At 38.1% G+C, this 236,376-nt stretch overlaps 5 protein-coding genes and 1 long non-coding RNA gene across 6 annotated transcripts in view; 4 read left to right on the forward strand and 2 right to left on the reverse strand.

The window, feature by feature from the left end:
• The window catches only part of LOC145910420 (gem-associated protein 5-like), a 13,676-nt gene extending 13,162 nt beyond the window's left edge, over positions 1-514 (forward strand). Inside the window, 1 exon segment of the mRNA XM_082997541.1 lies at positions 1-514. This exon segment is cut by the window's left edge and continues 79 nt beyond it. Coding sequence (XP_082853667.1) covers positions 1-191 — 191 coding nt within the window. The 3' untranslated portion in view covers positions 192-514.
• A 6,972-nt stretch (positions 515-7,486) lies between these two features.
• LOC145912030 (uncharacterized) lies at positions 7,487-235,443 on the forward strand. The gene is made up of 4 exons (XM_082999457.1): positions 7,487-9,314; positions 234,559-235,080; positions 235,201-235,332; positions 235,403-235,443. Exons 1-4 carry the CDS (start codon positions 7,487-7,489, stop codon positions 235,441-235,443), a joined length of 2,523 nt encoding a protein of 840 aa, XP_082855583.1.
• On the reverse strand, positions 28,480-32,020 carry LOC145911276 (uncharacterized). The gene has a single exon (XM_082998564.1). It carries the CDS (start codon positions 31,841-31,843, stop codon positions 28,838-28,840), a length of 3,006 nt encoding a protein of 1,001 aa, XP_082854690.1. The 5' UTR covers positions 31,844-32,020; the 3' UTR covers positions 28,480-28,837.
• Positions 47,696-51,364, reverse strand: LOC145911239 (uncharacterized). The gene has a single exon (XM_082998516.1). The coding sequence runs from the start codon at positions 51,241-51,243 to the stop codon at positions 48,328-48,330; it is 2,916 nt and encodes a 971-aa protein (XP_082854642.1). The 5' UTR covers positions 51,244-51,364; the 3' UTR covers positions 47,696-48,327.
• Positions 165,055-167,697, forward strand: LOC145910421 (uncharacterized). The gene is made up of 6 exons (XM_082997542.1): positions 165,055-165,214; positions 165,490-165,625; positions 165,688-165,967; positions 166,128-166,249; positions 166,308-166,462; positions 167,040-167,697. Exons 1-6 carry the CDS (start codon positions 165,173-165,175, stop codon positions 167,307-167,309), a joined length of 1,005 nt encoding a protein of 334 aa, XP_082853668.1. The 5' UTR covers positions 165,055-165,172; the 3' UTR covers positions 167,310-167,697.
• Positions 219,981-221,656, forward strand: LOC145912287 (uncharacterized). The gene is made up of 5 exons (XR_014403283.1): positions 219,981-220,193; positions 220,278-220,417; positions 220,486-220,612; positions 220,859-220,932; positions 221,371-221,656. It is a non-coding gene; the product is annotated as an uncharacterized LOC145912287 (long non-coding RNA).
• Positions 235,444-236,376: the final 933 nt, after the last annotated feature.

Below are 236,376 nucleotides of genomic sequence, written 5' to 3' on the forward strand. Positions count from 1 at the left end.
ATTACGTCACCGATTGGGTTCAGCATGTGTTATTAGCTGAAAATCTTTGTGTTAACAGCAATATTCCCAAACACAGTAAACAGTTTTTATCGGACGTTGTATGGGAAATAATGCCCGAGGCTAAAACGTTCTTACCTGCCAAGCGGGATCACGTGACTGATGGCGTGTGTCAAGTACCTGATATTAGTTAGAATACAGGCGTTATTGTTTGTTGGTGTAAACTTTTCGAACGGAAAAGGCACATTAAGGATCCAAGCACAATTTTGTTCATTGACATACAAACGTTAAAATAGCACAAATACAATTGCCATATTGTTATGTTTTGCTGGGTGGAATTAACATCCTAGGAAGATTATTGTTCGGTGAAAATTCACTTTTACCTGCCTGATAAGATATTAGCGATGGATGTTCTTCGGGTGAATTGATGGATTTTCACAACATCCTGGTTAACAAAAACCTTCGGAAAGCAAGCATGAACCGAACAGAACACCCAGGAATGAGTTGCCGACTCGCTCAAACAATAAAACAAGTAACTTGTATGGCTTCGTTCGATTCCCATAATAAAAATGTTGTCAAAAATGTCGGAAAGGTCGTTTTCTGGAATCATGTGTCGGGGTTTATCATTTGTTAACGTTTGTGTACTTTCATGTCGCAATCTCCGAAAAATCTAACTGTATCAATATTGTTGGTTTTGTGCAACGGTTCCTCCATCGAAACACAAGACACCAGTTCGTTGACGTTAAAATATTCGCAAATAAATGGTCCGTTACATACGTATTGCACTCTGCGCTTTACGATATGTCAACAACTGGAAAGTCAAAAAACCCTATTGTTAAACTGTGAATAGATTGAGTTGCCGTCTGCTTTGGTTATGAGTTAGGCACTGCTGAGGCCCCATTTGTCAGAAATACGGTTGTCGATTCTAGGTAGCTGCGTGTGATTTTAAATAAACTTTTTAAACCTAATGAAGTTGCTTTTTGTGAAGAATACACGCGTGGATTTTGTTTGTTGCATGAAATATTGAAAGGGTAATATTATGTCGGAATACCCAACGGATGAGCAGCCACTGATGTACAGGATGATAAAGACATTCCGCCAAAGGAAAAACTATGACGCGTGTTTACTTGTTACTGAAACTTAAATTGTTGACCAATATTTTTGATCGTGTACACTTCTATTAAATACAATCACATCGATTATTGCCCCGTACTTTTGCCATAATACTACAAGCGAGTAAAGAAAACAGATTGTACTGTATAAGAAGGCCAAGCCTTTACAGCACCTATCATTAGATTATTAAAATTGCGTAGTTGTTAGATTTTCGCCGTAGTTGTTAAATTTTCCCGCTCTGCAAAAGTGCGACAAGGTTGAGAGTCGCTGCTCCAACTGTGATATGTAAAACTTTCAAAGGCATTTCACATCTTCAGAAACCGTTTAGAAAATGTCTCCCATATTTTCACCTGAAATAAGAAAAACAACGAAGGTGAGCACCATTTGTGACGCACCGAACAGAAGTAGAATCAGTGAGGCAATGCGTGCCCATAAAAAAGAACATTATTTTCTCTGTCCGGACAGGCCCCAAGTTTTTATCGACACAAAGTCTTTCAGGAATTTACCAATATTACGTGACAGCGCGATAATAGAGAATAACCTTACTTTATTTCTCACCGGTAGTATTTTAAGTTGTTGTTTGTTTTCTCCCCAGCATGATTAGTATGATGCTGTTAATGGACTTGCGCATCGACTGTGCTATAAAGGGCGCTATGACGCCAAATGCCTACACGGTTTAGCACAGGGGCGGCCAAAAAGAACTCAAACGAAACAGCAATCTTGGGACTCAGAGATGTTTTCTCTTTCTCAGACGACCACAAAAGGCACTAAATTACATTACCTTAATATATGCATGAATATATGCATTAAACCTGTTTTCAAATGTGTATAATATTGCTCTCTTCACTTTCAAGGTTACAGTCCTGCTGTGTGGTGCGTATCTTATCACTATAATCACTTGATCTGTTGTGATTGTGACTTCTGCTTGGCGATATATTATGCTGTATTTGTGATTACGTGGACTACAGACTTTTAATGACCTGTGTCATCATCGCGTGGACAGAAAAGTTCGGACCAACCAGATTCGCGCTTTGTTTGGATATGGCTCTTTTCAGTCAATTGGTGGGGGTTTATCACCGTTGAAAAAGGACATGCAAAGAAAGTTAAAGCTCGATGTGTAAATCAGCCTGCAGCTCACAAATTCATATATACTGGCCCCATTCGTATTAATTTAAAAAAAGGCGATTAAAACGACGGTAATAATAAGACTGTGGCAATTTTCAAAACGATTTTCTGGATTCACATTAAAGATCATGATCCCCAGGGGTAACAAAAATGTGCTGAACAAACCAAAGGCATTTTAGCGATATTTAGCGATTTTTAGCAGAATAAAAGTTTGCCAATTTTGTTGTAATTAGTTTCTTCGTACAAGAAAATGATGCTTTTATTGGCATATTAAACTTAATTTTTGAACTCAAATCAAATAAATTTTCATTGTACATGATAGAAGCCTAACTACGCACAAAAGCAACAAACATTAACACTCAAGTGGGACTGACAAAGCAAATGTCATCAAACCGAAAACGGGAACTCATTTTCAACACATTTCCTTACGCCCTAAGCGTCGTACAGAAGAGTCACACCAAGCTGCTCTGATGAGGCCTCATTTGTCGAAAATAGGGGCCCTCTGTATACAACCCACAGGACTTGGACGATATTATTAATTTCGTCAGGATAATTGACCAACTTTGGAGATGGCTTGCCAATAGGTCAATATTGACATATTTTGCGCATTTGCTCCATCGTATCGCAAAGAAATATTGATTTTACATCAGTACTGCAAATAGAGATGCGAGCACTGGTTATAATATTTTTGCGATGCAGGACAATTATTTAGTTACCGCCCGGCCGAAAATGCATCAGTATAGTATTGCGCAACTAAAAGCACAAACCCTGGCCGATAAAAGTCAGTTACGTATGATATCAATTGTCGTATAAAATACAATAATTATTAGTAAGGACGCAATAAAGCAAATTGCTGCCGTTTCTTGTAGGTACTCCTTTACGCTGCTCGTTTATTAACACAAATATCTGCCTTTTTATTTTATTTATATCATCATTTTGAAAACCTTTACGTTGTAAGTAGTCGTTACGGAAATTCCGGCATTTTTTAATATGCACTCCCTAACACAGATTTGAACAAAAATACTCGAAATGTCAGAAAGATACCAAGCGTTGAGTTTTTTAGCCTCTGTTTATTTACACCTTTTTTATGACAAATATTAATAAGCTCATTGCGCAATGATTGCACCATCGGAACGCAGGTAAACATTTGTTTTCAATTCGGTTTCGCAAACAAAGGTTGCGGACGAAGTTTAGCCAGCAATTAACGACAAGTAACTTGATATGCCATTCGCTACATTGTAAAGTTTGGAGCTTCAGAAAGTTGGTTCGAAGATATGCTGCTTTGCTTACATGCACACATCGGTAAAGCAAGGGAATTGTTTTGTTACTGAAGATGTGTTAGTGCGCCTAGAAAGTTTTTGAAATTGAAACGTCAATTGTTGCACATCGGTAACAACTGTTGATGAAATGGATTAATATAACTTAAAAATTACACGTTTAGCCCAGTTCATTTGAGTTGAATAAACAATGACAAGCGAACGAAAGGAGCAGCATTCATTCCAACATCTGTTACCGTCTTTGCATACAAAATTGCAGGCATTCATTTCGCTGCCGCATGATGTGGAGATCTCGCAATAAAAAAATTATAACAATAATCGGTTCTTATGATAGAAATCATTAATGACGTAGGTTATATTTTGTCAAAAATAGAGATTTAAGCAATGGACAAATATCATTGTGAAATCGACTTAACATTTCTGAAACTAAAACACATTTTCCTGTCAGAACACTACATTTATTTAATTCTGCACACCATGTAACTACGTTTAAGCAAACAACCTATAATGATATATTAACGAACAACTTTTTCTTTTAGCTTCAGTGTTTCGCTTCGGTTACAACATGAAATCGGAAAATGAATTAGCAAACGAGTTAAAAATTTGTGCAATTCCGGTGTGGAAGCTGACCCAAAACAATCAGCAAAGCTTCTGCACAAACTGGGAATGGTGTACAAAGAAAAAAGTCCCGATAACATCTGCCTTCTTCAGAGTGCAGCATTACTTACCTCCGCGATAGTACGAAAGCCAGGTAATGTGAAAGAAATTGAAAATGATCTCAACAAGTTGTGTTTTCACATTTTAACATTGGCTGGAGCTTCAAATCATTGAGCAGTACAGGGTTTACTTTGATTAGGCGGCCACACTTTTTCGCGCCTGAGATGTATCCAGCCGCACGAAATGTCACTTGAAAAGCTTTCAATGGGATGTGGCAACCGAACTGCAGTGTTCGCATGTGCATCGAAGTGTGCTTTTGCTTTTTCCGCCCTATATACTCGTGTTTTTGTGTTGCTCGCTCTTGTTTGACTCAGCGCGACTCTCGCAATAAAGCATCAACGACTTTACAGCTATAATTAAACTCGACATGGGGTAATTACAATCCGAAGGGGAAAGAAAACAATGGCCATTAACATTGTGAATGGCCCACGAATGCCTTCGAAGAAAATTAATGAAAAAGCAACGGAATACCGAACTGTTTACAGACACTAAAATCGATAGCAGTTCCGACAATTTTAAATTAAATTTGAAGAGAATTTTATACCTTTATTATTAAAGAAATTTTCTCAAAAATTAGAGAATACTGTTTACCTATTTATAAAATGATGTTATTCGATCTTGCTTACCTACGTTTAAACATTGTACGTTAATAATAAGTTCAGAATAGTGGTAACGTTGCAACACGACAATATCGCGATTGGATTGGCTCTCGCCTTCTTGGTAGACGAAGACCCGCTTTTTACAGAAACAAACTCGTAGCGAGTGTAAAAAAGTCTGCCTTATATCTCTTTTTTGCTTGTATCCTGACTACAAATCCGATATTTTTAAACGTTTTTATTATTTTTCTTACCACACAGGGATTCGTACCCAGGATATTCTGGCCTCGAATCCAGATAAGATTTTCTGCTGGGTATGTGGACCCCTTGACCGATACTGCCAATCGCCCACGACAGGCTACGAACAGAAGACGCCATCTAGTGTGCGTTGTTTAACAGGCATGTGGCACAAAGGTGACGCTGCTGCGCTAGTCTTAGCATATTTGTTTCGGTTTCCTGGTTTTTAATACTTATTACATAAATTTCGATCTTAGGTTATCGGGTCAAACATGTTTTTTAAATGGAGCATTACATCCTAAAACACATTAGCCTTGTTCCAGGTTACCAAGAGTTGTACCAAAATTGTGTATAAGGGGTGCCATCCACGAAGTGGTTTGTTACATGCTGGACGCACGTGTTGTTTGTACTCGGTAGTTTACGCAGCTGTGTGTTCGAGCTGCTTCAATCTAGTTTACGTACATTTTCATTTCTACAAACAATTAAGGTGAATTTTATCATTCATTATATATACGGTACTTGTGGGTTTCCTGGAATGTACATATTTAAACACTTTTAGGCAATTTGCTTTTTCATCTACCGGTACAAACAACATTAAAATTTCTTGATGCTGCATACTTGACAACCTGTTACAAGTAATGCTAAAAAGGCCGTGTCAAATTGAGCTGGCTTTGTTGCCCATCGATCCATAAAAATTACTATAAGGTGTGTGATCGAAACTTTGCAAAGCAACGAATGCTTTTTTATTGCTTTTAAATATCGCTGCTTCAACCAAACTAAGAAAACAAGTGACAGCACAACCCGAATGGATCATCTTTCTGTCACCCTTACAAGTGTTTTATTTTTAAACAGGGTCACGTAACCCATTATGTGGGCAAAGAATTGACCCCTGTTTATTAAACAGTTGTAATTGAAGAAGTCATTTGTTGTGTAAAACTTATCGCTGGAAGTTGCCTCTGTTGCGTTGGTCTGTACCTCAGGTGGTCGCCGGACTACATTGTGGCTGCGTTGGTCTGAACAACACGCTACAAGGCTACTCGTTTTACAGGGAACAACACGTAACCCATTATGTGGGCAAAGAATTGACCCCTGTTTATTAAACAGTTGTAATTGAAGAAGTCATTTGTTGTGTAAAACTTATCGCTGGAAGTTGCCTCTGTTGCGTTGGTCTGTACCTCAGGTGGTCGCCGGACTACATTGTGGCTGCGTTGGTCTGAACAACACGCTACAAGGCTACTCGTTTTACAGGGAACAACGGATTTGTTTCATTGTTCTTACACGCTGCGCACAGGTGGGATCCGCAATCGGCGCGCTTCATATATTTAGCGAGTTTGTTGTTGCGCATTGGTCGCAGATAATTTGGGCATCTGACAGGTTTGCTGCTGAGATCGCACCTTTGTAAAGCAATTAGTGGCTACAAATTGGGTTTTGGGCCGGTAGGTTATGGGTAAACTTGTTTATTTGTAATGTACGTTTTTGGGTGTTTAAGTGTTTTACGAAATTTTGTTACGTAATGATTTTAATATTTGGTGTCCTTTAATTGAAGACGACTTGAACTATAAGTCACAATCAGAACATGTTACTTAACAGACCAAAATTGTGTTTTAATCGGTTGGTCTTTGCTCTTGGCATAAACGCGGGGAAAATAAATTCAGAAAATCGTTTTGAGAATAAGCGCTTAAACTGCATATATAGCTGCCACGCAGTGTTTATAGTTACCATTTTGCCGGCTCGCCTGCATTTTACACTAAAAATGATTGTAGTACAACAATTGAAACGGTAAAATCGTAGGCAATAACCACGTGAAACTACGAGACGATAAAACATAAAAATCGAAAGGGCAATCATGGCATTATAATAAGATTCCTCCATACATTTGGGTCAATAGCGCGAGAGTGAATGCTAAATGACGCATAACGTCTGAAAACTACAATCCATGACGACACGTCCATACAAAAGTTTATCGATTTATGGGTTATTGGTGTAGAAACGCTTGATGTCAATCCAGAATGATATGTAATACGCATTGTTTCAAAAAACACAGGAAACTCCAACAGAAATCAAAAGTTTGCAAAACCCTTAATATTGTGACACAAATTCCCCCTAGTGGGGAATTCCCCCCCTGGTTGGGACCCGCCTTGGACAGCTTTAGTTACTTGCGCCACTGAACCCAATTTATCCAGATACCATATTGATGTTAACAAGCAGGTCCTTCATTGAAAGTCCAAGGCTCAGTAAGGCGCAAATGTTGAGTGTAGCGATTACACCAGTGGGAGAGACTAAATATACCAGAACAGAGATAAATGAAATACGAACAACAAAACAATTGTGTATATCTTTTTAACCACGACAATAAAAAAATTATAGTGAGAAATTGCAATGAAATTGTATTTTTATGTCAAGGTTAATGGTTTTTAATACAACATGGAATCGGAAGAAGATTTAGCTAAGAAACTGAAAAATGATTACTGCTATAATGGAGTAGAAGCAGACCCCAAAGAATCAGCAAAGATTCTGCACAAACTGGGATTATTATACAAAGAAAAAAGTCCCAACAAGGTATGTCTTCTCCAAAGCGCTGCATTATTAACTTCGACACTGGCAAGAATACCAGATAACTTGAAAGAAATTAAAAATGATCTTAACAACTTATGTTTGCACATTTTAACATTAGCAGAAGCAGCGAATCCAGACACAGCTTTAATTGATGTTGCAGTGAAGGAAGCAAAACAGCAAATAAAAATTCTCAGAGAAACAACAAGCAAAAACCTGAAAACATTGGGTCCAATACCTGATACATTGAAAGGTGAAAGACTAAAGATCTTCAGAAAAATTCGATCTAAATATATTAGAAGATTACAGAAGGATATCACCGACCAGTATAAATACATTATGAATTGTATAGCCAGCCATGTGGTCAGAATATTGGGTAAACCCCCTTGTAAGTTTTCAGTGGTTGGAATGGGTTCCTTGGCAAGAGAAGAAATAACTCCTTACTCTGACTTTGAACACATTATTGTTTTACAAGAAGGAATTCAAAATGTTCAAAATAATGGCAAAATTCTGGAGTATTTTAGATGGTTTGCAACAGTGCTTCTAATGATCATTATTCGATTGGGAGAAACAGTATTGTCATGTTTGAGCATTCCTTGTTTAAATCATCCACTTGAAGAAGAAAATAATTGGTTTTATGACAAATACACTCCATGCGGAATTAGACCTGATGGATTTGCACCGCATGCAAGTAAAAGTCCTTTGGGTAGACAAACAGAAACACCAGATAAACCCTGGATAAATGAGTTAATTAAGCCAGTGAGTGCGATGGTAAAGTACTTGGACAGTGAAGAAGGATTAAAAGAAGGATATCATTTGGCAGATATGTTGACAAAAACCTGTTTAGTGTATGGAGACGTTATCATCTTTGAACAGTTCAAAATGCGCGTTAGGCAAATTCACAAACAAAAGCTCTTTTGGGTGTCTAATGTTAAACAAACAATGAAGGATTTACAACATTTCAAAATAGTGGATGGGAATGACGATTCGAAATTAGATGTAAAGCGTTTTTTTTACCGAGGTTCTTCTTTGTTTGTCCATGCACTTGGCAAGTTACATGGATGTGAGCAAAACAATGGGTTTGAGTTGATTGATGAAATATTTCAGCGCCAGCTTATTAAAGTGGGTGATTATGAGAAGCTTCAATTCTGTTTAGCTGCTGCATGTGAGGCCCGACTGAGAACCTACAACACTTCATCATCTCAAAGCGATGTTCATTTTCAGCCTAGCTTGACACAATTTTGTTTGCCATCTTGCATCACAGATTTGGCAAACGATGTTGGGTCTAGAGCACTAGTTGACTGTTTAAGCATATCACAGTGCTTACAAGATCATGTTGAGAGATGCTTTACAACAGGAACAGTTTCGGCGTTCAGTGCTGTTGAATCGCATAAATACCAACTTCTAATTGCAGTAGAGATAGGCTTAGTGAAGCTTATGCACCAATTGGTAAAAGAAAGTAATGGTCCACCAAAAGACATATTTTGTCGATTTCTTTATAATGTAGTCCATTTGTTTGCTTCAATGGGTACTGAACCGTGTGGGGAGTGTTTACAACAAGTCAATAGTCTTTTACGAACTCTGAGAAAATTGAAACTTCCTGGAACATTGTTCAGCAAAATTACTTTGCTTGTTTATGTCTGTGGTGCCTCATGTTTGTCACTTGCTGACAAACATAAAAAGGCTCTGAAGTATTTGCGTAAAGCAAACGTAATCCTACATATCTCACCACGTATTGTTGACGAAGAATATAAAGGACAATTTTTCTCAGATTTGGGAAATTGTTTTTGGAAACTACGACGGAAGCAAAAGGCCTTAAAATACCATGAACGGAGTTACAAAATAAATAAGAAGTCGCCACTTGGCGTTCTTAACTATTGTTGGTGTCTGTTAAGTTTGTCTCAATTTGACAAAGCAAAACTTGTCGCAGAAGACCTGATAATTCAACGCAAATCTTTGCATGTTGATGAAGGTGTTGACATATATATGAACATGGCAAATACATTTTTAATGGCATGCTGTCGGGAAAGTGGATATTTTAACAGTCTGCCCATATTAAACAAATCCTATGACCATTCAAACGTAACAACCTTTGTACATTCATTAGAGGATTGCAAGTTCGATGGATTCATAACTACTCACTATAAATTGATGAAATGTATGAAGCAAGCTGATAAGCATGAAAAAGAAAACAATTGGGATATAGCTCTGTGTCATCTTAAGCAGGCTGAAGTGCTGTTTTCAGAGTTTGAGTCACGACATAAAGTATTTTCAAAGACGAAATTGCCCTTGATTAATGACTATTTCCGAGTGCATTTGTTTGTATATATCGTAGCCTCTCTTGTGAAACTAAAGAGACAAACTGAGATATTGTTTTATGCAAAAAGAATGTTTCGTTGTTCTTTGAATTTGAATATGTCGTTTGGTTTTGATGTGCGCATTAATCCCGCATTTCTACTAGTTGGGGCACTTTTCCAATGTGGACACTACAAAGATTGCCTTTGTGCTGCAAAACATACCTTGACGTTGTACCAATTAGCATGGGAAAATTTTTGCACTGATTTCAGATTTCGAACAGTTGTAAAACTTTTACAAACTTGCGAATTGAAGCTGGGCATTTCGTCTACTCTTCCATACGATTGCTCGCCGTCTGTTTACTTTCTGCCAGACAAACATGCAAATATTGAACCCGCCATGAATGATATTTTAACAAGCATTGTTAGCGTTGGTGGAAATGACCCCCGACCTTTGGAATATTCGCATCTGTTAAAATTTTCCGGACTGTAGCGTCATTGAAATCTGTTATTGTGTCTTGTTGGTAACGCTTATGGATCGGTGTGTATGAAATCTTAAAGCATTTCTTCGTTGTAAAATGAGGAAACAAACCTTTTTTGTTCGTTTAAACATGGCTTTAACGTCGCAAGGTTTTTTAAAGAAACGTTGTAATTGAAAGCGAAATATTGAAATTGCTTGTGAATCCTGTATGTCTTATCTGTATTGTCTTGTACTTTTCCAAAAGCAGCTAATGTGTTGTAATTACGCATCAACCCTGGTTTCGAGTTGCAAGCCAACTTAGTGGTTATAAAAGCACGCGCCATGGCCAAGGAAATTTTGCACCAAATACTACACACAAGCATTTAATTTAATTTGTGTTAACATTTCGTTTGCCATGCAGTTGATTATATAAAAAAAAACCTTCCACAAGAGTATATAATATTGCTCACTCACGTGATATAATGTGTTGCAATGCACAACGTTTTTGGTGATTATTTCGAGGGCGCAATTCTTTCGTTAAAGCGGGAATTTTTTGTGTTATTCTTGTTTTAATTGATGCATGTCGCGTACGTTAGATTGCCCGATCAAGGTCGGTGTGCTTGTAGTTAATGAAATGGTGAGTTGGTGCAAGTAGTGTTTTAATCATGGTTGATTTAAGCAGTTATTTACTAGAGTTAGCAAGAACATTAAAAAGACACAAAAAATGTTTCACCTAAAAGACAAAGAAACAACATCTATGTAACGACGCACACTCGGGCAGCGCTTGCTAAACTGCCAGTGCCACGTACAGTTTATTCCAGAGTCGAAATACGCGTATTACGAAAAATAACGCGGTTTTCTGTAACACAAATCCAGCATGACTTACCAACAAAACAGCGCCACACAGCTAAACAACAAAACTCACCGAACTGTGGCGTAAAGCAAGCCTTATTTACTTCTTCTTACAAGTTCAATCAACATTAACTATGTTTAACCGCCTTAATCAAAAAGACTCTACAAAAGCAGCAGATTAATCAGAGCACATGTAACACAACCAAACACAACAACTAACTAACGAAAAGAAAGCCCGCCATCAGACAATGGTACTGTACTGACCAACAAAGGCACGCATTATTACGTAACTAAGCTCATAGCACCGGTAAACACATTAATGGCGGCGAGAATCTACATCCTCCCCCGGCAAAATGGGAAAAGCATCATAAAATGCGAATCCAATTTTTTACATTCACAAAAGATTCGAGCGACGCGTGCGTTCTTTAGAGTCCTTCTCCGTCGTGTTCATCTCCGTTTGCTCGTTTGGTATCTCCGTCTGCGCGCACAATCACGCAAAGTTTGGCTATTGGTCGTCGCACAACCCCAGCCATCGTAGTCACCTCCACACTCCTGACAATCCCGTGCTTGCCATGAAACAAGCTTCAAACTCGACCCAGGGGCCATTGCCCCCGGGGAGTGTTGTGATTCATCACCAGAACAATGTCGTTTATTGAAAGGTTTTCCCTTTTATCATGCAACTTTTGCCTCAACATGATTGAACGTGGGTATTCTTGCACCCAGCGACGCCAAAACTCGTCGGCCAGAAATTGTACCGCCCTATAACGGCGGCGAATGTAACAGTCGGTTGGGGCCGTCACAGTAGGTGGCAGTCCAACACTCGGATTGATCTTCAGCAAATGATTCGGGGTGAGGGGCAAGTCCTCTTCAGCTTCCAGTGGAACGTCGGTCAGTGGCCTCGAATTCACGATGTTTTCGACCTCCAGTAGCAGCGTATGGAGAATATCGTCATCCAAAGGCTTCTTGGGGAGGTGTGTCGCCAAAATTCTTCAAGCGGAGCGTATCATCCGTTCCCAAGCGTTGATCAGCAGGTCTGTTAGATGGGATGAGTGTGGAATGATTGCAGGATGTCTCGCTTCATAGCTCATTGGGGCGTTTTCCAATCTTCCTCCCACTCGTAACACGCCATTCACCAGTACTGGATCCAGCTTGTAAATGGGCGACGCCTTGTCGCTTGGCGGAGACCTTCCATTCGCCTTCATCCATTGGGGAAACGTGCTGCGTTGTACGTATTTTACAAGCGCGTTTTCGGCATCTCGTAACTCCTCTGCAGTCACTGAGGCACTTGAAAATTTGCATATTTCCTTATGCGATTTTCTTTGAAGGTAATTACGAACACGCAAAATCCAAGCAGTTGCGACCTTTAGACGTCTCCACGACGAAAAGTATTCTATGAACTGGTCAGTTGGTGCTTTATCCGGCGTGGTAAGAAAGACTCCAACCTCTGTGGCAAGGTTAAAACTCTTATAAATTGCTTCGTGGGCAGGTTCCTTTGCAAACAAATTGGGCCATTTATCTGGGCTCATTTTCAAAAACGAAGGCCCGTCGTGCCACATTCCTGACTTGAGAAATGCTTCTGTCGCCATTCCACGCGAAGCCTGATCTGCCGGATTTAAGTGGGTAGGGACGTGTCGCCAGTCGTGCACACACGTGTACCGCTCAATTTGCGCCAAACGATTACGCGAAAACACTGGAAAACATTTGCTGTCGGCGTTCAATGACTGCAGGACGATTGAGGAATCCGTCCAAAACACGCAAGGGCAGTCCTCTAAACACAATTCTTTTTTAACTATGCGAGACAACTTCACCGCATCCAAAGCCGCTTCCAATTCCAGATGAGGAATGGTATGCTTTTCAGATCCCGATAGCAACGACTTTCCCATGACAAAGGAACACGTTATACTGCTGTTTTCAGCCATACTGAGGTAACAAACGCTGCCACGAGCGACGGACGAAGCGTCAGCAAAAAAATGAAGTTGAAACCCAGAAACGTTTTCTCCGGGTTGAAACCAACGGGGAATCTTCACGTTGTGGAGTCGAACCAAGCTGTCGCTCCACCTTTTCCAACGCGAACGAGTTGTTCCATGAACTTTCTCGTTCCAATCGAGCTTCTGAAGGCACAGGTCTCGGTAAACCAGTCGAGCTTCAAGTACAACCAGTGCAACAAACCCTAGAGGGTCGAACAGTGAATTTGTTACTGCAAGCATTCCGCGGCGGGACAGAGGTTTGTCAGGCAAATCGACATTAAACCTGAAATCATCATCAGCAACGTTCCAACCGATCCCAAGGACTCTTTCCTGCACTTGACCAAGAAGTGCAACGTCCTGCACTGCTTTAGCCCTTTCTTCGTGTGGCACCAATTCCACCACTGCTTTGCTTGATGATATCCATTTTGTCAATTTAAAACCACCCGTTGCCAACAGGTTTCGCAGGTCCTCGACCAATCTTATCCCGGCCGTGTCATCCGCGGCCGTCGTCAAACAATCATCAACGTAGAAGTTGTTTCGGGCGACACTCGCCACTCGCGGATCAAAGAACGTCCCGTGCTCTTTGGCGGTTTGACGCAAACAAAACGTTGCACAGCTGGTTGACGATCGCGCTCCGAATAAATGTACTTTCATCCAATGGACTGTCGGCGTCTTGGACATGTCCCCGCCCGGCCACCACAAAAACCTCAGTGCATCACGGTCTGGCGGAGTTACCAGCACCTGATGGAACATGGCCTCTACGTCGGCTACAATAGCAATGCGACCTTTGCGAAATCGCATCAGCACCCCGACGAGTGAATTCACCAGATCCGGTCCCTTCATTAATCTGTCATTTAACGACGGACCTTCAAACTTGGCGGCGCAATCGCACACGATGCGAACCTTCTCTGGTTTCTTCGGATTAGTCACCGGGTGATGTGGGAGGTATCTATTCGATTTTTTGTCGCCACTTGATCCTCAGGGATTTCTTCGGCGTACCCTTTGTCCAAGAGGATCTTCATGTTATTCACGTACTTCCCGCACATCGCCTGGTCGCCAAGAAGTCGTCGTTTCAGTCCCTTCAAGCGACCTTGAGCCATAGGCAAGTTGTTAGGCATAAAGTTGCAGCTCTGCTTCCAAGGAAGAGGAAGTTGATAGTGGTCGTCCACAAACTCAACTGATCTGGTCATCATGTCATAAGCGACGACATCTTCACGAGAGTACTTCATTCCGAACTCTGATGCTTCTTGGTTGCTTTTCAACCAAAGGAGGAGTGATTCCACGTCACACAAACCAGCATCCAAAGACGGAAACACTTCGCCTTCATCAGTAACGATTATGTCTTCCAGTGCAGCAGGGCTACCGTGCGCACCCAACAGAAAGCTAGACGTAACTACGTTCTCACTTGACGCTTCCAGAGAAGGTCCTTTTAGTAGCCATCCCAGCGGCGTCTTTTTAGCATCGGGACATTCGCGCGCGTTGGGAGCGAAGCGACTTTCCAGGCACCTATGTGCTATCACGTTGTCGTTTCCAATCAGCAGCATCACTGAACCTCCATCGACCATCTGCAGGTCGACTCCACGCAAGTGCTCGTAGCTTTGCAACCTTCTTTTGCTGGCCATCTTGCCTGGTGCTACTGGGATCCTGTCCACCAGCACGACCTCTGGCAGATAAAGACTTTTCCCTCCTTGTAAGGGCATAACAGCGAATGACACTGAACCTGTATCAACATCCACCGGTTCATTGGTCGTCATGGTGCTCATTTTAAAGCGTACACCTGCTTCCGTTGTTGCCTGTAGCTGCTCGGCCAGCTGCCGTTCACAAAACGTCCGATTAGATCCCGAATCAAGTAGAGCATACGTTTCCACTTCACATTTCCCGTAACTGACGCGTACGGGTACAATATCGAGATAAGCGGGAGCACGTTTAAACATTTCCGGCCCCGACGAGGAGTACATACAGTCGGCGCTCATACTCTGTGTAACGTTTGGTTTCTCTTCCATTGGAGACTTTTCGGTCCACTTCGAGTTGTGAAGTACCGCGTGGTGATTGATGCTACGACATCCGTCCTTGCCGCACTGCGTTGCACTTCCGCAATCGCGAACCATGTGCTGCGATCCCATGCATCGATAGCATAGGCGCCTAGTTTTCATTTTTCCATGGGGGGCGGCTATATTATGACGTCATAATTTGTTACTATGACGTCATGAAATATCGAAAAACTGTGTTTGAATTTCAATGCATGAGGCGTATTAGCCAAAAGGGCGGCGTCAACGATAAACACACAAGATCGGTATACGACACAACCAATACGTACCTGTTGGCATATCACATTGCGAGACTGACGTTGCAACAACCGATGTCAGCTACGCAAGCGAATCTAGGTCAACATGTTTTGTGTGCGTCGTGCAAGAAACACATTGTTTTTAGGCACACAAGCTTGAAGACTGCATCAACTTCAAAAGAAAGTCGTATGTACTCTCGTGAAGATGTCGGCGCCGCCCCCCCTGCCCCCCCGGACTAGGCGCCTATGATCGATAGCACAGCCCTTGGTTTCGCACGAACTTCCTTCTGTCATCATACGACTTTCTTTTGAAGTTGATGCAGTCTTCAAGCTTGTGTGCTTTTTGACAGAACAAGCACTGATTTGAACTTTTCGGAAAGCTTTCGGCCTTTTGGGCTTCAGTCGTGATATTGCAAACCGTCACTCGTTGCCGTTTCGTCGCAACATTAGATGGCCGGTCTGCGGTGTTCTGAAACAAACATCTTCCAAAGACCGAATTAGCTTCACGACTTCGCTCAATTACGTAGCTAGCGAAATCTCTAAACGTTGCGACACGACCTGTTTTGTCCCGAACGCCTAGTGAAACGGTGACCCACCTTTCCTGAAGCTTGCGTGGCAACTTCTTGGCAACCGAGGAGATGAACCCAACCGAATCCATCGCACACGTCCCTACCATTTTCTCTAGGGTCGAGCAACAGTTGCGCAAAAGAACGGCTAGTCTTTCCGAACCCTCTGGGTCGTTGTCATTTAGCTTGGGTGTGTCCGTCAGACGACTTTTACAGCGGCGCGCGATTATGTGAGGTTGTCCATACCTCTCATATAATTCTCGTTGAGCTATCTCATATCCCATCATCGGATTTTGATTGGCGGCATGATGTTGTATTTTGTCATGTACTGGTTTGGTGCAGTGTTGCAACAAATAAATGAGTTTTAGGTCGTACGAATCGACCCTGGCAGCTATATGAAGTTGGTAACGATTGACGAAACTCCAATAATCCATTGGATCCCCGTCGAATCTCGACAGTAGGTTTGGGAAGAAATCGCTCACCAACCTCCGGTTGACCACGTCGGTTACGTAGAACAGGTCGCTCATCGGTAAAGTTGGGTAGTCCGTTGTATGGTGATGGGCCAGCCCGAGCAGGTTCATGATATTGGCTCGGTTTCCATGGTTGCCCGGCTGCAGGCCATCGAAGATCATCGCAATCCACCTGAGGGTATTTGGTCGGCTGTGCTTTTACGGCTCCCTCTGGTTTGCTAGTACCAGAACTGTCTATAAGAGGTGTCGGAGATCCAGAAAAGCCAGGGTGTTGAATCCCAGGACAAGACCTCCCATTATTGGATGCTTCTTCCCAAGCCTCAAATTCGACCTTAGCAAGTTCAAGTTTTCGGTTGGATTCCCTCTCGGCCAGTTCGCGCTCGAGTGCGGATTTTCTTTCTTTCAGCTCTCTCTTCGCTCGTAATTCTCTTTCCTCGAGCTCTCGTTCTAGCTTTTTTCTCGCTTCTTCTTCATCTCTACGCTCTCGCTCTTGTCGAGCCTCGACTTGTGCGAGCTGCAACTTCACTTTGCTCTCTTTAACTCCAAGACTGCGGAGAGAGCTCGTCGTTGAAGCAATGCTGCTGGGTCCAGATGTTCGGTGATACGAACTTGGATCCATTACTATTGGTGCCGACGTACTACAGTGAGCAGCCTCGGATGTTTGCTCCACCCATTGATTCACTCTATCGTCAGGGTTCGGTTTGTCCTCGGCAGGATCCATGTTTCCATCCACCGAACGACTAAAGAGTTCGCAAATGTCGAGTTGCCAAAAGACTCACCGTCAAGGAAGGTTCGAATACGAAGTTCGAAAACGATGTAACGACGCACACTCGGGCAGCGCTTGCTAAACTGCCAGTGCCACGTACAGTTTATTCCAGAGTCGAAATACGCGCATTACGAAAACTCACCGAACTGTGGCGTAAAGCAAGCCTTATTAACTTCTTCTTACAAGTTCAATCAACATTAACTATGTTTAACCGCCTTAATCAAAAAGACTCTACAAAAGCAGCAGATTAATCAGAGCACATGTAACACAACCAAACAAAACAACTAACTAACGAAAAGAAAGCCCGCCATCACATCAAGACAATGGTACTGTACTACAAAGGAACGCATTATTACGTAACTAAGCTCATAGCACCGGTAAACACATTAATGGCAGCGAGAATCTACAATCTACGTACAATGAAATCATTACGGCACCTATATGCACCAAGCAATTGCATTTAAGTGAAAGGAGACAACGTTTCTTTTGAATCAATTGAAGCCAACTTGTGTAAATTTGTTCAAATTATTCAACATACTAAAACCATACAGTATTACCATTTCCTCAAATTCAAACGGTGCTACACTTCATGCACATTTACGCAGATACGAATACCAGTTGCACGTATATAAAGCAGGTTGTATCGTCATTGCCTCCAACTGGTAAATCGCTATAGGAATGTATAACACACGTGCACTTTACAATCATTGTTAATTTGCCGCACCATGAAACCTGGTTCGTGTTAATACTACCTGTGTTAAACTGTCCTGAATGCAAGAAAACATCAGCCATAAAAGTTTCTGACCAAGGGGGCGACTAAACTGATCTGTATTGTTTATCATGTAACTTGGGCCATGCACTTTTGAAATTAGTGGAGGGAGGTTAAGGGAAACGCGTATAATTTGCTACTGGAAAGCAATGATTGTGGCGGCGATTTGTTTGTTTCGTGTCAAAGAGGCAAAGAAATTGTTTAACTTTTGCAACTACGGTTATGTTTTAGTATACAGAAAAAATGGTCTCACAGTTTTTGTATGGTAAAGGTTATGGACCTCTGCATTAAAACAATGGTTTCCAATTTCTTTTGAGTGCGACAGTTCAGAAAGATTCACCAAGGCTATTAGGAATATATGTTCCTATATATACAGAAATATGTTAAACGATTCATGTAAAAACACCACCAAACGTTCGGGCGTCACAACGCACTATTGTACACATGCACGTGGGGTATACCCGCACATCTAATAGACAAATAATATTGAGGAAAAAAAACATTGTTACAACTGAAACTGGTACACATGACCAAAGTTAATGTGTTCTATGGTATAACTCAAAATCCTAAACCAGCTTTCATGATTTTTATTTTATTTTTGACCACACCTGGATTTGAACCCAGGTCATCCTGGACACGAAACCAGCTTTCGTCGCAATTTTTGAAAGGTCGGCACCGCAACGCCACCTTGCTGTCACATGCCAGCTGGCAATCAAACTGTAGAGAGCGGTCACTGTCCATAGACTTTCGCTTTCGCAGAATCGCTTAACCGATAACAATTGTAAAATATGCTGATGAAACAAAAGAAAATTATTTTTATCGTCCTCAGCACAAGAGTTCAATATAGTTGACGGTAAATAAATTTTCTGACTACAAAAACAATAAAGTGGTTACAGTTATTTTTCACTTTACAAAATACTAAATTACGCAGATATTTAATACGTAGGACAAAGCGTTTTTAGCATTTACATTCAATAATTAAATGTATCATTTTACTTGCAAGTTTCGACAATATTAACAACAAATCCTGCAGGACAACAACCTGTTGCGAATTCTGTTCGCGCTACCAAGCATGTAAGGTTTAAATGATTCACATCGCAACAGGAATGTAGCAGAGTGTGCTGACTGGTCAAGAGTGGCCGGGAACATTGGGACCGTGGCATTGGTGAGATTTTATTGAAATAGTAATACTTAATATGGTTAGGCATGTTCTGAACTATTGCAATGCGGTTCCTACAAATTTAAGAGTGGTCTTTGTTGAATTAGAAACAAACATTGCTATCTCACAGTGATAAGCCCATCACAGGGCAAATCGGAAGTTGATATTTATACGCTTTAATAGCGTTATGTGTTGAAAATATATTGGTATAATGGTAAAGCTCAACATAAATTTGGAGGAACAGCAATATGGTGAAACAAATCAAACTAGTGACCTCGTTCCAGTATTGGCTGCTGTATCCCTAACACAAGATAGGACTGACAACAAACATCTTAATGAGATGAAGCATCTTGTTGTTATACTTTCAAAACTCCAATATGGGCGTTCATGTTGACTAACAGAAATGAAATGGCGTATGTGGACGTGAATATTTACGTTACTTTGACTTTGACGCTGCTATCTCGCTTCTTATATACGTACAGTTAACAACTCGTTATTGGCATAGGACTTGTCGGGGTAAAAAGGGCACAATGTAGGGTTTTTCCTGCAATCAGTCATAAACCTCCAACAAAGGGTTCTGTTTGATCCTGTCCGCTGCGTATGTGTAAACCGCACGGTACTAAATTTTGTTTGGGCATTTGTCTGGTTGTTCTCGGGTTTGAAGTTCTCCAACTCGGCCCTGACGTTTATTTACGGACAAACAAATTGTGCACACGAGTATAACGGCTAATTATTAATCGACAAGGACGCCGTCATCCGCGTATCGAGACCGCGTAAAAGCAAAAGACTTTTTCGTCGTGTGCCAATGTTTAAAAATGCGGGTCCGCGCTAATTTTTCCAATGATCTTTCAAAAGTGTTCAAAACAAATCTCCTTATTCATTATTTTATCATAGTTGTTCATTGTAATTCATCAAAAGTAATTCAGGCCGCAGAGAAATTGTGAATAGTTAAACTATAAATTTGAAGCTTTCGAGTTTCGAAATTTGGTTGCATGACGGCGCCTAAGGAAGACGTAGTGAGAGTGAAATGTTGCATGCTGGCAAATTCATATTTCAGCCGCTTTTCTAATTAGCAAGGGACGAAAACGTGTTTTTTATTGTTATTTTATATCTGGGTATTTGGAGCACATGGCAACATAACCTTCATCTCATTACATCATTCAATCCAGTTGGTCCTTGTTTGATCTCGTAGAGTGATTAATAAAATATTGTTTTGCGCAAACGTTTCGCCATTAGCACACAAAGTCAATATAGCTTGACAAACAAAACCTTCGTGCAACACCTAGCAATGCTTGGATGTATGACGCTGCAGAATGACGACTTTAGTTACTTGTGGCAAATAAAATTGTATTTTTATTTTAAGGTAAATAGTTTTTGATACAACATGGAATCAGAAATAGATTTAGCCAATAAATCAAAAAATTATTACTGCTATAATGGAGTAGAAGCAGACCCCAAAAAATCAGCAAAGATTCTGCACAAACTGGGATTATTATACAAAGAAAAAAGTCCCAACAAGGTATGTCTTCTCCAAAGCGCTGCATTATTAACTTCAGCGATAGTACGAAAACCAGATAACGTAACGGATATTGAAAAAGATCTGGCCAGGTTGTGTTTGCACATTCTAACATTAGCCAAGGCTTCTAATCCCAACATACTCTTGATTGACGATGCCGTGAAGGAGGCAAAGCAACAAATCAAAATGCTCAGAGAAACAACAGATAAGAAACTTAAATACTTGGGTCCCACTCGCGATACTTTGAAGGCCGCATATCAGTATTAAATCCCAAAAATCTAGTTTTGAAGGCTATCACCATTAACACCCATACTGAGTGATTTGCTTTTTTGCCAACAACCATTCCTGTGGTCAGTGACCCATGAAGATCTACTGGTACTATTTATAGAGAAAAAAAATTGATTGCAGCTGCATCCGCCAAAACACAGCAAGGATCTGAGGAGCCTCCAGGAGGATCTTTTGTCCTACAGGATAGCAAAAACAGTCCCAGGGGGCAACCAAAGCAACTTTCCTGTGACAATTTTTTTTGCCATTGCGCAGAAAAGGGTTGGGGCCAACATTAAATTGCAAATTGGATGAGGTTTTTGTGATTCATTTTTTCGCAAAACCATCCTACATTTTTTGCAGCCCATTTAGCTAAAATAATGACTGATCGGGGACCGAAATGACTCCTAGGGGGTGCTTTAAGAAACTATTTTGCAACTAATTTTCACCTTATTGCGTAGCCAAGAGGCGGGCCTAACATAAAATCACAAATTAAGGTATACTTCTGTGATTCAATTTTGAGCTACATCCCCTTGAACATTTTGATGGTTTTTCAACTAAACTTTTCACAGCACCCTGCACCAAACGTCTGACTGACTGAGAAGAGCAAAAAAATGCCCTAAAACTGCACCAAACACGCTCGCCCTGGCTACACCACGTGACTTCTTGCTCATTCAACCAGAAAATTGACCCCAATGCATCACCGGTTGCCTTGTGACGAAACTGAGACTCTCTATGACGCAGGAGTACAAGACGGGCATTCCCCGCGGGCAAAACTGTTTTAATATAATTACTGATATGCGGTCTGAAGGGATGGAAACTCAAGCAATTGCGAAAAGTGCGATCGAAATATATCAGAAATTTACAGAAAGACATCACCAACCAGTACAAAGATATTATGAAAAGTATAGCCGGTCATGTAGTCAGCATATTGGGTAAACCGCCTTGCAAGTTTTCTGTAGTTGGAATGGGGTCGATAGCTTAAGAGGAAATAACTCCCTATTCTGACTTTGAACACATCATTATTTTAGAGGAGGGAATTCAAAATGCAAAAAAAGGCTACAACCAAATTATGGAGTATTTTTTCATTGCAATTTTCTCAATTTCATTGCAATTTCTCACTATAATTTTTTTATTGTCGCGGTTAAAAAGATTTACATAATTGTTTTGTTGTTCGTATTTCATTTATCTCTGTGCTGGTAAATCTAGTCTCTCCCACTGGTGCAATCGCTACACTCAACATTTGTGCCTTACTGAGCCTTGGACTTTCAATGAAGGACCTGCTTGTTAAAATCAATACGGCATCTGGATAAATTTGGTTCAGTTGCGCAAGTAACTAAAGTTGTCAATTCGATTGTTAGGACTCGAAAGGGAACAACTTACTTAAAGAAAGATGAAGAGAGCAATGTCATTGTCATTCGCAATGACAATGATTTGGTGTGTCACAAAATTCTATAATATTTACATATGTAGCTGTATGTTTGATATATATGTTGTGTTGTATCAATGATTTCATTATTAGTGATCGCTCCTCTTGATGGCCAAGCCCCCAGACCCATGTGTTTTGTCTAATGATGAACACACTCACTCACATTAACATTTGCAATTCCTGATATAATAATGATAACTGAAACTAGAATGAAGCATAGTGTTATTTACACCACAGATATTAAAGTGTATGAATTTTGCCACTTTGACACAATTTCTAATGTGGGCGGTGTAGGAATGTATATACATTAAACAACATTCAATATTTTCATTCCGAAATCAACCTTTTCTAACGCCACTTGTTGTGCGTGACATAGGTGGAAACTTCACATTTGCAGAATTACAATATAAAATAGTTCTGAAATGAAGATGCTTATTTTGAGCGAAACATGTATTCTTAACAATAAATGCGTTTGACACAAGGCTTTTTATATTGTAATTCTGTACATTAAACCGTCACTTTCGTATCATAAGGCATGACATTACACTCCTCTATGTAAAGATACTGAGAACTTATGGGTTGAAATATCACTTAAGAAACAACAAATTGTCCTTGGTGTAATATACAGACATCCCACATACTCTCATGACTCATTCCAGGATGCACTTTCCCAAACCCTACATGATCTTAATAAACATAATATTCCAGTTTATATTGGTGGTGATTTTAATATAGATTTGATAAAACATAATAGTTATGACTCAGTGCATAATTTCATAGATACCCTAGCATTGTACAGTTATACACCTCTCACATGCCAACCCACCAGGATAACTCCTCACAGTGCAACTCTAATTGATAATTTCTTTTCTAGTAATTCCAATGTAAAGTGCAAATCTGGTATAATTACATCAGACATATCTGATCATCTTGGAATATTTATGATACTCCACACAGTAGCCCTCAGTAAACCACTAGAGAAAATACTTGTTACAGAAATGCAACATTTTTCTGCCCCAAACCTAATGCAAGACATAAAAACTTTCTGATTGAAAGCTTAACTAATTCCAACCAAAACCCTATTGGTCAATTTACTCGTTTTGTCCCAAACTTTATTTTCATTTTACAACATCATGCAGCACTATCCCACCTGTCCAGAAAAAGGAAACTAGCACAGAAACCATGGATAAGCAAAGCTATACACTTCCATTAAGAAATAAAATAAACTTTTTCACATGTTATGCAAATCACATTTCTCCAATATTAGCAAATATAACCAATATAAGGCATACAGAAACCGTTTGAACCATGTGATGAAACAAGTAAAAATCAATTTTTACGAGAAAAAACTAAAAGGTAGTGAAAAAGATATTGCTGGAATATGGAAAATAATTAACAGTATATTGCAGCGTAAACAGTCCAAACCCCATAAACCAACTGTTGTAACAACAAACCATGGAAACATGTCACACGACCCTTTAATTATATCGAACACTTAACTCCTTCTTTGTAAGCATAGGAAATGGCATTGCACTCTCCATACCGCCTCCAGATAAGCCCCTCCCATGTGTCTTCATCCTTCTTCTTCAATGAAACAACACCAGACGAGATAGAAATGTATATATCCCTTTTAGATGCAACAAAATCGGTACCATCTCATGACATCCCCATCAAGTTAGTTAAATACATAATTTCACCCTTCCTGTCCCGGAGGTGTATACCTGGTGTATTCGTAATGGACAATATCCCGTAGTTTTTAAGTCGGCAGAAGTAATTCCCTTACTCAAAAATGGTTCTGTGAGTGAGTGTATAATTACAGGCCAATATCATTATTGTCCCCTTTTGCAAAAATTTTCGAAAAAATTATCCACAGCCGCCAAAATTAACACAGCATCAAGGGGGGGAATTCCACACACCATCACTATCGGACATGAAAAACTTTTGCGATCAGATAATATTAAGTACCTCGGTGTATACATTGATGACAAACTAACCTTGACAACTCACATTCATTATTTGGAAAAGAAATTGTCACAAGCATGCGGCAGTTTATTGGAGCTTTGGGTGGAGGATCGGCATTCTCTCTGAAAAACCTCAACACTATTCATAATAACATACTCCGTTCCATAACCTTAAGTTCCTTTCAAAGCGACGTCACGCCATTATATAAGAAATTAGATGCTATAAAAATTAGAGACATTCACAAACTCGAACAGGCCAAAGCAATGTACGATTTCCATACCGGCAATCTACCGGCCTCCTACAACTCCTTATTAGCGTTAGTAGACCCTTCCATTAGATCGCTCTACCGCTCATCATTTAAAAAAATTCCGCCTATCTTTCACATCCCAGTACTCACATCCGTTTTCATCCACCCTGTTAGCAGTCCGTTTTTCCCTTTTTCTTTTAAGTCCTTTTGTCGTTTATTGCGTTTTTCTTGTCCTTTTTTCCAGATGTTTTTTTGTGTTTTTTTCCACTTCACTTTTACTGCGGTAGGATCCGTTGTCGTTTCAGACCTAGGAGCGCTGTACACCAACTTCACAACGTGCGATTGACCATCAGCAAGACCTACGATGATTCAACAAGCGCAACCTCCATACGAACCTGACCATCTCCATCCAAAACCACCACGATTGGACTGTCCTCGGGACGTTTAAGGTCTGTCGATGTGGATCAAAGGAAACGTTCTGAGAACTGAGTTGGCGTTTGCGTTTCGATGGATTTTGCTTTGGCCAGCACAGCCGGGTGGCCACCTTTCGTCACATGCAACCTGTCGCAACCCATCACCTCCTGGTGCGACTGGCTGCGATCCTACGGCAGACGGTGATAACCTTTACATGGGTGCCTGACTCGACAACCTTTATGGTTTTATCGGTGCCCATGCCATTTTATTTCTTTGTAGGCCTATATTGTTCTTACGCGTAGTTGCTTTTTTTCCAAAATAAACATGATTTTGATTTGCTAGGTGTTGCACGAAGGTTTTGTTTGTCAAGTTGTATTGAGGTCTTGATGTATTTGTGTGCTGAGGGCAAAACGTTTGCGCAAAACCGTATTTTATTAATCACCCAACGAGATCAAACAAGGCCCAAATGAATTGAATGGTGTAATGATAAGAAGGTTATGTTCCATGCGCTCCAAATACCCAGATATGTAATAACAACAAAAAGAACACGTTTTCGTCCCTCGCTTTCGACGAGATTAGTTATTTAGAAAAGCGGCTGAAATATGAATTTGCCAGCATGCAACATTTCACTCTCACTACATCTTCCTCAGGCGCCGTCATGTAACCCAATTTTGACACTCGAAAGCTTCAACTTTATAGTTTAAGTATTCACACTTTCTCTGCGGCCCGAATTACTTGAATTATGATGACCAACTATGATATAACATCGAATAAGTAGATTTGTTTTGTACACATTTGTAAGATCATTGGAAAAAGAAATTCCGGCCAATAGCACGGACCCGCATTCCTATAAATCTCTTTTTTTGAAAAACTCTTTGCTTTCACGCCGATAACGGTGTCCTATACGGTATACTCGTGTGCACAATTTGTATGTCCGTAAATAAACGTCAGACCCGAGTTGGAGAACTTCAAACCCGAGAAGATCAAACAGACGATTGCGCAAACAAAATTTAGTACCGTGCTGTTTACACATACGCAGCGGACAGGATCAAACAGAACCCTTTGTTGAAGGTTTATGATTGATTTCCGGGAAATCTCTACATCGTGCCCTTTTTACCCCAACAAGTCCTATGCCAATAACGAGTTGTTAACTATACGTTTTCAAGAAGCGAGATAGCAGCGTTAAAGTCGATGTAACGTAAGTATTCACGTTAACGTATGTCATCTCTGTTAGTGAACACGTACGCCCAAATTGAAGTTTCGAAACTATAACAACAAGAAGCTTCATCTCATTAAGATGTGTATTGTCGGTCCCAATTTTGCCGTCTTGTATTAGAGATGTAACAGTCAATTCTGGAACGAGGGCAATAGTTTGATTTGTTTGACCATATTACTGTTCCTCCAAGTTTATGTTGAGCTTTACCACCAAACCAATATATTTTCAACACATAACGCTATCAACGTGTATAAATACCAACTTGCAATTTGCCATGTGTTGGGCTTATCACTGTGAGATAGCAATGTTTGTTACTAATTCAAAAAAGACCACTCTTTAATTTGTACAAATCGCAATAGTTTGATCTCATCGCAATAGTTCAGAACATGTCTAACCATATTAAGTATTACTATTTCAATAAAATCTCACCAATGCCACGATCCCAATGTTCCCGGCCACTCTTGACCAGTCAGCACACTCTGCTACATTCCTGTTGCGATGTGAATCATTTAAACATTTCATGCTTGGTAGCGCGAACAAAATTCGCAACACGATGTTGTCCTGCTGGATTTGTTGTTGATGTTGTCGAAACTTTTTTGGAGGGAACGAGAAGTCCGCATTAAATTGCGATGGCTTTGCCTCATCTTTCTCTTAGTTTGTCCGGCTAAAGAATTGCATATTCTTGAGGACTATTTTCTGAACTTTGGTATAAAGGTATAAAGCCAGGACAGGACATTCTTTTTCTTCCAATGTCTCATAATCCCTTCCGTGTGCGATTTCTTTCCCATACCGCAAGTAAAATGATACATTTTATAAGTGAACGTAAATGCAAAAAACGCTTTGTCTTACGTATTAAATATCCGTGTAAATTAGTATTTTGTAAAGTAAACATTTACTGCAACCACATTATTGTTTTTGTAGCCAGAAAATTTATTTACCGTCAACTATATTGAACTCTTGTGCTGAGGACGTGAAAAATAATTTTATTTTGTGTTATCAGCACCATTTTACAATTGTTTTCGTCTGAGCGACTCTGTGAAAGCGAAAAGGCTATGGACAGTGACCGCTCTTTACAGTTTGTTTGTCAGCAGGCATGTGACAGCAACGTGGCGTTGCGGTACCGACCTTTCAAAACGAAATTGCAATGAAAGCGTGCGTTTGTGCTGGTTTCCTGGGTTTGAATACAGGTAAATAGGATTTAGCGTTATACCATAACACACTTTAACCTTGGTCATGTGTACCAGTTTCAGTTTTAAAAATGGTTTTTTCCTCAATATTATTTGTCCATGAGAAGTGCGGGTATACCCCATGTGGATGTGTGCAATAGTGCGTTGTGACGACCCAATGTCCAGTGGTGTTTTTACTCGAATCGTTTAACATATTTCTATATATGATGGAACATATATTCCTAATAGCCTTGGTGAATCATTTCGAACTGTCGCACTCAAAAGAAATTGGGAACCATTATTTTAATGCAGAGGTCTATAACCTTTACCATACAAAAACAGTTGGACCCTTTATTCTGTTTTCTGAAACATAACTGTAGTAGCAAAAGTTAAATAATTTGTTTGTCGATTTAACACGAAACAAACAAATCGCCTCGACAACCATTGTTTTCCAGTTGCAAATTACACACTTTTCCTATAACTTCCCTTCACTAATTTCAAAACAGCAAGGATCAAGTTACACGAAAAACAAAACAAAACAAAACTTTAGTCGCCACCGTGGTCATAAACATTTATTGCTGATGTTTTTTTCGCATTTAGGACAGTTTAACACAGGTAGTATTGACACGAATCGGGCTTCACGGTGTGACAGGTAAACAATGATTGTAAAGTGCACGTTTGTTGTACATATCCATAGCGATTTACCAGTTGGAGCCAATGACGATACAACCTGCTGTGTATGTGTGCAACTGGTATTCGTATCTGCGTGAATGTGCATGAAGTGTAGCACCGTTTGAAATTTAATTAATTCAACAAATTTACACAAGTTGGCTTCAATTGATTCGAAACAAACGTAGTCTCCTTTCGCTTATTGGCAATTGCTTGGCGCCTACGTGCCGTAATGATTTCATTGCACGTAGATGTTGTTTCTTTGTCTTTTTGGTGAAACATTTTTTGTGTCTTTTTGATGTTCTTGCTAACTGCTTAAATCAGCCATGCTTAAAACACTGCTTCCACCAACTCACTATTTTATTAACCGCAAGCACACCGATCTTGATCGGGCAGTCTAACATACACGACATACATGAATAAACACAAGAAAAACGCAAAAAATGCCCGCTTTAAAAAGAGAATTGCGCCCCCAAACTAATCACCAAAAACGTTGTGCATTGCAACACATTATATCACGAAAATAACATCATTATATTTTTTTGTGCAATTTTTTTATTTCATCAGCTACATGGCAAACGAAGTGTTAACTTAAAGTCAAATTAAATTAAATGCTTATGTGTAATATTTGGTGCAAAATTTCCTTGGCCAGATGGCGCGTGTTTGTCATTTTTTAACGAAGAAATGCTTTAAGATTTCATACACGCCGATCCATAACATTACTAACCAGGCACAGTAACATTTCAATGACGCTACAGTCCAGAAAATTTTAACAGAGGCGCATATTTCAAAAGTCGGAAGACACTTTCACCAACACTGACATTTCTGCTTGCTAATAAATCATTCACGGCCGTTTTATTAAATAGAAAGTAAACAGATGGGGTGCAGTCGTATGGAAGAGAGGACGAAATGCCCAGCATCTCTTCGCAAGTTTGTAAATTTTTTACAACTATTCGGAATCTGAAATCAGTGAAGAAATTTTCCCATTGAAAGTATTGGCACAACGTTAAAGTATGTTTTGCAGCATAGAAGCAATCTCTATAGTGACCACAGTTGGAAAGTGCCACAACTAGTATGAATGCTGGAGTAATGTGCACATCAAAACCAAACGACAGATTCAGATTCAAAGAACAGCGAAACATTCTTTTTGCATAAAACGACATCTCAGTTGGTCTATTTAGTTCCACGAGACAGTCTACGATACGTTTGAACAAACGCATTCGTGAATAGTCCTTACTGTAAGGAAATTTCATTTTTGAATATACCGAGTTGCGTGGCTCACGCTCTGAAAGCAGCTTTTCACCCTGCTTGAGATAAGACAGGACTAGGTCCCAATTATTTTCTTTTTCATGTTTATCTGCCTGCTTCATGCACTGCTTAAATTTATTGTGAGCAGATATATCTAACTTGCACTCCTCTGCTGTACTTGCCAAGACTATTGCGTCTGAATGGTCATACAGTTTGTCCAATATGGGCAGATTTTTAAAATATCCACTTTTCTGACAGCACACACATAAAACACCAAGTGCCAAACCGATAAATACGTCATCTTCTTCATTGGCATGCAAAGATTTACGTTGAATTATCAGGTCTTCTGCGACAAGTTTCGCTTCATCATGTTTTGACAAACGTAATAGAGTCCAACAATAATTGATACTGGAAGTTGGCGACATCTTGTTTATTTTGTAACCGAGATCAAAGTATTTTAAGGCCTTTGGCACCCGTCCAAGCTCCGCAAAACATCTTCCCATTACGAAGAAATTGATACCTTTGAATTTTATTCCCAATATATGTGTTGAGAAATGTATGATTTTGTTTGCTTTTCGCAAATACTTCAGAGCTCTTTTGCGTTTGCCAGTAAGTAACAAACACGAAGCACCATAGTTATACTGAAGCCAAGTAAAATAGTTTAAGGATTTTTCATTCATTTTCGATTTTTTTAGATTTCCTAGATGAATATTGACTTGTTGCAAACACTCCTCGTACTGTTTAGTACCGTATAACACAAACACATTGACTATATCACAAATAGCTTCCTCATATATGTCTTTTGGTGGATGACAGCTTTCTTTTTTCAATTGATGAACAAACTCAAATAAGCCTAAATATATTGCCATTACAAGTTGATCTGTATGCAAATCTACAGAACTGAACACCGGAAGTGTTTTTGTGATAAAGCATTTCTCGACATAATCTTGTAAGCACTGCGATATGCTTAAACAGTCAACTAAAGCTCTGGACCCAACATCGTTTGCCAAATCTGTGACAAAATATGACGAATCCAATCTTGCCAAGCGAGTCAGATGATGAATATCGTTTTGAGATGATGCAGTGCTGTATGTTCTCAGTCGGGCCTCACATGCAACAGCTAAACAGAATTGAAGTTGATCATGAGCATCCTCTGTAATACGTTTATATTGAAAGATTTCATCAATCAACAAAAACCCATTGTGATACTTGCAGCCATGTAATTTGCCAAGTGCGTGGACAAACAAGGATGAACCTCGGTAGAATAAACGCTTTACATCTAACTTCGAATTTTCATTCCAATCCACTATTTTGAACTGTTGTAAATCCTTCTTTATTTGTTCAAAATTACACGCCCCAAAGAGCTTTTCTTTGTAACTTTGCTTAATGCGCATTTTGATTTGTTCGAAGATGGTAAAATCTTTGTTTATTTGTTCTTGAGACACACTAAAGTTCATTTGTTTCTGAATTTGCACCAGACCTGCTAACCTAGCGCTACATTTGAACAGGTAGAAGATGATAACGTCTCCATACACCAAGCAGGTTTTTGTCAACATATCTGCCAAATAATATCCTTCTTTCAACCCTTCTTCACTGTCCAAGTACTTCACCATCTCTTTCACTGGCTTGATTAATTCATTTTTCCAGGGTTTATCTTGAGTTATGGTTTGTCTTCCCAACGGATGTTTACTGGCATGCGGTGCAAATCCATCAGGCCTAATTCCACATGGAGTGTATTTGTCATAAAACCAATTTTTTTCCTCTTCAAGTGGATGGTTCAAACAAGGAATGCACAAAAATGACAACACGGTTTCCCCCAATCGAATGATGATCAATTCAAGCAGTGTGGCAAACCATCTAAAATACTCCATAATTTTGTGGTAATCTTTTACATTTTGTATTCCTTCCTCTAAAACAATGATGTGTTCAAAATCAGAATAGGGAGTTATTTCTTCTTTAGCTATCGACCCCATTCCAACTACTGAAAACAAGCAAGGTGGTTTACCCAATATGCTGACTACATGGCCTGCTATACCTTTCATAACGTCTTTGTACTGGTTGGTGATATCGTTCTGTAAATTTCTGATATATTTCGATCGCACTTTTCGTAGAAGCTTGAGTCTCCGTCCTTTCAAAGTATCGCGAGTGGGACCCAAGTATTTTAGTTTCTTATCTGTTGTTTCTCTGAGCACTTTAACTTGCTGCTTTGCCTCCTTTACGGCATCTTCCACCAAAAGTATGTTCGGATTTGAAGCTTCGGCCAATGTTAGAATGTGCAAACACAACTTGTTTAGATCTTTTTCAATATCCTTCACGTTATCTGGTTTTCGTACTATCGCTGAAGTTAATAATGCAGCGCTTTGGAGAAGACATACCTTGTTCGGACTTTTTTCTTTGTATAATAATCCCAGTTTGTGCAAAATCGTTGCTGATTCTTTGGGGTCTGCTTCTACGCCATTAAAGCAGTAATCGTTTTTTAATTTCTGAGCTAAATCATTTTCGGATTCCATGTTGTATCTAAAATCTTTCACCTCTAAAAAAATTCATTGCTTAAATGCAATTTTGCATCATGAAATATTTTTTTATTCTGTTGGTTTCTTTAGGTTTGTTTTAAACCCCTTTGCTATAAAGTCGTTAGTTGCTTCAAAGTTTGGATTAACTATCGACGCACTATTATTCACTGTCAAACTCTATTACGCCCTGAAAACAGCAACTTGTATGCCGTGTGATTCGTTTTCAATAGTAAATACATGTAACCAAGCAACAACCCTGTTGTGGTTTGAGCCTTTTTCTCATACTACCGACGTCTCTGTTGTGTGTTACATGTCTCTTTTGTTCATTGTCGTACGTCAGCGGTCCTCACTAGGATTACCACGAAACAATGCCTCGAGTTTTTCCTTACATTCATCAGGGCATTTTTGTCGAACAACGTGCTGATATTCCGATGTTATGTCGATACCGATGCCTGGGCCACTTGTCCTGGTTGACAATTAATATTCATTCTGTTGCAATCAATTAATCATTCCTCCAAAATAAAAATTGGAAGCAAAATTTTACACATTTTATTATGCTTTGCATGGGCGATGGCAAACTCCATTTAGTTGTTTAAAAACGCCAAAAAGCGTTAAATCCTCTGATCCACTTTCTGTTATAGACGTTTGTTTGTTGCGTCATCTCTCAGTCGTAGAGAACATGAAGTGAGCGATCCTGTGCGTCGAACAGAAAAGGGCAAACGTCTGTTAGACTGGGAGAAAATTTAAAACAACATATTGCTTCTTTATGCTCGTGTTTCTCTATGTGCAGCGGTTCCATATGGTAAATTTGAACAATATCGGATTTCACATATGTGCTGTACAATTTGATTTCCAATGCGGAATGTTGGGGCTACGAAAAACAGGCAACGTCCAGAAAATAAAACATGTCCACTATTTTCCACTTCATTAGCACTTTTAATGAAGAAATGTGGTTTATTTTGAACGACTGAAGCTGTAACCATTTATACGCAACTCAAAATCACGTTTAAATTTGGAATTTAAGTTTCCCTGAAACTTACCGGCACTAAGGATGGAAAAAGCGTGGCCAAAGGTGCGCGTTATAAGTTACCAGAACACCACAATTAAAAAAGAATGTTCAATTTACTCGCCACTATGGTCATAAACTTTTAGGATGTGTATAAAACCGGACAGGTACACCTTTCATTTAGTGCAGACGATTGTCCGTAATAGTGTCATGGCCTGTTTATTTCTGCGTAGAGACAGCAACCACCGGTAAATCATGAACAAAGAAAGAAATTAAACATTTACTCGTGCGTTTTTCACTGACAAACTCTATTACGCCATGAAAACATCAATCGATATAAGGTGTGATTGCTTCAACAAGTATATACATTGTAACCAAGCAACAACCCTGTTTTGGACCGAACAGGTCGAGCGACGACATTTTTTCCCTCGCCGTACCTTGTTCTCAAACCACCAACCACGTCTCTGTTGTGTGTTACATGTCTCTTTTGTCCATTGTCGTACGTCAGCGGTTCGCACTATAAGGTTACCACGAAACAATGCCTCGAGTTTTTCCTTACATTCATCTGAGCATTTTTGTCGAACAACGTGCTGATATTCCGATGTTATGTCGATACCAATGCCTTTGCGCTACCTGTGCTGGTTGACAATTAATATTCATTCTGTTGCAAACAATAAATCATTGCTCCAAAATAAAAGTTTAAAGCAAAATTTTACATATTTTATTACGCTTTGCTTGCGCAATGACATACAAGACATACAGTATTTGCATTTAAAACTTGGTGTTATCTTCCACCACAACAAATACGATTTTTTCTTTCTCAACGTGTTTTCCCACCCAAGGTGCACGTTATACTTAACCAGAACACTACAATGAAAGTGGGTAATCAACTAGCCACTCTGGTCATAAACTTTTAGAATGTGCATAAAACCCGACAGGCATACCTTTAATTTAGTGCAGACGATTGTCCGTAATAGTGTGATGGCGTGTTTACTTGCGTGGAGACAGTATAACCGCCGGAACCGATAAATCATGAACAGAGATATAAATTATACATTTAGTCGAGCCTTTTTTTACTGAAAAAGTCTATAACGACATGAAAACATCAATCGATGTGCCGTATGAATGTTTCAACGAGTAAATACATTGTAACCAAGCAACAACCCTGTTATGGTTTGAGCGACAACATTTTACCCCCGTCGAGCCTTGTCCCAAACTACCGACGTCTCTATTGTGTGTTACAAGTCTCTTTTGTTCATTGTCGTACGTCAGCGGTTCGCACAAGGATGACCACGAAACAATGTAATGAGTGTTTTTCTGCATTCAACAGAATATGTTTTGTGGAACATCAAAATCCGAAGCAAAATTTCACACATTTGTTCTTGCCTTGCTTGCGTGATAGCTTACTCTATTAACTTATTTAAAAACGCCCAACAAACGCTCAATTCATCTGTTCCACTTTCCGATATGGACGTTTGTTCGTTGCGTCATCTCTCTGCCGTAGAGAACATGAAGTGAGCGATCTTGTGCGTCAAACAGAAAAGGCCAAATGTCTGTTAGAATGGGAGAAAATTTAAAACAATATATCGTTTCCTTATGCTCGTGCTCTACAATGAATCCGTTAAATTTGAGGTTCGGTACTCTATGTGCAGCGGTTCCATGTGGTAAATTTACACAATTTCGAATTTTATATCCATGTGCAACTTGATTTTGAATACGGGATATTGGGTTTATGAAAACCAAACAATATCCAGAAAATAAAACATGCCCATAACTTTTCATTTCATTGGCGCTTTAAATGAAGAAATGTGGTTTACTTTGAACGACTGAATATGGAACCAGTTATACGCAACTCAAAATCACGTTAAATTTGGAATTGTCGTGCGTCAGCGGTTCGCACTAGGGTTACCACGGAACAATATCCCGAGTGTTTTTCTACATTCATCAGAACATATTTTGCGGAACACTAAAATGTTTATTTCTGCGTGGAGAGAGTTTGCACCGAAACCGGTAAATCACGAACAAAGAAATAAATTAAACATTTACTCCAGCGTTTTTCACTGACAAACTCCATTACGCCATGAAAACATCAATCAATGAACCGTGTGATTGTTTCAACAAGTAAATACATTGTAACCAAGCAACAACCCTGTTTTGGACCGAACAGTTCGAGCGACGACTTTTTACCCTCGTTGTGCCTTGTCCTTAACTACCGACGCCTCTGTTGTGTGTTACATGTCTCTTTTGTTTATTGTCGTACGTCAGCGGTTCGCACTATAAGGTTACCACGAAACAATGCCTCGAGTTTTTCCTTACATTCATCAGGGCATTTTTGTCGAACAACGTGCTGATATTCCGATGTTATGTCGATACCAATGCCTGGGCCACTTGTCCTGGTTGACAATTAATATTCATTCTGTTGCAAACAATAAATCATTGCTCCAAAATAAAAATTGGAAGCAAAATTTTACACATTTTATTACGCTTTGCTTGCGCAATGACATACAAGTATAGTTTAGTATTGGCATTTAAAACTTGGTGTTACCTTCAACCGCAACAAATACGATTTTTTCTTTCTCAACGTGTTTTCCCACCCAAGGTGCACGTTATACGTAACCAGAATACTACAATGAAAAAGTGAGTAATTAACTAGCCACTCTGGTCACAAACTTTTAGAATGTGCATAAAACCCGACAGGCATACCTTTAATTTAGTGCAGACGATTGTCCGTAATAGTGTGATGGCGCGTGTTTACTTCTGCGTGGAGACAGTATAACCGCCGGAACCGGTAAATCATGAACAGAGATATAAATTATACTTTACTCGAGCCTTTTTTTACTGACAAACTCTATAACGACATGAAAACATCAATCGATGTGCCGTATGAATGTTTCAACGAGTAAATACATTGTCACCAAGCAACAACCCTGTTATGGTTTGAGCGACAACATTTTACCCCCGTCGAGCCTTGTCCCAAACTACCGACGTCTTTATTGTGTGTTACAAGTCTCTTTTGTTCATTGTCGTACGTCAGCGGTTCGCACAAGGACGACCACGAAACAATGTGATGAGTGTTTTTCTACATTCAACAGAATATGTTTTGTGGAACATCAAAATCCGAAGCAAAATTTCACACATTTGATCTTGCCTTGCTTGCGTGATAGCTTTACTCTATTAACTTGTTTAAAAACGCCCAACAAACGCTCAATTCATCTGTTCCACTTTCCGATATGGACGTTTGTTCGTTGCGTCATCTCTCTGCCGTAGGGAACATGAAGTGAGCGATCTAGTGCGTCAAACAGATAAGGCCAAATGTCTGTTAGAATGGGAGAAAATTTAAAACAATATATCGCTTCCTTATGCTCGTGCTCTACAATGAATCTGTTAAATTTGAGGTTTGGTACTCTATGTGCAGCGGTTCCATGTGGTAAATTTACACAATTTCGAATTTCATATCCATGTGCAACTTGATTTTGAATACGGGATATTGGGTTTATGAAAACCAAACAATATCCAGAAAATAAAACATGCCCATAACTTTTCATTTCATTGGCGCTTTAAATGAAGAAATGTGGTTTACTTTGAACGACTGAATATAGAACCAGTTATACGCAACTCAAAATCACGTTAAATTTGGAATTTAAGTTTGCCTTAAACTTACCGGTACAAAGGATTGAAAAAGCATGGTCCAAGGTGCGCGTTATACGTAACCAAAACACTACAATGAAAAAGTGTTCAATTTACTAGCCACTGTGATCATAAACTTTTAGAGTGTGCACAAAACGCGACAGGTACACCTTTCATTTAGTGCAGAGGATTGTCTGTAATAGCGTAATGGTCTGTTTATTTCTGCGTGGAGACAGAATAACTACCGCAACCGGTAATTATCATTAACAAAGATATAAATTTACATTTACTCGTGCGTTTTTCACTGACAAACTCTATTACGCCATGAAAACATCAGTCGATATAAGGTGTGATTGTTTCAACAAGTATATACATTGTAACCAAGCAACAACCCTGTTTTGGACCGAACAGTTCGAGCGACGAACTTTCACCCTCGCCGTACCTTGCTGTTGTCAAACCACCAACCACGTCTCTGTTGTGTGTTACATGTCTCTTTTGTTTATTGTCGTACGTCAGCGGTTCGCACTATAAGGTTACCACAAAACAATGGCTGAGTTTTTCCTTACATTCATCTGAGCATTTTTGTCGAACAACGTGCTGATATTCCGATGTTATGTCGATACCAATGCCTTTGCGCCACTTGTGCTGGTTGACAATTAATATTCATTCTGTTGCAAACAATAAATCATTGTGCCAAAATAAAAATTGGAAGCAAAATTTTACACATTTTATTGCGCTTTGCTTGCGCAATGACATACATTGCTGTTATCTTCCACCACAACAAATACGATTTTTTCTTTCTCAACGTGTATTCCCACCCAAGGTGCACGTTTTACGTAACCAGAATACTACAATGAAAATGTGGGTAATTAACTAGCCACTCTGGTCATAAACTTTTAGAATGTGCATAAAACCCGACAGGCATACGTTTAATTTAGTGCAGACGATTGTCCGTAATATAGTGTGATGGCGTGTTTACTTCTGCGTGGAGACAGTGTAACCGCCGGAACCGATAAATCATGAACAGAGATATAAATTATACATTTACTCGAGCCTTTTTTTTAACAACCCTGTTATGGTTTGAGCGACAACATTTTACCCCCGTCGAGCCTTGTCCCAAACTACCGACGTCTCTATTGTGTATTACAAGTCTCTTTTGTTCATTGTCGTACGTCAGCGGTTCGCAAAAGCATGACCACGAAACCATGTGGTGAGTGTTTTTTCTACATTCAACAGAATATGTTTTGTGGAACATCAAAATCCGAAGCAAAATTTCATACATTTGATCTTGCCTTGCTTGCGTGATAGCTTACTCTATTAACTTATTTAAAAACGCCCAACAAACGCTCAATTCATCTGTTCCACTTTCCGATATGGACGTTTGTTCGTTGCGTCATCTCTCTGCCGTAGAGAACATGAAGTGAGCGATCTTGTGCGTCAAACAGAAAAGGCCAAATGTCTGTTAGAATGGGAGAAAATTTAAAACAATATATCGCTTCCTTATGCTCGTGCTCTACAATGAATCTGTTAAATTTGAGGTTTGGTACTCTATGTGCAGCGGTTCCATGTGGTAAATTTACACAATTTCGAATTTCATATCCATGTGCAACTTGATTTTGAACACGGGATATTGGGTTTATGAAATACAAACAATATCCAGAAAATAAAACATGCCCATAACTTTTCATTTCATTGGCGCTTTAAATGAAGAAATGTGGTTTACTTTGAACGACTGAATATGGAACCAGTTATACGCAACTCAAAATCACGTTAAATTTGGAATTTAAGTTTGCCTTAAACTTACCGGTACAAAGGATTGAAAAAGCATGGTCCAAGGTGCGCGTTATACGTAACCAAAACACTACAATGAAAAAGTGTTCAATTTACTAGCCACTGTGATCTTTTAGAGTGTGCACAAAACGCGACAGGTACACCTTTCATTTAGTGCAGAGGATTGTCTGTAATAGCGTAATGGTCTGTTTATTTCTGCGTGGAGACAAAATAACTACCGCAACCGGTAATTATCATTAACAAAGATATAAATTTACATTTACTCGTGCGTTTTTCACTGACAAACTCTATTACGCCATGAAAACATCAGTCGATATAAGGTGTGATTGTTTCAACAAGTAAATACATTGTAACCAAGCAACAACCCTGTTTTGGACCGAACAGTTCGAGCGACGAACTTTCACCCTCGCCGTACCTTGCTGTTCTCAAACCACCAACCACGTCTCTGTTGTGTGTTACATGTCTCTTTTGTTCATTGTCGTACGTCAGCGGTTCGCACTATAAGGTTACCACGAAACAATGCCTCGAGTTTTTCCTTACATTCATCTGAGCATTTTTGTCGAACAACGTGCAGATATTCCGATGTTATGTCGATACCAATGTCTGCGCCACTTGTCCTGCTTGACAATTAATATTCATTCTGTTGCAAACAATAAATCATTGCTCCAAAATAAAAGTTTAAAGCAAAATTTTACACATTTAATTCGGCTTTGTTTGCGCAATGACATACAAGACATACAGTATTGGCATTTAAAACTTGGTGTTATCTTCAACCACAACAAATACGACTTTTTTCTTTCTTAACGTGCATCCCCCCATAATTTGATTTAATCCCTCCACTTTCTCCGGTCAGCATTTCCACAACTGCTTTCGGTTCATAGCTGTTAGATTCTCGTTAATTTTGTGCAAACATTACGAGAAAAATAAATTGAATTGTTACGGATTGGAACAGTTGCAGAAGAAAAGTGGGCAAAATAATTTCCATAACCATATGGAGCATGTGTGCAAAGGGTGTCTTTAGAAGTATATTAGAAGATCTGTGTAAGCGCCAGGTATATGGACAGATTGTGCCATCTAGCGTGTGTTGACTAAGTAGAATGTGGCAGCAAAGTAACGGTGCGACGCTTTTAGCGGTTTTGAGTCAGTTTCCTGGTTTTAAATACTTCTTGGTCAAATTTGGAGGAGCCAGTTATTTTGGACGCCTACCAATAGGTTGGTTAAATATCAAAATCGTTCTCTTTCGGCAGAAGAGAATTGGTCATATGACAAATGAACTTCGTGTGGAAAAAAACATGATGTATTTGCACTAAATGACCACAAACATGCACTGGGAAGGTAAACAAAAACATCAGGGAAGCCTTGGATCAATGAAATAATTTGGCAGTAAGCGAGATGACCAATTACAGTGAAGAAGGGTTGAAAGAAAAAAAATCAATAGGTAAATATTTAGAGAAGATTTACACGTGTGTGGAGAAGCAATTAATTTCGAGTACTTTAAACGCACTTTCGCTAGCAAAGCCACTAACGGAAGCTATTTGACATTTCAAATGTGCAAGAAAATGGATCGGTTACGACTCTTTAAAACCTGACCATGTCAAGCTTTAATTCTGTTTGCTGTTACAAATGTATTTCGACCACAACAAAGTTTCAACTCAACAGGATATCAATGACAGGAATAAACTTACAGGATGCCTCACAGGGATTTAAAATGAATGCCCATCATGGCTTCATAATTCAGATTTGTGGCGGCCAGATGTCGCTGCGGAGTAATCATAAATGTATTGGCAACACAATTTAATTGCCCGACCCACATTCCAAGCCTGATCGAAATACTTGGCCAGGTCAACCAGGGTTCGAATCCCGGTGCAGAAAAAATTAGCGGAACAGAAGAAAACGTCATGAAAACTTCTAACATAACTTTAAACAATCAAAATACTTTAGACAGAGTGGAGGCTGTAAATTACCATTTCCACAAACATTTATGATGGTTTAATTAAGCATTCATAAAGTGCTTGTGAGTTTCCTAGAATGTACATGCAAGAATAGTTTAAGACAATTTGCTTTCGCCTCTACTGATACAATCAATATTAAAATCTCAAATCGATGCTAAAATATTTACAATCTGTTACAAGTAATACAATTAAGCTGGTGGCAAATTGCGACCGGTTTCGTAGGTCTATATTCTTCCTCATTTTGCAACAAGGCGTTTTCTTTGGGTTTTATACACGCCGATCCATAAAATTACCAGCAAAGCACAATAACAGATTTCAATGACGCTACAGCCCAAAAAATTTTAACAGAGGCGAAAATTCCAAAGGTCGTACATCATTTTCACCAACACAGATACTTCTACTTGCTATATCATTCATGGCCGTTAAAATTTCGGCATGTTTCTCTGGCAGAAAGTAAACTGATGGGGTTCAATCGTATGGAAGAGAGGACGAAATACCCAGCTTCTGTTCGCAAGTTTGTCAAAGTTTTACAGTTGCGCTAAATCTGAAATCAGTACAGATATTTTTCCATGGAAAAAAATGGCACAACGTTAAAGTATGTTTTGCAGCATAGAAGCAATTTCTGTAGTGACCACTTCGGAAAAGCGCCACAACCAGTAGAAATGCGATTTAGCGTTATACCATAAAACACATTAAACTTGGTGAAGTGTAGCCCACCAGTTTCAGTTTTAAAAATGTTTTTTTCATCAATATTATTTGTCTTTTGAAGTGCGGGTATACCCCATGTGGATGTGTGCAATAGTGCGTTGTGACGACCCAATGTTTAGTGGTGTTTTTACTCGAATCGTTTGACGTACTTCTATATATGTTGGAACATATATTCGCAATAGCCTTGGTGTGTATATAACTCTAAGGGTCTCAGAGATATTTAACAGTGTCTCGATGGCCTGAGCGGTTATTGAGTCTCTTTGATGGTTAAACCTGCTTCTGCCCCGTTCTATAAAGCACCCAGAACCAAGATCTCTTCCCGAATAATTGTATTCATTTCTGTTATCTTCTTCATTACGACGGTACATTACAACTTTCAATACAACGTTGATAGGATGCCAGCAAATAGAACTGGGCTCTTTAACGCTCTCCATTATGAGAGCTGATTGGTCAATAATGTCACGTGATATCATGAGGCGCTTGAAGTAATATAATACAAGAACATAGGTGTGATGTGACTTAAGCATAGGAGAACATTTTATGTGGTAAACAGGATGTTGAATGAATCACTTTACTCGAGAATATTCGATGGCTAAATCATTTGGGTCACATTATGGGATTATGCAGTACATGTGCAAAGCTGCGCGCAAAGCATTACGCAATTCAAGCACTGGTTTCTGTGACGTATGTTACACACGCAAAACATTACGCAATACAAGCACAAGTTTCTGTGACGTATGTTACAGGTGAATCTTTCCAAATTGTCGCAAACAAAAAAACATTTATGATGGTTTAATTAAGCATTCATAAGGCACTTGTGAGTTTCCTAGAATGTACGTACAAAAATAGTTTAAGACAATTTGCTTTTGCCTCTACTGATACAAGCAATATTAAAGTCTCAAATGGATGCTAAACAATTTACAATCTGTTACAAGTAATACAATAAAGCTGGTGGCAAATTGCGACCGGTTTCGTTGATCTATTTTCTTCCTCATTTTGCAACAATGCGTTTTCTTTAGGTTTTATACACACCGATCCATAAAATTACCAGCAAAGCACAATAACAGATTTCAATGACGCTACAGCCCAAAACATTTTAACAGAGGCGAAAATTCCAAAGGTCGCACGTCATTTCCACCAACACTGACACTTCTGCTTGCTATATCTTTCATGGCCGTTGAAATTTCGGTATTTTTTTCTGGCAGAAAGTAAACTGATGGGGTGCAATCGTATGGAAGAGAGGACGAATTGCCCAACTTCTCTTCGCAAGTGTGTAAATATTTTACAGTTGCGCTAAATCTGAGATCAGTGCAGAAACTTTCCCATGGAAAATATTGACACAACGTTAAAGTATGTTTTGCAGCACAAAAGCAATCTCTGTAGTGACCAAATTTGAAAAGTGCCACAACCAGTCGAAATGCGGGATTAATGCACACATCAAAACCAAGCGACAGATTCAGATTTAAAGAACAGCGAAACATTCTTTTTGCATAAAACAATACCTCAGTTGGTCTGTTTAGTTTCACAAGACAGTCTATGATAGCAACGAACAAACGCACTCGTAAATAGTCTTCATTGAAAGGGATTTTCATCTTTGAAAGCATCACATTTAGCAAATCAAACTCTGAAAGCAGCACTTCAGCATGCTTAAGATGACATAGAGCTATACCCCAATTATTTTCTTTTTGATGTTTACCAGCTTGCTTCATACACGTCATCAATTTATAGTAAACAGTCATACTTCCATTTATATCGAAGTTATAATCCTCTGATGAACTTGCAAAGGCTGTTGCGTCTGAATGGTCAAATAGTTTGTTTAATATGGGCAGACTATTAAAACATCCGCTTTCCTGACAGCACACACTTAATAAGGTATTTGCCATATTGATATATATGTCAACATTTTCATTGACATGCAAAGATTTGCGTTGAATTATCAGGTCTTCTGCGACAAGTTTCAGTTTGTCAAATTTTGACAATCTTAATAGACACCAACAATAATTAAGACTGCCATCTTGCGACACCTATTTAATTTGTAACCCAGATCAAAGTATTTCAAGGCCTTTTGCACCCGTCCTAGCTCAAAATAACATCTTCCCGTCAGTTCGAAGAAAATGCGAGCTTTTAATTCTTCGTCAACAATATGTGGTGAGCAATGCTGGATTTTGTTTGCTTTGCGCAAATATTTCAGAGCTCTTTTGTGTTTGCCAGTAAATAACAAACATGTGGCACCGCCAACATACAGAAGCGAAGTAAATTGTTCTGTTTCATTCATATTACATTTTCTTTGAATTCGAAGAAGAATATTGACTAGTTGCAAACACTCCACGTACTGTTTCGTACCTTTTAAAGCACACAACTTGCCTATAAGATAAATACCTCTGTCATGTATTGGTTTTGGTGGACTATTGCTTTCTTTTACCAATTGAAGAACAAACTCAAATAAGCCTAAAGACAATGCAATAGTAAGTTGATATTTACGAGATTCAGCAGCACTGAACGCCGCATCTGTTCTTGTTGTAAAGCATCTCTCAACATGATCTTGTAAGCACTGTGATATGCTTAAACAGTCAACTAGTGCTCTGGACCCAACATCGTTTGCCAAATCTGTGACACAAGATGGCAAACCAAATTCTGTTAAGCGAGACAGATAATGAACATCGTTTTGAGATGAAGTATTGCTGTAGGTTCTCAGTCGGGCCTCACATGCAGCAGCCAAACAGAATTGAAGCACCTCATAATCAGCCTGTTGGATAAACTGACGCTGAAATATTTCATCAATCAACAAAAACCCATTGTTTTGCTCACATCCATGTAACTTGCCAAGTGCATGAACAAACAAGGAAGAACCTCGATAAAAAAAACGCTTTACATCTAATTTCGAATAGTTTTTCATAACCCCTGTTTTGAACTGTTGTAAATCCTTCTTTATTTGTTCATCATTAGACACCCAAAAGAGCTTTTTTTTGTGACTTTGCTTAACGCGCATTTCGAATTGCTCGAAGATGGTAAAATCTCCATACACGAGGCAGGTTTTTGTCAACATATCTGCCAAGTGATATCCTTCTTTTAACCCTTCTTCTCTATCCAAATACTTCACCATCTCACTTACTGGCTTGATTAATTCATTTATCCAGGGTTTGTCTGGTGTTATGGTTTGTCTTCCCAAAGGATTTTTACTTGCATGCGGTGCAAATCCATCAGGTCTAATTCCACATGGAGTGTATTTGTCATAAAACCAATTATTTGCTTCTTCAAGTGGATGATTTAAACACGGAATACACAAAAATGACAATACGGTTTCCCCCATTAGGATGATGATCAATAGAAGCAGTGTGGCAAACCATCTAAAATACTCCATAATTTTGCCGTAACTTTGAACATTTTGTATTCCTTCCTCTAAAACAATGATATGTTCAAAATCAGAATAGGGAGTTATTTCTTCTTTAGCTATCGACCCCATTCCAACCACTGAAAACTTGCAAGGCGGTTTACCCAATATGTTGATTACATGACCTGCTATTCTTTGCATAATATCTTTGTATTGGTTGGAAATATCTTTCTGCAGATTTCTGATATATTTCGATCGCACTTTTCGCAATTGCTTGAGTTTCCATCCCTTCAAAGTATCGCTTATTGGACCCAAATGTTTTAGTTTCTTATCTGTAGTTACTCTGATCATTTTAATTTGTTGCTTTGCCTCCTTCACGGCATCGTCAATCAAGAGTATGTTCTGATTTGAAGCCTTGGCTAATGTTAAAATGTGCAAACACAACCTGGCCAGATCTTTTTCAATATCCTTCATGTTATCTGGTTTTCGTACTATCGCTGAAGTTAGTAATGCAGCGCTCTGTAGAAGACATACCTTGTTGGGACTTTTTTCTTGATATAATAATCCCAGTTTGTGCAGAATTGTTGCTGATTCTTTGGGGTCTGCTTCTACTCCATTATAGCAGTAATCATTTTTCAATTTATTGGCTAAATCTTTTTCCGATTCCATGTTGTATCAAAAACTATTTACCTTAAAATAAAAATACAATTTCATTTGCCACAAGTAACTAAAGTCGTCATTCTGCAGCGTCACACATCCAAGCAGTTGCTAGGAGTTGCACGAATTGTTGTTTGTCAAGCCTTATTGGCGTCATGAGGTCTTTGTGTGCTAATGGCGAAACGTTTGCGCAAAACCGTATTTTATTCATCACCCAACGAGATCAAACAAGGACCAACTGAATTGAATGATGTAATGAGATGAAGGCTATGTTGCCATGTGCTCCAAATACCCAGATATGATATAACAATAAAAAGAACACGTTTTCGTCCCTCGCTTTCGACGAGATTAGTTATTTAGAAAAGCGGCTGAAGTATGAATTTGCCAGCATGATCCAAATTTCGACACTCGACAGCTTCAAATTGATAGTTTAACCATTCACACTTTCTCTGTGGCCTTAATTATAGAATTATGATAACCAACTATGATATAACATCGAATAAGTAGATTTGGTTTTGTACACATTTGTAAGATCATTTGAAAAAGAAATTCCGGCCAATAGCACGGACCAGCATTCCTATAAATCTCTTTTTTTTGAAAAACTCTTTGCTTTCACGCCCTCTCGATATGCGGATGACGGTGTCCTATACGGTATACTCGTGTGCACAATTTGTATGTCCGTAAATAAACGTCAGACCCGAGTTGGAGAACTTCAAACCCGAGAACAAACAGACGAATGCCCAAACAAAATTGAGTACCGTGCTGTTTACACATACGCAGCGGACAGGATAAAACAGAACCCTTTGTTGGAGGTTTATGACTGATTTCGGGGAAATCTCTACATCGTGTCCTTTTTGCCCAGACAAGCCCGATGTGAATAACGAGTTGTTAACTGTACGTATTCGAGAAGCGAGATAGCAGCGTCAAAGACAAAGTAACGTAAGTATTCACGTCCACATATGCCATTTCATTTCTGTTAGTAAACATGAACGCCCATATTGAAGTTTCCAACGTATAGCAACAAGATGCTTCATCTCATTAAGATGTTTATTGTCGGTCCTACTTTTGCCGTCTTGCATTAGAGAAATAACAGCCAATACTGGAACGAGGTCACTAGTTTGATTTGTTTGACCATATTACTGTTCCTCCAAATTTATGTTGAGCTTTACCACTAAACCAATATATTTTTAACACATAACGTTATCAAAGCGTATAAATATCAACTTTCGATTTGCCCTGTGATGGGCTTATCACTGTGAGATAGCAATGTTTGTTTCTAATTCAACAAAGACCACTCTTAAATTTGTAGGAATCGCAATAGTTTGATCTCATCGCAATAGTTCAGAACATGCCTAACCATATTAAGTATTACTATTTCAATAAAATCTCACCAATGCTACGGTCCCAATGTTCCCGGCCACTCTTGACCAGTCAGCACACTCTGCTACATTCCTGTTGCGATGTGAATCATTTAAACATTTCATGCTTGGTAGCGCGAACAGAATTCGCAACAGGTTGTTGTCCGGCAGGATTTGTTGTTGATATTGTCGAAACTTTTTTGGAGGGAACGAGAAGTCCGCATTTAATTGCGATGGTATTGCCTCATCTTTCTCTTAGTTTGTCCGGCTGAAGAATTGCATATTCTCATATTCAGTGACCGCTCTCTACAGATTGATTGCCAGCAGGCATGTGACAGCAAGGTGGCGTTGCGGTACCGACCTTTCAAAACGAAATTTGGATGAAAGCGTGCGTTTGTGCTGGCTTTCTGGGTTTGAATACAGGTAGATTGGATTTAGAGTTATACCATAGAACACATTAACCTTGGTCATGTGTACCAGTTTCAGTTGTAAGAATGTTTTTTTTTCCGCAATATTGTTTGTCTGTGAGAAGTGCAGGTATACCCCATGTGGATTTGTGCAATAGTGCGTTGTGACGACCCAATGTTTAGTGGTGTTTTTAATCGAATCGTTTAACGTATTTCTACATATGTTGGAACATATATTCGCAATAGCCTTGGTGGATCTTTCTGAACTGTCGCACACAAAACAAATTTGGAAACCATTGTTTTAATTCAGAGGTCCATAACCTTTACCATACAATAACTGTCAGACCCTTTTCTGTATACTGAAACATAACGGTAGTCGCAAAAGGTACATAATTTGTTTGACGCTTTGACACGAAACGAACAAATTTTTTACGAATCAAAGCACAACGACAACCATTGTTTTCTAGTAGCAAATTACGCACGTTTTCCTTAATATCCCTCCACTAATTTCAAAACAGCATGGCACAAGTTACATGATAAACAATACTGATCAATTTACTCGCCATCGTGGTCATAAACTTTTACAGCTGAAGTTTCTGCACTTAGGACAGTTTAACACAGGAAGTATTCACACGAACCGGGCTTCATGGTGTGGCAGGCAGATAAACAATGATTGTGACGTGCACGTTCGTTGTACCTTTCCTCACTGATTTACCAGTTGGAACCAATGAAGATATGTGACCATCCAGCTGTATAAGTGCGCAACTGGTATTAGTATCTGCTTTAATGTGCATGAGAAGTGTAGCACCGTTTGAATTTTTTGTAATACTGTATTTTCTAAGTACGTTGAATCATTTGAACAAATATACACAAGTTGGCTTCAATTGATTCGAAACAAACGCATAAGTCTCCATTCGTTTATTGGCAATTGCTTGGCGCCTACGTGCCGTGATGATTTTATTGAACGCATGATGTTGTTTATTTGTCTTTTCGGTGAAACACTTTTTTCTTTTTTATCTTCTTGCCAGCTGTAGTATAAATGACTGCTTAAGTCAACCATGCTTAAAACGCTGCTTCCACCAACTCACTATTTTCACGACTGCAAACACATCGACCTATATCGGGCAGTCAAACGTACACGATGTACACAAGCAAGAATAACGCAAAGCTCTATACAGTGCCCGCTTTAAAAAAGAAATTGCGCCCCCGAAATAACCACATAAAAATGTTGTGCATTTCAACACATTATAAGACGTAAATGATCAACATTATATTTTCATGTGGAAGGTTTTTTAATACGATCAGCTGCACGGTTAAAGAAATTAAATTAAATGCTTATGTGTAATATTTGGTGCAAAATCTCCTTGGCCTTAGATGGCGCGTATTTTAATATCCATCGCGACTTTGTTGGCTTGCAACTCGAAACCAGTGTTGATGCGTAATTGCAACACATCAGCGGCTTTTGGAAAAGTACAAGAAAATACAGACAAGAGGTACAGGATTCACAAGTAATTTCAATATTTCGCTTTAAATTAAAACAAGGTAGGTTTGTTTCCTCGTTTTACAATGAAGAAATGGTTTAAGGTTTCATACAGTCTGATCCATAACGTCACAGTAACATGGCACAGTAACATTTCAATGACGCTACAGTCCATCAAATTTTAACAGAGGCGAATATTCCAAAGGTCGTACATCTTCTTCCTTAACACTGCCAGTACTGTTTGCAAATATATAACTCTCGGCCGTTGAAATTTCGGCATGTTTCTCTGGCAGAAAGTAAACTGAAGGGGTGCAGTCGTATGGAAGAGAGGACGAAATGCCCAGCTTCTCTTCGCAAGTTTGTAAGTATTTTGCAGTTGCGCTAAATCTGAGATCAGTGCAGAAATTTTCTATAGGAAAATATTGGCACAACGTTAAAGTATGTTTCGCAGCATTTAAGCAATCTCTGTAGTGACCACAGCGGAAAAGTGCCGTAACTAATAGAAATGCGGGATTAATGCGCACATCAAAACCAAGCGACAGATTCAGATTTAAAGAACAACGAAACGTTTTTTTTGCATAAAACAATTCCTCAGTTGGTCTGTTTAGTTTCACAAGAGTAGTTGCGATACGTTCGAACCAACGCATTCGTGCATAGAAAGCAAATTCCATGTTTGAAGATACCACATTCAGTGGATCAAGTTCTGAAATCATCACTTCAGCCTGCTTGAGTTTGTAAAGGGCTAGGTCCCAGTTATTTTCGTTTTCATGTTTATCAGCTTGCTTCAAACACTTCATATATTTTACGAAACCAGGTAAAATTTGATCGAGCTTGTAATCCTGTAGTGAACCCCCAACGACCGTTGCGATTGAATGCTTAAATATATCCTCCAATTTAGGCAAATTGTTAAAATATCCACTCTCCTGACAGCACACACTTAAATAAGTATTAGCGATGCCGATATATATGTCAACTTCTTCATTGGCATGCAAAGATTTGCGTTGAATTATCAGTTCTTCTGCGACAAGTTTCAATTTGTCAAATTTTGACAATCTTAATAGATCCCAACAATAATTAATACTGCCGATCGGCGAGTTCCTACTTATTTTGTAACCCCGATGAGAGTATTTTAGGGCCCTTTGCACCCTTCCTAGCTCAAAATAACATCCTCCTATCTGTTCAGAGAAAAAGCAAGATTTTAATTCTTCGTCAACAATATGTGGAGAGAAATGCAAGATTTTGTTTGCTTTACGCAAATACTTCAGAGCTTTTTTGTGTTTGCCAGTGAGTGCCAAACATGATGAACCACAGACATACAGAAAAAAAGTAAATTGGTTTAAAAATGTTTCATTCATTTTCCATTTTCTTAGATTTCGTAGATGAATATTAACTTGTTGCAAACACTCCCCATACTGTTTTGTACCATTCAAAGCAACCAAATTGGTCATATAATAATCAACCACGTCATCCACATGTTTCGGAACACCATTGTTTTCTTTTACGATTTGACAAACAAACTCATCTAAATCTAAGAGCATGGCAATAGGAAGTTGATATTTTTGAGATTCAACAGCACTAAACGCCGAAACTGTTTCTGTGGTAAAGCATCTCTTAACATGATCTTGTAAGCACTGTGATATACTTAAGCAGTCAACTAGTGCTCTAGACCCAACATCGTTTGTCAAATCTGTGACACAAGATGGCAAACCAAATTGTGTCAAGCTAGACAGATAATGAATATCGTTTTGAGCTGTAGCAGTGCTGTAGGTTCTTAATCGTATCTCACATGCAGTAGCTAAACAGAATTGAAGCTCATCATATTCAGCCTCTGTAATATGCTGACGATGAAACATTTCGTCAATCAACACAAACCCATTGTTTTGCTCGCATCCATGTAACTTGCCAAGTGCATGGACAAACAAGGAAGATCCTCGGTAGAAAAAACGCTTTACATCTAGTTTCGAATCGTTATTCCCATCCACAATTTTGAACTGTTGTAAATCCTTCTTTATTTGTTCAACTTCAGACACCCCAAAGAGCTTTCCGTTGTGACTTTGCTTAACGCGCATTTGGAACTCCTCGAAGATGGTAACGTCTCCATACACGAAGCAGGTTTTTGTTAACATATCTGCCAAGTGATATCCTTCTTTTAACCCTTCCTCAGTATCCAAATACTTCACCATCTCACTCACTGGCTTGATTAACTCATTTATCCAAGGTTTATCTTGAGTTATGGTTTGTCTACCTAAAGGATTTTTGCTTGCATGCGGTGCAAATCCATCAGGTCTAATTCCACATGGGGTGTATTTGTCATAAAACCAATTTTTTGCGTCTTTATGTGGATGATTTAAACAAGGAATGCACAAAAATGACAACACGGATTCCCCCAATAGAATGATGATTAATAGAAACAGTGTGGCAAACCATCTAAAGTACTCCATAATTTTATTGTAATTTTGAACATTTTGAATTCCTTCCTCTAAAACAATGATGTGTTCAAAATCAGAATAGGGAGTTATTTCTTCTTTAGCTATCGACCCCATTCCAACCATTGAAAACTTGCAAGGTGGTTTACCCAATATTCTAACCACATGGCTGGCTATACAATTCATAATATATTTGTACTGGTTGGTAATATCTTTCTGTAATCTTCTGATATATTTAGATCGAATTTTTCTGAAGATCATTAGTCTTTCTCCTTTCAATGTATCAGGTATTGGACCCAATGTTTTCAGGTTTTTGCTTGTTGTTTCTCTCAATATGTTTATTTGCTGTTTTGCTTCCTTCACTGCAACACCAACCAAAGTTGTGTCTGGATTCTCTGCTTCGGCTAATGTTAAAATGTGCAAACAGAACTTGTTTAGATCTTTTTCAATATCCTTTACATCATCTGGTTTTCTTATCAGTGCTGAAGTTAATAATGCAGCGCTTTGGAGAAGACATACCTTGTTCGGACTTTTTTCTTTGTATAATAATCCCAGTTTGTGCAGAATCGTTGCTGATTCTTTGGGGTCTGCTTCTACTCCGTTATAGCAGTAATCATTTTTCAATTTATTGGCTAAGTCTTTTTCCGATTCCATGTTGTATTAAAAACCATTCATCTCCAATAAAAATTTATTGCTTAAATGCAATTAAGCTTCATGAAATATATTTACTATTTTTACGGTCAAACACTATTAATTCTTGAAAACATCAATCGATATGTCGTGTGACTTGTTTCAACAAATTAATACATTGTGACAACAAATAAGCCTGTTGTGGTTCGAGTGGCCACCTTTTTCCTCGCCGAGCCTTGTTCCTACCGACGTCTCTGTTGTGTGTTACAAGCCTTTTTTGTTCATTTTCGTACGTCAGCGGTTCGCACTAGGGTTGCCACGAAACAATATCCCGAGTGTTTTTCTTTCATCAGAACATGTTTTGTGGAACACCAAAATGTTTGCTTCTGCGTGGAGAGAGTTTGCACCGAAACCGGTAAATCATGAACAAAGAAATAAATTAAACATTTACTCCAGCGTTTTTCACTGACAAACTCTATTACGCCATGAAAACATCAATCAATGTACCGTGTGATTGTTTCAACAAGTATATACATTGTAACCAAGCAACAACCCTGTTTTGGACCGAACAGTTCGAGCGACGACCTTTTACCCTCGCCGAGCCTTGTTCTAAAACTACCAACGCCTCTGTTGTGTGTTACATGTGTATTTTGTTCATTGTCGTACGTCAGCGGTTCGCACTATAAGGTTACCACGAAACAATGCCTCGAGTTTTTCCTTACATTCATCAGGGCATTTTTGTGGAACAACGTGCTGATATTCCGATGTTACGTCGATACCAATGCCTGGGCCACTTGTCCTGGTTGACAATTAATATTCATTCTGTTGCAAACAATAAATCATTCCTCCAAAATAAAAATTCTAAGCAATATTTTACACATTTTAATCGGCTTTGCTTGCGCAATGACATACAAGATATACAGTATTGGCATTTAAAACTTGGTGTTATTTTCCACCACAACAAATACGATTTTTTCTTTCTCAACGTGTTTTCCCACCCAAGGTGCACGTTATACTCAACCAGAACACTACAATGAAAAAGTGGGTAATTAACTAGCCACTCTGGTAATAAACTTTTAGAATGTGCATAAAACCCGACAGGCATACCTTTAATTTAATGCAGACGATTGTCCGTAATAGTGTGATGGCGTGTTTACTTCAGACAGTATAACCGCCGGAACCGATAAATCATGAACAGAGATGTAAATTATACATTTACTCGAGCCTTTTTTTTACTGACAAACTCTATAACGACATGAAAACATCAATCGATGTGCCGTATGAATGTTTCAACGAGTAAATACATTGTAACCAAGCAACAACCCTGTTATGGTTTGAGCGACAACATTTTACCCCCGTCGAGCCTTGTCCCAAACTACCGACGTCTCTATTGTGTGTTACAAGTCTCTTTTGTTCATTGTCGTACGTCAGCGGTTCGCACAAGGATGACCACGAAACAATGCCGTGAGTGTTTTTCTACATTCAACAGAATATGTTTTGTGGAACATCAAAATCCGAAGCAAAATTTCACACATTTGATCTTGCCTTACTTGCGTGATAGCTTACTCTATTAACTTGTTTAAAAACGCCCAACAAACGCTCAATTCATCTATTCCACTTTCCGATATGGACGTTTGTTCGTTGCGTCATCTCTCTGCCGTAGAGAACATGAAGTGAGCGATCTTGTGCGTCAAACAGAAAAGGCCAAATGTCTGTTAGAATGGGAGAAAATTTAAAACAATATATCGCTTCCTTATGCTCGTGCTCTACAATGAATCTGTTAAATTTGAGGTTTGGTACTCTATGTGCAGCGGTTCCATGTGGTAAATTTACACAACTTCGAATTTCATATCCATGTGCAACTTGATTTAGAATACGGGATATTGGGTTTATGAAAACCAAACAATATCCAGAAAATAAAACATGTCCATAACTTTTCATTTCATTGGCGCTTTAAATGAAGAAATGTGGTTTACTTTGAACGACTGAATATGGAACCAGTTATGCGCAACTCAAAATCACGTTAAATTTGGAATTTAAGTTTGCCTCAAACTAACCGGTACAAAGGATTGAAAAAGCATGGTCCAAGGTGCGCGTTATACGTAACCAAAACACTACAATGAAAAAGTGTTCAATTTACTAGCCACTGTGATCATAAACTTTTAGAGTGTGCACAAAACGCGACAGGTACACCTTTCATTTAGTGCAGAGGATTGTCTGTAATAGCGTAATGGTCTGTTTATTTCTGCGTGGAGACAGAATAACTACCGCAACCGGTAATTATCATTAACAAAGATATAAATTTACATTTACTCGTGCGTTTTTCACTGACAAACTCTATTACGCCATGAAAACATCAGTCGATATAAGGTGTGATTGTTTCAACAAGTAAATACATTGTAACCAAGCAACAACCCTGTTTTGGACCTAACAGGTCGAGCGACGAACTTTCACCCTCGCCGTACCTTGTTCTCAAACCACCAACCACGTCTCTGTTGTGTGTTACATGTCTCTTTTGTTTATTGTCGTACGTCAGCGGTTCGCACTATAAGGTTACCACGAAACAATGGCCGAGTTTTTCGTTACAAACATCTGAGCATTTTTGTCGAACAACGTGCTGATATTCCGATGTTATGTCGATACCAATGCCTTTGCGCCACTTGTCCTGGTTGACAATTAATATTCATTCTGTTGCAAACAATAAATCATTGCTCCAAAATAAAAGTTGGAAGCAAAATTTTACATATTTTATTACGCTTTGCTTGCGCAATGACATACAAGACATACAGTATTTGCATTTAAAACTTGGTGTTATCTTCCACCACAACAAATACGATTTTTTCTTTCTCAACGTGTTTTCCCACCCAAGGTGCACGTTATACTTAACCAGAACACTACAATGAAAAAGTGGGTAATCAACTAGCCACTCTGGTCATAAACTTTTAGAATGTGCATAAAACCCGACAGGCATACCTTTAATTTAGTGCAGACGATTGTCCGTAATAGTGTGATGGCGTGTTTACTTCTGCGTGGAGACAGTATAACCGCCGAAACCGATAAATCATGAACAGAGATATAAATTATACATTTACTCGAGCGTTTTTTTAATGACAAACTCTATAACGACATGAAAACATCAATCGATGTGCCGTATGAATGTTTCAACGAGTAAATACATTGTAACCAAGCAACAACCCTGTTATGGTTTGAGCGACAACATTTTACCCCCGTCGAGCCTTGTCCCAAACTACCGACGTCTCTATTGTGTGTTACAAGTCTCTTTTGTTCATTGTCGTACGTCAGCGGTTCGCACAAGGATGACCACGAAACAATGTGATGAGTGTTTTTCTACATTCAACAGAATATGTTTTGTGGAAATCAAAATCCGAAGCAAAATTTCACACATTTGATCTTGCCTTGCTTGCGTGATAGCTTTACTCTATTAATTTGTTTAAAAACGCCCAACAAACGCTCAATTCATCTGTTCCACTTTCCGATATGGACGTTTGTTCGTTGCGTCATCTCTCTGCCGTAGGGAACATGAAGTGAGCGATCTAGTGCGTCAAACAGAAAAGGCCAAATGTCTGTTAGAATGGGAGAACATTTAAAACAATATAACGCTTCCTTATGCTCGTGCTCTACAATGAATCTGTTAAATTTGAGGTTTGGCACTCTATGTGCAGCGGTTTCATGTGGTAAATTTACACAATTTCGAATTTCATATCCATGTGCAACTTGATTTTGAATACGGGATATTGGGTTTATGAAAACCAAACAATATCCAGAAAATAAAACATGCCCATAATTTTTCATTTCATTGGCGCTTTAAATGAAGAAATGTGGTTTACTTTGAACGACTGAATATGGAACCAGTTATACGCAACTCAAAATCGCGTTAAATTTGGAATTTAAGTTTGCCTCAAACTTACCGGTACAAAGGATTGAAAAAGCATGGTCCAAGGTGCGCGTTATACGTAACCAAAACACTACAATGAAAAAGTGTTCAATTTACTAGCCACTGTGATCATAAACTTTTAGAGTGTGCACAAAACGCGACAGGTACACCTTTCATTTAGTGCAGAGGATTGTCTGTAATAGCGTAATGGTCTGTTTATTTCTGCGTGGAGACAGAATAACTACCGCAACCGGTAATTATCATTAACAAAGATATAAATTTACATTTACTCGTGCGTTTTTCACTGACAAACTCTATTACGCCATGAAAACATCAGTCGATATAAGGTGTGATTGTTTCAACAAGTAAATACATTGTAACCAAGCAACAACCCTGTTTTGGACCTAACAGGTCGAGCGACGACCTTTTACCCTCGCCGAGCCTTGTTCTCAAACCACCAACCACGTCTCTGTTGTGTGTTACATGTCTCTTTTGTTTATTGTTGTACGTCAGCGGTTCGCACTATAAGGTTACCACGAAACAATGCCTCGAGTTTTTTCTTACATTCATCTGAGCATTTTTGTCGAACAACGTGCAGATATTCCGATGTTATGTCGATACCAATGCCTTTGCGCTACTTGTGCTGGTTGACAATTAATATTCATTCTGTTGCAAACAATTAATCATTGCTCCAAAATAAAACTTGAAAGCCAAATTTTACACATTTTATTACGCTTTGCTTGCGCAATGACATACATTGCTGTTATCTTCCACCACAACAAATACGATTTTTTCTTTCTCAACGTGTATTCCCACCCAAGGTGCACGTTTTACGTAACCAGAATACTACAATGAAAATGTGGGTAATTAACTAGCCACTCTGGTCATAAACTTTTAGAATGTGCATAAAACCCGACAGGCATACGTTTAATTTAGTGCAGACGATTGTCCGTAATATAGTGTGATGGCGTGTTTACTTCTGCGTGGAGACAGTATAACCGCCGGAACCGATAAATCATGAACAGAGATATAAATTATACATTTAATCGAGCCTTTTTTTTTAACAACCCTGTTATGGTTTGAGCGACAACATTTTACCCCCGTCGAGCCTTGTCCCAAACTACCGACGTCTCTATTGTGTGTTACAAATCTCTTTTGTTCATTGTCGTACGTCAGCGGTTCGCAAAAGCATGACCACGAAACAATGTGGTGAGTGTTTTTTCTACATTCAACGGAATATGTTTTGTGGAACATCAAAATCCGAAGCAAAATTTCATACATTTGATCTTGCCTTGCTTGCGTGATAGCTTACTCTATTAACTTATTTAAAAACGCCCAACAAACGCTCAATTCATCTGTTCCACTTTCCGATATGGACGTTTGTTCGTTGCGTCATCTCTCTGCCGTAGAGAACATGAAGTGAGCGATCTTGTGCGTCAAACAGAAAAGGCCAAATGTCTGTTAGAATGGGAGAAAATTTAAAACAATATATCGTTTCCTTATGCTCGTGCTCTACAATGAATCTGTTAAATTTGAGGTTTGGTACTCTATGTGCAGCGGTTCCATGTGGTAAATTTACACAATTTCGAATTTCATATCCATGTGCAACTTGATTTTGAATACGGGATATTGGGTTTATGAAAACCAAACAATATCCAGAAAATAAAACATGCCCATAACTTTTCATTTCATTGGCGCTTTAAATGAAGAAATGTGGTTTACTTTGAACGACTGAATATGGAACCAGTTATACGCAACTCAAAATCACGTTAAATTTGGAATTGTCGTACGTCAGCGGTTCGCACTAGGGTTACCACGAAACAATATCCCGAGTGTTTTTCTACATTCATCAGAACATATTTTGCGGAACACTAAAATGTTTACTTCTGCGTGGAGAGAGTTTGCACCAAAACCGGTAAATCACGAACAAAGAAATAAATTAAACATTTACTCCAGCGTTTTTCACTGACAAACTCCATTACGCCATGAAAACATCAATCAATGTACCGTGTGATTGTTTCAACAAGTATATACATTGTAACCAAGCAACAACCTTGTTTTGGACCGAACAGTTCGAGCGACGACCTTTTACCCTCCCCGAGCCTTGTTCTAAAACTACCAACGCCTCTGTTGTGTGTTACAAGTCTCTTTTGTCCATTGTCGTACGTCAGCGGTTCGCACTATAAGGTTACCACGAAACAATGCCTCGAGTTTTTCCTTACATTCATCTGAGCATTTTTGTCGAACAACGTGCTGATATTCCGATGTTATGTCGATACCAATGCCTTTGCGCCACTTGTGCTGGTTGACAATTAATATTCATTCTGTTGCAAACAATAAATCATTGCTCCAAAATAAAAGTTGGAAGCAAAATTTTACATATTTTATTACGCTTTGCTTGCGCAATGACATACAAGACATACAGTATTTGCATTTAAAACTTGGTGTTATCTTCCACCACAACAAATACGATTTTTTCTTTCTCAACGTGTTTTCCCACCCAAGGTGCACGTTATACTTAACCAGAACACTACAATGAAAAAGTGGGTAATCAACTAGCCACTCTGGTCATAAACTTTTAGAATGTGCATAAAACCCGACAGGCATACCTTTAATTTAGTGCAGACGATTGTCCGTAATAGTGTGATGGCGTGTTTACTTCTGCGTGGAGACAGTATAACCGCCGGAACCGATAAATCATGAACAGAGATATAAATTATACATTTACTCGAGCCTTTTTTTACTGACAAACTCTATAACGACATGAAAACATCAATCGATGTGCCGTATGAATGTTTCAACGAGTAAATACATTGTAACCAAGCAACAACCCTGTTATGGTTTGAGCGACAACATTTTACCCCCGTCGAGCCTTGTCCCAAACTACCGACGTCTCTATTGTGTATTACAAGTCTCTTTTGTTCATTGTCGTACGTCAGCGGTTCGCACAAGGAAACAATGTGATGAGTGTTTTTTACATTCAACAGAATATGTTTTGTGGAACATCAAAATCCGAAGCAAAATTTCACACATTTGATCTTGCCTTGCTTGCGTGATAGCTTACTCTATTAACGTATTCAAAAACGCCCAACAAACGCTCAATTCATCTGTTCCACTTTCCGATATGGACGTTTGTTCGTTGCGTCATCTCTCTGCCGTAGAGAACATGAAGTGAGCGATCTTGTGCGTCAAACAGAAAAGGCCAAATGTCTGTTAGAATGGGAGAAAATTTAAAACAATACATCGCTTCCTTATGCTCGTGCTCTACAATGAATCTGTTAAATTTGAGGTTTGGTACTCTATGTGCAGCGGTTCCATGTGGTAAATTTACACAATTTCGAATTTCATATCCATGTGCAACTTGATTTTGAATACGGGATATTGGGTTTATGAAAACCAAACAATATCCAGAAAAAAAAACATGCCCATAACTTTTCATTTCATTGGCGCTTTAAATGAAGAAATGTGGTTTACTTTAAACGACTGAATATGAAACCAGTGAAACGCAACTCAAAATCACGTTAAATTTGGAATTTAAGTTTGCCTTAAATTTACCGGTACACAGGATTGAAAAAGCATGGTCCAAGGTGCGCGTTATACGTAACCAAAACACTACAATGAAAAAGTGTTCAATTCACTAGCCACTGTGATCATAAACATTTAGAGTGTGCACAAAACGCGACAGGTGCACCTTTCATTTAGTGCAGAGGATTGTCTGTAATGGCGTAATGGTCTGTTTATTTCTGCGTGGAGACAGAATAACTACCGCAACCGGTAATTATCATTAACAAAGGTATAAATTTACATTTATTCGTGCGTTTTTCACTGACAAACTCTATTACGCCATGAAAACATCAATCGATATAAGGTGTGATTGTTTCAACAAGTAAATACATTGTAACCAAGCAACAACCCTCTTTTGGACCTAACAGGTCGAGCGACGACGTTTTACCCTCGCCGTACCTTGTTCTCAAACCACCAACCACGTCTCTGTTGTGTGTTACATGTCTCTTTTGTTTATTGTCGTACGTCAGCGGTTCGCACTATAAGGTTACCACGAAACAATGCCCGAGTTTTTCCTTACATTCATCTGAGGATTTTTGTCGAACAACGTGCAGATATTCCGAAATTATGTCGATACCAATGCCTTTGCGCTACTTGTCCTGGTTGACAATTAATATTCATTCTGTTGCAAACAATAAATCATTGCTCCTAAATAAAAGTTGAAAGCAAAATTTTACACATTTAATTCGGCTTTGTTTGCGGAATGACATACAAGACATACAGTATTGGCATTTAAAACTTGGTGTTATCTTCAACCACAACAAATACGACTTTTTTCTTTCTTAACGTGCATCCCCCCATAATTTGATTTAATCCCTCCACTTTCTCCGGTCAGCGTTTCCACAACTGCTTTCGGTTCATAGCTGTTAGATTCTCGTTAATTTTGTGCAAACATTACGAGAAAAATAAATTGAATTGTTACGGATTGGAACAGTTGCAGAAGAAAAGTGGGCAAAATAATTTCCATAACCATATGGAGCATGTGTGCAAAGGGTGTCTTTCGAAGTATATTAGAAGATCTGTCTAAGCGCCAGGTATATGGACAGATTGCGTCATCTAGCGTTTGTTGACTAAGTAGAATGTGGCAGCAAAGTAACGGTGCGACGCTTTTTGCGTTTATGAGTCAGTTTCCTGATTTTAATTACTTCTTGGGCAAATTTGGAGGAGCCAGTTATTTTGGACGGCTACCAATGGGTTGGTGAAATATCAAAATCGTTCACTTTCGGCAGAAGAGAATTGGTCATATGACAAATGAACTTCGTGTGGAAAAAAACATGATGTATTTCCACCAAATGACCACAAACATGTACTGGGAAGGTAAACAAAAACACCAGGGAAGCCCTGGATTAATGAATTAATTTGGCCAGTAAGCGAGATGACCAATCATAGTGAAGAAGGTGTAAAAGAAAAAAATCAATTAGGTAATATGTAGAGAAGATAATTTCACGTGTGTGGAGAAGCAATTAATTTCGAGTACTTTAATCGCAGTTTCGCTAGCAAAACCACTAACGGAAGCTATTTGACATTTCAAATGTGCAAGAAAATGGATCGTTACAACTCTTTAAAACCTGACCATGTCTAGCTTTAATTCTGTTTGGCTGTTGCAAATGTATTCCGACTACAAAAATGTTTCATCCCAACAGGATATCAATGACAGGAATAAACTTACGGGATGCCACACAGGGATTTAAAATGAATACCCATCATGGCTTCATACTTCAGATTTGTGGCGGCCAGATGTCGCTGCAGAGTAAGCCGAAATCATAAATGTATTGGCAACACCAGTCAATCGCCCGACCCACATACCAAGTTGAAAACATGATCGAAATACTTGGCCAGGTCAACCAGGGTTCGAATCCCGGTGCAGAAAAAATTAGCGGTACAGAAGAAAACGTCATGAAAACATAAATTTAAATAATGAAAACGCTTTTGACAGAGTGGAGGCTATAGATTTCTATTTCCACAAACATTTATGATGGTTTCAACAAGCATTTATCAGGTAGCCTACTTGTAAGTTTCCTAGAATGTACATACATAATAGTTTGAGACAATTTGCTTTTGCCTCTACTGATACAATCAATATTAAAATCTCAAATCGATGCTAAACAATTTACAATCTGTTACAAGTAATACAATAAAACTGGTGGCAAATTGCGACTGGTTTCGTTGATCTATCGAACAACTTCCAACCATTCAAAATTCTTGTAAGGTGTGTGATCGAAACTTTGCAAAGCAACGAGTTCCCTTTTGTTGCTGTTACGTATTCGGAACGATCACGAAACCAAAACCAGACAGGTATACTTTTCATTAACTACAGACGATTGTCCGTACTACGTATTTTGTAGTTAACTGTCAGAAACGTTGAAACACAAAACTGGGGCAAAACTGGAATGTAATTTTGATACCAGTTGATGCAACACGAAGTGAAGGCTAGACTTGCCAACTGTAGCAAATAACTGCTTAAATTAACCACTGTCTTAAAACACTACTTCCACCAAATCACCATTTTATTGATTGCAAGCACACCGATCTTGATCGGAAAGTGTAACGTAAAAGACACGCATCAATAGACACAACAATAACACACAAAATAGCAAAAATACCCCCTCCAACTAAAATATTTGCTCCCTCGAAGTAATTGCAAATAAACGTTGTGCATTTCAACGCACCATAACACGTAAATGAGCAACATTGTATTTTCTTTTTTTTGTCAAATGTTCAGCTTCATGGTAAACGAAAGGTTAAGTTTATGTCGAATTTTACTTAAAATCAAATTAAATGCATATGTGTAATATTTCGTGCAAAATTTCACAGGTCCTCATGGCGCGTGTTTTAGTAACCACCATGCACGCGCCATCACAATTTTTGAAGCCATGTTAAAAACGTTGAAGCCATGTTAAAATGAACAAAAAACGATTTTCTTCCTCATTTTGCAACAAGGCGTTTTCTTAAGGTTTTATACACGCCGATCCATAAAATTACCAGCAAAGCACAATAACAGATTTCAATGACGCTACAGCCCAAAACATTTTAACAGAGGCGAAAATTCCAAAGGTCGCACGTCATTTTCACCAATACTGACACTTCTGCTTGCTATATCATTCATGGCCGTTGAAATTTCGGTATTTTTCTCTTGCAGAAAGTAAACAGACGGGGAGCAGTCGTATGGAAGAGAGGACGAAATGCTCAGCTTTTCTTCGCAAGTTTCTAAATATTTTACAGTTGCACGAAATCTGAAATCAGTGCAGAAATTTTCCCATGAAAAAAATTGGCACAACGCTAAAGTATGTTTTACAGCAGAGAAGCAATCTCTGTAGTAACCACAGCGGAAAAGTGCCGCAACCAGTAGAAATGCGGGATTAATGCGCACATCAAAACCAAGCGACGGATTCACATTTAATGAACAGCGAAACATTCTTTTTGCATAAAACAATACCTCAGTTGGTCTGTTTAGATTCACAAGACAGTCTATGATACGAAAGAACAAATGCACTCGTAAATAGTCTTCATTGAAAGGGATATTCATCTTTGAAAGCATCACATTTAGTAAATCAAACTCTGAAAGCAGCACTTCAGCATGCTTAAGATGACACAGAGCTATATCCCAATTATTTTCGTTTTGATGTTTACCAGCTTGCTTCATACACTTCATCAATTTATAGTAAGCAGTCAAACTTCCATCCAAGTTTATATCGAAGTTATAATCCTCTGATGAACTTGCAAAGGTTGTTGCGTCTGAATCGTCAAATAGTTTGTTTAATATGGGCAGACTATTAAAATATCCACTTTCCTGACAGCACACATTTAATAAAGTATTTGCCATATTGATATATATGTCAACATTTTCATTGACATGCAAAGATTTGCGTTGAATTATCAGGTCTTCTGCGACAAGTTTCAATTTGTCAAATTTTGACAATCTTAATAGACACCAACAATAATTAATACTGCCATCTTGCGACAACCTATTTAATTTGTAACCCAGATCAAAGTATTTTAAGGCCTTTTGCACCCGTCCTAGCTCAAAATAACATCTTCCCGTCAGTTCGAAGAAAATGCGAGCTTTCAATTCTTCGTCAACAATATGTGGTGAGAAATGCTGGATTTTGTTTGCTTTACGCAAATATTTCAGAGCTCTTTTGTGTTTGCCAGTAAATAACAAACATGTGGCACCGCCAACATACAGAAGCGAAGTAAATTGGTTTGTTTCATTCATATTACATTTTCTTTGAATTCGAAGAAGAATATTGACTAGTTGCAAACACTCCACGTACCGTTTTGTACATTTTAACGCACACAACTTGCCTACAAGAAAAATAACTCTGTCATGTATTTGTTTTGGTGGACCATTGCTTTCTTTTACCCATTGATGAACAAACTCAAATAAGCCCAAAGACATTGCAATAGTAAATTGATATTTACGATATTCAGCAGCACTGAACGCCGAATCTGTTCTTGTTGTAAAGCATCTCTCAACATGATCTTGTAAGCACTGTGATATGCTTAAACAGTCAACTAGTGCTCTGGACCCAACATCGTTTGCCAAATCTGTGACACAAGATGGCAAACCAAATTCTGTTAAGCGAGACAGATAATGAACATCGTTTTGAGATGAAGTATTATTGTAGGTTCTCAGTCGGGCTTCACATGCAACAGCCAAACAGAATTGAAGCACCTCATAATCAGCCTGTTTGATAAACTGACGCTGAAATATTTCAGCAATCAACAAAAACCCATTGTTTTGCTCACAGCCATGTAACTTGCCAAGTGCATGAACAAACAAGGAAGAACCTCGATAAAAAAAACGCTTTACATCTAATTTCGAATAGTTTTTCATAACCCCTGTTTTGAACTGTTGTAAATCCTTCTTTATTTGTTCAACATTAGATACCCAAAAGAGCTTTTTTTTGTGACTTTGCTTAACGCACGTTTCGAACTGCTCGAAGATGGTAAAATCTCCATACACGAGGCAGGTTTTTGTCAACATATCTGCCAAGTGATATCCTTCTTTTAACCCTTCTTCACTATCCAAATACTTCACCATCTCACTTACTGGCTTGATTAATTCATTTATCCAGGGTTTGTCTGGTGTTATGGTTTGTCTTCCCAAAGGATTTTTACTTGCATGCGGTGCAAATCCATCAGGTCTAATTCCACATGGAGTGAATTTGTCATAAAACCAATTATTTGCTTCGTCAAGTGGATCATTTAAACATGGAATACACAAAGATGACAATACGGTTTCCCCCATTAGGATGATGATCAATAGAAGCAGTGTGGCAAACCATCTAAAATACTCCATAATTTTGCCGTAACTTTGAACATTTTGAATTCCTTCCTCTAAAACAATAACGTGTTCAAAATCAGAATAGGGAGTTATTTCTTCTTTAGCTATCGACCCCATTCCAACCACTGAAAACTTGCAAGGCGGTTTACCCAATATGTTGACTACATGACCTGCTATTCTTTGCATAATATCTTTGTATTGGTTGGAAATATCTTTCTGCAAATTTCTGATATATTTCGATCGCACATTTCGTAATTGCTTAAGTTTCCATCCCTTCCAAGTATCGCTTATTGCACCCAAATGTTTTAGTTTCTTATCTGTAGTTACTCTGAGCATTTTAATTTGTTGCTTTGCCTCCTTCACGGCATCGTCAATCAAGAGTATGTTCTGATTTGAAGCCTTGGCTAATGTTAAAATGTGCAAACACAACCTGGCCAGATCTTTTTCAATATCCTTCACGTTATCTGGTTTTCGTACTATCGCTGAAGTTAGTAATGCAGCGCTTTGTAGAAGACATACCTTGTTCGGACTTTTTTCTTGATATAATAATCCCAGTTTGTGCAGAATCTTTGCTGATTTTTTGGGGTCTGCTTCTACTCCATTATAGCAGTAATCATTTTTCAATTTATTGGCTAAATCTTTTTCCGATTCCATGTTGTATCAAAAACTATTTACCTTAAAATAAAAATACAATTTCATTTGCCACAAGTAACTAGAGTCGTCATTCTGCAGCGTCACACATCCAAGCAGTTGCTAGGAGTTGCACGAAGGTTTTGTTTGTCAAGCTATATTGACGTCTTGAGGTCTTTGTGTGTTAATGGCGAAACGTTTGCGCAAAACCGTATTTTATTCATCACCCAACGAGATCAAACAAGGACCAACTGAATTGAATGATGTAATGAGATGAAGGCTATGTTGCCATGTGCTCCAAATACCCAGATATGAAACAACAATAAAAAGAACACGTTTTCGTCCCTCGCTTTCGACGAGATTAGTTATTTAGAAAAGCGGCTGAAGTATGAATTTGCCAGCATGATCCAAATTTCGACACTCGACAGCTTCAAATTGATAGTTTAACCACTCACACTTTGTCTGTGGCCTTAATTATAGAATTATGATAACCAACCATAATATAACATCGAATAAGTAGATTTGGTTTTGTACACATTTGTAAGATCATTTGAAAAAGAAATTCCGGCCAATAGCACGGACCCGCATTCCTTTAAATCTCTTTTTTTTGAAAAACTCTTTGCTTTCACGCCCTCTCGATATGCGGATGACGGTGTCCTATACGGTATACTCGTGTGCACAATTTGTATGTCCGTAAATAAACGTCAGACCCGAGTTGGAGAACTTCAAACCCGAGAACAAACAGACGAATGCCCAAACAAAATTGAGTACCGTGCTGTTTACACATACGCAGCGGACAGGATAAAACAGAACCCTTTGTTGAAGGTTTATGACTGATTTCCGGGAAATCTCTACATCGTGTCCTTCTTGCCCGGACAAGCCCGATGTGAATAACGAGTTGTTAACTGTACGTATTCGAGAAGCGAGATAGCAGCGTCAAAGACAAAGTAACGTAAAGTATTCACGTCCACATATGCCATTTCATTTCTGTTAGTAAACATGAACGCCCATATTGAAGTTTCCAACGTATAACAACAAGATGCTTCATCTCATTAAGATGTTTATTGTCGGTCCTACTTTTGCCGTCTCGTATTACAGATATAACAGTCAATTCTGGAACGAGGTCACTAGTTTGATTTGTGTGACCTTATTGCTGTTCCTCCAAATTTATGTTGAGCTTTACAACTAAACCAATATATTTTTAACACATAACGCTATCAAAGCGTATAAATATCAACTTTCGATTTGCCCTGTGATGGGCTTATCACTGTGAGATAGCAATGTTTGTTTCTAATTCAAAAAAGACCACTCTTAAATTTGTACGAATCGCAATTGTTTGATCTCATCGCAATAGTTCAGAACATGCGTAACCATATTAAGTATTACAATTTCAATAAAATCTCACCAATGTCACGGTCCCAATGTTCCCGGCCATTCTTGACCAGTTAGCACACTCTGCTACATTCCTGTTGCGATATGAATCATTTAAACCTTACATGCTTGGTAGCGCGAACAGAATTCGCAACACGTTGTTGTCCTGCAGGATTTGTTGTTGATATTGACGAAACTCTTTTGGAAGGAACGAGATGTCCGCATTAAATTACGATGGCTTTGCCTCATCTTTCTCTTAGTTTGTCCGGCTGAAGAGCTGCATATTCTTGAGAACTATTTTCTAAACTTAGGTATAAAGGTATAAAGCCAGGACTGTACATTTTTTTCTTCCAATGTCTCATAATCCCTTCCGTGTGCGATTTCTTTCCCATACCGCAATAAAATGATACATTTTATAAGTGAACGTGAATGCAAAAAACGCTTTGTCTTACGTATTAAATATCCGTGTAAATTAGTATTTTGTAAAGTAAACATTTGCTGCAACCACTTTATTGTTTTTGTAGCCAGAAAATTTATTTACCGTCAACTATATTGAACTCTTGTGCTGAGGACGATAAAAATAATTTTCTTTTGTTTCATAAACACCATTTTACAATTGTTTACGTCTGAGCGATTCTGTGAAAGCGAAAGTCTATGGACAGTGACCGCTCTCTACAGTTTGTTCACCAGCAGGCATGTGACAGCAAGATGGCGCTGCGGTGCCGACGTTTCAAAACGAAATTGCGATGAAAGCTGGTTTCGTGCCCAGGATGACCTAGGTTCAAATCCCGGTGTGGTCAAAAAAAAAATGAAGGCTGGTTTCCTGGGTTTGAATGCAGGCAAATTTGATTTTGAGTTATACTATAGAACACATTAACCTTGGTCATGTGTACCAGTTTCAGTTGTAACAATGTTTTTTTTCCTCAATATTATTTTTCTATGAAAAGTGCGGGTATACCCCATGTGGATGTGTGCAATAGTGCGTTGTGACGACCCAATGTTTAGTGGTGTTTTTACTCGAATCGTTTAACATATTTCTATGTATGTTGGAACATATATTCCTAATAGCCTTGGTGAATCTTTTTGAACTGTGGCATTAAAAAAAAATTGGAAACCATTGCTTTAGTTCAGAGGTCGATAACCTTTACCATACAAAAACTGTTAGACCCTTTTTTCTGTATACTGAAACAAAACCGTAGTCGCAAAAGTTAAACAATTTCTTTGTCACTTTGACACGAAACAAACAAACCGCTGCCACAACCATTGCTTTCCAGTAGCAAATTACACGCGTTTCCCTTAACTTCCCTCCACTAATTTAAAAACTGCATGGCCCAAGTTACATGATAAACAATGCAGATCAATTTAGTCGCCACCTTGGTCATAAACTTTTATGGCTGATGTTTTCTCGCATTCAGGACAGTAACACAGGTAATACTATAGTATTTATACGAACCGGGTTTCATGGTGCGGCAAAGCAGCAATGATTGTGAAGTGCGCGTGTGTTATACATCCCCATAGCGATTTACCAGTTGGAGCCATTGAGGATACAACCTGCTGTGTATGTGTGCAACTGGTATTAGTATCTGCGTGAATGTGCATGATGTGTAGCACCGTTTAAAATTTCTGAAATGGTAATACTGTACGGCTGTAGTATGTTCTATAATTTAACGAATTTAGACAAGTTGGTTTTAATTGATTCTAAAGAAAGGTTTTCTCCTTTCACTAAAAGGCAATTGCTTGGCGCTTACGTGCCGTAATTACTTCATTGCACGTAGATGTTGTTTTTTTGTCTTTTTGGTGAAACATTTTTTCATTTTTTTTGATTTTCTTACTAACTCTAGTAAATAACTGCTTAAATCAACAATGCTTAAAACACTGCTTCCACCAACTCACTATTTTATTAATTGCAAACATACCGATCTTGATCGGGCAATGTGACGCACACGACATGCATGAATAAACACACGAATAACGCAATAAATGCCCTCCTAAAAAATGAATTGCGCCCCCGAAATAATTACCAAAAAAAACGTTGTGCATTGCAACACATTATATTACCTATATGAGCAACATTATATTTTCTTGTGGAAGGTTTTTTGTATATGATCCGCCGCATGGCAAACGAAATGTCAACTTAAATTAAAATTAAATTAAATGCTTATTTGCTGCAAAATTTCCTTGGACCATATGACGCGTGTTTTTATATCCACTAAGTTGGCTTGCAACTCCAAACCACGGTTGATGCGTAATTGCAACACATTAGCTGCTTTTGGAAAAGTACAAGACAACACAGATAAGACATACAGGATTCACAAGTAATATCAATATTTCGCTTTCAATTACAACGTTTCTTAAAAGAAGCTTTCGACGTTAAAGCAATGTTTAAACGAACAGAAACGGTTTGTTTCCTCATCTTACAACGATGAAATGCTTTAAGGTTTCACACACGCCGATCCATAACGTTACCAACATGGCACAATAACAGATATCAATCAAACTACAGTCCAGAAAATTTTAACAGAGCCGAATATTCCAAAGGTCGGAAGTCAATGTCACCAACACTGACACTTCTGCTTGCTAATATATCATTTATGGCCGTTGCAATTTCGGCATGTTTGACTGGCAGAAAGTAAACTGACGGGGTGCAGTCGTATGGAAGAGAGGACGAAATGCCCAGTTTATCTTCGCAATTTTGTAAAAGTTTTACAAATATTCGGAATCTGAAATCAGTACAGAAATTGTCCCATGCAAAAAATTTGCACATCCTTATGGCATGTTTTGCAGCACAAAAACAATCTTTGTAGCGACTGCATTGAAAAAGTGACATAACTAGTCCAAGTATGGGATTGACGCGCACATCAAAACCAAACGACAGATTTATTTTCATAGAACAACGAAACATTCTTTTTGCGCAAATCAATAGATCAGAGTATCTATGTAGACTGAAAAGACAGGTCCCAATATTGTCATATAAAACTACTCGCAAAAAGTCTCCAAAAGAAGGAATTTCCATCTGTAGGAACATCACATCCAACTCTGATATCAGCAATTTACCCTGCTTGAATTGAAAAAGTGCAAGGTCCCAATTATTTTCCATTTTATGTTTGTAAGCCTGCTTCATACACTTCAAAAATTCGACAAAACCAGTTAAATTTGCACCAATGTCCCAATTCTGTGATGAACTTGCAAGAGCTTTACCGATTAATTGCTCCAACATTTTGTCCAATATGGGCAGGTTCTTAAAATAACCACTTTTCTGACAGCACATAGTTAAAATAGTTTGTGCAAAGTTGATATGTATGTCAAAATCCTCATTAACATGCAACGATTTCCTTTGAATTATCAGATCTTCCGCGACAAGTTTCGCTTGTTCAAATTTTGACAAACTGAATAGACACCAACAATAAGCAAAGCTGAAAACCGGCAACTTCCCACTTGTTTTGTAACTCAAACGTAAGTATTTCAGGGCCCTTTGCGCCCGTCCAAGAAAGAAAAAGCATTCTCCCAATAGTAAGAAAATGAGTCCAATCCATTCATTGCCAACATTTTGTGTAGAAAAATGTATGATTTTGTTTGCTTTCCGAAGATACTTCAGGGCTTTTTTATGTTTGCCAGTATGTAACAAACACATGGCACCAAAGACAAACACAATCCAAAAAGATGGACCTAAAAATGTTTCGTCCATTTTACATTTCCGCGAATTTCGTATATGAATATTGACTTGATGCAAACATTCCTTGTACTGTTTAGTAGCTATTAAAGCAATCAAATTGCCTGCATGATAAATAACTCCGTCATATATGTGTTTTGGTGTTGAATCTTGAATCTTGAATCTTGGTGGACCATTGCTCTCTTTTATCCAATCACACATGTACTAGTTCGTATTTATGCGATTCAACAGCACTAAATGCCGAAACTGTTCCTGTTGTAAAGCATTTCCCAACATGATCTTGTAAGCACTGTGTTATGCTTAGATAGTCAACTAGTGCCTTGGACCCAAAATCGTTTGACAAATTTGCGACAATAGATTGCAAACCAAATGTTGTCATGTAAAGAAGATAAGAGAGATGATGAACATCGTTTTGAGATGAAGCAGTGCTGTAGGTTCTCAGTCGGACCTCGCATGCAGCAGCTAAACAGAATTGAAGCTTTTGATAATCATCGTGTTTGATAAGCTGACGCTGAAACATTTCGTCAATCAACGCAAACCCATTGTTTTGCTCACATCCTTGTAACTTGCCAAGTGCATGAACAAACAAGGAAGATCCTCGGTAGAAAAAACGCTTTACATCTAATATTGATTCGTTATTCCGATTAAATATTGTGAACTGTTGTAAATCCTTGTTTATTTGTTCAACAGTGGAAATACCGACGAGCTTGTGCTTGTAACATCGCTGCACACTGATTTTAAGCTGAGCAAAGGTGTTAACGTCTCCATAAACGAAACAGGTTTTTGTCAACATATCTGCCAAGTGATATCCTTCTTTTAAATCGTCTTTACATTCTAAGTACTTGATCATCTCACTTACTGGCTTGATTAGCTCATTTAACCAGGGCTTATCTGATGTTCTTGTTTGTCTCCCCAAAGGATTTTTACTGGCATGCGGTGCAAATCCATCAGGCCTAATTCCACATGGAGTGTATTTGTCATAAAACCAATTATTTTCTTCTTCAAATGGGTGATTTAAACACGGAATGCACAAAGATGACAATATTGTTTCCCCCAAACGAATAATGATTATTAGAAGCACTGTTGCAAACCATCGAAAATACTCCAGAATTTTGCCGTAGTTTTGTACATTTTGAATTACTTCCTCTAAAATAATTATGTGTTCAAAGTCAGAGTAAGGAGTTATTTCTTCTCTTGCCAAGGAACCCATTCCAACTACTGAAAACTTGCAAGGGGGTTTACCCAATATTCTGACCACATGGCTGGATATACAATTCATGATATATTTATACTGGTCGGTAATATCTTTCTGTAATCTTCTAATATATTTAGATCGAATTTTTCTGAAGATCTTTAGTCTTTCTCCTTTCAATGAATCTGGTATTGGACCCAAAGTTTTCAGGTTTTTGCTTGTTGTTTCCCTCAATACTTTTATTTGCAGTTTTGCTTCCTTCACTGCAACATCAACCAAAGCTGTGTCTGGATTCACTGCTTCTGCTAATGTTAAAATGTGTAAACACAACCTGGCCAGATCTTTTTCAATATCCTTCAAGTTATCTGGTTTTCGTACTATCGCTGATGTAAGTAATGCAGCGCTTTGGAGAAGACATACCTTGTTGGGACTTTTTTCTTTGTATAATAATCCCAGTTTGTGCAGAATTGTTGCTGATTCTTTGGGGTCTGCTTCTACGCCATTAAAGCAGTACTCATTTTTCATTTTTTTAGTTAAGTCTTCTTCGGTTTCCATGTTGTATAAAAAAAACTCTCAGCAATTATATTTCATTCCTTAAATGCAGAAATGGTTTGATCACAGTGTTTTCTTTGGTGTTGATATCAGTAAACCCTTACACACAGAAAAAGACTTACACAAAAAAGACTTTTTTGTTGTTTATATTTTATGCAAACCAATGCTGGCAAATCTAATTATCCTTTGCTTTGTCTGTAATATTTGGTCGATTCCGCAGTTGCAAATCGCTACACTCTGACTGAGCCTAGGACCAGATTTAAACTTAAACTCTCCAATACTCCATCCGGAAATATTGGGTGCCAAATCATTGTCAGAGTGTGCACGTAACTAAAGTCGTTAATCTGTAGCGTCTAACATTCTGCAAATATTGATTTATTGCTACGAGGGTTTTTGTTTGTGAAGCTGTATTGACACCATTAAGCTCGTGTGCTGATTGCCAAACTTTTGCACAAAACCTTATTTTAGTAGTCTCGTAAAGAGATAAAACATGGCCCAACTGAATAAATTGATATAATGCCATGGAGGCCATACCACCACGGGCTGTAAATCATGATGCTATAAAATCATGATTCAAGCACAGGTGCGTCAGAAAAGTAATAAACTAATGATTTATAGGAAGAAACATGTTTGCCAAGTAAGCAAGAACTTCTTGTATCACAGATTTGGCAACATACGTTGGAGTCAGGTCACTGGTTTAAGCATATCACAGTCCTTGCAAGTGCAAAGTGCTGATCTGTGGACAGCTCAGATGGTGGATGTTTAAAAAAAATATATTTCGTCTAAAGTAGGGTATCATCAGTTTCTCCAACCTCGCTGTCCACAGATCGCTTTGTGGAATTTAACACATAATCATATAGACAGCCTGTCAGGGCCCTTTAGTTTTTAAATTGATCTAGATTTTTTTTCTTTTTTATTCACATCCTTGCAAGCTCATGTTGAAAAATGCTTTTACCACCAAAACGGTTCCCACACATATAAACATTGCAGAGTGTAAATACCAAATTTCCGCTCCATTTTCGTTGAATTTCTTTTTTAATATTTAAGAGGATACAATGTCTTTTACAATTCTTATCAAGAAGTTGAATCTCATCTCGCCAAGCTACGTGCTTTAAACGGTTGCGAAAAAGACAAGAATCTCCACCTCTTCCATTATTTCTTCCGATTGTTTTGCTTTTATTTCGTCATTTGGGAGAGAGATTCGAATGTCGCCACTTTTGAGCAGACGTTGCTTGAACACTGTACAACATAGGGAGCCATGAGCCTTCATGTTCGTTTGTGAGGATTTGTACATTTGTTTTTGGAATTTAATAAATGCCATATGTAATTTGCTTGTGTTTTGCATGATGTTAAGTGAAGTGATTACAATTTCGAGAACCAATTTAAATATGGTTGATCATATAAGTCAAGAAAACAAGAGGAATGATATACTGCTCAATCAGGTTTTTAAAGTTGTTAAAAAGTGACCTATTTTTAATACATACGATTACCATGCCGCTTTTCTTCGAACACATTACAATAAGTTATCACATCTTTTCCGGTGATGTCAACACTAGCTTCTGCTTGTGATTCGTCAGATTTAATTTGACAAGTGAAAGTTCTGGCGTCATCGGCGCACGGTTCCTCGAAACAAAGAAGAAATGTTAATAATCGCATTGCTTGTAACAACAGATGTTGCGCAAGAAAATATCGTAAACCTTAATTAACAGAGTCACGCTGATGTCATCACTTACCATGACGTAACGCTCGTCATCGACTGGCATGCTGTCATTTAACCACGTCACTTGGGATTGCTCGCCAACCAAATTTACCTTCGATATCACCAAAGTTTAAGCCCAATGGAAAGACGGTATACGAATGCAGGGGTAATTTGCAGTAATAATTTCATGCAGGGGTAATTTGCAGTAATATTTTTGAAACATTTCAAAGAGTTTGATTTTCAGGTATATGTTTTCAGTATTGAGAAAACGGGAATATATCCAGTTAACAACAGAGCCCAGTGGAAAGAAAATATCAAAGAAATGTGAATTTTTCAGTGAAATGGAAGACACCAAAAGCGATTGCCCGAGTTTCGCAAAGCATGTAGAAGACCATAAACGGGATGCAGCTGCGAAAGGTGGCAACACCGACAATGAATCGTAGAAGCCGAAGCGTTTCCCCACGGCAATATAGGCAAAACATCACCTCCGTTTGACCACTTTGTGTCAGTGCTCGATAACCTTTTTCTTGTGTACTTGTGCTTGTACTTGTTTTTCTTACTGTTTATTTCTCGCGATCGTCCGATATTCGTGGAGACTCTTGGTGCCTCGAATAAAAAAATCGCCTTTTACTAAAGATTTTCGTGGGAAGAAACATTTCAATGAGTCTTCTCAAATTTTTTTTACCTCGCTCTGGCCTGGTTTACAATAATAAGATGCAGAATTGTTGGCTCTGCTCTTTGTTTTGGTGTTAAGAAAGAATTTCAGCGTTGGGCACACACTATAGACCTGATGATTATTCCGAACAGTTGTAATAGACAAGGACTATACGTACACATTGTCTTGATTACCTCTCCACCTGCCTCTAATTTCGATTGTCCTTCTCTTCTTGAAGAAGTCGCGCAGCTTCCGACATAATCTTTTCAAACTCTAAACACGCGTTTATACTGACTGTAAGTTTTTTCCTTTGCCAGTTCTTACAAATTTCTATTTTGCTTTGTACGGCAAACTAGACTAAACAAACCGTCATCGTCAAACTCGAAATTTAAATTATCGCTTCGAAACTTCGTAGATTTATGAAAACTGCACCCATACAAACTTGTATTTGCAGAACAGATATTCAAAAAACATAACGCTATCAAAACGTATAAATATCAACTTCCGATTTGTCCTGTGTTGGGCTTATCACTGTGAGATAGCAATGTTTGTTTCTAATTCAATAAAGACCACTCTTAAATTTGTAGGAATCGCAATAGTTTGATCTCATCGCAATAGTTCAGAACATGTCTAACCATATTAAGTATTACTATTTCAATAAAATCTCACCAATGCCACGGTCCCAATGTTCCCGTCCACTCTTGACCAGTCAGCACACTCTGCTACATTCCTGTTGCGATGTGAATCATTTAAACATTTCATGCTTGGTAGCGCAAACAGAATTCGCAACACGTTATTGTCCTGCAGGATTTGTTGTTGATGTTGTCGAAATTTTTTGGAGGGAACGAGAAGTCCGCATTAAATTGCGATGGCTTTGCCTCATCTTTCTTTTAGTTTGTCCGGCTGAAGAAGTGCATATTCTTGAGAAATATTTTCTGAACTTAGGTATAAAGGTATAAAGCCAGGACAGGACATTTTTTTCTTTCAAATATCTCATAATTCCTTTCGTGTGCGATTTCTTTCCCATACCGCAATAAAATGATACATTTTATAAGTGAACGTGAATGCAAAAAACGCTTTGTCTTACGTATTAAATATCCGTGTAAATTAGTATTTTGTAAAGTAAACATTTACTGCAACCACTTTATTGTTTTTGTAGCCAGAAAATTTATTTACCGTCAACTATATCGAACTCTTGTGCTGAGGATAAAAAAAATAATTTTCTTTTGTTTCATAAACACTATTTTACAATTGTTTTCGTCTGAGCGATTCATGAAAGCGAAAAGTCTATGGACAGTGACCGCTCTCTACAGTTTGATTGCCAGCAGGCATGTGACAGCAAGGTGGCGCTGCGGTGCCGACCTTTCAAAACGAAATTGCGATGAAAGCCTGGGTTTGTGCTGGTTTCCTGGGTTTGAATACAGGTAAATAGGATTTAGCGTTATACCATAAAAACACATTAACCTTGGTCATGTGTACCAGTTTCAGTTGTAAAAATTTTTTTTCTCGATATTATTTGTCTATGAGAAGTGCGGGTATACCCCATGTGGATGTGTAAAATAGTGCGTTTTTGACGACCCAATGTTTAGTTTTTACTTGAGTCGTTTACATATTTCTATATATGTTGGAACATATATTTGCAATAGCCTTGGTGGATCTTTCTAAACTGTCGCACACAAAAAATATTTGGAAACCATTGCTTTTGTTCAGAGGTCGATAACCTTTACCGTACGAAAACAGTTGGACCCTTTTTTCTGTATACTGAAACATAACCGTAGTCGTAAAAGTTAAGCAATTTGTTTATCCCTTGGACACAAAGCAAACAAATCGCCACCACAACTTCTCTCCACTAATTTCAAAACTGCATGGCCCAAGTTACATGATAAACAATACTGATCAATTTACTCGCCACCTTGGTCATAAACTTTTATAGCTGATGTTTTTTGCCTTAAGGACAGTTTAACACAGGTAGAATTTACACGAACCGGGTTTCATTTTGCGGTAAATTAGCAATGATTGTGAAGTGCACGTTTGCTATAGCGATTTACCAGTTGGAGCCAATGACGATACAACCTGCTGTATATGTGTGCAACTGGTATTCGTATCTGCGTGAATGTGCATGAAGTGTAGCACCGTTTAAAATTTAGGAAATGGTAATACTGTATGGTTTTAGTATGTTGAATAATTTGAACGAATTTAGACAAGTTGGTTTTAATTGATTCGACACAAACGTTGTCTGCTTTCACAAAAAGGCAATTGCTTGGCGCCTAGGTGCCGTAATGATTTCATTGCACGTAGATGTTGTTTCTTTGTCTTTTTGGTGAAAATTTTTTTGTGTCTTTTTGATGTTCTTGCTTACTCTAGTAAATAACTGCTTAAATCAACCATGCTTAAAACACTGCTTCCACCAACTCACTATTTTATTGAATGCAAACATACCGATATTGATCGCGCAAGGTGACGCACACGACATCATGAATAAATACACGAATAACGCAATAAATGCCCTCAAAAAAAAGAATTGCGCCCCCGAAATAATCACCAAAAACGTTGTGCATTGCAACACATTATATTACGCATATGAGCAACGTTATATTTTCTTGTGAAAGGTTTTTTGTATGTGATCCGCCGCATGGCAATAGAAATGTTAACTTAAATTAAAATTAAATGCTTATGTGTAATATTTGGTGCGAAATTTCCTTGGACCATATGACGCGTGTTTTTATAACCACTGAGTTGGCTTGCAACTCCAAACCAGGGTTGATGCGTAATTGCAACACATTAGCTGCTTTTGGAAAAGTACAAGGAAATACAGATAAGACCTTTACAGGATTCACAAGCAATTTCAATATTTCGCTTTCAATCAGCATTTAAACAACGTTGCTTAAAAAAAGCTTGTGACGTTAAAGCCATGTTTAAACGAACAAAAAAGGTTTGTTTCCTCATTTTACAACGAAGAAATGCTTTAAGATTTCATACTCGCTGATCAATAACGTTACCAACAAGGCACAATAAAAAGGATTTCAATCAAGCTGTAGTCCGGAAAATTTTAACAGAGGCGAATATTCCAAAGGTCGCAAGGCATGTTCTCCAACACTAACACTTCTGCTTGCTAATATATCATACATGGCCGATTCAAAATCGGTGTGTTTGTCTGGCAGAAAGTAAACTGACGGCGAGCAATCGTATGGAAGAGAGGACGAAATACCAAGTTCCTCTTCGCAAGTTTGCAAAAGTTTTACAAATATTCGGAATCTGAAATTAGTACAGAAATTGTCCCATGCAAAAAATTGGCACATCCTTATGGCGTGTTTTGCAGCACAAAAACAATCTTTGTAGTGACCACAGACGAATAGTGACTGAGCTAGAAAAGTGGCGGGTTTGATGCGCTCATCAAAACCAAGCGATACATTTTGGTTTAAAGAACAGCGAAACATCTTTTTGGCATAAATCAATGCATCACTTGATCTATTTAGTTGCAAATGAAAGGCTGCGATGAGGCCGAAGAAAGGCATTCGTAAATTGTCGCCATTGAAAGGTAATTGCATCTTTGAAAATGCCACATTTAGTGAATCAACTTCTAAAAGCAGCTCTTCAGTCTGCTGTAATTGACACAGGGCTAAATCCAAATTATCGTCTTCTACATGTTTAACAGCTTGCTTCATACATTTCGTCAATTTAGAGAAAAAACTTACGCCAATCTTCCATTCCTGTGATGAACCCGCAAACACTGTTGCCTCTGAATGGTCATACATTTTGTCCAAAATGTGCTTGTTGTTAAAATATCCACTTTTCTGACAGCACACACTTAAAGAGATATGTGCCATGCTGATATAAAGGTCAACATCTTCATTGGCATGCAAAGATTTGCGTTGAATTATCAGATCTTCAGAGACAACTTTCGCTTCATCAAATTTTGACAAACTTAAAAGGCACGTACAATATCTGAGACTACCATCCGGCGACTTCCTACTTATTTTGTAACCCAGATCAAAGTTTTTAAGGGCCCTTTGCTTCTGTCCTCGATGCAAAAAATGTTGTCCCAGTTGGAAAAAAAGTAGTTCTTTCAATCTATTGTCAACCATATACGGAGAGAAATGCATGATTTTGTTCGCTTTACGGAAATACTTTAGAGCTCTTTTGTGTTTGCCAGTAAGCGACAAACATGAGGCACCAAAGGAATACAGAAGCAAAGAAAATTCGTTAGTTTCATTCGTTTCACATTTTCTTAGAGTTCGCAGAAGAATATTGACTTGTTGCAAACACTCCACATACTGTTTTGTACCTTTTAAAGCAAACAACTTGTCAATAAGATAAATAACTCCATCATCTATACGGTTTGGTGCACCGTCGCTTTCTTTCATCAATTGATGAACAAACTCAAATAAGCCTAAAGACAACGCAATAGTAAGTTGGTATTTATGTGATTCAACAGCACTGAACGCCGAAAATGTTTTAGTGGTAAAGCATTTCTCAACATGATCTTGTAAGCACTGTGATATGCTTAAACAGTCAACTAGTGCTCTGGACCCAACATCGTTTGCCAAATCTGTGACACAAGATGGCAAACCAAATTGTGTCAAGCGAGACTGATAATGAACATCGTTTTGAGATGAAGCAATGCTGTAGGTTCTCAGTCGGGCCTCACAAGCAGCAGCCAAACAGAATCGAAGAATCTGATAATCAGCCTCTGCAATAAGCTGACGCTGAAACATTTCGTCAATCAACACAAATCCATTGTTTTGCTCACAGCCATGTAACTTGCCAAGTGCATGAACAAACAAAGAAGAACCTCTGTAAAATAAACGCTTTACATCTAATTTCGAATCGTTATTCCGATCCACTATTTTGAACTGTTGTAAATCCTTCTTTATTTGTTCAACATGAGACACCCCAAAGAGCTTTAGTTTTTGACATCGCTGTACGCGCATGTTGAACTCATCAAACGTCGTAACATCTCCATATACGAAGCAGGTTTTTGTCAACATATCTGCCAAGTAATATCCTTCTTTTAACCCTTTCTCACTACTTAAGTACTTCGCCATCTCGCTTACTGGCTTGATTAATTCATTTATCCAATGTTTATCTGGTGTACTTGTTTGTCTTCCCAATGGATTTTTGCTTGCATGCGGTGCAAATCCATCAGGTCTAATTCCACATGGAGTGTATTTGTCATAAAACCAATTATTTTCTTCTTCAAGTGGATGATTTAAACACGGTATGCACAAACATGACAATATTGTTTCTCCTAATTGAATAACGATCATTAGAAGCACTGTTGCAAACCATCGAAAATACTCTATAATTTTGCTGTAATTTTGCACTTTTTGAATTCCTTCCTCTAAAATAATGATGTGTTCAAAGTCAGAGTAAGGAGTTATTTCTTCTCTTGCCAAAGAACCCATTCCAACTACTGAAAACTTGCAAGGGGGTTTACCCAATATTCTGACCACATGGCTTGCTATGCAATTCATAATATATTTATACTTGTTGGTAATATCTTTCTGTAATCTTCTAATATATTTAGATCGAATTTTTCTGATGATCTTTAGTCTTTCTCCTTTCAATGAATCAGGTATTGGACCCAAAGTTTTCAGGTTTTTGCTTGTTGTTTCCCTCAATACTTTTATTTGCAGTTTTGCTTCCTTTACTGCAACATCAACCAAAGCTGTGTCTGGATTCGCTGCTTCTGCTAATGTTAAAATGTGCAAACACAACTTGTTTATATCTTTTTCAATATCCTTCACGTTGTGTATAAGCTGCAGACAGATGGCCACTGTTTCGACCTAAAAGGTCTCATCAGTGCAGCTGGTGTGACTATTAGACGAACTTTGCAGACCAAACGGCCAAGCAAAGACTTCCACTTTGTGGTGACTATACAGTCACCGTCATCCGTTGGGCACCAAACTAGGTGCAACCTTACGGAGCAAACAAGGTGGAAACACTACGGCCAAGCAAGCTTAACCAATAGTGCCGTCAGGCCCCGTGTCACAATAATCATATGATAAGCAATGTGGAGCCAATAATATGAATTTGTGTATAAGCTGCAGACAGATGGCCACTGTTTCGACCTAAAAGGTCTCATCAGTGCAGCTGGTGTGACTATTAGACGAACTTTGCAGACCAAACGGCCAAGCAAAGACTTCCACTTTGTGGTGACTATACAGTCACCGTCATCCGTTGGGCACCAAACTAGGTGCAACCTTACGGAGCAAACAAGGTGGAAACACTACGGCCAAGCAAGCTTAACCAATAGTGCCGTCAGGCCCCGTGTCACAATAATCATATGATAAGCAATGTGGAGCCAATAATATGAATTTGTGTATAAGCTGCAGACAGATGGCCACTGTTTCGACCTAAAAGGTCTCATCAGTGCAGCTGGTGTGACTATTAGACGAACTTTGCAGACCAAACGGCCAAGCAAAGACTTCCACTTTGTGGTGACTATACAGTCACCGTCATCCGTTGGGCACCAAACTAGGTGCAACCTTACGGAGCAAACAAGGTGGAAACACTACGGCCAAGCAAGCTTAACCAATAGTGCCGTCAGGCCCCGTGTCACAATAATCATATGATAAGCAATGTGGAGCCAATAATATGAATTTGTGTATAAGCTGCAGACAGATGGCCACTGTTTCGACCTAAAAGGTCTCATCAGTGCAGCTGGTGTGACTATTAGACGAACTTTGCAGACCAAACGGCCAAGCAAAGACTTCCACTTTGTGGTGACTATACAGTCACCGTCATCCGTTGGGCACCAAACTAGGTGCAACCTTACGGAGCAAACAAGGTGGAAACACTACGGCCAAGCAAGCTTAACCAATAGTGCCGTCAGGCCCCGTGTCACAATAATCATATGATAAGCAATGTGGAGCCAATAATATGAACTGATGAGACCTTTTAGGTCGAAACAGTGGCCATCTGTCTGCAGCTTATACACAAATTCATATTATTGGCTCCACATTGCTTATCATATGATTATTGTGACACGGGGCCTGACGGCACTATTGGTTAAGCTTGCTTGGCCGTAGTGTTTCCACCTTGTTTGCTCCGTAAGGTTGCACCTAGTTTGGTGCCCAACGGATGACGGTGACTGTATAGTCACCACAAAGTGGAAGTCTTTGCTTGGCCGTTTGGTCTGCAAAGTTCGTCTAATAGTCACACCAGCTGCACTGATGAGACCTTTTAGGTCGAAACAGTGGCCATCTGTCTGCAGCTTATACACAAATTCATATTATTGGCTCCACATTGCTTATCATATGATTATTGTGACACGGGGCCTGACGGCACTATTGGTTAAGCTTGCTTGGCCGTAGTGTTTCCACCTTGTTTGCTCCGTAAGGTTGCACCTAGTTTGGTGCCCAACGGATGACGGTGACTGTATAGTCACCACAAAGTGGAAGTCTTTGCTTGGCCGTTTGGTCTGCAAAGTTCGTCTAATAGTCACACCAGCTGCACTGATGAGACCTTTTAGGTCGAAACAGTGGCCATCTGTCTGCAGCTTATACACAAATTCATATTATTGGCTCCACATTGCTTATCCTTCACGTTATCTGGTTTTCGTACTATCGCTGAAGTTAATAATGCAGCGCTTTGGAGAAGACATACCTTGTTCGGACTTTTTTCTTTGTATAATAATCCCAGTTTATGCAGAATTGTTGCTGATTCTTTGGGGTCTGCTTCTACGCCATTAAAGCAGTACTCATTTTTCAATTTTTTAGTTAAGTCTTTTTCGTTTTCCATGTTGTATAAAAAAACTCTCAGCAATTATATTTCATTCCTTAAATGCAGAAATGGTTTGATCAGAGTGTTTTCTTTGGTGTTGATATCAGTAAACCCTTTCACACAAAAAAAGACTTACACAAAAAAGACTTTTTTGTTGTTTATATTTTATGCAAACCAGTGCTAGCAAATCTAATTATCCTTTGCTTTGTCTGTAATATTTGGTCGCTTCCGCAGTTGCAAATCGCTACACTGTGACTGAGCCTAGGACCAGATTTAAACTTAAACTCTCCAATACTCCATCCGGAAATATTGGGTGCCAAATCATTGTCAGAGTGTGCACGTAACTAAAGTCGTCAATCTGTAGCGTCTAACATTCTGCAAATATTGATTTATTGCTACGAGGGTTTTTGTTTGTCAAGCTGTATTGACACCATTAAGCTCGTGTGCTGATGGCGAAACTTTTGCACAAACCTTATTTTAGTAGTCTCGTAAAGAGATAAAACATGGCCCAACTAAATAAATTGATATGATGCGATGGAGGCAATACCACCACGGGCTGTAAATCATGATGCCATTAAATCATGATTCAAGCACAGGTGCGTCAGAAAAGTAATAAACTGATGATTTATAGGAAGAAACATGTTTGCCAAGTAAGCAAGGACTTCTTGTATCACAGATTTGGCAACATACGTTGGAGTCAGGTCACTGGTTTAAACATATCACAGTCCTTGCAAGTGCTTATATGTTAAATTCCACAAAGCGATCTGTGGACAGCTCAGATGGTGGATGTTTATTAAAAAAAATATATTTCGCCTAAAGTAGGGTATCATCAGTTTCTCCAACTTCGCTGTCCACAGATCGCTTTGTGGAATTTAACATATAATCATATCGACAGCCTGTCAGGGCCCTTTAGTTTTTAAATTGATCTAGATTTTTTCATTTTTTATTCACATCTTTGCAAGCTCATGTTAAAAAATGCTTTACTAACAAAACGGTTCCCACACATATCGACATTGCAGAGTGTAAATACCAAATTTCCGCTCCATTTTCGTTGAATTTCTTTTGTAATATTTAAGAGGATACAATGTCGTTTACAATTCTTATCAAGAAGTTGAATCTCATCTCGCTAAGCTACGTGCTTTAAACGGTTGCGGAAAAGACAAGAATCTCCACCTCTTCCATTATTTCTTCCGATTGTTTTGCTTTTATTTCGTCATTTGGGAGAGAGGTTCGAATGTCGCCACTTTTGAGCAGACGTTGCTTGAACACTGTACAACATATGGGGAGCCATGAACCTCAATGTTCGTTCGTGAAGATTTGTACATTTGTTTTTGGATTTTAATAAATGCCATATGTCATTTGCTTGTGTTTTGCATTATGTTAAGTGAAGTGATTACAATTTCGAGAACCAATTTAAATATGGTTGATCATATAAGTCAAGAAAACAAGAGGAATGATATATCCCATTCCCACCTGTCCAGAAAAAGGAAACTAGCACAGAAACCATGGATAAGCAAAGCTATACACTTCCATTAAGAAATAAAATAAACTTTTTCACATGTTATGCAAATCACATTTCTCCAATATTAGCAAATATAACCAATATAAGGCATACAGAAACCGTTTGAACCATGTGATGAAACAAGTAAAAATCAATTTTTACAAGAAAAAACTAAAAGGTAGTGAAAAAGATATTGCTGGAATATGGAAAATAATTAACAGTATATTACAGCGTAAACAGTCCAAACCCCATAAACCAACTGTTGTAACAACAAACCATGGAAATATGTCACACGACCCTTTAATTATATCGAACACTTAACTCCTTCTTTGTAAGCATAGGAAATAGCATTGCACTCTCCATACCAGATAAGCCCCTCCCAGCTGTTGCTTTAAGTGGCAATGTGTCTTCTACTTCTATGAAACATCACCAGACGGGATAGAAATGTATATATCCCTTTTAGATGCAACAAAATCGGTACCATCTCATGACATCCCCATCAAGTTAGTTAAATACATAATTTCACCCTTCCTGTCGGAGGTGTATACCTGGTGTATTCGTAATGGACAATATCCCGTAGTTCTTAAGTCGGCGGAAGTAATTCCCTTACACAAAAATGGTTCTGTGAGTGAGTGTATAATTACAGGCCAATATGATTATTGTCCCCTTTTGCAAAAACTTTCGAAAAAATTATCTACAGCCGCCTATATTTACACAGCATCAATACGGATTTAGAAGTAAACATTCTACGTCACTTGCCATTTACGAAGCTGTTAGAATCTTTTGACAATAAACGGTTTACATGCGCCATTTTTCTAGATCTGTGCAAGGCGGGTCCCAACCAGGGGGGAATTCCCCACTAGGGGGAATTTGTGTCACAATATTAATCTCTTAGTTTAATTTCTGTTCTAAGAATTACAATAAAATGTTAATGTAAACGATATTTTAGCAAACTAAATTTGTAGGGGGAAATTAGATTTGAATATCGACTAAAAAGGTGCACAGGACAAAAAGGGTTGGGGCATTCGACACCGTAAATCACGAGAAGTTGTTGGAAAAGTTAGAGCGCCGGTATGGAATTAGGGGAAATATCCTACACTTAATCCGCAGTTACCTTGTAGGCAGAAGTCAACGTACTAGAATAGGAAATTCTGTGCCGTATATTAAACCCATAACATGCGGTTGTCCACAGGGTTCGCCATTAGCTCCTTTACTTTTTTTATTGTTCATCAATGACCTCCCGCAAGTATCCACTTTTACAACTAAATCAACTAAATTGTTTGCTGACGACACGGTTCTTTCCATGACGTCCCCATCACTTATTGACTTACAATCCCATGTTAACGAACAACTCACAAATATTGACAACTGGTTAAGGCACGATCGACTTTCCCTCAACATTCGGAAAACAAAGTTCCTATTGTTTTCCCCTTCCACCTCAAGCACTGGCGATTTCACCATCACTATCGGACATGAAAAACTTTTGCGATCAGATAATATTAAGTACCTCGGTGTATACATTGATGACAAACTAACCTTGACAACTCACATTCATTATTTGGAAAAGAAATTGTCACAAGCATGCGGCAGTTTATTGGAGCTTTGGGTGGAGGATCGGCATTCTCTCTGAAAAACCTCAACACTATTCATAATAACATACTCCGTTCCATAACCTTAAGTTCCTTTCAAAGCCACGTCACGCCATTATATAAGAAATTAGATGTAATAAAAATTAGAGACATTCACAAACTCGAACAGGCCAAAGCAATGTACGATTTCCATACCGGCAATCTACCGGCCTCCTACAACTCTTTATTTGCGTTAGTAGACCCTTCTATTAGATCGCACTACCGTTCATCATTTAAAAAATTCCGCCTATCTTTCACATCCCAGTACTAACATCCGTTTTCATCCACCCTGTTAGCAGTCCGTTTTTCCCTTTTTCTTTGAAGTCCTTTTGTCGTTTATTGCGTTTTTCTTGTCCTTTTTTCCAGATGTTTTTCCAGGTGTTTTTTTCCACTTCACTTTACATGTGGATCAAAGGAAACGTTCTGAGAACCGAGTTGGCGTTTGCGTTTCGATGGATTTTGCTTTGGCCAGCACAGCCGGGTGGCCACCTTTCGTCACATGCAACCTGTCGCAACCCATCACCTCCTGGTGCGACTGGCTGCGATCCTACGGCAGACGGTGACCTTTACATGGGTGCCTGACTCGATAACCTTTATGGTTTTATCGATGCCCATGCCATTTTATTTCTTTGTATATTATTCTAACGCGTAGTTGCTTTTTTGCAAAATAAACATGATTTTGATTTGCTAGGTGTTGCACGAAGGGTGTTGTTTGTCAAGTTGTATTGAGGTCTTGAGGTCTTTGTGTGCTAATGGCGAAACGTTTGCGCAAAACCGTATTTTATTAATCACCCAACGATATCAAACAAGGTCCAACTGAATTGAATGATGTAATGAGATGAAGGCTATGTTGCCATATGTGCTCCAAATACCCAGATATAAAATAAAAATAAAAAGAACACGTTTTCATCTTCCTCAGGTGCCGTCATGCAACCAAATGTCGACACTCGAAACTTTCAAATTTGTAGTTTAACCATTCATATTTTCTCTGCGGCCCGAAGTACTCAGGATGAATTATGATGACCAACTATGATGTGACAACGCATCAGCAGATTTGTTTTGTACACATTGGAAAAATCGTTGGAAAAGAATTTCCGGCCAATTGCGCGGACCCGCATTCCTATACATTGGCATACGACGCAAAAAGTGTTTTGCTTTCACGCGGTCTCTATACGCGGATGACGGCGTCCTTGTCGATTAATAATTACCCGGTTTTGTACGTCCGTAAAAATATCAGACCCGAGTTGGAGAACTTCAAACCCGAGAAGGTCAAACAAACGAATGGAACGAGGTCACTAGTTTGATTTGTTTGACCATATTGCTGTTCTTCCAAATTTATGTTGAGCTGTACCACTAAACCAATATATTTTCAACACATAACGCTATCAAAGCATATAAATATCAACTTCCGATTTGCCTTGTGATGGGCTTATCACTGTGAGATAGCAATGCTTGTTTTTAATTCAACAAAGACCACTCTTTAATTTGTACAAATCGCAATAGTTTGATCTCATCACAATAGTTCAGAACATGCCTAACCATATTAAGTATTAAATAAATAAACATTTACTGCAACCACTTTATTGTTTTTGTAGCCAGAAAATTTATTTACCGTCAACTATTTTGAACTCTTGTGCTGAGGACGATAAATATCATTTTCTTTAGTTTCATAAACACCATTTTACAATTGTTTTCGGCTGAGCGATTCTGTGAAAGCGAAAAGTCTATGGACAGTGACCGCTCTCTACAGTTTAATTACCAGCAGGCATGTGACAGCAAGGTGGCGCTGCGGTGCCGACCTTTCAAAACGATATTGCTATAAAAGCGTGCGTTTGTGCTGGTGTCCTGGGTTTGAATACAGGTCCTGGGTTACCATAAAACACATTAAACTTGGTGAAGTGTAGCACACCAGTTTCAGTTTTAAAAATGTTTTTTTCATCAATATTATTTGTCTTTTGAAGTGCGGGTATACCCCATGTGGATGTGTGCAATAGTGCGTTGTGACGACCCAATGTTTAGTGGTGTTTTTACTCGAATCGTTTAACGTACTTCTATTTATGTTGGAACATATATTCGCAATAGCCTTGGTGTGTAAATAACTCTAAGGGTCTCAGAGATATTTAACAGTGTCTCGATGGCCTGAGCGGTTATTGAGTCTCCTTGATGGTTAAACCTGCTTCTGCCCCGTTCTATAAAGCACCCAGAACCAAGATCTCTTCCCGAATAATTGTATTCATTTCTGTTATCTTCTTCATTACGACGGTACATTACAACTTTCAATACAACGTTGATAGGATGCCAGCAAATAGAATGAATTTACCAGTCTAAACTGGGCTCTTTAATAATGTCACGTGATATCATGAGGCGCTTGAAGTAATATAATACAAGAACATAGGTGTGATGTGACTTAAGCATAGGAGAACATTTTATGTGGTAAACAGGATGTTGAATGAATCACTTTACTCGAGAATATTCGATGGCTAAATCATTTGGGTCACATTATGGGATTATGCAGTACATGTGCAAAGCTGCGCGCAAAACATTACGCAATACAAGCACAAGTTTCTGTGACGTATGTTACAGGTGAATCTTTCCAAATTGTCGCACACAAAAAACATTTATGATGGTTTAATTAAGCATTCATAAGGTACTTGTGAGTTTCCTAGAATGTACGTACAAAAATAGTTTAAGACAATTTGCTTTTGCCTCTACTGATACAAGCAATATTAAAATCTCAAATGGATGCTAAACAATTTACAATCTGTTACAAGTAATACAATAAAGCTGGTGGCAAATAGCGACCGGTTTCGTTCATCGATTTTCTTCCTCATTTTGCAACAAGGCGTTTTCTTTAGGTTTTATACACACCGATCCATAAAATTACCAGCAAAGCACAATAACAGATTTCAATGACGCTACAACCCAAAAAATTTTAACAGAGGCGAAAATTCCAAAGGTCGCACGTCATTTCCACCAACACTGACACTTCTGCTTGCTATATCATACATGGCCGATTCAAAATCGGTGTGTTTGTCTGGCAGAAAGTAAACTGATGGGGTGCAGTCGTATGGAAGAGAGGACGAAATACCCAACTTCTCTTCGCAAGTTTGTAAATATTTTACAGTTGCGCTAAATCTGAAATCAGTGCAGAAATTTTCCCATGGAAAATATTGGCACAACGTTAAAGTATGTTTCGCAGCACAAAAGCAATCTCTGTAGTGACCAAATTTGAAAAGTGCCACAACCAGTCGAAATGCGGGATTAATGCACACATCAAAACCAAGCGACAGATTCAGATTTGAAGAACAGCGAAACATTCTTTTTGCATAAAACAATACCTCAGTTGGTCTGTTTAGTTTCACAAGACAGTCTATGATAGCAACGAACAAACGCACTCGTAAATAGTCTTCATTGAAAGGGATTTTCATCTTTGAAAGTATCACATTTAGCAAATCAAACTCTGAAAGCAGCACTTCAGCATGCTTAAGATGACACAGAGCTATATCCCAATTATTTTCTTTTTGATGTTTACCAGCTTGCTTCATACACGTCATCAATTTATAGTAAACAGTCATACTTCCATTTATATCGAAGTTATAATCCTCTGATGAACTTGCAAAGGCTGTTGCGTCTGAATGGTCAAATAGTTTGTTTAATATGGGCACACTATTAAAATATCCACTTTCCTGACAGCACACATTTAATAAAGTATTTGCCATATTGATATATATGTCAACATTTTCATTGACATGCAAAGATTTGCGTTGAATTATCAGGTCTTCTGCGACAAGTTTCAGTTTGTCAAATTTTGACAATCTTAATAGACACCAACAATAATTAAGACTGCCATCTTGTGACAACCTATTTAATTTGTAACCCAGATCAAAGTATTTCAAGGCCTTTTGCACCCGTCCTAGCTCAAAATAACATCTTCCCGTCAGTTCGAAGAAAATGCGAGCTTTTAATTCTTCGTCAACAATATGTGGTGAGCAATGCTGGATTTTGTTTGCTTTACGCAAATATTTCAGAGCTCTTTTGTGTTTGCCAGTAAATAACAAACATGTGGCACCGCCAACATACAGAAGCGAAGTAAATTGTTCTGTTTCATTCATATTACATTTTCTTTGAATTCGAAGAAGAATATTGACTAGTTGCAAACACTCCACGTACTGTTTCGTACCTTTTAAAGCACACAACTTGCCTATAAGATAAATACCTCTGTCATGTATTGGTTTTGGTGGACTATTGCTTTCTTTTACCAATTGAAGAACAAACTCAAATAAGCCTAAAGACAATGCAATAGTAAGTTGATATTTACGAGATTCAGCAGCACTGAACGCCGCATCTGTTCTTGTTGTAAAGCATCTCTCAACATGATCTTGTAAGCACTGTGATATGCTTAAACAGTCAACTAGTGCTCTGGACCCAACATCGTTTGCCAAATCTGTGACACAAGATGGCAAACCAAATTCTGTTAAGCGAGACAGATAATGAACATCGTTTTGAGATGAAGTATTGCTGTAGGTTCTCAGTCGGGCCTCACATGCAACAGCCAAACAGAATTGAAGTACCTCATAATCAGCCTGTTTGATAAACTGACGCTGAAATATTTCATCAATCAACAAAAAACCATTGTTTTGCTCACATCCATGTAACTTGCCAAGTGCATGAACAAACAAGGAAGAACCTCGATAAAAAAAACGCTTTACATCTAATTTCGAATAGTTTTTCATAACCCCTGTTTTGAACTGTTGTAAATCCTTCTTTATTTGTTCATCATTAGATACCCAAAAGAGGTTTTTTTTGTGACTTTGCTTAACGCACGTTTCGAACTGCTCGAAGATGGTAAAATCTCCATACACGAGGCAGGTTTTTGTCAACATATCTGCCAAGTGATATCCTTCTTTTAACCCTTCTTCTCTATCCAAATACTTCACCATCTCACTTACTGGCTTGATTAATTCATTTATCCAGGGTTTGTCTGGTGTTATGGTTTGTCTTCCCAAAGGATTTTTACTTGCATGCGGTGCAAATCCATCAGGTCTAATTCCACATGGAGTGTATTTGTCATAAAACCAATTATTTGCTTCTTCAAGTGGATGATTTAAACACGGAATACACAAAAATGACAATACGGTTTCCCCCATTAGGATGATGATCAATAGAAGCAGTGTGGCAAACCATCTAAAATACTCCATAATTTTGCCGTAACTTTGAACATTTTGTATTCCTTCCTCTAAAACAATGATATGTTCAAAATCAGAATAGGGAGTTATTTCTTCTTTAGCTATCGACCCCATTCCAACCACTGAAAACTTGCAAGGCGGTTTACCCAATATGTTGACTACATGACCTGCTATTCTTTGCATAATATCTTTGTATTGGTTGGAAATATCTTTCTGCAGATTTCTGATATATTTCGATCGCACTTTTCGCAATTGCTTGAGTTTCCATCCCTTCAAAGTATCGCTTATTGGACCCAAATGTTTTAGTTTCTTATCTGTAGTTACTCTGATCATTTTAATTTGTTGCTTTGCCTCCTTCACGGCATCGTCAATCAAGAGTATGTTCTGATTTGAAGCCTTGGCTAATGTTAAAATGTGCAAACACAACCTGGCCAGATCTTTTTCAATATCCTTCACGTTATCTGGTTTTCGTACTATCGCTGAAGTTAGTAATGCAGCGCTCTGTAGAAGACATACCTTGTTGGGACTTTTTTCTTGATATAATAATCCCAGTTTGTGCAGAATTTTTGCTGATTTTTTGGGGTCTGCTTCTACTCCATTATAGCAGTAATCATTTTTCAATTTATTGGCTAAATCTTTTTCCGATTCCATGTTGTATCAAAAACTATTTACCTTAAAATAAAAATACAATTTCATTTGCCACAAGTAACTAAAGTCGTCATTCTGCAGCGTCACACATCCAAGCAGTTGCTAGGAGTTGCACGAATTGTTGTTTGTCAAGCCTTATTGGCGTCATGAGGTCTTTGTGTGCTAATGGCGAAACGTTTGCGCAAAACCGTATTTTATTCATCACCCAACGAGATCAAACAAGGACCAACTGAATTGAATGATGTAATGAGATGAAGGCTATGTTGCCATGTGCTCCAAATACCCAGATATGATATAACAATAAAAAGAACACGTTTTCGTCCCTCGCTTTCGACGAGATTAGTTATTTAGAAAAGCGGCTGAAGTATGAATTTGCCAGCATGATCCAAATTTCGACACTCGACAGCTTCAAATTGATAGTTTAACCATTCACACTTTCTCTGTGGCCTTAATTATAGAATTATGATAACCAACTATGATATAACATCGAATAAGTAGATTTGGTTTTGTACACATTTGTAAGATCATTTGAAAAAGAAATTCCGGCCAATAGCACGGACCAGCATTCCTATAAATCTCTTTTTTTTGAAAAACTCTTTGCTTTCACGCCCTCTCGATATGCGGATGACGGTGTCCTATACGGTATACTCGTGTGCACAATTTGTATGTCCGTAAATAAACGTCAGACCCGAGTTAGAGAACTTCAAACCCGAGAACAAACAGACGAATGCCCAAACAAAATTGAGTACCGTGCTGTTTACACATACGCAGCGGACAGGATAAAACAGAACCCTTTGTTGAAGGTTTATGACTGATTTCCGGGAAATCTCTACATCGTGCCCTTTTTGCCCAGACAAGCCCGATGTGAATAACGAGTTGTTAACTGTACGTATTCAAGAAGCGAGATAGCAGCGTCGAAGTCAAAGTATTCACGTCCACATATGCCATTTCATTTCTGTTAGTAAACATGAACGCCCATATTGAAGTTTCCAACGTATAACAACAAGATGCTTCATCTCATTAAGATGTTTATTGTCGGTCCTACTTTTGCCGTCTTGTATTAGAGAAATAACAGCCGATGCTTGAACGAGGACACTAGTTTGATTTGTTTCACCATATTGCTGTTCCTCCAAATTTATGTTGAGCTTTAGGGTAAAACCAATATATTATCAACACATAACGCTATTAAAGCATATAAATATTAACTTACAATTGTCCTGTAATTAGACGTATCACTGTGAGAAAACAAAGTTTTTTTTTCTGATAGTTTAAAGCCATCAAATGAATTTGTCAGAATCGCAATTAACATTGTGCACATTGTAGTATTCGCATTTTTCATCCTGATGAAGGCTGCTGCCTGGTGGCCGAAACGTCGATATAATAAAATTATTGCCAGATATGCAGCAATAAAACAAGCCTGGCAGCATCAGTAGTAATTTATCGTTTGGCTTTAATTTCTGCAGCAACATTAGAGTTAAGCAAGTAGCGAAGAGTGAAATAACGTCTTTTTCAGGTCCGTGAAGCGGTTACGTTGCTACGCGACAACAAACATTATCGCGAAGCAGTTGGATTGGCTCGCGCTCGGTTGCTTGACGACGACCCTCTCCTCATAGAAACGGTTCGACTCTGGGCAAATAAACTCAAAATAGGTGAGCGGAGGACAGACTTAAAACAGTCTAAATCTACGGCTTGTAAATGTCGTTGACAACAGGAGGAAGCCACGATATGGCGGCAAAGTGCTTTGTCTCTATCGGCGACTACATCCGATCAGCAGAGTGTATTTCCCACCGAGCCACTGTTAAATCAGTGATGGGTAAAGATGAGCTTCAGGCACTTTTCGCTGCTTACGCGCTCCTGAAAACGGCCGATAAACTAGTGGAAGCGCGAGAATATGGACGCAGAGCGCTCTCTAGCGTGTGTCTGCGAACAGGCATGTGGCAGCAAGGTGACGCTGCGGCGAAAGCTTTCGAAAAGGAAGCTGCAGTGTATAGGTGAGTTTATGTTGGTTTTGGGTGTTCGCCAACATTTGTTTGGTAAAGGTTAATCGCAGATCACTTGGTATAATCGTAAGACATGCAATGATTTGTCACAAACTGATAAATGCATTAAAACCTTGTACATTTAGTAGTGTAGTACAATTTGTGTTGTGAAGGGCTGCAATGCACATCCATGAAATACTTGTCACAAACTTTTTATCCAAAACAAGTTCCGACGATGACATGTCTCTGGAGAATTCATTTTCGCATCCAAGTCCTTTATTGGCAAAAGAACCTGGTAATAGCATTTCTGTGGTAAAAATATGTGCATATTTTACCTCTGTTTTCCCTTGCAGACATACTGCAACGACATTTAACTGATATTTTGAAAACCCAAATCAAATTAAACTTTAATGATATGCCGGGCACTTACGAAGAAGCTTTGGAAATATCGAAGTCGAATGCTGCAATGACCATCAGCAACCCAACAGTGAAACAAGTTCTTTACCAGGTAAGAATTCTAATTGCTTTTAGTATAATTTCACGTTAATGGAATTATTACATTATCTTCTGGTTAACTGTTGCACATAAGCAGGGATGTAGTGGCAATTTCGTGGCAGAATCTCTGCCTAAAATTGTGCTTTTATCCATAATGTTATGTTGGCGATTTATTCACCATCGATGATGGCCATGGTGCGCACCGTCTACGAGCGTAACTTTCCGTAAGGCTGCTGCAATCCGTTTGCCTGTAATTGTTCATAATATTGCCCAAATACAGCGTTGTAAACGATTCTGGCTTGGTGTTTTCATTAATGCCACAAAGTATTAAGTTTGAAAGCCTTCAAGTTGCATTCTTTAATAATGACAATTAAATCCCTGTTCTTATCACTAGATGTCGCTCTATTTCACCGCCGCTTTCATCGGATTTCTCAACCAAGGATCGAAAACACAACATAATGATGCCAAGGAAGATTACGTCACCGATTGGGTTCAGCATGTGTTATTAGCTGAAAATCTTTGTGCTAACAGCAATATTCCCAAAGACAGTAAACAGTTTTTATCGGACGTTGTGTGGGAAATAATGCCCGAGGCTAAAACGTTCTTACCAGCCAAGCGGGATCACGTGACTGATGGCGTGTGCCAAGCATCCGTTATTACTTAGAATACAGGCGTTATTGTTTGTTCATGTAAACTTTTCGAACGGAAGAGGCACATTAAGGATCCAAGCACAATTTTGTTTATAGACAAACATACGTTAAAATAGCACAAATACAATTGCCATAATGTTATGTTTTTGCTGGGTGCAATTTACATCCAAGGAAGTTTATTGTTCGGTGAAATTTCACTTTTACCTGCCTGATAAGATATTAGCGATGGATGTTCTTCGGGTGAAATGATGGATTTTCACAACATCCTGGTTAACAAAAACCTTCGGAAAGCAAGCATGAACCGAACAGAACACCCAGGAATGAGTTGCCGACACGCTCAAACAATAAAACAAGTAACTTGTGTGGCTTCGTTCGGCATCTGCCTGCAGCTCACAAATTCATATATACTGGCCCCATTCGTATTTATTTAAAAAAGAACGATTAAAACGACGGTAATAATAAGACTATGGCAATTTTCAAAACGATTTTCTGGATTCACATTAAAGATCATGATCGCCAGGGGTAACAAAAATGTGCTGAACAAACCAAAGGCAATTTAGCGATATTTAGCGATTTTTAGCAGAATAAAAGTTTGCCATTTTTGTTGTAATTAGTTTCTTCGTTTAAGAAAATGATGCTTTTATTGGCATATTAAACTTAATTTTTGAACTAAAATCAAATAAATTTTCATTGTGCATGATAGAAACCTAACTACTCACAAAAGCAACAAACATTAACACTCAAGTAGGACTGACAAAGCAAATGTCATCAAACCGAAAACGGAAACTCATTTTCAACACATTTCCTTACGCCCTGAGCGTCGTACAGAAAGAGTCACACCAAGCTGCACTGATGAGACCCCATTTGTCGAAAAATGCATCAGTATAGTATTGCGTAACTAAATAGCACAAACCCTGGCTTATGAAAGTCAGTTACATATGATATCAATTTTCGTATAAAATATACACTAATTATGGTATAAAAGTAAGGACGCAATTAAAAAAAATGCTGCAGTTTCTTACAGGCTTTCCTTTACGCTGCTATTTTATTCACACAAATATCTCTCTTTTAATTTTATTTATATCATCCATTCGAAAACCTTTACGTTGTAAGTACATAGTCGCCACGGAAATTCTGGCATTTTATAATATGCACTCCCTGACACAGATTTGAACAAAAATACTCGAAATGTCAGGAAGAATTATTAATGAAAAATATTAATAAGCTCATTGCCCAACGATGCGCCATCGGAACACAGGTAAACATTTGTTTTCAATTCGGTTTCGCAAACAAAGGTTGCGGACGAAGTTTAGCCAGCAATTAACGACAAGTCACTTGATATGCCATTCGCTACATTGTAAAGTTTGAAGCTTCAGAAAGTTCAGAAAGTATGCTGCTTTGCTCACATGCACACATCAGTAAAGCAAGGATATTGTATTGTTACTGAAGATGTGTTAGTGGGCCTAGAAAGTTTTTGAAATTGAATCGTCAATTGTTGCACATCGGTAACAACTGTTGATGAAGCGGATTAATAAAACTTAAAAATTACACGTTTGGCCCAGTTCATTTGAGTTTGGTTTAATCCTTGGTAGTAAATCGTGATGTTGGTCGTTTGAATACGTTGGTGTCAATAATCGCAATTTCTGTCCAGCAGAACAAGGCCAGATGAATAAACAATGACAAGCGAACGAAAGGAGCAGCATTCATTCCATACAAAATTGCAGCCATTCATTTCGCTGCCGCATGATGTGCAGATGTCGCAATAAAAAAATTATAACAATAATCGGTTCTTATGATAGAAATCATTCATGACGTAGGTTATATTTTGTCAAAAATAGAGATTTAAGCAATGGACAAATATCATTGTGAAATCGACTTAACATTTCTGAAACTAAAACACTTTTTCCTGTCAGAACACTACATTTATTTAATTCTGCACACCATGTAACTACGATTAAGCAAACAACCCATAATGATATATTAACGAACAACCTTTTCTTTTAGCTTCGGTGTTTAGCTTCGGTTACAACATGAAATCGGAAAATGAATTAGCAAACGAGTTGAAAAACTTGGGCAATTCCGGTGTGGAAGCTGACCCAAAACAATCAGCAAAGCTTCTGCACAAACTGGGACTGGTGTACAAAGAAAAAAGTCCCGATAACATCTGCCTTCTTCAGAGTGCAGCATTACTTATTTCCGCGATAGTACGAAAGCCAGATAATGTGAAAGAAATTGAAAATGATCTCAACAAATGGTGTTTTTACGTTTTAACATTGGCTGGAGCTTCAAATCCAAACACTGTTTTGATTGATGATGCCGTGGAAGAGGCAAAGCAGGAAATAAAAACACTCAGAGAAACAACACACGAGAAACTGAATTTTTTAGATCCAATCCCCAATAGTTTAAAGGGAGAGGAACTTCAAGTCTTAAGAAGGGGGCGATCAAAATATGTAAGTAACTTGCAGAAAGATATTACATACCAGTACAAAGATATCGTGAAAAGAATAGCTAGCTACGCCACCAGAATAATGGGTGAACCCCCTTGCAAGTTTTCAGTGGTTGGAATGGGGTCGATAGCCAAAGAAGAAATAACTCCTTATTCTGATTTTGAACACATCATTGTTTTAGAGGAAGGAATACAAAATGTTCAAAACTTCAAACAAATAAAAGAATACTTTAGATGGTTTGCAACAGTGCTTCAATTGATTCTTATTCGATTGGAGGAAACTGCACTGTCATTTTTATGTATTCCTTGTTTAAATCATCCACATGAAAAGAAAAAGAATTGGTTTTACGACAAATACACTCCATGTGGAATTAGACCGGATGGATTTGCACCGCATGCCAGTAAAAATCCATTGGGAAGACAAACAACAACATCGGATAAGACCTGGGTAAATGAGTTAATTAAGCCAGTAAGCGAGATGAGCCAGTACTTAAGCGGCGATAAAGGGGAGAAAGAAGGATATCACTTAGCAGATATGTTGACAAAAACCTGTCACGTGTATGGAGATGCTACCACCCATGAGCAGTTTCAAATGCAGGTGATCCAGCAAAGCACTAATTGGGAGTACTTTGAGGTGCCCTGTGCTCAGCAAATTTCCGATGATTTGTGTATGTGCACTTTGCAATACATGCAGTTTAAGAAATTTGATTTTGAAAGGCATTTTTACCGAAGTTCTTCTTTGTTTATCCATGCGCTTGGACAATTGTATGGTTCCGAGCAAAACAATGGGTTCGATGTCATTGACGAACTGCTTTGGGGTCAAATTATTACAGATGCTGATCATGACCATTTTCAGTTTTGTTTGGCTGTTGCGTGTGAGGTCCGCCTTAGAACGTATGACAGTGCTTCATCTCAACAAGACATTTATCATCGGTCTGTAATGACAGAAGCACGTGGTTGCCCGACTTTTGTTACAGACTTGGGAACTCAGATCGGAGAAAGGTCACTGGTTGATTGTTTAAACATATCATCGACGTTACAAGCTCATGTCGAGAAACTTGTTTATGGAAGAACAATGTTTTCAAGATTTTTCGTGATCAGCACACTATCATTGCCTTGTGGTTAGGTTTTCCACAGCTTGCAAAGCAGTTGATGGAAGAACGCAATGAACCAACTTGTCTTACTTTTTCGAGAAGATGACGCCATGACCAAAGTGGTTATCTTAATAGGTTGTAGACAATACAAAGAATGTTTACAACAAGTCAAAATGCACTTACGTATCATACGGGAATTGAAAGTGCTTAATTCAACTCAAAATGAATTGATCGCTTTCTTGTATTACCTCGTTGGCAGCAGCTGCTTTCTAGAAACCTTCAAATACAAACCTGCAATAAAGTACTTTCGTAAAGCAAACAAAATTTTACATTTCTCCACAAACTTGAGCGAAGATGATGACGAAATGAAAGAATATGCTAAAATTGGGATTGGCTGCTGTTTATTTCACCTAGGACGATATCAAAAGGCCATGAAATACTTCAAACCAAGCAAAAAAAATTTTACGACACAACTAAAACGTTATTTGCATAGTTTGTGCCTGCTATTTTGTCAAGATTCGATGAGGCGAAACTTGTTGCTGAAGGAATGATAAATGAAAGCAAACATCTGCATGTCAATGTCATGTATAGCAACTGGGCACATGTACTTATACGTATCTGTGAAGAAAAAAATGAATTTACAAAATCAGCAGATCCCGCTTTAGTTGCCCTATTCGAGGAATTTTCAAAACTTGATAAACACATATTTTTTAATTACTTTGTTGGCCCAATCAGCATGCCGTGTTCCATTGATACATCCTATGAGTTAATTTCTAAAGGGCAAGTTTATCCTTTGGACGAGAATATTCAAGCAAATCGCAACCAATCGCACGAATCAGAAAGGTCGGATAGAGCTAAACCGAAAGAACGGCTTCATGGTTTTTGGCCACCTCGTTTTCAGGCCTGCATCACAGCTGTGCAAACTATAGCAATTTATATTTGTATCGCATTTGTGGGTATAGTCTTGATCTATATATGTTTGTTCGATGAATCTTACTTGGACCGTTTATGGGGGGAACCTTCAAAAACCGATTTCTCTCCCGGTAAAGAATCGCAGAACACAGAGGATTTCTTGAAGATCAACATATTTTCATCCAAATGCTTTAATCCCCCATCCTGTTGCCTATCGCATGCAATTTCTATTCTTTTCCGCAAAATAATATGCTGTATTCAAATATTGATCTTACTTGTTGTTCTAATCAGAAGATTCATTTACCGCCAACAATCGAACATTGCGCATTTTGCTTTTGTGCTTATGACGATGAGAATCCTTTCACTTTTTTCCCAACATCAATTTAAGGGTGACCTGCATTAACATCAAATACATAGTAAAGACGCATTTACAACTGTTTTGTATGAACAAAATTTGCAGTTAATTTCTGTATTGAAAATTATTTATTCACACACTGTAATCAGCAACGTTTGATATGTGAAATATTTTCCTGGTTTTCTGCTGTGTTGTGTGTTACTTGCTTGGTAATCGATATGTGATCATCTGTGTTTGTCTTTTAATTGATGAGAATGACATTGCGTTAATAAACGTGTGCTTAGGCTTATTTGCCACGACTGTAAACATTGAGCATTACAGGGTTTACTTTAATTACGCAGCCACACTTTTTCACGACCGATATGTCTTGTCCAGCCGCACGAAATGTCACTTCAATAGCTTTCATGCCCGGCCTTTTGTGTTTTTGTGTTGCTCTCTCTTGTTCGACTCTGCGCGACTCTCGCAATAAAGCATCAACCACTTTACGGCTATAATTAAACTCGACATGGGGTAAATTCAATCGTAAGGGAAAAGAAAACAATGCCAAACAACATTGCAAATAGCCCACGCATGCATTCGAAGAAATATAAATCACAAGAATCCGGGAAACTGAACTGTTTACAGACACCAAAATCGATAGCGGTTTCGACAATTGTTTTATTTTCAAATTAAATTTGTTAAGTTTCAGATAAGACTTTCAAGGGAATTTTACACCTTACTTATTAAAATGTTTATCCAAAATTGGAGAATACTGGTTACTTATTGATAAAATGATGTTATTCGATCTTGTTTACCTACGATTAAACAGTGTACGTCAATAATAGGTTCAGAATAGTGGTAACGTTGCAACACGACAATAAACAATATCGCGATTGGATTGGCTCTCACCTTCTTGGTGGACGAAACCCACTTTTTACAGAAACAAACTCGTAGCGAGTGTGAAAAAGTCTGCCTTATATCTCTTTTTTGCTTGTATCCTGACTACAAATCCGATATTTTTAAACTTTTTTATTATTTTTCATATCACACAGTGATTCGTACCCAGGATATCCTGTCCTCGAATCCAGATAAGATTTTCTGATGGGTATGTGGACCCCTTGACCGATGCTGCCAATCGCCCACGACAGGCTATAAACAGAAGACGCCATCTAGTGTGCGTTGTTTAACAGGCATGTGGCACTTAGGTGACGCTGCGGCGCGGTCTTAGCATGTTTGTGTTGGTTTCCTGGCACTGAACCTTGTTCCAGGTTACTAAGAGTTGTAGCAAAAATGTGTATAAGGGCTGCAATCCACGAAGTGGTTTGTTACATGCTGGACGCACGTTATGTTTGTACTCGGCAGTTTACGCAGCTGTGTGTTCGAGCTGCTTCAATCTAGTTTTCGCACATTTTCATTTCTACAAACAATTAAGGTGAATTTCATCATTTATTATATATACGGTACTTGTGGGTTTCCTGGAATGTACATATTTAAACACTTTTAGGCAATTTGCTTTTCCATCTACCGATACAAACAACATTAAAATTTCTTGATGCTGCATACTTGACAACCTGTTACAAGTAGTGCTAAAATGGTGGTGTGAAATTGAGCTGGCTTTGTTGCCTGTCGATCCATAAAAATTACTATAAGGTGTGTGATCGAAACTTTGCAAAGCAACGAATGCTTTTTTATTGCTTTCAAATATCGCTGCTTTAACCAAACTTAGCAAACAAGTAACAGCACAACCCGAATGGATCATCTTTCTGTCACCTTTACAAGTGTTTTATTTTTAAACAGGGTCACGTAACTCATTCTGTGGGTAAAGAATTGACCCCTGTTTATTGAACAGTTGTAATTGAAGAAGTCGTTTGTTGTGTAAAACTTATCGCTGGAGGTTGCCTCTGTTGCGCTGGTCTGTACCTCAGGTGGTCGCCGGACTACATTGTGGCTGCGTTGGTCTGAACAACACGCTACAAGGCTACTCGTATTACAGGGAGCAACGGATTTGTTTCATTGTTTTTATATGTTGCGCACAGGTGGGATCTGCAATCGGCGCGCTGAATATATATACTGAGTTTGTTGTTGCCCTTTGTTCACAGATAATTTGGGCATCGAACAGGTTCACTGCTGAGATCGCACCTTTGTAAAGCAATTAGTGGCTACAAATTGGGATTTGGCAGTAGATTTTAGGTAAACTGGTTTATTTGTAGTGTACTTTTTGAATATTTTACGAAATTTTGTTACGTAATGATTTTGATATTTGGAGTCGTTTTTATTCAAGACGACTTGAACTGAGTAACAATTAGAACATGTTACAAACTACGAATAATGCTAAGCTAAAATGTTCTTGACGGTCCAAAATTGTGTTTTAATCGGTTGGTCCTTGCTTTTGGTATAAACGCGTGTAAAATAAATTCAAAAAATCGTTTTGAGAATAAGCGGTTAAACTGCATACAAAGCTGCCACACACTGTTTATAGTATTATAAAGTAATACTATAGTATTATCAAACATGTAAAACAACCAATGGGTTTTCAAACGAAAAACCGTAAGCAATAACTACGCGAAACTTGAACATCTAAAGGGCAATCATAGCGTTATAATAAGATTTCTCCATAAATTTGGGTCAATATTTGGGCTAAATGACGCATAACGTGTGAAATACAGACTGTTAGACAAAAGGAACAAGACGAATTGTTGCTGTAAGTCAACACCTGCATAATTACTTTATGGACGGCAAGTGTCGTGGATTTCCTTACGAACTGTTAGACTGAATACCACATTCCTTGACGACACGTCCATAAAAAACGTTATTGATCTATGCGTTATTGGTGTAGAAATGCTTCGTGCCAACACAGAATAATATGTAGCATTTTCCGTTGGTTTTAAGGCGTGAGGTGCTCTCTAAGGTGTATTATTACAACATGTAACAACAAAATTGTATCTATTTTTGTCATAAGTATATTTGGTTACAATATGGAATCAGAAGAGGACATGGCAAGGGAATTGCGCCATGAACTTTGTAATTTTGGAGTACAAACGAGTCCAAAAGATTCAGCAAAGGTTTTGCACAGACTTGGATTATTGTACCAAGGAAAAAGTCCCGACAAAGTATGTCTTCTGCTAAGTGCCAAATTACTAACTTCAGCGATGGCAGGAAACCCAGATAATGTAAAAGAAATTAAGGAGGATTTCAGAAAATTGTGTTTGCACATTTTAACGTTAGCTGAAGCTCCCAAACTGGAAACGGTTTTGGTTGAAAATGCAGTAAAGAAAGCAAAACAACAAATTAAACTGCTTAGAGAAACAACAAGTGAAAAGCTGAAGTTTTTGGGTCCTATGCGTGATGGTTTAAACGGAGAGAGGCTGAACATGTTGAGAAAAGTGCGATCGAAATATATTAAATATTTACAGAAAGATATTACCAACCAATACAAAGATATTATGAAAGATATAGCCGGTCATGTAGTCAGAATATTGGGAAAACCACCTTGCAAATTTTCAGTGGTGGGAATGGATTCCTTGGCAAGAGAAGAAATGACTCCTTACTCTGACTTTAAACACATCATTGTTTTAGAAGAAGGAATTCAAAATGTGCTAAGTTACTGTAAAATTCTGGAGTATTTTCGGTGGTTTTCAACAGTGCTTGAATTGATTGTTACTTGTTTGTCGAAAACAAGTTTATCACGTTCGTGCATTTCATATTTAAAAGATTCGCTTTGGGAGATCACAAATTGTTTTCCTTTAGGTAGACAGAAAAGAATACCAGAAAAACTGTGGATAAATAAGTTAATCAAGCCTGTAAGTGAAATGGTCATGTGCTTGACAAGTGAAAATTATGTGAAACAAGGATATCACTTGGCAGATGTGCTGACAAAAACATGCTACGTGTATGGAGATTTGATCACCTATGAGCAGTTTCAGGCGCACGTTAGCGAAAGTCACGAACGAAAACATTCTTGGATGTGTAACGCTCAACAAATAACCAACGTTTCGGAAATGTGGAAACCAGTGGATCAATGTTTGAAATTAGACACCAAGCGCTTTTTTTACCGAGACTCTTCTTTCTTTGTTCATGCACTTGGTAAGTTACATGGCCGTTTTCAAACCAATGGTTTTGACGTCATTGACGAACTGCTTAGGAGTCAGAGTATCACAGATGCTGATCATGACAAATTGAAGTTCTGTTTGGCAGTTGCATGTGAGGCCCGCCTCAGAACGTATGGCAGTGCTTTATCTCAAGAAGATTATAGGTCTGACGTGGCAGAATCTATTGGTTTGCCATCTTGTTTATCAGACTTGGTCACAGAGGTTGGAAGAAGGTCATTGGTTGACTGCTTAAGCATATCAAAGTCTTTGCACTTGCATGTTACTAGATGTTTAACCAACAATACAGTTGTAGCATACAGCGCTAATGAAACTTGTAAATACCAAATTGAAACTGCGTTGTCATTAGAATTTGTTCAGTTAGCAGACCAGCTGATAAAGGAATGCTATGATTCACCAGATATCAGTTATTCATATCGTGACCATGAATTACATCTATTTAAATTGATGGTTTTAAAAGGTAACAAGCAATACAAGAAATGTTTGCAAGAAGTTAATGTTCATTTACGAAACTTAAGAGATAGGAAAAACAACGACAGATTTGTAATTGAATTTATTTTGCGTCTACATCTCATTGGATCCGCATGTTTAGCATATATAGGCAATTTTAAATGTGCACTCTATACTATCGCAAAGCAAACAAGATCATGTATTTCTCACAATACCCTGTCGACGATGACTCAAAAGAAAAAGTTATTTCAGGTTTTGGTTTGTGTTTCCTCTCACTTGGACGAAATGCAAAGGCGCTAAAATACCTTAAACTCTATAACAAAACAAGTAACTCGCCCGACGCCGGTGTAATGCATGCCTTGTGCCTACTAAATTTGTCAAAATACGACGAGGTAATACTTGTTGCTATGAAGATGATAAATCAACGGAAATCTTTGCACACCCATGAAGATTCTGACATATATGTCAACTTTGCATATTACATATTGTGCAAGTCTTATGGGGAACTCGGGAAATTTGAAGAATCCGCCCGTCTTGTTAACATATTATGTGCAAACGCACAACTTTTGTCAAGTTCACCGCTTCCAACACAATTTTATTGGAAAGATAATTTTATTGCTCATTTGAAGTATATACGGTACTTGACACAAGCTCAAAAACATGTAGAAGAAAATTATTGGGAACAAGCGGAACAACAACTCAAGCAGGCAGAAAAGCTGCTTCAAGAGTTATGTTTTATAATGCTCTATACAACGTCTAAAATTCCTTCCATTAGGGTACATCTTCGATTCGACTTGTGCAACATCATGGAATTTTGTCTTAAAAGACTAAATAGATGGAATGAGGCACTGGTTTATGTAAAAAAGGGGTTTTGTATTTCCCTAAACCATTATTGGCCACTTCGTTTTCATTCGTGCATTGAATTTGGAACGAAGATAGTTGTGCCACTATACAAAGTACAAAAGTACAAAGACTGCATGCGCGCTGCCAAACATGTCATAACGATGTGCCAATTTATTGCACGGGACAATTTCAATGTGGATGATGAATTCCGTATATGTTTGGGGCTTTACCAAATTTGTGAAGTACGGCTAGGTATTCCACCTACACTTCCATATCACTGCACTCCCTCAGTGTTCTTTTCTCCAGTCCGATTGAGTCCAACTTCCGCGAATTTACTTGCCCATTTGATTGATAAAAGTATTCATTTTGATGAAAATGCTTTGAAATTTTTTTGAAATATAGCATTACTGAAACAAACCTGTTGTTACGCCTTATTCTGTTAATGATGTTATTGTTTGTTTGTTTGTTTGTTTATATGTTACTATCAAACCGTAAGTGTCTCAAAAATATTGTTTAACTATTCAATTACTGTTTTTCACTGACAAACTGCATTAAGCCTTTAAAACATCAATCGATATGCCATGTGATTATTTCAACAAGTATACACATTGTAACCAAGCAACAACCCTGTTTTCGACCGAACAGTTCGAGCGACGACCTTTGACCCTCGTCGAGCCTTGTACTCAAACTACCGACGCAATTGGGTTACGTCTCTATTTTGTGTTAACATGTCTCTGTCGCTCATTGTCTTTCGCCAGCGGTTTCCACTAGGATTGCCGCGAAACAAACGTGCGCGTTCTTCTCTGCATTCAATAGTGCATTTTTGTTGTAAAACAGCGTGCACATATTGCAATGTTAAGCCGATACCATATCTGCACTACTTGACCTGGTTGATAATTAATGTACATTTTGTTGGAAATAATAATTCATTGCGCAGAACCCAAAATTTGCAGCAATATTTTACAGATTTATCAGAAGTGCTCGATTATTGTGATCCACTTTCCGTTATGGACGTTTGTTCGTTGCGTCAACGATCTCCCGAATAGAACACAAAATAACATTTCCCTTAAACTTACCAGTACAGCGTTGTAGTGCTTTTTTGCATTCCAAAGCTAAGACTGACTCCACGAGTTCACGCAACACCAACAAATGAGCAACACGGCGAAAAAAAGGCAATTAATCCGCTTCGTTAAAATACGGTAAAGTGAGCACTACACCCGGGGCTAAGGATTGGAAAAAGCATGGCCAAGGTGTGTTCCTAAATCCGACAGGCATAACTTTCAGTTTAGTTCTGCGACATTAAATACACAATTTAAGAATTTACGCGAGCAGAACAGCGAAACACTTCAACGGAGTAATTCCAGGGTATTCTTGTTGGCTTATTGTGGTATGAGATCGAAGGCACTACACAAGTGTGTTTGAGTTAACGTATGTTGTATTTAACTGTTGAAAACACCAAATTGGCGATTTGTCCTTCCAGTTGAATAAATGCACGTCCATCACGCTTCGTTCACAACGTAACGGTATGCGGGATGTAGTTTTGATGCAAGTTGATGCAACACGAAGTGAAGACAGGACTTGTGAACTGGAGCCAATTGCTGCTTAACTTGGTCACTGCAACAAAAACACTGCTTCAACCAATTCACCATTTTATTTACTGTAAGTTCACCGATTTTCATCGGACAGTCTAACGCACACGGCACGCATGAATAAACAAGAAAATAACGCACAACCATTTGAACACATTATAAAACGTAAATGAGCAACACGACATGTTAAGTTTATGTCAAGTTCGCCAATTAAGTGCTTGTATTGTAATATTTTGTACAATACTTCCGTAGACTATGTGGCGCGTGCTTTAATAACCATCACCATTATGCTGGCTTGTAACACGAAACGCGGCCAAATTTTGCCTGATGGCAACACATTAGCTATTTGGCAAACTGCATGACAAATTCAATGATACAGATACAAGCAATTTCAATATTTGGCTAAAACACGGTTGCGGCGTTGCAGCATGATAAAACAATAAAGGATTTGTTAGATCGTTTCACAACAAAGTAATCTTATAGATTTCATACACGGTTACCAACACGTCACAATCACATGTTTCATTGGCGCTACACTCCGCAAAATTTGAACAGAGGCGAAAATTCCAAAGGTCGGAAGGCAGTTTCGTCAACACTGTCAATTTCACTTGCTAATACATCATTGATGGCTGTTTCAGTGTTGGCATGTTTCTCTGGCAGAAAGTAAACTGACGGGGTGCAGTCGTATGGAAGAGAGGGTGAAATACCAAGTTCCTCTTTGCATTTTTGGAAAAGTTCTACAACCATCCGGAATCTGCAATCAGTAAAGAAGTTGTCCCGTGCAAAATATCGACACATTTCCACGGCATGTTTTGCAGCGCAAACGCAATCTCTGTAGTGACTACATTTGAAAAGTGCAACAACCAGTTTAGTTACGACACTGATGAGCACATCAATACCAAATGACAATTTAAGAGATAAAGAACGACGAAACATCCCTTTTACACGAATTAATGCATCAGTGTATCTATGTAGTTTCACAAGAGGGGACACGATATGATTTGACGAAACTACTCGTAAATAGTCTCCAACAGAAGGCATTTCCATCTTTAAAAAAAACGCAACAAATTTTGGAAGCAGCACCTCAGCCTGCTCAAAATGACAAAGAGCCAGTTTCCAATTTTTTTTCTTTTGTTGTTCAACAGCTTGAATCAAACAATTCATTAATTCGCCGAAACAAGTTAAACCTACATCAAACTTCCAATCCTTGGATGAATCTCCCAAAGTTTCAACTTTTACTTGACCGCAGATTTTGTCCAATATGGACAGATTGTTAGAATATCCACTTTTCTGACAGCACACACTTAAAATAAGATATGCAGGAATGACAACCGATAACATGTTAATTTCTTCATTGACATGCATAGATTTGAATTGAATTATCACATCTTTTGCGACAAGTTTCGCTTCATCAAATCGTGACAAAGTTAATAGGAACCAACTATAGTTAAGACTGTTATACAGCGACTTCTTACTTAATTTGTAATTCAGTTCAAAGTATTTTAGGGCCCGTTGCACCCTTCCTAGTTCCATAAAACATCCTCCCAGGTTTGAGAAAATTTTTTCTTTCCATTCATTGCAATCAACATGTGGAGAGAAATGCATGATTTTGTTTGCTTTATGAAGATACTTAATAGCTCTTTTGTATTTGCCAGTCTCTGACAAACATACGGCACCACCAAAATACAGAAACATAGTAAATTGGTCTGAATCTGTTTCGTTCATTTCAAATTTTTGCAAATTTCGTAGAAGAATATTGACTTCTTGCAAACATTCTCCGTAATGTTTGGTACATTTCAAAGCAACTAAATTGGCTACATGATAATTAACATCGTCAGATATGAGTTTTGGTTTGTATGTTTTTATTAATTGATGAATAAACTCAAATAAGCCCAACGGCATTGCAATTGCTAGTTGATATTCATGCGATTCAACAGCACTGAACGCCGAAACTGTTCTTGTTGTAAAGCATCTCTCAACATGATCTTGTAAGCACTGTGATATACATAAACAATCAACTATTGCTCTGGACCCAACATCGTTTGCCAAATCTGTGATGCAAGATGGAAAACTAAATTGTGTCAAGTTAAGCTGAAAATGAACATCGCTTTGAGATGATGAAGTGCTATAGGTTCTCAGTCGGGCCTCACATGCAAAAGCTAAACAGAAATGAAGCTTCTCATTATCAGCCTTTGCAATAAGGCGACGCTGAAATATTTCATCAATCAACACAAACCCATTGTTTTGCTCGCACTTATGTAACTTGCCAAGTGCATGAACAAACAAGGAAGAACCTCGGTAAAAAAAACGCTTTACATCTAACTTCGAATCGTTATTCCCATTCACTATTTTGAACTGTTGTAAATCCTTCTTAATTTGTTCAACGTTAGACACCCCAAAGGGATTTTGTTTGTGAAATTGCTTAACGCACGTTTCGAACTGTACAAAGGTGATAACATTTCCATATACGAAGCAGGTTTTTGTCAGCATATCTGCCAAATGATATCCTTCTTTTAAATTTTCTTTACTATTTAAGTACTTTACCATCTCACTTACTGGCTTGATTAACTCATTTATCCAGGGTTTGTCTGGTGTTATGGTTTGTCTTCCTAATGGATTTTTGCTTGCATGCGGTGCAAATCCATCAGGCCTAATTCCACATGGAGTGTATTTGTCATAAAACCAATTATTTTCTTCTTCAACTGGATGATTTAAACACGGAATGCTCAGACATGGAAGTACGGTTTCTCCCAATCGAATCAGAATTAACTGAAAACTTACAAGGGGGTTTACCCAATATTCTGACCACATGGGTGGCTATTGAATTCATAATATATATATATACTTATTGGCAATATCTTCCTGTAATCTTCTTATGTACTTAAATCGTATATTTCTGAAGTTTTGTAGTCTTATTCCCTTCAATGTATCAGGTATTGGACCCAAACCTTTCAGATTTTTTGTTGTTATTTCTCTGAGAAATTTTATTTGCTGTTTTGCTTCCTTCACTGCAACATCAACCAAAGCTGTGTCTGGATTCGCTGCTTCGGCTAATTTTAAAATGTGCAAACACAACTTGTTTAGGTCTTTTTCAATTTTCATTACGTTATCTGGTTTTCTTACCAGTGCTGAAGTAAGTAATGCAGCGCTTTGGAGAAGACATACCTTGTTGGGACTTTTTTCTTTATATAATAATCCCAGTTTGTGCAGAATCGTTGCTGATTCTTTGGGGTCAATTTCTACTCCATTAAAGCAATAATCATTTCTTAATTTCTTAGCTAAATCTTCTTCCGATTCCATGATTTATCGAAATACAATTGACCTAAGATAAAAATACAATGTCATTGTATCTGTAAACTTTTTCCTACACCCGAAGATTTACACAATTGGTTAGTTTTCCGGAAAACCCTGTGCTGATAAGTTAGTTTTTGTAAGCTTTGACTAAATTTTCTCGTACTTGCAGTTAAAGTAGCTACATCCAACAATTACAACACCGGACAGACCCTTGGATTTCGATTAAAGATCGGCTTTATACCAACACTTTATCTGAATAAATTGGATGCTAAGTCATTATCCGTGGTCGAATGTAACTAAAGCCGTCATTCTGTAGCGTCAAACACCATACAAGTTATTGACATATCGTAAGCGTTGCTGGGTTTTCCACGAAGCTTTGGTTTGTCAAGCTGTGTTGCCCTTGAAAAGGTCTTTGTGTGCTGATTATTAATATTTAACTCAATTTTTATAAACGTTGAATTTAATTTAGGGGATGTCTATTTTGATGAGTCATAGACTATTTTGCGACATTTGATATATATTGTGTTTCTTTGTATGCCAGATTGGAGTGTGGCGATAAATTACAATCAGCACGTCTTTTGCCCTCGTTTTCGACCAGTTTAGTTAATTAGAAAAAACAATAGCTAAAAAAAACATTGCGAGGAAGCATTACTTCTCTACATCTATCTCGGGCGCTTTCATGTAAATCGACACTACAGAGCTTAAATCTTACAGTTTTACCATTCACACTTTCGCTGCGGCCCGTGACCGTCTAGTGCTCCTGTGTACGGCAAGAAGTTAGATAACTATTTTTCTTAAAATATGACGTATAAGTGCAGCAAAACAACGAATGTATTAGTTATTCTACACATAGATAACTGGAAAAACAAATTCTGGCCATTACAACAGACCAGCATTCCCATATTGTTGGCATATAGACGCAAAAACACTTTGTCATTCACTCTGTCTTAAAACACTTCGATGCGCAAGAGACGCCGCCCTAGTCGCGTAATGATGGTTGTAAACAAAGGTTTGGCCCCAGTTGTGGAGATAATCGATCCCGCATACATACCGCATTGGACGCATGCTGTTTCTCCAACTTCAACATAATAAGACAACCTGCCGAAATTGTAACGCCTTCTACATTAAAAGCTACTGTAGTGTTTTGCAACTAAAAGTTGCGTTAACGTTCTGAGAACCGAGATGGCGTTTGCGTTTCGATGGGTTTTGCTTTGGCCAGCACGGCTGGGTGGCCACCTTTCGTCACATGCGACCTGTCGCAACCCATCACCTCCCAGTGCGACTGGCTGCGATCCTACGACAGAAGGTGATTCTCCGTGAGGAAATCACCTTTACATGAGCGCCTGACACTATAACTTTTATAGTTTAATTGATTTTTAACAATATTGTAATTGCAAAAATTAATGCAAGCACATTGCATTACATCCGAACCAAATTTACGTCAAAATACAGTTTCCCAAATGAAAATTTTGTACAGAGACACGTTTGTGGTTTGAAATATGTCAATAGTCCAACCATTGCAAGCAAATTATAAAATTAAGAACTCAGCTAACAGGAAAGAATGCATTTATTTCACAATCGAAGTGTATGAGAAGATCTGTGTAAGCGCCAGGTATATGGACAGATTGCGTGATCTAGCGTGTGTTGGCTAAGTGGAATGTGGCAGCAAAGTAACGGTGCGACGCTTTTAGCGTTCTTGTGTCAGTTTCCTGGTTTTAAATACTTGTTGGGCAAATTTTGATCTTAGGTTACCGGGAACCCGGTTATTTTGCAGGCCTACCAATAGGTTGGTGAAATATCAAAATTGTTCACTTACGACAGAAGAAAATTGGTCATGTGACAAATAAAGTTCGTGGGAAAAACATGATGTATTTTCACCAAATGATCACAAACATGCACTGGGAAGATAAACAAAAACATCAAAGAAGCCCTGGATCAATGAAATAATTTGGCCAGTAAGCGAGATGACCAATTACAGTGATGAAGGGGTGAAGATGGATATCAATTGGCACATTTGTAGACAAAATACTTTCACGTGTGTGAAAAAGCAATTAATTTCGAGTACTTTAAACGCACTTTCGCTAGCGAAGCCACTAACGGAAGCTATTTGACATTTCAAATGTGCAAGAAAATGGATCGTTACAACTCTTTAAAACCTGACCATGCCTAGCTTTAATAGTGATAAGCTTTAATTCCGTTTAGCTGTTGCAAGTGAAGTCCGACTGCAACAATGTTCCATCCCAACAGGATATCAATGATAGAAACGGACGAATCTACGGGATGTCTAGCTGCTAATATTACCTGAAAACGGCAATTTTTTTTGTTTTTTGACCACACAGGGACTTAAAATGAATCCCGATCATGGCTTCATACATTAGATTTGTGGCGGTCAGATGTCGCTGCAGAGTAAGCCGAAATCATAAATGTATTGGCAACACCAGTCAATCGCCCGACCCACATACCAAGTTGAAAACCTGATCGAAATACTTGGCCACGTCAACCCGGGTTCAAATCCCGGTTTAAAAATTAGCGATATACGAGAAAAGGTCATGAAAACTTCTAACCAAACTTTAAACAATCAAAACGCTTTTGACAGAGTGAAGGCTATAGATTTCCATTTCTACAAACATTTATGATGGTTTCAATAAGAATTCATAAGGTACTAAACGAGTACGAATACCACAAACTTGTAGAGTGTGAATAAAACCAGACAGGTATACCTTTCATTTAGTGCAGACGATTGTCCATAACAGTGTCATGGCCTGCTTACTTCTGAGAGAGTAAAATTATTGGAACCGGAAAATCAATGACAAATATATGAACTATAAATTTACTGGAGCAGACATCGAAACACTTCAACGGAGTGTCTTCAGGGTATTCTTGTTTGTTTATTGCGGTTGTGAGACCGATAGCAACGCACGAGTGGGTTTAGGCTAACGTATGTTGTATTTAACTGTCGGAAACGTTGAATCACGAAATTGCTGATTTGTCGTACCAGGTAAATAAACACACCTTCATCACGCTAGGTTCACAGCCTCACGATATACGAGATGTAATTTTGATGTCGGTTGATGCAACACGAAGTGAAGGCTAGACTTGCCAACTGTAACAAATAACTGCTTAAACTGGCCACTGCCTTAAAACACTGCTTCCACCAACTTACCATTTTATTGACTGAAAGCACACCGATCTTGATCGTCTAAAGTCTAACGTACAAGACACGCATCAATAGACACAAGAATAACGCACAAAATAGCAAAAATACCCCCTCCAACTAAAATATTTGCTTCCATGAAGCAATTACAAATAAACGTTGTGCATTTCAACGCATCATAACACGTAAATGAGCAACATTCTATTTTCTAGTGTAAGTTTTTTGTCAAATGTTCAGCTTCATGGCAAACGAAATGTTAAGTTTGTGTCGAAATTTTACTTAAAAATCAAATTAAATTAAATGCTTATGTGTTATATTTGGTGCAAAATTTCCCAGGTCCTGATGGCCCGTGTTTTAATAAGCACCACTACCACTTTGTTGGCTTGCAACTCGAAACCAGGGTTGATGAGTAATTGCAACACATTAGCTGCTTTTGGAAAAGTACATAACACGACAAAAGACACAAACAAGACGTACATGATTGGCAAGCAATTTCAATATTTCGCTGTCAATTAGCGCTTAAACAAAGTTTTTTGAAAAATGCTTGCGACGTTGAAGCCACAGTTAAACGAACAAAAAACGGTTTGCCTCCACATTTTGCAACAAGGTAATGGCTTTATCTTTAGGTTTCATACACGCCGATCGATAAAGTTTCCAACAAGGCAAAATAACACATTTCAATGACGTTACAACCCAGAAAATTTTAACAGAGGCGAAAATTCAAAAGATCGCACGTCATTTCCACCAACACTGACACTTCTGCTTGCTATATCTTTCATGGCCGTTAAAATTTCGGTATTTTTTTCTGGCAGAAAGTAAACTGATGGGGTGCAATCGTATGGAAGAGAGGACGAAATGCCCAGCTTCTCTTCGCAAGTTTGTAAATATTTTACAGTTGCGCTAAATCTGAGATCAGTGCAGAAATTTTCCCATGGAAAATATTGGCACAACGTTAAAGTATGTTTCGCAGCACAAAAGCAATCTCTGTAGTGACCAAATTTGAAAAGTGCCACAATCAGTCGAAATGCGGGATTAATGCACACATCAAAACCAAGCGACAGATTCAGATTTGAAGAACAGCGAAACATTCTTTTTGCATAAAACAATACCTCAGTTGGTCTGTTTAGTTTCACAAGACAGTCTATGATAGCAACGAACAAACGCACTCGTAAATAGTCTACATTGAAAGGCATATTCATCTTTGAAACCATCACATTTAGTAAATCAAACTCTGAAAGCAGCACTTCAGCATGCTTAAGATGACACAGAGCTATATCCCAATTATTTTCTTTTTGATGTTTACCAGCTTGCTTCATACACTTCATCAATTTATAGTAAGCAGTCATACTTTCATACCAGTTTATATCGAAGTTATAATCCTCTGATGAACTTGCAAAGGCTGTTGCGTCTGAATGGTCAAATAGTTTGTTTAATATGGGCTGACTATTAAAACATCCGCTTTCCTGACAGCACACACTTAATAAGGTATTTGCCATATTGATATATATGTCAACATTTTCATTGACATGCAAAGATTTGCGTTGAATTATCAGGTCTTCTGCGACAAGTTTCAATTTGTCAAATTTTGACAATCTTAATAGACACCAACAATAATTAAGACTGCCATCTTGCGACAACCTATTTAATTTGTAACCCAGATCAAAGTATTTCAATGCCTTTTGCACCCGTCCTAGCTCAAAATAACATCTTCCCGTCAGTTCGAAGAAAATGCGAGCTTTTAATTCTTCGTCAACAATATGTGGTGAGAAATGCTGGATTTTGTTTGCTTTACGCAAATATTTCAGAGCTCTTTTGTGTTTGCCAGTAAATAACAAACATGTGGCACCGCCAACATACAGAAGCGAAGTAAATTGTTCTGTTTCATTCATATTACATTTTCTTTGAATTCGAAGAAGAATATTGACTAGTTGCAAACACTCCACGAACTGTTTCGTACCTTTTAAAGCACACAACTTGCCTATAAGATAAATACCTCTGTCATGTATTGGTTTTGGTGGACTATTGCTTTCTTTTACCAATTGAAGAACAAACTCAAATAAGCCTAAAGACAATGCAATAGTATGTTGATATTTACGAGATTCAGCAGCACTGAACGCCGAATCTGTTCTTGTTGTAAAGCATCTCTCAACATGATCTTGTAAGCACTGTGATATGCTTAAACAGTCAACTAGTGCTCTGGGCCCAACATCGTTTGCCAAATCTGTGACACAAGATGGCAAACCAAATTCTGTTAAGCGAGACAGATAATGAACATCGTTTTGAGATGAAGTATTGCTGTAGGTTCTCAGTCGGGCCTCACATGCAGCAGCCAAACAGAATTGAAGCACCTCATAATCAGCCTGTTTGATAAACTGACGCTGAAATATTTCATCAATCAACAAAAACCCATTGTTTTGCTCACATCCATGTAACTTGCCAAGTGCATGAACAAACAAGGAAGAACCTCGATAAAAAAAACGCTTTACATCTAATTTCGAATAGTTTTTCATAACCCCTGTTTTGAACTGTTGTAAATCCTTCTTTATTTGTTCATCATTAGATACCCAAAAGAGCTTTTTTTTGTAACTTTGCTTAACGCACGTTTCGAACTGCTCGAAGATGGTAAAATCTCCATACACGAGGCAGGTTTTTGTCAACATATCTGCCAAGTGATATCCTTCTTTTAACCCTTCTTCTCTATATCCAAATACTTCACCATCTCACTGACTGGCTTGATTAATTCATTTATCCAGGGTTTGTCGTGTGTTATGGTTTGTCTTCCCAAAGGATTTTTACTTGCATGCGGTGCAAATCCATCAGGTCTAATTCCACATGGAGTGTATTTGTCATAAAACCAATTATTTGCTTCTTCAAGTGGATGATTTAAACACGGAATACACAAAAATGATAATACGGTTTCCCCCATTAGGATGATGATCAATATAAGCAGTGTGGCTAACCATCTAAAATACTCCATAATTTTGCCGTAACTTTGAACATTTTGTATTCCCTCCTCTAAAACAATGATGTGTTCAAAATCAGAATAGGGAGTTATTTCTTCTTTAGCTATCGACCCCATTCCAACCACTGAAAACTTGCAAGGCGGTTTACCCAATATGTTGACTACATGACCTGTTATTCTTTGCATAATATCTTTGTATTGGTTGGAAATATCTTTCTGCAAATTTCTGATATATTTCGATCGCACTTTTCGTAATTGCTTGAGTTTCCATCCCTTCAAAGTATCGCTTATTGGACCCAAATGTTTTAGTTTCTTATCTGTAGTTGCTCTGAGCATTTTAATTTGTTGCTTTGCCTCCTTCACGGCATCGTCAATCAAGAGTATGTTCTGATTTGAAGCCTTGGCTAATGTTAAAATGTGCAAACACAACTTGTTTAGATCTTTTTCAATATCCTTCACGTTATCTGGTTTTCGTACTATCGCTGAAGTTAATAATGCAGCGCTTTGTAGAAGACATACCTTGTTGGGACTTTTTTCTTGATATAATAATCCCAGTTTGTGCAGAATTTTTGCTGATTTTTTGGGGTCTGCTTCTACTCCATTATAGCAGTAATCATTTTTCAATTTATTGGCTAAATCTTTTTCCGATTCCATGTTGTATCAAAAACTATTTACCTTAAAATAAAAATACAATTTCATTTGCCACAAGCAACTAAAGTCGTCATTCTGCATCGTCACACATCCAAGCAGTTGCTAGGAGTTGCACGAATTGTTGTTTGTCAAGCTATATTGGCGTCATGAGGTCTTTGTGTGCTAATGGCGAAACGTTTGCGCAAAACCGTATTTTATTCATCACCCAACGAGATCAAACAATGACCAACTGAATTGAATGATGTAATGAGATGAAGGCTATGTTGCCATGTGCTCCAAATACCCAGATATGATATAACAATAAAAAGAACACGTTTTCGTCCCTCGCTTTCGACGAGATTAGTTATTTAGAACTGCGGCTGAAGTATGAATTTGCCAGCATGATCCAAATTTCGACACTCGACAGCTTCAAATTGATAGTTTAACCATTCACACTTTCTCTGTGGCCTTAATTATGGAATTATGATAACCAACTATAATATAACATCGAATAAGTAGATTTGTTTTGTACACATTTGTAAGATCATTTGAAAAAGAAATTCCGGCCAATAGCACGGACCCGCATTCCTATAAATCTCTTTTTTTTTGAAAAACTCTTTGCTTTCACGCCCTCTCGATATGCGGATGACGGTGTCCTATACGGTATACTCGTGTGCACAATTTGTATGTCCGTAAATAAACGTCAGACCCGAGTTGGAGAACTTCAAACCCGAGAACAAACAGACGAATGCCCAAACAAAATTGAGTACCGTGCTGTTTACACATACGCAGCGGACAGGATCAAACAGAACCCTTTGTTGAAGGTTTATGACTGATTTCCGGGAAATCTCTACATCGTGCCCTTTTTGCCCAGACAAGCCCGATGTGAATAACGAGTTGTTAACTGTACGTATTCGAGAAGCGAGATAGCAGCGTCAAAGACAAAGTAACGTAAGTATTCACGTCCACATATGCCATTTCATTTCTGTTAGTAAACATGAACGCCCATATTGAAGTTTCGAAAGTATAACAACAAGATGCTTCATCTCATTAAGATGTTTATTGTCGGTCCTACTTTTGCCGTCTTGTATTAGAGATATAACAGTCAATTCTGGAACGAGGGCACTAGTTTGATTTGTGTGACCTTATTGCTGTTCCTCCAAATTTATGTTGAGCTTTACAACTAAACCAATATATTTTTAACACATAACGCTATCAAAGCGTATAAATATCAACTTTCGATTTGCCCTGTGATGGGCTTATCACTGTGAGATAGCAATGTTTGTTTCTAATTCAAAAAAGACCACTCTTAAATTTGTACGAATCGCAATTGTTTGATCTCATCGCAATAGTTCAGAACATGCGTAACCATATTAAGTATTACAATTTCAATAAAATCTCACCAATGTCACGGTCCCAATGTTCCCGGCCATTCTTGACCAGTCAGCACACTCTGCTACATTCCTGTTGCGATATGAATCATTTAAACCTTACATGCTTGGTAGCGCGAACAGAATTCGCAACACGTTGTTGTCCTGCAGGATTTGTTGTTGATATTGACGAAACTTTTTTGGAAGGAACGAGATGTCCGCATTAAATTGTGATGGCTTTGCCTCATCTTTCTCTTAGTTTGTCCGGCTGAAGAACTGCATATTTTTGAGAACTATTTTCTAAACTTAGGTATAAAGGTATAAAGCCAGGACAGGACATTTTTTTCTTCCAATGTCTCATAATCCCTTCCGTGTGCGATTTCTTTCCCATACCGCAATAAAATGATACATTTTATAAGTGAACGTGAATGCAAAAAACGCTTTGTCCTACGTATTAAATATCCGCGTAAATTAGTATTTTGTAAAGTAAACATTTACTACAACCACTTTATTGATTTTGTAGCCAGAAAATTTATTTACCGTCAACTATTTTGAACTCTTGTGCTGAGGACGATAAAAATAATTTTCTTTTGTTTCATAAACACCATTTTACAATTGTTTACGTCTGAGCGATTCTGTGAAAGCGAAAGTCTATGGACAGTGACCGCTCTCTACAGTTTGTTTGCCAGCAGGCATGTGACAGCAAGGTGGCGCTGCGGTGCCGACGTTTCAAAACGAAATTGCGATGAAAGCTGGTTTCGTGCCCAGCATGACCTAGATTCAAATCCCGGTGTGGTCAAAAAAAAAATGAAGGCTGGTTTCCTGGGTTTGAATGCAGGCAAATTTGATTTTGAGTTATACCATAGAACACATTAACCTTGGTAATGTGTACCAGTTTCAGTTGTAACAATGTTTTTTTTCCTCAATATTATTTTTCTATGAAAAGTGCGGGTATACCCCATGTGGATGTGTGCAATAGTGCGTTGTGACGACCCAATGTTTAGTGGTGTTTTTACTCGAATCGTTTAACATATTTCTATGTATGTTGAAACATATATTCCTAATAGCCTTGGTGAATCTTTTTGAACTGTGGCATTAAAAAAAAATTGGAAACCATTGCTTTAGTTCAGAGGTCGATAACCTTTACCATACAAAAACTGTTAGACCCTTTTTTCTGTATACTGAAACATAACCGTAGTCGCAAAAGTTAAACAATTTCTTTGTCACTTTGACACGAAACAAACAAACCGCCGCCACAACCATTGCTTTCCAGTAGCAAATTACACGCGTTTCCCTTAACTTCCCTCCACTAATTTAAAAACTGCATGGCCCAAGTTACATGATAAACAATGCAGATCAATTTAGTCGCCGCCTTGGTCATAAACTTTTATGGCTGATGTTTTCTCGCATTCAGGACAGTAACACAGGTAATACTATAGTATTTATACGAACCGGGTTTCATGGTGCGGCAAAGCAGCAATGATTGTGAAGTGCGCGTGTGTTATACATCCCCATAGCGATTTACCAGTTGGAGCCATTGAGGATACAACCTGCTGTGTATGTGTGCAACTGGTATTAGTATCTGCGTGCATGTGCATGAAGTGTAGCACCGTTTAAAATTTATGAAATGGTAATACTGTACGGCTGTAGTATGTTCTATAATTTAACGAATTTAGACAAGTTGGTTTTAATTGATTCGAAAGAAACGTTGTCTCCTTTCACTAAAAGGCAATTGCTTGGCGCTTACGTGCCGTAATGACTTCATTGCACGTAGATGTTGTTTTTTTGTCTTTTTGATGAAACATTTTTTGTGTCTTTTTGATTTTCTTACTAACTCTAGTAAATAACTGCTTAAATCAACAATGCTTAAAACACTGCTTCCACCAACTCACTATTTTAGTAATTGCAAACACACCGATCTTGATCGGGCAATGTGACGCACACGACATGCATATATAAACACACGAATAACGCAATAAATGCCCTCCTAAAAAAAGAATTGCGCCCCCGAAATAATCACCAAAAACGTTGTGCATTACAACACATTATATTACCTATATGAGCAACATTATATTTTCTTGTGGAAGGTTTTTTGTATTTGATCCGCCGCATGGGAAACGAAATGTTAACTTAAATTAAAATTAAATTAAATGCTTATTTGCTGCAAAATTTCCTTGGACCATATGACGCGTGTTTTTATATCCACTAAGTTGGCTTGCAACTCAAAACCACGGTTGATGCGTAATTGCAACACATTAGCTGCTTTTGGAAAAGTACAAGACAACACAGATAAGACATACAGGATTCACAAGTAATTTCAATATTTCGCTTTCAATTACAACGTTTCTTAAAAAAAGCTTTCGACGTTAAAGCCATGTTTAAACGAACAGAAACGGTTTGTTTCCTCATCTTACAACGATGAAATGCTTTAAGGTTTCACACACGCCGATCCATAACGTTACCAACATGGCACAATAACAGTCAAACTACAGAGTCCAGAAAATTTTAACAGAGCCGAATATTCCAAAGGTCGGAAGTCAATGTCACCAACACTGACACTTCTGCTTGCTAATATATCATTCATAGCCGTTGCAATTTCGGCATGTTTGATTGGCAGAAAGTAAACTGATGGGGTGCAGTCGTATGGAAGAGAGGACGTAATACCCAGCTTCTCTTCGCAAGTTTGTAAATATTTTACAACTATTCGGAATCTGAAATCAGTACTGAAATTGTCCCATGCAAAATATTTGCACATCCTTATGGCATGTTTTGCAGCACGAAAACAATCTTTGTAGCGACTGCATTGAAAAAGTGACATAACTAGTCCAAGTATGGGATTGACGCGCACATCAAAACCAAACGACAGATTTATTTTCATAGAACAACGAAACATTCTTTTTGCGCAAATCAATAGATCAGAGTATCTATGTAGACTGAAAAGACAGGTCCCAATATTGTCATATAAAACTACTCGCAAAAAGTCTCCAAAAAAAGGAATTTCCATCTGTAGGAACATCACATCCAACTCTGATATCAGCAATTTACCCTGTTTGAATTGAAAAAGTGCTAGGTCCCACTTATTTTCCATTTTTTGTTTATAAGCCTGCTTCATACACTTCGAAAATTCGACGAAGCCAGTTAAATTTGCACCAATGTTCCAATTCTGTGATGAACTTGCAAGAGCTTTAACGATTAATTGCTCAAGCATTTTGTCCAATATGGGCACGTTCTTAAAATAACCACTTTTCTGACAGCACATAGTTAAAATAGTATGTGCAAAGTTGATATGTATGTCAAAATCCTCATTAACATGCAACGATTTCCTTTGAATTATCAGATCTTCCGCGCCAAGTTTCGCTTGTTCAAATTTTGACAAACTTAATAGACACCAACAATAAGCAAAGCTGAAAACTGGCAACTTCCCACTTGTTTTGTAACCCAAACGTAAGTATTTCAGGGCCCTTTGCGCCCGTCCAAGCAAGAAAAAGCATTCTCCCAATAGTGAGAAAATGAGTCCAATCCATTCATTGCCAACATTTTGTGTAGAAAAATGTATGATTTTGTTTGCTTTCCGAAGATACTTCAGGGCTTTTTTATGTTTGCCAGTATGTAACAAACACATGGCACCAAAGACAAACACAATCCAAAAAGATGGACCTAAAAATGTTTCGTCCATTTTACATTTCCGCGAATTTCGTATCTGAATATTGACTTGATGCAAACATTCCTTGTACTGTTTAGTAGCTATTAAAGCAATCAAAATGATAAATAACTCCGTCATATATGTGTTTTGGTGTTGAACCTTGAATCTTGAATCTTGGTGGACCATTGCTCTCTTTTATCCAATCACACATGTACTGAAATAAGCCCAACGACGATGCTATAGTAAGTTCGTATTTATGCGATTCAACAGCACTAAATGCCGAAACTGTTCCTGTTGTTAAGCATTTCCCAACATGATCTTGTAAGCACTGTGTTATGCTTAGATAGTCAACTAGTGCCTTGGACCCAAAATCGTTTGACAAATTTGCGACAATAGATTGCAAACCAAATGTTGTCATGTAAAGAAGATAAGAGAGATGATGAACATCGTTTTGAGATGAAGCAGTGCTGTAGGATCTCAGTCGGACCTCACATGCAGCAGCTAAACAGAATTGAAGCTTTTGATAATCATCGTCTTTGATAAGCTGACGCTGAAACATTTCGTCAATCAACACAAACCCATTGTTTTGCTCGCATCCATGTAACTTGCCAAGTGCATGAACAAACAAGGAAGATCCTCGGTAGAAAAAACGCTTAACATCTAATATTGATTCGTTATTCCGATTAAATATTGTGAACTGTTGTAAATCCTTGTTTATTTGTTCAACAGTGGAAATACCTACGAGCTTGTGCTTGTAACATCGCTGCACACGTATTTTAAACTGATCAAAGGTGATAACGTCTCCATATACGAAACAGGTTTTCGTCAACATATCTGCCAAGTGATATCCTTCTTTTAAACCGTCTTCACATTCTAAGTACTTGATCATCTCACTTACTGGCTTGATTAGCTCATTTAACCAGGGCTTCTCTGATGTTCTTGTTTGTCTCCCTAAAGGATTTTTACTTGCATGCGGTGCAAATCCATCAAGTGCCTATATGTCAAATTCCACAAAGCGATCTGTGGACAGCTCAGATGGTGGATGTTTACTGAGAAAAATATATTTCGCCTAAAGTAGGGTATCATCAGTTTCTCCAACATTGCTGTCCATAGATCGCTTTGTGGAATTTAACATATAATCATATCGACAGCCTGTCAGGGCCCTTTAGTTTTTAAATTGATCTAGATTTTTTCATTTTTTATTCACATCCTTGCAAGCTCATGTTAAAAAATGCTTTACCAACAAAACGGTTCCCACACATATCGACTTTGCAGAGTGTAAATACCAAATTTCCGCTCCATTTTCGTTGGATTTCTTTTTTAATATTTAAGAGGATACAATGTCGTTTACAATTCTTATCAAGAAGTTGAATCTCATCTCGCCAAGCTACGTGCTTTAAACGGTTGCGGAAAAGACAAAAATCTCCACCTCTTCCATTATTTCTTCCGATTGTTTTGCTTTTATTTCGTCATTTGGGATAGAGGTTCGTTGCTTGAACACTGTACAACATATAGGGAGCCATGAGCCTTAATGTTCGTTTGTGAGGATTTGTACATTTGTTTTTGGAATTTAATAAATGCCATATGTCATTTGCTTGTGTTTTGCATGATGTTAAGTGAAGTGATTACAACTTCGAGAACCAATTTAAATATGGTTGATCATATAAGTCAAGAAAACAAGAAGAATGATATACTGCTCAATCAGGTTTTTAAGGTTGTCAAAAAGTGACCTATTTTTAATACATACGATTACCATGCCGCTTTTCTTCGAACGCATTACTATAAATGTGCAAAAAAAGCCCTAATATTGCAAAGCTGCACATTTATAGTAATGCGTTCGAAGAAAAGCGGCATGGTAATCGTATGTATTAAAAATAGGTCACTTTTTGACAACCATAATATTGCAGCATTACTATAAGTTATCACACCTTTTCAGGTGACGTCAGCACTATCTTCTGCTTGTGATTCGTCAGATTTGATTTGACAAGTGAAAGTTCTGGCGTCATCGGCGCACAGTTCCTCGAAACAAAGAAGAAATGTTAATCATCGCATTACTTGTAACAGCAGATGTTGCGCAAGAAAATATCGCAAACCTTAATTAACAGTCACGTTGACGCCATCACTAACCATGACGTAACGCCCGTCATCGACTGGTATGCTGTCTTTTAATCAAGTCAATTGGGATTGCTCGCCAACCGAATTTACCTTCTATATTATCAAAGTTTAAAGCCCAATGGAAAGACGGTATACAAATGCTGGCATTTCATGCAGGGGTAATTTGCAGCAATATTTCTGAAAGATTTTAAAGTGTTTTGACTTTCAGGTATATTTTTTTCAATATGGTGAAAACGGGAATATATCCAGTTAACAACAGAACCCAGTGGAAGGAAAATATCAGCCCAGGAAATGTGAATTTTTCAGTGAAATTGGCCACACCAAAAGGGATTGCCCGAACTTCGCTAAGCATGTAGAAGACCATAAACGGGGTGCAGCTGCGAAAGGTGACAACCGACGATAAAGTGCCGAACGTAGAAGCCGACGCGGTTTCCCACGGTAAAAGTAAAGATTACAAGGCGCCAGAACATAACGCCATACACGAAAACTCTAGCAGCATTCTTGAACACCTCAATTACACACGCTATTTGGAAAACCCGGAACAGAATCAAACACGACGTACGACCCATCAACGTAATTTCCAGGCACTTGGTTTTCATCCTTAAAATCCACTGTACACTTTAAGCTGTTTATCCAACGGAACAGGGGAAACACTTTTCTTGAGGAAGTCTTGGCTGATGTTGTTAACACCACACCTAACCAAATGAAACCTAGAAACCGCGCTCTGGTGCCCTCTCCCAGATGACACATTCAAAAGGATTGTTAAAATATTATGCAGAATTGTTGGGTATGCTCCTTGTTTTGTTGTGAAGAAAGAATTGCAGCGCTGGACACACTATAGACCTGATGATTATTCCGAACAGATGTATTAAACAAGGACTGTACGCACATTATCATGATCACCACGAAGTTGTTCCTCTTTCTTCCTTTTCCTCTCCGCCTGCCTCTGATTTCGTTCGTCCTTCCCTTCTTAAAGAAGTTTTGCAGATTCCGACATAATCTTTTCAAACACTATCGAACACACGTGTTTGTAGTTGAATACATGCATGCGTAAACGCAACTTCACAAAGTTACGATGATACACGCCCAGACAATTTGATCTCGCCAATTTAGCGGCTTAAATAACTCCTCACTACATTTACTGGACCGACACAGGGGCGAAGGCTCTTGCAATCGAAAAATGATGATGAAACTTATCAGGGCAGACACTTGTAAACATGAAAACTACATCGAAAAAATCCTCCCCCGTGAATTTGATTATGTGAACTCTCATTCTTTGCCAGTTTTTACAAAATGCCTGTTTTGCTTTGTCTGGCAAACTGGACTGAAAACACATAGCGAGTAATCTTGTCCGGGAGTGTGACTCCTAAATAAACTGACCTTGGTGGAGTGTGGGGTTATGAACTCGCAAGTGAACTTTCCTCCACACGTGCTCACGTGATATAGGTGAGATTACCAAAGAGACTAAGCCGGTTTTAACATCATTGTAAAACAGTTGTTTTTTGCTATAAACATCTTAATTATTGGCATAAGTCGAAAAAATTTTGCCAAAACGTGATACTCTGGCCAAGGCACCTTGTACCGTTCATTATCAACTGGAATCTCGTTGTTGTTGTGATACCAGATAATGTGGCCATTGTTACTCAGTTTCGTGGCAACACAGAAAAGTCGAACGGTGGTAATGTGCTTCGGCGAGAAGGCCTTGCTGAAAGCTGAAAGAAAAAAAACACATGGTAAGTTGATATGACTGGTTAGGCGTAAAAGCATTTGAAAACTTGGTCAAATCAAAATTCACAATATCTGTACCTGAAAAGCTGTATACAGAGTAACTAAAAACATGTTACGTTTTCTAAATTATTGCTTTTAAGCGAAACTTCGTAGGTTTATGAAAACTGCACCCATGCAGACTTCCATTTGGAGAACGGATTAAATTGTTTCATAATTCCCATCATGATTCAACAAAGATACAAAGCATCTTTATAGTTCTCTCATTACCATTAGTCGGTATATTTTAGAACCTCCACCGCCGCCGCCCAAACACGCCAAAGCCAAGGATTACAGTGAGTCTTGCTTTAAAATTTTGACAATGTTTTAGTATGACGAGCTAAAATTTCAGCGCTTTAGTCAGGCAATAACTATGGGCTATATATGTGGCACCAGTAATTTAAACATAAAATTCGTTCAATAAATTCAATGCTCGTCTGGCAACTTTACTTTACACCGTCTGAAACAAATTTCCCTCGTTTAATTTGTAACTCCACGGCTTCCGTGACGCATAACGCACGTGACTTTCGCAGTGCATGAAACAGCCTCATTTCCCTCACGCACGACTACATGCAGAAGTGAGGCAGATGCACATGATTTTACATAGCACATGTTATACCTTGGAACTCATAATTCCTGATAAACTCGTATTTTTGACTTTGTTTGAGCTAAGTATTTTAACTTAGTTAGAGTCAAGTGATACTTAGAGTAAAAAAATTGCAAGAAAGTTGTATAGCTACAAAAACAACAAAACATAGTTTTTATGTCGATACCAAGAAGTGCTTTTGGTCGCGTGATAGTTGTATTTTAACAGTCAAGTCACTATATTATTGCCAAAGAAACGAAAAACTAGCTATTTTAGCGATAAGATGTGTTCAGTTGTTGACGATTGCGTGATTGTCAGGAGTTTCTTTAAACGAGTATTTGAAAGCTTTCGGCAATGTGGCCTCATACCCTTGTTTGGTTTCAGATTATACTTGAATAGTGAAAACGTTTTTGGAGTTATGTCGGTATTCGCCGCACGTTTATTAACTTCAGCGGTGCTGGCAGTTGTCACATGACCACGTTGTAATGACGCAGTTCGCGAGCATTAATGCGTAGCGAAACGGAACAAAGGGAAAAATGTACTGAAATTGAAAGATCTTAAAAGTTTTTTTGATCGTTTTTCTAAAGTTCTTTAATTGATCGTGTTATGTCACAAACACGACTGGCGGATTAGGTTATGTAGAGTTTATTTTGAATACTGTTGGTGTCAAACTGTAGCTATTCAGGTAGAAAAGGCCTATTAGCAAACGAACAGTAACCGCCCACACACGTAAATGCAACTACGTACGATACACGAACGCTCGACATGAATTAAAGATTGCATGATGCACGTAACCAACTTTGAAAAGAGTTAAGAAAGTAATTCTTTTGCGCCTTGTGTTTGTTGTATGTATTCATTTCTCCAGAGATCGGCAAACGTTGACAAAGCGTACAATAAACTCGTTATAAATAGAATAAGGCTACACGCTGGGCTGGGACGTCCATTAGGCGAACTATTGGCGGCCGTCGTGGACGCAGAATTGTTTTTTGATATGTTTACTTAAAACAAAGTGTTTTTAAAAACTGTTTTGCTGAATGACGGCGCGATTAAACTTGCTTTTGACAGGTGTTCGCCCGTCAGTTCTTTGTTTTTCAGCTAAGCGAATTAAAATTGGGCAGTTAAATACTACAGCAACGTTGAAGGCAATACCTAGAAAGCTTATTCAAATTTATGGTTTAGATTTTTGTTGACGTAGGAAAAGGCGTTCTTAAAACTGCGTAGGCGAATGACGGCGCGGCTTAAGCTTGCTTTTGACAGGTAATAACCCGTCGAAATTGTATTTTTATTTTAAGGTAAATGGTTTTTAATACATCATGGAATCGGAAAAAGATATAGCCGAGAAATTGAAATATGATTACTGCTATAATGGAGTAGAAGCAGACCCCGAAGAATCAGCAACGATTCTGCACAAACTGGGATTATTATATCAAGAAAAAAGTCCCAACAAGGTATGTCTTCTCCAAAGCGCTGCATTATTAACTTCAGCGATAGTACGAAAACCAGATAACGTGAAGGATATTGAAAAAGATCTAAACAAGTTGTGTTTGCACATTTTCACATTAGCCAAGGCTTCAAATCCCAATATACTTCTGGTGGAAGATGCCTTGAAGGAGGCAAAGCAACAAATTAAAATGCTCAGAGAAACAACAGATAAGAAACTAAAATACTTGGGTCCAACTTGCGATACTTTGAAGGGATGGAAACTCAAGCTCCTACGAAAAGTGCGATCTAAATATATCAGAAATTTGCAGAAAGATATTTCCAACCGGTACAAAGATATTATGAAAACTATAGCAGGTCATGTAGTCAGCATATTGGGTAAACCGCCTTGCAAGTTTTCAGTAGTTGGAATGGGGTCGATAGCTAAAGAAGAAATAACTCCCTATTCTGATTTCGAACACTTTATTGTTTTAGAGGAGGGAATTCAAAATGTTCAAAATTACGGCGAAATTACTGAGTATTTTAGATGGTTTGCCACAGTTTTTCTACTGATAATCATTTTATTAGGGGAAACTATTCTATCATGTTTGTGTATTCCATGTTTAAATCATCCACTTGAAGAAGAAAATAATTGGTTTTATGACAAATACACTCCATGTGGAATTAGGCCTGATGGATTTGCACCGCATGCAAGTAAACATCCACTCGGAAGACAAACAAGAACTCCAGATAAACCCTGGATAAATGAGTTAATCAAGCCAGTGAGCGAGATGGTCAAGTTCTTGAACAGCGAAGAAGGCTGTAAAGAGGGATACAAATTAGCAGATATGTTGACAAAATCATGTCATGTGTATGGAGATATTATTACGTATGTTCAGTTTCAAAAACACGTGCAGCAAAATCATAATCTGGAGCTTTTTGATACATCCAATGTTGAGCAAGTCACAAGGGATTTGGAAATATGCTCACTTTTGGATTTAAATATCGAACATAAACTAGATGTAAAACGCTTTTTTTACCGAAGTTCTTCTTTGTTTGTTCATGCCCTTGGTAAGTTACATGGCTGTGTACAAAACAACGGGTTTGACGTCATAGACGAACTGCTTCAGAGCAATCACATTGAAGATGCTGATCATGACAAGCTTCAGTTTTGTTTGGCTGTTGCATGTGAGGTCCGCCTCAGAATCTACAATAATGCTTTATCTCAAAAAGATATTTATCATCGTTCAAAAGTGACAGATTCCATTAGTTTCACATCGTGTACCGCATACTTAGCAAGAGAGATTGGAAACAGGGCACTTATCGACTGTTTGAGCATATCAATGTCCTTGCAAGTTCAAGTTGAGGAGTGTTTTACAACAAAAACAAAGGAAGCGTATAAATCTATTGAGGTTTATCAAGATCAAATTACCATTTCATTGGAGTTGGAGTTGTTTCAGTTTGCCAATCAGTTGGTACGTGAGTGGAAATATAAACCAACCGAAAGTTATTCAATTGACGACATCCGATTTCATAAAAGCGAATTGTTTGCCCTAACAGGTTGCAAACAATACAAGGAATGTTTGCAAAGAGTGAAATTTCATTTACGAAACTTGAGAGATTGGAAAAACAAAGACAGATTTGTAATTGAATTTATTTTGCATCTACATCTCTTTGGATCCGCATGTTTCATAATTTTAGGCAATTTTAAATGTGCACTTAAGTACTGTCGCAAAGCAAACAAGATCATGTATTTCTCACAATACCCTGTCGACGATAAGCTAAAAGAAGAAGTTATTTCAGGTTTTGGTGGTTGTTTCCTTGCACTTGGACGTGATGTAAGGGCCCTAAAATACTGCAACCTTTATTACAAAACAAGTAACTCGCCCGACGCCGGTGTATTGTATTCCACGTGCCTACAAATTTTTTCAAAATACGACGAGGCAATACTTGTTGCTATGAAGATGATAAATCAACGGAAATCTTTGCACACCCATGAAGATTCTGACATATATATCAACTTTGCATATTGCATTTTGTGCAAGTCTTATGCGGTAATCGGGAAATATGAAGAATCCGTCCGTCTTCTTGACATATTATGTGCAAACGTACAACTTTTGTCAAGTTCAACACATCCAACACAATTTAATTGGAAAAATGGGTTTATTGCTGGTTTGAAATTTACAAAGTGCATGAGACAAGCTGGCAATCATGGAGAAGAAAATGATTGGGAGGAAGCGGTACAACAACTCAAGCAGGTAGAAAAGCTGCTTCCAGAGTTAGAAACGACTAATACTCGTTCCATTGGAGTATATCCTGGATTAGACTTGTGCTGGGATATGGGATTTTGTCTTTTAAAACTGAATAGATGCCATGAGGCACTGATTTATTTAAAAAAGGGGTTTTGTTTTTCCCTAAACCATTACTGGCCCCTTGATTATCAGTCGTGCATCGAAGTTGGAACAAAGAAAGTTGTGGCACTTTTTGAATGCAATCACTACAAAGACTGCATGCGCGCTGCCAAACAAGTCATGACGATGTGCCAATTTATTGCATGGGACAATTTCAGTAGGGATGATGACTTCCGTACATGTGTGGGTCTTTACAAAAAGTGTGAAGTACAGCTAGGTATTCCACCTACACTTCCATATCACTGCACTCCCTCAGTGTTCTTTTCTCCAAACTACGAGCAGTCCGATTGATTCCAATTTCCACGAATTTGCTTGCCCATTTGATTGATAAAAGTATTGATTTTGGTGAAAATGTTTTGTAAACTTTGTGAAATATAGCATTACTGAAACAAACCTGCTGTTACGCCTTATTCTGTTAATGATGTTATTGTTTGTTTGTTTATATGTTGCTCTGAAGCCGTAAGTGTCTCAAAAATATTGTTCCATGTTCAATTTCTGTTTATCACTGACAAACTTCATTACGCCTTTAAAACATCAATCGATATGCCATGTGATTATTTCAACAAGCGTATACATTGTAACCAAGCAACAACCCTGTTTTCTACCGAACAGTTCGAGCGACGACCTTTTACCCTCGTCGAACCTCAATTGTTCTCAAACTACCGACGCGATTGGGTTACGTCTCTATTGTGTGTTAACATGTCTCTGTCGCTCATTGACTTTCGCAAGCGGTTTCCACTAGGATTGCCGCGAAACAAACGTGCGCGTTCTTCTCTGCATTCACCAGTGCAAATTTTGTTGTTAAACAGCATGCACATATTGCGATGTTATGCCGATACCATATTTGCGCTACTTGACCTGGTTGATAATTAATGTACATTTTGTTGGAAATAATAATTCACTGCGCAGAAACCAAAATTTGCAGCAATACTTTACAAATTTTGTGGGTTTTCGGATAGAGAAGATTAACTGCTATTTTTCCGAATGACAAAATTTAAAACGATTAATCGTTTCCCATTCGGTGTGCTCCATGGTGAATCTGATGCAGCGGAGGTAACGCTGTATGTGTTGCGATTCCTTGTGGTAAATTTCCCAAACATCAATTAAGTACAATTTAATTTTCACTGCAGAAGATTGTGTTTACGAACTAAACTATGTCCAGAAAACAAAACATGTCCAATATTTTTCGCTTTAGGACACCTTTCGATAAAGAAATGTTGTTTATTTTGAACAAATGAATCTGTAACTATTTTTACCAAACACAAAATCACGTTTTCCTTACCGGTAAAGCGTTGTAGTACTTTAATGCGTTCCAAAGTTAAGTCTGACTCCACGAGTCCACACAACTCCAGCAAAAAAACAAGCGATGAAAAAAGGCAATTAATCCGCTTCATTAAAATGCGGTAAAGTGAGCACTATACCAGGCGCTAAAGATTGGAAAAAGCATGTGGTTAGGTTTACGATAAATGCATGAATAGTAAAATGAACAAAAAGTGTTCAATTTACTTGGTATCGTGATCATATACTTTCATAGTGTGTCTAAATCCGACAGGCAAAACTTTCAGTTTATTTCTGCGACATTAAAGACATAATTTAAGAAGTTACTCGAGCAGAACAGCGAAACACTTCAACTGGATATTCTTGTTTGCTTATTGTGGTATGAGACCGAAAAGGCCCTACACGATTGGGTTTGGGTTTGTTGCGACCTATATGCCAAATGTTGTTAACTTAACGTTTGATATTAACAAGATTAATTAACCATTGATAACGAAATCCTATTTGACTAATTCATTTGACATAAGGCCACACGTGAGTTCTAACTTCTGTGTTTTCTGATCTGATTTCAATGGCAAACCTGATGCAAAATTACTTTACCATTTATTAGTTTAAGGATTCATGATTATATTGAGAAGTATATCGTATCGAAATTACAAGTTACGAGATCACGAGATAAACTGATTACAAACAAAACATAGTTGAATTAGACAGATACCGAAACTAAGATTGAGCATGAGACGAGTTTAAGACTGTGTCTGGGTTAGTCTAGAAAGCATGCACATATATACACAAAAATACAAGTCACTTCTGTGTTTTCTGATCTGATTTCAATTGCAAACCTGATGCAAAATTACTTTACCATTTATTAGATTAAGGATACATGATTATATTGAGAAGTATATCGAATCGAAATTACAAGTTACGAGATCACGAGATAAACTGATTACAAACAAAGCATAGTTACGACAATTAAGTGAGAAGCGAACCCTCTGCAAACAATGACTGTACGGTTCGCGTACAGATCTCGTGCGAACACAAAGCGTGCGAGCTCAAAGACTGATCAGTATAGAATAGATCGCGTGCAAGCAAAAGGGTTGGTCAGCGAAATGACCACATGTCAATCAAACAAAACAACGAACATCGCGTGAGAATGGCGTGGGACATTTGCAAAAGCATAGTTCTACCATAAATTGGGAAATTTGGTCACCGACGAATGCGCATCCCTATTTTACCGCAGTATACAGTCCGAATTTGAGAGGTCCCGAACTTTAATGACGTAATTTGGCTATTTGTGATCAATGTTCATGATATGCGTAAATGTCCAATGTCCATGTTACGTGAACACGTGAACGTAACAGGGTTAACGTATGTTGTATTTAACTGTCGAAAACTCTTAAACACCAAATTGGCGATTTGTCCTTCCAGTTGAAATTCAGGTTTTACAATTCCGGTAATCACTAAACCGTTCCGCAGCCTCTCGGGTCACACATTCAGAATAACCAACATTTCATGGAACGCCAAGGATCCAAATCAATTCGCTTCAGCTTCGTGCGATGGCACAGTGGAGGTAAAGCCAGTACAACGTGCACCACCACTTAGTTGTGCAACATGCATCAGAAAATGTTTAGAAAATGGTTGTAAACTCTGTTTTGGCCATGGCTAACTTCGTTAACCCTTGGTCCTGAACACAAAAAAATATTCTTGCAACCAAAAAATTGTTTGATTTTGCAAAATAGCAGGTCAGCCACGACGAGGTTACCGCGAACTATTTTTTATATTTAAAGCGTCCTTTTTTTCAAAGTCGCACAGTCGCACAAAATATATAGTTGATCGCTTGCAATTACGTTTGGTACGTTGCTAACGAGCGCCCTCTAGCGAACTACCGAGGTCAGTCCATTTAAAGCAAGAAAATATTGCAAAGACTGGTTTACTTTCGGCTTTCGTGTTTTCTGGTTTTGATGCAAATATCTGTAGTGTGATGAAACTCAAATGAATCGAAAATGAAAAATAATTTATGCTTTATTCACATCAGATTTCGAAAGTTTGCAAACCATTCTAGTAACAATGGTTAAAGAAGTTATGTCGTTGCCTTTTTCCTCGGCGCTAAATTGATTTCGCTTTTTTGGTTTGTTAGAATTACAAACAGTGGGATTCACCCAAAGCAAAGCAGTCAGTGGAAGAGACAGAACAAAAAAAATCTGCATCTTCCAGTACTGACGTCACTTCCGAACCCCTTTAACGTCTCAAATCTCCAGCCCCAACTAAAAGTAAGTGACATTTTGACAGTAGTTGATTAATGTTTGGTGTTTTTTTTTTGTAACAAGCAATGCAAGCATATGCTTTTCTTTCTACATAATCGAAATGCAAGCGAATTTTGATTTTGTTGTTTAATTAGCTTTATTAGTTTTATAATCTAAATTTCTCATCCTCATACCTAAATATTTTATCAGACACAAACCGAGGTACAGGTAAAGATTTTTACCAACCGAACAATTCCGAACTTGATTTGCTGCTGGAACAAAAGAAAGCCGAACTTCTCGCTGAAATCGACATCGAATACGGATCAGACGAATGTTTTTACTGAAGTTGCAAGAAAAAAACCCATATGCTTAATTTCTAAAATGCAAAATGACATTTTTAAGGCAATTTCAAAATGAGTTTTGGGGTTGTTAGGGTTAGGTAAGTGTTTTCCTTAGAATAAAGTATGCTTTTATTCCATTTGCAAAGAAGTATGTTTTTCGATTTAAAGTTGAAACAATAAACAGAGTTTATCTTCACAGAATGGACGAAACACTTCCACCACTCAACCCCGACGCAATGCCCTTCGACCCATCCCTATCGAAGCCCCCAAAATCGCATTACTATAAGTGATCACACCTTTTCAGGTGACGTCATCACTAGCTTCTGCTTGTGATTCGTCAGATTTAATTTGACAAGTGAAAGTTCTGACGTCATCGGCGCACGGTTCCTCGAAACAAAGACGAAATGTTAATAATCGCATAGCTTGTAACAGCGGATGTTGCGCAAGAAAATATCGCAAATCTTAATTAACAGTCACGTTGACGCCATCACTAACCATGACGTAACGCCCGTCATCGACTGGTACGCTGTCATTTAACCACGTCACTTGGGATTGCTCGCCAACCAAATTTACCTTCGATGTTATCAAACTTTAAAACATGATTGGCCACTTGGTTTCTATCAGTACACTACCGTTGCAACATTATTGGTTGAAATACTTTTCTCAGGCGGGCAATATACAGAGACTGTTTATGGCTGCAAAACATGTTTTGAAGATGTATTTATTTACTGCATTGTACGATTGCAAATTTCGTATAGTTGTAAAACTTTCCCAATGTTGTGAAGAAGTTTTGGGCGTTTCCTCCACTCTTTCATACGATTGTTCCCCATCAGTATTTCTTTCTTGCCAATAACAAAGAATCAAAAAAACTTGCCGAAATTATTATTTTGTTTTTGCTGTCAGCAAATGAACCTATCTGTTTTGGGTACAAATGACTTGTGTGGCTTATTTAAATTCATTGTAAATGCGCAAAAAGCTATTATGTGGCTTTTTTTACCATTGAAAAAACGGACCGTTGAACTTTACTCTCGCTAAATTTTGTTTGCATGGTAAACTGTGTTGCGTTTATCGCGCGTTCTTCTGTAAACTCCGTATACCCAACACCAATCAGGTAAACAATCTTTTATTAAGATGGCTGAAACGTACGGCAGCAGTCCAAATGAAACCACAAGTAGAATGGAATACTAATGCAAATTTTGTGTTGCACACGTACACTTTACAATCATTCTGGATCTGTCACACCAGGTAACGCGGTTCGTGTAAATACAACCTGCGTTAAACTGCACGGAATGCAGAAAACTATGCTATAAAAGTTTGTGAACACGGAGGCGAGTAAATTAATCAGTATTGTTTATTGTGTAACTTGATCCATACTTATATTACATTGCTGTTTTTTTCCTTTTGCACTATCGGTTACCAAGCAGTTCCGTTTGGCCATAGTGCGCTCCACAGTGGTTCGTCGTCTCTGTTGTTCGGTACCTAGTATAGGGTACCCTGCAGATCGACGTTGATCGAAAGGTACCACAAAGTGGAGACTAGTGTGCCTGCTAGTGTGAAAGCTAGCACAGTGCCACTCAACAGCTGCACTGATGAGACCTTACAGGTCGAAACAGTGCGTGTACACACCCTGTCTGCAGCTTTGCAATATTATGGCTTTTTTTGCACATATATTGATCCATACTGTTTTTAAACTACTGGAGGGAAGTTAAGGAAGTGTGTAATTTGCTGCTGGAAAACAATAGTTGTCGTGGCGATTTGTTTGTTTCGTGTTAAAGCGACAAACAAATTATCTAACTTTTGCGACTACGGTTATGTTTCAGAAAACAGAAAAAAGGGTCCAACTGTTTTTGTATGGTAAAGGTTATTGACCTCTGAATTAAAACAATAGTTTCCAAATTTTTTAGTGTGCGCCAGTTCAAAAAGATTCACCAAGGCTTTTTAGGAATATATGTTCCATCATATAAAGAAATACGTTAAACGATTTGAGTAAAAACACCACCCAACAATGGGACATCACAACGCACTATTGTACACATGCACATGGGGTATATCAAAATCCGATTTGTCTGCATTCAAACCCAGGAAACCAGCTTTCATCGCAATTTCGTTTTGAAAGGTCGGCACCGCAGCGCCACCTTGCTGTCACATACCTGCTGGCAATCAAACTGTAGAGAGCGGCCACTGTCCAAAGCCTTTTTGCTTTCACAGAATCGCTCGGCCGAAAACAATTGTAAAATAGTGCTTATGACACAAAAGAAAATGATTTTTATCGTCCTCAGCACAAGAGTTCAATATAGTTGACGGTAAATAAATTTTCTGGTTACAAAATCAATAAAGTGGTTGCAATAAATGTTCACTTTACAAAATACTAATTTACGCGGATATATAATACGTAGGACAAAGCGTTTTTAGCATTTACGTTCAATAATTAAATGAATCATTTTACTTGCAAGTTTCGACAATATCAACAACAAATCCAGCAGGACAACGACGTGTTGTGAATTCTGTTCGCTCTACCAAGCATGTAAGGTTTAAATGATTCACATATCGCAACAGGATTGTAGCAGAGTGTGCTAACTGGTCAAGTGTGGCCGGGAACATTGGGACCGTGGCATTGGTGAGATTTTATTGAAATAGTAATACTTAATATCGTTAGACATGTTCTGAACTATTGCGATGAGATCAAACTATTGCGATTCGTACAAATTTAAGAGTGGTCTTTATTGAATTAGAAAAAAACATTGCTATCTCACAGTGATAAGCCCATCACAGGGCAAATCGGAAGTTGATATTTATACGTTTTGATAACGTTATGTTTTTTTGAATATCTGTTCTGCAAATACAAGTTTGTATGGGTGCAGTTTTCATAAATCTACGAAGTTTCAAAGCGATAATTTAAATTTCGAGTTTTACGATGACGGTTTGTTTAATCTAGTTTGCCGTACAAAGCAAAATAGAAATTTGTAAGAACTGGCAAAGGAAAAAGCTTACAGTCAGTATAAACGCGTGTTTAGAGATTGAAAACATTATGTCGGAAGCTGCGCGACTTCTTCAAGATGAAAAGGACAATCGAAATTAGAGGCAGGTGGAGAGGAAAAGGAAGAAAGAGGAACGACTTTGTGGTAATCAAGATAATGTACGTACACCCCTTGTATATTACAACTGTTTGGAATAACCATCAGGTCTATAGTGTGTCCAACGCTGCAATTCCTTCTTCACCCCAAAACAAAAAGAAGAGCCAACAATTCTGCATCTTATTATGATAAACCACGCCAGAGCGAGGTAAAAAAAATATTGAGAAGACTCCTTGAAATGTTTCTTCCCACGAAAATCTTTAGTAAAAGGCGATTGTTTTATTCGAGGCACCAAGAATCCCCACGAATATCAGACGATAGCGAGAAATAAACAGTAAGAAAATTAAGTACAGATACGTCATAAACAAATGTCGAACATTAACAAGAGATAAATAATAACACAACAAGTACGAGTACACAAGAAAGGAATACCGGACAGTAAGAAGAGATACACAATAACACAACAAGTACAAGTACACAAGAAAGGAATACCGGACAGTAAGAAGAGATACACAATAACACAACAAGTACGAGTACACAAGGAAGGAATACCGGACAGTAAGAAGAGATACACAATAACACAACAAGTACGAGTACACAAGAAAGGAATACCGGACAGTAAGAAGAGATACACAATAACACAACAAGTACAAGTACACAAGAAAGGAATACCGGACAGTAAGAAGAGATACACAATAACACAACAAGTACGAGTACACAAGGAAGGAATACCGGACAGTAAGAAGAGATACACAATAACACAACAAGTACGAGTACACAAGAAAGGAATACCGGACAGTAAGAAGAGATACACAATAACACAACAAGTACAAGTACACAAGAAAGGAATACCGGACAGTAAGAAGAGATACACAATAACACAACAAGTACAAGTACACAAGAAAGGAATACCGGACAGTAAGAAGAGATACACAATAACACAACAAGTACAAGTACACAAGAAAGGAATACCGGACAGTAAGAAGAGATACACAGTAACACAACAAGTACAAGTACACAAGAAGGGAATACCGGACAGTAAGAAGAGATACACAGTAACACAACAAGTACGAGTACACAAGAAAGGAATACCGGACAGTAAGAAGAGATAAACAATAACACAACAAGTACGAGTACACAAGAAAGGAATACCGGACAGTAAGAAGAGATACACAATAACACAACAAGTACAAGTACACAAGAAAGGAATACCGGACAGTAAGAAGAGATACACAATAACACAACAAGTACGAGTACACAAGGAAGGAATACCGGACAGTAAGAAGAGATACACAATAACACAACAAGTACAAGTACACAAGAAAGGAATACCGGACAGTAAGAAGAGATACACAATAACACAACAAGTACAAGTACACAAGAAAGGAATACCGGACAGTAAGAAGAGATACACAATAACACAACAAGTACGAGTACACAAGGAAGGAATACCGGACAGTAAGAAGAGATACACAATAACACAACAAGTACGAGTACACAAGAAAGGAATACCGGACAGTAAGAAGAGATACACAATAACACAACAAGTACGAGTACACAAGGAAGGAATACCGGACAGTAAGAAGAGATACACAATAACACAACAAGTACGAGTACACAAGAAAGGAATACCGGACAGTAACAAGAGATACACAATAACACAACAAGTACGAGTACACAAGAAAAAGGTTAACGAGCACTGAAACAAAGTGGTCAAACGGCTCTTACAATAAAAACCACAGGTGGGCGCTGAGGCAAGGTTTTGCCTATATTGCCGTGGGGAAACGCGTCGGCTTCTACGATTTATTGTCGGTGTTGCCACCTTTCGCAGCTGCATCCCGTTTATGGTCTTCTACATGCTTTGCGAAACTCGGGCAATCGCTTTTGGTGTCGTCCATTTCACTGAAATATTCACATTTCTTTGATATTTTCCTTCCACTGGGTTCTGTTGTTAACTGGATATATTCCCATTTTCTCAATACTGAAAAAATATACCTGAAAATCAAAACACTTTGAAATCTTTTAGAAATATTGCTGCAAATTACCCCTGCATGAAATGCCAGCATTTGTATACCGTCTTTCCATTGGGCTTTAAGGAACAACTAAGCAACTTTTAAGCATATATAAATGCCTCGTTTTATTTAAAGACAAAAGACGAGTTGTAATGTCGTTGCATAAAAAAATGCTTGGATGCTCCCTAAAAGTACGAAATCCGTTAAAAGAATGATATACAAATCGGTCCCAATCTCTTTCTTCTCCACCTTTTATAGCTAACTTTATCAGCTTCATACGTTTTAAGTACACTGCAAAAACCTCGCCACTCTTCAAATGTGGAGAATTTAAAAAATTTGTTGCCTTGAGAGGCTTCCAAACAATGTTACAAAAATGGAGAGATTCTTTGAACTACCAAGCTTGTGATTAAGTTTTCCTGTCAACCTTATTCAACAATATGCTTAAGTTTTTTGTTGAGATACGAAAAGTCGTAGTTAAAACTGTTTTGGCAAAGGAAGGCGCAGTGTAAGCTTGCCTTTGACAGGTATTCGTCCGTTCATTCTTTGTTTTTCATCTAATCGAATCAAAATTGGGTGGTTAAATACTGCAGCAACGTTGAAGGCGATGCTTGGAAACCTTATTCAAGTATATGCTTTAGCTTTATGTTAACAAACGAAAAGGCGTTCTTAAAACTGTTTTGGCGAATGACGGCGCAAATTAAGCTTGCCTTTGACAGGTATTCGCCCCTACATTCTTTGTTTTTCATCTAATCGAATCAAAATTGGGCGGTTAAATACTGCAGCAACGTTGAAGGCGATGCTTGGAAACCTTACTCGAGTATCTGCTTTAGCTTTATGTTAACAAACGAAAAGGCGTTCTTAAAACTGTTTTGGCGAATGACGGCGAAAATTAAGCTTGCTTTTGACAGGTATTCGTCTGTACATTCTTTGTTTTTCATCTAATCGAATCAAAATTGGGCGGTTAAATACTGCAGCAACGTTGAAGGCGATGCTTGGAAACCTTATTCAAGTATATGATTTAGCTTTATTTTTACAAACGAAAAGGCGTTCTTAAAACTGTTTTGGCGAATGACGGCGCAAATTAAGCTTAGCTTTGACAGGTATTCCCCCGTACATTCTTTGATTTTCATCTAAGAGAATCAAAATTGGGCGGTTAAATACTGCAGCAACGTTGAAGGCGATGCTTGGAAACCTTATTCAAGTATATGATTTAGCTTTATTTTTACAAACGAAAAGGCGTTCTTAAAACTGTTTTGGCGAATGAAGGCGCAAATTAAGCTTAGCTTTGACAGGTATTCCCCGTACATTCTTTGATTTTCATCTAAGCGAATCAAAATTGGGCGGTTAAATACTGCAGCAACGTTGAAGGCGATGCTTGGAAACCTTATTCAGGTATATGATTTAGCTTTATGTTAACAAACGGAAAGGCGTTCTAAAAATTGTTTTGGCGAATGACGGCGCAAATTAAGCTTGCCTCTGATAGGTATTCGCCCATTCATTCTTTGTTTTTCATCTAAGCGAGTCCAAATTTGGCGGTTAAATACTGCAGCAACATTGAAGGCAATGCTTGGAAACCTTATTCGAGTATATGCTTTAGCTTTATGTTAACAAACGAAAAGGCGTTCTTAAAACTGTTTTGGCGAATGACGGAGCAAATTAAACTTGCCTTTGACGGGTATTCGCCCGTACATTCTTTGTTTATCATCTAATCGAATCAAAATTGGGCGGTTAAATACTGCAGCAACATTGAAGGCAATGCTTGGAAACCTTATTCAGGTATATGATTTAGCTTTATGTTAACAAACGGAAAGGCGTTCTAAAAATTGTTTTGGCGAATGACGGCGCAAATTAAGCTTGCCTTTGACAGGTATTCGCCCATTCATTCTTTGTTTTTCATCTAAGCGAATCCAAATTAGGCGGTTAAATACTGCAGCAACATTGAAGGCAATGCTTGGAAACCTTATTCAAGTATATGCTTTAGCTTTATGTTAACAAACGAAAGGGCGTTCTTAAATTTGTTTGCGCAAATGACGCCGCGGTGTAATCTTGCCATTGACAGGTATTCGCCCGTTCATTCTTTGTTTTTCATCAAAGCGAATCAAAATTGGGCGGTTAAATACTGCAGCAACGTTGAAGGCGATGCTTGGAAACCTTATTCAAGTATATGCTTTAGCTTTATGTTAACAAACGAAAGGGCGTTCTTAAATTTGTTTTCGCGAATGACGCCGGGGTGTAAGCTTGCCATTGACAGGTATTCGCCCGTTCATTCTTTGTTTTTCATCAAAGCGAATCAAAATTGGGAGGTTAAATACTGCAGCAACGTTGAAGGCGATGCTTGGAAACCTTATTCAAGTATATGCTTTAGCTTTATGTTAACAAACGAAAGGGCGTTCTTAAATTTGTTTGCGCGAATGACGCCGCGGTGTAAGCTTGCCATTGACAGGTATTCGCCCGTTCATTCTTTGTTTTTCATCAAAGCGAATCAAAATTGGGCGGTTAAATACTGCAGCAACGTTGAAGGCGATGCTTGGAAACCTTATTCAAGTATATGCTTTAGCTTTATGTTAACAAACGAAAAGGCGTTCTTAAATTTGTTTTCGCGAATGACGCCGCGGTGTAAGCTTGCCATTGACAGGTATTCGCCCGTTCATTCTTTGTTTTTCATCAAAGCGAATCAAAATTGGGAGGTTAAATACTGCAGCAACGTTGAAGGCGATGCTTGGAAACCTTATTCAAGTATATGCTTTAGCTTTATGTTAACAAACGAAAGGGCGTTCTTAAATTTGTTTTCGCGAATGACGCCGCGGTGTAAGCTTGCCATTGACAGGTATTCGCCCGTTCATTCTTTGTTTTTCATCAAAGCGAATCAAAATTGGGCGGTTAAATACTGCAGCAACGTTGAAGGCGATGCTTGGAAACCTTATTCAAGTATATGCTTTAGCTTTATGTTAACAAACGAAAGGGCGTTCTTAAATTTGTTTTCGCGAATGACGCCGCGGTGTAAGCTTGCCATTGACAGGTATTCGCCCGTTCATTCTTTGTTTTTCATCAAAGCGAATCAAAATTGGGCGGTTAAATACTGCAGCAACGTTGAAGGCGATGCTTGGAAACCTTATTCAAGTATATGCTTTAGCTTTATGTTAACAAACGAAAAGGCGTTCTTAAAATTGTTTTGGACGAATGACGGCGCAAATTAAACTTGCCTTTGACGGGTATTCGCCCGTACATTCTTTGTTTATCATCTAATCGAATCAAAATTGGGCGGTTAAATACTGCAGCAACGTTGAAGGCGATGCTTGGAAACCTTATTCAAGTATATGCTTTAGCTTTATGTTAACAAACGAAAGGGCGTTCTTAATTTTGTTTTCGCGAATGACGCCGCGGTGTAAGCTTGCCATTGACAGGTATTCGCCCGTTCATTCTTTGTTTTTCATCAAAGCGAATCAAAATTGGGCGGTTAAATACTGCAGCAACGTTGAAGGCGATGCTTGGAAACCTTATTCAAGTATATGCTTTAGCTTTATGTTAACAAACGAAAAGGCGTTCTTAAAATTGTTTTGGACGAATGACGGCGCAAATTAAACTTGCCTTTGACGGGTATTCGCCCGTACATTCTTTGTTTATCATCTAATCGAATCAAAATTGGGCGGTTAAATACTGCAGCAACGTTGAAGGCGATGCTTGGAAACCTTATTCAAGTATATGCTTTAGCTTTATGTTAACAAACGAAAAGGCGTTCTGAAAACTGTTTTGGCGAATGACGGCGCAAATTAAGTTTGCCTTTGACAGGTATTCGTCCGTACATTCTTTGTTTTTCATCTAATCGAATCAAAATTCGGTGGTTAAATACTGCAGCAACGTTGAAGGCAATGCTTGGAAACCTTATTCAAGTATATGCTTTAGCTTTATGTTAACAAACGAAAAGGCGTTCTTAAAACTGTTTTGGCGAATGACGGCGCAAATTAAGCTTGCTTTTGACAGGTGTTCGTCTGTTCATTCTTTGTTTTTCATCTAATCGAATCAAAATTGGGCGGTTGAACACTGCAGCAACGTTGAAGGCGATGCTTGGAATCCTTATTCAATGATATACTTTAGCTTTATGTTAACAAACGAAAAGGCGTTCTTAAAACTGTTTTAGCGAATGACGGCGCAAATTAAGCTTGCCTTTGACAGGTATTCGTCCGTACATTCTTTGTTTTTCAACTAATCGAATCAAAATTGGGCGGTTAAATACTGCAGCAACGTTGAAGGCGATGCCTGGAAACCTTATTCAAGTATATGCTATAGCTTTTTTTTTACAAAAGGAAGGGCGTTCTTAAAATTGTTTTGGGGAATCACGCCGCGGTGTAAGCTTGTCTTTGACAGGTATTCGCCCGTTCATTCTCTGTTTTTCATCGAAGCGAATCAAAATTGGGCGGTTAAATACTGCAGCAACGTTGAAGGCGATGCCTGGAAACCTTATTCAAGTATATGCTTTAGCTTTTTGTTAACAAACGAAAAGGCGTTCATAAAATTGTTTTAGCGAATGACGCCGCGGTGTAAGCTTGCCTTTGACAGGTATTCACCCGTTCATTCTTTGTTTTTCATCAAAGCGAATCAAAATTGGGCGGTTAAATACTGCAGCAACGTTGAAGGCGATGCTTGGAAACCTTATTCAAGTATATGCTTTAGCTTTATGTTAACAAACGAAAGGGCGTTCTTAAATTTGTTTTCGCGAATGACGCCGCGGTGTAAGCTTGCCATTGACAGGTATTCGCCCGTTCATTCTTTGTTTTTCATTAAAGCGAATCAAAATTGGGAGGTTAAATACTGCAGCAACGTTGAAGGCGATGCTTGGAAACCTTATTCAAGTATATGCTTTAGCTTTATGTTAACAAACGAAAGGGCGTTCTTAAATTTGTTTGCGCGAATGACGCCGCGGTGTAAGCTTGCCATTGACAGGTATTCGCCCGTTCATTCTTTGTTTTTCATCAAAGCGAATCAAAATTGGGCGGTTAAATACTGCAGCAACGTTGAAGGCGATGCTTGGAAACCTTATTCAAGTATATGCTTTAGCTTTATGTTAACAAACGAAAAGGCGTTCTTAAATTTGTTTTCGCGAATGACGCCGCGGTGTAAGCTTGCCATTGACAGGTATTCGCCCGTTCATTCTTTGTTTTTCATCAAAGCGAATCAAAATTGGGAGGTTAAATACTGCAGCAACGTTGAAGGCGATGCTTGGAAACCTTATTCAAGTATATGCTTTAGCTTTATGTTAACAAACGAAAGGGCGTTCTTAAATTTGTTTGCGCGAATGACGCCGCGGTGTAAGCTTGCCATTGACAGGTATTCGCCCGTTCATTCTTTGTTTTTCATCAAAGCGAATCAAAATTGGGCGGTTAAATACTGCAGCAACGTTGAAGGCGATGCTTGGAAACCTTATTCAAGTATATGCTTTAGCTTTATGTTAACAAACGAAAGGGCGTTCTTAAATTTGTTTTCGCGAATGACGCCGCGGTGTAAGCTTGCCATTGACAGGTATTCGCCCGTTCATTCTTTGTTTTTCATCAAAGCGAATCAAAATTGGGCGGTTAAATACTGCAGCAACGTTGAAGGCGATGCTTGGAAACCTTATTCAAGTATATGCTTTAGCTTTATGTTAACAAACGAAAGGGCGTTCTTAAATTTGTTTTCGCGAATGACGCCGCGGTGTAAGCTTGCCATTGACAGGTATTCGCCCGTTCATTCTTTGTTTTTCATCAAAGCGAATCAAAATTGGGCGGTTAAATACTGCAGCAACGTTGAAGGCGATGCTTGGAAACCTTATTCAAGTATATGCTTTAGCTTTATGTTAACAAACGAAAGGGCGTTCTTAAATTTGTTTTCGCGAATGACGCCGCGGTGTAAGCTTGCCATTGACAGGTATTCGCCCGTTCATTCTTTGTTTTTCATCAAAGCGAATCAAAATTGGGCGGTTAAATACTGCAGCAACGTTGAAGGCGATGCTTGGAAACCTTATTCAAGTATATGCTTTAGCTTTATGTTAACAAACGAAAGGGCGTTCTTAAATTTGTTTTCGCGAATGACGCCGCGGTGTAAGCTTGCCATTGACAGGTATTCGCCCGTTCATTCTTTGTTTTTCATCAAAGCGAATCAAAATTGGGCGGTTAAATACTGCAGCAACGTTGAAGGCGATGCTTGGAAACCTTATTCAAGTATATGCTTTAGCTTTATGTTAACAAACGAAAAGGCGTTCTTAAAACTGTTTTGGCGAATGACGGCGCAAATTAAACTTGCCTTTGACGGGTATTCGCCCGTACATTCTTTGTTTATCATCTAATCGAATCAAAATTGGGCGGTTAAATACTGCAGCAACGTTGAAGGCGATGCTTGGAAACCTTATTCAAGTATATGCTTTAGCTTTATGTTAACAAACGAAAAGGCGTTCTGAAAACTGTTTTGGCGAATGACGGCGCAAATTAAGTTTGCCTTTGACAGGTATTCGTCCGTACATTCTTTGTTTTTCATCTAATCGAATCAAAATTCGGTGGTTAAATACTGCAGCAACGTTGAAGGCAATGCTTGGAAACCTTATTCAAGTATATGCTTTAGCTTTATGTTAACAAACGAAAAGGCATTCTTAAAACTGTTATGGCGAATGACGGCGCAAATTAAGCGTGACTTTGACAGGTATTCGCCCGTACATTCTTTGTTTTTCATCTAATCGAATCAAAATTGGGCGGTTAAATACTGCAGCAACGTTGAAGGCGATGCTTGGAAACCTTATTCAAGTATATGCTTTAGCTTTATGTTTACATACGAAAATGAATTCTTAAAACTGTTTTGGAGAATGATGGCGCTAATTAAGCTTACCTTTGACAGGTATTCGCCCGTTTATTGGTTGTTTTTCATCTAATCGAACAGAAATTGGGCGGTTAAATACTGCAGCAACGTTGAAGGCGATGCTTGGAAACCTTATTCAAGTATATGCTTTGGCTTTTTGTTAACAAACGAAAGGGCGTTCTTAAAATTGTTTTAGCGAATGACGCCGCGGTGTAAGCTTGCCTTTGACAGGTATTCGCCAGTTCATTCTTTGTTTATCATCTAATCAAATCAAAATTGGGCGGTTAAATACTGCAGCAACGTTGAAGGCGATGCCTGGAAACCTTATTCAAGTATATGCTATAGCTTTTTTTTTACAAAAGGAAGGGCGTTCTTAAAATTGTTTTGGCGAATCACGCCGCGGTGTAAGCTTGTCTTTGACAGGTATTCGCCCGTTCATTCTTTGTTTTTCATCAAAGCGAATCAAAATTGGGCGGTTAAATACTGCAGCAACGTTGAAGGCGATGCCTGGAAACCTTATTCAAGTATATGCTTTAGCTTTTTGTTAACAAACGAAAAGGCGTTCATAAAATTGTTTTAGCGAATGACGCCGCGGTGTAAGCTTGCCTTTGACAGGTATTCACCCGTTCATTCTTTGTTTTTCATCAAAGCGAATCAAAATTGGGCGGTTAAATACTGCAGCAACGTTGAAGGCGATGCTTGGAAACCTTATTCAAGTATATGCTTTAGCTTTATGTTAACAAACGAAAAGGCGTTCTGAAAACTGTTTTGGCGAATGACGGCGCAAATTAAGTTTGCCTTTGACAGGTATTCGTCCGTACATTCTTTGTTTTTCATCTAATCGAATCAAAATTCGGTGGTTAAATACTGCAGCAACGTTGAAGGCGATGCTTGGAAACCTTATTCAAGTATATGCTTTAGCTTTATGTTAACAAACGAAAAGGCATTCTTAAAACTGTTTTGGCGAATGACGGCGCAAATTAAGCGTGACTTTGACAGGTATTCGCCCGTACATTCTTTGTTTTTCATCTAATCGAATCAAAATTGGGCGGTTAAATACTGCAGCAACGTTGAAGGCGATGCTTGGAAACCTTATTCAAGTATATGCTTTAGCTTTATGTTTACATACGAAAATGAATTCTTAAAACTGTTTTGGAGAATGATGGCGCTAATTAAGCTTACCTTTGACAGGTATTCGCCCGTTTATTGGTTGTTTTTCATCTAATCGAACAGAAATTGGGCGGTTAAATACTGCAGCAACGTTGAAGGCGATGCTTGGAAACCTTATTCAAGTATATGCTTTGGCTTTTTGTTAACAAACGAAAGGGCGTTCTTAAAATTGTTTTAGCGAATGACGCCGCGGTGTAAGCTTGCCTTTGACAGGTATTCGCCAGTTCATTCTTTGTTTATCATCTAATCAAATCAAAATTGGGCGGTTAAATACTGCAGCAACGTTGAAGGCGATGCCTGGAAACCTTATTCAAGTATATGCTATAGCTTTTTTTTTACAAAAGGAAGGGCGTTCTTAAAATTGTTTTGGCGAATCACGCCGCGGTGTAAGCTTGTCTTTGATAGGTATTCGCCCGTTCATTCTCTGTTTTTCATCAAAGCGAATCAAAATTGGGCGGTTAAATACTGCAGCAACGTGGAAGGCGATGCCTGCAAACCTTATTCAAGTATATGCTTTAGCTTTTTGTTAACAAACGAAAAGGCGTTCATAAAATTGTTTTAGCGAATGACGCCGCGGTGTAAGCTTGCCTTTGACAGGTATTCGCCCGTTCATTCTCTGTTTTTCATCAAAGCGAATCAAAATTGGGCGGTTAAATACTGCAGCAACGTTGAAGGCGATGCCTGGAAACCTTATTCAAGTATATGCTTTAGCTTTTTGTTAACAAACGAAAAGGCGTTCATAAAATTGTTTTAGCGAATGACGCCGCGGTGTAAGCTTGCCTTTGACAGGTATTCACCCGTTCATTCTTTGTTTTTCATCAAAGCGAATCAAAATTGGGCGGTTAAATACTGCAGCAACGTTGAAGGCGATGCCTGGAAACCTTATTCAAGTATATGCTTTAGCTTTTTGTTAACAAACGAAAAGGCGTTCATAAAATTGTTTTAGCGAATGACGCCGCGGTGTAAGCTTGCCTTTGACAGGTATTCGCCCGTTCATTCTCTGTTTTTCATCAAAGCGAATCAAAATTGGGCGGTTAAATACTGCAGCAACGTTGAAGGCGATGCCTGGAAACCTTATTCAAGTATATGCTTTAGCTTTTTGTTAACAAACGAAAAGGCGTTCATAAAATTGTTTTAGCGAATCACGCCGCGGTGTAAGCTTGTCTTTGACAGGTATTCGCCCGTTCATTCTCTGTTTTTCATCAAAGCGAATCAAAATTGGGCGGTTAAATACTGCAGCAACGTTGAAGGCGATGCCTGGAAACCTTATTCAAGTATATGCTTTAGCTTTTTGTTAACAAACGAAAAGGCGTTCATAAAATTGTTTTAGCGAATGACGCCGCGGTGTAAGCTTGCCTTTGACAGGTATTCACCCGTTCATTCTTTGTTTTTCATCAAAGCGAATCAAAATTGGGCGGTTAAATACTGCAGCAACGTTGAAGGCGATGCTTGGAAACCTTATTCAAGTATATGCTTTAGCTTTATGTTAACAAACGAAAGGGCGTTCTTAAATTTGTTTTCGCGAATGACGCCGCGGTGTAAGCTTGCCATTGACAGGTATTCGCCCGTTCATTCTTTGTTTTTCATCAAAGCGAATCAAAATTGGGAGGTTAAATACTGCAGCAACGTTGAAGGCGATGCTTGGAAACCTTATTCAAGTATATGATTTAGCTTTATGTTAAGAAACGAAAGGGCGTTCTTAAATTTGTTTGCGCGAATGACGCCGCGGTGTAAGCTTGCCATTGACAGGTATTCGCCCGTTCATTCTTTGTTTTTCATCAAAGCGAATCAAAATTGGGCGGTTAAATACTGCAGCAACGTTGAAGGCGATGCTTGGAAACCTTATTCAAGTATATGCTTTAGCTTTATGTTAACAAACGAAAGGGCGTTCTTAAATTTGTTTTCGCGAATGACGCCGCGGTGTAAGCTTGCCATTGACAGGTATTCGCCCGTTCATTCTTTGTTTTTCATCAAAGCGAATCAAAATTGGGAGGTTAAATACTGCAGCAACGTTGAAGGCGATGCTTGGAAACCTTATTCAAGTATATGCTTTAGCTTTATGTTAACAAACGAAAGGGCGTTCTTAAATTTGTTTTCGCGAATGACGCCGCGGTGTAAGCTTGCCATTGACAGGTATTCGCCCGTTCATTCTTTGTTTTTCATCAAAGCGAATCAAAATTGGGCGGTTAAATACTGCAGCAACGTTGAAGGCGATGCTTGGAAACCTTATTCAAGTATATGCTTTAGCTTTATGTTAACAAACGAAAAGGCGTTCTGAAAACTGTTTTGGCGAATGACGGCGCAAATTAAGCTTGCTTTTGACAGGTATTCGTCTGTACATTCTTTGTTTTTCATCTAATCGAATCAAAATTGGGCGGTTAAATACTGCAGCAACGTTGAAGTCGATGCTTGGAAACCTTATTCAAGTATATGCTTTAGCTTTATGTTAACAAACGAAAAGGCATTCTTAAAACTGTTTGGGCGAATGACGCCGCAAATTAAGCGTGCCTTTGACAGGTATTCGCCCGTACATTCTTTGTTTTTCATCTAAGCAAATCAAAACTGGGCGGCTGAACACTGCAGCAACGTTGAAGGCGATGCTTGGAAACCTTATATAATGATATACTTAGGTTTATGTTAACAAACGAAAAGGCTTTCTTAAAACTGTTTTAGCGAATGACGGCGCAAATTAAGCTTGCCTTTGACAGGTATATGTCCGTACATTCTTTGTTTTTCAACTAATCGAATCAAAATTGGGCGGTTAAATACTGCAGCAACGTTGAAGTCGATGCTTGGAAACCTTATTCAAGTATATGCTTTAGCTTTATGTTAACAAACGAAAAGACATTCTTAAAACTGTTTTGGCGAATGACGGCGCAAAATAAGCGTGCCTTTGACAGGTATTCGCCCGTACATTCTTTGTTTTTCATCTAATCGAATCAAAATTGGGCGGTTAAATACTGCAGCAACGTTGAAGGCGATGCTTGTAAACCTTATTCAAGTATATGCTTTAGCTTTATGTTTACATACGAAAATGAATTCTTAAAACTGTTTTGGAGAATGATGGCGCTAATTAAGCTTACCTTTGACAGGTATTCGCCCGTTTATTGGTTGTTTTTCATGTAATCGAACAGAAATTGGGCGGTTAAATACTGCAGCAACGTTGAAGGCGATGCTTGAAAACCTTATTCAAGTATATGCTTTGGCTTTTTGTTAACAAACGAAAGGGCGTTCTTAAAATTGTTTTAGCGAATGACGCCGCGGTGTAAGCTTGCCTTTGACAGGTATTCGCCAGTTCATTCTTTGTTTATCATCTAATCAAATCAAAATTGGGCGGTTAAATACTGCAGCAACGTTGAAGGCGATGCTTGGAAACCTTATTCAAGTATATGCTATAGCTTTTTTTTTACAAAAGGAAGGGAGTTCTTAAAATTGTTTTGGCGAATCACGCCGCGGTGTAAGCTTGTCTTTGACAGGTATTCACCCGTTCATTCTCTGTTTTTCATCAAAGCGAATCAAAATTGGGCGGTTAAATACTGCAGCAACGTTGAAGGCGATGCTTGGAAACCTTATTCAAGTATATGCTTTAGCTTTTTGTTAACAAACGAAAAGGCGTTCATAAAATTGTTTTAGCGAATGACGCCGCGGTGTAAGCTTGCCTTTGACAGGTATTCACCCGTTCATTCTTTGTTTTTCATCAAAGCGAATCAAAATTGGGCGGTTAAATACTGCAGCAACGTTGAAGGCGATGCTTGGAAACCTTATTCAAGTATATGCTTTAGCTTTATGTTAACAAACGAAAGGGCGTTCTTAAATTTGTTTTCGCGAATGACGCCGCGGTGTAAGCTTGCCATTGACAGGTATTCGCCCGTTCATTCTTTGTTTTTCATTAAAGCGAATCAAAATTGGGAGGTTAAATACTGCAGCAACGTTGAAGGCGATGCTTGGAAACCTTATTCAAGTATATGCTTTAGCTTTATGTTAACAAACGAAAGGGCGTTCTTAAATTTGTTTGCGCGAATGACGCCGCGGTGTAAGCTTGCCATTGACAGGTATTCGCCCGTTCATTCTTTGTTTTTCATCAAAGCGAATCAAAATTGGGCGGTTAAATACTGCAGCAACGTTGAAGGCGATGCTTGGAAACCTTATTCAAGTATATGCTTTAGCTTTATGTTAACAAACGAAAAGGCGTTCTTAAATTTGTTTTCGCGAATGACGCCGCGGTGTAAGCTTGCCATTGACAGGTATTCGCCCGTTCATTCTTTGTTTTTCATCAAAGCGAATCAAAATTGGGAGGTTAAATACTGCAGCAACGTTGAAGGCGATGCTTGGAAACCTTATTCAAGTATATGCTTTAGCTTTATGTTAACAAACGAAAGGGCGTTCCTAAATTTGTTTGCGCGAATGACGCCGCGGTGTAAGCTTGCCATTGACAGGTATTCGCCCGTTCATTCTTTGTTTTTCATCAAAGCGAATCAAAATTGGGCGGTTAAATACTGCAGCAACGTTGAAGGCGATGCTTGGAAACCTTATTCAAGTATATGCTTTAGCTTTATGTTAACAAACGAAAGGGCGTTCTTAAATTTGTTTTCGCGAATGACGCCGCGGTGTAAGCTTGCCATTGACAGGTATTCGCCAGTTCATTCTTTGTTTTTCATCAAAGCGAATCAAAATTGGGCGGTTAAATACTGCAGCAACGTTGAAGGCGATGCTTGGAAACCTTATTCAAGTATATGCTTTAGCTTTATGTTAACAAACGAAAGGGCGTTCTTAAATTTGTTTTCGCGAATGACGCCGCGGTGTAAGCTTGCCATTGACAGGTATTCGCCCGTTCATTCTTTGTTTTTCATCAAAGCGAATCAAAATTGGGCGGTTAAATACTGCAGCAACGTTGAAGGCGATGCTTGGAAACCTTATTCAAGTATATGCTTTAGCTTTATGTTAACAAACGAAAAGGCGTTCTTAAAACTGTTTTGGCGAATGACGGCGCAAATTAAACTTGCCTTTGACAGGTATTCGCCCGTACATTCTTTGTTTATCATCTAATCGAATCAAAATTGGGCGGTTAAATACTGCAGCAACGTTGAAGGCGATGCTTGGAAACCTTATTCAAGTATATGCTTTAGCTTTATGTTAACAAACGAAAAGGCGTTCTGAAAACTGTTTTGGCGAATGACGGCGCAAATTAAGTTTGCCTTTGACAGGTATTCGTCCGTACATTCTTTGTTTTTCATCTAATCGAATCAAAATTCGGTGGTTAAATACTGCAGCAACGTTGAAGGCAATGCTTGGAAACCTTATTCAAGTATATGCTTTAGCTTTATGTTAACAAACGAAAAGGCATTCTTAAAACTGTTTTGGCGAATGACGGCGCAAATTAAGCGTGACTTTGACAGGTATTCGCCCGTACATTCTTTGTTTTTCATCTAATCGAATCAAAATTGGGCGGTTAAATACTGCAGCAACGTTGAAGGCGATGCTTGGAAACCTTATTCAAGTATATGCTTTAGCTTTATGTTTACATACGAAAATGAATTCTTAAAACTGTTTTGGAGAATGATGGCGCTAATTAAGCTTACCTTTGACAGGTATTCGCCCGTTTATTGGTTGTTTTTCATCTAATCGAACAGAAATTGGGCGGTTAAATACTGCAGCAACGTTGAAGGCGATGCTTGGAAACCTTATTCAAGTATATGCTTTGGCTTTTTGTTAACAAACGAAAGGGCGTTCTTAAAATTGTTTTAGCGAATGACGCCGCGGTGTAAGCTTGCCTTTGACAGGTATTCGCCAGTTCATTCTTTGTTTATCATCTAATCAAATCAAAATTGGGCGGTTAAATACTGCAGCAACGTTGAAGGCGATGCCTGGAAACCTTATTCAAGTATATGCTATAGCTTTTTTTTTACAAAAGGAAGGGCGTTCTTAAAATTGTTTTGGCGAATCACGCCGCGGTGTAAGCTTGTCTTTGACAGGTATTCGCCCGTTCATTCTTTGTTTTTCATCAAAGCGAATCAAAATTGGGCGGTTAAATACTGCAGCAACGTTGAAGGCGATGCCTGGAAACCTTATTCAAGTATATGCTTTAGCTTTTTGTTAGCAAAGGAAAAGGCGTTCATAAAATTGTTTTAGCGAATGACGCCGCGGTGTAAGCTTGCCTTTGACAGGTATTCACCCGTTCATTCTTTGTTTTTCATCAAAGCGAATCAAAATTGGGCGGTTAAATACTGCAGCAACGTTGAAGGCGATGCTTGGAAACCTTATTCAAGTATATGCTTTAGCTTTATGTTAACAAACGAAAAGGCGTTCTGAAAACTGTTTTGGCGAATGACGGCGCAAATTAAGTTTGCCTTTGACAGGTATTCGTCCGTACATTCTTTGTTTTTCATCTAATCGAATCAAAATTCGGTGGTTAAATACTGCAGCAACGTTGAAGGCGATGCTTGGAAACCTTATTCAAGTATATGCTTTAGCTTTATGTTAACAAACGAAAAGGCATTCTTAAAACTGTTTTGGCGAATGACGGCGCAAATTAAGCGTGACTTTGACAGGTATTCGCCCGTACATTCTTTGTTTTTCATCTAATCGAATCAAAATTGGGCGGTTAAATACTGCAGCAACGTTGAAGGCGATGCTTGGAAACCTTATTCAAGTATATGCTTTAGCTTTATGTTTACATACGAAAATGAATTCTTAAAACTGTTTTGGAGAATGATGGCGCTAATTAAGCTTACCTTTGACAGGTATTCGTCCGTTTATTGGTTGTTTTTCATCTAGTCGAACAGAAATTGGGCGGTTAAATACTGCAGCAACGTTGAAGGCGATGCTTGGAAACCTTATTCAAGTATATGCTTTGGCTTTTTGTTAACAAACGAAAGGGCGTTCTTAAAATTGTTTTAGCGAATGACGCCGCGGTGTAAGCTTGCCTTTGACAGGTATTCGCCAGTTCATTCTTTGTTTATCATCTAATCAAATCAAAATTGGGCGGTTAAATACTGCAGCAACGTTGAAGGCGATGCCTGGAAACCTTATTCAAGTATATGCTATAGCTTTTTTTTTACAAAAGGAAGGGCGTTCTTAAAATTGTTTTGGCGAATCACGCCGCGGTGTAAGCTTGTCTTTGACAGGTATTCGCCCGTTCACTCTCTGTTTTTCATCAAAGCGAATCAAAATTGGGCGGTTAAATACTGCAGCAACGTTGAAGGCGATGCCTGGAAACCTTATTCAAGTATATGCTTTAGCTTTTTGTTAACAAACGAAAAGGCGTTCATAAAATTGTTTTAGCGAATGACGCCGCGGTGTAAGCTTGCCTTTGACAGGTATTCACCCGTTCATTCTTTGTTTTTCATCAAAGCGAATCAAAATTGGGAGGTTAAATACTGCAGCAACGTTGAAGGCGATGCTTGGAAACCTTATTCAAGTATATGCTTTAGCTTTATGTTAACAAACGAAAGGGCGTTCTTAAATTTGTTTGCGCGAATGACGCCGCGGTGTAAGCTTGCCATTGACAGGTATTCGCCCGTTCATTCTTTGTTTTTCATCAAAGCGAATCAAAATTGGGCGGTTAAATACTGCAGCAACGTTGAAGGCGATGCTTGGAAACCTTATTCAAGTATATGCTTTAGCTTTATGTTAACAAACGAAAGGGCGTTCTTAAATTTGTTTTCGCGAATGTCGCCGCGGTGTAAGCTTGCCATTGACAGGTATTCGCCCGTTCATTCTTTGTTTTTCATCAAAGCGAATCAAAATTGGGAGGTTAAATACTGCAGCAACGTTGAAGGCGATGCTTGGAAACCTTATTCAAGTATATGCTTTAGCTTTATGTTAACAAACGAAAGGGCGTTCTTAAATTTGTTTTCGCGAATGACGCCGCGGTGTAAGCTTGCCATTGACAGGTATTCGCCCGTTCATTCTTTGTTTTTCATCAAAGCGAATCAAAATTGGGCGGTTAAATACTGCAGCAACGTTGAAGGCGATGCTTGGAAACCTTATTCAAGTATATGCTTTAGCTTTATGTTAACAAACGAAAAGGCGTTCTGAAAACTGTTTTGGCGAATGACGGCGCAAATTAAGCTTGCTTTTGACTGGTATTCGTCTGTACATTCTTTGTTTTTCATCTAATCGAATCAAAATTGGGCGGTTAAATACTGCAGCAACGTTGAAGTCGATGCTTGGAAACCTTATTCAAGTATATGCTTTAGCTTTATGTTAACAAACGAAAAGGCATTCTTAAAACTGTTTGGGCGAATGACGCCGCAAATTAAGCGTGCCTTTGACAGGTATTCGCCCGTACATTCTTTGTTTTTCATCTAAGCAAATCAAAACTGGGCGGCTGAACACTGCAGCAACGTTGAAGGCGATGCTTGGAAACCTTATATAATGATATACTTAGGTTTATGTTAACAAACGAAAAGGCTTTCTTAAAACTGTTTTAGCGAATGACGGCGCAAATTAAGCTTGCCATTGACAGGTATATGTCCGTACATTCTTTGTTTTTCAACTAATCGAATCAAAATTGGGCGGTTAAATACTGCAGCAACGTTGAAGTCGATGCTTGGAAACCTTATTCAAGTATATGCTTTAGCTTTATGTTAACAAACAAAAAGACATTCTTAAAACTGTTTTGGCGAATGACGGCGCAAAATAAGCGTGCCTTTGACAGGTATTCGCCCGTACATTCTTTGTTTTTCATCTAATCGAATCAAAATTGGGCGGTTAAATACTGCAGCAACGTTGAAGGCGATGCTTGGAAACCTTATTCAAGTATATGCTTTAGCTTTATGTTTACATACGAAAATGAATTCTTAAAACTGTTTTGGAGAATGATGGCGCTAATTAAGCTTACCTTTGACAGGTATTCGCCCGTTTATTGGTTGTTTTTCATGTAATCGAACAGAAATTGGGCGGTTAAATACTGCAGCAACGTTGAAGGCGATGCTTGAAAACCTTATTCAAGTATATGGTTTGGCTTTTTGTTAACAAACGAAAGGGCGTTCTTAAAATTGTTTTAGCGAATGACGCCGCGGTGTAAGCTTGCCTTTGACAGGTATTCGCCAGTTCATTCTTTGTTTATCATCTAATCAAATCAAAATTGGGCGGTTAAATACTGCAGCAACGTTGAAGGCGATGCTTGGAAACCTTATTCAAGTATATGCTATAGCTTTTTTTTTACAAAAGGAAGGGAGTTCTTAAAATTGTTTTGGCGAATCACGCCGCGGTGTAAGCTTGTCTTTGACAGGTATTCGCCCGTTCATTCTCTGTTTTTCATCAAAGCGAATCAAAATTGGGCGGTTAAATACTGCAGCAACGTTGAAGGCGATGCTTGGAAACCTTATTCAAGTATATGCTTTAGCTTTTTGTTAACAAACGAAAAGGCGTTCATAAAATTATTTTAGCGAATGACGCCGCGGTGTAAGCTTGCCTTTGACAGGTATTCACCCGTTCATTCTTTGTTTTTCATCAAAGCGAATCAAAATTGGGCGGTTAAATACTGCAGCAACGTTGAAGGCGATGCTTGGAAACCTTATTCAAGTATATGCTTTAGCTTTATGTTAACAAACGAAAGGGCGTTCTTAAATTTGTTTTCGCGAATGACGCCGCGGTGTAAGCTTGCCATTGACAGGTATTCGCCCGTTCATTCTTTGTTTTTCATCAAAGCGAATCAAAATTTGGCGGTTAAATACTGCAGCAACGTTGAAGGCGATGCTTGGAAACCTTATTCAAGTATATGCTTTAGCTTTATGTTAACAAACGAAAGGGCGTTCTTAAATTTGTTTTCGCGAATGACGCCGCGGTGTAAGCTTGCCATTGACAGGTATTCGCCCGTTCATTCTTTGTTTTTCATCAAAGCGAATCAAAATTGGGCGGTTAAATACTGCAGCAACGTTGAAGGCGATGCTTGGAAACCTTATTCGAGTATATGCTTTAGCTTTATGTTAACAAACGAAAGGGCGTTCTTAAATTTGTTTTCGCGAATGACGCCGCGGTGTAAGCGTGCCATTAACAGGTATTCGCCCGTTCATTCTTTGTTTTTCATCAAAGCGAATCAAAATTGGGCGGTTAAATACTGCAGCAACGTTGAAGGCGATGCTTGGAAACCTTATTCAAGTATATGCTTTAGCTTTATGTTAACAAACGAAAAGGCGTTCTGAAAACTGTTTTGGCGAATGACGGCGCAAATTAAGCTTGCTTTTGACAGGTATTCGTCTGTACATTCTTTGTTTTTCATCTAATCGAATCAAAATTGGGCGGTTAAATACTGCAGCAACGTTGAAGGCGATGCTTGGAAACCTTATTCAAGTATATGCTTTAGCTGTATGTTAACAAACGAAAAGGCGTTCTCAAAACTATTTTGGCGAATGACGGCGCAAATTAAGCTTGCCTTTGACAGGTATTCGCCCGTACATTCTTTGTTTTTCATCTAATCGAATCAAAATTGGGCGGTTAAATACTGCAGCAACGTTGAAGGCGATGCTTGGAAACCTTATTCAAGTATATGCTTTCGCTTTATGTTAACAAACGAAAAGGCATTCTTAAAACTGTTTTGGCGAATGACGGCGCAAATTAAGCGTGTCTGTGAAAGGGATTCGCCTGTTCATTCTTTGTTTTTCATTTAATAGTACAGAAATTGGGCGGTTAAGTATTGCAGCAACGTTGAAGGCGATGCTTGGAAACCTTATTCAAGTATATGCTTTAGCTGTATGTTAACAAACGAAAAGGCGTTCTTAAAACTGTTTTGGCGAATGACGGCGCAAATTAAGCTTGCCTTTGACAGGTATTCGCCCGTACATTCTTTGTTTTTCATCTAATCGAATCAAAATTGGGCGGTTAAATACTGCAGCAACGTTGAAGGCGATGCTTGGAAACCTTATTCAAGTATATGCTTTCGCTTTATGTTAACAAACGAAAAGGCGTTCTGAAAACTGTTTTGGCGAATGACGGCGCAAATTAAGCTTGTTTTTGACAGGTATTCGTCTGTTCATTCTTTGTTTTTCATCTAATCGAATCAAAATTGGGCGGTTAAATACTGCAGCAACGTTGAAGTCGATGCTTGGAAACCTTATTCAAGTATATGCTTTAGCTTTATGTTAACAAACGAAAAGGCATTCTTAAACTGTTTGGGCGAATGACGCCGCAAATTAAGCGTGCCTTTGACAGGTATTCGCCCGTACATTCTTTGTTTTTCATCGAAGCAAATCAAAACTGGGCGGTTGAACACTGCAGCAACGTTGAAGGCGATGCTTGGAAACCTTATTCAATGATATACTTTAGCTTTATGTTAACAAACGAAAAGGCGTTCTTAAAACTGTTTTAGCGAATGACGGCTCAAATTAAGCTTGCCTTTGACAGGTATTCGTTCGTACATTCTTTGTTTTTCAACTAATCGAATCAAAATTAGGCGGTTAAATACTGCAGCAACGTTGAAGTCGATGCTTGGAAACCTTATTCAATGATATACTTTAGCTTTATGTTAACAAAAGAAAAGGCGTTCTTAAAACTGTTTTAGCGAATGACGGCGCAATTTAAGCTTGTCTTTGACAGGTATTCGCCCGTACATTCTTTGTTTTTCATCTAATCGAATCAAAATTGGGCGGTTAAATACTGCAGCAACGTTGAAGGCGATGCTTGTAAACCTTATTCAAGTATATGCTTTAGCTTTATGTTTACATACGAAAATGAATTCTTAAAACTGTTTTGGAGAATGATGGCGCTAATTAAGCTTACCTTTGACAGGTATTCGCCCGTTTATTGGTTGTTTTTCATCTAATCGAACAGAAATTGGGCGGTTAAATACTGCAGCAACGTTGAAGGCGATGCTTGGAAACCTTATTCAAGTATATGCTTTGGCTTTTTGTTAACAAACGAAAGGGCGTTCTTAAAATTGTTTTAGCGAATGACGCCGCGGTGTAAGCTTGCCTTTGACAGGTATTCGCCAGTTCATTCTTTGTTTATCATCTAATCAAATCAAAATTGGGCGGTTAAATACTGCAGAAACGTTGAAGGCGATGCTTGGAAACCTTATTCAAGTATATGCTATAGCTTTTTTTTTACAAAAGGAAGGGCGTTCTTAAAATTGTTTTGGCGAATCACGCCGCGGTGTAAGCTTGTCTTTGACAGGTATTCGCCCGTTCATTCTCTGTTTTTCATCAAAGCGAATCAAAATTGGGCGGTTAAATACTGCAGCAACGTTGAAGGCGATGCTTGGAAACCTTATTCAAGTATATGCTTTAGCTTTATGTTAACAAACGAAAGGGCGTTCTTAAATTTGTTTTCGCGAATGACGCCGCGGTGTAAGCTTGCCATTGACAGGTATTCGCCCGTTCATTCTTTGTTTTTCATCAAAGCGAATCAAAATTGGGCGGTTAAATACTGCAGCAACGTTGAAGGCGATGCTTGGAAACCGTTTTCAAGTATATGCTTTAGCTTTTTCTTAACAAACGAAAGGGCGTTCTTAAATTTGTTTTAGCGAATGACGCCGCGGTGTAAGTTTGCCTTTGACAGGTATTCGTCCGTACATTCTTTGTTTTTCATCTAATCGAATCAAAATTGGGCGGTTAAATACTGCAGCAACGTTGAAGGCGATGCTTGGAAACCTTATTCAAGTATATGCTTTAGCTTTATGTTAACAAACGAAAAGGCGTTCTTAAAATTGTTTTAGCGAATGACGCCGCGGTGTAAGCTTGCCTTTGACAGGTATTCGCCCGTTGATTCTTTGTTTTTTATCAAAGCGAATTAAAATTGGGCAGTTAAATACTACAGCAACGTTAAAGGCAATACCTGGAAAGCTTATTCAGGTTGATGGTTTAGATTTTTGTTGACAAACGAAAAGGCGTTCTTAAAACTGCTCAGGCGAATGATGGCTTAACTTTGCTTTTGACAGGTATTAATGGGTTTTAATACATCATGGAATCGGAAAAAGATTTAGCCAAAAAATTGAAAAATGAGTACTGCTATAACGGAGTAGAAGCAGACCCCAAAGAATCAGCAACAATTCTGCACAAACTGGGATTATTATACAAAGAAAAAAGTCCGAACAATGTATGTCTTCTACAAAGCGCTGCATTATTAACTTCAGCGATAGTACGAAAACCAGATAATGCAAAGGATATTGAAAAAGATCTAAACAAGTTGTGTTTACACATTTTAACATTAGCCAAGGCTTCAAATCAGAACGCAGATATTGTTTACGCTGCCATCAAGGAAGCAAAACAACAATTAAAAGTCTTTAGAGAAAAAACAAACGAGAAGTTGAAATTGCTAAACCCAATACCAGATAATTTAAAAGAAGGGGATCTCAACATGTTAAGAAAAAGCCGGGCTGGTCACATCAGAAGATTGCAGAAAGATATGTCTGACCAGTACAAATTCATTATGAAAGGTATAGCCAACCATGTAGTCAGCATATTGGGTAAACTACCTTGTAAGTTTTCAGTGGTGGGAATGGGCTCCTTGGCAAGAGAAGAAATTACTCCTTACTCTCACTTTGAACACATCATCGTTTTAGAAGAAGGAATTCAAAATGTTCAAAATTACGGCGAAATTACTGAGTATTTTAGATGGTTTGCCACAGTTTTTCTACTGATTATCATTTTATTAGAGGAAACTATTCTATCATGTTTGTGTATTCCATGTTTAAATCATCCATTTGAAGAAGAAAATAATTGGTTTTATGACAAATACACTCCATGTGGAATTAGGCCTGATGGATTTGCACCGCATGCAAGTAAACATCCACTCGGAAGACAAACAAGAACTCCAGATAAACCCTGGATAAATGAGTTAATTAAGCCAGTAAGCGAGATGGTCAAGTTCTTAGACAGCGAAGAAGGCTGTAAAGAGGGATACCAATTGGCAGATATGTTGACAAAATCATGTCATGTGTATGGAGATATTACTACGTATGTTCAGTTTCAAAAACACGTGCAGCAAAGTCATAATCTGGAGCTTTTTGATACATCCAATGTTCAGCAAGTCACAAGGGATTTGGAAATATGCTCACTTTTGGATTTAAATATCGAACATAAACTAGATGTAAAACGCTTTTTTTACCGAAGTTCTGCTTTGTTTGTTCATGCCCTTGGTGAGTTACATGGCTGTGTACAAAACAACGGGTTTGACGTCATAGACGAACTGCTTCAGAGCAATCACATTGAAGATGCTGATCATGACAAGCTTCAGTTTTGTTTGGCTGTTGCATGTGAGGCCCGCCTTAGAATCTACAATAATGCTTTATCTCAACAAGATATTTATCATAGTTCGAAAGTGACAGATTCTTTTAGTTTCACATCGTGTACCGCATACTTAGCAAGAGAGATTGGAAACAGGGCACTTGTCGACTGTCTGAGCATATCAATGTCCTTGCAAGTTCATGTTGAGAAGTGTTTTACAACAAAAGCAATGCAAACGTATAAATCTATTGAGGTTTATCAAGATCAAATTACCATTTCATTGGAGTTGGAGTTGTTTCAGTTTGCCAATCAGTTGGTACGTGAGTGGAAATATAAACCAACCGAAAGTTATTCATTTGACGACATCCGATTTCATAAAAGCGAATTGTTTGCCCTAGAAGGTTGCAAACTATACAAGGAATGTTTGCAAAGAGTGAAATTTCATTTACGAAACTTGCGAGATAGGAAAAACAACGACAGATTTGTAATTAAATTTGAGTTGCATCTGCATCTCACTGGAACCTCATGTTTAAAACATATAGGCAATTTTAAATGTGCACTCAAATACCTTCGTAAAACAAACAAGATCATGCATTTCTCACAATACCCTGTCGACGATGAACCAAAAGAACAATTTATTCTATGTTTTGGTTTGTGTTTCCTCTCACTTGGACGTGATGTAAGGGCCCTAAAATACTTCAACATCTATTACAAAACAAGTAACTCGCCCAACGCTGCCGTATTTTATGCCTTATGCCTACTAAATTTGTCAAAATACGACATGGCAATACTTGTTGCTAAGAAAATGATAAATCAACGGAAATCTTTGCACACCCATGAAGGTTCTGACATATATATCAACTTTGCATATTACACTTTGTGGATGTCTTATGGGGAACTCGGGAAATTTGAAGAATCCGTCTGTCTTCTTGACATATTATGTGCAAACGTCCAACTTTTGTCAAGTTCAACACATCCAACACAATTTAATTGGGAAAATGGGTTTATTGCTGGTTTTAAATTTATAATGTGCATGAGACAAGCTGACAAACATGAAAAAGAAAATGATTGGGAGGAAGCGGAACAACAACTCAAGCAGGCAGAAAAGCTGCTTCTAGAATTCGAAACGACTAATATTCGTTCCATTGGAGAATATCCTCGATTAGACTTGTGCAGGATGATGGGATTTTGTCTTTTAAAACTGAATAGATGCCATGAGGCACTGATTTATGCAAAAAAGGGTTTTTGTTTTTCCCTAAACCATTACTGGCCACTTGATTTTCAGTCGTGCATCAAAGTTGGAACAAAGTTAGTTGTGGCACTTTTTGAATGCAATCACTACAAAGACTGCATGCGCGCTGCCAAACAAGTCATGACGATGTGCCAATTTATTGCATGGGACAATTTCAGTAGGGATGATGACTTCCGTACATGTGTGGGTCTTTACCGAAAGTGTGAAGTACAGCTAGGTATTCCACCTACACTTCCATATGAATGCACTCCCTCAGTGTTCTTTTTTCCAAGAACACGAGATTAATCTATATGCCATGTGTTTTAACTAGCATATACATTGTAACCAATCAACAACCCTGTTTTCGACCTTTTGCCCTCGTCGAGCCTTGTACTCAAACTACCCACGCGATTGGGTTACGTCTAATTGTGTGTTAACATGTCTCTGTCGCTCATTGTCTTACGTCAGCGGTTTCCACTAGGATTGCCACGAAACAAACGTGTATATATTCATTTTTAGTGTTCATTCTGTTGGTTGAAAATGCCCAATAAGTGCTCAATTCTTCTTATCCACTTTCCGTTATGGACGTTTGTTTGTTGCGTCATTGATCATCCGAATAGAACATGAAGTTTGCGATCGCGTGCGTCGAACAGAAAAGGCCAAATGTCTGTTAGAATGTGTGGGTCATTGGAGAGAGAAGGTTAACGTTTTATTTCCAAATGACAAAATTTACGAATAATCGTTTCTTTTTCTTTGTGCTCTATGGTGTCACGTATTTTTACGTTACATAGCAACGTTTGCATTCATGGAAATATGAACTATGGTCACATAACAGCCAGTTTCGTCATCAACGTCCGGAATCTCTTTCCATGGGTATTTTTGTGTTAAGGCATTTTAGGTAGCGTCTTGTCCAGCATCTCATTTCAAAATGTATAGCAACGGTTGCTTTCTCACGTGATTTGATCTCGTTACTAGTTTCTACGCAACAGCTGTGTTTTTATGTGATTTTATCGGCCAGCTTAAGTGTGTCGCCTTAGAGAAGTCCTTCATTGTTTTGTGTGAGAGTGCGTCTTTTATTAACTGTTCGCTGACCGTTAGTCCTTGGATCGCCCTTCTTTTCACAACACTTTGTTCGCTTTGTTTCCCTCCGGTATAATGAAACTTTCCGTGTGCGTTCAGCTGAGGCGGAGCGGGGCAGCGCAGCTGTACTGTGCTCTCCTCAGTTGTAAATTCACTTAGTTTGGCGTTGGTATAATTGCGTGTGTTAATCTCATATCCAAAATTGTTCATGGTAAATAAACATTGGTGTAGTGTTTGCATGGAGAGTTAATTAAGTCAGGTTAGGAAAACACAACAATTAGAACTCACGTGCGATCTAATGTCAAATGCGTTAATCAAATAGGATTCCCATCGGTCATAAATAAATAAACTTTCAGTTTAGTTCCGCGACATTAAAGACATAATTTAAGAAGTAACTCGAGCAGAACAGCGAATCACTTCAATTGGATATTCTTGTTTGCTTATTTTGGTATGAGACTGAAAAGGCCCTACACGAGTGGGTTTGGGTTAACGTATGTTGTATTTAACTGTCGAAAACTCTTAAACACCAAATTGGCGATTTGTCCTTCCAGTTGAAATTCAGGTTTTACAATTCCGGTAATCACTAAATCGTTCCGTGGCCTCTCGGGCCACACAGCCAGAATAACCAACATTTCATGGAACGCCAAAGATCCAATCAACTCGCTTCAGCTTCGTGCGATGGCGCAGTGGAGGTAATGCCAGTACAATGTACAGCACCACTTAATTGTGCAACACGCATCAGAAAATGTTCAGAAAATGGTTGTAAACTTTGTTTTGGCCATGACTAACTTCGTTAACCCTTGGTTCTGATCACAAAAAGTATTTTTGCAACCAAAAAATTGTTTGATTTTGCAAAATAACAGGTCGGCCACGGCGAGGTATTACCGCGAACTATCTTTATGTCCAAAGCGTCTTTTTTATTATCAAAGTCTCACAGTCACACAAAATATATAGTTGATCGCTTGCAATTAGGTTTGGGACGTTGCTAACGAGCGCCCTCTAGCGAACTACCGAGGTCAGTCCATTTAAAGCAAGAAAATATTGCAAAGACTAGTTTACTTTCGGCTTTCGTGTTTTCTTTTTTGATGCAAATATCTGAAAACATGTAGTGTAATGAAACTCAAATGAATCGAAAATAAACAATAATTTATGCTTTATTCACATCGGGTTTCAAAAATTTGCAAACCATTCCAGTAACAATGGTTAAAGAAGTTATGCCGTTGTCTTTTTCCTCGGCGCTAAATTGATTTCGCTTTTCCGGCTTGTTAGAATTACAAACAGTGGGATTAACCCAAAAGCAAAGCAGTCAATGGAAGAGAAAGAACAAAAAAAAGAATCTGCATCTTCCAGCACTGACGTCACTTCCGAACCTCATCAACGTCTCAAATCTCCAGCCCCAACTAACAGTAAAACATTTTGACAGCAGTTTTTTTTGTAACAAGCAATGCAAGCATATGCTTTCTTTCTATATAATCGAAATGCAAGCGAATTTTGATTTTGTTGTTTAATTAGCTTTATTAGTTTTTTAATATAAATTTCTCATCCTCATATCTAAAAATTTTATCAGACACAAACCGACGTACAGGTAAAGATTTTTACCAACCGAACGATTCCGAACTGGATTTGCTGCTGGAACAAAAGAAAGCCGAACTTCTCGCTGAAATCGACATCGAAAACGGGTCAGACGAATGTTTTTACTGAAGTTGCTAGAAAAACAACCATAGCCTATGCTTAATTTCTAAAATGCTAAATGACATTTTTAAGGCAATTTTAAAATAAGTTTTGGGGGTTGTTAGGGTAAGGTTAGTGTTTTCTTTAGAACAACGTATGTTTTTATTCCATTCGCATAGAAATATGTTTTTCGATTTAAAGTTGAAACAATAAACAGAGTTTATCTTCACAGAGTGGACGAAACACTTCCACCACTCAACCCCGACGCAATGCCCTTCGACCCCATCCCTATCGCAGCCCCCAAAATCTCACCCACACTCCGTGATACCCTTGACGAATTTCCAAGGCGAGATCGGCTGGCGAGCGTCACGTGATCGCTGATGACGAAACCAGTCATGTGACTCGTAGGCGCCGTGTCAAAAATCTATTTCCAGTTTCGGTTTTAATGGTAAGTGAAGTTGAATTGTTGCACATTTAAAATCTGACTTCGTGTCTTAACTTTATTTCTATGTTGTAACAATGTTGAAGAAATTGTAGTTATTTTTTTTTTATTTTCTCAAATTTGTTGTTAAATTTTAGTTTGAATTTGATTATTTTATTTACAGTAAAGCAACTGTTTTTATGAAAATATTTGATATTTTTACCCAGTTTCTAACAGTACTTTTCCGGCAAATAATCTCTGTAATAACTGGAAAATGGTGATGTATTTCTTGATTTTTTTGCTCCACAGGATAATCGCACTAAGAGCATCAGCAGTCTGATTGTGTGGATATAGTCAAAATTCGTACCAACAAAATTTCTTCATCTGTGGTCGATGAAAGAACGAACTTGGGTCTGTACGGAAACCGTGTCACTGCTTTCAGGTAAGAGAGCAATAAATGGCAGTGATGACAGTTGTATCAGTCGCAGCAAAAGGGCATGTTGCACGGCATGGTTACTTGTTAATTCAATATGAATTTTGCAAACCTTCCGTACGCAAAAATTTTAAAGCAATTAAAAACATGCTGTTTTTCTACACCTAATATCTTTGTAATTGCAACATGTAGAAGTACGTCTAAAAATGTTTGTTTAATCCGATATGCCACCGTTTTTTAATCAATAGTTACCGCGACTATTAAAACTCCGGTTTCCTTTCCATTAAGAATGTTCCACCAAGAAGAACAAAAGCTTTCTGAAATGGAAAACCTGGACGGTTCATACACAATCAAGTCGTGGAGAGGCGACATTGTGGGCAAGTACATCTGCTTTAACTTAATCCTCTGCACCGACATAATATCCACTGTGATGCCCAGGTGCCATTGAAGAAGCGATTGAACGCGAAGACCTCACTGACCAGCTGGTGGCGCTAGCTCCCCTCGCCGGATATGACGTATGGCAGCACGCGGCTCAAGCGTTTGCCGATCAGTTTGTAAAGAGTGGAATGCACATGCACGCATCACAGTACTTGGTTGCTTGCAACAAGGTGGGTGCAAATGTAAATTTATTATTTTTTTCTTCTTTTTCGACTAAGCGTTTTGCTCAGTTTGTGTGCCTTAACATTGTGCACATTGCAGTATTCGCATTTTTACATCCTGATGAAGGCTGCTGCATGGTGGCCGAAACGTCGATATAATAAAATTATTATTGCAGCAATAAAACAAGCCTGGCAGCATCAGTAGTAATTTATCGTTTGGCTTTTATTTCTGCAGCGACATTAAAGTTAAGCAAGTGGCGAAGAGAGAAATAACGTTTTTTCAGGTCCGGGAAGCGGTTACGTTGCTACGCGACAACAAACATTATCGCGAAGCAGTTGGATTGGCTCGCGCTCGGTTGCTTGACGACGACCCTCTCCTCATAGAAACGGTTCGACTCTGGGCAAATAAACTCAAAATAGGTGAGCGGAGGACAGACTTAAAACAGCCTAAATCTACGGCTTGTAAATGTCGTTGACAACAGGGGGAAGCCACGATATGGCGGCAAAGTGCTTTGCGTCTATCGGCGACTACATCCGATCAGCAGAGTGTATTTCCCACCGAGCCACTGTTAAACCAGTGATGGGTAAAGATGAGCTTCAGGCACTTTTCGCTGCTTACACGCTCCTGAAAACGGTCGATAAACCAGTGGAAGCGCGAGAATATGGACGCAGAGCGCTCTCTAGCGTGTGTCTGCGAACAGGCATGTGGCAGCAAGGTGACGCTGCGGCGAAAGCTTTCGAAAAGGAAGCTGCGGTGTATAGGTGAGTTTATGTTGGTTTGGGTGTTCGCCAACATTTGTTTGGTAAAGGTTAATCGCAGATCACTTGGTATAATCGTAAGACACGCATTGATTTGTCACAAATTGAAAAATGCATTAAAATCTTGTACATTTAGTAGTATAGTACAATTTGTGTTGTGAAGGGCTGCAATGCACATCCATGAAATACTTGTCACAAACTTTTCATCCAAAACAAGTTCTGACGATGACATGTCTCTGGAGAATTCGTTTTCGCATCCAAGTCCTTTATTGGCAAAAGAACCTGGTAATAGCATTTCTGTGGTAAAAATATCTGCATACTTTACCTCTGTTTTCCCTTGCAGACATACTGCAACGACATTTAACTGATATTTTGAAAACCGAAATCAAAGTCAACCTCCATGATATGCCGGGCGCTTACGAAGAAGCTTTGGAAGTATCGAAGTCGAATGCTGCAATGACCAGCAGCAACCCAACAGTGAAACAAGTTCTTTACCAGGTAAGAATACTAATTGGTCTCAATATAATTTCACGTTAATGGAGTTATTGGTTTATCTTCTGGTTAACTGTTGCACATAAGCAGGGATGTAGCGGTAATTTCGTGGCAGAATCCCTGTTGGGCCTAAAATTGTGCTTTCTATCCATAATGTTAAACGATTATCCGGCAGCGCTATCATGCACATATGTAGTAAATCCACAGCCTTCTCTCCACGTAATAGGTTAATGCTAGAATAGAAGTTATCTGGTTTTATTATATACACGCAAGTTTGCATGCGCGGGCATCCTCAGTGTTTGCAAACACGAAATTGCTTTTGTCTTTTGTCGTTAATTTTGGCGATTCATTAACCATCGATGATGGCCATAGTGCGCACCGTCTACGAGCATAACTTTCCGTAAGGCTGCTGCAATCCGTTTGCCTGTAATTGTTCATAATATTGCCCAAAGACGGCGGTCGTTTGTAAAAGATTCTAGCTTGGTATTTTAATTAATGCCTGAAAGTATTTAGTTGGAAAGTTTGAAAGCCTTCAAGTTGCATTCTTTAATGATGACAATTAAATCCCTGTTCTTATCACTAGATGTCGCTCTATTTCACCGCCGCTTTCTTCGGGTTTCTCAACCAAGGCTCGAAAACACAACATAATGATGCCAAGGAAGATTACGTCACCGATTGGGTTCAGCATGTGTTATTAGCTGAAAATCTTTGTGTTAACAGCAATATTCCCAAAGACAGTAAACAGTTTTTATCGGACGTTGTATGGGAAATAATGCCCGAGGCTAAAGAGTTCTTACCTGCCAAGCGGGATCACGTGACTGATGGCGTGTGTAAAGTACCTGATATTAGTTAGAATACAGGCGTTATTGTTTGTTCATGTAAACTTTTCGAACGGAAAAGGCACACTGAGGATCCAAGCACAATTTTGTTCATTGACATACAGACGTTAAAATAGCCTAAATACAATTGCCATAATGTTATGTTTTGCTGGGTGGAATTAACATCCCAGGAAGATTTTCACAACATCCTGGTAAACGAAAACACTCGGAAAAGAAGAACATGAACCGAACAGAACACTTGGGTTAATGAGTTGCGCAATTCAATACATGCCGATGCGGTCAAACAATAAAACAAGTAATTTATATGGTTTCGTTCCGTTCCCATAATAAAAAATTTCTGAAAAGGTCATTGCCTGGAATCATGGGTTTATCATTTGTTGACGTTTGTGTACTTACATGTAGCAATCTCCGAAAAATCTAACTGTATCAATATTGGTGGTTTGGGTGTAACGGTTTCTCCATCGAAACACAAGACACCAGTTCGTTGACGTTAAAAGATACGCACATAAATGGTCCGTTACATACGTATTGTACTCTGCGCTTTACGATATGTCAACAACTGGAAAGTCATAAACCCTATTGTTAAACTGTGAATAGATTGAGTTGCCCACTGATTTGGTTACAAGCGCCAGTTAGGCACTGTGAGGCCCCATTTGTCAGAAATACGGTTGTCGATTCTAGGTAGCTGCGTGTGATTTTAAATAAACTGTTTAAACCTATAATGAAGTTGCTTTTTGTGAAGAATACACGCGTGGATTTTGTTTGTTGCATGAAATAGTGAAAAGGTAATATTATGTCGGAATACCCAACGGATGAGCTGCCACTGATGTACAGGATGATAAAGACATTCCGCCAAAGGAAAAACTATGAAGCGTGTTTCCTTGTTACTGAAACTTATCTACAAGATGTGCGAAAAAATGCACGTAATGGTGACGAAGAGTTGAATGAATTTTTTCCAGAACTGCTGAAGATCGCTGCAGACTGTTGTATCAAATTAAAGAACTTTGAAGGTGCTCTCGAATACAGTACCCAAATAGTTTCATTGCCATACGTTTCAGATCAGTACATAAGCTTTGCCCAAACAGTTAAAGCACGATGCAAAAAACATGAAGAAAAACAACGAAGGAAAAAAAATCTTACATTGGTGTGTATATTTTTGTTTTTTACAATGATGTTGATTCAATCCTATTACACAAGGGTCGGCTATCTACAACATTGGATCTAACAACACGATTGGTTTCGGTTGAAGCAAGTTTTGTTTTTGTATTTTCAAAATATATATGTTTACTTGAGGAAGAGTTACTATCGCTTATTTGTTGTGTACTGAAAGCATACATGTATATAATATACTCTACTTCATAATGTATTTAAGTTTAGTGATGCCGTTTCTGCAAGTCTGGCTTATTACTTTGTTGATTCTCGAAAATTGTTGATTAATATTTTTAAACTTGTACACTTCCATTAAATACAATCACATCGATTAATGCCCCGTACTTTTGCCATTAATCTTACAAATGAGCAAAGAAAACAAATTGTACTGTATAAGAAGGCCAAGCCTTTGCAGCACCTATCAATAGATTATTAAAATCGCTGAGTCGCCGTAGTTGTTAAATTTTCCCGCTCTGCAAAAGTGCGACAAGGTTGAGAATCGCTGCTCCAGTTGTCATGTGTAAAACTTTCAAAGGCATTTTACATTTTGAGAAACCGTTTAGAAAATGTCTCCCATAGTTCCACTTGAAATAAGGAAAACAACGAAGGTGAGCACCATTTGTGGCGCTCCGAACAGAAGTAGAATCAGTGAGGCAATGTATGCTCGTAAAACAGAACATTATTTTCTCTGTCCGGACAGGCCCCAAGTTTTTATCGACACAAAGTCTTTGAGGAATTTAACCAGATTACGTGACAGCGTGATGATAGAGAATAACCTTACTTTATTTCTCACCGGTAGTATTTTAAGTTGTTTTTTGTTTTTTTCCCCAGCATAATTAGTAGGATGCTGTTAATGGACTTGCGCATCGACTGTCCTATTAAGGGCGCTATGAAGCCACATGCCTGCACGGTTTAGCACAGGGGCGGCCAAAAAGCACTTAAACGAAACAGCAATCGGGACTCGGAGATGTTTTCTCTTTCTCGGACGACCACAAAAGGCACTAAATTACATTACCTTAAATTACAAAGCAAGGAAGTCACCAGAAGCCAGTCTGGTGTGAAGTAAGTGCCGATTGAAGCTGCCACAGTTCGATGAAGCAAAACTTGCCGCTGAAGATGTGACAAAAAAAATCGTGTTGCTGAAGAATCTAACATAAACGTGGTTTGCCCAAACGAAAATGAATATCAAACCTGTTTGCAAATATGTATAATATTGCTCTCTTCACTTTCAAGGTTACAGTCCTGCTGCGTGCTGGTGCGTATCTCATCACTATAGTCACTTGATCTGTTGTGATTGTTACTTATGCTTGGCGATATATTATGCGGTATTTCGTGATTACGTGGAGAAAATTTGGTGACCTGTGTCATCATCGCGTGGACAGGAAAGTTCGGATAAACCAGATTCGCGCTTTGTTCAGATATGGCTCTTTTCAGTCAATTGGTGGGGGTTGGTTGCCGTTGAAAAGGACATGCAAAGATCACGCAAACATGCAAAGAAAGTTAAAGCTCGATGTGTCCAACAGCCTGCAGCTCACTATTTTTTTTGATCTTCAATGCAGAACTTGATCTTCAATGTAAATCCAGAAAATCGTTTTTGAAAAAAATCTTTACTAGGCCCATTCGTATTTATTTAAAAAAGGACGATACGGTAATAATAAGACTGTGGCAATTTTCAAAAACGATTTTCTGGTTTGGCATTGAAGATCAAGTTTACCAGGGACAACAAAAATGTGCTGAAAAAACAATGGCATTTAGAGACAATTAGCGATTTTTAGCAGAATAAAAGTTTGCCAATTTTGTTGTAATCAGTTTCTTCAAGAAAATGATGCTTTTATTGGCATATTAAACTCAAATCAAATAAATTTTCATTGTGCATGATGGCAGCCTAACTACGCACAAAAGCAACAAACAACACTCAAGTGGGCTTGACAAAGAAAATGCCATCTAACCGAAAACGGGAACTCATTTTCAACACATTTTCTTTCGCCCTAAGCGTCGTACAGAAAGAGTCACACCAAGCTGCACTGATGAGACCCCATTTGTCGAAAATAGGGGCCCTCTGTATACAGCCCACAGGATTTGGACAATATTATGAAGTGTAGCACCTTTTGAATTTTTGGAAGTGGTAATACTACATAGTTTTAGAGTGTTGAATCACTTGAACAGATTTACACAAGTTGGCTTCAATTGATTCGAAACAAACGTTGTCTCCTATCGCTTATTGGCAATTGCTTGGCGCCTATGTGCCGTGATGATTTTATTGCACGTAGATCTTGATTTTAGCCGTTACAAAATTTTCATGTTTGTTTGACAGAAAGTAAACAGACGGGGTGCAGTCGTATGGAAAAGAGGACGAAATGCTCAGCTTCTCTTCGCAAGTTTGTAAATATTTCACACTTGCACGAAATCTAAAATCAGTGCAAAAATTTTCCCATGAAAAAAATTGGCACAACTTTATAGTATGTTTTGCAGCGCAAAAGCAGTCTCTGTAGTAGATCTTGATTTTTGTCAGTTTGATGAAACATTTTAGTGTCTTTCTTAGGTTCTTGCCATCTGTAGTAAATAAGTGCTTAAATCAGCCATGCTGCTTCCACCAACTTCATACTCGTATATATCATTCACGGCCTTGTCAATTTCGGCAGCATGTTGGTCTGGAAGAAAATGATTTATTTTATAAGGAATGCACAAAAATTACAGTACAGTTTCCTCTAATCGAATGATAATTAATTGAAGCACTGCGGCATACCATCTAAAATACTTCATAATTTTTGCAGTAACTTTTTACATTTTGAATTCCTTCCTCTAAAACAATAATGTGTTCAAAATCAGAATAAGGAGTTATTTCTTCTCTTGCCAAGGAGCCCATTCCAACTACTGAAAACTTGCAAGGTGGTTTACCCAATATTCTGACCACATGACTGGCTATACAATTCATAATATATTTATACTTGCTGGTAATATCTTTCTGTAATCTTCTAATATATTTAGATCGCACTTTTCTGATGATCGTTAGTCTTTCTTCTGTGAATGAATCAGGTATTTGACCCAATGTTTTCAGATTTTTGCTTGTTGTTTCCCTCAATACTTTTATTTACTGTTTTGCTTCCTTCACTCTATCATCAACCAAAGCTGTCAATGATAGGAATACACTTACGGGATGCCACACAGGGATTTAAAATGAATACCCATCATGGCTTCATAATTCAGACTTGTGGCGGCCAGATGTCGCTACAGAGTAAGGCGAAATCATAAATGTATTGGCAACACCAGTTAATTGCACGACCCACATGCCAAGTTGAAAACATGATCGAAATACTTGGCCAGGTCAACCAGGGTTCGAATCCCGGTGCAGAACAAATAAGCGGTACAGAAGAAAACGTCATGAAAACTTCTAACATAACTTTAAACAATCAAAACGCTTTTGACAGAGTGGAGGCTGTAAATTTCTATTTACACAAACATTTATGATGGTTTCAATAAGCATTTATCAGGTTGCCCACTTGTGAGTTTCCTAGAATGTACATACATAATAGTTCAAGGCAATTTGCGTTTGCCTCTACTGTTACAAGCTATATTAAAATCTAAAATCTTTACAAAACAATTTACAATCTGTTACAAGTAATACAATTAAACTGGTGGCAAAATGCGATCCGTTTCGTTGATCTATCAAACAACGTCGAACCATTGTAAATTACTGCAAGGTGTGTGATCGAAACTTTGCAAAGCAACGAGTTCTCTTTTGTTGCTTTTACATATTCAGAGCATTTAAACGAGCATGCACGAAAACCAATGCCAGACAGGTATACCTTTCATTTAGTGCAGACGATTGTCCGTAATGGTGCCATGGCCTGCTTATTCTCGAGAGAGTAAAATTATTGGAACCCTCACATCATTGACAAATATATAAACTATGAATTTCATAAAGCAGACAGCGAAACATTTTAACAGAGTGTTTTCAGGTTATTTTTGTTTGCTTATTGCGGGTACAACAGAGTGTTTCGAGGAATGTGTTTGGGCTGACGTATTTTGTAGTTAACTGTCGGAAACGTTGGAACACAAAACTGGGGCAAAACTGGGATGTAATTTTGATGCCATTTGATGCAAAGCAAAGTGAAAGCTAGACTTGCAAACTGTAGCAAATTACTTCCACCAATTCACCATTTTATTGATTGAAAGCACACCGATCTTGATTGGAAAGTCTACCTTACACGACACGCATGAATAGGAACAAGAATGACGCACAAAATAGCAAAAATACCCCCTAACGATCCATGTCGTTACAAAAAAGGCACAATAACAGATTTCAAGGACGTTACAGACCAGAAAATTTTAACAGAGGCGAAAATTCCAAATGTCGTACATTCTTTTTCCCAACACTGACACAATCCAATATATCATTTATGGCCGTTACAAAATTTTCATGTTTGTTTGACAGAAAGTAAACAGACGGGGTGCAGTCGTATGGAAGAGAGGACGAAATACCCAGCTTCTCTTCGCAAGTTTGTAAATATTTCACACTTGCACGAAATCTAAAATCAGTGCAGAAATTTTCCCATGAAAAAAATTGGCACAACCTTATAGTATGTTTTGCAGCGCAAAAGCAGTCTCTGTAGTGACCACATTGGAAAAGTACCACAACTAGCATAATTGCGGGACTAATGTGCTCATCAAAACCATACGACATATCCAGAGTTGAAGAACAACGAAACCATCGTTTCGCATAAAACAATTTCTCAAATGGTCTTTGTAGTTGCCCCAAATTGCGGACGATACACTCAAACAAACACAGTCGCAAATAGTCTCCACTGATAGGGAATTTCATCTTTGAAATTGCCACAAATACTGGATCAAACTCTGTAAGCAGCATTTCAGCCTCCTTAAGATGACACAAGGCGATATCCCAATTATTTTGTTCTTGATGTTTATCAGCTTGTTTCATACACTTTACTACTTTATCTTGAGTATTTAAACATGCTTCAAACGTTTTGTCGAGGTTACAATCCTGTGTAAAACTTAGAAAGGCTAGTATGTCTGAATGGTTATACATTTTGTTCAATATGGGAAGATTGTTAAAATATCCACTTTCCTGACAGCACACACTCAAAATAGTATGTGCCTTGATAGTGTATATGTCAACATCTACATTGACATGCAAAGATTTGCGTTGAATTATCAGGTCTTCTGCAACAAGTTTCGCTTTGTCAAATTTGGACAAACGCAATAGACACCAACAATAAAAAAGACTGTCATCCGGCGACTTCCTGATTTTGTAAGCCACATCTAAGTATTTTGAGGCCTTTTGCAACCGTCTCTGTTTAACAAAACACATACCCAGGATTGAGAAAACGTCAGCTTTATATTTTTCGTCAACAATATGTGGAGAGAAATGCATGATTTTGTTTGCTTTGCGCAAATACTTAACTGCTGTCTTCAGTTTGCCAATAACTGTGAAACATGCGGCATCACAGACATACATGAAAAAAGAAAATGGCTTTGCTTTTATCATTTTGCAATTTCTTGCATAATGCAACAGAAGATAAACTAGTTTCAAATACTCCACGTACTGGCATGAATCATCCAACTCGACTAAATGATCTCCGTCAAATATTTGATTTGGTGAATCATGACTTTTTTTCCCCAATTGATGAGGAAACCCAGATAAGTGTAACAGCATTGTAAATATAAATTTATATTTATGTGATTCAACAACACAGAACACCGAAACTGTTTTTGAGGTAATGCATCTCCCAACATGTTCATGCAAGCACAATGATATGCTTAAACAGTCTACTAGTGCTCTAGACCCAACATCGTTTGCCAAATCTTTGACACAAGATGGGGAAGTATTTTGCTTGAAGATAGACAGATAATAAACATCGTTTTGAGATGAAGCAGTGCTGTATATTCTTAGTCTGGCCTCACATGCAACAGCTAAACAGAATTGAAGCTTCTCATAATCATCGTCCGTAATACGCTGACGATGAAACATTTCACCAATCAACGCAAACCCATTGTTTTGCTCACATCCATGTAACTTGCCAAGTGCGTGGACAAACAAGGAAGAACCTCGGTAGAAAAAACGCTTCACATCGAATTTAAAACCATTTCTCGAATTACATATTTTGAAATGTTGTAAATCCTTCTTTATTTGTTCAACATTTGACACTCCAAAGGGATTTTGTTTGTGACTTTGCTCAACGCGCATTTTGAACTGCTCGAAGATGATAACGTCTCCATATACGAAGCAAGTTTTTGTCAACATATCTGCCAAGAGATATCCTTCTTTTAACCCTTCCTCAGTATCCAAATACTTCACCATCTCACTTACTGGCTTGATTAACTCATTTATCCAAGGTTTATCTTGTGTTTCTGTTTGCCTTCCTAATGGATTTTTACTGGCGTGCGGTGCAAATCCATCAGGCCTAATTCCACATGGAGTGTATTTGTCATAAAACCAATTATTTTCTTCTTCAAGTGGATGATTTAAACACGGAATACACAAAAATGACAATACAGTTTCCCCCAATCGAATGATGATCAATTGAAGCAGTGTTGCAAACCATCTAAAATACTCCAGAATTTTGCTGTAATTTTGAACATTTTGAATTCCTTCCTCTAAAATAATGACGTGTTCAAAATCAGAATAAGGAGTTATTTCTTCTCTTGCCAAGGAGCCCATTCCAACTACTGAAAACATACACAGAGGTTTACCCAATATGCTGACCACATGGCTGGCTATACAATTCATAATGTATTTGTACTGGTTGGTAATATATTTCTGTAATCTTCTAATATATTTGGATCTAATTTTTCTGAAGATCTTCAGTATTTGTCCTTTCAATGAATCAGGCATTGGACCCAATGTTTTCAGGTTTTTGCTTGTTGTTTCCCTCAATACTTTTATTTGCTGTTTTGCTTCCTTCACTGCAACATCAACCAATGCTGTGTCTGGATTCTCTGCTTCTGCTAATGTTAAAATGTGCAAACACAACTTGTTTAGATCTTTTTCAATATCCTTCACGTTATCTGGTTTTCTTACCAGTGCTGAAGTTAATAATGCAGCGCTTTGGAGAAGACATACCTTGTTGGGACTTTTTTCTTTGTACAATAATCCCAGTTTGTGCAGAATCGTTGCTGATTCTTTGGGGTCTGCTTCTACTCCATTATAGCAGTAATCACTTTTCAATTTCTTGGCTAAGTGTTTTTCTGATTCCATGTTGTATGAAAAATTGACCTTCAATAAAAATTCATTGCTTAAATAATGAAATTTATATTATGCCTTGAAAACATCAATCGATATGCGGCGTGACTTGTTTCAACAAATTAATACATCGTAACAACAAATAACACTGTAATGGTTCGAGTGGCCACCTTTTTCCTCGCCGAGCCTTGTTCCCAAACTACCGACGTCTCTGTTATGTGTTACAAGCCTTTTTTGTTCATTTTCGTACGTCAGCGGTTCGCACTAGGGTTACCACGGAACAATATCCCGAGTGTTTTTCTTTCATCAGAACATGTTTTGTGGAACACCAAAATGTTTACTTCTGCGTGGAGAGAGTTTGCACCGAAACCGGTAAATCATGAACAAAGAAATAAATTAAACATTTACTCCAGCGTTTTTCACTGACAAACTATATTACGCCATAAAAACATCAATCGATATGCCGTGTGATTGTTTCAACAAGTATATACATTGTAACCAAGCAACAACCTTTTTTTGGACCGAACAGTTCGAGCGACGACCTTTTACCCTCGCCGAGCCTTGTTCTAAAACTACCAACGCCTCTGTTGTGTGTTACATGTCTCTTTTGTTCATTTTCGTACGTCAGCGGTTCGCACTAGGGTTACCACGGAACAATATCCCGAGTGTTTTTCTTTCATCAGAACATGTTTTGTGGAACACCAAAATGTTTACTTCTGCGTGGAGAGAGTTTGCACCGAAACCGGTAAATCATGAACAAAGAAATAAATTAAACATTTACTCCAGCGTTTTTCACTGACAAACTATATTACGCCATAAAAACATCAATCGATATGCCGTGTGATTGTTTCAACAAGTATATACATTGTAACCAAGCAACAACCTTTTTTTGGACCGAACAGTTCGAGCGACGACCTTTTACCCTCCCCGAGCCTTGTTCTGAAACTACCAACGCTTCTGTTGTGTGTTACATGTCTCTTTTGTTCATTGTCGTACGTCAGCGGTTCGCACTATAAGGTTACCACGAAACAATGCCTCGAGTTTTTCCTTACATTCATTTGAGCATTTTTGTCGAACAACGTGCTGATATTCCGATGTTATGTCGATACCAATGCCTTTGCGCTACTTGTCCTGGTTGACAATTAATATTCATTCTGTTGCAAACAAAAAATCATTGCTCCAAAATAAAAATTGGAAGCAAAATTTTACACATTTTATTACGCTTTGCATGGGCGATGGCAAACTCCATTTAGTTGTTTAAAAACGCCAAAAAAGCGTTAAATCCTCTGATCCACTTTCCGTTATCGACGTTTGTTTGTTGCGTCATCTCTCAGTCGTAGAGAACATGAAGTGAGCGATCCTGTGCGTCGAACAGAAAAGGGCAAAGGTCTGTTAGTCTGGGAGAAAATTTTAAACAATATATCGCTTCTTTATGCTCGTGTTCTACAGAGAGTCGGATAAATTGGAGGTTTGGTTCTCTATGTGCAGCGGTTCCATATGGTAAATTTAACCGCCGGAACCGGTAAATCATGAACAGAGATATAAATTATACATTTACTCGAGTCTTTTTTTACTGACAAACTCTATAACGACATGAAAACATCAATCGATGTGCCGTATGAATGTTTCAACGAGTAAATACATTGTAACCAAGCAACAACCCTGTTATGGTTTGAGCGACAACATTTTACCCCCGTCGAGCCTTGTCCCAAACTACCGACGTCTCTATTGTGTGTAACAAGTCTCTTTTGTTCATTGTCGTACGTCAGCGGTTCGCACAAGGATGACCACGAAACAATGTGATGAGTGTTTTTCTACATTCAACAGAATATGTTTTGTGGAATATCAAAATCCGAAGCAAAATTTCACACATTTGATCTTGCCTTGCTTGCGTGATAGCTTACTCTATTAACTTGTTTAAAAACGCCTAACAAACGCTCAATTCATCTGTTCCACTTTCCGATATGGACGTTTGTTCGTTGCGTCATCTCTCTGCCGTAGAGAACATGAAGTGAGCGATCTTGTGCGTCAAACAGAAAAGGCCAAATGTTTGTTAGAATGGGAGAAAATTTAAAACAATATATCGCTTCCTTATGCTCGTGCTCTACAATGAATCTGTTAAATTTGAGGTTCGGTACTCTATGTGCAGCGGTTCCATGTGGTAAATTTACACAATTTCGAATTTCATATCCATGTGCAACTTGATTTTGAATACGGGATATTGGGTTTATGAAAACCAAACAATATCCAGAAAATAAAACATGCCCATAACTTTTCATTTCATTGGCGCTTTAAATGAAGAAATGTGGTTTACTTTGAACGACTGAATATGGAACCAGTTATACGCAACTCAAAATCACGTTAAATTTGGAATTTAAGTTTGCCTTAAACTTACCGGTACAAAGGATTGAAAAAGCATGGTCCAAGGTGCGCGTTATACGTAACCAAAACACTACAATGAAAAGGTGTTCAATTTACTAGCAACTGTGATCTTTTAGATTGTGCACAAAACGCGACAGGTACACCTTTCATTTAGTGCAGAGGATTGTCTGTAATGGCGTAATGGTCTGTTTATTTCTGCGTGGAGACAAAATAACTACCGCAACCGGTAATTATCATTAACAAAGATATAAATTTACATTTATTCGTGCGTTTTTCACTGACAAACTCTATTACGCCATGAAAACATCAGTCGATATAAGGTGTGATTGTTTCAACAAGTAAATACATTGTAACCAAGCAACAACCCTGTTTTGGACCGAACAGTTCGAGCGACGACCTTTTACCCTCGCCGTACCTTGTTCTCAAACCACCAACCACGTCTCTGTTGTGTGTTACATGTATCTTTTGTTTATTGTCGTACGTCAGCGGTTCGCACTATAAGGTTACCACGAAACAATGGCCGAGTTTTTCCTTACATTCATCTGAGCATTTTTGTCGAACAACGTGCAGATATTCCGATGTTATGTCGATACCAATGCCTTTGCGCTACTTGTGCTGGTTGACAATTAATATTCATTCTGTTGCAAACAATAAATCATTGCTCCAAAATAAAAGTTTAAAGCAAAATTTTACACATTTAATTCGGCTTTGTTTGCGCAATGACATACAAGACATACAGTATTGGCATTTAAAACTTGGTGTTATCTTCAACCACAACAAATACGACTTTTTTCTTTCTTAACGTGCATCCCCCCATAATTTGATTTAATCCCTCCACTTTCTCCGGTCAGCGTTTCCACAACTGCTTTCGGTTCATAGCTGTTAGATTCTCGTTAATTTTGTGCAAACATTACGAGAAAAATAAATTGAATTGTTACGGATTGGAACAGTTGCAGAAGAAAAGTGGGCAAAATAATTTCCACAACCATATGGAGCATGTGTGCAAAGGGTGTCTTTAGAAGTATATTACAAGATCTGTGTAAGCGCCAGGTATATGGACAGATTGCGCCATCTAGCGTGTGTTGACTAAGTAGAATGTGGCAGCAAAGTAACGGTGCGACGCTTTTAGCGGTTTTGAGTCAGTTTCCTGGTTTTAAATACTTCTTGGGCAAATTTGAAGGAGCCAGTTATTTTGGACGCCTACCAATAGGTTGGTGAAATATCAAAATCGTTCTCTTTCGGCAGAAGAGAATTGGTCATATGACAAATGAACTTCGTGTGGAATAAAACATGATGTATTTGCACCAAATGACCACAAACATGCACTGGGAAGGTAAACAAAAACATCAGGGAAGCCTTGGATCAATGAAATAATTTGGCAGTAAGCGAGATGACCAATTACAGTGAAGAAGGGTTGAAAGAAAAAAAATCAATAGGTAAATATTTAGACAAAATAATTTCACGTGTGTGGAGAAGCAATTAATTTCGAGTACTTTAAACGCACTTTCGCTAGCAAAGCCACTAACGGAAGCTATTTGACATTTCAAATGTGCAAGAAAATGGATCGGTTACGACTCTTTAAAACCTGACCATGTCTAGCTTTAATTCTGTTTGCTGTTACAAATGTATTTCGACCACAACAAAGTTTCAACTCAACAGGATATCAATGACAGGAATAAACTTACGGGATGCCTCACAGGGATTTAAAATGAATACCCATCATGGCTTCATAATTCAGATTTGTGGCGGCCAGATGTCGCTGCGGAGTAATCATAAATGTATTGGCAACACAATTTAATTGCCCGACCCACATTCCAAGCCTGATCGAAATACTTGGCCAGGTCAACCAGGGTTCGAATCCCGGTGCAGAAAAAATTAGCGGAACAGAAGAAAACGTCATGAAAACTTCTAACATAACTTTAAACAATCAAAACGCTTTTGACAGAGTGGAGGCTATAGATTTGTATTTACACAAACATTTATGATGGTTTCAATAAGCTTTTATCAGGTAGCCTACTTGTAAGTTTCCTAGAAATTTTCCTAGTACATACATAATAGTTTAAGACAATTTGCTTTTGCCTCTACTGATACAAGCAATATTAAAATCTCAAATCGATGCTAAACAATTTACAATCTGTTCCAAGTAATACAATAAAGCTGGTGGCAAATTGCGACTGGTTTCGTTGATCGATTTTCTTCCTCATTTTGCAACAAGGCGTTTTCTTTAGGTTTTATACACGCCGACCCATAAAAACTACCATCAAAGCACAATAACAGATTTCGATGACGCTACAACCCAAAAAATGTTAACAGTGGCGAAAATTCCAAAGGTCGCACGTCATTTCCACCAACACTGACACTTCTGCTTGCTATATCTTTCATGGCCGTTAAAATTTCCGTATTTTTTTCTGGCAGAAAGTAAACTGATGGGGTGCAATCGTATGGAAGAGAGGACGAAATACCCAGCTTCTCTTCGCAAGTTTGTAAATATTTTACAGTTGCTCGAAATCTGAAATCAGTGCAGAAATTTTCCCATGGAAAAAATTGGCACAACGTTAAAGTATGTTTTGCAGCATAGAAGCAATCTCTGTAGTGACCACATTTGAAAAGTACCACAACCAGTAGAAATGCGGGATTAATGCACACATCAAAACCAAGCGACAGATTCAGATTTAAAGAACAGCGAAACATTCTTTTTGCATAAAACAATTCCTCAGTTGGTCTGTTTAGTTTCACAAGACAGTCTATGATAGGAACGAACAAACGCACTCGTAAATAGTCTTCATTGAAAGGGATTTTCATCTTTGAAAGTATCACATTTAGCAAATCAAACTCTGAAAGCAGCACTTCAGCATGCTTAAGATGACACAGAGCTATACCCCAATTATTTTCTTTTTGATGTTTACCAGCTTGCTTCATACACGTCATCAATTTATAGTAAACAGTCATACTTCCATTTATATCGAAGTTATAATCCTCTGATGAACTTGCAAAGGCTGTTGCGTCTGAATGGTCAAATAGTTTGTTTAATATGGGCAGACTATTAAAGTATCCACTTTCCTGACAGCACACACTTAATAAGGTATTTGCCATATTGATATATATGTCAACATTTTCATTGACATGCAAAGATTTGCGTTGAATTATCAGGTCTTCTGCGACAAGTTTCAATTTGTCAAATTTTGACAATCTTAATAAACACCAACAATAATTAAGACTGCCATCTTGCGACATCCCATTTAATTTGTAACCCAGATCAAAGTATTTTAAAGCCTTTTGCACCCGTCCTAGTTCAAGAAAACATCTTCCCGTCAGTTCGAAGGAAATGCGAGCTTTTAATTCTTTGTCAACAATATGTGGTGAGAAATGTAGGATTTTGTTTGCTTTACGCAAATACTTCAGAGCTCTTTTTTGTTTGCCGGTAAGTAACAAACATGTGGCACCACCAACATTCAGAAGCAAAGTAAATTGGTTTGATTCATTCATATTACATTTTCTTTGAATTCGAAGAAGAATATTGACTAGTTGCAAACACTCCACGTACTGTTTCGTACATTTTAACGCACATAACTTGCCTATAAGATAAATACCTCTGTCATGTATTGGTTTTGGTGGAATATTGCTTTCTTTTACCAATTGAAGAACAAACTCAAATAAGCCTAAAGACAATGCAATAGTAAGTTGATATTTACGAGATTCAGCAGCACTGAACGCCGCATCTGTTCTTGTTGTAAAGCATCTCTCAACATGATCTTGTAAGCACTGTGATATGCTTAAACAGTCAACTAGTGCTCTAGACCCAACATCGTTTGCCAAATCTGTGACACAAGATGGCCAACCAAATTCTGTCAAGCGAGACAGATAATGAACATCGTTTTGAGATGAAGTATTGCTGTAGGTTCTCAGTCGGGCTTCACATGCAACAGCCAAACAGAATTGAAGCACCTCATAATCAGCCTCTTTGATAAACTGACGCTGAAATATTTCATCAATCAACAAAAACCCATTGTTTTGCTCACAGCCATGTAACTTGCCAAGTGCATGAACAAACAAGGAAGAACCTCGATAAAAAAAACGCTTTACATCTAATTTCGAATAGTTTTTCATATCCCCTGTTTGGAACTGTTGTAAATCCTTCTTTATTTGTTCAACATTAGACACCCCAAAGAGCTTTTTTTGTGACTTTGCTTAACGCGCATTTCGAACTGCTCGAAGATGGTAAAATCTCCATATACGAAGGAGGTTTTTGTCAACATATCTGCCAAGTGATATCCTTCTTTCAACCCTTCTTCACTTTCCAAGTACTTCACCATCTCACTTACTGGCTTGATTAACTCATTTATCCAGGGTTTGTCGTGTGTTATGGTTTGTCTTCCCAAAGGATTTTTACTTGCATGCGGTGCAAATCCATCAGGCCTAATTCCACATGGAGTGTATTTGTCATAAAACCAATTATTTTCTTCTTCAAGTGGATGATTTAAACACGGAATACACAAAAATGACAACACGGTTTCCCCCACTAGAATGATGATCAATAGAAGCAGTGTGGCAAACCATCTAAAATACTCCATAATTTTGCCGTAACTTTGAACATTTTGAATTCCCTCCTCTAAAACAATGATATGTTCAAAATCAGAATAGGGAGTTATTTCTTCTTTAGCTATTGACCCCATTCCAACTACTGAAAACTTGCAAGGCGGTTTACCCAATACGTTGACTACATGACCTGCTATACTTTGCATAATATCTTTGTATTGGTTGGAAATATCTTTCTGCAGATTTCTGATATATTTCGATCGCACTTTTCGTAATTGCTCGAGTTTCCATCCCTTCAAAGTATCGCTTATTGGACCCAAATGTTTTAGTTTCTTATCTGTTGTTTCTCTGAGCATTTTAATTTTTTGCTTTGCCTCCTTCACGGCATCGTCAATCAAGAGGATGTTCTGATTTGAAGCCTTGGCTAAAGTTAAAATGTGCAAACACAACCTGGCCAGATCTTTTTCAATATCCGCTACGTTATCTGGTTTTCTTAGTATGGCTGAAGTTAGTAATGCAGCGCTTTGGAGAAGGCATACCTTGTTCGGACTTTTTTCTTGATATAATAATCCCAGTTTGTGCAGAATCTTTGCCGATTCTTTGGGGTCTGCTTCTACTCCATTATAGCAGTAATCATATTTCAATTTCTCGGCTAAATTTTTTTCCGATTCCATGTTGTATCAAACACTATTTACCTTAAAATAAAAATACAATTTCATTGCAATTTCACACTACAATTTTTTTTTGTCTTGGTTAAAAGTGTTTAAATAATTGTTTTGTTGTTCGTATTTCATGTCTATCTGTGCTGGAAAATCTAGCGTTGCTGAGCCTTGAAACTGGTTTCAATTTAAGATCTGCTTGTTAACATCAATACTGCATCTGTACAAATTGGGTTCAGTGGCGCAAGTAACATAAGTCGTCATTCGGTGGCGTCAAACATCCAAGCAGTTGCTAGGTGTTGCACGAAGGTTTTGTTTGTCAAGCTGTATTGACGTCATGAAGTCTTTGTGTGCTGATGGCGAAACTATATTTTGTTAATCACCCAACGAGATCAAACAAGGCCCAACTGAATTGTATGATGTAATGAGATGAAGGCTATGTTGACATGTGCTCCAAATACCCAGATATGAATTAACTATATAAAGAACACGTTTTCGTCCCTTGGTTTCGACGGGATCAGTTAATTAGAAAAGCGACTGCTGAAGTATGAATTTGCCAGCATGCAATACTTCACTATCACTATATCCTCCTTAGGCGACGTCATGCAACCAAATTTCGACGCTCAAAAGCTTCAAATTTATAGTTTGATCATTCACACTTTCTCTGTGGCCCGAATTACTTTTGAAGAATTATTATGACTAACTATGATATAACAACGAATAAGCAGATTGTTTTGCACACGGGCAATAGGAAAAAAATCACACACCAATAGCACAGACCCTTGTCAAACGACGCAAAAGTATTTTGCTTTCACGCCGTCTCGATAAACGGCGTCGATTAATAATCACCCGGTATACTCGTGTGCACAATTTGTATGTCCGTAAATAAACGTCAGACCCGAGTTGGAGAACTTTAAACCCGAGAATATCAAACAGACGATGCGCAAACAAATTTAGTACCGTGTTGTTACACATAACGCAGCGGACTTGATCAAAAAGAACCACTTGTTGGAGGTTTATGACTGATTTCCGGAAAAACCCTAAATCGTGCCCTTTTTACCCCAACAAGTCCTGTGCCAATAACGAGTTGTTACTATAATGCTTGCTGGTGCACTGTTTTTGTAAGACACTGACTGGTAAATAACTTCATTATAGCACGAGCTTTCGCGAACTTGATCTCGCTTCTTCAGGTGCAGTAAATGCCGTGTCAAATAAAATGCGGAACGTCGCTAAAACAAGAATGAAAAAAGGGAAAAACGCACGAAAAGGTGATCATTGTTGGTCTATTGAGACCGTGATTGACAGAGTCAAACTTTTTGATATGGCGTTGTTGCGCCGTCTCTCTTGCTTGTCTAGTTCTTCTCCTTACTTTCTGCAGAACCATAACTCTCATGTCTTCCGCACTGTGGTCCGGGTCGTTGAAATGAGCATCTACTGGTTTCTCGGTATTCTTGTGCCGAATATCACTCTTGTGTCCGTTCATCCGTTGTCGTAGTGTTTGTCCGGTTTGCCCAATGTACAAAGCTAGTGGACCGCGCGCACACGTTATAACGTAAATGACGTTGGTCGACCTGCAGGAAAATGTTCCCCGTGGTGAAAAGTGTTGCCTCCGTTTTGAAACGAGGTGATTAGCCCGGTTTATCAGATGGCACAGACTGCACCTCGCGTCTCCACATGGGTATGTCCCAAAGTTCTCCTTGGTTGTTGTGACCGTGTTAATTAACATTGTTCTCAGGTTTAGTGGTTGGCGATCAACGACAACCGGAAGCTGCGGGAACACTGCACACAGTCTGCTATCACCATGCAGGATGGGCTGTAGGTCTTTTGCGATTTTTTTCAGTCGTCGCATCGGTTTATTGTATGTGACGACGATGGGGATACGTGTGTTTTTGCTAACACACTGCTTCTCTTCAATAAGCAGGTCTCGTGGGACGGTCGTCGCTCTTGTCATCTCCTTGTCTACCATGCTGGGTCGGTAGTCATTTTCGTCTGTATCGGAGTGTCCAACAATGATCACCTTTTCGTACGTTTTTCTCCGTTTTTCTTTCTTGTTTTAACGACGTTCCGCATTTTATTTGACACGCCATTTACTGCACCTGAAGAAGCGAGATCAAGCTCGCGAAAGTTCGTGCTATAATAAAGTTATTTGCCAGTCAGTCTCTTACAAGAACAGTGCACCAGCAAGCATTATAGGCATATACCAGAGACTGACACGGCAAATTAAAGAAATTGAATTGTTAACTGTACGTATTCGAGAAGCGAGATAACAGCGTAAAACACAAATGAAGGTAACCAATCATTCCAGCATATGCCATATCTCTTAGTAAACATGAACACCCATAATGAAGTTTCGAAAGTATAACAACAAGATGCTTCATCTCATTAAGATGTTTATTGTCGGTCCTACTTTTGCCGTCTTGTATTAGAGATATAACAGCCAATACTGGAACGAGTGCACTAGTTTGATTTGTGTGACCATATTGCTGTTCCTCCAAGTTTATGTTGAGCTTTACAACTAAACCAATATATTTTTAACACATAACGCTATCAAAGCGTTTAAATATCAACTTGCAATTTGCCCTGTTCTGGGCTTATCACTGTGAGATAGCAATGTTTGTTTCTAATCGAATAAAGACTGTAGCGAACACATTGTATTATTAATATGTAAAGTGTAATATTGGCATTGTTTATATTCGTTACCGGATTCCCACGTACAAAAGGACAACACAAACGTGTGCAAAAGTAATTACAAACGACCGCCCTGACTCTGAATCAATAACCTCGACTCGAAACGGTTGCTGGTCCGCCCTGACATGCCTCGCGGGCGCCTTTGACCAGTGCCACTATATAATGAATTGCATTTGCCTGTGTTGTTGGTGGAGGACGTAAAGGTGAATCCACCCATTTTGTGGTGATTCCACACGATTCCATTTCTTGTGGTTTCGTTTGGACTGCTGCCGTACGTTTAGGCCATCTCAATAAAAAGATTGTTTACCTGATTGGTGTTGGATATACGGAGTTTACAGAAGAACACGCGTTAAACGCAACATTGGAACAATGGATTTGGTCAAAATCGCATTTTTCACTTGACCCTGTGCTGAAGATGGCCAGTGATATTTAGTTTGTTTCGTGTTGTCCAAGAAGAAGATGTCAACTGTTGAAGATTTCCAAGGTCTTTTGCAACATGTGTTTTTCTCCATTCCTCACAAATGCTTGGTACCGGTGCAGCTCCCGCTAAAGTAGATATTTCACGATGGACGTTTTGTCTATACGTTCATTCGAATCGTTTAACATAATTTTATATATTTTGGAACATATATTCCTAATAGCCTTGGTGAATCTTTCTAAACTGTCGCAGACAAAAGATCTTTGGAAACCATTGCTCTAGTTTAGAGGTCGATAACCTTTACCATTTAAAAACAGTTCTAGTTGCAAATTACTCACGTTCCCTTAACTTCCCACCACTAATTTCAAAACAGCGTGACCCAAGTTATTACAATACAAATCAATTTACTCGCCATCGTGTTCATAAACTTTTATAGCTGAGGTTTCTGCATTTCGGACATTATAACGCAGGTAGAATTTACACGAACCGGGCTTCACGGTGTGGCAGATAAACATTGATTGTGAAGTGCACGTGTGTTATACATCTCCATAGCGATTTACCAGTTGGAACCATTGACAATATGTGACCATCCAGCTGTATAAGTGAGCAACTGGTATTCGTATCTGCTTGAATGTGCATGAGGACCACTAATTGTAAGTGTAGCATCGTTTGAATTTTGGAAATGGTAATACTACATGCATGGTTTTAGTGTGTTGAATATGTGCAAAAAAGGCCATATTAATGGAGAGCTGCAGACAGGGTGTACACGCACTGTTTCAACCTGAAAGATCTCATCAGTGCAGCTGTTGACTGTGAAACTGTCCTAGCTTTTACTCAAGCGGGCACACTATAATTTCCACATTGTGGTACTAACGTTGTTGTTGTTGTTGTTGTTTGGTACTCAGTATAGGGTACCCAACGTATCGACGTAGACCGAAAGGTATACCACAAAATGGAAATTAGTGTGCCCGCTAGTGTAAAAGCTGCGCTGATGAGACCTTGCAGGTTGAAAGAGTACGTGTACACCCTGTCTGCAGCTCTTAAGTACGTTGAATTTGAACGAATTTATAAGTTGGTTGTAATTGATTCGAAACAAACGTCGTATCCTTTCGCTTATGGGCAACTGTTTGGCGCCTACGTGTCTTGATGATTTCATTGCACGTAGATGTTGTATTTTTGTATTTACGATGAAACTTTTTGGTGTCCTCTTGGTGAAAAAGGTTTTGCGTCTTTTTAATGTTCTTGCTAATTGTAGTATATAATTGCTTATATCAGCCATGCTTAAAACACTGCTTCCACCAACTCACCATTTTATTGACTGCCAGCACACCGATCTTGATCGGGCAGTCTAACGAACACGACATACATGAATAAACACAAGAGTAACCCAAAAAATGCCCGCTTTAAAAAAGGAATTGCGCTCCCGAAATAACCACACAAAAAACGTTGTGCATTTCAACACATGTAAATGAGCAACAATGTATTTTCTTGTCGAAGGTTCTTTTCATATGATCAGCTGCATGGGAAACGAAATGTAAACTTTAAGTCAAATTAAATTTAATGCTTAAGGGTGCAAAATGTCCTTGGCCTAGATGGCGTGTGTTTTTATAAATACCACCACTATATTAACTTGCAACTCGAGCCAGGTTAATGCGTAATTGCAACACATGAGCCGCTTTTGGAAAAAGACAAGAAAATACAGATAAGACGTACAAGATTCACAAGCAATTTTAAATATTTTGCCTTCAATGGGCATTAGAACAATGTTTTTTGAAAAAACTTGCGACGTTAAAGCCATGTTCAAACGATGAAATCGGCTTGTTTTCCCAGTTTACAACCAAGAAATACATTGAGATTTCACACACGCTAATCCGTAACGTTACCATCAAGGCATAATAACATTTCAATGACGCTACTGTCCATAAAATTTTAACAGAGGCGAATATTCCAAATGCCGTTCATCTTTTTCCTCAACACTGACACTTCTGTTTGCAAATATATAATTCATGGCTGTTGCAATTTCGGCATTTTTGTCTGGCAGAAAGTAAACAGACGGGGTGCTGTCGTATGGAAGAGAGGGCGAAATTCCTAGCTTCAATTCACAAGTTTGTAAAAGTTTTACAACTGTTCGGAATCTCAAATCAGTGCAGACATTTTCGCATGGAAAAAATTGGCACAACGCTAAAGTATGTTTTGCAGCGTAAAAGCAATCTCGGTGGCGACCGTAGCGAAAAAATGTCCCAACTAGTATACTTGCGGGATTAATGTGCTCATCAAAACCAAGCGACGGATTAAGATTTAAAGAACAACGAAACATTCTTTGTGCATAAAATAATTCCTCAGTTGGTCTATTTAAATGCACAAGAGAGGTTACAATACCTTCGAACAGGATCATTCGTGCATAGAAAGGAAATTTCATGTTTGAAAATATCACATACAGTGAACCAAACTCTGAAATCATCACTTTAACCTGCTTTGTAGGCTACTGTTCATTACAACTGTAATCTCGATGTTTTTGTGATATACAAATGATGTGGGTATCGTTACTCCGTGTCGTGACAACACATAAAAGTCGAACGGTGTAGAAAGTGCTTTGATGACTGAAGAAACACATGGTAAGTTAATATGACGGGTCAAGCGAAAAAGCAGAAAACTTTGTCAAATCAAAATTCACAATATCTGTACCTGAAAAGCTGTATACAGTACAAAAAGTAACTAAAAACCCGTGTACGTTGCCTTAAGGCTAAAATTCGTAACTTCATGAAACATCACCCCCACAGACTTACATTTGCGAAACAGATCAAATTATTTTATATTTCGTGTTATGATTCAACAAAGATAGAAAGTATTTTACTAGTGCTACGTATACAGCCCAAAGCTATTGCTTAACTAAAGCGCTAAAATTCAACACGTGATACCAAAACATTGTCAAAATTTTGAAGCAAAACTCATCTTCGGCTTTTGGGGCGGCGGAGGTTCTCATCTTCGGTTTATGGGGCGGCGGTGGAGGTTCTGAAATATAGCGACTAAAACTACTATGAGAACTATATGAACAATAAATTCATTCAATAAATTCAATGCTCTTCTGACAACTTTACTTGACACCGTCTGAAACCAATTTCCCTCGTTTAATTTGCAACACCACGGCTTCCGTGACGCATAACGCGCGTGACTTTCGCACTGCATGACACAGCCTCATTTCCCTCACACACGACTGCATGCAGCAGAAGTGAGGCAGATGTACATGCTTTCACATAGCACATATTATACCTCGAAACTTTAATTGCTGATAAACTTGTATTTTAAACTTTGTTTGAGCTAAGTAATTTAATTTAGTTTAAGTAGTTTAAGTAATTTAAACAAGTTTAAGTAATTTTTAGTTTAAGTAATTTAATTTAGAGTAAACTGATAATTAGAGTAAAAAAATGCAAGAAAGTTGTATAGCCACAAAAACAACAAACATAGCTTTTATGTCGATACCGAAGAGAGCTTTTGGTCGCGTGATAGTTGTATTTTAACAGTCAAGACACTATATTATTGCCAAAGAAACGAAAAACTAGCTATTTTAGCGATAAGTTGTGTTCAATTGTTGACGATTGCGTGATTGTCAGGAGTTTCCCTAAACGAGTATTTGAAAGCTTTCGGCAATGTGGCCTCATACACCCTTGTTTGGTTTCAGATTATACTTGAATAGTGATAACGTTTTTGGAGTTATGTCGGTATTCGCCGCACGTTTATTCACTTCAGCGGTGCTGGTAGTTGTCACATGACCACGTTGTAATGACGCAGTTCGCGAGCATTAACGCGTAGCGAAACGGAACGAAGGGAAAAATGTACTGAAATTGAAAGATCTTAAAAGTTTTTTGATCGTTTTTCTAAAGTTCTTTAATTGATCGTGTTATGTCACAAACACGACTGGCGGATTAAGTTATGTAGAGTTTATTCTGAATACTGTTGGTGTCAAACTGTAGCTATTCAGGTAGAAAAAGCCTATTAGCAAACGAACAGTAACCGCCCACACACGTAAATGCAACTACGTACGATACACGAACGCTCGACATGAATCAAAGATTGCATGATGCACGTAACCAACTTTGAAAAGAGTTAAGAAAGTAATTCTTTTGCGCCTTGTGTTTGTTGTATGTATTCATTTCTCCAGAGATCGGCAAACGTTGACAAAGCGTACAATAAACTCGTTATAAATAAAATAAGGCTACACGCTGGGCTGGGACGTCCATTAGGCGAACTATTGGCGGCCGTCGTGGACGCAGAATTGTTTTTTGATATGTTTACTTGAAACAAAGTGTTTTTAAAAACTGTTTTGGTGAATGACGGCGCGACTTAAACTTGCTTTTGACAGGTGTTCGCCCGTCAGTTCTTTGTTTTTCAGCTAAGCGAATTAAAAGTGGGCAGTTAAATACTACAGCAACGTTGAAGGCAATACCTAGAAAGATTATTCAGGTTTATGGTTTAGATTTTTGTTGACATAGGAAAAGGCGTTCTTAAAACTGCGTAGGCGAATGACGGCGCGGCCTAAGCTTGCTTTTGACAGGTAATAACCCGTCGAAATTGTATTTTTGTTTTAAGGTAAATGGTTTTTAATACATCATGGAATCGGAAAAAGATTTAGCCGAGAAATTGAAATATGATTACTGCTATAATGGAGTAGAAGCAGACCCCGAAGAATCAGCAACGATTCTGCACAAACTGGGATTATTTTACAAAGAAAAAAGTCCCAACAAGGTATGTCTTCTCCAAAGCGCTGCATTACTAACTTCAGCGATAGTACGAAAACCAGATAACGTGAAGGATATTGAAAAAGATATAACCAAGTTGTGTTTGCACATTTTCACATTAGCCAAGGCTTCAAATCCCAATATACTTCTGGTGGAAGATGCCTTGAAGGAGGCAAAGCAACAAATTAAAATGCTCAGAGAAACAACAGATAAGAAACTAAAATACTTGGGTCCAACTTGCGATACTTTGAAGGGATGGAGACTCAAGCTCCTACGAAAAGTGCGATCTAAATATATCAGAAATTTGCAGAAAGATATTTCCAACCAGTACAAAGATATTATGAAAACTATAGCAGGTCATGTAGTCAGCATATTGGGTAAACCACCTTGCAAGTTTTCAGTAGTTGGAATGGGGTCGATAGCTAAAGAAGAAATAACTCCTTATTCTGACTTTGAACACATCATTGTTTTAGAGGAAGGAATTCAAAATGTTCAAAATTACGACGAAATTACCGAGTATTTTAGATGGTTTGCCACAGTTTTTCTACTGATAATCATTTTATTACGGGAAACTATTCTATCATGTTTGTGTATTCCATGTTTAAATCATCCACTTGAAGAAGCAAATAATTGGTTTTATGACAAATTCACTCCATGTGGAATTAGGCCTGATGGATTTGCACCGCATGCAAGTAAAAATCCACTCGGAAGACAAACAAGAACTCCAGATAAACCTTGGATAAATGAGTTGATCAAGCCATTAAGCGAGATGGTCAAGTTCTTAGACAGCGAAAAAGTCTGTAAAGAGGGATACCTATTAGCAGATATGTTGACGAAATCATGTCATGTGTATGGAGATATTATTACGTATGTTCAGTTTCAAAAACAAGTGCAGCAAAGTCATAATCTGGAGCTTTTTGATACATCCAATGTTCAGCAAGTCACAAGGGATCTGGTAGTATGTTCACTTTTGGATTTAAATATCGAACATAAACTAGATGTAAAACGCTTTTTTTACCGAAGTTCTTCTTTGTTTGTTCATGGCCTTGGTGAGTTACATGGCTGCGTACAAAACAACGGGTTTGACGTCATAGACGAACTGCTTCAGAGCAATCACATTGAAGATGCTGATCATGACAAGCTTCAGTTTTGTTTGGCTGTTGCATGTGAGGTCCGCCTCAGAACCTACAATAATGCTCTATCTCAACAAGATATTTATCATCGTTCGAAAGTGACAGATTCTTTTAGTTTCACATCGTGTACCGCATACTTAGCAGGAGAGATTGGAAACAGGGCACTTGTCGACTGTTTGAGCATATCAATGTCCTTGCAAGTTCAAGTTGAGGAGTGTTTTACAACAAAAACAAAGGAAGCGTATAAATCTATTGAGGTTTATCAAGATCAAATTACCATTTCATTGGAGTTGGAGTTGTTTCAGTTTGCCAATCAGTTGGTACGTGAGTGGAAATATAAACCAACCGAAAGTTATTCATTTGACGACATCCGATTTCATAAAAGCGAATTGTTTGCCCTAATAGGTTGCAAACAATACAAGGAGTGTTTGCAAAGAGTGAAATTTCATTTACGAAACTTGCGAGATTGGAAAAACAAAGACAGATTTGTAATTGAATTTATTTTGCATCTACATCTCTTTGGATCCGCATGTTTCATAATTTTAGGCAATTTTAAATGTGCACTTAAGTACTGTCGCAAAGCAAACAAGATCATGTATTTCTCACAATACCCTGTCGACGATAAGCTAAAAGAAGAAGTTATTTCAGGTTTTGGTGGTTGTTTCCTTGCACTTGGACGTGATGTAAGGGCCCTAAAATACTGCAACCTTTATTACAAAACAAGTAACTCGCCCGACGCCGGTGCATTGTATTCCACGTGCCTACAAAATTTTTCAAAATACGACGACGCAATACTTGTTGCTATGAAGATGATAAATCAACGGAAATCTTTGCACACCCATGAAGATTCTGACATATATATCAACTTTGCATATTGCATTTTGTGCAAGTCTTATGCGGTAATCGGGAAATATGAAGAATCCGTCCGTCTTCTTGACATATTATGTGCAAACGTACAACTTTTGTCAAGTTCAACACATCCAACACAATTTAATTGGAAAAATGGGTTTATTGCTGGTTTGAAATTTACAAAGTGCATGAGACAAGCTGACAATCATGGAGAAGAAAATGATTGGGAGGAAGCGGAACAACAACTCAAGCAGGCAGAAAAGCTGCTTCCAGAGTTCGAAACGACTAATACTCGTTCCATTGGAGTATATCCTCGATTAGACTTGTGCTGGGATATGGGATTTTGTCTTTTAAAACTGAATAGATGCCATGAGGCACTGATTTATTTAAAAAAGGGGTTTTGTTTTTCCCTAAACCATTACTGGCCCCTTGATTATCAGTCGTGCATTGAAGTTGGAACAAAGAAAGTTGTGGCACTTTTTGAATGCAATCACTACAAAGACTGCATGCGCGCTGCCAAACAAGTCATGACGATGTGCCAATTTATTGCATGGGACAATTTCAGTAGGGATGATGACTTCCGTACATGTGTGGGTCTTTACAAAAAGTGTGAAGTAAAGCTAGGTATTCCACCTACACTTCCATATCACTGCACTCCCTCAGTGTTCTTTTCTCCAAACTACGAGCAGTCCGATTGATTCCAATTTCCGCGAATTTACTTGCCCATTTGATTGATAAAAGTATTGATTTTAATGAAAATGTTTTGTAAACTTTGTGAAATATAGCATTACTGAAACAAACCTGCTGTTACGCCTTATTCTGTTAATGATGTTGTTGTTTGTTTGTTTGTATGTTGCTCTAAAGCCGAAAGTGTCTCAAAAATATTGTTCAACTGTTCAATTTCTGTTTATCACTGACAAACTGCATTACGCCTTTAAAACATCAATCGATATGCCATGTCATTATTTCAACAAGCTTATACATTGTAACCAAGCAACAACCCTGTTTTCGACCGAACAGTGCGAGCGACGACCTTTGACCCTCGTCGAACCTCAATTGTTCTCAAACTACCGAAGCGATTGGGTTACGTCTCTATTGTGTGTTAACATGTCTCTGTCGCTCATTGACTTTCGCAAGCGGTTTCCACTAGGATTGCCGCGAAACAAACGTGCGCGTTCTTCTCTGCATTCACCAGTGCATTTTTGTTGTCAAACAGCATGCAGATATTGCGATGTTATGCCGATACCATATCTGCGCTACTTGACCTGGTTGATAATTAATATTCATTTTGTAGGAAATATTAATTCACTGTGCAGAAACCAAAATTTGCAGCAAAATTTTACAGATTTTATACAGAAGTGCTCGATTCTTCTGTTCCACTGCTTAACTTGGTCACTGCTTTAAACACTGCTTCAACCAATATGCCATTTTATTGACTGCAAAACACCTCGATCTTAATTTGGGCAGTCTAAAGCACGCGAGATGCATGAATAAACACAAGAATAACACACAAAATAGCAATAATACACCCTCCAACAAAAATATTTGCTCCCTCGAAATAAATGTACAAGACACATTTGGAAATGTACGAGACAATTTGAATGATACAGATAAGACGTCATATACAGTACTCACTAGCAATATTTTGCCAAAACACGGTAGCGATGTTGAATGACAATAATAAAATAAAAAAGGGTTTGTTTCCTCATTTAACGAAAAGATGTTTTAAGATTTTATACTCGCCGACCCACAACGTTACCAACACGCACAACAACAGTTTTCAATAAAGCTACAGTCCGGAAAATTTTAACAGAGGCGAAAATTCCAAAGGTCGTACATCATTTTCACCAACACTGGCACTTCTGCTTGTTAATATATCATTCATGGCCGATTCAATATCGTCGAGTTTCTCTGGCAGAAAGTAAACAGACGGGGTGCAGTCGTACGGAAGAGAGGCCGAAATGCCCAGCATCTCTTCGCACGTTTGTAAAACTGTTACAAATATTCGGAATCTGACATCAGTACAGAAATAGTCCCATGCAAAAAATTGGCACAAACTTATGGCATGTTTTGCAGCACAAAGGCAATCTCTGTAGTGACCATAGAAGAAAAGTTCAACAACTAGTACAAATGCGGGATTAATGCGCAGATCAAAACCAAGCGACAGATTCAGATTTGAAGAACAACGAAACATACTTTTTGCATAAAACAATACCTCAATGCTCGGTCTATTTAGTTCCACAAGAGAGATTACGATGGGTACGTATACAAGCACTCGTAAATAGTCTTCACTAACATGCAGTTTAATCTTTGAAAAAAACACAAATAGTGCATCAAACTCTGAAAGCAGCACTTCAGCCTGGTTAAGATGACACAGGGCGATGTCCCAATTATTTTCTTTTCGATGTTTACCAGCTTGTTTCATACACTTCACAAATTTATAGTAAGCCATTAAACTTACACTTAACTTAAAATTAAAGTCATAATCCCGTGATGAACTTGCAAAGGCTGTTGCGTCGTCATAAATTTTGTTCAATATTTTTAAATATCCACTTTTTTGACAGCACACTCTTAAAATATCATGTGCCATGTTGATATAAATGTCAAAATCTTCATTGTCTTGTAAAGATTTGCGTTGAATTATCAGGTCTTTCGCGACAATTTTCGCTTTGTCAAACTTTGACAAAGTTATTAGACACCAACAATAATTAACATTGCCATCCGGGAACTTTCTGCTTATTTTGTAACCCAGATCAAAGTATTTTAAGGCCTTTTGCACCCGTCCTAGCCCAAAAAAACACTTTCCCACTCTAATGAAAATAGTGCTTTTCAATTCTTCGTCAACAATATGTGGAGAGAAATGCATGATTTTGTTTGCTTTACGCAAATACTTCAGAGCTCTTTTGGTTTTGCCGGTAAGTAACAAACATGAGGAACCAATGCAATACAGAAGCAAAGCAAATACCTTTATTTCAAACAGTTTCCATTTTCTTTGATTTCGCAGAAGAATATTGACTTGTTGCAAACACTCCATGTACTGTTTAGTACCTTTTAAAGCAGTCAACTTGCCTAAATGAAAACAAACTCTGTCATATATTGGTTCTGGTGGACCATTGCTTTCCTTTACCAATTGAAGAACATACTCAAATAAGCCTAAAGACGATGCAAAAGCAAATTGATATATACGTGATTCAGCAGCACTGAACGCCGAAACTGTTTCTGTGGTAAAGCATCTCTCAACATGATCTTGTAAGCACTGTGATATGCATAAACAGTCAACTAGTGCTCTGGACCCAACATCGTTTGCCAAATCTACGATGCAAGACGGCCAACCAAATTCTGTAAAGTGAGACCGATAATGAACATCGTTTTGAGATGAAGCAGTGCTGTAGGTTCTCAGTCGGGCCTCACATGCAGCAGCTAAACAGAATTGAAGTTCCTCTTAATCAGCCTCTTTGATATGCTGACGCTGAAACATTTCGTCAATCAACGCAAACCCATTGTTTTGCTCACATCTATGTAACTTGCCAAGTGCATGGACAAACAAGGAAGATCCTCGGTAGAAAAAACGCTTTACATCTAACTTCGAATCGGTATTCTCATCCTGTATTTTGAACTGTTGTAAATCCTTCTTTATTTGTTTAACATTTAACACACCAAAGAGCTTTTGTTTGTGACTTTGCTTAACGCGTATTTCGAACTGCTCGAAGATGATAACGTCTCCACACACAAAGCAGGTTTTTGTCAACATATCTGCCAAATGATATCCTTCTTTTAATCCTTCCTCGCTGTCCAAGTGCTTCACCATCTGACTCACTGGCTTGATTAATTCATTTATGTAGGGTTTATATGATGTTCTTGTTTGTCTTCCCAAAGGATTTTTACTTGCATGCGGTGCAAATCCATCAGGTCTAATTCCACATGGAGTGTATTTGTCATAAAACCAATTATTTTCTTCTTCAAGTGGATGATTTAAACAAGGAATGCTCAAACATGACAATATTATTTCCCCCAATAGAATGATGATCAATAGATGCAGTGTTGCAAACCATCTAAAATACTCTAGAATTTTACTGTAAATTTGATCATTTTGAATTCCTTCCTCTAAAATAATGACGTGTTCAAAATCAGAGTAGGGAGTTATTTCTTCTCTTGCCAAGGAGCCCATTCCCACCACTGAAAACTTACAAGGGGGTTTACCCGATATTCTGGCCACATGGCTGGATATACAATTCATAATGTATTTGTACTGGTTGGTAATATCTTTCTGTAATATTCTAATATATTTAGATCGAATTTTTCTGAAGATCTTTAGTCTTTCTCCTTTCAATGAATCAGGTATTTGACCCAAAGTATTCAAGTTTTTTCTTGTTGTTTCCCTCAATATTTTAATTTGCTGTTTTGCTTCCTTCACGGCAACATCAACCAAAGCTCTGTCTGGATTCTCTGCTTCGGATAATTTTAAAATGTGCAAACACAACTTGTTTAGATCTTTTTCAATATCCTTCACGTTATCTGGTTTTCGTACTATCGCTGAAGTTAATAATGCAGCGCTTTGGAGAAGACATATCTTGTTGGGACTTTTTTCTTTGTATATTAATCCCAGTTTGTGCAGAATTGTTGCTGATTCTTTGGGGTCCGCTTCTACTCCATTATAGCAGTAATCATTTTTCAATTTCTTGGCTAAGTCTTTTTCCGATTCCATGTTGCATCAAAAATCATTCACCTCCAATAAAAATTTATTGCTTAAATGCAATTTTGCTTCGTGAAATATATGTACTGTTTTTTACGGTCAAACACTATTATGTCTTGAAAACATCAATCGATATGCCGTGTGACTTGTTTCAACAAATTAGTACATTCTAACAACAAATAAGCCTGTTGTGGTTCGAATGGCCACCTTTTTCCTCGCCGAGCCTTGTTCCCAAACTACCAACGCCTCTGTTGTGTGTTACATGTGTATTTTGTTCATTGTCGTACGTCAGCGGTTCGCACTATAAGGTTACCACGAAACAATGGTCGAGTTTTTTCCTTACATTAACTTAATTTAACTTAATTTAATCCCTCCACTTTCTCCGGTCAGCGTCTCCACAACTGCTTTCAGTTCTTAGCTGTTAGATTCTCGTTAATTTTGTGCAAACATTACGAGAAAAATACATTGAATTGATACGGATTGGAACAGTTGCTGAAGAAAAGTGGGCAAAATAATTTCCAAATCGATATGGAGCATGTGTGCAAAGGGTGTCTTTCGAAGTATATTAGAAGATCTGTCTAATCGCCAGGTATATGGACAGATTGCGTCGTCTAGTGTGGGTTGACTAAGTAGAATGTGGCAGCAAAGTAACGGTGCGACGCTTTTAGCGTTTATGAGTCAGTTTCCTGGTTTTAATAACTTCTTGGGCAAATTTGGAGGAGCCAGTTATTTTGGACGCCTACCAATAGGTTGGTTAAATATCAAAATTTTTCACTTTCGGCAGAAGAGAATTGGTCATATGACAAATGAACTTCGTGTGGAAAAAACATGATGTATTTGCACCAAACGACCACAAACATGCACTGGGAAGGTAAACAAAAACATCAGGGAAGCCTTGGATCAATGAAATAATTTGGCAGTAAGCGAGATGACCAATTACAGTGAAGAAGGGTTGAAAGAAAAAAAATCAATAGGTAAATATTTAGAGAAGATAATTACACGTGTGTGGAGAAGCAATTAATTTCGAGTACTTTAAACGCACTTTCGCTAGCAAAGCCACTAACGGAAGCTATTTGACATTTCAAATGTGCAAGAAAATGGATCGGTTACGACTCTTTAAAACCTGACCATGTCTAGCTTTAATTCTGTTTGCTGTTACAAATGTATTTCGACCACAACAAAGTTTCAACTCAACAGGATATCAATGACAGGAATAAACTTACGGGATGCCTCACAGGGATTTAAAATGAATACCCATCATGGCTTCATAATTCAGATTTGTGGCGGCCAGATGTCGCTGCGGAGTAATCATAAATGTATTGGCAACACAATTTAATTGCCCGACCCACATTCCAAGCCTGATCGAAATACTTGGCCAGGTCAACCAGGGTTCGAATCCCGGTGCAGAAAAAATTAGCGGAACAGAAGAAAACGTCATGAAAACTTCTAACATAACTTTAAACAATCAAAATGCTTTAGACAGAGTGGAGGCTGTAAATTACCATTTCCACAAACATTTATGATGGTTTAATTAAGCATTCATAAAGTACTTGTGAGTTTCCTAGAATGTACATACAAGAATAGTTTAAGACAATTTGCTTTCGCCTCTACTGATACAATCAATATTAAAATCTCAAATCGATGCTAAACAATTTACAATCTGTTACAAGTAATACAATTAAGCTGGTGGCAAATTGCGACCGGTTTCGTAGATCTATATTCTTCCTCATTTTGCAACAAGGCGTTTTCTTTAGGTTTTATACATGCCGATCCATAAAATTACCAGCAAAGCACAATAACAGATTTCAATGACGCTACAGCCCAAAAAATTTTAACAGAGGCGAAAATTCCAAAGGTCGTACATCATTTTCACCAACACAGATACTTCTACTTGCTATATCATTCATGGCCGTTAAAATTTCGGCATGTTTCTCTGGCAGAAAGTAAACTGATGGGGTGCAATCGTATGGAAGAGAGGACGAAATACCCAGTTTCTGTTCGCAAGTTTGTAAAAGTTTTACAGTTGCGCTAAATCTGAAATCAGTACAGATATTTTTCCATGGAAAAAAATGGCACAACGCTAAAGTATGTTTTGCAGCATAGAAGCAATTTCTGTAGTGACCACTTCGGAAAAGCGCCACAACCAGTAGAAATGCGATTTAGCGTTATACCATAAAACACATTAAACTTGGTGAAGTGTAGCACACCAGTTTCAGTTTTAAAAATGTTTTTTTCATCAATATTATTTGTCTTTTGAAGTGCGGGTATACTCCATGTGGATGTGTGCAATAGTGCGTTGTGACGACCCAATCTTTAGTGGTGTTTTTACTCGAATCGTTTGACGTACTTCTATATATGTTGGAACATATATTCGCAATAGCCTTGGTGTGTATATAACTCTAAGGGTCTCAGAGATATTTAACAGTGTCTCGATGGCCTGAGCGGTTATTGAGTCTCTTTGATGGTTAAACCTGCTTCTGCCCCGTTCTATAAAGCACCCAGAACCAAGATCTCTTCCCGAATAATTGTATTCATTTCTGTTATCTTCTTCATTACGACGGTACATCACAACTTTCAATACAACGTTGATAGGATGCCAGCAAATAGAACTGGGCTCTTTAACGCTCTCCATTATGAGAGCTGATTGATCAATAATGTCACGTGATATCATGAGGCGCTTGAAGTAATATAATACAAGAACATAGGTGTGATGTGACTTAAGCATAGGAGAACATTTTATGTGGTAAACAGGATGTTGAATGAATCACTTTACTCGAGAATATTCGATGGCTAAATCATTTGGGTCACATTATTGGATTATGCAGTACATGTGCAAAGCTGCGCGCAAAGCATTACGCAACTCAAGCACTGGTTTCTGTGACGTATGTTACACACGCAAGACATTACGCAATACAAGCACAAGTTTCTGTGACGTATGTTACAGGTGAATCTTTCCAAATTGTCGCAAACAAAAAAACATTTATGATGGTTTAATTAAGCATTCATAAGGTACTTGTGAGTTTCCTAGAATGTACGTACAAAAATAGTTTAAGACAATTTGCTTTTGCCTCTACTGATACAAGCAATATTAAAATCTCAAATCGATGCTAAACAATTTACAATCTGTTACAAGTAATACAATAAAGCTGGTGGCAAATAGCGACCGGTTTCGTTCATCGATTTTCTTCCTCATTTTGCAACAAGGCGTTTTCTTTAGGTTTTATACACACCGATCCATAAAATTACCAGCAAAGCACAATAACAGATTTCAATGACGCTACAACCCAAAAAATTTTAACAGAGGCGAAAATTCCAAAGGTCGCACGTCATTTCCACCAACACTGACACTTCTGCTTGCTATATCTTTCATGGCCGTTGAAATTTCGTTATTTTTTTCTGGCAGAAAGTAAACTGATGGGGTGCAGTCGTATGGAAGAGAGGACGAAATGCCCAGCTTCTCTTCGCAAGTTTGTAAATGTTTTACAGTTGCACTAAATCTGAAATCAGTGCAGAAATTTTCCCATGGAAAATATTGGCACAACGTTAAAGTATGTTTCGCAGCACAAAAGCAATCTCTGTAGTGACCAAATTTGAAAAGTGCCACAACCAGTCGAAATGCGGGATTAATGCACACATCAAAACCAAGCGACAGATTCAGATTTGAAGAACAGCGAAACATTCTTTTTGCATAAAACAATACCTCAGTTGGTCTGTTTAGTTTCACACGACAGTCTATGATAGCAACGAACAAACGCACTCGTAAATAGTCTTCATTGAAAGGGATTTTCATCTTTGAAAGTATCACATTTAGCAAATCAAACTCTGAAAGCAGCACTTCAGCATGCTTAAGATGACACAGAGCTATACCCCAATTATTTTCTTTTTGATGTTTACCAGCTTGCTTCATACACGTCATCAATTTATAGTAAACAGTCATACTTCCATTTATATCGAAGTTATAATCCTCTGATGAACTTGCAAAGGCTGTTGCGTCTGAATGGTCAAATAGTTTGTTTAATATGGGCAGACTATTAAAATATCCACTTTCCTGACAGCACACACTTAATAAAGCATTTGCCATATTGATATATATGTCAACATTTTCATTGACATGCAAAGATTTGCGTTGAATTATCAGGTCTTCTGCGACAAGTTTCAGTTTGTCAAATTTTGACAATCTTAATAGACACCAACAATAATTAAGACTGCCATCTTGTGACAACCTATTTAATTTGTAACCCAGATCAAAGTATTTCAAGGCCTTTTGCACCCGTCCTAGCTCAAAATAACATCTTCCCGTCAGTTCGAAGAAAATGCGAGCTTTTAATTCTTCGTCAACAATATGTGGTGAGCAATGCTGGATTTTGTTTGCTTGACGCAAATATTTCAGAGCTCTTTTGTGTTTGCCAGTAAATAACAAACATGTGGCACCGCCAACATACAGAAGCGAAGTAAATTGTTCTGTTTCATTCATATTACATTTTCTTTGAATTCGAAGAAGAATATTGACTAGTTGCAAACACTCCACGTACTGTTTCGTACCTTTTAAAGCACACAACTTGCCTATAAGATAAATACCTCTGTCATGTATTGGTTTTGGTGGACTATTGCTTTCTTTTACCAATTGAAGAACAAACTCAAATAAGCCTAAAGACAATGCAATAGTAAGTTGATATTTACGAGATTCAGCAGCACTGAACGCCGCATCTGTTCTTGTTGTAAAGCATCTCTCAACATGATCTTGTAAGCACTGTGATATGCTTAAACAGTCAACTAGTGCTCTGGACCCAACATCGTTTGCCAAATCTGAGACACAAGATGGCAAACCAAATTCTGTTAAGCGAGACAGATAATGAACATCGTTTTGAGATGAAGTATTGCTGTAGGTTCTCAGTCGGGCCTCACATGCAGCAGCCAAACAGAATTGAAATATTTCATCAATCAACAAAAACCCATTGTTTTGCTCACATCCATGTAACTTGACAAGTGCATGAACAAACAAGGAAGAACCTCGATAAAAAAAACGCTTTACATCTAATTTCGAATAGTTTTTCATAACCCCTGTTTTGAACTGTTGTAAATCCTTCTTTATTTGTTCATCATTAGATACCCAAAAGAGCTTTTTTTTGTGACTTTGCTTAACGCACGTTTCGAACTGCTCGAAGATGGTAAAATCTCCATACACGAGGCAGGTTTTTGTCAACATATCTGCCAAGTGATATCCTTCTTTTAACCCTTCTTCTCTATCCAAATACTTCACCATCTCACTTACTGGCTTGATTAATTCATTTATCCAGGGTTTGTCTGGTGTTACGGTTTGTCTTCCCAAAGGATTTTTACTTGCATGCGGTGCAAATCCATCAGGTCTAATTCCACATGGAGTGTATTTGTCATAAAACCAATTATTTGCTTCTTCAAATGGAAGATTTAAACAAGGAATACACAAAAATGACAACACGGTTTCCCCCACTAGGATGATGATCAACAGAAGCAGTGTGGCAAACCATCTAAAATACTCCATAATTTTGCCGTAACTTTGAACATTTTGTATTCCTTCCTCTAAAACAATAACGTGTTCAAAATCAGAATAGGGAGTTATTTCTTCTTTAGCTATCGACCCCATTCCAACTACTGAAAACTTGCAAGGCGGTTTACCCAATATGTTGACTACATGACCTGTTATTCTTTGCATAATATTTATGTATTGGTTGGAAATATCTTTCTGCAAATTTCTGATATATTTCGATCGCACTTTTCGTAATTGCTTGAGTTTCCATCCCTTCAAAGTATCGTTTATTGGACCCAAATGTTTTAGTTTCTTATCTGTAGTTACTCTGAGCATTTTAATTTTTTGCTTTGCCTCCTTCACGGCATCGTCAATCAAGAGTATGTTCTGATTTGAAGCCTTGGCTAATGTTAAAATGTGCAAACACAACCTGGCCAGATCTTTTTCAATATCCTTCACGTTATCTGGTTTTCGTACTATCGCTGAAGTTAATAATGCAGCGCTTTGTAGAAGACATACCTTGTTGGGACTTTTTTCTTGATATAATAATCCCAGTTTGTGCAGAATCTTTGCTGATTTTTTGGGGTCTGCTTCTACTCCATTATAGCAGTAATCATTTTTCAATTTATTGGCTAAATCTTTTCCGATTCCATGTTGTATCAAAAACTATTTACCTTAAAATAAAAATACAATTTCATTTGCCACAAGTAACTAAAGTCGTCATTCTGCAGCGTCACACATCCAAGCAGTTGCTAGGAGTTGCACGAATTGTTGTTTGTCAAGCTATATTGGCGTCATGAGGTCTTTGTGTGCTAATGGCGAAACGTTTGCGCAAAACCGTATTTTATTCATCACCCAACGAGATCAAACAAGGACCAACTGAATTGAATGATGTAATGAGATGAAGGCTATGTTGCCATGTGCTCCAAATACCCAGATATGATATAACAATAAAAAGAACACGTTTTCGTCCCTCGCTTTCGACGAGATTAGTTATTTAGAAAAGCGGCCGAAGTATGAATTTGCCAGCATGATCCAAATTTCGACACTCGACAGCTTCAAATTGATAGTTTAACCATTCACACTTTCTCTGTGGCCTTAATTATAGAATTATGATAACCAACTATGATATAACATCGAATAAGTAGATTTGGTTTTGTACACATTTGTAAGATCATTTGAAAAAGAAATTCCGGCCAATAGCACGGACCCGCATTCCTATAAATCTCTTTTTTTTGAAAAACTCTTTGCTTTCACGCCCTCTCGATATGCGGATGACGGTGTCCTATACGGTATACTCGTGTGCACAATTTGTATGTCCGTAAATAAACGTCAGACCCGAGTTGGAGAACTTCAAACCCGAGAACAAACAGACGAATGCCCAAACAAAATTGAGTACCGTGCTGTTTACACATACGCAGCGGACAGGATCAAACAGAACCCTTTGTTGAAGGTTTATGACTGATTTCCGGGAAATCTCTACATCGTGTCCTTTTTGCCCGGACAAGCCCGATGTGAATAACGAGTTGTTAACTGTACGTATTCGAGAAGCGAGATAGCAGCGTCAAAGACAAAGTAACGTAAGTATTCACGTCAACATATGCCATTTCATTTCTGTTAGTAAACATGAACGCCCATATTGAAGTTTCCAACGTATAACAACAAGATGCTTCATCTCATTAAGATGTTTATTGTCGGTCCTACTTTTGCCGTCTTGTATTACAGATATAACAGTCAATTCTGGAACGAGGGCACTAGTTTGATTTGTGTGACCTTATTGCTGTTCCTCCAAATTTATGTTGAGCTTTACAACTAAACCAATATATTTTTAACACATAACGCTATCAAAGCGTATAAATATCAACTTTCGATTTGCCCTGTGATGGGCTTATCACTGTGAGATAGCAATGTTTGTTTCTAATTCAAAAAAGACCACTCTTAAATTTGTACGAATCGCAATTGTTTGATCTCATCGCAATAGTTCAGAACATGCGTAATATTAAATATTACAATTTCAATAAAATCTCACCAATGTCACGGTCCCAATGTTCCCGGCCATTCTTGACCAGTTAGCACACTCTGCTACATTCCTGTTGCGATATGAATCATTTAAACCTTACATGCTTGGTAGCGCGAACAGAATTCGCAACACGTTGCTGTCCTGCAGGATTTGTTGTTGATATTGACGAAACTTTTTTGGAAGGAACGAGATGTCCGCATTTAATTACGATGGCTTTGCCTCATCTTTCTCTTAGTTTGTCCGGCTGAAGAACTGCATATTCTTGAGAACTATTTTCTAAACTTAGGTATAAAGGTATAAAGCCAGGACTGTACATTTTTTTCTTCCAATGTCTCATAATCCCTTCCGTGTGCGATTTCTTTCCCATACCGCAATAAAATGATACATTTTATAAGTGAACTTGAATGCAAAAAACGCTTTGTCTTACGTATTAAATATCCGTGTAAATTAGTATTTTGTAAAGTAAACATTTACGGCAACCACTTTATTGTTTTTGTAGCCAGAAAATTTATTTACCGTCAACTATATTTAACTCTTGTGCTGAGGACGATAAAAATAATTTTCTTTTGTTTCATAAACACCATTTTACAATTGTTTTCGGCTGAGCGATTCTGTGATAGCGAAAGTTTATGGACAGTGACCGCTCTCTACAGTTTGATTGCCAGCAGGCATGTGACAGCAAGGTGGCGCTGCGGTGCCGACCTTTCAAAACGAAACTGCGATGAAAGCTGGTTTCCTGCCCAGGACGTCCTGGGTTCAAATCCCGGTGTGGTAAAAAAAAAAAATTGAAAGCTGGTTTCATGGGTTTGAATACAGGCAAATAGGATTTTGAGTTATACCATAGAACACATTAACCTTGGTCATGTGTACCAGTTTCAGTTGTAAATTTTTTTTCCTCAATATTATTTGTCTATGAGAAGTGCGGGTATACCCCATGTGCATGTGTACAATAGTGCGTTGTGACGCCCGAACGTTTGGTGGTGTTTTAACTTGAATCGTTTAACATATTTCTGTATGTATATAGGAACATATATTCCTAACAGCCTTGGTGAATCTTTCTGAACTGTCGCATTAAAAAAAATTTGGAAACCATTGCTTTCGTTCTGAGATCGATAACCTTTACCACACAAAAACTGTCAGACCCTTTTTCTGTATACTGAAACATAACCGTAGTCGCAAAAGTTGGATAATTTGTTTGTCGATTTGACACGAAGCAAACAAATCGCCACGGCAACTATTGTTTTCCAGTTGCACAAGTTGCACGATAAACAATTAAGATCAATTTACTCGCCACCGTGGTCATAAACTTTTGTAGCTGATGTTTTTTCGCATTCAGGACAGTTTAACACATGTAGAATTTACACGAACCGGGTTTCATTTTGCAGTAAATTAGCAATGATTGTGAAGTGCACGTTTGTTATATACATCCCAATAGCGATTTACCAGTTGGAGCCAATGACGATACAACCTGCTTTATACATGTGCAACTGGTATTCGTATCTGCGTGAATGTGCATCAAGTGTAGCACCGTTTGGATTTTAGGAAATGATAATACTGTATGGTTTTAGTATGTTGAATAGTTTGAACGAATTTAGACAAGTTGGTTTTAATTGATGCGAAAGAAACGTTGTCTCCTTTCACAAAAAGGCAATTGCTTGGCGCCTACGTGCCGTAATGATTTAATTGCACGTAGATATTGTTTCTTTGTCTTTTTGATGAAACATTTTTTGTGTCTTTTTGATGTTCTTGTTAACTCTAGTAAATAACTGCTTAAATCAACCATGCTTAAAACACTGCTTCCACCAACTCACTATTTTATCAATTGCAAACACACCGATCTTGATCGGGCAATGTGACGCACACGACATGCATGAATAAACACACGAATAACGCAATAAATGTCCTCCTAAAAAAAGAATTGCGCCCCCGAAATAATCACCAAAAAAAACGTTGTGCATTGCAACACATTATATTACGTAAATGAGCAACATTATATTTTCTTGTGAAAGGTTTTTTGTATATGATCCGCCGCATGGCAAACGAAATGTCAACTTAAATTAAAATTAAATTAAATGCTTATTTGCTGCAAAATTTCCTTGGACCATATGACGCGTGTTTTTATATCCACTAAGTTGGCTTGCAACTCCAAACCACGGTTGATGCGTAATTGCAACACATTAGCTGCTTTTGGAAAAGTACAAGACAACACAGATAAGACATACAGGATTCACAAGTAATATCAATATTTCGCTTTCAATTACAACGTTTCTTAAAAAAAGCTTTCGACGTTAAAGCCATGTTTAAACGAACAGAAACGGTTTGTTTCCTCATCTTACAACGATGAAATGCTTTAAGGTTTCACACACGCCGATCCATAACGTTACCAACATGGCACAATAACAGATATCAATCAAACTACAGTCCAGAAAATTTTAACAGAGCCGAATATTCCAAAGGTCGGAAGTCAATGTCACCAACACTGACACTTCTGCTTGCTAATATATCATTCATGGCCGTTGCAATTTCGGCATGTTTGACTGGCAGAAAGTAAACAGACGGGGTGCAGTCGTATGGAAGAGAGGACGAAATGCGCAGCTTCTCTTCGCAATTTTGTAAAAGTTTTACAAATATTCGGAATCTGAAATCAGTGCAGAAATTGTCCCATGCAAAAAATTTGCACATCCTTATGGCATGTTTTGCAGCACAAAAACAATCTTTATGGCGACTGCATTGAAAAAGTGACATAACTAGTCCAAGTATGGGATTGACGCGCACATCAAAACCAAACGACAGATTTATTTTTATAGAACAACGAAACATTCTTTTTGCACAAATCAATAGATCAGAGTATCTATGTAGACTGAAAAGACAGGTCCCAATATTGTCATATAAAACTACTCGCAAAAAGTCTCCAAAAGAAGGAATTTCCATCTGTAGGAACATCACATCCAACTCTGATATCAGCAATTTACCCTGTTTGAATTGAAAAAGTGCTAGGTCCCAATTATTTTCCATTTTATGTTTATAAGCCTGCTTCATACACTTCAAAAATTCGACGAAACCAGTTAAATTTGCACCAATGTTCCAATTCTGTGATGAACTTGCAAGAGCTTTAACGATTAATTGCTCAACCATTTTGTCCAATATGGGCACGTTCTTAAAATAACCACTTTTCTGACAGCACATAGTTAAAATAGTTTGTGCAAAGTTGATATGTATGTCAAAATCCTCATTAACATGCAACGATTTCCTTTGAATTATCAGATCTTCCGCGACAAGTTTCGCTTGTTCAAATTTTGACAAACTTAATAGACACCAACAATAAGAAAAGCTGAAAACTGGCAACTTCCCACTTGTTTTGTAACCCAAACGTAAGTATTTCAGGGCCCTTTGCGCCCGTCCAAGCAAGAAAAAGCATTCTCCCAATAGTAAGAAAATGAGTCCAATCCATTCATTGCCAACATTTTGTGTAGAAAAATGTATGATTTTGTTTGCTTTCCGAAGATACTTCAGGGCTTTTTTATGTTTGCCAGTATGTAACAAACACATGGCACCAAAGACAAACACAATCCAAAAAGATGGACCTAAAAATGTTTCGTCCATTTTACATTTCCGCGAATTTCGTATATGAATATTGACTTGATGCAAGCATTCCTTGTACTGTTTAGTAGCTATTAAAGCAATCAAATTGCCTGCATGATAAATAACTCCGTCATATATGTGTTTTGGTGTTGAATCTTGAATCTTGAATCTTGGTGGACCATTGCTCTCTTTTATCCAATCACACATGTACTGAAATAAGCCCAACGACAATGCTATAGTAAGTTCGTATTTATGCGATTCAACAGCACTAAATGCCGAAACTGTTCCTGTTGTAAAGCATTTCCCAACATGATCATGTAAGCACTGTGTTATGCTTAGATAGTCAACTAGTGCCTTGGACCCAAAATCGTTTGACAAATTTGCGACAATAGATTGCAAACTAAATGTTGTCATATAAAGAAGATAAGAGAGATGATGAACATCGTTTTGAGATGAAGCAATGCTGTAGGATCTCAGTCGGACCTCACATGCAGCAGCCAAACAAAATTTAAGCTCCTCATAATCAACCTCTTTGATAAACTGACGCTGAAACATTTCATCAATCAACACAAACCCATTGTTTTGCTCGCATCCATGTAACTTGCCAAGTGCATGAACAAACAAGGAAGATCCTCGGTAGAAAAAACGCTTAACATCTAATATTGATTCGTTATTCCGATTAAATATTGTGAACTGTTGTAAATCCTTGTTTATTTGTTCAACAGTGGAAATACCTACGAGCTTGTGCTTGTAACATCGCTGCACACGTATTTTAAACTGAGCAAAGGTGATAACGTCTCCATATACGAAACAGGTTTTTGTCAACATATCTGCCAAGTGATATCCTTCTTTTAAACCGTCTTCACATTCTAAGTACTTGATCATCTCACCTACTGGCTTGATTAGCTCATTTAACCAGGGCTTATCTGATGTTCTTATTTGTCTCCCCAAAGGATTTTTACTGGCATGCGGTGCAAATCCATCAGGTCTAATTCCACATGGAGTGTATTTGTCATAAAACCAATTATTTTCTTCTTCAAATGGGTGATTTAAACACGGAATGCACAAAGATGACAATATTGTTTCCCCCAAACGAATAATGATCATTAGAAGCACTGTTGCAAACCACCTAAAATGCTCCATAATTTTGCCGTAGTTTTGTACATTTTGAATTCCTTCCTCTAAAATAATTATGTGTTCAAAGTCAGAGTAAGGAGTTATTTCTTCTCTTGCCAACGAACCCATTCCAACTACTGAAAACTTGCAAGGGGGTTTACCCAATATTCTGACCACATGGCTTGCTATACAATTCATGATATATTTATACTGGTCGGTAATATCTTTCTGTAATCTTCTAATATATTTCGATCGAATTTTTCTGAAGATCTTTAGTCTTTCTCCTTTCAATGAATCAGGTATTGGACCCAAAGTTTTCAGGTTTTTGCTTGTTGTTTCCCTCAATACTTTTATTTGCAGTTTTGCTTCCTTCACTGCAACATCAACCAAAGCTGTGTCTGGATTCACTGCTTCTGCTAATGTTAAAATGTGCAAACACAACTTGGTTATATCTTTTTCAATATCCTTCACGTTATCTGGTTTTCGTACCATCGCTGAAGTTAGTAATGCAGCGCTTTGGAGAAGACATACCTTGTTGGGACGTTTTTCTTTGTATAATAATCCCAGTTTATGCAGAATTGTTGCTGATTCTTTGGGGTCTGCTTCTACGCCATTAAAGCAGTACTCATTTTTCAATCCTTTAGTTAAGTCTTTTTCGGTTTCCATGTTGTATAAAAAAACTCTCAGCAATTATATTTCATTCCTTAAATGCAGAAATGGTTTGATCAGAGTGTTTTCTTTGGTGTTGATATCAGTAAACCCTTACACACAAAAAAAGACTTACACAAAAAAGACTTTTTTGTTGTTTATATTTTATGCAAACCAGTGCTAGCAAATCTAATTATCCTTTGCTTTGTCTGTAATATTTGGTCGCTTCCGCAGTTGCAAATCGCTACACTCTGACTGAGCCTAGGACCAGATTTAAACTTAAACTCTCCAATACTCCATCCGGAAATATTGGATGCCAAATCATTGTCAGAGTGTGCACGTAACTAAGGTCGTTAATCTGTAGCGTCTAACATTCTGCAAATATTGATTTATTGCTACGAGGGTTTTTGTTTGTGAAGCTGTATTGACACCATTAAGCTCGTGTGCTGATGGCGAAACTTTTGCACAAAACCTTATTTTAGTATTCTCGTAAAGAGATAAAACATGGCCCAACTGAATAAATTGATATAATGCGATGGAGGCAATACCACCACGGGCTGTAAATCATGATGCCATCAAATCATGATTCAAGCACAGGTGCGTCAGAAAAGTAATAAACTAATGATTTATAGGAAGAAACATGTTTGCCAAGTAAGCAAGGACTTCTTGTATCACAGATTTGGCAACATACGTTGGAGTCAGGTCACTGGTTTAAGCATATCACAGTCCTTGCAAGTGCTTATATATTAAATTCCACAAAGCGATCTGTGGACAGCTCAGATGGTGGATGTTTATTAAAAAAAATAAATTTCGTCTAAAGTAGGGTATCATCAGTTTCTCCAACTTCGCTGTCCACAGATCGCTTTGTGGAATTTAACATATAATCATATAGACAGCCTGTCAGAGCCCTTTAGTTTTTAAATTGATCTAGATTTTTTTTATTTTTTATTCACATCCTTGCAAGCTCATGTTGAAAAATGCTTTACCAACAAAACGGTTCCCACACATATCGACATTGCAGAGTGTAAATACCAAATTTCCGCTCCATTTTCGTTGAATTTATTTTTTAATATTTAAGAGGATGCAATGTCTTTTACAATTCTTATCAAGAAGTTGAATCTCATCTCGCCAAGCTACGTGCTTTAAACGGTTGCGAAAAAGACAAGAATCTCCACCTCTTCCATTATTTCTTCCGATTGTTTTGTTTTTATTTCGTCATTTGGGAGAGAGGTTCGAATGTCGCCACTTTTGAGCAGACGTTGCTTGAACACTGTACAACATATGGGGAGCCATGAACCTCAATGTTCGTTCGTGAAGATTTGTACATTTGTTTTTGGATTTTAATAAATGCCATATGTCATTTGCTTGTGTTTTGCATGATGTTAAGTGAAGTGATTACAATTTCGAGAACCAATTTAAATATGGTTGATCATATAAGTCAAGAAAACAAGAGGAATGATATAGTGCTCAATCAGGTTTTCAAAGTTGTTAAAAAGTGACCTATTTTTAATACATACAATTACCATGCCGCTTTTCTTCGAACACATTACACTAACACTAAGTTATCACACCTTTTCAGGTGACGTCAACACTAGCTTCTGCTTGTGATTCGTCAGATTTAATTTGACAAGTGAAAGTTCTGGCGTCATCGGCGCTCAGTTCCTCGAAACAAAGAAAAAATGTTAATAATCGCATTGCTTGTAACAACAGATGTTTCGCAAGAAAATATCGTAAACCTTAACTAACAGAGTCATGCTGAAGTCATCACTGACCATGACGTAACGTCGTCGACTGGTGTGCTGTCATTTAATCACGTCACTTGGGATTGCTCGCCAACCGAATTTACCTTCGATATTGTCAAAGTTTAAAGCCCAATGGAAAGACGGTACACAAATGCTGGCATTTCATGCAGGGGTAATTTGCAGCAATATTTTTTGAAACATTTCAAAGAGTTTTGATTTTCAGGTGTATTTTTTCAGTATGGTGAAAACGGGAATATATCCAGTTAACAACAGAACCCAGTGGAAGGAAAATATGAAAGAAATGTGAATATTTCAGTGAAATGGACCAAAGGCGATTGCCCGAGTTTCGCAAAGCATGTAGAAGACAATAAACGGGATGCAGCTGCGAAAGGTGGCAACACCGACAATAAATCGTAGAAGCCGACGCGTTGTTTTTTTTTTTTGACCGCACCGGGATTTGAACCCTGGATGTCCTGGGCACGAATACCGATCAGGTTTTCTTCTTGGTATATGTGGGTCGGGCGCTTGACCAATGCTGCCAATCACCCGCCGCAAAGCCGACGCGTTTCCCCACGGCAATATAGGCAAAACATCACCTCAGCGCCCACCTGTGGTTCTTATTGTAAGAGCCGTTTGACCACTTTGTGTCAGTGCTCGTTAACCTTTTTCTTGTGTACTTGTACTTGTTGCGTTATTATTTTATCTCTTGTTAATGTTCAACATTTGTTTATGACGTATCTGTACTTGATTTTCTTACTGTTTATTTCTCGCTATCGTCCGATATTCTCGGGGATTCTTGGTGCTTCGAATAAAATAATCGTCTTTTTCTAAACATTTTCGTGGGAAGAAACATTTCGATGAGTCTTCTCAAATTTTTTTTACCTCGTGGTTTATCATAATTAGATGCAGAATTGTTGGCTCTGCTCTTTGTTTTGGTGTGAAAAAGGAATTGCAGTGTTGGACACACTATAGACCTGATGATAATTCCGAACAGTTGTAATAGACAAGGACTATACGTACACATTATCTTGATTACCACGAAGTCGTTCCTCTTTCTTCCTTTTCCTCTCCACCTGCCTCTAATTTCGATTGTCCTTCTCTTCATGAAAAAGTTGCGCAGCTTCCGACGTAATCTTTTTAAACTCTAAACACGCGTTTATACTGACTGTAAGTTTTTTCCTTTGCCAGTTTTTACAAATTTCTACTTTGCTTTGTACGGCAAACTAGACTAAACCCACCGTCATCGTCAAACTCGAAATTTAAATTATCGCTTTGAAACTTCGTAGATTTATGAAAACTGCACCCGTACAAAGTTGTATTTGCAGAACAGATATTTAAAAAAAAACATAAGCTATCAAAACGTATAAATATCAACTTCCGATTTGTCCTGTGTTGCGCTTATCACAACTGTGAGATAGCAGTGTTTGTTTCTAATCAAATGAAGACCAGTCTTAAATTTGTACGAATCGCAATAGTTGGATCTCATTGCAATAGTTCAGAACATTCCTAACCATGTTAAGTATTACTATTTCAATAAAATCTCACGATCCCAATGTTCCCGGCCATTCTTGACCAGTCATCACAATGCTACATTCCTGTTGTGAATCATTTAAACATTTCATGCTTGGTAGCGCGAACAGAATTCGCAACACGTTGTTGTACTGCTGGGTTTGTTGTTGATATTGTCGAAACTTTTTTGGAGAGGATGAGAAGTCCGCATTAAATTGCGATGGCTTTGCCTCATCTTTCTCTTAGTTTGTCCGGGTAAAGAACTGCATATTCTTGAGAACTATTTTCTAAACTTAGGTATAAAGGTATAAAACCAGGACAGGACATATTTTTCTTCCAATGTCTCATAATCCCTTTCGTGTTCGATTTCTTTTCCACACCGCAATAAAATGATACATTTCATAAGTGAACGTAAATGCAAAAAACGCTTTGTCCTACGTATTAAATATCCGTGTAAATTAGTATTTTGTAAATAAACATTTACTGCAACCACTTTATTGTTTTTGTAGCCAGAAAATTTATTTACCGTCAACTATATTGAAGTCTTGTGCTGAGGACGATAAAAATGATTTTGTTTTGTTTCAGCAGCACCATTTTACAATTGTTTTCGTCTGAGCGATTCTTTGAAAGCGAAAGTCTATGGACAGTGACCGCTCTCTACAGTTTGATTACCAGCAGGCATGTGACAGCAAGGTGGCGCTGCGGTGCCGACCTTTTAAAACGAAATTGCGATGAAAGCCTGGGTTTGTGCTGGTTTCCTGGGTTTGAATATAGGTAAATAGGATTTAGCGTTATACCATAAAACACATTAACCTTGGTCATGTATACCAGTTTCAGTTGTAACAATGTTTTTTATTCCTCAATATTATTTGTCTATATAAGTGCGGGTAAACCCCATGTGGATGTGTGCAATAGTGCGTTGTGACGACCCAATGTTTAGTGGTGTTAAACTATGGATGTTTTATTAACGTTTATTCGAATCGTTTAACGTATTTTTATATATGTTGGTACATATATTTCTAATAGCCTTGGTGAATCTTTCTGTACTGTCACACACAAAAAATCTTTGGAAACCATTGCTTTTGTTCAGAGGTCGATAATCTTTACCATACAAAAACTGTTAGACCCTTTTTTCTGTATACTGAAACATAACAGTAGTCCCAAAAGTTGGATAATTTGTTTGTCGATTTGAAACGAAGCAAACAAATCGCCACGACAACCATTGTTTTCCAGTTGCACGATAAACAATTAAGATCAATTTACTCGCCACCGTGGTGATAAACTTTTATAGCTGATGTTTTTCGCAATCAGGACAGTTTAACACAGGTAGTATTGACACGAATTGGGCTTCATAGTGTGGCAGATAAACAATGATTGTGAAGTGCACGTTTGTTATATACATCCCCATAGCGATTTACCAGTTGGAGCCAATTACAATACAACCTGCTTTATTTATGTGCAACTGGTATTCGTATCTGCGTGAATGTGCATGAAGTGTAGCACCGTTTAAAATTTAGGAAATGGTAATACCGTATGGTTTTAGTATGTTGAATAATTTGAACAAATTTACACAAGTTGGCTTCAATTGATTCGAATGAAACGTTGTCTCCTTTCACAAAAAGGCAATTGCTTGGCGCCTACGTGCCGTAATGATTTAATTGCACGTAGATGTTGTTTCTTTGTCTTTTAGATGAAACATTTTTTGTGTCTTTTTGATGTTCTTGCTAACTCTAGTAAATAACTGCTTAAATCAACCATGCTTAAAACACTGCTTCCACCAACTCACTATTTTATTAAATGCAAACTCACCGATCTTGAACGGGCAATGTGACGCACACGACATGCATGAATAAACACACGAATAACGCAATAAATGCCCTCCTAAAAAAGAAGAATTGCGCCCCCGAAATAATCACCAAAACGGTTGTGCATTGCAACACATTATATTACGCATATGAGCAACATTATATTTTCTTGTGAAAGGTTTTTTGTATATGATCCGCCGCATGGCAATAGAAATGTAAACTTAAATTAAAAGCTTATGTGTAATATTTGGATACAAAATTTCCTTGGACCATATGACGCGTGTTTTTATATCCACTAAGTTGGCTTGCAACTCCAAACCAGGGTTGATGCGTAATTACAACACATTAGCTGCTTTTGGAAAAGTACAAGGAAATACAGATAAGACCTTTACAGGATTCACAAGCAATTTCAATAATTCGCTTTCAATCAGCATTTAAACAACGTTGCTTTAAAAAAGCTTGTGACGTTAAAGCCATGTTTAAACGAACAAAAAAGGTTTGTTTCCTCATTTTACAACGAAGAAATGCTTTAAGATTTCATACACACCGATCCATAAACGTTACCAACAAGGCACAATAACAGATTTCAATGACGCTACAGTCCGGAAAATTTTAACAGAGGCGAATATTCCAAAGGTCGGGAGTCACTTTCACCAACACTAAAAATGTTTGTTAAAATATAATCCATAGCCGATTCAATATCGGCGTGTTTGTCTGGCAGAAAGTAAACAGACGGGGAGCAGTCGTATGGAAGAGAAGACGAAATGCCCAGCTTCTGTTCGCAAGTTTGTAAAAGTTTCACAACTACTCGGAATCTGAAATCAGAGCAAAAATGTTCCCATGCTAAGAATTGGTACAACGTCAAGGTATGTTTTGCAGCACAAAAGCAATCTTTGTAGTGTCCACATTGGAAAAGTGCCCCAACTAGTAGAAATGCGGGATAAATGCGCACATCAAAACCAAACGACGGGTTCAGATTTAAAGAACAACGAAACATTTTTTTTGCATAAAACAATATCTCAGTTTGTCTCTTTAGTTTCGCAAGAGAGGTTACGATAAATACGAACAACTGCACTCGTAAATAGTCTTCACCGAAAGGCAATTTCGTCTTTGAAATTACTTCATGTCGTGAATCAAACTCTTCAAACAGCACTTCAGCCTGCTTAAGATGACACAGAGCTATATCCCAATTGTTATCTTTTTCATGCTTGTCAGCTTGCTTCATACATTTCATCGATTTATAGTGATTAGTTATAAATCCATCGAACTTGCATGAATGTACAAAGGTTTTTATGTTTGAATGGTCATAGGGTTTGTTTAATATGGGCCTACTGTTAAAATATCCACTTTCCTGACAGCATGCCATTAAAAATGTATTTGCCAGGTTCATATATATGTCAACACCTTCATCAGCATGCAAAGATTTGCGTTGAATTATCAGGTCTTCTGCGACAAGTTTTGCTTTGTCAAATTGAGACAAACTTAACAGACACCAACAATAGTTAATAACGCCAAGTGGCGACTTCTTATTTATTTTGTAACTCCGTTCATGGTATTTTAAGGCCTTTTGCTTCCGTCGTAGTTTCCAAAAACAATTTCCCAAGTCTGAGAAAAAAATTCCTTTAAATTCTTCGTCAACAATACGTGGTGAGATATGTAGGATTATGTTTGCTTTGCGCAAATACTTCAGAGCTTTTTTATGTTTGTCAGCAAGTGACAAACATGAGGCACCACAGACACACAGAAGCAAAGTAAATTTGCTGAACAATGTTCCAGGAAGTTTCAATTTTCTTAGTGTTCGTAAAAGAATATTGACTTGTTGAAAACTCTCCCCATACGGATCAGTACCCATTGAAGCAACCAAAAGGCTTACATGATAAACAAATCGACAAAATATGTCTTTTGGTGGACCATTTCTTTTTTTTACCAATTGGTGAATAAGCTTCACTAAGCCTAACTGTATTGCAATTATAAGTTGGTATTTATGCGATTCAACAGCACTGAACGCCGAAACTGTTCCTGTTGTAAAGCATCTCTCAACATGATCTTGTAAGCACTGTGATATGCTTAAACAGTCAACTAGTGCTCTAGACCCAACATCGTTTGCCAAATCTGTGATGCAAGATGGCAAACTAAATTGTGTCAAGCTAGGCTGAAAATGAACATCGCTTTGAGATGATGAAGTGTTGTAGGTTCTCAGTCGGGCCTCACATGCAACAGCTAAACAGAATTGAAGCTCCTCATAATCAGCCACTTTGATAAGCTGACGCTGAAACATTTCATCAATCAACGCAAACCCATTGTTTTGCTCACAGCCATGTAACTTGCCAAGTGCATGAACAAACAAGGAAGAACCTCGATAAAAAAAACGCTTTACATCTAATTTCGAATAGTTTTTCATAACCCCTGTTTTGAACTGTTGTAAATCCTTCTTTATTTGTTCAACATTAGACACCCCAAAGAGCTTTTCTTTGTGACTTTGCTTAACGCGCATTTCGAACTGCTCGAAGATGGTAAAATCTCCATAGACGAGGCAGGTTTTTGTCAACATGTCTGCCAAGTGATATCCTTCTTTCATCCCTTCTTCACTTTCCAAGTACTTCACCATCTCACTTACTGGCTTGATTAACTCATTTATCCAGGGTTTGTCTGGTGTTATGGTTTGTCTTCCCAAAGGATTTTTGCTGGCATGCGGTGCAAATCCATCAGGTCTAATTCTACATGGAGTGTATTTGTCATAAAACCAATTATTTGCTTCTTCAAGTGGATGATTTAAACACGGAATACACAAACATGATAGAATAGTTTCCCCTAATAAAATGATTATCAGTAGAAAAACTGTGGCAAACCATCTAAAATACTCGGTAATTTCGCCGTAATTTTGAACATTTTGAATTCCTTCCTCTAAAACAATAACGTGTTCAAAATCAGAATAGGGAGTTATTTCTTCTTTAGCTATCGACCCCATTCCAACTACTGAAAACTTGCAAGGCGGTTTACCCAATATGTTAACTACATGACCTGCTATTCTTTGCATAATATCTTTGTATTGGTTGGAAATATCTTTCTGCAAATTTCTGATATATTTCGATCGCACTTTTCGTTGGAGCTTCAGTTTCCATCCCTTCAAAGTATCGCTTGTTGGACCCAAATGTTTTAGTTTCTTATCTGTAGTTTCTCTGAGCATTTTAATTTGTTGCTTTGCCTCCTTCACGGCATCGTCAATCAAGAGTATGTTCTGATTGGAAGCCTTTTCAAGAATATGTTCTGATTTTGAAGCTAAAGTTAAAATGTGCAAACACAACCTGGCCAGATCTTTTTCAATATCCTTCACGTTATCTGGTTTTCGTACTATCGCTGAAGTTAATAATGCAGCGCTTTGGAGAAGACATACCTTTTTCGGACTTTTTTCTTGATATAATAATCCCAGTTTGTGCAGAATCTTTGCTGATTTTTTGGGGTCTGCTTCTACTCCATTATAGCAGTAATCATTTTTCAATTTCTTGGCTAAATCTTTTTCCGATTCCATGTTGTATCAAAAACTATTTACCTTAAAATAAAAATACAATTTAATTTGCCACAAGTAACTAAAGTCGTCATTCTGCAGCGTCACACATCCAAGCAGTTGCTAGGAGTTGCACGAAGGTTTTGTTTGTCAAGCTATGTTTGTCAATAGAGGTCTTTGTGTGCTAATGGCGAAACGTTTGCGCAAAACCGTATTTTATTCATCACCCAACGAGATCAAACAAGGCCCAACTGAATTAAATGATGTAATGAGATGAAGGCTATGTTGCCATGTGCTCCAAATACTGTAGTTCCACCCTTGTAGGCTCGGTGATCATTGCAATTTTAAGTGTTTTCCATTGATGGAGAATGGCTTATGGGTAGAACTAACTAAATTAGCTATCTACATGTAGCTTTTTTGCAATCTACCAATTAATGTACATTCGACCGATTAGACCAGATTAATTAAAAATTTTGAACTAACATTCAGTTTTGCAATGAGAGTTAAAAAATAAAAATAAATTAAGCGTTGTATCGATGTTTAACAAGCATTACGTTACGCAAAAGAATATTGTACAAAGAAAAGGAAAAAATATATTCGCATAACATTTTTATGTTTTGCCGTGTATTTTCGAAACTCGTCATTTGGAAAGAAAAGACTTGGCTAAAGTTGACTTGCTGTTGGCTAAAGTTGACTTTGTGTATGTTACAACAACTTCCTCAGATTCAAACACTATAAAGTACTAATCCTGATGCTTCCTTAATGTACTAACAGTTCTTTACATACTGGTACAAAAAACATTGTTAAAAAAACATGAATCAAAAATGTGATTTCTAAACAGTTTCAGAACATGAAGATAAATGACCATGTCGGACAAAACGACCCAGATTCAGCAAGCAATTATGCTTCAAGTTACCAGTTTTACTTGTATGCACTGCAAATGAAAAGAAAACGAACAGTTGCAGCAACCACAAATGTTAAATTGGTTGACAGTGCTCAAAGAAGCTTAGTTAATTCAATGGTATGTCATATCATATAATTTGAAATATTTTCCAATTGTAACCAACAACTGACATATTGTGGTGACCTATAATTTTGTTTTCAGTTAACCTTTAGCTTATTCTGTGCACAAACATACCTCACCAGCCCACAGTCTGGTGTGACAGACATGCAAACAATTAAAATCATGGCAATGAAAAAAATTTAAGTGAATTCTCAAGAGAAAATCAGACAACCTCTTTACAGGTGATTGTCTTTGATTTGACAACATTTTGTAGTCTGATTTTATTTCATGATTCTTTGATTTTTTTCAGGTTTCAGATCCTAATCCTTTTACTTTGGGTCCATGGATGATCATAGCATTTATGAAAATGTCATGTATGCTCAATTAACAGTTGATGACGCAGAAAAACATCTCCAGTGCTGCAGTTTTCTTCTGTTGTAAGTGATTTTATTAGTCTTTGTTGTGTTTATATACTAAATTGTATATATATACATAGTTCTTAAATCTTTGCACTTAAGAATCTAAAAATGTTTTTGGGTTTGTTATTGTCAATGTTATTACAAATATTCATAAATCGTTAGTGACAGGCTGAAAAAGTTGCTCAACCAAAACTTTATTCTTCTTCATGACAATTTTGATACACTACATAAGGTTTGTTCAACTTATATGTCGATATTTTGTAGGAACTGTATTGAATAATAAAGCAATTGTCACTTTTGTTGGATGAAAAACTTCCTTCATGCATATTAACAGTGAGGTAAGTTAAAGCATATTTTTTGTGTTATTTTAATCTGTTGTACATTAAAATTATGTTTCTCATTCTGTCCTTAGGCAACCCAAATTGGTCCGGAAAGCTTTTTCAAAAAACAGTTAAAATTACCATCAAACTAAAGTGTAGTCATTTGTGAGCTATTTTGATTTTGTTGTTTTCCAACATTGTTATAATCTGCTCCCTTGGAAAATATTGTCTTGCACTTGCCTGACATAGTTTTTGTAAATGTTTGCAAAATGGACATAACGTGCCTGCTTATGAAAAATATTTGCAACTCCTACTAATTTCCCGAAATAATGCACTACACTCAACATTTCACTGCATAGTTGTGCTTTTTCGTCGGAGAAAAGGCTTCAAAAGTATATGTTTAGCAGATTCTTTCCAAATATTGTTAGTTCATATCGAACATGTTTAATTTTGCAGGTTGAAGCAAAACAACAACACCTTATCAGACTGTTGTGAAGTCATCATGTAATGGAAACACCTCCTTCAAAATAGAAATGTGTAAAGGTGACAACATTTGTGTTGCGAACTCTCTTATGCCTTGGATGTGCTCTGATCACTGATCTTTGTTTTCCTAAAACTTTACTTTCTTGCTGTCACAGTATGATGCAATCAAAATATCACTTATTTTTCTTTTCAAGATCTGTAACCACTGTTATAACATTTCTGTTTTGTGTAGGAAACATTGCTGCTGATAAATATGCTAGCTATCAACATTTTTATAAAACTTGACTAATAAAGAGTCTAATTTTTGAACAAATATTTCATTTACAGTGATTGTTTCTTTCATTTCTTGTTCTGTAATACATTTGCATTGCTATATTTGTGCAGTTTTGTAGGAGTTGAAAAGACAACGCAAGGGTGTAACAGAAAAATCTGTAGGTAGCAGTGGGTGGGTAAACGCAGGCTAGTGGTGGAAATTACCACCACTGGAGGTGTTAAACCTCAAGCGTGGAGTTTTCCACCCCAACCCTAGGGGTGGAATTGTCCAACGTAGCTTGGAATTATGGGACCACCCCTCGGGTTGGTAATACTTTTGAAGCCTTTTCTCCGACGAAAAAGCACAACTATGCAGTGAAAAGTTGAGTGTAGTGCATTATTTTGGGAAATTAGTAGGAGTTGCAAATATTTTTTATAAGCAGGCACGTTATGTCTATTTTGCAAACATTAACAAAGACTATGTCAGGCAAGTGCAAGACAATATTTTCCAAGGGAGCAGATTATAACAATGTTGGAAAAAAACAAAATCAAAATAGCTCACAAATGACTACACTTTAGTTTGATGGTAGTAATTTTAACTGTTTTTTGAAAAAGCTTTCCGGACCAATTTGGGTTGCCTAAGGACAGAATGAGAAACATAATTTTAATGTACAACAGATTAAAATAACACAAAAAATATGCTTTAACTTACCTCACTGTTAATATGCATGAAGGAAGTTTTTCATCCAACAAAAGTGACAATTGCTTTATTATTCAATACAGTTCCTACAAAATATCGACATATAAGTTGAACAAACCTTATGTAGTGTATCAAAATTGTCATGAAGAAGAATAAAGTTTTGGTTGAGCAACTTTTTCATCCTGTCACTAACGATTTATGAATGTTTGTGATAACATTGACAATAACAAACCCAAAAACATTTTTAGATTCTTAAGTGCAAAGATTTAAGAACTATGTATATATATACAATTTAGTATATAAACACAACAAAGACTTATAAAATCACTTACAACAGAAGAAAACTGCAGCACTGGAGATGTTTTTCTGCTGTTAATTGAGCATACATGACATTTTTATAAATGCTATGATCATTCATGGACCCAAAGTAAAAGGATTAGGATCTGAAACCTGAAGAAAATCAAACAATCATGAAATAAAATCAGACTACAAAATGTTGTCAAATCAAAGACAATCACCTGTAAAGAGGTTGTCTGATTTTCTCTTGAGAATTCACTTAAATTTTTTTCATTGCCATGATTTTAATTGTTTGCATGTCTGTCACACCAGACTGTGGGCTGGTGAGGTATGTTTGTGCACAGAATAAGCTTGGTTAACTGAAAACAAAATTATAGGTCACCACAATATGTCAGTTGTTGGTTACAATTGGAAAATATTTCAAATTATATGATATGACATACCATTGAATTAACTAAGCTTCTTTGAGCACTGTCAACCAATTTAACATTTGTGCTTGCTGCTACTGTTCGTTTTCTTTTCATTGGCAATGCATACAAGTAAAACTGGTAACTTGAAGCACAATGGCTTGCTGAATCTGGGTCGTTTTGTCCGGCATGGTCATTTATCTTCATGTTCTGAAACTGTTCAGAAATCACATTTTTGATTCATCTTTTTTTAACAATGTTTTTTATACCAGTATGTAAAGAACTGTTAGTAGATTAAGGAAGCATCAGGATTAGTACTTTAGTGTTTGAATCTGAGGAAGTTGTTGTAACATACACAAACTGATATAACACACAACTGCAAAAAGCAGTGTAATTTGACGTGGGTCGCAAAACTTAAATATAATTAAAATATAATTACCTACCTTTAGTTTTAACAAGCAGGTTTCCTTCCAAAACACATCGTTCACTAAATAAATTCTAACAGCAAGTCAACTTTAGCTAAGTCTTTTCTTTCCAAATAGCGAGTTTCGAAAATACGCGGCAAATCATAAAAATGTTATGCGAATATATTTTTTCCTTTTCTTTGTGCAATATTCTTTTGCGTAACGTAATGCTTGTTAAACAACGATACAAACGCTTAATTTATTTTTATTTTTAAACTCTCATTGCAAAACTGAATGTTAGTTCAAAATTTTTAATTAATCTGGTCTAATCGGTCGAATCTACATTGATTGGTAGATTGCAAAAAAGCTTGTAGCAACACGCATGTTTCCCTACTTAATTCTTTACACATTTGGAACACATACGGACCGAAGACTGCAGACGGTGTTAAGCTTTCCTGCAGGAGCTCCCACAGGCTTTCTGGCATCCTGCTGGACAACACATTTTTTCTGACACTTTGTTATAAAACGCTCATTTCGTAATCCTTCAACCACTTCAGCCAGTCTAGGCTAGTCTTGCCTACTCTCAGTCGCTCGTATTCTCTCGGCCCTGTCGTTATTCTTGCCATCGCGCTGTAAACGTTCGCACGTCCTTTTAATAGTTAAATTCGCTGCAATTCAGTCACGTGTTAAACGCGCTTGAAACTAGTTAAACTTAAGCCACCTGGTAATTGCAATCGTGTGTTTCCATTAATAAAGAAGTCTGTTCACGGAGCTTTTAATTCAGTAGTCTATATCAGCAAGAACACGCAAACAGACTTTAGCTTTAGCAAAGCAGCGACTGGGAATCCAACTTGTACGCTGCACTGGTGACCTTGCTCGACGTGATCACAATTGCTCTTACCAGGTTGGTTTGTTCCGTTTATTTTTGGTAATATTCTATTGCATTGTACTTTGTGATTCTCACGAAATTTTACTTGTTTAGGTGTGAATTTCGTGGCGAATGGTAGATGATGGTTCTCCATTATCATGACGGACGCGAGAATAGATGTGGACGCAATGACTAAGAATCAATTATAACCCGGTACTGTAATTTTAATTTATAAGTCTCAACGCAATATTATTAAGTCACTACGTTTAAAGCCAAACTGCTCTTAAAGCATGTTTTGTCTGTGAAACTATACTATGCAAGTAAAACGCCTATCCTATATGGTTATGTCAGTATGTATGTATGTATGTGTGTGTTATATTCTTTATGTTTCAAGAAAGGGGTTCTTTAGTTGAAGTAACTCATGTAACTAAAACGTTAGTTTTATTGGCATACGTGTTTGACGTTACTTAATGGTGAATTGTGGACCCTAGCCTAAACATTTTGTCTGCTTAGAAAGTCCTCCATATGCACAGCAGAGGCGCGGCGCAGTTAAGGGACCTGACGTCTTTCGTGTAGCAAGGTCACACAGATACAATTTTCAGTCATTATGTCGGAATACCTTAGACCTTCCCTGGTCTTGACGACATGACTTCTATGCCAATGGCATTTAGTCAAGCACGACTGACGTCCCTTTAGGAGTAATCCTTGCACTATTTTAGCTAGGGTTGTTATGGCTGGTTGAAGCATGAAACTGCTGATTAACCTAACTCACGTATGATTTTAAGTTTTGGCCCATTTTTTTTGTGACATGAATTTATCTTAAACTAAACTACCACTTTTAACGTATGGTCTTTGTTGCTGTTATATCCTAAAACATATTTTTTTTTACTACTATTAGTGCCACAAACTTAGTCCTCGTCTACTTTTGTCATTTTCTTGTAGCGTTAATTTGACGAGAGGACGCCTAACTCTTGTAAGTCCATTATTTTTAGGAAGATCACCTCCAGTTTGGAAGTATTAAGTGTGACGTGTCTTAAAACTTGACATTATTCCAAAAATTGGCATTGAGGATAATTGGTTATACCTATACAACTATTGGTTGCATATTGCTATTGCGAGGCCAGCTCTTTATTCACACATGTACCTGAATGAGTACAGATGATTTCTTTACACGAGATGAGCCAATTTGCTTTTTGACGGCCATCCAGCTGAGCTTTTATTTTTTGTACGCGCATATTATGTCGCATGCGGATCGTTGCCTATGCTTTTTGACGGCCCAAGAGAAAATGTAAGCATTGGTTGCGCACGCTACAATGCGATGGAATTTGTGGTTCATTTTAGTTTTTAATAACCTTTTTTAATTTGTCATGCAGCACGCAAATTCCATAAAAGCTTGATTTTTTTTGAATTGTTTGAGCATTTTACTGCTGGTTTTCTTTTGTACACAAAAAAAAAAAAGAATCACCGTGACAGCAAAACCAAGACGATAATGCGGCCGATAACCACCACAAATCACCGAATTCAATGCAACCCAATTTTCAACAGCCAAAGGTCAAAACGACACTGGATTTCGGATAGAAACTACCAATCTTCACAAGGAAGGGACATGTGTAGCAACACGCATGTTTCCCTACTTAATTCTTTACACATTTGGAACACATACGGACCGAAGACTGCAGACGGTGTTAAGCTTTCCTGCAGGAGCTCCCACAGGCTTTCTGGCATCCTGCTGGACAACACATTTTTTCTGACACTTTGTTATAAAACGCTCATTTCGTAATCCTTCAACCACTTCAGCCAGTCTAGGCTAGTCTTGCCTACTCTCAGTCGCTCGTATTCTCTCGGCCCTGTCGTTATTCTTGCCATCGCGCTGTAAACGTTCGCATGTTCTTTTAATAGTTAAATTCGCTGCAATTCAGTCACGTGTTAAACGCGCTTGAAACAAGTTAAACTTAAGCCACCTGGTAATTGCAATCGTGTGTTTCCATTAATAAAGAAGTCTGTTCACGGAGCTTTTAATTCAGTAGTCTATATCAGCAAGAACACGCAAACAGACTTTAGCTTTAGCAAAGCAGCGACTGGGAATCCAACTTGTACGCTGCAAGCTACATGTAGATAGCTAATTTAGTTAGTTCTACCCATAAGCCATTCTCCATCAATGGAAAACACTTAAAAATTGCAATGATCACCGAGCCTACAAGGGTGGAACTACAACAACCTCATGGGTGTAACTTTCCACCGAAAATTTATCAATGCGTGGAAAAGCACACGCCAAAATTTTTGAGGTGGAAAACTACAACAAAAGAGTGGATTTTAACAAGTAAAGGTGGTAAAATTCCACTTCGGGGTGGCAAAGTCAAACATAGGTTGGAAAATGCCAACCTATGTTCGTAATTACCACCTTTTTTCCACCCTAAAAATTTACAGTGTAGGCGTCGATTTAGGGGTGACTGGGGTGACATGTCACCCCTCACAAACAAACAGGGGTGACAACGCATATATTGTCACCCCTGGATTTGTTTAAATCAAAAATTATTGTCAGAAAAACCACATACATTATACTATGCGTTAAGCTGGTTTCGAACGACCTGTATGATCACCGTCACAATCGTGACCAACACAAGGTGTCTAGTGGATTGTTACGTAGCGCAGCAGTTGTTGTAACATAATGGTAAGAATCGGCATTGTTGCGTAATATATTTGTATGTTACTTCATAATTACTAAATCTGCAATAGATCGTGTGAAACAAAAATATGCCGCTTTCAGTAAGGGGGTCCGTAATTGAAGTTTTAAAACTTAGTGCTACAACAACATGATTCGGTGTAAAAACAAAGTGACACGAAACGGAATTTGCGTCGTTTGCCTATGTTCAGGGTGATGCGACTGACGAAATGTTTTTTGCGTGTTTCTGAAACCTGGAAAAGTCACCCTTAATGTTTTACAAAACGTTAAAAAATCGACGCCTATGCTGGCAACGAAAGAATTTTTCCCACGCTAATAGTTCTTGGTCGACCAAAAAGTTATATGTGCATATGTTTGATAGAATTATAGTACGAAATATAGTTTTAAAAAGCCTTTTTTGCAATTGGGATATTTCAAGATTTCAAGATTTGTTTTTTTTTTCGTCATCATAAATTGCACATGTTTTCAAACAGTAATATGGACCTATGTGATACGAAAGGTTAGGCCTACAGCTAAGCACCAAATAATGGGTAACACTGTATCCAAAACCAGAGTTTTTCATGTTATAGAAAACATTTTTGCAGGGTTTATGTCAGCACTGATGTTTTGCGACCGCTTTGCCTCGTTTCCCTTTGGTCGTAAATGATAAAACGAAATTAACTGCATCCATTGCACCATCTGAACACAAAGTCCAAACCCTTTGCCGCCAATCGAGTTTTGCAAATAAAGTTTCTTGCAAAGCCTAGCTCGCGATTAACGACATGTCAATAATTTAAGAGTTGCAAACATATTGTTAGGTTGCAAACTATGAAGCTTAAAAATGTTTGCTCTTTTACAGGTTCCAACCACACATGCAATGAAGGAAGACAATGAGTCAGCCTGACCTTACAGTCGAAATGACAGTCGGACGTAGCGATATCTCCAGTCTGAAAACAACTTAAAAGGTTTAACATATTATGAAGAACAACAATATATAGTGCTTGCTCGTATTGTATTATTATTCACGTTGTCGAACAAAGCTATTTCTTTTGGTGTTGTTACAGGTTTACTTCAAATTAAAGGATAAAAATAAATAAAAATCGTTGCTATGTTTTTGCAAAGAACGGTTGCTTGCAACATGGAATCGGAAAATTACTTGGCACAGAGGTTAAAAAATGAGCACTGCTATGACGGAGTAGAAACTGAACCCAAAGAATCAGCCGAACTTTTGCATAAACTAGGACTATTGTACAAGGAAAAAAGTCCCAACAAGATTTGTCTTCTTCAAAGTGCTGCATTAATGACATCAGCAGTAGCACGGAAACCGGATAACTTGAAGGTAATTGAAAAAGATCTGAACGACTTGTGTTTGCACATTTTAACAACTGCTGAAGCATCGAAGCCGGATACACTTCTCATTGACAATGCCGTGAGGAAGGCAAAACAACTGATTGAACTGCTTCGAGAAACAACAAATAAGAAGTTGAAAACTTTGGTTCCATTAGCAGATGGTTTGGAAGAAGAGAAACTGAAATTCTTAAGAAAAGTGCGATCGAATGATATCAGAAAATTACAGAAATATATTACCGACCAGTACAAAGATGTTATGAAAATTATAGCTAGCCATGTAGTCAAAATATTGGGTAAACCGCCTTGCAAATTTTCAGTAGTTGGAATGGGTTCCTTGGCAAGAGAAGAAGTTACTCCATTTTCCGACTTTGAACACATCATTGTTTTAGAGAATGAGATTCAAAATGTACAAAATTTTGAGAATATTGTGGAATATTATCGATGGTTTTCAACAGTGCTTCTTTTAATTATCATTCGTTTGGGGGAAACAATTCTGTCTTGTTTGGGCATCCCTTGTTTAAACCATCCACTTGAAAAAGAAAAGAATTGGTTTTATGACAAATACACTCCATGTGGAATTAGGCCTGATGGATTTGCACCGCACGTCAGTAAAAATCCATTAGGAAGGCAAACAGAAACACCAGATAAACCTTGGATAAATGAGTTAATTAAGCCAGTGAGTGAAATGGTGAAGTATTTGGATAGTGAAGAAGATTTAAAGGAAGGATATCACTTGGCAGACATGTTGACAAAAACCTGTCACATATTTGGAGACGTTATCACTTTTGAGCAGTTTCAAGCACACGTACGTCAGAGAAGTAATACACCAAAGATTTTTGGGAAGACACATGTTTGCCAAGTAAGCAAGGATTTGGCAATGTGCAAAATGGCTGGTGGAAGTGACCATTCCAAATTAGATATTAAGCGTTTTTTTTACCGAAGTTCATCTTTGTTTGTGCATGCACTTGGAAAGTTACATAGCTGTGATCAAAGCAATGGCTTTGAGCTAATTGACGAACTGCTTCAGCGTCAAATAATTACAGATGCTGAACATGTCATGCTACAGTTTTGTTTGGCTGTTGCATGTGAAACCCGGCTTAGAACCTACTGCAATGCTTTTTCTCAACAGGATGTTTATTATCGGTCTCACGGAGCGGAATCCATTGGTTTTCCGTCTTGTATCACAAATTTGACAACATACCTTGGGGCCAGGGCACTGGTTGACTATTTAAGCATATCACAGTCCTTGCAAGTTTATGTTGAAACATGCTTTACTTCCAAAACAGTTCCAACACATATCGACATTACAGAGTGTAAATACCAAATTTCAGCTGCATTTTCATTGGGTTTTTTTCAGTTGACAGATCAACATTTAAGAGAGTACAATGATCTACCGAATATAAAATATTCCTGTCAGGAAGTTGAGTTTCTTTGCGCCAAGGTATCTGCGTTAAGCGGTTGTGGAAAAGACAAGGAGTGTTGGCAACAAGTCAAAATTTATCTACGAAACTTTCGAGAATGGAAAATGCAGCAAAGGGAAAGAAACGAAACATTTTTAGACCAATACATGTGCCATCTCTGTGTCGTGGGAGCCATGAGTTTATTATATACGGCCAACTATATAAGTGCACTGAAGTATTTTCGTAAAGCAAACAAAATCATACATTTCTCTCCATATATTGCTGGCGAAGAATATAAAGCTAAATTAAACGCAAGACTCGGTGAGTGCTTTTTCCTTCTTGGAAGAACACAAAAGGCCCTCAGATATATAAAAACAGGCAATTCACCAGAAGACAGTGTTGTGCGTGGTTGGGGCCTATTGGTTTTATCGAAATTTGACGAGGCAAAACTTCTAGCCGAAGAACTGATAAACCAACGTAAATCGTTGCATGTAGATGAAGACCATGATATATTCATTAGCATGGCATGTCACATTTTAAGTGTGTGTTATCAGAAGCTTGGAAAATTCAAAGAATCTCTTCATTTTCATGATAATGTTTGGAAGCCTCTAAAGGTAACAAATTTGTTAAGTTCACCACATTTGAAGAGTGGCGAAGTTTTTGCAGTGTACTTGAAACTTATGGATTGCATAAAGTTAGCTCAAAAAGCTGGAGAAGAAAAAGATTGGGACCTATTTGTATATCATTCTCAGCAGGCTGAAAAGTTACTATCGGAAAATGATTCGTTTTTAAAGCAAACTAGAATGATCGGAATTCCTTCTTTTGGGGAGCATCCAAGAGTACTTTTATGCAACGACATTGCAACCCGTCTTTTGTCTTTAAAAAAATACAACGAGGCATTAATTTATGCTAAAAAGGGGCTTAGTTGTTCCTTAAAATACGATTGGCCACTTGGTTTCCATGAGTCCACTACAGCTGCAATATTGTTGGTTAAAATACTTTTCTTATGCAGTAAATACAATGACTGTTTATGCGCTGCAAAACATGTTGTGAAGATGTATTTATTTACTGCATTGGACAATTTTAATACCGATTGTAAATTCCGTGCAGCTGTAAAATATTCTCAATGCTGTGAAAAAATTTTGGGCATTTCGTCCACACTTCCATACGATTGTTCCCCATCAGTATTTTTTTCACCAATAACAAAGAATCAAAAACAACTTGTCGTAATTAGAAAGTTGTTGTACTTGCTATCAACAAATGAACCTATTTGTTTTGGTAGAAATGACTTGTTTGACTGATTTGAATTCATTGTAAATGCGCAACAAGCCATTATATCTTTTTTTGACCGTTGACCTTTACCCTCGCTAAATTTTGTTTGCATGGTAACTTGCATGATTTCTTTGGTTTACGTTTGTGTTGTGGGTTTCTTATGTGTCGCTTGCTATTCTATCCAATCACTTTGCTTTATGCTACATCATTTCGTGCTTGAAAATATATGCTCAGCTTTAACGGTCTCGTGTCACAAGTGGACAAGAGAAGTGTTACTGTCTTTATGTACAGTTCCGTTTAACTTCGAACAATAAACCAGCATGGTTGGTTGAAGTAGGTATTAAGCAAGTCTCGAAAGGAAAATAACTGTCTGGTAAAGCAGTTTTCTTGCAAGCATTTTTAATACCATTGTGCAAAGGAGGATTCGGGCTAACAATAAATTCGGGGATGCAAATGCCTAAAACTAGTTAAAAGTCGACATAGAACACCTAATGCTTGCGTGCTCGTTCAACCATAAAGTTGGCATTATGGCGTACATTGTAACAAAGGGGTAGAAGTGGGGTATTATTTGTTGGCAAAACTGTATAAAAATACGAAAATCAATAGAAATACTGACATGCATCAATATAGAAGCCGTGAAGGCGTTAAAGAAACGCAAAGAAAACAATTCGATCGGGCAAGCGATCCTTGTTTGACCTGCGTGTTTGACGTTTTGACACTACACAAAACTCTGATATCACGTACAATCGTGATGCAGGAATCAGATATACGGTTTGTGATTCTGTTATTATTGTTCATAAACTTACATGCCAAACGTCGCCCGAAAAACTTAAAAGGCTGAAAGTTAATCGATAGGAAAAAATGATGTTTTCTTCATATACCGACTAAAACTAGTGTGAGAACTAAAAATAATTCAAACTTTAAAAAATTTATTCCTGACGCTATCAGGAATATTATTCAATAAATTCAAAGCTCTTTTGTCAACTTTACTTTACACCGTCTGAAACAAATTTCCATCATTTAATTTGTAACACCACGGCTTCCATGACGCATAACCCACGTGACTTTTGCAGTGCACGACGCAGCCTCACTTCCCTCAAGCACGACTGTATGCAACAGAAGTGAGGCAGATGCACATGCTTTTACATAGCACATAATATACCTTGAAACTCATAATTGCTGATAAACTCGTATTTTTAACTTAGTTAGAATAAACTGGTAGACAAATTGCAAGAAAGTTGTATAGCCACAAAAGCAGCAAAACAGAGTTTTTATGTCGATACCGAGGAGTGCTTTTGGTCGCATGATAGTTGTATTTGAACAGTCAAGACACCATATTATTGCCCATGAAACTAAATACTAGCAATCTCAGTGATATGAAGATGTGTTAAATTGTTGACGATTGCAGGTTGTCAGGAGTTACCCTAAACGAGTATTTAAAAGCTTAAGGCAATGTGGCCTCATTCTCCCTTGTTTGGTTTCAGATTATACTTGATAAGTGATAACGTTATTTGTAGTTATGTCGGTATTCGCCGCACGTTTATCCACTTCAAACTTTTGTTGTTCCTGTTTGCCTGTGGATTAAACGCAGCGATGCTGGCAGTTGTCACATGACCACGTTGCTGTAACGCCTTTGGCGAGCATTGATGCGTAGCGAGACGGAACCAAGGAAAAAAGGTACTGACATTAAAAGATCCTAAAAGATTTTTTTTGATGGTTCTTCTAAAGTTCTTTAATTGATCGTGTTATGTCACAAACACGACTGACAGATTAAATTATGTAGAGTTCATTCAGAATACTGTTGATGACAAACTGTAGCTATTCAGGTATAGAAAAGGCGAACCTATCTGCAAACGAACAGTAACCGCCCACACACGTAAATGCAACTTTATACGATACACGAACGCTCGACATGAATTCAAGATTGCATGATGTACTTAACCAACTTCGAAAGGAGTTAAGTAAGTAATTCTTTTGGGCCTTGTGTTTGTTGTATTGATTTCTTCTGCGAGCGGCTATGGTAAAGCGTATGACAAACTCGCAATGATAGAATAAGGCTAAAATTTGGACAGGGGCGTCCAGTAGGCGAACTATTTCGAGGGCGTAATACTTAACTTTTTTTTGCTTTGAACAAAAATGTTTTTCCTTATTATTTAGATAATAGTATTTTTCTAGGGTATGAATTATTCATTTTAAGGAAGAAGCCTTCAAAACAGCCTTGTGTCTGCTCTGTTTGTTCGTGTAACCGCTGCAGCACATCGTGTAACTCTTTAGGTACGTTGGATATTTTTTTTCTTGTCAGTGTTTTAGTACCTAATTGTATTAAAACAAATTAAATAATATTCAAATAAATTGTCATAATGAACAACTTTAAAACAACGTTTTACCATCAGTCATTGTAGAGACGTTTGCAAAAAGGGTCAACAGATGCCACTTTTGACGTTGTCGATTTCCCCGTCTATTTACAATTTTGGTCGTAACTTCCTTCAGTCCAACTCAGCTTATTTGCCGTATTACTTGATTAAGACGTACATATATATGGTTCAATGGATTATGGGAATGTGAAACAGAGGAATAATTATGACTGTAAACTAGTTTCAATTTTTTGATCGTTTTTAGCTGAAATGGATCACGAAGTGGAATCTGAAAGCGACATTGCAAACAAGCTAAAAGAACAATATTGCTTTAATGGAGTCGAAACCAACACGAAAGAATCTGCAAAGCTTCTGCACAAACTTGGACTGGCGTACAGAAGAAAAAGTCCTGATAAAATTTGTCTTCTCCAAAGTGCAGCTTTACTAACTTCAGCCATACTAAGAAAACCGGATAATGTGAAGGATATTGAAAAAGACCTAAACAAGTTGTGTTTGCACATTCTAACATTAGCCAAGGCTTTAAATCCCAACATACTTTTGGTGGATGCTGCCGTGAAAAAGGCAAAGCAACAAATCAAAATGCTCAGAGAAACAACAGATAAGAAACTAAAATACTTGGGTCCCACTCGCGATACTTTGAAGGGATGGAGACTCAAGCTCCTACGAAAAGAGCGATCGAAATATATCAGAAATTTACAGAAAGATATTTCCAACCAGTACAAAGATGTTATGCAAAGTATAGCAGGTCATGTTGTCAGCATATTGGGCAAACCCCCTTGCAAGTTTTCTTTGGTTGGAATGGGCTTAATAGCTAAAGAAGAAATAACTCCCTATTCTGACTTTGAACACATCATTGTTTTAGAGGAGGGAATACAAAATGTAAAAGATTACCACAAAATTATGGAGTATTTTAGATGGTTTGCCACACTGCTTCTATTGATCATCATCCTAGTGGGGGAAACCGTATTGTCATTTTTGTGTATTCCTTGTTTAAATCATCCACTTGATAAGGAAAAGAATTGGTTTTATGATAAATACACTCCATGTGGAATTAGGCCTGATGGATTTGCACCGCATGCAAGTAAACATCCACTCGGAAGACAAACAAGAACTCCAGACAAACCCTGGATAAATGAGTTAATCAAGCCAGTAAGCGAGATGATCAAGATCTTAGATAGTGAGGAAGGAATGAAGGAAGGATATTACTTGGCAGATATGTTGACACAAACATGCCTCGTATATGGAGATGTGATCACCTACGAGAAGCTCAATAGGCGAGTGAAGCAAAGTCACAAATGGGAGGTTTTTGGTATGTCCAATGTTCAACAAGTAACCAGGGATTTGGATATGTGCATATTAGTGGATGCGAATAACCATTTGAAATTAGATGTTAAGCGGTTTTTTTACCGAGGTTCTTCCTTGTTTGTTCAAGCCCTTGGTAAGTTGCATGGCTGTCACCAAAGCAATGTTTTCGAACTCATTGACGAACTGTTTCAGCACCAACTTATCGACAGTGTTGTTCGTGACAAGCTCCAATTCTGTTTCGCTGTTTCGTGTGAGGCCCGGATTCGAACTTACAGCAAAGCTTTATCCCAACAAGATCTTTATTATCGAACTTTCTCCACTGAACAGATGGGTTTACCATCCTTTATCACAGACATGGCATCAGAAGTTGGAACCAGAGCACTAGTTGACTGTTTGAGCATATCACGGTCCTTACAGGTTCATGTTTACAAATGCTTCACCACTAAAACAGCCACAAGATATAGTGCTTTTGATATAATTAATAGCCAACTTGCCATTGCATTGTCTTTAGGCTTGTTGCAGTTTGTTGATCAGCTGGTAAAGGAATGCAACGATCTACAGGACATAAAATATTCATATAATGACACTGAATTTCAACTGGCCAAGTTGTATGCTCTTAAAGCTTGCAGACAATACAAGGAATGTTTGCAACAAGTCAATATTCATCTACGAAACTTGCGGAAATGGAAAATAAGCGAAAATTTTTTGAACAGATTCATTTGGCAACTTTATGTCACTGCTGCCAAATGTTTGACGTTTTTTGGCAAATACAAAAATGCCCTAAAGTTCTATCGTAAAGCAAACAAAGTCTTATACTTCTTTCAGGACAGTTTTGGCGAACAATTTAAATCACAAATAGACTCAGGATTCGGTGAATGTTTTATCTCCCTTGGACGTGCGAAACGAGCCTTAAAATATATCACCCTAAATTACAACGCAAGTAAGTCTCCGGAAGCCTGCATTGCGTTGGCTAGCTGTCTAGTGAGTTTGTCGAAATTTGACGAAGCGAAACTTGTCGCTGAAGATCTGATAAATCAACGAAAAACTCTACATGTCGAGGAAAATTCTGACATATTCATTGACCTTGCTTACCCTATTTTAGAAGTGTGTTATCGGAATCTTGGAGATTACAAAAAATCTGCACAGTTTTGCGACAAACCATCTACAAAAACAGGATCATTACGAAGTTCGTCCCATTTTAGAGATAATGTGGCCTTTGCACCCGACATTGAGGAATTCTATACTGCTTACTGCAAATTTGAGAAGTGTATGAAGCAAGCTGATACCCACGGAGAAGATAATAATTGGGACCTTGCGGTGTACCATTGCAAACAGGCCGAAATTATGCTTCCGATTTTTGATGCGTTTTTAAAACTACCTGCGATTGCGCAAATTGCCTCCACGAAGCAACACCCACGCGTATATTTTTGCAACAGTATTGGCATCCATCTTTCCAAACTCCATAGATTCAACGAGGCGGTAATTTATGCGAAAAGGGGGTTTCGTTGTTCGTTAGACTATGATTGGCCACATGGTTTTCATCCGTGCACCAAGGCTGCATCCAGACTAGTTGTGGCGCTTTTCAACTGTTGTCACTACGGTGATTGTTTACGCGCGGCAGAGCATGTCATGAGTATGTGTCAATACATTGCGTGGGAAAATTTCAACACTGATCCTAGATTTCGTG

This window comes from Ascidia mentula, chromosome 8 (genome assembly GCF_947561715.1).
Source record: "Ascidia mentula chromosome 8, kaAscMent1.1, whole genome shotgun sequence".
Classification (NCBI taxonomy): Eukaryota; Metazoa; Chordata; class Ascidiacea; order Phlebobranchia; family Ascidiidae; genus Ascidia; species Ascidia mentula.

Bases quoted from the DNA above. Each gene is read 5' to 3' on its own strand.
- LOC145910421 (XM_082997542.1), top strand. From the start codon at position 165,173: ATGCACATGCACGCATCACAGTACTTGGTTGCTTGCAACAAG. The intron at 165,215-165,489 runs GTGGGTGCAAAT...ACGTTTTTTCAG, and splicing joins ACTTGGTTGCTTGCAACAAG to GTCCGGGAAGCGGTTACGTT. The intron at 165,968-166,127 runs GTGAGTTTATGT...TGTGTTGTGAAG, and splicing joins AAGGAAGCTGCGGTGTATAG to GGCTGCAATGCACATCCATG.
- LOC145911276 (XM_082998564.1), bottom strand. From the start codon at position 31,843: ATGGAATCCGAAAATGATTTAGCTCAGAAATTAAAAAACGATTACTGC.
- LOC145911239 (XM_082998516.1), bottom strand. From the start codon at position 51,243: ATGGAATCGGAAAAAGACTTAGCCAATAAATTGAAAAATGATTACTGC.
- LOC145912030 (XM_082999457.1), top strand. From the start codon at position 7,487: ATGGAATCGGAAGAAGATTTAGCTAAGAAACTGAAAAATGATTACTGC. The intron at 235,081-235,200 runs GTTTGAGCATAT...CATTGTCTTTAG, and splicing joins AACCAGAGCACTAGTTGACT to GCTTGTTGCAGTTTGTTGAT. The intron at 235,333-235,402 runs GTTTGCAACAAG...TTTTTTGAACAG, and splicing joins TTGCAGACAATACAAGGAAT to ATTCATTTGGCAACTTTATG.